This window comes from Triplophysa rosa, linkage group LG24 (genome assembly GCF_024868665.1).
Source record: "Triplophysa rosa linkage group LG24, Trosa_1v2, whole genome shotgun sequence".
Taxonomy (NCBI): domain Eukaryota; kingdom Metazoa; phylum Chordata; class Actinopteri; order Cypriniformes; family Nemacheilidae; genus Triplophysa; species Triplophysa rosa.
The window spans coordinates 3,113,150-3,353,357 of NC_079913.1; the positions used below are offsets into that span (position 1 = coordinate 3,113,150).

Sequence of the window (240,208 nt, forward strand, 5' to 3'; positions counted from 1 at the left end):
GAATCAGAAGTCACGCAGGGCCAAACACTCTGGCAAAGAAAAACACCTCCTGTCATTTCTTATTAAACATGACACACATTGCTCTCGTCTCATCCGACAGCTCGTATTAAAACCCCAACACCACAATCCCTTATTTTAAAGCCTGATGGGTGGCAATGGGACGGAACAAATTAAAATCTTTCCCACAAATACAAATTGGCGACATGCGACAAATATTTTAACAGAAAAAAAGACTTCAGGACTGTCTCTATCAGGATGCTGTGGAAAGCCACACAGAGCACCAGCATTCACCCTCAAACTTCAGTGATGTTAGCAAACAGAAATCTCAAAGTCGGTGTGTTTCTCAGGCTTGGTTGTTTAGTCAGTCTGTTATGTGCACGGTAAACAGGCGACGGGAGTCTTGGCAGAGTTTGTGTGCACAGGACCGTTTGTCCCATCATGCCGCAGGAGTGAACCGCCACTCGTAATTGGTTCCTAGGGGTGCGCTCTGGAAGACTTCAACCTTGTCTGGCCAACAAATAAAAGCATCATTACATGCAATCAGAGCGCAGTTAGTGAGGTCCTACAAGCAGACGTGCCATTAGGACGAACAATTACAGGCCAAATGATCAAGATTTCCAGTTCAGCTGTCCTGCCCGCCGATCAGCGATTTCACCAGATGTTCAGACGGCCCTAAATGAAGACATTTCATTGCACACAAATTCTCAATACACATCCAAACTCTGATATACATCTGATTTCTAGATGCTGAACTGGTTGCATCCATACACTGTAAAAATGGTTTCACAGTTTACTTGATTCAATGTCATTTTTTTGTTGACACACAATTTTAGAAACTGGACATTTACACAGTTTTACAAATTGCAAGATGGGTTGACTTAAAAATGACATTGAAACCACTTTTGTACAGTCTATCAACCATATATGGAGGACTAAACCTGCAAAAATTATAAATAAATCAATGTATAAATAAATAAATATATAAACGAATAAATGTAATAATATGAAAATAAATAAAGGAATGGTTTGATAAAACAAAATAATTCGTTTTAGCTATTATTGATCTTAGCTTTGACTTTTTTTCATTTTTTAAATTGATTTATTATTTTTTGTGTCCATTTTTTAATTATTTTAATTATTATTATTTTTAGATCATTTTATTTATCATTTCCTTTTATTTTTTACATTTATTTATTTATACGTTTATTTATTTTTATATTTATTTATTATCGCATGTATTTATTTCCACTTTTATTTATTTATTCTTACTTTTCTGTGTCTTGTATGATAATTAAATGGGTTGGTCTTGCCTACTATTGGTTCAGCGTAGATTGAAGCGTTTGATTGATTACTCTTGTCTTGTTTTGGACTAACGTCACGTCACTCACTGATCGTTTCCTTCGTGTATAACGTTAAGTAACTATGGCGGGCGCACAATTAGCTAGAGAGTTACAGCATTTAGCCAATGAAGTCGATAACCATGCATCAAATGACTATGTGTCATTTAGATTAGGTGCGCTTATTGATGTTTTATTACAGATTGACGGCGAGATAAATGACAACACTTCATATACAGTATTTAATGCAAGTACATCATAAACAACTGTATTTAAATTCCTAATTAAGTAAACCATTACTGCTCACAATATACTTAACAACATGTACTCTCCATCACCAGTATGCTACACATACTTTAAGTATGCAGTAGAAATGTGTATTGTGACCTAAAAACAGGAAGGTATCTCTCTCTCGTACGCTCTCTTCGCAAATATTAAGCAAACATTATTCTGACACAGAACTTAAAACATTCATTATAATATTGTCATTCGCTCTAGCTGTTGTTGGTGTACATCTGTCTGCTACTCCACCGCAGCATAATCACTTGTTTGACTATAAATGCAAGCGCCCCGGAAAATATACACACACAAATGAGACGGACGCTAATAAGATCATTCTCCAAGACAAACTCGGATGCAAGTGACTCTGCTTGAAGTAAAGCAAAGCCAACATATTATGGAAATCGGCCGAATGAATTTACTCAACTGACACTGTTTGTTTACCTTCACAGATTAAAGTCTGGTCAGTGTTCTGAAGAAGCTGTGGTGTGACTCGCATTATAAAACCTCACGGCCTGAACGTGACGCTCGAGTGAAGTGTTTTACACTGATTTCACCTGCCATCACACGGCTGTGACACTGATATGCACTTTAAAAATGATGCTCTGCAAAAACAACCTCCCAGAATCCAAACCTATGTCATGACATGACCAAACTCAGATTCTGTCAATGTGAGGTGTAATGTAGAATCGCACACAGCGGGTCTCATATCACCCTGAAGGAGTTTATTTTGTAATAATGACAAGCTGTTTGTACATTACACCAGTTACAACACAAGTACTTACTCAATAAATAGGCGAACATGAAACATTGATTAAACCCGAAATGATTTTTTGCAAGAGCCGAAGTGCAGTGTGATGCTATAAAAACATGAAACTAGCGCAGGGGCGAGGGTCGATGGTTATCCAGTGTGGTATCTTCATGTTTGTGCGTGAATGTGACAGAGAGGGATGGTGACGTCTGTCTGCTGTAGTGTGGTGAGACATGCATCCACACACCCCGCAATCATCTACAGACCGCAGGGTTTGGGCTCGGGTGCGAGAACATGCTCCTGAAACTCGCCCACATCGCCTCCCTGTATCCACACACAAACACACTTCAAGAATAACTTCAAGGGTCTCCGTGTGTATCTTGTTTTATCTCAAACCCATTTCAGCCAATAAAAAGTATTTACGAGCAGGCTTGAACACATTCTGACCGTCTCAAACAAATCACAGAGCAGTATGTCCTAATACAGTGATGGAAATACAACGGATCTGAACAAATATCTCACATGTTCAAAATTGACCCAACTTCATCACGATCATTTGGCAGACAGCTTTATACAAGGCAACTATTTCATTCCCAGGGAATCAAACCCACATTCTTAAAACAAAAATGCCGGGTTGTTTTAATCCATGTTTGGGTCAATATGCACATTTTTTTACTGGGTTTGACTGTATTGTTGATTAATACAATCCATAATTTTAGCATATTTTAAATTGCATGACCTACAAAATGAACAAAATGAACTATAGGCAAGCACAAAAAATATCCTTCACGAAATGTTCAAATGAAGTTTTTGTCTTGATTGTCTAGACTTTACTGACATCATCGGTTCTGTTATAATCTCTGGTTCCTACAGGCTCCACACCCATGTGATTGTCTGTCTAGGGTTTAATAACAGCTTAAGGTCCTAACACACACACACAGATGAAAGGTTAAGATGGGAGATTTATGAGGGTAGAAAAGTTACAATGAGGGGCTTGTAAACTGTGACCTGAAATGCTTGTTGGGCACATCGGAGTCACAATTTAACAGATTTTTTTTCTTCACATGGACGCTTCACATAAACGATCACTGTCATCACTGTCTTCATTTCTATTGTGAACTATGCTATACATTAAACTCACTGTTCAAATGTCACATGTTTTGTGTCCTTGTTTTAGATCAAGTTTGTTGAAACGAAGCATAAAGATTTTATGCATTTCTTTCCAAATCCTAACATGTCCAATGATTGACAGGTCGAAACTGTTACTAAAACGTGTCTGTAAAAAGACAAAAAAGTATTTTTGGAGTGTAAGATGTAAAAACATCACTGTTTGCAGCATACAGAACCGTAATAATCCCATTTACACAATAAACCAGTTTCCTAAATACAGACAAAAACATTTCTTATTATGATTCAACATCAGTTTACCAAATGTAGTCCAGGATTATGATTAATCAGCGCAAGAAAAACCGTCCTCATGCGTTACGCGTGCTCAAGATATATCTGCATAAAACACAAAAACATAATTCAAACGAATACTTTAATCCAGCGGTTCTCAAACTGGGGGCCGTGGCCCCCATTGGGGGTCCCAAGATGGATCCAGGGGGACCACAGATTTTGTGGCATTTTATGAAATATAGAAATTTATCATAGATTTTATGAAATCAAACATCAGAAAAATGACACCACCAACCAAACGAATTGAGGTTCCAGCATTGTATAACTGAATGTTTTTGGTTTAATTAAAATTCTAAGTTTAAGATTATACGTCTTTATATGGGGGGCCGCAAAGCGATGCACTTAACACAAAGGAGGCCTTACAATGAAAAAGTTTGAGAACCACTGCTTTAATCACAGAAATTCAGGAATCAAATGTTTCATCTGAGAGTAAATGGGTGGGAACTAGAAGTGCTACAGGGAATATTTCTCAATTCAGAATCTCTCATGTCCGGGGCCAAACCCTACAGGCGAGAACAGAAAAACCCACTTCAGCACATTTAAGGGAACGACTGGGGTGACGTCGCTGTCAAAAACCGGCAGATCCTATTAAATGTGATTTGTGTCTGTGAGGGAGTGAAAGCCGTAGGGGAGAAAAGTTTCAATGGAAACGTGATGAAATGAAACAGATTCTCTGCTCTTTAAACATGACTTGTTTCTTTATAATTAACACAGCCGACAGGCTCACAAACATACAAACACACACACACAAACGAACACTTACTGTCACACAATTCAAGAGCAGATGTGTTTTCACCAAACACATTTTATTCATACATTTCTTAATATATTCTATGTCTGTGTACCTGAAGATCTCAAGCTGTAAAACTTTTATGGCTCAGTGGCTGAGTTTTCATCGTTTAGGAAATGCTATAGAGTTCACGGTTATATTTAAATCTTTACAATATCATCTTAATGTTCATTCTTTAATCATTTTCAAAGTGAATTATCAACTTTACCTGAAGTGATTAGAAGGGAATTCAACAAATAAATTACATTTAAAAACTGTCCGTGTCCGTGTTTTAACACCGTGATTTAACATACGATTGATTTCTGTCATTTTTACTCAAATACTCAAGTGTCTATCAGTGGATGTAGGTGATGTTGGTGCTGATGCTCTGAACGAGAGCGCCAATTTAACACATTATATTCATGTTAATTTCAATAACTACATTTTGAATAACTAGATATATACTTCAATCCGATGATATACCAGCAGGAAAACTTAAATTGCTGGCCATTTAATCTTACTTCTGTCTAGGAAAGACTATGAGATATTACAATTGAGTTCTCTCCTTCATGAGTTCTCTTTCCTGGGACTGACTTCACAGCAAACACCAGATCTGTATCACTGAAAAAATAAATCTGTTGGATTAACATGAAAGAATAATGTACACATAATAAAGTTATGTTTACTCAGCATAATTTCATTATGTTCAAGTTGCCATATTTATGTTTGTTAAACAAACGTGATTTTTACATGTAATGTTACATACTTTCATTTACCGTTTTAGGTTAATACAACATACAATTTTCTTTTATCTCTAACAAGATATTAAGTTAACAGACCTTAACAGAAATTCAAATTTAATAATGTAACCACTACCTAAGCAAAGGCAATGCTTTTTTGAACAATGGTAACAACAAAACTGAAAAATATGAATAACACCTCTAAAACTAACAAGTGTTTTTCTTTACTGAAAAACACATAAAACAACACTTCATTAAGAAAACAACTCTTAAAATTCTGTCTTACGCAAAGCATGCTGGGAAATATAAATCCTCTGCCTAGTTGTGATAATTATATGTAAACACAACACAAATCATTCATGAATGGATTAAGTTACATAACTGAACATGAAAAAATCATGTTGTGACCAAATTTTACAAAAATTGTGTTGATTTCAGTTATTTAAATTAATCAAATTAGACGAGCAGCAAAAATCCTTTTTTTCCAGCGTGTGTGTGTCAGAGAGAGAGATGCGCTTTTTTTCCAACACCGCATCAAATTCTATACATAGCTCTGAATATCAATGAGCAGCGGAGCTCTTAAATCCAGTTTTAGTTCAGGATGAAAGCCCCCCGCTGCTGTGGACACTCCTGTTTCCACATCGCCAGAGTCCTATATGAATTCAAACCTTTTCACACAGTGCGGTACGCTTTAATTAAAATATTTTATTACCTGTGCCCTGAATAGATGCCTTTACTACATTGTCATGGTGACAAACAGGACGACGGATTCTCATATGAGAAGATCTCTGTATGCTGCGTGTAAATGACAATACTTAATGTGTCTTTAACCAGCTCTTTATTTATCCGTCCAGACCGTGAACTCCGTGGTCACAGATCACACAAGACTCCCTGTTTTACAATCTGTCATCCACCATAGATCTCGTTCTCACACGGAAACCAATGGAGTCTATCATCAAGCCCGTCAATTATATTACAACACAATCGCGTGTCATTTCTAATAGTGAACATCAATGATATTTCAGAGCTACACGATGCAGAATGTTGTGATCTTTAACTTCCTTTGAGTCCAGTGCCAACAGAAGAAACCTCTCCGCTCAGAGCGTTTCTGTGGATTGACCGGACCAGATTGATAAACAAGCTCAAACTGCACAAAAACACACAGCCATCAAGACTGAACAGCTCTTGGCGAGGTTCAACAGACCCATTTATCTACAAATGCTGTTACTTTCCAACTTTAACATGTCGCTGTTGCCCAAAGCCTTGTAGATGCAGCAGCTGTGAGATGAGAAACCAACATTAGACATACGGAGAAAGCTTTAATAATCTCATTTATTTCTTCATGCAAGTGTGTTTCTTTTGCCTCGAGCTTCTACGATCAAAAACAAACATGTAGCTAAAACTAACCACTATCTCAAGCAAAATAGATTTGGCACAAAGGTACATTACAATTCTAAGGTATAAGGTACAATTTGGTACAATAAAGCATTTTTATTCAACCGACTGTGTATGATTTTTCTGTTCCATACATAAAAATAACCATAGTTACACACTGTAACATCTTTGACTTTACCATCGTAGCACTAACCAACCGCATATATTTTAAGTCACGACTGACTGCGAAAATATATCTGAACAGAACTCAAATCCATTTGTCTGTTTTAACCTTCCATCCTGGTTAACCGCCGATCAATCCAGATTAATTGAAGTTTTGAGACGTGATGTCGGTGGCCGTGTTCAGTCTCTGTGAGCCCATCGAGCCGTTATTACCTGAACAGATGTGTGTTTTATGTTAAGACACACTCCCACAGACTCTTCACGACCCTTCATTACGTTCCTCGATGAAGTGCATCCGTGCATTTTTTTCAGCGCTGGACTCATAACTCAAGGCATTGATCGACTCCTCTCCTTGAGAACTTCATCAATCCCTCTTTCCTGCAGCTTTCATTGACGCGCTCTTCGGTTTATGACGGATGTGTCAGTACTGTGATATCTATTGGACAGTAAAGCGCAGCAGGTCGATGGTTGTCAGTGTGTGCATGCTGAGCCGTAATCTACAGGTAACCACAGCAGGGTTTCTAAAGGCCTGAGCTCAGACGGATCGTTCCATGAGAAATATGTAAGCGTAACCATGGTGTCACAGATCCACATCTACTATTCATGCCACTAGAAATCTCATACCGTTACCATGGTTATCAGGAATCCGAATGATCAATCATATAATGCATGCTTGTAAACGGTGCTGTTCTTGACACTAATTTGACTAGTTTTCTGATTAGATGTTGGCGGAAGTAGTCTTAAATCTTATATCGTGCATAAAAAGAAGCATTTTTGCACTGTGACAAATTTATTTTTATTTAGTGTACTTGTCTGAATTTTCCTATTATAAATTCTTAATATTGTAATCCATCTGAAAACTTTCTTAATGTCGATTTTCATTCTCCATTCAATTTATGACTTTTAATTTAAATTATTTTTATTATAACCAACATAAAGGCAGAAAGACAATTATTACCATGATGTATAACTACTTTACAATTAAGATTGCTATTTTTTGTATTTTACTTAATTAATAATATTTTTATTTATACTTTATAAAACAACTGATAAAATACTCCAAAAGAGTTTTTCCAATAACACTTTATACAATAAGGTAGTATTTGTTTAGATTAGTTAGTCTAACAAGGAATAATACTTCTGCCTTTCATTAATCTTATTAATTGTTGTATCTGTTAACACAGTTGATGCACAATGAACAATTCTGCTGGCATTAACAACATTCACCAAAATAAATGTGATGATTATCGTTAGTTCATGTTAACAAATACAACCTTATCGTATTGTTCTTGAGGTAAAATACATCAATTTATTGTTAGGGATGCACAATACCATTTTTTAAAGACCAAGTGCGAGTACCGATATGTTTTTACTGGTACTCATCTCTACCGATGCCTGTACCTTTTCAAAACAAAGTGAGACTAATAAAAATGAAATAGCTTCATAGTAACAAACAACTCAAACCCATAATGAAAAAATAAAACATTTTATGTGCTTTTCACAAACTTTCAAAGCACATTTCACAACAAATTTCAGTCAGTTCTGTCAGTTATTGGTGCATTTTTTCGAGTACATGATCTTAGAATCGGGCCTGATACCGATACTGGTCTCGGTGCATCCCTTTTTATATAACGGCGCTTTTTGGTCATCTTGTATACTGAGACCCTCATAAGGAATGTGGTCATTTGCTAATGACGAATACAAATGCATTCTTTGTTTTTTTCTTGCACAGCTCAGCATACCAGGGCTGCTTTGGTCCATTAGAGAGATGTGTTCGAGCTGAACGGGAATGAACACATCGAGTGGTTGTATTCAGCATCTATATTAATCTTCAGATCGCCCATTCCTCAAGTAAATGTCCTTCCTCTCTTGCTTTTATCAGAGGCGTCTCAGATCTATCGAGGAGATTGTGCCCCTAGTTTGCACTCATTAATACTGTATGTATCATCTCTGCTTGAGCGAGTCAGGAAATTACTTTTTGGATGAAAATGAAGTAATCACACTTTTTTTTCTGTCTGCCACGGCAAACTGGCGAAGAATTCAAAGTGCTCGCCAGCTCATGGGGCCGCGTATTGATGCATCATGTAGGCTTTGATGTCTCCTGCCCGTGATTCGTTCCAAATGGACAGTTTTTGTTCTGCTTGGATTCAGTGAGGGCAGCACATTTGCTCGAGCCTTACGCTGACCCAAGACGTTACGGGAATAACAGTTAAAAGCTGCACAACAACGCAAACGTTTGTACAGAATTAATTCACAAAAAATTAAAAATAAACCAAGATAACAAAAATATGTTCTAAGAACATTTTGCTAACATTCCCATAGTTATGAAAACATCAGATTTTTTTAAATGTTCCACTAACAATGCAAGAATGACATTTTTGTATAAACAATTCGAAAAATGTTATTTCGAATGTTTAGCAATGACAAAATTTTGAAAAATCGTTCTTTTAACGTTACTTAAAGAACATTTTTATTAACTTTGAGAAAACGTCAGCCAAAGTTTTGAGAACGTTACCTGTCCGTCAAATATGTAAGATCAATCCATAACTCTACTCGTTACTATAGTTCAACTCCTGTAAAATACTGTACACTTCCAAAACCTCTACATGACAATGTGCACGAGCTGCGATGTTCACGCTGCGGTGGAAAGCAAGGCTAACAGATGTCTGGCGACAGAAGAAAGATTTTCCACAAGTGAAATGTTTGAGTTTTATTTCATCAACGTCGGCCCGAGGTTGTACATTATCCCGCTAGCGAGCGAGTTCATCTGAGGTGAACAGTGATGTAGTCCTGAGATTGCTTTAATTAACAGGCCTGTTCGCAATTACGCTACACAACATCAAGCATCTAGAGCTTTGATCCCGAGCTGATGTCTGCTCCGGGTCTCAGCCAGGAGGTACCAATTCAACTCAACACATTTTTTAAAAGCTTCAACTTACAGTATGTGGAGACCGAGCGTAACTAGAGACCCAACGTAGAGGTGGTTTTCTATAAAAAGTATAAGTAGTTGAGACAACATTATCACAACAGTGAAGTTGTGTCTAGTGCACTAGTGTAGTTAGTCTACTGCCTGTTTTTATTTGTATATTAGAACTATGAGTGGATGAATTATGAATGATGGCGATGTGTGTCTGTTTGGAACACTATGTCCTCAGTTCTGTGTGTTGTGTAGTACATGAGGGACAGAAATGGGACTCAGAAATGGAGTGCTCTTAAGGGAGTTTGTGTAGAGCACTCAGATGTGACCATCACTAACAGAGGCTCTTTGAAGGATGAGAACCTCACGGTATCATCTCTGAATCCAAGATCTTCTCCTTTCCAATACTGCAGCCTATGCATTAAAGCTTTGATATTTCTGCAAAATATTTCTAAAAACGATGGTGGTTTCCAAACAGGTTTCCCCAAACACTCACCCCGTCTGCCATTGGCTGGACAAACAGACAGTCCCACCACAAACTCACAGCAGAGGACTCATCAGCTGAGCCGGTCAAACAAACATCACAAATGTTATGTTAAACCCAAAACAATGTAAACAGTAACCTCTCGTAAGCTTATAGCAGTCTCTGTTTATTAAGATGACAGAAAGTATTTTGATCCTTAAGTTAAGTGTTTAATAAATTAAGTCTCTAAAGTCAACATGAAATCCTTGTCTTTATGTATGGTGCATTAGTGCATGTTATTCTAAAATAAACAAAGAAATGTTGTTATTGTAATCTTAAACAAAACAGAATGGCTTTCTGCACCTCTAAACAACTCTCCTTTTTGTCCTGTTGTCTACATTCTGGTTTGAAAGATCTCCCCTTTTACACTACAATAAATGGCAAAGGGATACTCTCATCCTAAATCAGAGGAAAGAAACTTTACACTAACCTCAAGTTTAACTGTTTAATGAGTTTTGCAGGGGCGATGCTTAGCCAGCAGTTTGAGCATCATGATCCCAGATGTGGTTACTCCTCAACTGGACTTAAGACTTCAAAGCCGCCAAAACCACAAATTTCAACAACATATCAACGTTCAGCATCATCATCCTGCTTTCCACATGCACGTGCGCTTTAAACACTGCAGATGAGAAAAGTTTGATGAAGAAAACGTGCTGTTTCAAAAGAGACGCTTTAAAGTGATAGTTGACCCAAAAAGGAAAATTCTGTCATCGTTTACTCACCCTCTTGCCATTTCAAACCTGCATGACTTTCTTTCTTCCACAGAACACGAAAGAAGATATTTTGAAAAATGTTGTTGACCGAACAGCGTTGGCAGCCATTCACTTGCATTGGTTTTGTGTCCATACAATAGAAGTCAATGGGTGCCACCGCTGTTCGGTTATCAACATTCTTCAAAATATCTTCTTTTGTGTTCTGCGGAGAAAAGAAAGTCATGCAGATAAGAGGGAGAGTAAATTCATTTTTGGGTGAACTGTCCCTTTAAGGAATCTCTGCCTGTTTGTTTGCACATAAATGTGTTACAGCTCATTACTGCATTACCTTCTTCTGCTCCGCCCGTGGATTACAACATACCAGCTGCCTTCTACAACACTCCTAATAAGAGAAACAGGATTAATGATAATCTTTATCTGTATACCGGCTGGGTCTTTGAACAGTTTCTCTCGACTAAACAAAAGAGACAGATTATGATAGAACAGACAGTGATATGTTATGAGTCATGACACAGCGGCTTTAAACTGTCGGCTCTCAGCTGAGATGGAGACGTGTCCTTAAAGTGCTCTACACTGCCCTGCCGGTCACATGATCTTTCTACGAACATGTGGTTGTATGTAGTGGGACTGGATTTTAATCACACGAAGATTCCTATAAAGTGATAATCCAATAAAACGGACATTCTGAACCTGAAAACATATCTGCTCTCACCTGTCTGACACGGGCATGTGTGTGTGCATCCGAGTGCCCGTTCTGAGGTCATTGAATGCCACACACCATAAGCATTGAGATGATGCTGCATGATTACCCACAATGCCTTTCTAACCCTCATCTGAAGAGGAGAGAGCCTGGGGAGATGGATGCTCCAGCGAATAGGACCTGACAGGCAAAGGGGCACAAATGATTTTGTATGCAGAAGGTCTCTCACCTTGAGGGGCGAGGTATTTGCTCTCCACTCAGAACGGGCCAAACGCACGGTATCTCCGAACAACAGACAGGTGACGCGTGGTCAGGAATTTTCAACACCTGCATCATCTGAAAAGCCCCGATATCATTTCTTCATCTGGTAATTAGTCTGGAACGCTAGTTTATCCAATAAAAATGAACACTCGGCTTTGATTTCCGATTTGACAAGGACGGAAAGTGGCTCGCCTTCATAATCACGCAAAACAAAGATTAGAATGAAAAGGACAATTATTCAACCAATAGGAAAGAAAAATCACAGATGATAGCTCAATTATTTCTCTTAGACATTAATCAGTTTAAATGAAAAGAGCAAATGGAAACTTTTGCTTGCGTCTCAGATATTTCTCCTGAGAAAAAGAGTCCGAAATCTCACAAATGTCTTTGTCATTAGAGTTTGAGAAGAGATGTCTACAATGTCTCAAACTCAGCTCAGATTTGTCAAGTCTGCAATCAAAAGTCAATATTATTGAAGATCTCAATATGAATTTACTTTTTTTTTCACCAAATTAACCCAAATCCAGATTATTTTATCGCTACAATCTCTCATTTGTTTTATTTCTTCTAAGCAATTTTAAGAAAAACATTGATTTAAATTGATACTTAAACGACACACAACTTAGAACTTCATCAAATCTCCTATGAAAACCATGAAAGAGCAACATCAGAGCATTCAAATTTTCCCCCGGGAAGTGATGCACCTGCCTGTAACCTTTTAACATTCACAATCAAACAAGTACTGTAACTGTTGTAGGCAACACAGTTTGCTTCCTTATCTTTAATTGTTTACCATCATTGTCTTGTTTCAAATAAACAGAAAGCAGCCGTGATCATTACATGGAGCTGATATTAGAGCCGAATCATTAAGTCCCATCCCTACGCGACAATCTCGCATCCCAAACCTCCAACCCTTGGGCCAAAGTTGACATCGCAATATCTAAATGAGAATGCGCTCATGTATATTACATGAGGTTTCTCGTCTTCAAATACAGCCCTGCAGGCTAGACTTTGCAAGGTGTTGCTTGGTCTGCCCCCGGTGTGTCTTATCTCTGTGATTAAAGTTGACTTAGATCATCGCCTCTGGCCATGTGTGCCAGCATTGCATAATCATCTGTTTTTATCTCTTTGTGACAGCCGTGGCATGGCCATCCAGAGCATTCGAAAGGCTTTCTGACTGCTCTCGGTCAGCGGGGAACGGCAGGATTCTTGTCTACAGGCTGCATTAACATGCGGTTCAAGTAAAGCCGTGGCTTTCTGCTCTGTTTTTGAGTTGTGGTAGAGAGCCGAGTAGCGAACTGAATTTAAGAACTAGAGCTCTTTGTAATTCATGAGCTGGTGGTAAATATAAACACAAAGTGATAAAAATATAACATCTTTAAATGTAGAGAACAGTATATGACATCAACTTGCAGATCAGGTTTTCCATTTGCACTATTGCTATGCTATAAAATAATTAAAAAAAAAACTTCGGTAACAGTTTGCAATACTGTTGTATTTTTTAACTAATAATATGTTATTTAAATTTTTTGTTTTGTTTTTTTACTTAAAAACCTTTACAATTGTTCATGTTAGTGTGCATTACGTAATAGTAACAGATACAACTTTTAATTTAAAAACTGATTTAAAAAAACATTTTAGTAAACGGTAAAATTAACATGAAGTATTGTTTATTATTTGTTTATTTGATTCATCTCTATTTATAAAATAACTTCATTAATATAATTATTAATATAATTAAAAGTCTATTATATTAACGAAATATACACATTGAAGTCTATAGTTTATAGAGTATTCTGGAGAATTAAGACCTGAAAAAAATAGAGAATTATGAGTAAAAAAAGAGTATTTATTATATAAATAATATATAATAGATTGCACCGATTATTATATAATATCTCTAAAGGTATTGGGTATTACATACATTTGGGTAATTCAAACTAAACAATAAAAGACATAAATAATACAAGAATTAATTCCATCTTTCATCTAATTTGTTCAACTAAAGTAAAATTCTTAATCCTACATTGATTCAGATCTAATTAAAATTTAGGAACTGAATTTAATAGACATTCTTAATTCTGAATGGTGTACATTGCAGTAGTTTTGACTCAAACCAGCCGTCACACCCCAGAGAGCCGCTGGAATGACTTTAAGTATTATTACAACAGGACTGTCACAAAACTCCAAACCAACGGTTAAGATGCAAGTCAGCATGCAGAGCAGAAGCGCAGCAGGTGACGAGATGCAGCTGAGTGCTAAAAATAGAACAAGCATATCATTTTTACATGCACTACACGTATGCAGGATGTGATGGAGAAAACGGGGCCAGGAGTAAAATAATAGAGACATCAACTTTAAAGAGAATCACTCTCGACATGCTTTTGAGTCGACTTATTGAGTGACACGAGGACGTCAAGAGTTCAAGGCACACACACAAAATCAGCCACAATATTTAAAACACAAGCTACACAATCTTTTTGGTAGCTTAACAAGCATCTTGTGCCATGATCAATGTAAAGCGATCTCAAACATTAGGTGAATGTCCGGTGAAGAACACGAAAGAGTAGTTTCAAACACAGAATATGAATGAATGTGTAAAATACAGTAAAAATAACATTTAAAACACAGTAAAGCCTCCAGCGCTTACACTGTGCCTGATGGGTTCATGTTGTACATGAGCAGAGGTAAAATCTCCCTTTTTGTACTGACCATTTGCTCTTAGACGTTTGAGAATAACCTCTTCGTATTGCGCTTAAGCAATTACTATGGCAACCACAACGAAGCTATGGCAGAAATGCACTGTCTGAACAAAAAAAGATTCGACTAAATCACTAGAAAAATGTGAACAGCCAGTTGTAAAGGTCTAGAATTGAGTGCAGCGTGAGTAATGTCACACAGCCTGTTTAAAATGCATCTTGTGATCCAAACAATCTCGACTTTAACATTCTGATCTCACCAATCCATTCAAAACTCTGCTCTGGATTTCAGTATTTTCTCCTAATCGTGCGGCTTGATTAAAGATTGTAAAGGATCAATTTCAGGCCAATATTACCAGATTAAACTGTTTGGTTTTCACAAACAAAATGCAGGAAGATGATTGGTTCCCCACTGTCTCAGTGGGCGTGGCTTATATTTATCAGTTAAACTAGCATCTAGGGAAATTGCCCCCTGCTCATCCCTTTAAACTGAAACAATATAGTCTAATTTAGGGAAGAAAATGAAGTTCTCTTTGTGTGTTTTGCCTTGACTGTGTATTTCAGGGATGGGGCAACACTTCTAGAGTGTTCACGGATGCGGTTGCCAAGGCAACCTCGGCAGGCAGCAGAGGGTGAGGAAAAAGTGAAGGAGCTTGACTTTACTCTTAATCACAAATACAGATATTCAGAAATATAGAGAGCATTGTGCGCTCAAATTAGCACGAACACAAACATCTATTAATACACTACGTTTGTTTGTGTTTTACTGTAAATTAAGGTTAAACTCAGCATTTACAATGTCTGCACGACAAGTAACACTACTTAAAGGATTTCAACAAACCTCTTACTACTTAACCGTGATGTTACCTTGGCAAACACCACTAACTGTGACCGACACCACAACCTGTCTCCTGCTCTGAAGATGGCAGCCCATTGCAGTGTCATGTGAATTGTACACTAGCAGCAGCTAATTGCAGTGTAGCATACAGATGCTGTCAATGGCTTTTAGAAACATTGGTATTAAACTTCAGTCTGCATTTGACATCCTGTGCTAGGCACTTCAAATGATGGCCCGCGAGAGCATCGCCCCCCCAACATGTAATCAGCTGTGAAGCGTCATAGCCGCTGTTCACATTAGCACAAGCCAGCGAGCGCTTCGAAAGCCGATTGCAGAAAGTGTCAGAAGTAAACAACTACAGGGTTTATACTGCAGTCATTGGTCTCTGAGGAACAATGGACTGGATGGGTTGTGTCTCAAAGCCTCATTGAGCCCGAGTTAGCAATAGCGCTGGCTCTTGTGCCTCATATGTTACAGCTCTAATTTTGCTGTAAACACATTAACTTGCTTAAATGTGGCTAAAACTTCTTACTGTACAGTGATCTGGTGTGCAAATTGCCTGTCACCAGTATCTGTACCAGTAAAAGGCCTCCTATTTTCCACAGGCCCAGATGTGCCTGTGAGCAGATCAAGATGTGTAAGATTTGAATTGTAAATGCCTCACATTACCAGATAATCTGAGCCGAACTTTGGAAACCAACCGAGGTCCTGGTCCCCATTTTCGACCGGAGGGGTACACCTTTTTTTGTATCTTTTTTTGGGCACCTTGTCTCTACAATAAATGCCCAGGGAAAAACATCTTGCCAAATGAAGAAATGATTGAAACACGCCGCTTGTCCGCTTGTCTAATAATACGGCTGGATTAGTTTTAGCAAAGGTATACCCGTCTCATGCCGATACTTCAATGAATGGCTCTCCTGAGATCTTCAGCTCTAGTACTTGTCAACACATTTCCAGGATTTGCAAACAGAGAGGTGCAGGCTGCATGCTTTTGGCATCAATGAGATGCAGCGTTGCCAAGCAAATGTCCTCACACTTGATACACAAGGGCTCACGCTGGCATCCATCAAACTGGAAGACCTGGCAACATCCACAACAGCTAAGCACAATAGCTTTTGATGGTTTCCATGATTTTTCTGCTATGTGAAGATGAGGAGAAAATGTAGAAATATCATACAGGTTGTGTTTGACTGCTAATTTGTTTACTGCATTTTTGGTCCCATTCTGGACAATTCAATTGTACACATTTTTCAATAAAACTAAAATAAGTGTTCAAGACATGCTGAAATAAATAATTCTTTCTTTTTTCAACTGTTCAACTGTATATACACCTGCTTATTTATTTCCAGTGGATGAAAATCAAGCCCTGTCCTACATTACTTGTAAGCAGAACACTTCTTGCTCTAAAATGGTGCAACATATTTTCCTACAGCAGGTTTTGGTAATGCAAAAATATTTTTGTATTGTGTAGAGGACTCAGAAGCATCAGTCAGGTGTAGCTCAGCTACATAATCCTCTTTCTCTCTACCTGACACACCAGTGTCTCGCTTCTATAGCACAGCAATGATTTGAGGCGACATGTTTGTTTTCCGCTCCCGACTCCCAGTTAAAGTGTGCCGACTGGAACCCTACTTTTTTTAGCCCAGCTTGTTCTGCTCCAATTCCCAGAACAAATCAAATGCAACGCTCCTTCTCTTTGTAAATGTGTGAGGATGTAGCCGCATGCGTATATTCTCGTCTCCAGTCTATCGAATACACTGTTGGATTGTCTTATTATTATTATTCAACATTTCTACTTTTGTGATCATCTACTGGACAATAATGAAAGCAAGGAAATGTGTTATTGTTTATTCGTAGACAAATATTATAGCTTACTGTTTATTTACATCTTGACGTCAAAATGTTTTCAAGTTGCAAATCAAAATGCCAAAGTATTTCAATATCCATCTTATTTTTGTATGACACAAACAAAAATGTCCGAATACATAAAGATACTTTTTGCCTCCATAAAATCTAAATTTCAGAATGAACTTGGACCCAGACGTGTTTTTAGCATCGGTGAGCTCCACTCTTCCACACATTCACATGACCTCAAGCATTTATAAATCTCTGAATGACAGGGTCAATAGCTCAGCCTCACTCACCTCACTCAACTTTTTCTTTTAAAGCATCTTTTTCCACACTCATTCTCACCCCAGCGTTTGTGTTCTTCAGACGGAGGTGGAGAGCCCACAGCGCTTCATTACTTTACTGTAAATGGCTTTTGAGCACCTTTTACTTTCATATATCCAGACTGACCTGGCAGAGCGCCTTAAGCTTTCATCCATTTACTTATGTCTGCTAACGCTACAGTCAGATTATGGTCCTTTCATATCAGTACCATAAATGCATCTAGTTCACATGCATTTGAATGCCATAATGTTCTTTAGAGTATGACTCACTTCATTACATTTAGAATAAAAATGCAAAATAAATCAAAACAATATCTTTTTGCACTTTTGTAGAATTAGCATAAAAGTTCTCTTTTTTTCATGCAGCTTCTTGAGGCTTTACTCTGAAAAGATTTTTAAACAGTATTAAAAGTTCACATCTATTCTGAACTCGTATTGGCTGCTTTATCCTCATTATTTAGACAAAGTCACCCATTTTATATATTTAAAGAAAAGAAATATTTCACAAGCGACTCAACCTTTGCACTAGTTGTTTTGTTTTCTCCGAAGTGTGAGAACACGTTAGTACAGATCTCAGACAAAATACCACATGAAAAAAGAAGCTGAATTTGATGCAATGAAATCACAATTACAAATGCAGCTGTAAAGAACAGTCACACAAGGTTGATTGCCAATTAGCTAGAAATAAAACGCCCGACAATTATCACTGTAATGTGTGTGGTTTCAAAGCAAACATGGGCTACAGAGGCCAGACAGTCTGCGCAGAGCTCTGCAGGTGCTACGGTCACACAAACTGCAAAATGATTTTATTTAATATTCGCACAAATCTGTGTGAAATTATGCTAATTATGCACTAAATTGTGTGTAAGGGGAAGCAAAGGTAAACGCATCACTGCAAGGGTAACACATGTTACAAACAACATCATGGCCGGGCTGGTATTCAGTAACTCTCAGAATTCAGTGCCGAAGAAATAAGGTCGGAATATACACAGCTACGTTTGAATGGCCGTCGATGAAGAAGCGCACATGTGAAACAGCCTACATATTTACATTCAATCTCTTAAAAAACTGGATGTTCTTTTTAAAGAATTGCACAATATTCACCTAACAAAACTTGCATGACAGGATTTCACAAAGAACCAAAGGTCAAACTTATATGATAGTCAATAGTGAGGTTCATCATAAACCGCTCTATCATGTCGTATCTGTAGCATTACTGTCAAGTGTTGTCGGGGGATAGCGAAAACAATAAAGCCGTCGGTGACTATGAGGACTCAAAGAAGCGTATAGGGTTTCTCTCCCCACCAATGCTCTGAACGCTGCTTGCTTTCTTTCTTTCTTTATACTTGGTCTTACTTTTTCATTTTAGTGTCAACTTAGTCTCAGATGTTACTTCTAAGGAAAAATAAAAACAGTATAGTATAATAGTATGGAGGGTTTCATTGATTTTATACTGTAGAAGTAAAAATAGGTAGAACCATTTGATCTCACTGATACAGGAGAAATAACTGAGATATTACAGAGACCTCATCTGTGATTTTTCGTCTGTCACACTGAAAGGTGACAACGTGCGTTGTGGGATATGGTATTCTACACAGCGTGTTCTAGTTTTATACTGCACATGTAGTAGATCATCCAGGTCTAACATTCGGATATTACCATACTGATTACATTATACATACAGAAGGATGCACATCCAGCACCGCACAAAAATAAAACTACATGTGCTATGATAATGTCATTTTTCAAACATGGCCGTTTTTCAGTCTGACACTCCATAAATCCATCCAGAAGCATCTTTCATGTTCAAGCATCTGTCTGTCCCAGTGGAACACACACACACTCATGGCCCGATCGACTCACAACATTCAACCGACAGCGCTGCCCTTTTCTATCATATTTGCTGTAGGTGATGTCATTCTCTGGTCAGAACTACACAAGACGCTGAACACTGAACCCTGAATGCCTCCAGCGATTGATGAACAACCCGTCTCTGTCATTATCATCATCATCATCATCAGATGTTTGCCTGAGCCACATGTTCTCAAAACAACCCCGAGGCTTTGAGTTCAGACCTTTCCACTAAAAGACTGTACCATAATATGACAGTACGTTTGTAGGTCACATTATCAGAGCAAACCTCTAAATATGAGACTTTTTAATTATAAATTATATTTAAGGTTCTTCGAACCTTAAATCCGGGTCAATTTTACTGTATACACCGTGATTGATTTTTGGCTGCCTTACATTTAAGTATAGTCAAATTGAAAATCATTTCCATTTTAAATCTTAATTTTTTTAAAGATATTGCAAACTTATCTTGATAATGTGAAAGTAATTTAAAAACATATTTTGCCAAGACTTATTCATCTTATTGACTACAACCTCTTGACTGTCATCTGTGATCTTTAACCTACACAACACAACATTCGAAAAGAAATCAGAACGCATCATCTGTACTGTATTGTCATCTTTCAGCTGGACCATCTCCGTCCACCAGCCGAGACCTTCAGCTGCCTGGATGTTGAACAGGAGAGCAGGTAGCAGGAGATTTACTCCACACTGACTTCATTTCAGGGTTAATGGGCCCAAAAACAATGTCTGTCTCAGATCAGAAAGTGGAAAGCAGTCAGGTTAAATCTGACCTGACAGCGTTCTCTTTCGTACTGTCACTCATGTCTGCAGTCTCCACTATAAAGCTCACCGGATGAGTTATCAAGGCTCATCTTGATTTCAATTGTTTAACTCACTTTCCCCTTTACTTTGCACGTGTAACCCATTTACATGTGTAATTTAGCTAGTATGCATTTATCTAGCTGATTTACATATTCAGCATCTCATCTCACATATAGGCAAATTCACTAAACAGTCACAATGGTATTTTTTCAGATCAATTACATTTTTTTATCAACTCACTCACTGTCCAAACTTCACAAGTTACCACATTACTTAAGCAATTTATTTCTTAATTATGATTTTTATGTTTTACACTCTTTATAAAACTTTATAAAATATTTACCTGCCACAGTTATGCACTGCACTATTACAGCAGAAGAGCATTGGAGAAGAGCTTTCATGAAACTCGTAATAAACGAGGATCTCATCGCAGTTCTGCTATCGCATGGATGATCCATAATGCACTGCTGCTACCTCAGGCAACATCACATTTACATGACGGGTAATGACACCTGGAAAAACACAATCAAGAGGAGATGAGCACCATTACGGCCGCAGGCTTTTCTCTCATGGCTGTCACGAAATCAAAAGACAGCGGAACGCCTCTATTTACAAATGATAAGACACACATATCAAGCAATGGCATGCATTAACATGCATGTGTAAGTGATAAGACAAGAACAAATATATTAAACACGAAACAATGACATGTTCATTTATTCAAGAAAGAAATCAATACACTAATTTTTTGCATGTTGTGGGTGATTGCACATGGCTCGCCATGTCTCTATCACACGTGGCATCTAAAGTTTAGGTCCTTCCCTCAGTATACAACATTTCTTGCCTGGCAGATAAAAAATCTGTTCGTTTGCCTTTACTGACAATAAAAAACAGCAGTACAGTATATAATTGGTGCAGTTGTACCTTTGAGATTGTGCATAATCTGAAGGTCTAAGTGACGTACTTAAACTTTTCCATTTGAGACTATTGAAGTCCAGTAGTCTGCAGCACTTCTGTGTGAAGAGGGCGGTGAATGCACAATGAGACTGCAGTGCATTTGCTCCGATGAAGATCTTTCCGTGGAGGATTGAGGAGAAAGAACAGAGAAATGAACAGGACACAGGATCGAACAATTAGTGATGCAATAACGACACGAGCTCCAGCAGAGCCCGCTTGATGCTCAAGAGTTAAAACAGGATTTGTGAGTCACATGACCTTTACGGTGGTGAAGGACGGTTAAAAGTAGATGAGCGTGTATAGGAGATATGCATGTTAAACATTCTGTTCTTCATATAGAAACTGCAAATCAGAGACTAACCTCTCCAATCAGTCACATACTCTCTTAAAAAAGGATAAAGGTCACCTAAAGGTCATTAATTGCACATTTACCACTCCAAACCTTTCCATAAATGAGAGCACTGCTAGCTTGAGAGAGCCAACTAAAATGTAACTTTTTTCTCTTGCTCAACCTAAAGCTGTCAAGACACATCCACCAAACTCGACATAGAGCTTTAGACTGTTCTCACTGCGTGCTAAATCTTGACAGGTGATGTATGCCTCCGGTAGAATTGGAAAAAGTTGGACTATTTGTTTAATACCCGTTTGCAGCTTCACATCAATGTCCATTTGATGTCATTGGATGGAAAAGACCAGCACATGCATTCTGTCTGACATCCTCGTTTGGGAAGAGAACTGGCCATGTCAAGAAATTAAGATATCATCCATTGTGGCTCCTTCAGTTTGAAGTGAGGCGTCAGGACAAGCCCTGCTGCATGGAGAGAAATATTGCTGTTGGTAAAACATTCAGCACTGTTGGAATGGAAATTGGCTGTCAGGCTGCGCGTGCAGGAGGAATTGTGTGTTAATTGAATGTGTAATCCATTTACTGCCTCAGACTGCAGAAGGTATTTGGCACAACTCCCGCCTCTCAGAAATATAGATTACATCAGAGGAGAGAGAGAAGGTCGACTGCGAGAGCAGAGATTCAGAGAAGGAAAATGTGAACGTCTCACAGAGAAAAACAAAATAAATGAATGCTAAGTTTTATAACGACATAAAACCAATACCTGCTGTGATAAAACATGACATAATAAAAGCTAGGATGCATAACACCTGTTCACCATATTACCACAACTGTTTATTAGTGTCATTGCACAGATATGTTCTGTTCTGCACCTAAAGGAGCAATTCACCCCAAAATTAAAAATGATTTACCCGTATGTTGTTTAAAACCCACATGGCTCTCTTTCTTCTGTCGACACACAGCCAGACATTTTAAAGAATGGGGCTTTCAAAAGAACCCAAGTCACGTAACAGCATATGACTTGCACAATAAAACAAACGGCGTCTAGTGGATTATTGCTTTAAATTACAATTATCAATCTAATGCTTATTCAAACATAGAGAAATACAGAAGTCCTCCCAAGATTTATTGTAATGGAATGCCAGTGCTGTGTGAATTATACATACATATAAAAACGGGTTGCTTTTGATGACTTACGCTGCCATCTAGCGTCTCTGGGGGGGAGAAGCCTTTCAAGAGCTTCCAGATGTGTGAAAAACAGAGTGAGCACAAGCCACACAGTCAGTCAGAGACTTGCCTGTCACGGATGAGAGGATTCGAAATGATAAAATATAGATGAACAGGGCAGAATAGACAGATTTCTGTGTACCTTTGGGTGTGAATGTGTACTTATGTTGCGAAGGAATTATTCAGCCCGGGAAAAGCTTTGAACTGATTACTGATACCCTACTGTACTATGGTCTCATGAGGTTACAAAAGTGAAAGGGTGGGACTGCACAAAGATATTGTCAAATCTGACGCAAAAGCAAAGAGCATCTATATAGTTGCCTTTTGCTATGAATATCAATAAACATCTGTCTAAGTGCAAACTGACAGTCAAATCTGTGGAGTTAACAGGGTTATGTCAAGAAAACAACATGAGGTCTGTTGTTCTATGTAACACTTAAAACAATTGCAAAGCTTAAACCAAGTCCAGACAAATTATTACTGAAACTATGCTGCAAACATGTACATTAACAGCCACGTAATGCTCAATGCTACCGCTCTTCTTTCGAGCAATCCAATCATAAGAGAGGTTATACTTGGATTAAACTGCAAAAACATTGTAAAACAACTTCAGAAATGTCTTACAATTGCTATACTTTGATGCAACAAACATTGACTAAAAGGATAGTTCCCTAAGAAAGGAAAACTCTTTCCTCATCCTTTATTAACCCTCATGTCATTCAAAACTAGTATGACTCTTTTTCTGTGGAACACAAAAGATATTTTGATAAATGTCTCGGTGTCCATACAATGGAAGTCAATGGGGGACAATGCTGTTTGGTTACCTGCGTTCTTCAAAATATCTTCTTTTGAAAGTAAGTCATACAGGTGACAAGGGTAGACGAAAGAAGTTTCATATTTTGAGTCACCAATTTCTGGGTGAGCAGGTTAGTGTAATTCCACAGCTGACCATCGGGTGTCGCTGCTGTCTAACAACACTAGTATTTTAGTGTGAAAAACATGACCAAAAAATGGTTATATTTTCAAATATGAGCAACTAAAAACGAAAAAGAACACATAAAACTATTTATTTGAATTATGTCAATGAGTCACATATTAAATATATAAACATTTTATCTATCCTACAATGTGCATTAAACTTCAAAAAGTAAATGTAATGCATAAATGTAAAATCAGTGCATTATCAAAGCACTAGTTTTCATAAAACATGCTAAAAAATGCAGATGTAATGTGAATAATCCAGAGACATGCTCCTCATGATGAGGTTGAACATTTATCGCAGAATGGATTTGTTACAACATTCGGCTCCACACTCCTCCTTCTCTTGAAGATCTAAACACACACATTGTCGCACCCTGAAACACCACAAAGAAACTTTCAAAGGAGACAGAGACGGATCTACAATAAAAAAACATTCAAGGACGGAAAAATGCAAATAGTTGATCTGAAATTAGAAAAACAGGTGGAGAATTTGTCTCATGAGATCAGGACCTCCACAAACAACACTAAAATTCTGTCACATTCTATTGAGGAAATACTGAAGAAACCTTCATCTCAAACTGTCTCACCTGACACAAGCGAACAGAGAACGGTGCATATAAGATCTGGATCTACACAAACAAAACTCAAGGCAGAAGATACAAAAATCAGCCAATACGCAGGTAGGTGCTAAATTTTGGACTATTTTGTGTACATTTTCTTTCCTTTTTTAAGAAAATATCAAGAAAACATTACATCCCTTACACCTTATAATAAATATCTTACAAGTAATACCTTTTCATTTCTTCTTACTGACTCTACTCTATTGTTCTTCACTTAAAACTCTTTTACAAACACACTGAAACTAGCTTTTAATGGGTCAAAACAGAGTGTTTAACAGCCATTAAAATGTATGTCCTGCCTTTCATTAAACAAGATGAATTCATTTCATGTTTGGACAGCTCATCAGTCCAGAAGAGTACGGACAACGTTCACGACCACGCAGTTGGAGGAACTGGAAAGAGTTTTTCAGGAAACACATTATCCTGATGTTCATACTAGAGACCAGCTCGCCTCTCGGACCCAACTCTCTGAAGGAAGAGTACAGGTACCATATTCTGTTTCAGTCACAATGTAAACGAAACAAAAAAGAACTCAATTTAACCCTCTGAAGTATGGTTATACTGTACATCGATTTTTTTACATTTAAATTTTTGTAAGCAATTTTCTGTAATGCTTACAATACATTCATCTGGAAGGGGAAACTATTCAGAATAATATTTCTATTTCAAAGAAACATTATGATTTGTTGCCTTCCTGATTTAAAAAGCATTAGGGTTAAAGTCTATGAAACTTCCCTTAAAGAACCTTAAAGAATCTTGCCTCAGATCATTTCTCAATAAAACACGATTAGCTGACAAACAACACAGACACAGACATAACATGCACTCTTTTTCTCTACCTCAAGATAATAGCTAAACATTTAAGAATCTATATATTATCCTACATTTTACTATGACTAGTCAGATTTATTAACTTTTTTTATGAAGGTTTAGCCTTTCTACATTTCACTCAATAGTCCAGCATTTAATTTATCTCATGTTTAGATCTGGTTGCAGAACAGACGGGCGAAGTGGAGACGCAGTGAAGTTAAAGGCGGACACAGACCTTCAACGGCACTGACAAACCCACAACACACTCACCATCTCCTGCCTCCTCTCATTTATGTTCCAGTACGTTCCATTACTCATCCCATAAAAACAAATCCTCACTGCTCCAAGAACTTTAATGTGAAAACCCAGATCACTGTACCGACGTTCCCCTAAACCAAAGAAAATACAAAAACTCAAAATTCAACAATCCTACAAGTCTATCATTTTATATACAGATCATAGAAATGTACTTTGCTTTCCACTGTGAAATGTAATGTTTCGACACAGATTTATAAATGATATTAATTATTTTCTTTATTATGTTTGTAATCTGGCATCTTTTAATTTACATATTTTTATTCCCAGTTCCTGAATTTTCAGCAGAAGCTATACCTGCCCGGGTCAATCTGTCATCCCGTTGTTCCAACAAAACAGCCCACCATAAACCAGCGGTCTTACTATTGATATCATCGGCTTCAATGGTCACCCACCTGAAACCACCGGACCCTGTTTGCTGTCGAATAAACCGACACTTCACATTTTCTGCTGGATTTCTGAATCTGGGTTCTTCTGAAAAACAAAAACACAGTTAATGTCTCATATTTTATCAGCTGCTTAAAATCATTTTTAAATGCCTTTGAATATTGGTGTATATGAACATGTGACGTGACATAGAATATTGTACATAGAAAACGCTTTTTTTATGATTTTACAAAATCACATGGTACGTATAGCCATAAACGTGTGACAAGTTGTAAATTAATTTCCTTATCTTGTCACAGTAAACACCTGACAACAGCAGCAAGTAAATACTGTCATTTGTGGAAAAAGCATCAAACCAAATGTATCAATGGATATAATCTTAAAGGAGAAATTCATATTTATGATGGCAAATAGAGGAACATTACAACATACTGGTAGCAAACACTGTATATCTAATATCCTATTTCACATCCGGTGGCATAAAATAGTGAATTTATTCAACAAACGAAATGTGTTTAAATAATGATTTATTTCAAGTGTTCTATTAAACAGCATTAGTTATCTCTGCCCTCCAACACATAAACTGTAAATCTGAATGGATGTGCTGTCATAAATGAATTTTGTTGTTGAAATTCCCAATTATCTTGAATTGGTTTATTGGCTCTTAAGTCATAAAGTGCAGTCTTATCTTAATTTGACCGAGTTCACCTGACGGTCAGGGTGCGAGCACAAGGGTGAATTCACGTTGAAACCTGAGGGAAAACAGACATCAGATAAAATTGTGAGGAAAAGTTAAACCCTAGACCCTAGTTATCTCAGGACAACAGCCATATTTACCTGAAGCTTACCTGCTGACTTTTGTTTTACAAACTGTATGCATTTTAATGTGATTTAACACTGTAATCTGTCACCTGACAAGAAAAAAATGATTCTTTTACATTTGCTTTCCAACTAAAATGTTACTTTGGTCTGGTTATAAGTGACCACAACAAGGTGACCATTGACCAAAAAATGTTCATTTTGTTGTCAGTTTAACAAGCTATTACTCTCTCTATTTTAAACAAAACACTTAAAAATGTTTATACTACCTGTCATATATCACACGTATACGGAAAGAAACCATTCAACGCCTTTTTTATACATATAATGCTACCGTTCCAGCCTGTCAATCATTTTGCGCGCCAGGGTTTTCTTGACATGGGATTGGTTCACACACCCGTGCTGGGCGGGACTTTGCGGGTCACCGATAAAGTTGACAAAATGGCGGACTTTAAAAGCGTTTTATTTGCTGTATAAATATGAACAGTTTAGTCTGATTATGTCAAACATATATATATGTTTATAAGACCAATTCATTGTATCGATTTTGGGTTACTTTATTAAGACAGATAAATGTATTCGGGTAAGCTACACTGTGTTCCTTAATATGGACACGTGCTCTAAACCCTTTATAAAGTCGTGTTTATTTTCACCTTACCTTGACATTATTACCAAGTGTTCAACTTTTCACCTCTGTGTTTATCTGTCTTTACAGCCTGTAAGCAATGATTGAAGTCCTGTTATCTCTTGTCTTATCAGGTCACATGACTACAACTGAAATACCCGGTATTTAATTTACCTAAAGATCGTCGGGAATTAATCGGTTATTCCTATTGATACACAGATGTTGAAGATGTCGGGCGTGTTTTTAAAGAATACAAATGAAATGCTTTGAGATGCTGTACCAGGTGAACGTAATGTAAGTACACCACGCGAGTGTGTAAACTACAGATTTCCGCCTCAAACGGGTTTTGGGGGAATCTTGCCCTCTTGTGGTATTTTAATGCCACTGCTCTTAAAAGCTCATAGTGTTTGAATAGTTTTGTTCGACAGGGTTTGTATTATAATGAATACTTACTGATTGCTTTAAACCAAATAAGATAATACATTTTTTTAGAAATTATTTACTTCTTTGCTTGCATGTTTGTTTGATTTTTTTCTGCTTTGATTGTATGTTTGTACTTGACCAGTGACATTTTTGTCATTTTATAACAATTATTGTACGAATTTAATATAAAAGGCGTAATACATTTGGAAACAGAGTGAAATTGCTAATTAAACAATGACAAAGTCTAAGTTTATAAAATTAAATTACGTAATATGACGTACGGCCTATCTGCTGTTCAGCCAACGTAGGTGATAAATATTAATTAGGTGACGACACGTGACTGGGCGATCCCGGAAGTTAATTATATTCATATTTATGAGCTCGGGCACCGAGAAAGGATGCTGCAGGATGCGCTGACGTCACGCAGCAGGAGTGAGTTAGGGTGAGTTTCTCCATCCTAGAGATGGCGTCCCAACACCCATGATTAAGCAGAAAAAGAAGAGAAAGAAAAGATGCGAGGCCCTGAACTAAACCTGCTTCTTACGACGGCGATGTTTGTTTTTCATTCGGCATAAATTCGGATTTACATCGGGGTTGTTTTAGTTGTTAATATGTCTGGATCATTGACTTTCTATTGGAGGTTCGGATAAGGTGCCTTCTCTCCATCCACCCATCCATTCATCCACTCGAGAGGAAGGTGGAGGGTCCGGGCGATGGCTGCTGGAGGAGGTGCGGGAGGATGCGGGGAGTCGGTGGATAATTACCGGGCGGAGGTTGAGCGGCTGACCCGGGAGCTGGCGGAGGCGAACCGGGAGAAGGTCCGGGCGGCGGAGTGCGGGCTGGTGGTGCTCGAGGAGAACCAGACACTGAAGCAACAGTATGCGGAGCTGGAGGCCGAGCAGGAGACACTGAGACAGGAGCTGGAACAACTGCAGGAGGTACAGACCCAGCTTTTATTACCCCTTGTCTGTATTTTCTCCGTGTTTGGGGTCTTTGACAAGCTGCAGGTCCTTTTTTAGATGTTGTGCTAGAATAAAGATATTGGTAATATATTGGTAAAATGTATAGGAAAGATGATGCAGAAGAAATGTGCAGAATAGAACAGTACCATGTCATACATCGTGAATACAACTGGGAGAGAAAATTCACAGAGACTAATATGAGAAGGAAGGATGTCAAGCAAACAAAAGAATTGGACGGAAGAGAATGAATAGAACACAAAATAAAGAACAGAACAGAAAACATATCAAGGTATCAAAATACCTTGATAGATGTGACTGCTTAATAAGCCTTGATGTTTACGTACTGTATAAGCTATTTAACACGTTGAAAAGTTTTCGAGTTCTCAAAGAAACATGCAATGACCTCTTTCTTGTCAATTCCATCTTAAGATCTTAAGGCGGATGCGCTACTGATTCTGCAGTTCTGGGGTAGTAAAGATAAACTGAAGCAGTCTGTGCAGTGGATGATGATGCTTTTGTGAGTCTGTTTGCTTTATCGTGTTGTGCCATGTCAGAGATTGTGAGTTTGTTCAGGCGTTGTTTATATAAATTATTGTGACCTGTCTAGTTCCCTCAAAGATTGTACTGTTGTAATGTAATTTGTTTAGAGTGATAGTTTTCCCTTTAGAATTCTCAACAGCATTAACTAGTTTTTAAATCATTTGTGTATAAGATAATAAGGCAGAGACAAAGTCAGTTGAATGTCTTTTATAAAACTCCTCCAAATGTACTTGAAAACAAAGACTGCGTTGAAAGAATCCTTGCATATAAAAGGATTATTTGACCTAAAAATTTAAATTCTGACATGTTTTTTACTCAGTGTTTTGGAATTAAGTTAACATACATTTACATTTATTCATTTGGCAGACACTTTTATCCAAAGCGAGTTACAAGTAGGAGAACACGCTAAACAGTACCGTCGTTGAGATCAAACTTAGAACATTAGAATATAAAGTCAAATAGTCTGCGCTTCAGTCCAGTCTGATTCATTTTCTTTCTTTTCTACATTAAATCTCAATGAACTGTATTGATCAGCTGACTACAGATCAAAGATTGGACATGGGTCACAGTTTGGCAGCAAGCAAGATTCTCCGGTGTCATTCAGTAGCTGCTGTAGCTGGTGGGTGAACAGTAATAGCCTAATGTAATGACGGTGAACTAAAAAAAACAGTACTGTTTTTTTAAATAAATAATAAATTGTAAGCAATTAGCAAAAAACGAATTAGTGAATAACGCTGATTTAATTTCTCATAATATTTATTTTATTGGTCATTATCTAGATTTCCCTGTATGTCTATGAAATAATAATGGAAATGAGAGATTTTCGAGATGAAAGCATCTGCTGATATATTATTCATAAATGTCTATTTCTGATATTCAGCATCCCCCAGTGCCCTCTGAGAGCTGCTAAGATTACATGTTACTACAACATTTAACATTTAGTAAAGTGCCACAATATAAATATGAAACAATTTCTGATTTAAAACAACATAATGAGAAACTGGAAGATGACAGGACGACAATTTGTAAATATCAAGACGTTGCGTCTCAGATCTAGTAGACAGTAAGAGGTTACGTCAGGCATTTCAGTTCAGCTCCGTGCATTTTTCCCAGGGTCTTTGTGTTGCCCTGGAAAAGCCACAAACCCATGAGCTCAGAACCATTCAAGTTTCCATTATCTTTCCAAAGAATCCCGTAATAAATAACCATCCATTGTTCTGGTCATCCTCTTCACACTAACAGATCTTTCTAGGCTGGTTTATTGTTGTTTGCTTGGAAACCACTGAGTAACCCGTCAGACTTTCTCGCATTGTTTCACACGAACTATTGTTAAAGATATTTAGCTGTATTCACAAAACAATTCTGCTCACTGCACAGATTTTTTTAATGGTCTTGAAACTGTGTTGCTAGCATGCAGTTGTACACACAGTGTTTAAGTCTTTAGGGATTGAAGCCATCTTAATGCTCATGGGATCTCCTCTTGGGTCAAAATGAATGATGTTTTATCCCACAGGCCACCAAACATTTAGCTTTTCCCTGTGCTTGGTCTTCTTAACTTGCTTCTTTGTCTTGTTTGACATACTGTATATGCATTTTTTCAATAAGGCCAGTTTCATATTTTTCATGTGCTATTAATAAGATTTCAAGACGTTTCACAACATGTTTGCAAGATTCGATAACTGCTGGCCGCTGAAACATATAGTACGGTAGTGTTCTGAGCTGTAAATCGATCATGTCCTGTGAGGGGCACATGTGGCTCATAATGTACATCAGCACGGCCGAGAAAATGAAAAATGCACTAATGTGCATTATCTGCAGCGGTCATGTGCTCGTGTCATACGCAGAAACTCAACACTCTACAGTATATATACATAAAAGGTTGTGATTGTGTGTATAATGTGTATTTTATTTGTGAATAGTTTCATCCTGAGACGGTCAGTGATGGATCTGCGCACAGTTCACATGGAAGTCGAGGTTCTGACATGTTTTGCTTCTGGTTATGAATTACGGATTGGACCAAGGCAAGCCAGAATCTTAGAGGAGAAATTTCAATGTCAAGGTGGATAATACACACAGAAACACATTGGCTGTGTAACTCACGTGATGATTGATGTCATAGTTTAGCCTTTAGGACAATGGAGCTCTTTAACAGAAAAAACACATACACATTTAAAGTGATACTTCACCCAAAAATGAAAATCTGTCATCATTTACTCACATTCGAGTTGTTCCAAATCTGTATAAATGTCTTTGTTCTGATGAACACAGAGAAAGATATTTGGAAGAATGCTTATAACCAAAAAGATCTTGCCCCCCATTGACTCCCATAGTAGGAAAAATTACTTTTTTTGTTCTGTTGAACACAAGAGAAGACATTTTGAAGAATGTAGGACAGCAAACAGTTCTGGGGCACTTTTGACTACCATTGTTTTTTTTCTACTGTGGGAGTCAATGGGGGGCAAAATCTGTCTAGTTATAAGCATTCTTCCAAATATCTTTCTCTGTGTTCATCTGAACAAAGACATTTATACAGATTTGGAACAACTCGAAGGGGAGTAAATGATGACAGATTTTCATTTTTGTGTGATCTATCCCTTTAAGGCTGCATGTTATGCATTTTATTGGCTTATTATGAGTCAGATGATATTAAAAAGAAATGTTTCAAGGTGCACATATATAAACATATGTCCACATATCTGGAAACACTTTTCTTTTTTAAATATTTTTACCCTTATTATTTTATTACAGCAATGGACTGCACAAATCCTTGTATTTATATAATAATCGTATTAATTATTATTAAGATTCAGGAGGAGTCATGTATTACGGATCTATTTCTGGCCCTGCTTGTCTTAGACCTCCATTCCGATCATATATACCGTAGATCAATATACGCACACGCATACATGCTTTCAGGAGGGCAATGTAACTACTTAGACAGAGTGAAAAGATAGATGAAGGTTTGATGTTACTGTATTGTGTAACAAAGATGCATGCACGTCCAGGCTTCAGGCTCAGTGTCCCAAATACAAATGACTAAACAAAACACTGTAGCTCATTGTGTTTGTGTCTCAGCAGACCATCTGATCTGAAGCTTGTGCACAGAAACTGTCTGACTTTATAAGAAAGATGTGCTTTGGTGCTCTGCAGCATAGAAGATCACATATAAAGGTTGGCTGTGGCCCGCGGGCCTTCATATTGATCCATATGTCTGTGTGAACTCTCTCCAGAAATTGAGACTGCTCAGCTTAAAGTCTGTCACTTGAGCTGCCGTACAATGCCCGCAGAAATCACATGATAGAAAATGACCCGTGTACAATCACAACATGCTTTATAGAGTATTATTACAAATATAATCAGCCATCTTGACTGAGATGCTCATATGTGAAGAAAGACACAGAGATTTTCTCTCAGGCCGGAGTGTTAAAGTGGATAAGATGATAGCTGTCAGATAAATAATGAAGAAATTTTGAAGTAAAGGGCGGTTTTTGGGTTAGGTGTGTCGTGCATTTCATCCATTCTGCATATTCTGAATATTTTGAAATAAAATGTCAGATAAATTGTAGAGAAAATCTCCCACAAATTCCAGTATTTTAAAAAGTAAATATTACAGTGTCCTTAAAATGACATTCATGCAGTGTGTAATGTTGCTGTGTGTGAATGTAAGCCGTCTGTCAAGTTGTAAAGCCGAAAGTGAACGAATAACAAAGTTATTAGCTTGGGACAAAAGGAGTTCCTTTTGCGACACTGCACGTGGTAGACCAATCACAGCAGACTAGACCATCTGACCAATCAGATCAGAGTAGGCTGACAGAAAGGAGGGGATTATTAGACGGATTTGAGAGTCAGTCAAGAAGTAAGGTTATAATAACTGCCTATTAGTAGAAATGAAAGTGTTTTTACACCGTGTATTGTTGGACACTCCATAAACCAAAGTAGGACCTAAAAAAATCGCAAAATATTTACTCTTTAATGGGTGAGCGTGGTGCTAGCCACACCAAGGTCATGGGGTTCGAAGTTGAAGAGAATAACATCTGCCAAAAGCATAAATGTAAATGCAAGTGAAAAAAGATGATGTCACGCAATTTTATTATATTATCATCACGTTTTCTTTGTTTCCAGTAGTTACACAGCCACAGCTGACTCATGCACTCAGTGATGTCACTGGTTAATGTGTACTATAATAACATTTGAAACAGAACCAACATCCATTAACAAGATTCTCTTCTCGTGGAATAAATGTGTTTGCATTGTTAAAGAAGTCGTCTGCCAATCTTTTATGACTTGTGTACATGTTCACTAGAATGACGATGTTCTGTTTTACTGGAAACAGATTCTGTAATGCGACACGGCAGCTGTCTGTCCAATCACGTGATCCCATATCTCATTCAAGTTCAATTTAATCAGGTTTGACTCAAATCGAATCATTTTTCAGAGAAAACGTGATGATAAGAGTACAGTAAACTGCTGTGATTGATGTTGTGATTCTCAAGCTTTGAGAAAAGTGGATCAGTGCAGCAGTTTTTGGACACACTGTATTGCTGATTGTGTGTTTCATAGCTAAATGTTCTAAATATAGTATCGAAAATCACCAAAGACCTCCGTATGGACGAGAAGTGCCACCTCAGCATCTAGTATAAAATTCCAATCACACATGGTGAGTCTTCCCATAATTCACTGCTGCAAATCTACCAGTTGTTTTAGAGACATGTATGATAGTACCGTAGTATTTTTTAAAGTAGTGCATAAATACACATACCACATAAATATGGTACACATAAGTATAACAAACATTCTCTTTATAGTAAACAAGTCCATTTCCCTTCATCTCTTAAAGTCATAGTTCACCCAAAAATGAAAACAATGTCATCATTTATCAGAAAAATCTGAATTTTCATTTTTGGGTGAACTATCCCTTAATGTGACACTGAGAGCGTATAAAGTATAGTTTTATCATGTTATTGGAGATTTTCAGCTGATACATCGATACTTCAGATATTTTGCCTACTATCATGGTCTTCAGTGTTGTTTTCCCATGATGCACTGCTCCATAAGTCTATGTTTGTCTTCTCTCACCCATCACACCAGAAGCGTTAAGCTCATATACACCTCTGAATTGATTTTTCACACTATGAGATTCTGCTCTCCTCCGCTGAGCCCTGTATTGATAATCTTTGAATCTTATGCGAGATCACTAGCTCTTCTTATTCCAGTCACGCCTGCTAGATTGCATCTGATATTCTCTGAACTTCACTTTACAGTACAGGGTCACCGAATCTGTGTCAACTACAGTTTGCTGCTTTGCTATTTGGGATCTTAATTTTCAGACATTACTTATTTAGCGTCCATTTTTCAGGCGTCAAAATCTTTTGCAATGTTATTTTTTGAATGTGTATCTCAATGCCTCACATACTTGGGAAGCTAGAGGATGCGTAGTATGCGAATGTCTCTCTGGCGTCATCGTCTTGCTCAATTTGGCTCTAAATTTGGCTTTACTCATTTCTTACTCCATCAGGCCTTCAGCCAGGCGTACACCACTCAAAGGAAGGTGGCGGAAGATGGCGAGAGCAACGAGGAGACGCTGTTGGAGGAGTCTGCCACTAAGGAGGCGTACTACATGGGTCGCCTGCTGGAGCAACAGGCCGAGTTGAAGAACAGCCGATCGCAGGCGTCCTGCACGCAGGTTGAGAACGAGAGGCTCACGGACATCTTGCAGGAACTTCGAGAGGTCAGGAACTTCCAAGTAACCAAAGTTGGAGTGCATTGATCACGCATCATGAAGTTTGGCTTTTAAATTCTTCGTTCTTTTTTCTGTCTGTGTGTCTTTCAGAGTAACGAGATGTTAGAGCTGCAGAGAAGCCGTATGAGAGAGGAGATCAGAGAGTATAAATTCAGAGAAGGCAGAATGCTGCAGGACTACACAGAACTAGAAGAAGAGAACATCTCTCTGCAAAAACTGGTGTCCACGCTTAAACAGAACCAGGTAAACACAAAATTTAGCTATTGTGCCTGTGCTGAACCCTTACAAAAACGAACCATGGTTTTATTACAAAAAACATAAAACGTGTAGATGAACCATAGTAGTCACAAATTTCTGGTTTTAGGTGGAGTACGAAGGCTTGAAGCATGAGATCAAAGTTCTAGAAGAGGAAACGGCCCTGCTTAACAGCCAATTAGAAGACGCGCTGCGCTTAAAAGACATCTCCGAGAGCCAACTGGAAGAGGCTCTGGACGCTCTGAAAAACGAGCGAGAGCTGAAGAACATTCTGCGGAAGGAATTAGCGCATCATCTCACCGTGTGCGACGGGGCCTTTAGTTCCGGCTGCGTTCATCTGATCGCTCTGAGCTCGGCACCACCCAGTGGCAGCGCCTCCCCGACGACCGCAACCTCGCCCACCAGTGAGGATGGTGGAGGGAAATGCAACGGGCATTTGCTGCAGGGCGCGGCAGGTTCGGTTTTCAACCGTCTAAACAGCGATTTCAGGTCGACAGGTTTGAGGAAGGGAGAAATTTTGACCCCTGACCTTTACAGTGAACTCAACGGTCCAGAGATGCAAAAACTCAAACAACAGCTGCAGCAGGTCAGTGTGAAGGGGCGGAGTTATGTATCAGCCACACCCACATGCTAAATATATTATCCATGTCTATAGGCATGCACTTGTTTTTGTTTAGGTGTTTTATGAAATCATCCACTTGAAATGTTTTTTATGTTGCTTGATTTCTATGTTTTGTTGCGTTATAAATGTTTTTTTATGTTCATATTGCTAAACAGAGAAACTTGTGCTGCATTGGTTTAGGCGTTGTTTTGTGTGCAGTGAGATGCTGCAGTGTCATGGGATGAAATATGAGATAAACACACTAATGGGCCGTTCTACTGGTGTATTTATTTATTTTTGTTTTGTTTCTATAATGCAAGATTATTTTAACCGTACATTTATTTAAACCTGTAAATAAAATAGAATGTTATAGAAATATTAAAACTCTATGTCTTTTATGTCTTAAAAAGAAGCTTCCCCAGTTTTATTGTAGTAAATTTTTTCGATCAGCTTTTATTTTTTGTTTAATGTTTTATTATTACTTTAATTTTAATTCATTTTAATAGGTTTGATATTTATTTTAGTTTAGATTTTATTTATTTATAGTTATTAGTTTTATTCATAAGGTAATATTATTAATTTGATTAGTCCTTGAGTTAGAGTTTAAAGTTAAAGGTTTTTTTTCAGTTATATTGTTCTCTATAAAGTTAATTTTATTTTTTTGCATTTTTATTTTATTTTTTCATTTATTTTCAGCTAATATTTTTAATGCCTCTGCTTATACTTGTTTTAGTTTATTCCTGGAGCAACATTTCACATTTTTGTTTAGCTTAAAATTTTCTAACATTTTTAACACCGTGTCTACACAGGCTATGTTGACCAGCTAGTTTTTACTGGTGAACAGTGTATTAGTTTCCCACCACTAACCAGTAGAAAATGTACTTCATTGGCTTGTTTATGTGTTGCAGGTGGAGCGAGAAAAAGCATCATTGTTGAGCAGTGTGCAGGAGTCACAGACCCTCCTCCGTCACACACAGGGGGCCCTTACAGAACAACACGATAGGGCCAATCGCCTGGTGGAGCGTTTCCGAAAACTTCGCCGTCAGCGCAACAGCAAAGAAAAGGAGGATGAGGTGGATGAAGAGGAGACCGCTTGGGTCTCCGGGGACCAGGAGGGGCCCAGTCTGGAGTTGCTGCAGTGCAAGTACAAGGTAGCGGTGATGGAGGTGGTGGGATTAAAAGCAGAGCTCAAGGAAGTTAAAGAAACATATAATGAGTTGGTGGAGGCCAGCGCGCGGTCAGAGGAACAGGGACAGGCCCAGCTGCAGGCGTTGGAGACTCAGGTGGTGCAGCTGGAACGCAGCTGCCGGGAGGGCCGAGAGAAGGCGGTCTGTCTGGAACGTGAGCTGCAGGCAGCCAACAACACGGCCTCGGAGGCCCATGGAATTCTGGGAAATGCCCAAGACGAGCTGGCGACATTCAGCGAGGAGTTAGCCCAACTTTACCACCATGTCTGCCTGTGCAACAACGAGACACCCAACCGCGTTACGCTGGACTATTATCGGCAGGGCAGGACCCTCACACGCATTTCCAACGTTGGCCTCAAGGGGTCAGACGATCACCGAGTGCTGCTCACGCCACGGCTGGCACGCCGTTTAGCGGCGATCAACGCCGCGACGTCCGAGTCACGTAGCCCATCCAACTCACCGTCCAAAGAGCCTTCCACTGCTGAGCAGAGCCCGGTTCGTACGCCGCTGGGCTCGCCCGTCGTTAGTGCCTCCTCTTCTTCTTCATCTTCATCTCCAGCACCCGAGTTGTCCACGGGTTCCGACCCACGCCGCGAGCCTACCAACATCCACCACCTCAATGCCATCATCCGCGATCAGATCAAGCACCTTCAGAAAGCGGTGGACCGTTCACTCCAGCTGTCCCGTCAGCGTGCGGCCGCCAGTGAGATCGCCCCGCTGATGGACAAAGATAAAGAAGCCTGCATGGAGGAGATTCTTAAACTCAAAGCGATTCTGAACACCAAGAGAGAGCAGGTCGCAACGTTGCGCCTTGTGCTCAAAGCCAACAAGCAGGTAAGCTAATCAGCTCTATTTATTACCCAGCATTCTATTGATCGCCATGGAGACTAAGTGTATTGACCGTTAAAGCGTAACCATGGGAGTTTTGCTTTCTCATTAGTGTTGCTTTTTATGTTTCTTTTTCTGGTGAAACCATTTGGGTTCCCCGTGAGTCTCAACAACCACACTCGACCATCGGCATAAAGTCTGGTCCACTTTGAATAATTTTCTGTCCGAGCTCCATCGAAATGAAATGGAGTTTTTCTGTCATTAAGGCTGAACAACTTATTGAAATTAGAGATGCGACGATACTAAATTTCTCAGATGATACCGATAGCTGATTATTCAGAGTGATATCTGCCGCGACCGATTAAATTAATATTTCTTAACTTTCTGAATGCTATTAATTCATATAATAACTGCTCATTCATAATCAAACTGCTGATGTTTCTTAACATTTTCAATATACAGAGCACAAATTGCATTGCATTTTCCTGTCCTTCTTTGATTGACAGGAGATGTTGATCATCGGCTGTTTTTATAAAAATTGCTTTTACCAGTGCGGATACCAATTATTGGCTGAGATATCGGTGCCTCTCGAATTGAATCATCATCTTTACAATAACTGAATTATTTGAACAAGTGGTCATAGTTTTAGGTCCAGAGATTGTTTTTAAATATATTTTACATCTGCTATCCTCAACTTTTGCCTTCTTATCATCATCTCTGTGAAACAATGAATTGCACGATATTTTACGTACTTATCTTTGTGTGTTAAAAACGTTAACAAAACGTGCAAAATGGTACCCGATAACTCGAATTATAAATCATTATTTTAAGCTTACCATTGTGAATGTGGAAAGGTAAAGAAACGGTTTTGAACACTGAATTTTTTTACTGATTTTAACCAAAAAAGTTACAGATTGCGGCCTTAATATAGTTCAAATTGAGTTTAGAAGCAATGCAAACAAAGCACTATTGCATTGCCTATAATACATCATATTAATTCAGGATTAATCAAGTCATCATGTATCACATTTTCTTAGTTGATAATACTTATTAAAATGTCACACAACACTGACAAAATTAACGGAGATGTGTAGATTTTTTAATGAAATGTAAAAGTAGCTTTTCGGACAGACGCATTTACAAACCTTGTGCCGATTATTGTTCTTGTGGGAATCTAGTCTGAGTCTATAGCCAGAAAGGAATGCATTTTGATTCAGAGTGACAGTTTTATGTGTCAGATCATTTCTCTCTGTGTTGCCCACAGTGTGATATAAACATGTTGTATGACCGCTCCAGGCCTGAGATGATTTATGAATATAGATCCCCATGAGAGAGAAACTGCTGTGCTGTACGAGCAAGCCAGCAATGTAATTACTGCATCTATCATTGAGTCTAACGCACGGATCAACAAGAACACCAATAACAGGACTTTCAGTGCCCGTGTCAGTGTAGTGAAAGAAACTCGATAGAATTACAATATGCATTTTTTTTAATCTTCTATTCCCAAGGCAGTTCTTTAAAAACAAAACAATTAAGTGCAAAATATATCCCATGCATCAATATCGAGCAAGGCTGTTTTCATATGATTCAACGTCCCTTCAGATATAAATGACATGGGTGTAATGCTCATTGTGTTTCACAGACGGCAGAGGGGGCGCTGGCCAACCTGAAAAGTAAGTACGAGAATGAGAAGACCATGGTGACGGAGACCATGATGAAGCTGAGAAATGAACTGAAGGCTCTTAAAGAGGACGCCGCCACCTTCTCGTCTCTGAGAGCCATGTTTGCCACACGGTAAGCAATATCTGACAAGACACACTGTTTCTCCAGCTGTTATTTAGTTTCATCATTCGAGGACAAAATCAGTTGTGACAAATGGCTGAATAATGAGTCATCCGCCGTGGATGTTTAGCATGTCTTTCTTTCTGATAAGGTGCGACGAGTACGTTATTCAGCTGGACGAGATGCAGAGACAACTCGCGGCGGCCGAAGACGAGAAAAAGACGTTGAATTCCCTCCTCCGCATGGCCATCCAGCAGAAACTTGCCCTCACCCAGAAACTAGAGGACCTGGAGTTCGACCAAGAGCAGTCGCACCGCACCCGCGTCACCAAGACGTCCAGGTTGAGGACCCCCACGCCCAAAGTAAGTGCCACCCGTGTTCCGCCCCTCCCCGACACCCCCATGACAATTACAGAGGTGCTTACAGCAGCGGCTGCCATTACCTCGCCCACCACTCAGAATACACCCAGCTTCACCCCGACACAACCCTCTGCCCCCAACAGCCCGCCCTCATTGGAGGCCCCTTCGTCCCCCGCCATCTCCTCATCCTCTTGGACCCCCCCGATCACACCCTACCGCCAGGGCGTGTCTCATTGGACGATGGGAGTCCGGGCGTACGTTGTCCAGCCACACCCTTTCAGTGTGGACTACACCCAACTGCCTACTCATTCCTCCATCCTTGCCCGCCGCTACGCCAGCGAGTCGCACTATTCCCCGGGCACCGCCCCTTCCTCGCCTTATCGCTCGCCCCTGTCCGCCACTCGCCGCCCCATGTGGAGCTCTTCCCAATCTCGCGCCCTTCCCACCCACCTGACCCGCTCCACATCACGATACACGTCCCCGTCGTCCGCCTACACCCCGCTTTATCCCAGAAACTACAGCTCCCAGCATCCCCGGTACTGACAGCCGGGGGGAGCAGAGAGGAGGACGCACTGGTTTGAATGTGTTTTTTTACTCAGGGATTTTAATGGAGCACAAGTGACCCGGCCGCCTTCACACGAGACTGTTGATCAGTTCTCAGGACACTGTGTTCTGTCAAAGACCCGGCAAACTCTGTGACTGCATGTGGACTTTACAGACAGCAGGATCACAGAAACTTTTAGATCATTTCAACAGGAAGTTGACCGTTTGTGTTGCAGGTTGATAGCGTGTTTCAGGGTGAACGTGTCATTGTCACAATAGTCGTCATGTGCAGATATTTGAGACTTTTGAAGTCTTTAACACTAAAACATTTGCAACATATCAGTCAGTCCGTTGCTCATACAGAAACGATAAATGAAGGATTATTTTAAGTGATCATATTGGTTTTAATTTGCCTACAGCTGTATTCAGACTGGAATACTAGCGTACTATTTCATCTTTTTTTTAAATAATAAGTGAAACATTATGCATTGTTTGATTGTAAATTACAAGTGGGTTTTCACATTTTTTACATCATTTTACATATAACACTACACAGTGTGCTCTGCTTGTATATTTCACATTTTTGGCAAATATTGTACGAAATGCATTGGGGTTTCATTCATACTTAATATTCTCATACTCTGCAGAAGGAGTTTGAGAGGTGTGGCAGTATTCCATTCTCAACACAGCTGTAGTTTATGTCGGCGCAGTGCCATCTAGTGGATAAACAGCGCTAACTACGTAACATGAATGTGCAAAAAATCACCATTTTATGTCTCAGTACAAGTCGGACTGATCCTGGTTCAGATGTTAAGAGATTACGTTTCAGAGATTGAACAGAGTAGATGATTCAGATGAGCAATTATGGGAATGTGGTGAATGGATGCGCTGCAAAAGTCTAGATGACTCTCTCAGGGAATTTCATTCATTTATCATTATAGTGATCTGTAAAATCACATTTATTTACAGCACATGTCATGTGACGCAGTGATTTACAGTATATGTGTGTAACACAGTGCTCGTATGAAAGCAGAAATTCTGCTGTCTGTGTTCCTGTAAAGACTAAAGACGTCAGTTTGTCCTGTCATTTTCTTATCATTTCTACTATTGTTTTGTTTGACTCTTCCCCTTATTTTTGTTTGCTTTATTTAGTTTTTCATTTGTTGAAATTGTTTACAAATGTCATACTCTATAACCCACAAACAAATACTCTGATGCTGTCCAACAGCCCAGGAAGGGTCATATGGAGAAAGGCGCCTGACCTTCATATCTCGCGCCTGTGTCCTTTCCTTACTACACCAAAAACACTGATGGCCACACTAGAGCCATATCGCACACAACACACACAATAACACACATTCACACAACACGACTGAAGCCAGAAGCATTTGACGGGTATCAAAACCCAAACCCTGTCCCATCATTTCCCTGCATGCTCTTTCTGATCAACATCACATCACTTATTCTACAGTTGCAGTGACAGATGATTTTACATTCAGATGGTGAAAATATAGCATTAGTTAAAGTTCTTTAAACTCATAACAATGCAAATCATAGTTCGTTTTTAGATTTTTCTTTTTTTTTAAATCGAGATAAAACGATGAAATGTCACTGCAAATGTACAATGACACACTTCTGATCCTAGTTTAAATTAAACATCCTAGCGTTTACATTTAGCCAAATATGTTTCGTTAATGCTCACACAGGCCTTGGTATTGCATGAAGTCGTGTGGGGTTTAAAATGTAGTTTAATTATTTTCTTGGTTTGTTATAGAAATTGTACTTGCAAGTTTGAAAGATCGTTCCTAGATTGAATGAAACCGTCGAAGCAGATATAGTCTGATTAGATAGTCTTCGGTGTATGATTTTACATTAAAGAAGCTGGCTGTAGGACGTTGAATCTGGAACCGATGAAAAGGTGAATTGGCATTAGTTTTGGATCACACAGACGGCTGTTTATAAATCTCATTGTGTTCAGTTGAAGAAGGTTTAGGGAATCTTACCGTAGATCCCATGTGTGTTTTAACACGGGATAGAAACCTTGTGAACCTCCTCTCTGTTCTGTCTCGCACCCTCACACACACATGATCACGTGATCATGTCTTCACCTGCGTTAACACTCGCACCACCGTCACCGTCTCATTGTGACTGACATCTGGGAAACCTGTCAAATGCTTCCTGCTTCCTTTATTTCCACTTCCTCTATGATTTCTCCTCATTCTTCATCCCGTCTCAGATGAATGTTTTCTACTGCGTGTTACTGATGCAACACAGTTTCAGACTGTTATTGAGCTATCACTGAATGTACATGTATGCTGTCATATGCATGTGTATAGAGAGTAAAACCGCTGTATATATCTGTTGTTATTTAGAAAGTAATGCGCTGTATATTCTTCATATATACTGTAAATAGCAGGTATAAATGAACTGAATTATTGAGTCCGAGTTCTTTTTAAACGCTTTAAGGATTCTAGTATTCATGATATTGTTTGTTTCCAAATACATTTAATGCTGTTAGCAATAGCATTATCTTTTTATTCAGCTGTCTGTAACACAATGGTAAGCTACGCTGGTTTACAGTTTGCTCAGTTTTGTGATGCATCTGCATTTATTATTTGACTGATCTTCATACTCTTCTCTTTGTCAGGTAAGTCAATGCTGAATCCGAATTCATCGCCTTTTAAATGTGGCTTTAAGGGATTGTTCAGCCCAAAATAAACATTTGATCATTATTTATTCACCCCCATGTGGTTTGAAACCTGTATTCTGTGGAACACAAAAGAAGATATTTTGAGAAATGTCTCCGTGGTTTTGCGTACATACTATGGATGTCGATGGAGGCCAGTGTTGTTTGATTATCAACATTCTTCAAAATATCTTCTTCTGTGTTTGAAATGATATGGGGTCAGATTGATGAACTATCCTTTTAATATAATAATGTAGTTGCAAGGAGGTTGTGGATAAAATTAGCCAAAAACACAGAGTTATTTGTTAAAATCAATAAAAACAATTATCCAGGTACACAAAATGCACTTGGTGTGTTGTGTATACGGCTGTCGTTCCACTGCTCCATACTGCCCCCTGGCTGTTGGAGGACTAATATCTCAGTCTCTTTCAGATAGTCTCCAAACTCCTCCTGCCTCAGTGCCACCATCCCAACAAAAACTAAACACACAGGTAACCTCTTACAGAGCATGAAAGCTTATTTATTGCTGATTTCATGTATTCACTTTTCTGCTGCATGGGTTTGACAAAATATTCAAATCAATAATATTATTACAGAAGTGCTGTTGTGTGTTAATTTTGATCTCAGTTTACGACGATTTTCAGTGCTATCGGTTTATAATCTCTCTGTCTTCCTCCAAACATCTGTACGTTGTCTGAATGCAGATGGACTATAGAGGCAATGTTTCAGGATTCAACAGCTGCAGATGGAGTCACAGTCAAGAAAAACTGCGTGATCACATGACACTCATCACAATTACATCACGGTCATGTCACGGGTGTACATATAAATCGTTGTCCAGAAGATTTTTGCCTTTTTTACACAAAGATTTGAGTGTCAATGTTTCACAGTTTTGTCAACGGAACTACGTGCAAAAGTGTGGACAATTTAAATGTAATAAACTGTTCCGAGGCCAAGACCATATAGATGTTTTAACTGATGATGGTTGTATTAAAAATGGTTTAAGTATGAGGTTTTTGTTTGACAGACCAAAAACTTAAAAGGAATATACTGGGTTCATGGTGACTATTCTGTCTCACTTTATGTAAATCAAAGATAAATCTGAACACGTGGGGCGGTCTCCCAGACAGGGTTTAAGACTAGTCCCAGACTATCTTAAATGTTAAATGTGTCTTGATCGAAAAAACTTACACTGACCTATCTTAAAAAAGATCATTGCCATTGTTTTGTCTCGAGATGCACACCAGTAATGTTTTTTGTAAGGTATGTTTTTTAAAACAACTTAAATATCCCACTTTAACTAAGGCCTAGTCCTGGTTTAAACTAATCCCTGTCCGGGAAACCGCCCCTTAGAGTTTAGAATACAAACCACAAACATAAATACTGTATATCCGAATGTATATGATCCCAGAATCTTTCTTTAGAACCTGCAGGCTAAACTTACCAAAGCCTTCAAAACAAAGCTGGAAATGAGTAAAGAGTCTATAAGAGAGATGCAGTGAGCTTGATCGTGTATTCTATTTAAGCCTTACTGTTCAAAAACCAACTTTTCATATTATATTTATTCAATGTTATTAACTACCTCTGTCCATTTAGGCTATTTCAGATGAATACACACCTTGTTTATCCGACAGGAATGTTGCATGTTTGAATTTCTTCTCAATGTTTAATCTTCTCTTTGTATTTGCACTGCATATTCGTGATCTTCCCACAGTGTTCTGCATCCCAGTCACAAGCACAAACACAGACACCCAACCAGAGCATTCCAGTGCTGTCAGGACTGTTAAAAACTCAAATGCTGCAGAGACATCACTGCAATGTCTTAACCTCCTGCTTCAAACACGCTTGATGGAAGTTGTGGATGGATGATCTCCATGGATGACACCTGTCCTGAATTTTGCCTATAAACTGTGGACAGATAAACATCTTCCCACTTTGTCATCGGTGAATTCCTGTAAAGTATTAACTCTTGGGTGTATCGTTTCAATTTTGCAATCTTGACTATTTGTGTATTGCTGAACAAAAACACCACGTATGTGAATAACTGCAGTAATGTAGTTTACTATCATTCTGAGTCTTCCTAGCCAACAGCAATACAGCTTACTGCAAATATGACATTATTCAGTGTTTAATATATATATATAAATAAAATGATATCATACAATCAAAAGTCTCTAAGAGTTCTTTAGTCATCAAAAAGGAACTTTAAAGGGTTACCTCACCTCACTATGAATGTTATTCCATCAGATATTTATAAGATGACACTTTTTTTTTGAAGAAACACCACAGTTTCAGGCCACCAAATCATTTTGAAAAGGAAAACGGGTTAAAAATAAAAAACAGAAGTTATTCTTTTCAAACAAAGGCCAAAGGATATGTAAGAATGTTTCTGGATTGTCAAACTTTAGTGGAACATAAAGACTTAATGTGATGGCCTACACTTGTGTAAACACCAGTTAGTTCAATAGTTTGTTTCAATACTAAGTTTTGATATTTTTGAGTGTCTTTAATGTGTAACATCTTGGAAGTTTGGATACAACTTTGTTTTGATTTACAAGATTTGTCCAATTACCTGTACATTCTTAAGATCTCTCAGATGGCATGTGATGTGCTTATGTTTACAACTATTTACACTTTTGTACTCTTATATCATCTGAGGACAGGGTTTGCGTCAAGGTTGGTCGCGCGCCTCTTCGCTGCGCGCTTTTGCGCAAACTGCGTCAAACAAACAGAGCGCGTGGAGGTCCACAAGTCACGCTGAGGTGTAACCGTGATTGTTTTATGTGCGGATTTCCACACGGTCTGCAATGTTTGAGAAGGTAAAGATGAGCATGTATGATGTGCAGGACTTCAGACGCGTTGCTGTTAGGAGAAGATCTGGACGCAAATCTGTTTCTGGTGAGGCATCCGATATTCAGTGACCTTAGAGTCTGAAAAACATCAGTGTGTTCTATAAAGTAGTCACCGTTCAAATTAAATCATCACAATCTCTGTAAAATGGTTTATATGGTTTAAGCATCTTTATCCAGTGATTGTGAAGGGTTGGAAAGGTGAGTTTATGGATCAGGTGGAGTGGAGACGCACACAAAGGTTTTATTGATGTGGGAATGTTTTATAACTGATCCGATCTGCTGGGTTTTGTTGTTTTTTAGTTGTATTTCTTGCCTTTTCTACAGGCAGCTAAAACTGACATCTAGTTTATTAAGCGTTTGCAATAGTAAAAATTTACATTCAGTCTTTGTTATAAGTAAATACAAAGTAAAACTTTAGGTGTCATGTGATTTACGTTTGTGTAACAATAAACTGTATTACATCACATGTATACTTTACATTGTCTGCTGTTTAGAGTGTGATTGATGTCCTTATACAGCCAGATTTGCCTATTGTGTGTTTGCTTTTTACAATACAATACGATAAATTGATTTCTCCATCTGTCATACAAGCATTCATGCAGAGAAAAGGGGAATTGGGTGTTTTGGTAGAGGAGGGAGGGCACATTGTGATCTAAGGGGTCATGTGCACTGTGTAGTGTTCACAATCTGCAAACACAACTCGAGAGAAGAGCATGAGAGCGACTGTCAGGTCAGTTCATGCACTACATGTTTGTACGTTTTTATCCTTATGCGTGTCATGCAGTTTAATTCATGAATTTAACCTGCAAATAATTTTGAATAGTAAAGAATAAATAACATTTTTTTTGTAGCGCTTGCTTATAAAATGTAATGTATACCTATTGTGAATCCACAAACAGGTGATGTTTCAGGGAAGTGTGCAGTCAGTCACACATTAGAAAGATGTGATTTCTATGGAAAATCTAAAATAGTGATGCTTTTCTTAGTTCTGCTCGGCTCAAGAATATCATTGCTGAAAACTGATCTCCATGAATTCTCCATGAATATTAATTGTGTAAATCATTATCCGGCGGTGATGAATGAGCAATAAAGTCGTGATCCTTCGGGTGCCGTCTTGCTTTATGTTTAGATTCCTGGTAGACTGAGAGTTTGTGAATTAATTGACTTCTCCTTATGCTAGTACACAAATGCTCTGTGTATCTTTGTCATAAACTCGGAGTTGGAGGAAGTGAGAAATCTCAATGAGGAAGTTTCTGAGAAGCGGCGACGGAGGCCTCCACAAGATCACATTTCATGAGACCAAACAACAGTACAATGTGTCTCATCTGTAGCTGTTCATCCACCAATAAAAGGCTTTGATTTTACAGGGTTTTTTAAGTAGGGGCTGTCACGTTTTGTACTGAATCTCTTTTTAGTTTTTGCGATCACAAGTCATTTTCTGTAGTCTTCACATACATTCACCAAATAGTTTACCGAATGAGAAGTATATATTTAAAGGTCTAACATAATCACGTGACACCTACTTTTACTTTGTATTTAATATAAAACTCTCAGTGTAGAGACGAGAGGAAGCAAAGACTTTCACTGATATGATGGAACGATGAGATGTTGACCTTAGTTTGACTTCACCTGTCGTCATTCATTTCTACAAATATAAAATTCGTGACTGTGACGAAATGCTTCTTAGTTTTAACTGTGTTGGAACATATTCAACATTAGACTGTTTGTATCAAACATTTAACCGATAGTTTACAGAACTGAAGTCAGTTTGTGTGTGTGTACGTGACCTTTCTGTTCCGTCATTGGTTTGACTGTTTTATTGTATGTGTGTGTGTGTACGTTACAGGAGATCCTGCATGTGTTGGACAGTGTGATGGTTCAGACAGTAGTTCACTGGGAGAAAGATCTTCAGCGTTGAGAAGATCAGCTGTGTACATGGGGTCACCAATGCCTCCTCCAGCCGGTACGTCCACATCTCAACCCCTGACGGAGATTTCTGCTGTCTGCTATTATTCTTGCTCAGACCTTTTGTGTTTAGGGTTCATAACATCATTAGCACTTTGAGCACCCTGTCCTTAGCAACACCTTAGCAACTGCATTAAGTAAAGTGGTTAAGTGAGTTTCACACGTTTTTTGAATGCTTTTGTGTATTAGTTATTCAGTTTCATGGCTTTCTTTGCCTGTGTAGTGCTTCCAAAACCAAAATTCCAGTGTCCAGCGAAGATTTCCCCTGGAGGCATCGTGGATCAGGACGAGACTGGGACAAATATGATCAGAGAGAGGACCGCTGCTGTCTCCAAATATTACAGACATTTTGACAAGAGGTGTGTCAGGTTTCATATAATATTCACATAATTTTTATAATATTTATTTTGTTTATTATAACTATGCACATTCTCTGAACCAAATTCACAATGCAAACTATTTGTATGTATTATTGGCTGCTTTTCCTTCACTATCTGGCCGTGAATATTACAGTAAACAAATACACTTACATTTATTCATTTGATTTGATCCAAAACAACTTACAAACGAAAGAACATTTCACATAAAAATAAAGTTTTCGTTTTGTATAGAAATGCATACACAAGCACACTTTCTACTTGTCTACAAAACTCACTTTAGCGTTAGCCTTCAGCTCTTTTAAACATCAAAAGACACATAAATCAGGTCAGATGTGTCTGCTAGTATACTACAGTCCCGTGCATGCATGCACACTTCATAAATGTGGGGCAGTGAGGAAAATATCACCCTCTGGTTTCTTTTTGTAACCCTCCGCTCCGCCTCTTTAACTTCCTGTAGAAACCTCTGCCATAGACACCGTATATAACACTTAATGCTCTCTGTCTCTTTCTACGTCTCTCTCTCTCTAGTATCACCAAAGATACACCAGATCGTTCTTCATCTGATAAGCTCATAGAAGCTCACCTTCTGCCCGAATGTCCAGACGCCGGTGACCAACAACAGGAGGGATCATTGAGTCTGGACTGGCCGGACTGGTCGGGTTGGTGGTCAGAAGAAGTCAAAAGAGTGAGTAAGCTTAAAGAGAACGAGATTGGCACCGACCTCGAGCATCTCCAGACTCCTTCAGAAACCGGCACGAGCGTTCTTCAACACGATGAAGCTGTTCAGAGGCGGGAGAACGTTGTAGAAGAACAACAGCAGAACATGGAGAACGATGGTGACAGACAGGCGAGTATTCACACCGCCTTCAGGTTATCAAATGTGTAAAACCAACGTGTGGTTAGAGGTCACGATCACACCGCCGATCGTAAATATTCAACTATTGCACATCCCAAACCGTGTTTGGTACAGATGTGAATGATCCTTAGGTGATGTGGTTTTCGTTGTGGGGAGATGTGTTGTTTTCTAAGCGATCAGGTTTGCGGTTTTTCTCCTGGCAGAAAGTAAAACCAAAATATGATGCTCTGCCTTTTTTTCTTGGAAATCTTATTAAAAACCACAGTTCCTGTTCTTTCAAAAAACTTGACTAGATATCCCATTTTGCAGCGTTTCTCGTCAAATGTTATTTGGCCTGAGAAAATGTAAAAGAGATCAGGTATTTTTGCCGTCTATATTTATCCCTCTCTGTTGACCCAACCGCATGATGCTGTTTTTCCAATGAGCTCTTAAACGTTACATAGTATTCAGAGAGTGACGCAGATGTGCTCTCAGAATGATGACGGGACGTGACGTGTTGTTTTTAACAGGACATCAAAGAGATGAAACTCTATAAGATCGCGAATGAACTTCTGCAGACGGAAAGAGCGTACGTGAAGCGACTGCACTTACTGGAGCAGGTCAGTGACACGTGTGCCATCTTCATCAACAGTTTCATGTTTGATAACTTTGCGTTTAATGTGCCTGGGACACCGCTGTGAAGTGACATGCACTAAAAATGGCTCAGATGAGCGAAGTTAGTTCTAAGAAAAGCTCCAGCATCATTTGTTCACGGTTCACTCATAAGTTGTTATTTAATGTAGAGTCACATTAACACATCGTAAGTGTGACTTCGTTTTTTTGTGAGCGTCACTGTATATGATCTGTGTGTGCAGGTGTTTTGCAATAAACTCTCAGAGGAGGCGCTGAAGGGGCTGTTTCCTCTGGACGTGGTGAAGGGCGTCTTTTCTAACGTGGGATCCATCTACACCTTCCACAGCAAGTTCCTCCTGCCTGATCTTGAGACACGGATGAGCCAGTGGTGAGCGTTGCTTTATCAGACACATACACACGCATTTAAAATGAAAGTGACCAAGTTTGGCTCTCCATCGTTCTACAGGGACTCGACGCCTCGTATCGGGGACATCTTGGCACAGCTCGCTCCTTTTCTGAGGATGTATGCCGAGTATGTGAAGAATTTCGACAGTGCCATGGATCTGCTGAAACAGTGGACGGAACGCTCGCCGCAGTTTAGCGCCGTCATTCAGGACATACAGGTGCGTGTGTGGTTTATGCAGTAAAAACATGGTTTTCATTATTCATCCCCGTTTTGAGACGATGAGGTTGTTTTTGTAGAGTATGAAGGAGTGTGGGAATCTGACTTTACAACATCATATGCTGGAGCCAGTACAGCGGGTTCCTCGCTACGAGATGCTAATCAAAGATTATCTGAAGAAATTACCGGAGGACGACAGCGACCGCAGCCAAGCTGAAAGTGAGAGATGCACAGCTTCGTTATTTCTTTCATCCAAATCATGTACTAAATGACAACATAAAATGTCAAAATAAGAAATGCATCAGATAAGCGTTGTCACTTGCTGACTGACACTGTAAAATTCTTGTACAAATTTTAATGATTTGTCCATGGAGCGTTGTGCTTCTATCAAAATTCATTTTTTTACTTTTGACATTTCAATGAGTGATTCACCTTCTTCGGTGAAGTCATCTGACCAGCACTTTCCATAAGAAACTGAGCACAAAAGTCAGGATAATATGCTGATATTGTTTGGCACACAGCAGTTTGATTTCACTTCCATCCTATAAATGAGTCCGCTGAAATATCACTTCTGCTTCTCATTTTCCAGAGTCTTTGCACATCATCTCAATGGCTGCCACGCACTCCAACACGGCCATCCGGAAGATGGTGAGAGACTCTCACACCAAACCTGCTAACATGACTTGTATACAGTAGTTATTGAAAAATGTTACGTTCTCCAGGAGAACCTTAAGAAGCTCATGGAGATCTACGAGATGTTGGGAGGAGAGGAGGACATCGTGAATCCCTCTAATGAGCTCATAAAAGAAGGACAGATCCTGAAACTGGCAGCCAGGAACACTTCATCCATGGAGAGATACCTCTTCCTGGTGTGTCATGCCAAATGACATACACGCTTAAAAATAAAACGTTTTACAGCTGAAGATGAAAAATATGTACACAAAATTGTAGTAACGTGAGGATCTTTTGCGTGCAGTTTAACAACATGCTGCTGGACTGCGTGCCAAAGTTCAGTCTGGTGGGTCCGAGGTTCACCGTGCGCACGCGGGTCGGGGTCGAGGGCATGAAGGTGCTTGAAACCTCCAATGACGATTACCCACACACGTTCCAGGTGTCGGGTAAAGAGCGTACGCTTGAACTACAGGCCAGGTGAGGGCGTGCTTGAGCTTCTCATGTGTCTTCTGAATGTGGATAGATATGCCCTTATATGTATCTTCATTTATTTATATTGACTGGTTCATTTACAGCTCGGAGGAAGACAAAGAGGACTGGATCAAGGTACAGAACCTGTGCAGTTTAGCGTTTTAAAGCTGCTGTGATATGAAGAGTTCAAAAGGTTCATTTGTATGTGTGTTAAAGGCATTCCAAGAGACCATCGCAGTTTTTCAGCAGAAGAACGAAACGTTCAAATCGGCCTCGAAAGAAGTGGGCGATGAGGTGTCTGTAAGTGCTGTAGTGAAGGATTTGTTTGGCATAACGGTTAAAGGGATAGTTCTCCCAAAAATGTTGATGTTACCATTATTTATTCACCCTCGTGTGTTTGTAAACCTGTATAATATGAGCCCTTCGTCTGTGAAACACAAAAGAAGATATTTTGAGAAATGTCTTTGTGTAGCTTTGTGTTCATACAACGGGGTCCAACATTGTTTGGTTACAAACGTTCTTCAAAATATCTTCTTTTGCGTTCCGCAGAAAAAAAAGACCATCACACAGGTTTGGAATGAATGATGGCAACATTTTCATTTCTTCGTCGATCTTTATTTTGTTTTTTTTTTCAGAAAGAGGAGCTGGGGAAGAGAGCTCCACGCTGGATTCGGGATAACGAGGTGACCATGTGCATGAAATGCAAGGAACCCTTCAATGCTTTGACCCGCAGGAGGCACCATTGCAGGGCGTGCGGATATGTGAGTTTACAAACACAAGTTCTCATTGATCTTAGGTTAAAATCAAACAAACAAAAGATGCCGTATAGCCAGGTAGAGTTGAACTGATGTTTTGAAGTGTATCTCAGGTGGTGTGCTATAAATGCTCCGACTACAAAGCGTCGCTGCAATACGATGGCAATAAATTCAATAAAGTGTGCAAGGACTGCTACTTAATACTGACTGGTAGAGCGGATGCCGAAGAACCAGCCGGCGGCAAGAAGAGAGGAATTCTTGAGGTGCGTGCAGGTGGTTTTCTGCTTCAGAAAGAAGCGCTTTTGAAAGCTTTTGGATTTCCTGTTTTGTTCTTTACCAGATTGAAGCGGCTCAAGTCTCAGAAAACAGTTACATGTGCGGCTTCCTACAGTACAGTGACAGATCCAAACCATGTCAGAGGGTCTGGTGTGTGATTCCTCAGCATGATGCGCTGGTTCTTTATCTGTATGGCGCCCCGCAGGTGAGCAACACAAGTCCTTATTCCCCTAAGACTTTATAAAAACGAAGGTGTACGTATAGTGTTAAAATAAAGAAAAAGTCTTTCACGTTTTTGATCCGATTCGTCTTTGAAATGTTATTCAACTGAATCGGTGACTTTCTCCAGGATGTCAAAGCCCAGTGTACGATTCCACTCCTGGGTTACCAGGTTGAGGACGTCCACAGACCAGCGGATCATCCTCCAACCACCTTCCGTCTGTGCCAGTCCAAATCTGTCCACTGTTTTACTGCAGACAGTGAGGAAATGAAACTGCGCTGGCTGAGAGTCATCCACAAAGCTGTGATCGGAGAGACACCAGAATGCCAGACGCCGTGCGATGCTGGGCCTGTCAACGGTTGCCATGACAGCAGACCAGATGATATCTAAGAGCCCGTGGGTGCACGGAAAACTTTACATACGTTTGTGAATGCACACGAATCGACACGTGTAACAAAAACACTTCATCTTTGCTGTATAATAATTTGTAAAAATCTTTTTATGATCGATTCAAACGGTTTTTGATTAAATGACCTCAGACTACTTACCAATCACAGCAAAGCTGGCCCAAACTATGTTTAATGATTCGAGTCTTGCGTTTATTGTGCTGTTTGTCTGTTTTACTATCCCTAGAATCCATGCACTTTACTGCTTTTTGTAAACCACCACTTGACACTGAAAATAAATAAAAATTCTTGAGTAAACCTCTGCTGTATATCTAGTTGTTTATTTGTACACAATAAAATTATTCTTGTTCTTTGTATATCACTACAGCCATAAGAATATTCTGTCATTCAGTACTTTTGGGTTTAATCTGAACATCAACAATCTAAATCTAACTGTTCTAATGTTTAATGTATTTTCATGATTTTACCGGAACAATATTTCTCTCTAAGCATCTACTATATTCCTTCATCCTTCCTCCAACATCCAAAGACCATAATAAAATCTGATAAAAAAAGGTCTTTCAACGCAAACGGGCTATTCTGTAGGTAAAGGAGGTAGTTGGTGCCCCAAGAGAATTGAGCAGAGGAAGTGACTCAATAAAAGCTTTGTACAACTTCCTTCTTGGCGTTATTGTGAACAATGATTCTTTGGAAGTCATCCTGTTCTGTGGCACAATAAGGTGACAAATTTTTTGGATAAAAGCTAAATGTTTTTAAAACCATACACTACTTATATTCAATATAACACTGTTAAAGGTGTCTCTCAAATGTAAAATTTAGGAGTTAGAAATTAATTTCTACTAATTATTATATGAATATAGATGAAACTATACTGTTAAATTAATAAAGTAAAAAAAAATCGAAAAAGTTATCATGAACTTTTCGTTTATAGTCGTCATCTCGCGCATCCCTTGATGCTGCGCCTGGTCACGTGAGCGACGTAACACGTCAACCGCTCGCCGTGGGAAATACTGAGGTAGCGATATTTTAACAGGTTGTCTTGAGCGAATATTGTTATTTTCCTCGAATAAATTTATCACGATTCTCAAAAAGAAATATTCAAAGCAGTGTTGCCAGATTGGCGGGTTCCCGCCCAATTGGGCTTCTTTTGAAAGGGTTAGACCGGAGTAAAATGAATTGGTCGAGTGGACAAAATTTGGGCTGCTTATGAAATTGAAAACCCGCCCAAGCAGCTTGCCTTTTCTTTGCTTTTGATTAGTCAAGTTATTTCAAAACGTTCGAAAATAATGTGTAGTGCAGTCATAAACACATTATTCCTTAACACAGCCCTTATTGGTTCAGTTTAACCGATCACCAAAGTTGAGATCATGTGACGGCTCGTGAGTGACGGGGTTTTGGCGCGATAAAGGACCAGATTTTGTATATTGAAGCGATCGCAATGCCAAAGTGGCCCAAATATATGTTGCACGGTTAGGGAGAGTAACTCAAATCTCACAACGTGGATAACACATGTGGTGACAGACGACTCGAAGACTTTGTAAATACAACTATAACTGAATTCACAGCAGTTGAATGATTGAATAAAAACCAAACTGAATATGGGATTCTACTAACGTTAACCCTGTTCATCATACTCATCCTTGACAGCTGCTGGACTTGCTAAATTTTGCATTCTCTGTCAGATGTTAAAGCAACTCTCAAAGATAAGCGCATTATTGTTGCTGCTGTTCTTTTTTTTTGTTCTGTTCTATGCATCAATGAATTGCACGTTTTTGGCTGCCATGGTGTGTGAATGAAGTTCATGAACGAGTGGAAAATGCCTACTCAGCTTTCCGAATCCCATTAATTATAGTGGGCAACCAAAGTCATTGGTTAATTTCTTGATTGTCGCTTTGAAGTGGTTTCTGGACATATTAGTCATATTTTCTAACTCTCTTTAATGCTATGTTTGATCCGTTTGACTTGTTTTTCTAAGTTTAATTATATTTTGTCATCTTGTCATAGTTCGTTTTAAGGAGATACAATGGTCATTATCATCGTTGATTGACATTGCAATACATTTCTATCACATTATTTTGGCAGTTAAAATTTGGGCTGGTTTTAGTTGGAGTGGGCGGGTTTTATTGAGCCTTTGGGCTGGAAATTGTCCACCCAATCTGGCAACACTGATTCAAAGCTTTTTACACTGTTCGAAGAGATTCGGTAGTTAAATTAACACAAAATTCTCGTGCACGGTTTATTATCAAATCATTTTTATTTAAAATTATTAAATATAACATTAAAAAATCTCATTGACATGTATGGGTACGACGAAAGCTGTATGCTAACGTTACACTTGTTAGATATATTTTCTTTCTTTTTGTAGGTTTTTGCATTTTCCAGATGGACATAAGTGGTCATAGATAACATTGAAATCTTTGCACTTGCCAATAAAATCTACCGTTTCATGTCAAATCTTAAAATAAAAAAAATGCACCTTTGGACTGCAAATCTGATTTAAATAAGAGATGTTGACTGACAATATATACCATTCCTTTTCCAGTGATTAGACTTCTATTTACAACACAAAACATCTCAAAACAGACCCATGATTGTATCAAGACTGCACTGAAAAACACAACGCATAAGAAAACAATACCAAGTACATCAATAAACAACTGAAAAGGAATTATTCATATAAAATGCAACTAAACACTTCATTTGATGAAGTATCTTCTGTCGCAGGTTTGATGACGAGCTCAAGCTGAACGTTTCTCCACACCCTGTTTAATGCCGAGCACCAGGTGAAGGAACCAGTTGAACTGCACCGTCCAACCCTTGTCCCGACAGATCTCGATCTGATCCAAGAAGTGTTGTTTGGCTTCCTCCTCGGTGCATCCCACCGTCAGAGCTTCCCGTATGTATTCTATGTCCTCCTTACTGGTCAGCTGAGGCATGCCGGTCATCAACATCATGGAGAAGAGGATGATGAGCAGGTTGGTGTGATGCCTCAGAGCCAGATAGGCTTTCAGACAAACGTTCTGTAAACATGAGAACGGTGACGTACAGCTAAAGACCCTGCAGTTACAGGTGTATAAAGCTAAAACAATAGAGTGTATGTGTACCTGAAACCTGAGGAAATTAGGACTGCTTTTTTTGCCAGCAGTGCCCATCACGTAGAGGAAGTCCGGAGTTAAGACAAAGGGCACCCTTTCCTTATTTATCCCCAGGAAACTCTTATAGTTTCCAAGTATGTGTCCAAAATCGATGTGGAAGAGGTTGCCTAAAACAGCAAATAATCAGCTATCTATAAGAAAATGTATTTTACAAAAGGCAAAATATTTTACACATGATGTTAGTATCGCTACAACGGAGTACACTCAAGGTTAAAGATAAATTATTATTTTTAAGAATTTAGAATGCAAGACCAGAGACTAGAAAAGATTTTTGGTCACACTTTACTTAAAGCCTTTATGTATAATGCATTATAAAGGGTTATTAAAGGGTATAACGCATTACAGTTGTTCATAACTGTATTTACAATTATCCATGAGACATTACAATGCATTATAAGGTGCATTATAATGCATAATTAATACATTAAAACTACGTTTAAATGTGTTATACATACGTATATGTTTTAAGTAAAGTGTTACCAGATTTCTTTCAACTGATTATGATGTTCATCGGATGCGCGCGCCTGGCCCGAAGTTAACGTCCAGTCTGTGTTTGGTTATAATATAACAATTTATATTATATTTAATTTATATTCATATTTTATTGTATATTAATTGTATTAAATTCAAATAAATTAAAACTACTCGACAGTTATTGATTCTTTGCGGAGGTCTCCTGGAAGTTAAGTTTCGTCCACATAACAATCGTTTAGGCTGTGAAACCGTCTATTAATTCGGATCTTCAGTAAATTACCTGTCTCTGTTATCATTATGTTATCATTGTGACGATCACCAATGCCCAGGGCGTATGTTGCCACACAGTATCCTCCACAAGAGAACACAAAGCGTTCTACAGCCTGCTGATGCTGAAGAGGCGAATGGAAAACATGATATATCATTAATACCTTCCACACATAAACATTTGCATCATGTAAACTCAGCCATGCAAACATTACACAACTGACATTTGCTATCAGTGCCATGATCTAACCTGTGCAGCAGCTAAACTTGATCAAATACTCAAAAGAGACCTTTAAAAATAGCACACTGGATGTGTGCAGGTTTTTTGTTTGGTTTCCAGAAGAGCACCCACCCTAGAACAAAGACCCTAATGCACCAGGAAGTGAAACGTTTCCTTCCTCTTTAGCACATGCAACACTTACAAACGAAAAAAAACAAACCTTGTCCTCGTTCACACACTTTTCACGAAGCCATTGGCTCAGGATTTCATCTTTAAAAGCACCGGTGTTGCCAACAGTACTTTGCTGAATGTTAGCGATGGTAGTGGCGTCCTTCACTATTTCAATCATTCCTGAAAGAGGAATTTATCGTTTTATGTTTTTCTTTACTATTAAGACTATGTTATCTGGTTATTGCGTAATTTATATTACAAGCCATCGTTACCGATTTTATTTCCAGTGGAAATACAGCCGTATGGTAATAACCAAAGATCCAAGGACTCCAGCTCCCAGATAGACTCCATTATTAACAAAATCTGTGAGAAAAAAACTCTCTCTTAGACATCATTGATAACATAGGTGATTACTGCTTGTGCATTTATACGCTGTTTATGTCCACCTGTAATATCAACATATCCTGACGAAGGTCGTCGCCATCTTTAAAGATGATCCCTATTGTGTCACTCGACAACGTAGTGGCGTCGGCCCGTTTGAACTGTAGCCACAAGGGTTTCTTTTTGGATGCCATCACTTTGCATTGTTCGATCTACAAATAATAATACCCAAAAAGTTACAATACATGGTTTTAATGAACATCATTTTAAAACAGGACGCACCGGAACGCAGTAACAGTTTACGTACCACAAGTGCTCCTGCCCGTAAGCCTGGGTCATAAGGTACTTTAAAACTCTCTGGCAACCCTGACACCTGCAGAGCCTCCAATTTCTGTCTCAGCTGTAAAACAACTACAGACATCACACTATATTAGAATATTGTACACTAGAAAAACACTTGGGAGAAATACTGCCTGTAGACATTACCTTGTGCTGACACATCATACTTTTCAGCAGTTATCTGCCTGATTTCACGAGTGACTTTCTGCAAGGCCTCCGTGATTTCCACCTGCTTCCTGAAGTCCTGCAGCATCGCTTCACCGCAGCCACGGAGGTAAGCTTCCAGAATGACAGCGTACCTCTGTTGATAGTGCATGGATTGAGCAATTTCACTCCGGAGGAACCAGAAGAGGAAATGGCCGATTCGCTTACTCTGCAGAGTAAAAAGTGCAACTTTGGATGAAAGCGTCTGGGTACAGATGGAAACTGATTCAATGCTTTTGTTTGTGTTCGATACAGGTTTTGACTTACTCGGAGCGCACGTTTGAGAAGTAACCTGGCAAGTGCACTGTCATGGTATGGTTCAAATTTCACAGCCTTAAACGACACATAACCAACAACGTTTATCAAATTTCACAAGAAAACACTATTTTTCATAACACTGTAACTTTCACACAGTCGGTTCATCTTATGTAAATATGTACGTCACATACTACTCATTTTAATAGCTGAAAAGTGTTTTGTTCTGCGGAGTCCGATCTGTCAGAGCTGCTATGCAAAGCAAACCACATCATGTTGTAAATCGCCCGAGGCCTACCTGAACAAGCTGCAGGAGGTAGCGTAGCACATCATCGTTCCCCAGAGTCTCTAACTTTCGGACAGCTATAGTGCGCACGTTTTCATCAGAGAAGTTGCAGTCTAATAATTGTAATGCCAAACCCACGTCAAGCACGCTTCGGTCCCATACGGTACTCTGCTCCAGCAGACGGTGTGTTATGCTCACAGCCTCTTGTTTGCCCCACTTAACAGAGGAAAAGAACTTTGGATACGCTTTGGGATCCCTCAGACACTCTTGTCTGAAGTGCCAGAGCAATTCCATATCTTCAGCACTGAGGGGATGCAGAGGGTCGGTGGCGATAATCTGATCAAACTGTTTGCGCAGGTGATTGGGCATGTCTCTCTGGCCTCTCCCTCCTTCCATTTCCGATGTATTTTGGAAATCTTTGCGTTTGGGGAGAACCACGGGGTGGCAGTACCTGTCCAGCAGAATAACAACAGCCATTGAATTGTGCTTATCTGGGTTGGTGGCAGATGTAAGTTTATCTGCGTTAACGCTGTCCTCGTTCTTCTCAGGTATCTTCCACATGTGTAGGATGAACTCACCCTGTCTGAGGAGGGATCTGTGATCCACCAGTAGCAGGTTGACGTAGGACAGCAGGCGACTTTTGCCTTTGCCGTCGCTTTCCTTTGACGTTTGAGACTGCGCTTTTCCACAAGACACCTGCAGGCTAAGTCGCGCTTCTTTGGGTAAGTCCTTAATCTTGATATTGAATTCCAGCCAGGTGTCCCAAAGCACTTCCTCGGTGAAGGGTTTGGAGGTCGTCCTCTCTTGAGCCAGCAACTGCTGCCCGTGGAAAATGCTGGCCTCGACGAACACAATCAGCTCCGAAGTACGAGGAAGTACAGGAATGTCAATGCCTAAAATCTTCACCCTGAGTTTCCTATTGCAATCCCAGAGGGAGATGGTGAACACCTTCTCGTGGTCTTTCTCGGTGACGGTCAGTTGCTCGTGAGTGCCGGCTACTCCAGTGCAGTCATCAACCTGTGACCATTCTTCTTTTTGGACAACATCTTGTTCTGGGTTTGGGGGGTCCTCTAAAACCAAATGGATCTCTTCACCACTTTTAAGACACTGTCTGATCCATATGAAGTCTTTAATGGCATAGTTCCCGTATAGGTACTCCTCTCTTCCACAAACCTTTAAAACAAAATCAGATTCACTGGAACCTTCTGGTATGCCTATAAGTGCTCTCTTGTTAGCAATCTTGATGAAGAAACTCTGAAGAACCTGATAAGGTGTGTCATCTATAGATACTTTAATAGTCTGGCTTGTTGTTCCCTTGTGTATCACCATCAGAATGTGATTGTTGCTTACTTTGCTCAACAGGTATTCAGGTAGAGGTTTAGAGGTTATCCAGGGATCCATTAAATAAAGTCTGGCATCTCTATCAGATAGTTCAATTTTTCTGGTTGTCAGTAACTTTCGTCTGGTGAATTCCAGTTCATCATCATGGACGTTGCTGTCATCTGTGACGTCGTATCCGATAAGGTGATTCAGAAACTTTTGGTACTGAAGAGAATCCTCGGTGGACTGAGGTTTGATAACCATATAAATTTTTCCGACTTCTTTTCTTAAGGCTTTCCAGTAGCGGATGCAGTCGAGGGTCTGGAACACCTGCTGCGTATCGTAGATCTCGTACCAGCTGCCTTTTTTCTGGTAGAGCAGGATGCATTGATCCGCAGAATCTTTTTGGTAAAATTCAGGACATAGCTTAGTGGTTACTGCTTTTTGCCAGAGCTGAGCCTTCACCTGATCGACTGTCCAATTCCCGGTCACATCCAGTTGAACTGTGTCTGGACTCTTGCTGTTCTTATTGATGGTGGGGAGTACAAACTCAACAGCTACGTAATCCGTTGGTACAGCCGAGCTGGATGTAAACGCTTTCATCTTTCTTCTTCTCCTCTTGTTTTCCTCTTTACGAACTACTGGTGGCTCATCTTCACCGGCTTGCTGTTCCATAACCAATACTACATTAGTAAAAACAAAAAAATACTCATAATAAGAAATAGACATGTCAAAATATTTACAACCCTCCCACGACCCTCACAGCCAACAACATAATAAATGAATCCATCAACAAATAATTTGAAAAATGGCTCTTGATGATATACAATTCATTGATGACAACTAAAAACTGCTTCCTCAAAAATGATAATTTCATAGGACCCATCAACCATTGCCTGCTCCTATGCAATTACAGCTGAACAGATCAAACAAAAATACAGAAACAGAAAAAAATACGTCCCAGAAAAAGATGGACAAATCAAGTATTGCATACCACTGAAAAATCTTTCCACATATTTTCTTTCGACTGTTGCAGTTACATCATCTAACAACATCTAATGCAAGTTAACGTGCACTTTATGCAAAGGAAGTCAAAAGCAGGAAGCACAAATGTGTTCAGCTTCAGACAAACGCAAATGTACAAAAAACACGTAAAAAGTATCTAAACAGCGTAAACCGAAACAACGTAACCAACCGTTTGTTTCCGACACAACATCAAACAATTTACAAAAACATGTTGCATGTTTAAGAAACACACTGCAAACACGGAAGTTTGTAAATAAAGTAATTCATTCCGTTCATTCCGTACAGCCAAGTGAATTAAAATACAGTGTTTTTGTCAGATTAATGGGACGCTTTCCATAAAACAATAAAGACCGTATGAATTTACGGTTTACAACAGGAATGATGTTTAAAGCTCATAAAGTCTTACCGTTTAGCAGGCAACACAGAGCCAATGACCCTGAAAGCGCTCCAGTAAATACTCATTCATGGATGCAGTGAAACTTAAAGACAGATATGAAAATAATGGCTAACAGCTGCAGTTAAGATCTCAAATACACAGCGGTGAGCTGAGAACCGCTTCCCTCCTCTCATCATATGATCTCACTCATGATGGCTTGAATTGCTGCTCCTATTGGCTTGACACGAGACTCAGGTCTCTCTTCCTTCTGTAGTGTCATGCAACTCTTCTTGCATGAGGATTTTGCATTTCGGTGCATTTCAATGAAGGAATTCAGTAGCATTGTGCATTTCATATGTGTTTCTTTTTTTTAGACATTTTGTTTCCTAAAAATATAAATGACACGTGGCAATTAAGGCCTTTGTGCGGTATGTTTATCTTTATTAATTTCCTCGTGTTTTAACAATACAAAGCTGCATAAACTGATTGAATTTAAACTCCCTTTTCACTCTAAAACAACCTGCTCATCATGTGAATGATTGAAGTCCGTTGTTGGCTATTACTTGTGCATTGGTGCTCTCTGGTGGTGAGCGATACAACTACACGGGTACATTTTTAGCATCTCTGTATCTTGACACATATATCACTAATGCAGCATTATTTTTTCTATTATGTCATGCTTACCATGTGAAGCTCACCCGAATTACTATTATTTATAATGTTCCTACTTTTGCTTAAATACAATATTTTTGGCAAGTATGGTAAAAATATATGCTTTTAAATCCTCATTCTAATATTATAATACGTGTTTACTGTACATTAATCGTGTTTATTTGTCGCGTTTGACGGCAACAAAGAAGTTTTAAACGAGGGTAGAAAACCACTCGCGGTTTTTTTCGGACTGGAGTGAAGTGTCTTCATAAGCTCCATGAAAAATATTGCTATCACAAAATAATCAAGACTGCTTAATTTTTGTTAAGACAACATACAAAATGTGGACTAATTTATTAATGAGACCAATAGGACTTCATCGACATCACTTGATACTTTCTGTACAGTATATCCACTACCTTCCTGCATATAAATGTAGCCGCCCATCCGATGCACTAAAGTTTTCCTTTGGCCAATCAGAAAGCGGCTCGAACAGCCTTGCGATTGGTTGAGATCGCGGCGGTACGCCCCGTGTAGTGACGTCATTGTAGGGCAATTGGGCGCATCATCCCATTAACAGATAAATCTAGAAAAATACCATTTAAAAAACAGTCAAATTCAAAGCTCTACAACAGGCCAGAGTGTTTACTGTCTTTGAATCTGTTGTTTGATTAATTTCAGATTATGACCACCAGACAACCATATACGTTAATGTTGTAGTGTTTACTGTAAATAATAAATGAATTATGATTTCACATATTGTTTTGTAAGAGATAGTAAAATATTTTTATCTTCGAAAGTAATTTCTACACCGGTCACTAAAACAATCATGTTAAAGTACGAACAAAAGATTTGCTACAAACAAAAGATACATCTGAGCGCTCTAAAAATTGCAAAACACACTTTTAAAAAACGTTTTACCTGGTTTACAGGATAAATACACTGGATGTAATGTTTTTTTATGAAAGCTCACTGATAAAAACTCACTCCTCGTAGAAAATCTCATTCAACTTAATGTTGTCTACACCGTGCATGTATTTTTATTGTTTAATTATACATTTATTTGTGTAGAAACGATTATTATATTTGATTTATGACGCTAATATCAGCATTTGTATTCACTTTGGCCATCTGCGAAAAGTGCCGCGCCCCACCCCCCACGAAACGTTTGTTGACACCTCGCCCACGGATTGGCCGGTCCTACCGATTCGGCCCGCCCATTTAAGTTCCGTCATCCACCCTAACGTAAATATCCTAACGTAATCTTTAATTTATTTATTTGTGTAGACAAACGATTATTACATTTCATATATAACACTCAAGACCACGCAACGTTTAGCTTTCAGCATTTTACTTCACCTCTCAATTTGTGACAAGAGCCGCGTCCCAACCCCCGCCATGACGTCTCGTGCCCTCCCCCACGGATTGGCCGATCTGGTCCATTCTGCCCTGCCTACTTTGACTCCGTAATCCACCCTCCTGGACGACGGGGGTTGGTTGTGAGTCGGCGCGTGAACAACAGAACTGACAGGCAGCGGCGCGCGTCCTCAGTCACGTTAACGGGAAGATGGAGCAACACAGAGGCGCCACGGACTTCAGCATCATGTTGGCCACCGATTCATACAAGGTGAGCAGAGGCTCACAGTTCGAACCGAATCACCCGGTGTCCATGTTATGACCCGGGACTGAGAGGATAGAGGGCGAGTGAGAGAGAGAAACGAAGGTGGTTTTATCCTTCAGGCCGTTAGCTGTGTCAGTCAGGTCGTTAGGCCGAGTGTGTGTGTGAGAAGAGACGCCAGGTACATCTTTATTTTCACTAAAGATATCAAATAAGAGTGTTTATTTCACATATACATGCGTATTAACCTATGAGAGTTTGATTTAAAACCGAGGGCATGAGGGAGGTTTCTCATTATTTCAAAAGCAAAACTGAAAGGAAAGGCTTTATCAGGAAACGTAAGTAACGCCAGATAAGGTCTTATACCTCTCGTGCCCTATGAAACATGATAAGGTCTTATACCTTATCATATGTTTGCTTAAATTGTATCTTAAGAGAATAACACTTGTGCAACTAACCTTTACTTTTTCACTACAGTATAAATGTGTTGATTCATTTGGAATCACTTTCATTTTTTGTCATTTTTGACTAAACTAGCGTATAAATTGTGAGATAATGTGGGCTGTTGGGAGACTGAATTGCTGTTTCAGTTCAATGCATTACCATTGCACGAAGAAATTTGTTGTAATAAGACAAATATTATCAGTACAGATAGCATATACTTTCTATTAGTGTGTATACTAAGAGTACAATACTAATGTATACTGCTACGTATACTGTAATATTTGGAAGAAAAACGTTCTTGCCGTCAGTATAAAGATTAATTTGTTGTATGTAATACGTGCTAAAGAACCATTATGAAGTGTGCATTTATTATATATTGCATAAACATTAAACAGTGCTTACTAGACATGTTGTAAATGTACATTTGAACTTAATCATATATCTAAGTTGTGTGACAGTTCTAACTACTTGAATATAGTCTTTAAAAGTTAATGACCTTTTAAGCATGTTAGTCTAGTTTGTTAAAGTGTTTATTTATTTTATGGATGAGAAGTTATGTTAAAGTGAACGCTAGAGTGTTCTTGTGATTTTGAAGGGGTCTGTTATCCTGTTCTCACGTGTCCACTCAATGACTGAAATTGTCAATATATGCACAGTGTCTGATGCTTTGTAGTAGTCCAACAGTACGTCAGTGCATAATGTTAATAGGGTGACAAGATATGAGATTAAAAGTTGATGACTTGATGAGACCTTCGAACATGTGAGGCAACCAAAGTGAAGAAAAAAATCCTGTCGCCCGTGTGTGTCTGTTGACGGCGAAATGTTTTTGTAAGCACAGTTTATTTTTCAGGATGGCGTCTTTGACTTTTCTCCTTGGCTCTGTAACAGTTCCCCAGCGCTCTCTGCCCTTGGATCCAGAGTAACATGTCTGATGTTGTGAGCGTTTGTTTAATCAGTGTTTGCTTTTGATAATGCTGCGTGAGGACAGGAGTGAATGCGTTTTATCCTCCCACCACAGATGTAATAGGATTCTCGTGTTTTGCATTCATCACTTAAGAATCTGCAGAGGTCATTTAAGGTTCAAAAATCAAACAGAGAATAGCCAGCCATTATTTACAATCTGTACAAAAGTCTGCTTTTTGCTTCCTACTGGAGCACTTTTTTTCATTTTGAAATGACTCCGTGTCCTAAGCGGGACCACAGTTTGTTGGTTAATCGCCAGATTGCGAGAGTCTGGTTTTGACACCATAAAAGTTCAGCATTTCACGTTTACTCTTGATATTTTGTTTAAGGATTTGGCTCAGATGTGTAGCAGATAGAAACCATGTAAAATTGTAGAAGCAGGTGGCATTTGAAGAGAGAGATGGTGAGAGTGAGATGGAGTGGACAGTAGTGGTCTTACGATATTTGTGTATATAACCCCCATGAGAAATTGAAGTCAAAATAAAGAAATTGAAGTGAAAAATAAAGTCTTTATACTTTATACATCATACTGACATACTTTTGTTGAAGTCCAAGGCACCTGTGCAGTTTAACTGGAATGTTCACTTGTACTACTTTCACTTTCACTACCGTTAACACTACCACTGGGGTTATCATTAGATTGTATGAGGCCTGACACATTTTCTGCATCGCCGTGGCCTCTGTGCACATGGCCACTTGTTGCCCGCTACCCTGCGCATGCCTGGACTGTCTGCAGCTGTCCAGCACACGGACTTGCGGGGAGAACCACTGCTCCTCAAGGACTTGTGCCCTTTGGGAGTGCCGGTAGGGAACAGTCTGCAATAAATTCACAGAGAGGGTTGGTCTCGCGGTACAGCGAGCGGTCATCGTAGCTGTCAAATCGTCAGGGTGTAACCTTTCCTAAGCGGGCCCGTACCGCAGGAGACCTGCCAAAAACGGCCTCAGTGAGAGAAAGGTCAGCGGGCACAAAATATCAGAAGCGAGCTTAGTGTGTTGGTTGTTTGATGACTGTAGTGTAACTATGGTCCCGTATGCACTCATGCACTGTATTTTTTGTATTGTCGGTTTGAAAGGGCAGATGGGCAAATAGATCTTTAGAGTTTCAGAAGGAAGTATGAGTGCTGCTTGCAGGTCTTTGATATGGGGTTCTGGAGCTTTGCAAGGCCCCCCTTAAGGGTTTGTTTAGACCCCTGATTCTAAAAATGAATGTTAATGATGTTTGCCGTAGCAGTCATACTCAACAGCAGGTTGTGTACTGTGTCAAAATTAAAATATTTAATAAAATCAGTTGCAGCAAGACGAGTATATTTTTTATTTCTGTGCCAATGTTGAGCATTACGCGATCTCTTGGTGATCTGCTGCTTCCTATAAAAAGAATTGATTCAGTATTTTCACTGTGAATTGAAATGTCTTGTTGTGTTTTTCTCTCGCAGGTCTCACATTACAAACAGTACCCACCCAACACTAGTAAGGTGTACTCTTATTTTGAGTGCCGCGAGAAGAAGGCGGACCCGACCAAGCCCCGAAAGGTCAAATACGACAAAACGGTCTTCTACGGACTTCAGTACATTCTCAACAAATACTTAAAAGGTACGTTAGACACGGCCGTCACATTTGATTTAAGTCGTGCAAACGGAATGTCCCACCGGTAATCTCGGTTTGTGTTCTTGTTTAAGAACGCAGCTCAACTACAAACTTTAGGGTTTAGGGATTCAGTGTGCTTCATTCTGTGGCCCTGAAAAATAATATCACTGACTGGAAACTAAAACGACGTTCTCGTGACCAAGCCAAATGTTAAAGATGGGGTAACATGCTATGTCATGCATTCTGACTTCTTTACACTGTTGAACCTGCTGGCTTCTCATGCTTAACATGGTCAACTTGTCAAAAAGCAAGTTGGGCGTATGACGTAGTATTTCTGTGCTCGATACACTCCCCCAGCACTCCAACTTGTTTCGGAAAGTTTTGTCATAAGTCTGGATCCCTGTGTCGTCAAAGGGATCCTATTCCTTTTATTGGCCATTCTCCCGGAAAAGCACGGCAAGGCGAAAGGAAGAGCCCGCCCACGGGCCAACCGACGAATCAAGATTATCTGCGCTGCGTCAAGATGGGCTGCGCTGCAGCTCGTTACTCTTGCGATAGTGAAGTTTAGGTGTGTCTGTTTGTTCACGGCATTTCAGTGATGGATGTTATATAAACGGTGGATATAACGTTTGAGAGTTTAAATGGGAATTCATGGTATTTTTACACTGTAAAGGATTTCACGGTGTGTTAGGGGCAAAGGCTTTAGAAATCACGTTATGCGATGCAAGAAGACAATGAAACCGTTTCCATCACTCTGGTTTTATTCGTATTTGGAGGTTTCGCATCAGAAACGAATGATGGAAATGGCACATTTCTAATTAAAAACCCTTAATTCGCAAAAAGTTTTTACGCTCACTTGAGGTGGTTTTTCATTTTTGCGAAAAAGGGTTAATGCGAATAATGGGAGATGGAAACGCATTTGCCGAATAAATTCCTCCAAAAAGTCACGTAATTGCATTATAAGACGGCGTAACCTGACTAACCAGAGTACTGATCTTGTTACACAGCATCAGAAATATTGTTATGGTCATTCTTAAATGCCTGAGCAAAGTCGTCAAGTATTTCTGTAATTGCCTCTTAGAACTGTCACAACTGTGTTTCCCAAACAGCAGGCATCCACAAAAGCAGCGCATTTATTGTGTTTCGTAATCGTCTGCTTGCGCAAGTATTATTCTATATGAAAAGCATTATATTCAGTGGCTTCTCTTACTTTTCTTACTGATATTTAGTGGCAGTTTATTAGGAAGTGACGGTTGACTATTTGGATGGAAACGGTGCTTATTCGAAAATGTTTTATGCGATATTCCAGTTTTGCGCATAAGATAAATTCGCAACTTTGGATGGAAACCCGGCTAATAGAACATCTGCTTTTTTGCGCTTTCATTCTTTTCAATTCAAACAACGGCTGGCTGATGCCTTTGTTTAATCAATCACTTATTTTAAGAATATTATATTAAAATAAATATGTCATTTATTCATTCATCATGTCGTTAAAAACCTGTATATGACTCCTTCTTCTGTGAAACACAAAATAAGATATTTTAAGAAGGGTCTCAGTGGTTTCATGACTATACAATGGAACTATGCAATGGTATAGTCATGGCTAATGATGACTACGCGTGCTACAGCAAGTTACCAGTATCCCTATTCATGATGACTGTGTTTACAGTATTGCGTTTTTTGCCCTTTGAATAAATTAGTTACAAAATAGCAAAAATATTAAATAGGTATTAGCTTAATTTATTAAGTGCCATTCCTGACAAACTTAAGTTAATAGTTATTTTTTTGGGTGCTACACCATATTGTACAAAGTAGCCAGGTTATCAGGTTTCATAATGTTACTGTATGTTTATATAGTAAATATGTATTAGCTAATATGTTGAGATACATATATGATTTTGAAAAGAAAGTAAAGAGCATGATTTTATGGATGCTGTTCGTCTACTGAGTCTCAGTAGACGTACAGTCAGTGTCCTCCTGGTGAGACAAAGCTGTACTGTGATTATAAAAAAGTCCCTTAATGCAATAACACAGAGATGTAGGAAATTATGCAATTACACACACACACACACATCCACTACCATCAGTTATAATTCACACTCCCCATCTCGCACATTACTTTTCTGACATCTTTTTAACCTCACAGGACAGGTCGTCACTACAGAGAAGATCCAAGAAGCAAAGGAGGTTTACCGGGAACACTTTCAGGATGATGTGTTCAATGAAAAAGGATGGAACTACATTTTGGAGGTACAGTAAAACTCAAATAGTCTGTGGGGAATGTTTTGTCCCGTGTGCAATATTCATCTCGTGTTATGTTAATGCAGAAATATAACGGTCACCTGCCCATCGAGATCAAGGCTGTGCCGGAGGGAAGCGTTATCCCACGCGGGAATGTGCTCTTTACGGTAGAAAGCACGGATCCAGAATGCTACTGGCTCACTAACTGGGTGGAGGTGAGTTATAAACTTATCCAACGTGCACTGGCACTGTGCTCTACTGTAATATCTCATTAGGATTACCTGAGTCATGCTGACGCCTCAACATCCAGCTGTACACAACAGTCACCATGACACTGCACCTGTCACCTGATTCTCCTGTACGCCGCCTCGGGCTCATTTGTATAGTCGTGTTGGCTTTATTTAGGTAGGGAAATGGTTTCCTTTCAGAAATGACTCGGTGTCCTTTAAATGTATGGCACACGCGCATCGTCATGTGTAGCTGATATATTTAGACTGTGAGAGTTTCAGTGTGTGTGTGTGTGTGTGTGTGTGTGTGTGTGTGTTGATTTGCCCTTGGCTCTCAGAACACATTGTGAGTGAGGCAGACTCCACATATCCTCTCCTGTTATGTTGTCCAAAGAATGCAGGAGATTGGAAACACACTTCTGCTCTTTTATATTCACTTATGCTTATGAAGGGCTGGATTGTTTGGGGATTTGCAGACTAGCAAGGCTACATTATGCAGATACTGATACTGATATTTTTGTCTTTGCGAAGGCTGTCGGCTTGATGTACGCTACTCGGACACCTTCTCCCTCCATTAGCGGTCATTATGTGTGCTTTTGGGAAAGAGAGAATCTGTTATGTGTGACTGTCACACGCTGGTAGACTTTGGCTTTACAGGCATGTGACCGAGCGGCCCGCTTCACATCTCATTTGCCTTGTATATTAGACAGACATATCTCCACATTCTCAATGAGATTGTCCTGGCACAACAATAGAAAACTTATTTGAGGATTAAAAAATGAGTAAACATATGCTAGAATTAGTTTGGGGTTTGGGACAAAAATCCCCAGACAGAATGTGACGGTTGATCAGATGCCATATGATAATATTGACTCGACTGTCCCAACATCCCCGTGGTGCGGCCCCTTCCACAAGTCCATTACAGGGTTAGGGAACACTGTACATTCAGAATGTTGACTCTGACACTTCAGATTCTCACGTTGCCATGCTCCGCGTGTTCGTACAGATCAAGGATGCATAAAGACACGTTTAGGTTGTTTTTGGCTTCAGGTTTCAGCAGATTACACGGCGCTAGCGCTGACTTAAGTGGAACCAAAAGGGCAAACTTTGTAAAGTACAGTAGTTATTTTTTTTCTCAAAAGTGCTTATTTGTCCTTGTTTACCGTGTAAACATCCCTTGGTTTCTATGCTGACTGATTAAAAAGACACGTATACCCCCTGAAATTGCTAAGTGAGTCAGCTATTTAAATGATAGCTTTATAGAAATGTTTTCCAGTTTGAGTGCAGGTAAAAGCTTCAGTTTATTGAAATCATCAGTTCTGACAGTGATGTTTGTCTCCTTAACAGACCATCCTAGTTCAGATCTGGTATCCTATCACCGTGGCGACCAACTCGCGAGAACAGAAAAAGATTCTGGCTAAATATCTCATGGAGACTTCGGGAAGCCTGCAAGGACTGGAATATAAACTACATGACTTCGGCTACAGAGGAGTTTCATCTCAAGAGGTAACGTGTATTTTTTGTAGCCAGAGTACAACACTAAATTTGACACACTGGCTGTTTAAAGCTCTTATAGTTTGTTTGCTCGTACCCAAGCTCAACAAACCTGGTTTAACGAGCACACCAGTCAAATAGCTCAGATTAATGGAATCAGACTGGGTTAGTCCAAGGTTGGTATGTTTAAGATGACATACAGTAAGTTCTTGTTGAACAGGTGTTGTATTTACACACGTGTCTTGATTTCAGACGGCCGGTATCGGTGCATCTTCTCACTTGGTAAACTTTAAAGGAACAGACACAGTGGCCGGGATCGGAGTTATTAAGAAGTTCTACGGCACCAAAGACCCAGTTCCTGGTTTCTCAGTACCAGCTGCAGAACACAGGTGAATCGACCAGAAACCCAAACAGCATCTTAAGACTAACTTGAACTAAATCATTTCACTCACTGTCTGACTTCTCACAGCAGCAGTATTTGCTGCGAAAGACACACCATGCGCTGAAGAGAAACCAAGGAACCTGCGTTAGTAATGAGTTCTTTTAAAAGCGGATCATTCTGCCCTCTAGTGGTCGCTGTGGTAACCTGTCGTGTGAATAATTTTGGGCATCGTTTGGAATACTTTTGTACCACAGCGTTGTCAAATGCACTGTTGTGAAATAGTTTCACGTCGTTGTTTAGACCTTTAGTTATTTTTGAAGCAAGCACATTCACCCTGAATCCACTCTTAAAATTTGCAATGCTACACTCCCACCTTGTGGGTTATTACAGAGACAGTATTTGCACAAGCAGCTAACTAGACATTCAGCCAAAAAACCTAGGTTGTGTAATGAGATTTTAGGAGATGACCACATGCACTTGTGGGTAGTGTGGTGAAATAATCGACTGTAGAAATGGAATGCACGCTTGATGTGTTACGCTTTGCGCATTCAATTTTTAATAATTCAGTAGTCAGGAGTGCTTACGCAAGTTTGGCTCTATGTTGCCTGACTCTCGTTTATTTATTTCTTCAGCACAATCACTGCCTGGGGAAAGGACCATGAAAGAGACGCTTTCGAGCACATTGTCAAGCAGTTCCCATCTGTGCCTGTGTCTATAGTCAGCGACAGTTACGACATCTACAACGCCTGTGAGAAGATCTGGGGAGAGGATCTCAGGGGTCTGATCGAGATGAGGAGCGCAGACGCTCCGCTGGTGGTCCGACCAGATTCAGGAAATCCTCTTGACACGGTGCTAAAGGTATTCAATAGACTTATCTCATAAACAATCACATTTGATTACATTTGGGCTATGGAGCTCTAAGTAGTTTATGTGAGGAACCACAGTGAGTCATTTTATCAAATTTTCCAGGTCCTAGAGATTTTAGGGAAGAAGTTCACCCCAGTAGAGAACTCCAAAGGCTACAAAGTGCTTCCACCCTACATCAGAGTGATTCAGGGCGACGGTGTGGACATCAACACTTTACAGGAGGTGTGTACATCTAGCTACTGTCGTATCATGTCTGAGATCTCTGTGACTGTAACTCATTTTGTGCTCAATGGATTGTGCTGAAACAGATTGTGGAGGGTATGAAAGAGCACAGATGGAGCATCGAGAACATCACGTTCGGCTCAGGGGGAGCGTTGCTGCAGAAAGTGACTCGAGATCTGCTCAACTGCTCTTTTAAGTGCAGTTACGTGGTGACGAATGGACTGGGCGTAAGTGCAGCTTCATAATTTGATCATGTTCATCAACACAAAATAATGACCAAAGTGTTTCACTCTACATACAGTATTGATGTATGAATTGCATTTGTAATGATGTGAAAATGAAGACGTTTTATATTAAACGGTGGTCACGTTTGTTGCAGGTTAACGTCTTCAAAGATCCCGTTGCCGACCCCAACAAAAGGTCAAAGAAGGGACGTCTTTCTCTTCACAGGAAACCAAACGGGGACTTTGTTACTTTGGAGGAGGGGAAGGGTGATCTGGAAGAGTACGGAGAGGTATGTTCTTCAAGCTTTTTCTTTTCAGCTGGCGAATGTGCATTGACCTGAAGCCATTGTCCTTCTCCGTCCCCCCGCAGGACCTGCTGCACACTGTGTTCCACAACGGGAAGATTGTGAAGACGTACACCTTCGACGACGTGAGAGAGAATGCCAAGCTGAAGGAGAGCGAGGTGGACGAGCTGCTGCACTGAGATCTTCATCCGTCTCAGCCCTCTCAACACCCCCTAAAGGACCCGTGTCCTAACACCACGCCGCAGAGAGACATTCAGTGTATAGAGCTCTTCTGCGTTTGTCTGCTTTCGTGTGTCTTTCTTATGGCGGATGAAAGCAGTTACCATGCTATCCAAATCATTTAACTGTGTATTTGACCAATCGTGCTCTCGATCACACGTCTGTGCAGGAATGGAGATGTACGTGTGTGCGTGTGTGTACTGCAAGTTTAGATTTTGCTTTGCTTGTTTCACTGTAGGTCTGAAAGGTCATTTTTCTGTGTTCGTTGAATGTCGTGTGTGCGTCGATCACTTTATCAAAGAATTATTCTATTACTTTATGCAAATGAGACGGTGGAATTAAGGGACACTTTACCTTCACTTTCATAGGCCTTTTGTTTGTGTTTTTCTTTGAAGGGTGAATCTCTCCAAAACACGTGTAATTTGCATTTCACCTTAAAAGAAAATGTAATAAATTATTCTGGGGTGAAACGTGAGCCAGACAGGTTTTCGACAGGTTTTATCCACAGCCTTTACCTTTCTGTAGAAAACATTATCCAAACTTTGCCAACATGACGGATGCTACGTCATGATATGAAGCTGATATATCCACAGCAACTAAACACCTTTTTTATATTCAACGCTTTTTTTTGAAACACTTGAAAATGCCAGTTTTATTAAACAACACAAATCATTTTAGAAGAACTTGGGTTTACTATTTTATATATGTAACGTTTCAAACTCTAGATTCATTATTTTTTATGACAGATGTCATCAGAGTTACCGTAAATATCCATAGTCAAATTAATGTGGCCAAACTGCCTCCTCTCTTGTATATATGAGCGAGTGTGTTTGTGTTGAGAGAGCTGAGGGCTTATTATAAGGATGGGTTCTTATTTTTGTCTAATGCCCATTTTGTACCAACAGAAAATATCTGCAATGTTCTCTGGACTGATGTCCAGTATGTGTGTGTGTGTGTGCGTGTGTGTGTACATTCTTGTTTGACTGTACACTTGGTTGATAATAATTGCTAATTATAATTTGATTGATGTTTTTATGTATATGTCTGGTTTTCTTTTCTCCTTCAAATATTTTAAACTAACATGACGGTATGCAGTTTTGACAGCATATTAAAAAACACACAATCCACCTTGTTTGCTAAAATGTTTTTATTTCTCCCTTTTTTAAAGTTGGTGTAGTGAAAAGATGAAAGCATTCCCTTTTCTAGCTAAGCTGCTGTAAGGATAGTTACACTGTTTCTCAATGCACTATAGCCTTCAATCTAGTAACTGAATCACATTCTGATGATGAATTTAAACATGTGTCTAGTGAACATTAGTGTTTCTGTGTTAAGAAACATTAGTGTTTAAAGGTTAATAAAAAAGCAATATTACTCTGATTAAAGTTTGATCTGTATTTATATCAAAGAGGTGTTTAAATGCCTCATGTGGTCATGTGATTTATAAATCTAACCAAAATGTCCTAGAAGAGTCCGTATTTATGTCCATTTTATGACTGGTTTCTTAATGGGTCACTTTGAGAAACTTTTAAGAAAGCAAGAATTTAAAGAATTCCTCTTTAGCTGAATCACATGACTGAAATATTGAGAGAAGAAACATTGTAACACTTTGTGCTATGACGTATGCAGCTATCGCTCATCGGATACGTTTAAATCAAATCTGTTACTTAACGCCTCGTATTATTTGTAAATAACAATAACGAGTACAAACCAAACACACATTTTTAAGGGATACAGTGTCTCTCCACTGGGGCTTGACTGTACCCTGTTTCTTCTTGGAGGAGGGACAGCAGCATCATTTACCAAAAACCACGTCACTCTGTCAAACTTACAGCTTTTCATGAAACCTGACCGGGGGAGATTCAAGATCCGTGTGGGTTTTCTTCCTGGAGCACATTTGAGTAAAGATGCAGACTGGATTTCGACTGAATTTGAGTCCGGTTAAAGAGCCGCTGGGTTTCGTTAAAATCGTGGAGTGGGTGAGTCAAGAACAACGAAACAAACCCCAAATCTGTTTTGCCTATTTAATCCTCGGGTTTGAACCCAAGAAGGGCAAAGGCCTGATCAAAACGCGTAAACACTAATGCGTTATTCCCATGCATACAGCAAAAGTACATATTATAACAACTTTCTTTTCATTTGAACTTGACTCGCGGTTTTTGCCCTTCGTGAGCAACAGATGTTCTGCATTACTGTCGCACTAATGATTTACTGGGTTGCAGTCAGCAATTCCGTTTTGTTGAATTTCAAAGTTATTTAAAGTGTCTTAAAAATGTTAAAGAAAATCGTACAACAGCTAACATTCTTCTAAGAACCCCTCCCTGCTTTATTCCTCTGAGGAATTTGTTATTGGCACCCAAAGTGATCTGCCATCTCAGCTGTTGCTGTCTATAAAACATATATGAAGGTTTTCTTGAATTGGGGTCGATAAAAGTTTCCCTTTTAGTCTTTTTTAAACTCTGGTCAGTGAGTTGGCAAACAGGATGTGTCCAGCAGTGAAACACAACATCTGGTTTTGAGGTTGAACAGCACGTCTTGATTTACAGTAAGTTGCTATTTCATTCATGGGTTAAACGTGAAGGGAAATCAAAGGCTGAAACTGACACCAATATCAGATCTCAGCATGTCAGACGATTGAGAGAGAGATAGAAGAGCTTACTCAAAGTTTATAACGTGCGTAACTAACACGGATATCACGGGAACCTTTCTGCTGCATCTTCGGGTTCATGCTTGTCTTGTGTTATTCATAAAGTTTTGCGTTTCTGCAGCTCGCTGCTGTTTTAGCGTTCGGGACGTGTGGGGGATATAGTGGCAGAAATGTGCTTTCAATCTCCTGTGATGGAAACAGCACTGAAACACTTCCGGTCAACTTCTCGTATCCGTTCAGGTGAGTTCCAGCTGACGTTATCTCATTTCACGGATCTTCCTCACGATGTCTTGTGAATGACGTCACGTGCATTTATCTGCAAAGGCTGAGTCAGGTACTTCTGGTGGGGAACAGCACGACCCTTTGCAACCAAACAGTTCCGGAAGCCCATCTGATGGGAGATTCTTCATCCTCTGTCGAGTTCTTTGTGGCTGTAGCCGTCTTGGCCTTTCTCTACTCCATGGTGGCTCTGTTGGTTTATCTGGGTTACATGCACGTTTACCGAGATTCTGACTTTGGCCCGATGTTTGTGAGTATGCAACCACAAGATGAGGTTCGAACCTCATGGTCTGAGAACATTAAGCTTTGTAAGTGCAAGGTAGGACATTTCTTTGTAAGTGAGTTTAGGACATTTCTGTACGTCTGTGGCCAGGATTTTGTGATGACGGCAGCGTTTGCATTCCTGTGGCTCGTGTGCTCGTCGGCGTGGGCGAGGGGTCTGCAGATGGTGAAGGACGCCACCAGCACAAGCGGCATTCGCACCACTCTTCACCTCTGTCTGATGAGACTTGGTGCATGTGAAGTAACTGAGTATGCCAGCATGCGCTCACTTAATATATCTGTGGTAAGAGTCAGTGTACATGTGGGGTGGGATTTAATCAAATCAAATCAAATGTTATTAAAATCATTTATAGCGATCACTGGAGTCTGTATTCAAACTTCCTTCTTATTGTTATGTTACACATTATGATGAAGGATCATAAAAACAAACATTTGTTTCTTTAGAATAAAATCATAAATTACATATTTTTTTTGTGTTTCATTAACAGGTATTTGGTTTCTTGAATCTAATCGTTTGGTTTGTTAATGCCTGGTTTGTGTATAAAGAGTCACGCTGGCACTCTCAGAAGGTCAACGCCCGGCAGGCAGCAGGGCGGGGCCCGGCTCCTACCTAAACCCCGTCCCCAAATCATCGCCACAATAATAAATGTCCACCTCACCTGTGACGAACACATCTATCCAGCACATGAAGGTTCAGCTTTATGCAGTTGGTTTGTAAGAACAGTAAACAAATGTTAATTTCGTTTTCCTCTTTTGTTTTTATGTTTTTATATCTTTGATTTTTTAAAACGAGAGGGTTTCCTGTGTACTTGAAGAACGTGTCTTTGTTTTTAAGTGCCTCACCCTCATGTTTTTGAGTTTTTATGATTGTCATAGTTTATCATTACATCAGTTTTATCAGTCACCGTATTATGTTTTAGCTCTTTTTCTAAATGTATTTGCGTTTCAATTTCTTTTTAAGAAAATGATTTCTTATCTTTTTTCATATTGCCAACATGTTCCAGTGTTCATGCATTTGTATTTGTTGTTTTTTTCCTGTGATTTAATTCAGTATTATACAGCAACAGCGTTTCTGATTTTTGCTTGAGTATTTACTTTTATTGTTCCTCAAGTTTATCTTCATCTTACTTTTATTTTCATTGTTCAGTGTTATTCCTCTGCCTATTAAGGCTATCTGTAAAACATCGTTATCCGTGCACTAAAAGTGTTTCATATTTTGGTGAATAAAACTGTGAAGGACAGTGTTTGCAAGACTGATATTCCTCGCCTGAGTTTGTATTTTGGGGCAAAAGAATAATTTCTTAGGCAAATAAATCTGTGTTTCCCTCTGATATAATGCGGCTTTTGTTTGTCTGTGTATCCTGTGACTTCACTGCTCACCATTTGTCAAGAGCACAAACAAAACATTATATGCAGCAAATGTCTCAGTATGATGGTTTACAGCAGTAAAGAAAGAGACCGTACCTGTGAGAGCTTTAAAAAGAGTTTCACAAGTGTAAAACCTTATTCTTTTGTGTGTAGTCACTGATCTTATGTCATCATATCTCTGTTTATGATGACGGTTTATTCTGTGGTCTTGAAAGATGATAGATGAATAGATGAAAGTTAAATGAACAAACTGATGTTTTTAAAACGAACAGGAAAAATGAATAAAGGGCCGTTATGTCTTGTAAATTATTTGTGCTGTGTCGCCACCTATTGGCAGAAAGCTGTATGACACAACTACTTTATGTAATTCCAAATTTAGTTACTTTTGTAATTAAGATGTATGATAATAATCGAAATATGCTTTTATTATACAATTTTTGTTATTACATTGATTTTCATTGTACAAAATAGTTGTTGGTTCATTGTTCAAACAACAATTCTAACAAATTCAATTTTTATGACATTTTCAATAACTCATCACATGTAAACGATTGATTATAAACACATACATCCAAAATGTGAGGAATAAAATAACTAATACAAATGCAATACGCATAATGTAAACAGCCTGCCATGCGCCCTGACGTCTCCGGAAGCCGAACGTAGCCGAAGCTGACGTCATATGTTTGGCTCGCTCATCTCGCTGACTGCGAAGGCAAAGGCAACAAGAAGGAAGCAATGGCGATACTGTATCGCCGAGCACTCGCACTGGATAAATTCACACGCAACGCGCTCTCCGCCTCCATCCACGCACGCGAATCACGCCACGCACGCGGTAAGTGCGCGACACCGCCTTTATACTGAGCTTTCATGTCAGTGTGGCACTTGTTGTCAGTGTTTTGGAGCTGAGATTGAGCCCTAGCTGCGTGTGTCCTGCGCGTGTGCAATAATAACAGAAGGTGCTGTAAACACGCGTGCGTGCGTTCGCGTGGCATGCCGAAGGACTGATGCACGTGCAGAAATGCTCTTCTGTACTTTTCACACCGATGCACTGTCAGTGGATTCCGAGACTGTGAGAGTGTACAAGTTTAGACATCCAGTGTGTGTGTGTGTGTGTGTGTGTGTGTGTGTGTGTGTGGTTGCATTGCTGGAGCGAGGAGGCCATCTAGTTACGAGTGGCCGCAACTGTTTGCTTTCAGTTTGTGATGTGAAATATGAGCATATGCACTCATTTTTAGATTTTTTCTCCAATACACCTGGGAAGCAGCTCTTGAAGGGCAGAGAAGTGATCAAACTCTGTGAAGAAGAAGGTGAGTGTGTTTTGGTGGGCGTTTCTTCACGAGAATGTTGTTATTTTGACACATTACTGCGTTTTCAAGACTTGAATTATAAGTTGTGTTGAATATAGCATACTCGCGTACTACACGTACTATTTCACGAGTATGAATCATGTGCACAATATGCACATTTCCGTACGCATACAACTACATTTGTTTAAATTTTGCGCATTTTTCAAACAGATTATTTAACTGCACCAAAATACTGTATCCCACAATGCAGTGCACTCTTTCCATCCCCCTATAGTATGCTATAGTAATTATATGGTAATCTGTAATAATTTTAAATAACGTAAAACTTGTCATAGTAAATATTAAAGTATACAACAGTGTTAACCACAGTTTATCAGTTATTCTCGTCTATGAAATGCTGTATCCCATAATGCAATGCGCTCAACTTGACCATGACTTTCTCTTTCCAGCCATATTATAAATTACTCTAGTATACTATAGTAATTGGTATGGTATTTTGTAGTAAAATGTCTAGATACCATAGTGTTTTTAACTATAGTTAATACTACAGAAATCTATAGTACTCTCTTAAAAATAAAGGTGCTTCACAGCGATGCCATAGAAGAACCATTCTTGGTTCCACAAAGAACCATTCAGACAAAGGTTCTTTAAAGAACCATGTCTATCTTACTTTTTTATAATCTGAAGAAGCTTTTTTCGCCACAAAGAACCTTTTGCGAAACAAAAAAGTTCTTCAAATGTTAAAGGTTCTTTATAAATGGCATCGAAGAACCTTTTGAAGCACTTTTTTTAAAGAGCGTATGCATTAACAGAGTGTATGAATAACAGCATACTGCAGTTTACTATAGTAAAGAGAAACAGCATTTTTACGTGGGAGGAAATGAATATCGAAGTAATATCAGATGTGTTTTTAATGGTAGCTCTTGATTTAATCGGACTGCCGGTAGTTGAAACAGTTGAAACTACTTGCTGCCTATTTAATGTGTCATGTCATGTGTCAACACTGATATATGCAAACATTTTGTTGCATAATGTGATCTGTTTTACACACTATTTTTAAATCATAGTAGACTGCATGCTGAGTGTTTAATTTCAAAGGTAGCTTGAAAAATGAGTCTTTACGTTTCTAAACAATCACAACACACAGAACTGTCTCGTGTGAGTATATGCGTGTATAAGATGTGTGTGTGTGTATAAAAAGAATAGTATATTTATTCTGCATGAATGCTAGAAGAGAGATCAGCAAACCGGACGAGTGTTCATCTATTCTGAAGGCTTACATCATCGTTCCCAGTAGAGCGGCTCTTGGTTGGACCAGCGCTGTGTTTTGCTGCGCTTTAGACATGTGACCACAATGCAAATGATTGACAGGTCAACTTGCATTTGAATGACAGCGGTAACACGGCAGTTCCTGGTCAGGATTGTGGGAAAGAATCAGACAGCGGTCAGTCGTGTTTTAAGCATGACTCAAAGCAGTGGATTCATTCTGTGTTTTTAAAGTGCAAAGTAGTTTTTTAAAATCTAAAATTTCATGCATGATGATCATGTGTTTTACTTGGCTGCCAGCCCTCATTTGAACAGTTGGTTTATCATTTATTGAGTCAGGTTTTTAAAAACAGAGATTATAAATGGATCTGGTGTTGTTTAAACTTCATTCGTGAGAGAGATTTAGTCGCTCAGATTCTCTGGCAAGAGTCTCGTTGGCACAAACTTTTATATTTGCCTTCTAAAAAATATTGTTCTCATTCTTTCATTCGTGTTTTTAAAGCTCAATCCTTGTTTTGGCTCAATGTCAGAATGAAATTTTAATGTACAATCTTAGTGTTTATTATATTATGATCACAATAATAATAGATGTCTGTATTTATATGCAGAATAATAATTCTTAAAATCTTCAGTTTGATTTCAAACAGTGTTTTTGAAAACAAGAAAAACAGTTTTCAGATATAAAAGCCTGTGATGAATCATATAAAGAGGCGTTTGAAAGCGATGATGTGAAACTCAAAGTAATTACAGCTTGCACTTATTCACGTGTACTCTCTCTCTCTCTCTCTCTCTCTCTCGCTCTCTCTCGCTCTCTCTCGCTCTCTCTCTCTCTCTCTCTCTCTCTCTCTCTCTCTCTCTCTCTCTCTCTCTCTCTCTCTCTCTCGCTCTCTCTCGCTCTCTCTCGCTCTCTCTCTCTCTCTCTCTCTCTCTCTCTCTCTCTCTCTCTCTCGCTCTCTCTCGCTCTCTCTCGCTCTCTCTCGCTCTCTCTCGCTCTCTCGCTCTCCTGTAGATATGTTCTTGTATGATCGCCTCCAGACGCATGAGGATTACAAACCCGCCGTGTGTGATGTCTGCAGGAAAGTCTCTAAGCTTCAGGACGTCCTGACTTATTACGGTGAGTACGTGTTGTTGTTGGTTTATGTTGAAGCCCGTCAGCTACAGAAAAGCAGCACTCAGCGTTTAATGGATCTTGATGGTTGACATTAGGACACTCAAAGATGTCAGTGTCTGTATCTCAGTGTAATTCTGAAGGCTTGGTTGGGATGTAATCTGCTTCTGATGTTTATATTTGAAAAGGCGTGAAACCTGTGTCATTTGGAATGGCCATTACTTGTTTTTTGGTTTGAGCAAAAAATCGATATTTTATAATATGAATAATGCTTGGTCACTGATTGGTCCCCGGTCAACCAATCACAAGGAAGGCATTAACTCTTACCAGCTAGACGGGAGCAAGAACCTTTTTGCTTTATAAATACATGTTAACAATACTATTTATGCACTTGCCAATGTTATATAGCAGTATTTAGTAAAAGTTTATCAGGGTTTATCAAAAACAGATAACCCTCATTAAAAACTAAAAATTCAGAAATCATGTTTTTATATTATGTTATCATGTTTTTACTGTGATAGTTAGTTTTTTTAGTTATTATTACTTAATCAACACAGTCTAACTGAGTTGTCCGAGTTTGGAAATGAACTCTTCAAATATTTCTGAACAGATAATGTCAGAGATAATTTCCATCCAGATGTGAAATCAGAAATGTTCAGCCAATGTCTACTACATATATTCTAAATGAATTATTGTCACATTCAGGTAAATTGTTTACATGAATGTGGAATCTACATTTTTTATTTTTTTGCATGGTTAAACAGTTAAACATGGTTTTCTGAACCACTTTTAGTCTTTGAAGTGTGTTGTGGATGGTTGTGTACTGACTCGATTCAAAAAAGTGATGTTAACCTCTTTAGTTATGGCTGGCTGAGATCTTTCGCTGTTCTGTTGTGTGTAGTTTATATGTCTGCAACAGAAATATATGGGACTACTTATAAACCTTAAGTGTAATGTTAAGAGTTTTGTTTTAAATCCTTAAGGTTGAGCGACCTCAATAGTGATGCTTGCTTTAGCAAACACTTATTCCTTGAAAAGTCTGCATCTAGGATAAAAGTATGTACATGCTTGTGGTCGTATTCTGTATGTTTAAAAATGCTCGAATAAGGCAGTTTGCTTACAGCTTACATGTCTCGTTTGAACGCCTCTGTGTTACATCTTAGGCGTGTTATGACACCATTTAGTGTAGCCCACAGCATCAGCCTAACCTTCTATTACAGCCGGCCGTTGTGGGTGGCAAAAGCGGTCTGCTTTTAACAGCATCTGAGCATTTAGCAGCCGGTTGTCTCCCCGTAGTACCCGATTGCTTGCTGTTCTGCTATCATGAGGCTTCTTTGGAAGGAATTTAAAGGGACCATCCACTCAAAAATGTAATTCTGTCATTTATTCAATTTTGTTTCAAATTAAACCCATCGGCCATTTAAACATTTATAAAAAATGTTGGATGTTTTTTTGTGTGGTTTTGTTGTTTTTTGGTCATTCGGGAGCTTGAAAGACCCATTCACTTCTATTCCATGAAAAAGAACAGCAAGGATATGCTTCAAAAAATGTGTTTCGTGATCCACTTATTTAAATCTTGTAGGTTTGATACAATATTAGAGTATGTAAAGTATGATGAATCATTTTTTGAGTGCGCTGCTTCCTATAAAGGACTCGTTTTGCAATTAAAGGAGCCAAAGAATTCATTGAAACAATATGCTATATTGCTCTCTGATATCTACATAGAAGGCATGTGGCTTTATTAAGTGCCAAAATGATCCTTAAATGGTTTTACGTACATTTACAACCCCAGGATTTGTCCCTAGAATGAAAAAGTCTGTTATTACCTTATTTGGAAGGGTCGTGAATATTAATGTTGAGCTCTGCTCTGATTGGTTGTTTCGTTGCGCGCGGCTCATGCCACTAGCTCACACAGCAAACAGATCGCGTCTGTCAGGCGTGAAATTGACGAAGTGGATAAAATCACTGCCTACTGCTTGCGGCAGGGGTTCTAATGGCAATATAGTCGGAATTGCCAACTGCTTCTTAAGTCAGTATCGAAACGCTGAGTGAAGGCTGCTTGATATTGTCCCAGGTCCCTTTCACTTTCGTCACGTGACTCTTGCTGCCCTGTGCTTCAAATTGCATCGTAAACAAATATAAACAAGGCTAAAGGGGCATGTAAACTCACACGATACAGATCAGACGCATAACTGTGCAGCTCGCGTTGTATAAAGAAGACGCGCATGAGTTTATAACTGAGAAGCTTGCACTGTACAGATGACACACGCCTGACTTGATAACTGCCCAGCTCTCTCTGTATAAAGAAGACGTGTCTCTGCGCAGCTCGCGCCTTTACTCGCCTTACTTCATAACGTCGCGGCTTGTTTAAAGAAGACGATACCTGCAGAACTTCCGATGATTCTGCTGTGCACGTCCGGCTGGCCTAGAAGACTGTAACGTTGGGAGTGGCCTCTTTTTCAGTGGTCTTTTGCATGCGCAAGATTTACATAAGAAGGAGGAAACAATAGTGTTTGAGGCTCATGATATGTCATTTCCATGTACAGACCTCTTATTATTCATCTATGCCTATTGCCTAGGTAAAAACAGTTTTCCATACTATGGCACCTTTAAACACAGAAATTGTGATTTAAAGGGTAGTTCACCCAAAAATGAAAATTCTTTCACCATTTATTTACGCTCATGTCATTTCAAACCTGTATGAGTTTCTTTCTTATGCCGAACACAAAAAAAGATACTTTGAAGGATGTTGACAATCAAACCACATTGAACCCCATTGACGTCCATTGTGTGAACACACAACCATTTCTCAAAATATCTTCAGTGTTCCACTGAAGAAAGAGTCATATTGAGGTTTTAGACATTTTTATTTTGGGGTCAACGATCCCTTTAACATACACACAGAATAATAATTGGTGCCCCGGGCTGAAATGCCATGTTAAAACTGAACGGTCCCTCGAGCAGCTTCCTGCCACACACTGGTTCTTCTCTGACGCCTCTTCACACTTGCTTTCATTTTCACCGCCACGCCATCTCTCACATGTCTTTGGTGTTGTGCCCAGAACACGTGCGCTCGCGGGACGGAAGGCTGTTCAGCGTGTCCTCGCTCACTCTCTCTCCCTCTCCTTGCTCGGTTTCTCAACAGGGAGCGTTGAGGAAGGAGCTGCCGCTCTCTTCACATTCATCCCGCTCTTCCCCGTTGCCCCCTCCTTCAAGCCGCCCGTCTGAGAGCGGAGAGCTACGCCGCAGCTGCGGGTTGCTGGAGTTCATCGCAGGGGTCAACGACTCGCAGCTATTCAACTCAAACGCGCAGAGAAAGGCTGGAATGCCTTTAACCGTTGAGGAGGCATGCTGTTCTCTTGTGTGTTTCTCTTGACGCTCTTTCGCTTTCATTTCTCGTCTGTTCCACCATCGCAAAGCAAACAGGCCGGGTGAGTGCTGCTCCCAACCGATGTGTGCGTGCGTTGTTCACCAGGCTCACGTGAGCGCAGGCGTGTACGTGTTGTGTTTGCCGTGTGTGTGTAACTGTAGGGATTAGGTCTCGGTGTTGGTGTCTTCTTGAAGTTGCAGGCCGGATGTAAACACAGATATGTGCCTGCGGTTTCCTGTGGCCTTCAGATGGGGAGACACGAATCACAGATCACACGCAGACATGGGCCCAACACGCAGACATGCGGGTTTACACTGACACTTCTGCACAGGAAGTTGGAGTGTTTTTTAGCCTTTGATGTCATCAGATCTAAAGCTAGACAATGAAGTGTGTTGTGTTAAATGTAAATGGATCAATGTTATTGTTGACTAATGACTTATAATCATTTTGTTCGTGCAGCTCAACTGTTGAAGGTTTGATTCCCAAGGAACACATTTACTGCCTTAAAAATTTGTTGTTGAATGCACTATAGTAAAAATGAACAAAATTGACATTGAGTTCAGGAAAATGTTGAGTGATGTTGGTTTATGGAGCAGGGGTTCTCAACCTTTTTGACTCCAAGGCCCCCATTGTATTCAACAATATTCAAAGGCCCCCCTTCCACTCACAAAACCTCAAAATGTCTACGCAATAACTGGAAAAACGTTGATTAACTATAAAAATGTTTTAATGTATTTCAATGCTAATTGTGTCTATTTTTAAAATAATGGTCACCTTGAGGCCCCATTGGAAGTCAGCTGGGGCCCCCCTGTGGGCCCCGGCCCCCCTGTTGAGAACCACTGTACTAGAGAAATCTGAAAGGTTGCTAGGGCCTTTTTTGTAGTTGCTAGGGTGTTTACGGTGGTTGCGGAGTTAGTGATAATTCACCCAAAAAGAAAAATTCGGTCATCATTACCTCTTGACTTTCTTTCTTCCGCAGAACACAAAAGAAGATATTTTGAAAAATGTTGTTAACTGGACCCCATTCACTCGCATTGTTCTTTTTTGTGTCCATACAATAGAAGTGAATGGGGTCCAGTGCTGTTCGGTTGTCGGCTTTCTTCAAAATATCTTCTTTTGTGTTCTGCGGAAGAAAGATGGTCATAGTGAGTAAATGATGACAGATTTTTCGTCACTTTAGGTCAAGTCTGATATTCTGGCTTCTTCAATGCAAAGATATTCATACCCCTGTTTTTCTTAATTTAACAGATGCATTCTAGAGAAGTGGTGGGTAATGTGAATGTCTTAAAAAACGTTTCAAACCTGCATCGCCCATATGAGCACAGTGCATTTCTCCACTTTTTGGGAATCTTGACATCATCTCAAAGGCTCAATCTTTATTACATTAGACAAATAATATTCAGAGCACCTGTCTTGAGCAGATTAACAGGGTGGACTTTGGCCTTTCTTCAGTCCAGCTGCAGGGAGTCACCTACAGGCCTGTTTACACACCTGCTGCGGGTGGTTGGAGGCGGCGGGCCAGCGTTCCTCTTGTTCCCCGTGCATTGTGTCCGAGTTTGTTCAAAACAGCTCTATTGAGACCGAAACATACGGTGTTGCGGCTCTTGGCCGAGTTTCGCTGGCAGACGAGGCACATGTGAAGGCCAAGGAAGGTTCGAGAGCGTCCCGAATGAGCATTATTCTTACACGCTCTGAAAATAAACAAGGTTGTTTTTTTCATAAAGTCATCTGGTTTACATCCACTGGAGCTAGATGAATTCTAGTGTGTGTTGTATTTATGTTTCGTGTTTGATTTATGTTGTTGTTGCTGTTGTTGTGTGTTTGCAGGCAGTTGTGGAGTAGTTAAACAGTGAGTGCCTCTAACCCCCCACCCACCCCAGAGCCATGCATAGCAAGAACCGTAAGTGTATTATCACCGGACCACAACATTTTCAGAATATATCTGGGTATTTGACAGATAAACCCATATGGTGTGAAAGCAAAAATGTAGAAAAAGAAACTAACAATGAAGATAATCCTCTGTTATGCTGTTTTATATTATAAATATTATATTACTAAATATTTATTTATTATATGAATATCCTATAAAATAAGTGATATGAATATGTAAGGTATTTAATCGTGATTAATCGCATCTAGAATAAAAGTTTGTGTTTACATAATATATGTCTGTGTACCGTGCATATTAATTTTTATATTTATAGACGCATATTTAGGAAATATTTACATATATTGATTTATTTTTACCAATAATTAAAATGTTATATAAATGTTTATTCATTTGTATATTTTATATTTTTCCTAAATCCATGCATGTATGTGTATGTTTTTATAAACACAAAATGAATATGCACAGCACACAGACATATATTATGTAAACACAAACTTTTATTCTGGATGCGATTAAACGCGATTATTCGTTTAATGATGGTATCAAAGTTTCATGTGACAATAAGCGAAGGAACTTTTATTATGGTACATTATATTGTCACGGTATTGAATTTTATTGCAAAAAACTTACGTCTTGTCCTTTTTTCAAAGAATAAAAAACTTTGAATGTTTAAATATAAAAGATGTTATTAATAGAAATAAATAACTTTGTAAAGAGAGATTTAAATGCAAAAGAAAACTCATTGTACTCATTTTCATTCATTTGTTCAAAACAAAATATTGTAAATTCACACCAGTTAAAAGGAAAATGTGCAGTTTATGTGAGCGTGCATTCTAAAAATCGAAACAATTTGGATAATAATGTACTTTTATTAAGGATTTTTAATAAGGATTGTTCATGTCATTTTGAAGTGTGTGCAATAACAATACAATGCACGTTCATGTCTCGTGATGTATTGTGTTACTGAATACTCTGCGTGAGCGAGTTTGGTTCACTATCCTCATGTTTGTGGTTCATGATGTGTAGAGAGGAGACACGGCTCGCCCAGTAGCTCCAGAGCCCCTCTGGTTCCTGTCAAGGCCAAGATGTCGGTGGGTCACAGTGAAGTGGAGGCGCTGCCCTTCCGGGTCCCTCATGACTATCCTCACTCTCGCTTTAACAAGGCACCGCTGGCCGTGTATCCTCCCAAGGGAGCGCGAGCCAAAGCCTGGTGGGTACATCGGTACATACTTGTGTTTCATTCATTCTAGACATTACTAAATGAATTGTTTTTCTGTCCACAGTGTGTCCTTACCTGTGGTGAGTCTGGAAAAGATGCCGTGCCTCAACATCGGATCGGAGGGCGCGCACATCAAGGTCAACTCCGTGTCTCCCACCCCGGGTTCTTCTCTCGCCTCCTCTTCGTCCTGTTCTTCGTCTTCCTCGCCTTCTTCAGCTTCTCTCAAGTCCTGCTTGGCATCACCAGCGTCTCACAAGATCCAGGAAAAGCTTCTGAACGGTCGCGGTCCCGTGACTCCTCGCTCGACGACGCCTCCCTCGCTGAACGACAAGCGGCCTAGCCCCTCGCGCTCACCGATGGAGAAGCGACCCGCCGCCTCTCCGTCCTCGCAGGAGAGGAGACCTCCGACCTCCACGTCTCCGTCCGTATCAGACAGGAGACTGTTAGCCCCTCCCTCTCCCCCAGACAGGAAACATCAGAATGGAGCCAAGGGTGCGAGGCACAGGAGAGTGTCAGGTGGGTTAATGTGACGTTTTATGTGATGGTTATTTACTTTCAAAAGAAGAGAGGAGATCAAAATAAAGAAAATTGAGATACCACTTGTCTCTCTCAGAAGTGTAAGATCTTGCTCGGGGGTTTTTGGTGGTGGTGTTGTTTGTATGGTTCGGGAGCCTTGAGCGTTTGGTCAAAACTTTAGCGTCGGCCTTGATTCTGCTCTTCGGTGGAGGTCAGACGTGTTGTTTATGTGGATTTTGGTCACTCTGGACTGTTTGATTTATGCTTTGTAATTTTCGGTTGCCAGATCCTCTCATTGACAAACACCACTTAGCCTCACAGCTATTATAGAGAGATTGACGTGAAGAGTGAGCTGTGCTGGATTCTGTTCAAAACTTCCGGTTTCTCAGAGATGCCAATCCTTGCTGTCTACATCCTTATCGTAAAATCAATATGAGTTAAAAAATGGATCAAAGTTGTTGAAATCTGTATATCGCAATGGATTACAATAACCGAATGATTTTAATACTTCAAAATGTTTTGACAACTTTTTCCTCTCTCAACTGCAGTGCATTCTGGGATTTTTTAACCTGTTGAGAATGTATATGATAATGCCATTTGAAAAATGCGACAAAGAATGTTGCGTTGGTCAGTAGTTCACTTTTGTTTGGAATAGAAGAATCTGTTATAAGGATCACAGATATAACGTTTATGTTTATGAGTTGCTGTCGTAAAAATGTAGCTTTTTAAAATATCTAAATAAGCAAATACTAATGTTTTTTTAAGACAAGTATGAAGTGCTGTTATTGTTTTACAGGGAGAATCTTTGATCCTAATAAACACTGTGGAGTTGTGGACCCAGAGACAAAGCGGCCGTGCACTCGATCATTAACCTGTAAGGTTCGTATGAATCAAACTCATTTTGTATCGTTATATTTTATCTGTTTCATACTTTATGGTCAGTGTTGTGCGTAACGTAAACAATGTGTTTGTCTGTGTAGACTCACTCTCTGACCCATCGGCGAGCGGTCCAGGGCCGGAAGAAAGACTTTGACATTCTTCTAGCCGAGCACAAGGGGCGAGCGAAAGAGAAAGATGTGGTACAAAAAAAGGACGTTCAGGCGAGCAGCCAATCAGTGCAGGTGACACAATCACATGACACGGCACCCAGCCTATCCGCAAGCTGTCCTAATGGAAAGACCACGCCCACTCTCAAACTGAAGCTGGCCAGTGCTCACATACACAGGTACTGATGGCATATTTTGAATGCTTGGTGTTAAACTTCATAGAAGCAAAAGAAAAAAAATATAAAAATATGTCATTCTCATTTTTTCAATGCAAAATTCTTTGTATTTTGAGGTTTAAAAAAAATACAGACATGTTTGGTTTGTGTATTGTTTTTTTTTTTAAATCAAGCTTTTTTGAACTTTTTAAATGATTTATATTATTATTATGTATTTATTCATTTTTTAACCAAGAAAGGATAAAGTTGTTTTTATTTTACCTTATTAACAAATGTAGATCCTGTTGTAAATAATAGTGAAAAAACACTTTTATAACTGTTGTTACCTTATTATTACCTCTTAGCAGTTTTTCTTTTGATTTTTATTCAAATTATTATTATTTTTAAAGAAATAAGCCTTTCTTTTATCAAACTCCTCTCTGATTTTGTATCTTTGGTCTCCAGAGTGTCTGGTAGTGGAGGTGCTGTGGCACTTAGCTCCGCCCCTGCGCCTCCTCCTGAAGCTCCGCCCAGCTGGCAGAAGAGCGACACCCGACTATCCAGCGACGAGGGAGAGGCCGACCCACCTGAGGAGTCTGAGAAACCTCTGTGCCATTATTCACCGCACCACCCGAGACCCATGAGCGTGAGCGTCCCTCCCGTCACATTACATCACACATTCACTTAAAACACAGTTTAGATGTTTATTATTACTTTAAAAGGAAACATTCATTCTCATTCATCAGAATAACAGATTTTCTTCTGTCCGTGTGTGTTAGTGTTGTGCGTTCAGCAGTCGTCTGATGGGGAGGGGTCACTATGTGTTCGACCGCCGGTGGGATCGGGTGAGACTCGCGCTTCACTGCATGGTGGAGAAACACGTCAACTCTCTCATGTGGAGGTGAATATAACACAACTTTTACACGTCCGCTTACAGTTATGACTTTATTTAGTGAAAATATGTGAATGAGTACATGCAGTTCATTTGTTTTTTCCACTCATTTGTTTTCAAGTTTGTCCCACTGGTTTATACAAATACTATAGTACTAGAAACTTTACTACAATTTTTACTATGGTACACTAAAGTGTTTTTGAACCTTACTATAGTAAATAAAACCGTATACTACATTATTTACTAGAGTTAATTAATTTACTATAGTAAATAAACTATAGTATGCCTTGATAATTATACTATACTATAGTAAACTTACCTATAAAATATTGTAGAATACTAAAAATTACTATAGTAAACACTATAGTTCATGACGTTTTTTTGTTTCATTTTTTTTATTAAATTAGTTTAACTTCTTACTAGATCAATATAAACAGTTTAAAGCAGACCTTTTGTGTATCCTATAATGGTCAGGGGTCTCATTTATAAACGTTGCATCCGCACAAAACGAGGCTGTAAACATGCGTACGCCAGGTTGTGATCTATTAAAACAAACTTGACGGGAGAATGTGCGCACCTGTAGGCACATTCTGGAGACAAGGGGGAGTGGCGACACAGATGGCAAATTGGTGAACTCAAATCAGATTCCAGAAAGTGTGAAAACTATTATAAATATTAATGCCTCACACACATTTAATTTCACTCCGTATCATACGTTAGATCCACGTTATCATGAAGCCTAAATCCAGCAATGTTTAGCGCTGAAATTACTTTTATAAACAAAACCCTTGTGTTTGCCTCCGTAAAGTGCTTTTTAGGTTAACGTGCCACAAAGATTACTACCACAGGTTGATGATGTCATATCCTGTTTGTCGTAGGAAAGTCCCCCTAATGGTGGAGAGCCTGACAAACGCCTCCCCCTGCCCCACCGAAGCGTCTCCGCTCAACTCCTCGTTCCTCCCCAATCACACGCTCACGACCTCCGTGGACGGCGTTTCCATGGTCTCCTACTCCACCACTTACTCGCAGAACGGTGCTGGGGTGTTCTGTATCAGGGACCCGGAGCCCGGCCCCAAACCACAGCGGACTAAACCGGCCAAACCGTTAAAAGTCTCGGGGGAGCCCAAAAGACGCAGGCCACCTCCTAACTCAGAATCAGGGGCTGACCGGAAGAGCGGCATCAGCTATGATCTGCAGCTGGACACGGCACACATCAGTAATGGGGCGGCGGAACTCGGTGTCCGGGCCAAACCACGACCCGGAGCGCAGGGGTCGAGGGAGGACAGGTACGGCGGTGCCGAGTTCTCGCACGGAAACGTCTCGTCTCAAGGTTCTCTGTCGTACAGCTCTTCCGATGATAGGAAACGGAAAGGGCCTGGATCCAGCGCCGGCTCCGACAAACCCAGCAAAACCTCTAAATCGGCGGCTTTGGACGCCCTCTTTAGGAAGAGCCACAGTGGTCTGTTGTCGTCGGTCGCTGACCTGCCTCACAGCGCCCCCTCCAGACAGGTACGGTATTCTTTGGTTCCATTTAAAATCACAACATTTTGATTCTGTCTTGCCTTTGATTTAACTAGCTGTTTGTTTTCTTTTAGCCCAAGGTACCTCACTGATACTGTGAGACTGGAAATCATGAGGTTCTTGAGGTCTGTAGATCAGCGATGTGTCTGTCCCGCCTTTATCCCCACGGCTGCCTCTCTTCACTCCATGCTTCAGTTTTATTTCCTAACACGCTTCAATTCAGAACCGAACCGCTCGGCTGTGAGCGTTACAAGAACGATTCTCTCAAGATAGACCCGTCGTTTCCTTCGAAAGAAATAACAGACTTCAGTTTCACACAAATTCAGATTTAGTTTTTTTCGTAACCAACACATAACAAATGTTTTAGACATTTAGCGATACGCGGACAGTGTTGAATCTTCTTTTCATTTGAATGGGGAATCTGGATGGAAGAGAACTCTATGAACTCGACCAAGTGCACTTAATTCATGAACCACACAACGGGAGAAACACTTTCAACTAAGGGAATATTTTACAAACGCTTTTTGGCAAGTTGTATTTTTCTAAATTGGACGAATTCAGGTTTTTGGATGTTTCGTTTTCTTGCTGATTGCGAAAGGACTCGCGCCCCAGCTGTAAAGAAACTTAACCCGTCATGAATTTTTGTATTATAATTTATGGTTGCTTTATTAATTTTCTAACTGACCTGATTAGTGCTTCTTATGTTGAGCAGAAGTACATTTGTATTGCCATTTTAAAACGTTTAAAGTATTATAGAGACCCTATTGTTGGAAATGTGTGTACATATCTTTTATTATAATTGTGTTTTTTTATTTATTGTTAGTAACTCTCAGAGGATTTTGCAGTTTCTTTAGTCATACACATCCTTATCAGCCTGGAGATGTTTTCTTTCTAGACATTCTAGTGTTTGTCCCATTTATACTTTTCATTTTTTGTAATGATGTTCCCGCAGCTTTAAAGGGATAATTCACCCAAAACTATAATGTCTGTTGTTATTTATTCAGCCTTTAATTCTGCACAACTTGCTTTATTTTTCAGAACGCATAAGGAGATATTTTGAGTTTGGTTACCAACATTCTTCAGAATATCTTCTTTTGTGTTCTGCAGGAGAAAGAAGCTCATACAGGTTTGAAATGACACGAGGATGAATAAATGATGAAACAATTTATTTGGAGGTGAACTGTCCCTTTAAAGTGCAGTTTAGATGAGCGATCAAGTTGAGCCAGTTTTGGCATTCAGCACAGTTTTGTAGAAAGTTGCCAATTTTGTCTTCTAAAGATGTCATTTTACCTCTCAGCGTTTCAAAGACTGAAATAAAGACCTTCTCGGATGAAATTACATTAAAAAGAAGAGAAAAAAATGTCACACTTTACCTTTAAATAGTTTCTTTGCTTTCTTGAAGTTTAAGACTTGACACTAGATATACTGAAACTAGCAGTTTCAGTTTTCCATTCGATCCTGAAGTCATTTACAGTATAAAATACTGTTTAATCTATGAGGAGGTCTTCATTTTCATCTCGAGCGATAATCTTAATATTTAAAGAGGTTGAACTCTTGTCATTATTTCAGGATTCAAAGATTCTTTTATTAAAGAAAGTCATGTATATATGAATCTGCGATGAGAAATATTCACACATAGTGACGCTCAGCGTTTGTTTGCTCCCACAGCTTTTTACCCCTAAAGACATGTCGGATTTTACCATGTTGCCTTGCTACCAATGTGAAACCGTTCTTAGGTCAGAGCTGAAAACCTTCCCCGGTTCCTTCCACATCACCGCTCGAGAGTCAAGTGCTTCCATGTGGAGTTAAAGCGCTGTAATGTTTCATGTGTGCGTTGCTCAAGGTCCACGCAGAAAGAAAGTGCCTGATGAGGACCGCTTGGATGTTTCGCCCTTTCCCGCTGCATGTCAATCATTAAAAACATACGTGATCTTTTATTCAATAGAGTTATTGATAGAATAATATCTTTTTTCAGAATCGAGTCCAACCAAAATGTTCACCATCTAAGAAATGCGGATTGTAATATGGTCATAATTTGATCATGATCTCACCTTGAGGCATCCTTTAGCATTTAAGAATGTGCTTTCTGTTATACATTTTTATTTTATATGTATCTTAATTTATTTTGGTGAGATGGCATCTGTTGTTTAATTATTTCTAACTGTTTCTGATATTCACCTTGTCTTGTTTTATTTTGTATTGTTCCACTTTGTTTTGTTCACTAAGCAAATGTTATAAGGAGTTGAAATACCATAAGTTACTTGCCTAAAGCTAGAGGACATTCAGTACTTTGAGCAGTTTATTACATATAATGATGTATGTAAGTACATGTGTGTGCATACAGTTTCTCAACCATTAGTGAATGTCAGATGTTAAAGAGTTTGTCATAAGCAGATGTGTAAGAGACTGTGTCCCCTTACATCCAAGCTCCTCTTTTATCCGACCCAGCCATATAATTTGTAATTATTAAGGCCTTCTTTTTTATACCTGAACGATTCTTAAAAAGTGTCACTTAATCTAAGTCAAAAGGTGTTACTAGACGATGATCTCATTCCTAAAAGCAGGATCCGTGTCCTTTATACAGCCTGTGTCCCGTTGGCCTGTGCGTTCTCAATGATATAGATGTGTATTTTCAGGTTTGATGATATTTTGCATTTCAGCTGTTACAGAAATACATTTTTCTTACCTGCTTTCTTGTGTTCGTGTTTTATGAGCGTTTATGTGGTGTTTCTATGAAATGCATCATGCGGGTGGAATGGTGGATGTACCTGTTGATTCAGGTGTTAAAGTTTTGAGTTGGGAAGCTTTTAACATGCGAGTATTCAACATTTAGACCGTCAAGAGTTGTGCAGGATCAATTGAAATCTTGTCTTGAGCGGAACCAGGTCAATACAGTCATTGAGAAACAATAACATTGACTGCCACATTACTGATCTGTTGGTATGTGATTTTCAGCAGTTGATGCTTAATATTTTATTTTAATTAATATAAATGATATAATATGACAACATTTGCTGAATACTACTTTATTGTATTTGTTTACATTGTTGCGTCTCAGTTTATGTGATTGAAAGATCAAGTTCATTTGGATGAAAAGTTACAAATGTACCAAATCAACTCGATCAAAACACAAAATTGTTAAGCATATATTTTTGTATTGCATGTTTTTATTTTATTATCTGTATCTGTCTGTCGTTCTATCTGTCTGTTTCCTCTATCAATGGCAGTCTGTCTGTCTGTTTTTCTGTGCGCTCAGCCTGCTGCTGACGTGCACGAGCTCATAAACAACAGGGACGCACGTGCTCACGTAAATGAATTTTCGCGCGGGAATCGCTGCTGGGTTTCCTAGCAACGCAACGATCCTGCGCCTGACGTCAGGGCAAGTTTAGTGAACGTTGCTTCTTTATAATGACTTTATTAATCAGTCAATATTACTATCTGACATTAAAAGTAATCGTTTTTTAAACAGTATTTGTATACATTGATGTATGCATTCAGTTATGTTTCTGTGAAATAGCAATAGCCTAACTGTTAATTGGTATCTGTACGAGTTTACATAGCAATAGGCTATAGATAAATCAAATATAAAAAGTTTAGTGAAGTTGTATAAAGCATTTTGCTGAATGACTGATTGAAACCATAGCGTTTAGGCCTAGATTTAAAGTAAAAATTTAAAATACACAAGAAAATACAAAATTAACTTCGGTAGGACAGACCGAAAAGTGTTTATGCATAAATAAGAAAAATCAGATCAGAACCGGCTTTTTAATACTCAAGACAAACTTAATACAATACATTGCATTGTCGTTTATTTCGACAATCATAGCCTATGAGTTCGGTATGAGCTATTTTATATACATTTATGCATCTTTTATCCAAAACGACTAAAAATGATGAAACATTCAACATTTCTTATCCAAAGTGATTTATAAACTAACTATTCACGTAGATCGAACTAACTTGAAGTGTGTCAGTTAACAAACCTATCGTTATATATGAAGTATCAACGCTTATGAGGTTCGAACCCACAAACGTTTAGTGATCGGCCCGGATCTTTAACATTAGGTCCCATCACCCGGATAGATCTCCAGTTTGTGCACAACAGGGCATGTGCTGCTGCTGCTGCTGCTGGAGAGTCTCGAGAAGCGTTTGGATGGCGTAACACAATCCAGGAGCTCATATCACATCTACCAGAAATCTGCGCATTCTACCGGTAAGATCAGCACAAGGGATCTTCATTTAAGCATGACTGTCTTTGGTTAACCCGTTTGTATGCGTTTTAAACGCGTAAAGGCATTGCGTTTCCTTCTCGAGCACAACTCATTTTAACAGAAAATGGCGTCATGGTTCTCTTGTTGTGTCTGTGGTTAGGGGGACGGCTCGGGTCCGACCCATTGTAACATTTGACTGATTTTCGTGTAGTTTGTTAGATTGATGTAATTGTTGGCAGTGATATTATGTGTATTTTCGTTGTATTTCGCATTAGATGTAAGTCAGGAGAGACCGCGCAAAGGCGGAAGGCTCTCCAGCGCTGCGCGCAACGAGGAGCGGAGCGCAGCGCAGCGCGTTCTGACGCGCACGCCTGTGTTTCGGGGTTTCACTCTGCGTTTCTGGGTTGTTGGTGGATTGTAAAGTTTGTTTTGTATGTTTGGTGCATTTCTTTTGTTTGACTATTAAGTTCAATCCGCTTTTACGCCGTGCATCAGCACTTTTGTGGTTTAAAAACGTATTTGTTATTGTTTTCCCCCGCTGTTTTTAGTTGCGTTTTTGTAGTTTCGCGTTTGTTTTCACCTTTATGACAAGGACAGCAACATCTTTCAGAAAAGAAAGCAGTTTCTTCTCGTTTTTTCAGCTTTTCAAACAGATTAACACGTGTTATAAAGTGTCACATGCGCGCGTCTCGCGTATGCGCACGCATGTGTCCCGACAGATTACAGTTTCCACTGGGAAACAGCGATACTAAAACACATAGGTCACATGCGTCATCTTTAAGACTTGTTGTTGTTTTTGTTCATCTAAATAAATTCGCGGATGTGACGCAATTGCATTGTGTTGTCCGTCGTGTGACGCCACCATAGTTTGCGTGACGTCATATCAGTCAGTGCTTGGTAACTTTTTACACTGTGTAAAGTGAAATACGGAGTAAATTACAATCTGACAGGGTCACATAATATATGTTATGCATTGTTATGTGTTGTTGTTGATGTGTTTAAAAAAAACTGGTGCTCTTGACCTCTCATGATGTCAAGGGGACTTCTAAAGTGTTCAGCACGTCTAAAAAAGGACATGGAAGCATTGATGTTGAGAAGAATATTCAGAATAGCCATCAATGAATGTTTTTAAGCAATATATATATTATTAAAATGCGAAATACAGAATCATAAGTTTGTCTTATTAGGAAGTAAACACATGGAAATCACTGTGTTAAGAGAGAGTGTGTGATTTGTTTAGTGAAACACGGTCTGATTCTGTTTGTGATGGTCATGGTTTGATGTAGCCTAATACAAAACTTGAACTTTTGATTACGTGCTAGATCTGTGTTTCCCAACTAAGAGCGTCCGCAAACGAGACTAAATAAACATTTATTTGGTGTTCTTTTTAAAAAACAAATCTTTCTAATGTTTGGTAATGCCAAGCTGTTGAATATTTTATTGGGTACAAATTGAGAAATATTGTGGACTATAGGGGCCTAAATTTAAGTCAAAATGGCTGAGATCCACTGTGTCATATCTGTTTGCTAGAAGGTTTCCTTCATGTAATGAATTTATAAATATAAGGTTATCTAATGCATTTAGATTTTGCCCAAAACCCGACATCAGTAAATAAACAAACACGTCTCCTAAATGTCAGTGTAGGAGTAGACACGTGTTTAGTTTACCTTTCAATGGCCGTTCATGGTGAAATATTCAGTTGTTAGGAGTGAGAGTGTGTTTTAATGTTGTTTTAGCCAAACGCCAGCAGAGAGACACAACTCACACCAACTCTATAATAACATCTGTTTTATAGTATCTATAATAACATCTGTAAAATCTGTCTTTCTGTGTAAATGTGATTATACACAGTAGTTTCATTGGTTAAGCATTGTGTTAGCAATGGGTCATTGGTTTGATGTGCAGTAATGTGTGTGTAGATGTAATGCACTGTATGTCACGACAAGCCTCTGCCAAATGCGTGAATGTAATGTAAATGGGTATAGAGCACTCAACCTTACTAAATCATTACAATCCGGTGTTAACTGCCGGTGCGTTTGAATAACAGTGTGTCATTGAGTGTCATTGAGTGTGAATGCCCAGACAATGATGCTCTCTTTACACATGCGAGTATGTGTGTGTGTGTGTGTGTGTTACAGGCTCAGACATTCATCTGGTGATGACAGACCTCTGAAGGAGGGTCTTGTTGACATTTTATTAAAGAGTCAGATGATAGACCTCTTGTCTTCACCTTACAGAGACTCATTTGAAGCAAGTTGAAGATGGAGGAACCCATGTCTGACGCCTGCACAACCCCAGCCAATGAGAAGTCTTGTCAGACAGATGACCTCATGATCGAGGCCGTCGTGCCCGGACCGGACCTCGCGAGCAAGACGCTGGGTAAGCATACACTTTTTTTTTTTAAATCTGGTCCAACTTGACCGGACCAATAGGAGATCTGTGATCCAAATGCATCAACGCTAACTGATCTTTCCTGCAAACCGGGGGCGTTCCAGAGGATCGAATCAGATTACAGCAGATTCCTTCACTCCCTGCTATTGTTTCTCACTCAGTAGGAGTCACTAGAGTCTCTGACCCTTACAGAAGAGAGGTCATGCCCCACCTCCTCACCCTACAGCTAGATGACACAACACATACATCACATCACATCAAAACAATAACATTTCAATGAGCCGACTGGCTGAAATGTAAATGAGGGATTAGTGAAGGCAAGTACTTCCTGGTGTGATGTCATCTTGTCTTTCCAGATACTGAAGTCATCTGACAAGATCTGATCAAAACTGGAGTGATGTCACACAAGTTTCTATGATATTCTTGTTTCTTTATATCCAATGTGAATGTATAGGATTTTCCAGCAAGCAAAGTAATGTTAGTACGATTTAAGACTATTCAAAAGACAATTTAAATGCCAAAATACAGAACCTTGAAGATGTCGTCTTTAACGTTTAAGGTTAAAGCAATAAAATAACCGTGTGAATTTATTAATTAAAAGTCTTTAGTGTAAATACTGTCATCCATATAGCAAACAGCATAGATGCTATCAGGTTCATCCAGCAGAGATCTGTATTAAATCAAAGCCTTTGTATTACAGCCAAACGTTTCTGCAAATATTTTAATGTAGACAGTCGCTGGCAGAGGCCATCAATAATGTACACTTTAATAAAGTCCCAGTGTGAAAGGTCCAGATGAGCCTGTAAATGAATGTTACTCATATCGGCGAGATCTACAATCCAAAACACACAGGCATTAGGACTGCAACATCATCATTTGTGGATAATGAGTTTGTGTGGGGGACGATTATTCAGAGATGTGTCGTCTGATGGACTGTCAGAGGTGTAAATAAGAGAGAGATAAGTAGCGTTATAACGGCTACCTGAGTAACAGATTCATTTCATCTCCTCATCAATGCATAAATAGCTAAGATGATCATAGACACATAAACATAATATATTTAAGGTAAATTGGTTTAGGATGAATGTAAGTTTAGTCTGACAGATGTACTAAATGAAACGAATGGGAATCATTTTTCAGCCTTTAAAAGTTGTCCACTACATTTCCAACAACATATTTATATTGGTCTTGTGTTAAACAGCTAATACACCTCAATATCTCACATAGTATTAATAAAATATATACCAACTTATATGTCTCATAAACTTGACAACACAGGGTGTGCATGATGTTGCCGGCATATAATCGTGGCCAAAAGTGATATCCAACTTTGTAAAATTAGTGTCTTGCTCTTGATTTAAATGTAATTTTGAAGATGTTTTAAAACGGTTGTATACATGTTGTGTAGATGTGTTCGTTGTGTAATCTAAAGCTCAGATTTTAAAAAGAATTTAAAGGGCTTGACATAAAACGCATTTATTGAGTCAAGAGAATGACAAAAACAAGACAGGATCAACAAAATATTAATAACTGATAAGATAAACCTCTACTTAATGTTCGCCTTATCCACCGCTTTTTTGTTTTTCTATGCATTGTTTTGTATATTAGAATAAACCCATATTTTCTGATACACTTTTTGCTAACGAATGTTGTCTAATAAATAACTCAACCGAGTTGTGTTGTCTTAATTTTTTACCATACACCTCATATTTTGATTTAATTTAACCTGAAGTGTGTTGTGCTGTTTTAGTAAACTCGACAGAAATGGGGGATCCTCCTCTGCTACTGAGACCCCTACAGACCTCCAAATCTGGAATTGAGCAGATAATCGCATGCTTCCGCACAGGTGCTGTATCACATGGAATGCTCTTATCTTTCTTAATGATCTTCAGGAATAAAAGAGAAAAAAATAGGAAGAGTTCACGCAGTTTGTAATTAGAACTCTGGTTTCCCTCTTGTGTTTGTTTGCAGGTACTGCAGAGTTAAAACACATTCTCCTGAAAGAAGTGGACACGATCTTTGAATGTAAACTCTGTCGCAGTCTCTTCCGTGGTCTTCCCAATCTGATCAAACACAAAGAGATTTACTGTTTCTCCAGACTGTCCCAGCCTGATGGTGAGTGAAACATCGCTGTACTTTGTATTCTGGTCTTAAGAGAACAAGATGCTGCTGTCCTTATTGGCAAAAACACTTTGAATGAAGGTTTTCAGGGGTGGTTTATTTCACTTCTTTCTTGTTGATGTTAATGTATTTTAAATCTAAATATACAAATCAAATCTGCAACCTGTACATTTATTTTTAGGAAAAAAAAGTTATCTGTACTTATTTACAATGGTATGCTTGTAAGAATGATTTACAATTTTGAGTTGTTGGGGAAGATTTCACAACAAATGTGGGTGTAACTTTGAATTAAACCCATGTAAAGAAAATTACTCCAAGTAACCTGCAGTTTTATTTCAAACAAAGATGATGACAGAGAGGCCAAATTTACATCTTGCAGTTTTAAGAGACATGTAAAATTGTACATTGTACAAGTTGTTCTTAAAACAACAACGTCATTTCAGTCGAGGTTAATATAACAAATCGGTTATGATTTGCATTCTTTACGTCATCTTCCTCCCTCCATCTGACCTTTAGAATGATTTAATTATTTTTTGGCTACTGTACCTTTAAGATCACACTTGTTCAATGGCTAACCGCAGTACCAGTGTAGTTGTCATAGTGTGTTAGTATTTCAGACTGTAATTTAAAAATAAAACAAAACAATCCATTCGTTTCTAAAAATGATCTCTGTCTTGTTTGTGTCTTACAGACTCTTCTGGAGATGGCGAAAAGAGCATCAAGGAGCTTCTGGAGGCCATCTATCCTCGCTCTGAGAAGCAGGAATATTTTATGAGACTGGAGCCCATCGCTGGTAACCAGAATGCAGTGTACCAGTATGTGTCCTCGGAGGAAGACCTCCCACCTTCATCCCAGAGCCCCGAGCACACCAACACAGACGACTGGAGTCACGTCCACCTCCATGAGCCAAACACAGAGATGAAGGAAGGAGAGGATCATTGCGTCAAGGAAGAGGAGAGAGCGAGCGTTAACAAAGATGATGAAGATGACGAAGGATCTGAGGAGCATCAGGTGTCTTCCGAGGACAGAACGGAAGAAGCGGACGTGAGCGATTCGTCCTCCTGCAGATGCCGCCTCTGCAACAGAACATACAAAGTACGTGGTCGCCTTCAGAGACACCTCCGCATCGTTCACAAGATCATCACCTCCTCCGAACCTACGTCAAACAACAAGAAAACCAATGGAAAAGTTCCAGAGAGTCCCGATGCTAACACCAGTGATTCTCAGAAAAGCCCCAGAGAGGAGAACAAGGTGCCGTGGAAGCCCACATTCTCCGCCGGCTTTGATTTGAAGACGCGCTTCTGTAAGCTCTGCAGGCGGACGTTCAGCTCGGAGCAGAACCTGGCCAAGCACATCGAGCTCCACACGGACAACGGCAGCGACTTCTTCGTCAAGTTTTACTGCTGCCCAATGTGCAGCTACAGGACCCGCCGCAAGAGAGACGTGGTGAGACATCTGTCCGACTTCCACAAGAAGAACTCCACCTACCTGAGCAGGATCTCTCAGTCGCTGGAGAGCAGCGCCATCAAGACGCCCGCCAAGGACGTGTTGAACAAAAAAAAGCCGAAAATGCAGCAGGAAGTGAAGCTTCACAGCTCTCCGTATCTGACGCGCAGGAACCATAACGCGCCTCGCAAAACGCCCGGCGGTGAGAAAGGGAGATCTGGCGTGAAAGTGAAGCGTGACAGCGGGGAAGGTAAAGTCATGCAGCCGCTGTCCGTCTGCGGCGTGTGCGGTCAGGGCTTTAGAAAGCAGAGGCATCTGGATTTACACATGAGAAGCCATCAGAAAACTGCAGGAAGGAGGGCAGCAGCAGGTGTACGCACGAGGTCAAAGGTCATGCATTGGTGAGTGCATTGCAACGTCATAAACACAATCTCTGGCATGTAGAAACGTAAACCAACACAGGCAGCTGCCTCCTATGGGGCGATTCACATTCGCCGCTATTACTAGTCAAATGACCCTCGGTGCATGCGCGGCACTCTGAAAAGTTGAACTATTTCCATCTCGATGCGGCACCGATGCGCCTAGAAAAATGTACGCGCCGAACCGAATGCGTGTCGCGACCACATCTCCCAATCTGCATCGCTCCTGCCGCGTGTCTACATTTGAAATAACGAACTTGCGCACGCAAAAGATGGGAAATGTGAATCGCCCCTGAGACTGCTTACAAACTGATACGGAATACCCAGAACTTTAACAGTTAAAGTTGTTAATGGTTAAATTGTTTATCTCTCTGTCTCTTTCAGATTCTCTCTGACAATAGACTGGATTTGCTGCAACGTTGGAAAGATGGACAGTTGATATTTTCTAACCACTTTTAAGTATAAGAAGGAATGATGGTTTTCATTTCTAGCTGCTATCAGTTTTTGTGTTTCGCATGTAAAAGCGACAGAACAATAGTCTCAGAATGGCGTTCAGTGGCCGGAGGTCCAGGCGGAGCTGAACTAAGACAAACCGGACACATGACAACTCTGCTATTCAGTGCAGACGTCTGGGGTTAAATCTGATGTCACAAAGAGCATGAAATTAACAGGACTATAATTAAATAAGAGTCTTTAAAAAAAAACACTGCTTTATGAACTGCTGGTAAATGTTAAACACTCTTTATATTTGTTATTCTGCAGTTCTTCAGTTATCCGTTTCTCTAGATGCTCTCTCTTTACTTTTATAATAACATTTTTATGGATTTTGTGTCATTAACATTTCTATTCTCAATCACTAACTTTTTTCTCTGTGTTACAGTTCAGTTGGTTTTATTTCTCATATGAGTGTATCCACCAACAATAAACTGAGACGATGACTCTTCCTTTATTCAGTTCTAAAATAGTTTTATGATTTGACAGAAAATGTGTGTATAGTCAAGTTCTTGTTTTACAAGCAACATTTTTCATTTAGGAAAAAAAAGGACTTGTTAGATAGAATTGAGTGTATGACAAGTATGTCAGGTGCTGTGAAAGGAGGTGCAAGAGTTGTACATAAGCAATATGATATAGTTTTATTTTTGGCTATATTACATCATTTTCTAGGTGTCTGGAACTAAATCAAGTTATTGGTATTAAATTGTCCCTTTATTTTTTATAACTGTAGACCAATGTAGTACGAGAGAAGAGAGCTATTAATCCGGTCTTTCAATTATTCAGAGCTGATGGTCATTTATATAATCATTTCACAAGAGTTTACTATTGAAATGAACTTTATTCCTGATGGGATCATAACACTTCTAAAAATCTCAGTAACTCATTTTAATACCATGATTTGGAATTTTTTTAAGTCTAGTTTATCTGATCGAAACAAAGCATTTAAACAGGTGAAGTAAACAATTTATTACAAAATGTTCAGTTCACCTCCAAATTTACAATACATAATTGGTGGACAGACATGTAGCCTATATATTTTCCATTTAAATGCCTAAATGAATGCCCAAAACGAAATAAGTTTTGAAAAATAAATGATCAACAATATCAATATGATTATTACAATTTTTGAATCTGCATTAAATCGGAATACTCTTAGAATTTTTTTGCGTTTCAAAAGTCCCCCAGTTACTCATGTAACGTTATGAGAAATAGACAGACAAACAGATGATATGGCAGTGGTGCCATACATGGATATCATTATAATTTTTAATATTAATAAGCTTCCACTTATTAATTAAGCTTTCTGATTATCATAAACAAGCATTATTATCATCTCAATCCATTTCTTTTTAGAGACTTAAAAGTTTTATTATCTTCACTTGAAAGCTACTGAACAGCAGTGGTCTTTAACTTACTCAGAATTAAAAAATAACGGGTTTGGTGAAGAAAAATAAAATGTATCTGTTGTTTGAAAGTTTTTGATGCCTGCAGTCCTTTTTTTTGAAAAACAAGATTCGTATCCACAAAACCATCACTGTATACTAAAAACAAACATGTTCGACTGCAGTCTAGTTTACGTGATATTCAATGAGAAGTGTGTTTAATATGAATGTTTTAGTTACTGGTTAAATAAATGTAATTGTTGAAAATATCCCCCCCGCGACGTGGAATCTTGGACTCTTCCGATCAGGGTGAAATGGAAATGGAACACCCCACCGGTGTTCGCAGGTAAAACTTACGCGGGAAAGTTTAAAGACAGGGAGTATGTTGTAGAGAATTAAACGACAGAATACGGTGAAAAAAATAAGTAATAAATCAACAAAGTGTTAGTTGGTTGTCTATATGTGTGCGTGGGTCACACTGTAAGGTGTGTAAGTATGACTAAATATACAGTATGTACATACGTAATGTTATTGGATGTTTACTTTACCCTAACGAAAAGGTAACGTCTAAAATATTTACATGATGTTACAAGTGCATGTTCTTACTATACTGCGTTATTGCTGTTCGTTCGTGGTTATTTGGTTCCTTTAATGTTACTGACATGCACATTTATACATTTTATAAGCACAAACGCTTAAAGTTTTCTGCAGCGCGCATGCGCTCTGAGGTGTTTACCTTTTCACGTGCGCACCAGCTGTTTTGTGTTATGGTTCTAATTCTTTGTTTCTCGCTCTCTCTCTTAGATTCTCTCTGACAACAAACCGGATTTGCTGCAACATTTGAAAGATGGACAGTTGTAAGGAAACAGCCATTCTATAAATAGCCAATAATATATGAAAATAATTAAACAACAGGTTTAACTGTGAATAGATATGAGAAACGCATCAGTTTTTCTGTTGGGGATTCCCAGGAACTTGCACATTTGTCTCAATGTAGGCCATGACTGTGACAGTGACACATTTTCAAACCACTTTCAAATATAAGTGGAAAGGTATATGATTACCATTTCACTGCTGCTATCCGTTGGTGTGTTTTGCATCCAAAAGCGCATTCGAACGTTTGTTTCAGAATGCAGTCTGAGTGACCGGGTCTCCGGGTGGAGCTGACCTGCTGCAGTCACGCAGCCACACGCTGACAACCAACGCACAGCAGACTCATTGCTATTCAGTGCTGACGTCTGGGGTCAAATCTAATAGTCTTGCTGTTGTGGGGAAACAGCAGATAGAGAGCATGAGATTCACTGGAGCACAATTAATTATGAGTGTTTTTAAAGAAGCACTCCTTTATGAACCGCAGGTAAATGTTGAACACTGTTTTATTTGTTCTTCTGCAGTTATGCAGTTACGAGACTGTTTCTGTACTTATCTTATATCAAACAATTATTAAAAATGTATTTTTAGTCAAATTGTCGTTTACACTTGACACATGAAACCCATTTTTGATTCAAAATGGGATGTGTGGGACAAGGAAAGGGAATAAAGTGGATGACAGGTGCGCGGATAGAGAGGAAAATAATAAATGGTTACTAAGAGAAGCCTTTTATTTTTCTCCCTGGATAAAACCACAATGACCCAGAAATGTATATTATTATGAAAATGAAAAAATGTCTTTACTGTGTTAATGTTTTGGTATTAGATGGAGGTCTTGTAGCTCAGCTGGCAGAGTATGACACTAAGGTCATGATTCAACTAAGGTCATGATTCAGTTCCCATTGCCCACGTAGACTGATTAATATTGAATAACTTTAATTATTGATCACGTTTATTAATAGGTTAGTTAGAGTATAAGCTTCTTTAAATCTCAGGGGGACTAAAGTAAATAATTCAGGGTCACAATGCCTTCAGTTAAGAAATATGGTTGGGACTTTGTATCACTAGAGGGCAGTAGAGTACTTCTTAAAAATCAAAGCCTCATGCAGTCAATCCATACTTTTAAAATGTATCCAAGCTTCTAGAAAATCTGTTTTACAGTTTGCAAATACAGATCAAGCTCATAAATTTAGACTTGAAGATGAAACATCCAGGATTGACAAATGTTTTTATAAAGAGGTAAATGCCATCAGATTGATCTAAATTGCATTGCAAAAAAATGAACTAAAGGATTTAAGATCGTGCCTGCTGCTGCGTTTTCACAGTCCAAACAATCGTTTATACCTTTACATTCATAACTGAAACCAGTTAATACAATTTCTATAGACGTAGAAATAAATTTTATAGATGAATCTGCAGTGCAGTCAACCAAAATATGAAATGCGTAATTGGATTCTTTATTTCGTCATTTTCACACTTATGCCTGTGTGTATTATAAGATGGGTTTTAATGTAATCATCTTGATGAAATGATCCTGTGTTGTTTAACCCTCTGAAATGAGAGCATGCTTGATTTAATGCACAGAAGAAGCGCGCGCACGCGCGTGTGTGTGTGTGAGAGAGAGAGCAGTCACAGGAAGGGATTTTGGTGATGTCTTCTGCATGCGCTGTTCATTTCAGCACCATCTGAGAACAGAGGAAAGGTAAGATCTGCTGCACTCATATGTGCACATATTACACTATAAAATACTGTTATTGTACTACTACTATATGTTTCGCGAGAAATTATGATCTATATATTATTCTATGTTTGTAATGGCACCTTAAGATATTTTTGGGCGTTTAAGTATGCGAACTATCTGTGATCTGAGATTAAATTTAGGAATAGCACTATATGAAATGTGTTGTTTATCGGGTCATAGTTTGTGAGCTTTTATGGTAATCGATTCAGATGAAAGTGAATGCTACAGTTGTTTGTTTCTATATGTCTTATTACTTATTACTATTTATAATATTGTCACTTTTCTGTTTCGGAAGCAGTAGTTGCGCTTTTAATAAAAACGTTTGTGAATCGTGACTTTGTTGATCAGTCAACGAGTATTACGACTGTGAGGGTTATAAAGTGAGTAGATCGTTGCATTGCGTTACATCAAAGGAATGCGCGTAAATGCGTATGCTGTCATGCTCTTACTCATGCACTGTATTGTGCTTTGTGTAGGTTTTGTGCATTAGCAATTGTGACTGCACTGTGCGCAATATGATGAGTTTACTTCAGTACATGCTTTATGCATTCACACATAGTGAGTTTTTAGTGTCATGATTTGGGCGCGTCGTGCGCGTACGAGGTGCCGACGAAAAACTCGCCGCCTCGGAAATTTGGATACGATTTATTTTTCCAACAACAGTTGCTTGAGACACAAGAGAGCGAGACATATCACTTTTTTTCCACAGCTCTGGATTCCCATGAGGTGAAAAATATAATGGGATCTGTAGGAGAAGAGCTTGTGCTTGACACATACCCATTCCTGTAAATTAAAAAAGAGAAATGGGACACCGCGCCTGCGAGCGCAATAACTTCTCTAATCGAATAGAGGGAAGACCCGAGCTATTACACAGAGATTAACTCATGCAAACGAGTGAAATATTACACTCCGAACAAATCCATTTATGCATATGCACTTACTATCGCACAGGCCAATGCGCGTTAAATACGCATCACTGAGTCATCTCCTGACTGGAGATGTGAATCCGCACTGATCTTTCCAAAGGATGTATAGAGTTAATGCAGTCTTGAAGTAACATGTATCAGGAAAAGGAGACTAGGCTTCGTGCGTAATCTGTCGTGTCTGTGTGTGGTGAAGGGTTCTTGGCGCACGGAGGCGGCAGATTGCTCAGCATGTGTCTCTTGGAAGCGCAACGCTGTGCGTAACTGAGCTCGTTGCGCGTAATGAAGTCATGCCCCTCCATTCAAGAGCACAATTGTGAGAAAGTGTTAAACCCTCAGAGATTCGCCATGGCAGAAGTGCAACAGTTGTTTTAAACAAACAATATTATCTTTAAACAACATTCAACAGCATTACGCTTTCTAAAATGTATTATAATGTAATATTGGCCATCATCATTGTGATATTAGCCAGAATATTAACAGTTAACAGTACAAGCCAACATTTCTGCATCTGTACCTCACTGCTAAAACTTGAACGTGTAGATCAGTATGGCACAACTCACCTTGATCTACCTCCATCTGACTCCAGTCCATAAAACTGAAATGTAAATTCAACCGGATAGCTTGACTCCTCACAGATAGACGCTTCTCTCAAAAAAATTGTTGTTTGGCTGCCTATGCAAAATTGAGAAAAGACAGTCTCTGTTTTTTTATTCAATGAGGCAGAAATGAACAGCCACACTGATCTCCAATTTACTCTGATGTAATTTCCTTCCTGTCAAGATGTTCTCGGCTTTGATGAGTTTGCTCTGTTGTTTGCAAATACTGTGCCTGATTCGGGTTTGACTTCTCATTGTGTTCAACTTATACTGTGTTTTCTTTTCTTTAGAGTCTTCTGAAGATGTGACACTTTCTGAAAGTGATGTTGAACAGCGCACTCTTCATCTGACGCCTCATCATCTCTTCTTCTCATAACATGAGAGCCACACGTATGGAGACCAAGAGAAATTCCTGCGGCCACATCTTAACTGGCCATGACGCTCGACTTCAACACTGAAATGGGTACAAATGTCACCACGCACCTGCTGCTCCACTAGCCCTCAACCGTCTGGATTTTTGGACCTACACTTTGTCACATTGTTCCCAGCGGCCCTATGGATATGGATCTTGTACGTCTAAGCCGGACTCAGTACCAACTCCTCCTCTTCTTCTGCTACTGCCTGCCGGTTTCTCTTCAGCGCGTGGAGACGCCTCCCTTGGAGTACGCCCATTCCATTCGTCTGGATGGCGACATCATCTTGGGCGGCCTGTTCCCGGTTCATGCCCGGGGTGAGCGTGGCGTCGCATGCGGGGAGCTGAAAAAGGAAAAGGGAATTCACAGACTGGAGGCAATGCTGTTCGCCATCGATCTTATCAATAAAGACCCAGATCTGCTCCCCAACGTCACGCTGGGCGCCCGCATCCTGGACACCTGCTCACGGGACACCTACGCCCTGGAGCAGTCGCTCACCTTCGTGCAAGCTCTCATCGAGCGCGATGGCTCGGATGTACGCTGCGCCAATGGAGACCTGCCCATATTCGCCAAGCCCGACAAAATCGTCGGGGTCATCGGAGCAGCTGCAAGTTCAGTCTCCATCATGGTGGCCAACATCTTGAGGCTTTTTAAGGTAAGCGGGTTCACAGGGGACCAACCTTGTCCTTCTTTTGATGCTTGTTGTGTAGAAGGAACTTGTTTGTCGAGCCCTGCAAATTTGTTCGGGCCATTGGGACGTCTACAGGCCCTGTCTCCTAAATCTTGAGACTTTTTAGGGTGAGCTGATACATGTAGGGCCTTGTCTTGGTCTTCTGGGAGCCGGCATTGGTCATAACCTGTATCTGTGAGTGATGCTTGTGTGGTGGTTAACAATCTGTGGTGCTCTCCCATTTATCGTCTTCTCACGATAAATGCGTCAGCTTGCTTTCAGAGTTTGAAAATGTATTTTTCTTATTGTTCTGGAAAGAGGATGCGCTCTTTGTAACCGTGTCTGACCGCCGGGTGACTCCATTCTGACTGCATTTGTTTCAAATATGTTGTGACAGTGAGTGTGCGTATGTTAGCCTGAAAGACTCTCAAAGCTGGATGTTTTCAGGCTTAAGGGAGCATAATGTTGACCAAACTCCATTACGGGCTAAATGTACGTCTCTCCGCCCAGCAGGGAGATCATTGTTTGTGGCCTAATACGGCTGTGAAAGATCTCTTTTGGCATTTTGCAATGCTTGTTGCCGGAAATTAAGTGAAGCCGAGCTTTTTTCTGTCATTATTTATGGATGCGACAACGTGTTACAATCTAGTCTTACTGCAAGAACACCGCCTCTAGGTAGGAGTCTGACTGCTGGAATAGATAACATGTGAGTTAAAGCTGCTATCCGCAACGTTTCTCGGTTAAAAACAAACAAAAATTTGTTGTTCAGCAAGTAAGATCAGTTCATTCTTACCCCGAGAACCATTAACTTGATCAAAATAAAAAATAATGTTTAATAATTTGAGTTGTCAGGTCGGATTTTGTGGGAAATTTCAGGTATGAAGAGTTAAAGTCCCGGTGAAATAAAAAATTACGATGCCTATTTTTTCATGAAATATTGCAGCGTTTATTGTACATAAATTATCAATGTGGGTTATTCTCTTTTTAAAAATTTGTGTGCCCTCATAATCTTTAGTTAAAATCTGAAAATGCACTTCCTTCCTGTAATGACTATCCATCTTAAATGACGTATGTTAAATGGCTTGGGCGGCGCATCCGTTAACTCCTCCCCTTCAACTGCCAATCTGCTGCCAGTTCCATTTCAAAATGCAGTGGCTGTTTTATACAGCCAATCAAATTACAGAGAAAGACGAAAGCCACGCACACTATTTTTATCATAAGAAATTCCATTTAACTCGGAAATGTGTCAAAATACGGAAGTAAAAACGATCACAATTTCTGATTCACTGGGACTTTAAGTCTGTAAAGTAATTTTTGTCTTTAAAATATCTTTTATTCTGAGCATACATAGTTTTTGAAAAGCAATAATGATTCAATCCTAAGTACTTAATCAGAGAAAGAGTTTACATTAGTACATCCCAACATCAATGACCCGCAATGTGCGCTGAAGAACAAACAGCCTCTTCACTTAATTGTGTTTTTATCAGAAACAAGTGGTTTAAATAATAACAATTCTGGCGAGCCACTCATATCAGTCGTCATAGTAACAGCTCATGTGTCAATTAACAACAGTGTTAATGAGCGTCTCTGCTGTTTAACTGCACAGGCTTGACTGACTGACGCAGACGTGTGCGCTGAATGAACCGGTCACAGTAAATGACGCGTGCAACATGTTGCAAGTGCAAATTCCGTAACAGCTTCAGCTGCTATACTGACACATGCATGATTCAACATGACATTTTGTGACACATTGTGTATGAGGGCCCAAATGTGTGTGAAATAATGCATGTTTGTTTGTGTAACTGGATGTAAATATAGCTTGTAAAGACTCCATGAGTTGGCTTGATGAGTGTGGTTTCTTTCAAGTGTTGATGTAATTCTATTTGAAGGCCTTTTCCATTTTATAATTAATAGCCAAAATTCTTCACTTTAAATGATTAAAAATGTCCATCATATAAGAGCGTGATTTGAACTTATCCGATATAACACTTTAAAGAAAAATAATGTATTAAAGTTAACTGAAAATGTAAAAAATGGCCAAAAGAATGCATCGCTCCAATCATAGATTTAATAAAACTAATATCCATTTCAGGTTGTTTTGATTCTGGATTGTTTCCAACTCAACGGTTGGGTTAAATATAGACAAACTCAACTATTGGGTAAAAATTAACCTAGAAAATGTCCAAATTTGACCCAGCAGTTGGGTTGAAAACAAGCCAGCATTTTACAGAGTGTACTGTCTAAAAATGCCGGGTTATTTTCAATCCAATGTTGGGTCAAATAGGGATGATCCTATCTATCCTGGGTTGTTTCAACTCAAAATGCTAGGTTGCTTTAACCCATTGTCAAATGTAAACATCTGGATTAATTTAACCCCACTGTTTGACATAAAAGTAGTTCAACCAATTTCGTTTTATATCATTTGAATTCAAGTCAGTCTAATTTAACCTAATTTAAGGCAGCTTTGGAACTAAAGTTTATAAATGTATTTTTTTTTACTAAACATAAAAACTAAAGCATACGGCCAGCCTTAAGGAGTCCAAACATAAAGGGAAAATCCCAAAACTCCAGTGTTGTTGTCACATAGGCTTATATAAGCATGCACTTCTGATCTTGATAAGCACATCTGTTACGTAATGTTAAGCAGTTTTCAATTAATTGGTCATTAAAACACAAGTGTGTATCCTGCGAATGAAAGTAGACCTGCTAACGTGAGTGTGTAAATGTAAATGGTTTTGTGAATGTGAACAGGGTCGTGTAGTGAATGTGAGATGAGCCGGGCGGAGTTCCCTGGCAGAATCTGTGTTTGGGTGATGGTTGGAGCATTAGCATGCCTAGCACAGCGAGAGGAGGCCCACAGGCTGTTAGTATCCTTATTTTCATTCCTCAGACGGCCGGAGCACACCGCAGGTGCAATTCAGATGCAATTCACCAGGGAGGTGATTTATCTGGGCAACCCTGCAGTTCAGCTCTCACCACTCCAGTGTTTCTGAGTGCTGTAAACTTTCTCTACTCAAACATGAACTCTGAAGCGTTTTTCAACGCTGTCTGCCTGTCTTATTAGACTTGGATCAGTCTTGACCGATCACGGGTCTAATCTTATGGCTGGGATTAGGTTCTTGTTTTTTAGATCGCTTTGAAATGAAGTCTGAATGTAAAAGCACTACTGAATCTCTTTGGTGAATAGTTTATGTGTTAATGAAGTCTTTCAAAGATGCCAGATATTGAGTTAAAGGGCATGAAGTAAACCTCTGTTGTCCACTTTGTTTTCAAAGTTATGTCTGTGAAATCAGCATTTTTGGATGTGCAAACGTATGTGACCATATCGAGACAAATGTTATGGCTCAGATTTTTCTCTTTCATAGCTCAGGAGATCAGATGGAGTGTTTCATTTCAGCATCAACTTAGTCTGAGATGTTTGTCCTAAAATTGCTTTTTAACAACAGCTTTTTATTTGATGTCTAGAAATAATCGAAATATTGAAGACATCTTATTTTTGATTTTTAACCTTAAACACATTTTAACACCACATCACTGTTGTCTATGCTGATTTATTAAATAATATTTAATGATATTACAATCATTGCCAAACAGCTGACATACATATTCATGAAGTTGTTCTCACATTCATTGTGGATTCCGATTGAACTTGATCTGGGATTTATTTTTAAAGACACTGAAATAATAATGATTTTTTTGAGGCTGTAGCAGTCAATCATTTGTTATACAAAAAGCTTTTCAGAGCTTCATTTGTGTTGTAGCTCCGAGGGCATTCACATCACCTTCTTACACCAATTATGTTTAATAAGTCTCAGCACAGGGCTGTTTGTGTTTTGTCATTAAGAACTGAGAAAAGGATTTTCATGGACGCTTTATTGATTTGCATGTTAGCTCTCTTATTTGTTTTAGAACAAGATCTTTTGTGGTTGATTTTTGTGGTTCATGTAAACTCACTTACAGATCAACATTATTGTTCTACAATTCTATGCGAAGACCAATGATCTATCACTGGCTTTTACATTTGATCTTGTATGTAAATGTTTTTTGAGGGTGATAAATATGTTTGAATGAACAACACGTAAGTCATCACAACACCTTTGTGCTCTTGAAAGCTTAATTCTGTTAAGCTTTCAAGAGCAGGTAGTGTCCATTCTGCGGTTTTCACAGCCAGCCGTGAGATGTTTTTTGTCCAGTCATAAAGGACAAAATATAAACCACCGACAGCAGATTCACGTCGAGAGCTAAATTGGTGAGCATAAATGTTTTTAAATTCTCTCCGCGTCTCCGTCTGAAGTTAAAGAGAACTGTGTAATGCGTCGTGTCTCGGCAAGAACAGCCTGTGAATTATAAATCGATTTTGTGCTTCATTACTCCAGAAAGACAACAATTAGATCAAAATGTAATTAAGCAACAGATGCACATTGTGTTGGGTTGAATCAGCGAGACCATTAGCATTAGTTTCTGTGTGTTTATCCGAAAGGTCAGAAGCAGACGTGCTCTTCCGTGCCTTATTTAGGTCATGTAATATACTACGGTGTAAATCACTCGGCCGGCACTGCGCTATAATGGATTGAGTAATGAAGTTGCCATTTTCATAAAGTATTTTTTTTTCTTCTATTATTGAACCGGCCCTCTTAACTTAATTCTGCCAGATGGGGTTTCTTGCGTGCTGAAAATCATTGGTATTGACGCCGCTTTTCGCGTGAGGCCGATAAACCTCCGCACCTCCTTAAATCTGTTCTGTTAAATTTCTCCAGCAATGCAGATCTTAAAACATTGTAATATTTATTTATTGTATATTTGTTGCTCTCACTACTAAATAATACAGAGCCAGGGAATTATCTCCACACACATATACCGTGGTATAAGAGGTAAAGTACCCTAGTGTTAGTTGAAAGCGCTGGATGGGGTCCTCAGAGGCCTCAGTCTCAGACGCCGCCTGCGGCGAAAGAGTTTGACACAAGGGTTCAGGTTGAAGAGCAGCGAGGCTCTCGGATGCTTTGTTGGCGTGGAAACAGCGTGAGGATGAGAGAGGATGAGTGGGTGAAGGGCCACGGGTGCCACTTAACAACGATGCTGCTGATTTCCTCTATGAGAAGAATTAAAAGTGTTATAATGGACCCGGAGCAGAAAAGACCCAGCCAACTGGAGAAATCTCATTAGAGAGAAACACACACACACACACACTGAGGCGAGGGAAACGCAGCAATAATATTAAACATTTGAACAGATTTCATGGTGTTTGCATGAATTTATGAGTTCTCAGTTGTTTCATTTACGTATCAACAGATGTTTCTTCTAAACTTATTAAACCAGAATTAAATGTTGGAGCACATGAAGAGTATGGAGGTGTAAAATGAATCTAGATTGTAGGGGTCAAATTATCTGGATTTGTGTCAATTTGATGAGAAATGTTTGAGTTCATATTGACATCTTCAATAATATTGACTTTTGATTGCAGACTTGACAAATCTGAGCTCAGTTTGAGACATTGTTGACATTTGTGAGATTTCTGTCTTGCAAAAGTTTCCATTTGCTCTCCATGTAATCTCAATGATGGGGATGACGCGACGAAATTCATGAGCACGCACAAATGGGTTCCTTCTCACGGAGGAGCTCCATCTGAAGCGGTTATATTCGTCAGTATTGTTTGTACTTGGACGTCCATTTGGCACAGTGCATCTGATGCACTCTCGAATGTGTTTTGACTGAGAGTAACGCGGTAGCCGCCCACAGTAAAACCCTCTGGGACGAAGCAGATGAGTGTGAAATCTGGTGCTCGGCTGAAAATGACTTCACGAGTGAAAGTGCTAGAGTCCACGAGAGACTCGGTGGTAAACAACACGGAGACTGAGTAGCCATGTGTGGATGGATGGAGGAGCCAGAAATGAGTCTCGTTTTTGATTTATGGGTCAGGACAGACTTCATGCCAGCTGGGATTTAAATCTGTACTTGTCTTTTAGCTTGTTTTAAATACTTCTGTGAACTTTTAATGGTTCTGTTGTATTTTTGAATCATGTTTGTATTTGAAGTGGTGAATAGCACGTATGAATGATCAGTAATTGAATATCAAAAATGCTTTTGTTGAGTTCTTAGTTTTTCATTTAAGTCTCAGATGTTTCTCCTAAAATTGTTTGAGAAACAACTGAGAGTGTAATTGTTGAAACACGTGAAGGTGAGGTGTAAAATGAAGATTGTTGAGACATTTGTGAGATTCTGCCTCTTAAAGAGATCTTATGTGTGATTTTGTTATTTCATTCTTTGGGTTGTCATTATAAAAATGAATGTAACGAAGATCCAGTGCTGAATCGCAGTTGTAGAAAAGAACTGGAAATGTTTCCTCGGAGTTAAATACGGCTAAATCATATGGTAATGGGGACAAATTATGTAATAGGCAAAAAATGATGGTGTGATGATGTTGCACGTCTAGTTTAAGTTGCAAAAGCAAATTCAATTGGCCCTAGTCACATTATGATAAATTGCTTCCATAAAGCAACCATGATAGCTTCTGATTTTCTTTCTCACCTCTTGTCTAGCTCTCTCTCTCTCTCTCATTGCCTGAATGAATGATAATATGTTCAGGCGGTAGGTGACGGGTACAAGCGTTCATGTGACCTGACAGTGTGGGTTGTCTCTCTCTCTCTCGGGTCGGCAGTGAAGCGGGTGTCAGTCACTGATAGTCGAACTCAAGTGCCCTTCAGACCGCCTCGTGGGGACAGCTTCAAGCACTTTATTAGGCCGATCACATTATTGATAAAAGGCACGGAAGAAACATTAGCACTGGAGAGCGTGTCGCACACCTCCTCACAGATACTTCATTTGGTGTTATAGATTCAACACTCGAGTCCTTCGGCAAGTAATTAAAGAATGAACGCATTACAAATCGATATTCATCAATACACTTCACCTGGAATTAATAATGACATCATCAGGTTAGACTTTTCTCTGTCGCAAGAGCTAGGCGTACTTCATTTTTTGTCCTATCAGATGCTGTATTGTGAAATAATGTCCCGCCCCCTTATAACAAATTTCTGTTTTTATAAGAAATCTGAGGTTTTTAAGAATGAGATGAAACGGCTTCGGGGTTGAACATCTGAACGTTCCCTGTATCTCAGAGGATATTTGGCATCCTTCAGTATCAAGTAGCTCTTACTGAAAAATATGATAATAAGAACATTTTCACAAATGTGGATTTTAGCGGAGCTGAATATCTTGTCGTCTGCTAATATGTTGAATGTGGGAAGAGACTGCTTCAGTCATGAGCTCAGGGCCACGGGACAGAGGGAAAGGTACGAATATTTTACAGCCTTTTCCCCGTCCACATGTAAATTTAATAGCTTTTCCTTTTGGAGTGTCTGTGTAAATGATTCATGTGCAGGGATGAGATGGGTTTGTCACCGGAGGAGAGTGAGAGAGAGAGAGAGAGTGTGTGTGTTTTATTTTCAGTTTGATGCAGGCACATAATCTCCATTCACCTGCCCGCTTGTGTCAACCCTCTGCTTTTAAGTTCACCAAAATAAAAAATAAAATACTTTTATTATGTACTCACCGTCATGTCACTCCAGACCTGTGTGCTGTTATTTTTTATGTGCAAAACACAAGCAGAATGTAAAGAGTCTTTGCACACAAACCACACAGAGGTCTCTTATTTTTTGGCCCTTTCATGAACTGGACAGTTAAAGTAAATTACTTGCATGAAGACTACGGATGTAACAATATCACAATTTCAAGGTACGATAATACCTCGGTATAAAGTCAGCAGCACGATATTTAGTTCGGTATTTCAGGTGACAAATGATGACTTGGAAACGTGCCATAAGCATCCTCTTTTCTTTATCCTCTAATCATAACTGTTGCTTAGAAGTATGAGTTATAGAATGAGATGAATCAAATGACCTAAAAATCCCTTTTATAAAGTCAAATAATTGCACCAGATAGACCTTGACAAAGGTAACATCTATTATTTTTTCTAACGTTCACTATGGCCTCGTTTCACAGTCATATGTGACCACGACAATATTGAGACTATTTTTGCGATAACACGGTATCGATAATATTGTTACATCCCTAATGAAGACTCTTTGTTTCTCTTGAAAAATAACATGCATGTTTGAAACAGCATGACGGTGAGTAAATAATGATAGTATTTAAGATTTGTGTAAACTTGACCCGGGGTCACCCGTTACCCCTCCACCCTCATTGCCGTCCCTCACGTTCTCAGCTCAAACTGAATTCTGAAGTGTTGTCAGGAAGAGAGAGAGAGTGAAATGGAGTCGCGAGGCCGTTATTTCTTCATTTCGTGAGCGGCAGACGCCTCTGCTCGCCGTCTGATTGTCATTAGAGTGAAAAAGTCAGAGATGCGGCGCGGCGGCCATCGCTCCTCGAGTTGAATCGATACAAGCTTCTTTCTCTTCCTCAGGGAAAGTCTGATGTTCGGCACTGTAATTACAGTTCAGACCGCTCAGAAACAATCTCATCTGCTGCCTTTAATTGGGCTTTGCTTCCATGAGGGTCAGGAGGTTGTTTGAGGGACGAGAGATGAGGTACAGTTGTGCTGACACTGACACGGTTGTGTTGAATAGCTGTGTTAATGGCATCAGTTTTATTCTCTGGTATAATTGTGTTGATAATCACCTATAAGTAACGTGCAAATAACATACAGTATCTCAGTTAAACATACACTAAGCTGTTTCCTAATAGTGCTGTGTTCTTTTGTTGTATTTAGTACTATAACAACATGTTATCTCAATGCTTTAAACCTACACAAGATTCTATATACTGTATGTATATATATATATATATTCGGTCTATACTTAATGGGTAGCCAGTGTAGTGAGGATAAAATTGATGCTATGTGTGGTCAAATTTTCTAGAGCTTGTAAGAACTCTAGCAGCTGCATTTTAAACTAACTGTAATTTGTTTAATGATGATGCAAGACAAGCACTAAGTAGTGCATTGCAATAATCAAGTCTTGAAGTCATAAATGCATGAACTAGTTTTTCTGCATCAGAAATACACAAAATATTCCGCTTCCTCAATCTTACACTTGCGTTTATGCATTCTTGAGGAAAATCTGCAATCAATTTCAGTATAGTTATATTTCTAAAGAGCATTTCACAATTTTGCGTTGTTGCAAAGGAGCTTTGAAGAAAATATATGTGGTGGAGACATGAAGAAAAACAGTATAAGATAACACCACGTATTTGATCATTTTTTAGTTTTTAAGGTACATGGGATTATTGCATATTTTCCAAATGATGTACGTTGGGGATATTAACTGTAAAAAGAGTTGTCTTTAAGTTTGTAACCAAAATACTAATGCTATTAAGCAAATATATCAATGTTTATTAGTGCTTTTAAGCATATAATATATGTCCGTGTACTGTGCATATTCATTTTGTATTTATAAACACATACACATATACATATTTAGGAAATAATTACATGTATTTATTTATTTTTCATCAATAATTCAAATGATATATAAATGTTTATTTCATATTTTCCCCAAATATATGCATTTATGTGTATGTTTTTATAAATACAAATTTAATATGCACAGTACACAGACATATACAATGTAAACTCAAACTTTTATTCTGAGTGAGGTTAATCGCGATTAATCGTTTGACAGCCTAGTCTCTATATGATCACATTAGGAATATCCATACATGCTATGCGTAAAAATATCGAATGACATGCTTGTGAGTGGCAACAATAATAGATCTCTGATGTTTTCTAAAGATTTTACTCAATGCACCATAATCTCCGCATGAAGAGAGAAGTTCAAGAATATGTTCAGCATGTGTGACGCTTTATCATTGCAGTGTGTTTATCTGTCTCAGATACTGTACGCTCTTATCAGCTCTATAGTGTGCACTACACTGTGAACACTCAGAGTCTGTCTGTCTTTCCTAAAGAACTTCAATTTTCTCATCATCTCTCTCCCTGGAAAGAACAGAATGACACTTCATGATCAAATTGTCCTTCATAAGTGAACTCTTGCTGTCATATGAAATTAACTGCCGGCCATTTTTCAGCCGGCGCTCTATTAGCAGTTTGTTATGCGAGAAGTCAAGTGTCTATAAATCACCACGTGCCCTGCTGTGGGCTAAACGGACACCTGAGATCTCGGCCCTGGATGACTTTGACCGGCTGTTAATGAGCCTTATTAATTAAAATGGCGGTATTGTTGCATCGAGTTCCCAACAATTGCATGAGAATCGCTTCCCACAAGTCTTATTTCATTACCACACGCAATGTACAATCCCATCAGAGTTGATAATAAAACAGCGCCCACAGACCAATAACTGTCTCTGTTGGCTTATATGAGATGCTGATTTTGCTTCGGGATACAGATTTTACATTGGATATTAAGTTATATAAAATCATGAATCTGAATGTGCTTTGCATTTTAGTGCACGTGGAGGTTTTTGTATATTTTCTTGTTTTCAGTTTGTTTTGTAGCGCTATAGTCATTATAAAATATACTGTAAAATCCTTCGCTCATTTGCATTCTGAGCATGCTTAGACAGATTATGCATGAATGTCTTGTTTAAAAGAGGCCGAGCACAGAATTCATTTTGTCATTACAGATGGATGTCTTTGAAGAGTTGGAACAGAACTAAACCGGATAAAGAGGCTTTGGTAATCTCCCTCTCGGATATTTTAACTTCTCTGCAGGGACTTGTACTTGTGGCGTAAATACGCAGTTTTTGTTCTCCGCTCTGCTTTGGATCATCACCAACAGAATTTAGAGGAGTTTCCAAGAAAGGCAAAGAATCCCAGGATATTTTTAGCCTGGGAACTGTTAACAGAAAGGAAATATAAGTCACGAAAATGGCATCCTTTAATCCTGTGACGTTACGAGTTTTACACATTCTGCTTTTTTATGAGAATCGTAGGGAGGGACTTGATTTTATTAACAGGTTCATAGAAAGTTTCATAACAGAATGGCACCATAAGACCAGATAAATACGATCAATATTAATCATCACATTCAAGATATCTCTGCACCTGTCCAGGTTGCATAAAATATACTCATTTTTAATGCCTTATGCAAATTTTCAGAACTCCACAAGTAAAACACGAATGTTTCAAAGAATAGAGATGATGATATCATAAACCCATGCTTTACGAGATCTCTGTCGTGAAATCTCTCTCCGTGGCACATTAGCCCCCAGGGGTCGCACAGGCCGCAGACGGTTACGTCCCCTCATCCGTCTTTTTCACGAGGCACGCCGGTAATAAAATGTAAAAACTATACAGGGGAAGTTTTATCAGCGAAGGCACCTAAGCAATCATTACGCTCTCTGTCTCGTATAGATGTTCTGAAGGTCGGTTGTGAATATGTTGGGGTCATTTTCAACAGAACAGCCCTTGAGATCCCAGCTCTCAAACACAGAAGGATATAGTCCATTAACACTGGACTCTTTGGCATGGACTCAGTATTCTTTGGAAACATCATCCTGTAATGTAAAACCTGCTGAATAAGATGACCTGACCTATTGACACACTGCAGTCCTCTCAGGAAACATGCGACTGTGTTGCTCGATGCTGCCAATGATGCATGAAACTATTGAATCAGATTAACTGTGATTTAGAATATCAAGTAATATAAAAAATAATTCATGTAAAGATTTTGGAATGATAAAAATGGTTTTGAGGAGAGTTAAATGTGTTTTCTTAGGTAAAATTCACTGCTGGGTCATTCTATGACAAATCAACCAAATTCGAGAAAGTTCACTTGCTAAAACTGAGTCTTTTGATAATTCTGGAGAAATAAATACACATATGATGAAGAAAACCCAAATATTAAATGATATGGATGAATATTCACTCTAAAAAATGCTGGGTTATTTTCAACCCCGCGTTGGGTCAAAAAGGGACAAACCCAACCATTGAGATATAAAATAACCCAAATTCATGGTTTTATTAATCCATTGTTGGGTCAATTATAAACATTTTTCTGGGTTAATTCAACCCAGTGGTTGGGTTCATCCCTTTTTGACCCAACTCTGAGTTGAAAATAAGTCAGCATTTTTTGAGTATACTGAAGGAAGAATTGGACTTCCATTGACCATTTTCACCCAACACTTGGAGCCAAATTTTAGAAGGTGAAAATGACTTTATAAAGATGACAGCATCGTTATTTTACTTTTCCACAGAGATTGATTGATGTGTTAGTAGAATATGTTGACTTTAGCAATCCTTGTTGCATTACATGCCAATAGTGAGAGTTCAAAAATGGAAAATACAACTTTTTTTGTCCTTTTCCCAAAGTGTGTGTGCTTGTAACTCAAGAAGTATTAAAGATACATCCATATCCTTTTAGTTTTTGGTTCTTAATACACATGTCTGTTGAGAACTACTTTTTGAGGCCCTGTATGGCATAGTCCCAGAGATATGAGGATCTCCGAATGGGTTCTTGTGCAAAATAAAAGGTCCTATACTTTCAGGATTCAGATCTGGATTCTAACCAGTCAAATTCCGATGAATAAAATCCAGTTCCGTCCTACAATTTTTTCTTTAAATATATTGTCTTACACAGAAATATGGCACAATCTGGAAATAAAACATATCACGTTGATCGTTGCTGGTTTAAGTTTGTTGTGGACTTTTAAAACTCAGAGTAGGAAGACTTCATTTGGCTGATGGAAAGCTTTTTCATGACTTTTCTGTTGAGTTATGATCTGTCTAAAGATCAGTGAAGGGAGACGATGATGGACAGGGTGAGATTTACTGTGGTAATGTTCTGCAGGATCGTGTGGATCTCTCGGTACAGTTAATCTCTCATTAGTTTTGTTACTGTCAGTGTCAGCGCATCGGCTGTTAGCTGGCCAACTGCCACAACAGATGCTCTCATGTCCAGACTGTCGTGTTAAACTCAATGAGTTTAGCGTGATAAACCTGAAATCTCTTTCTATTGGCATGTGCATTATATACACACACACACACACACACACACACAACGACAACAACATGCCTCATCTACCTGAAGTAACTAGATTAAGAATGTCATCACATGTCTCTGATTCTCACTGTGATTCTCATGTGAAATCTGCTGGTTGCATCTTGGCTTTATTACGGCCTGCCGTGGTGTCGACTGCAGCCCTGTTGAATAGCTGTGTAAGAGAGGCAGATTGTTTGCCGGGCTTGTTCCTCGGTTGACTACGGTGAGGGTAATGGACGGGGTATTACCCTGAGTGCATAGTAATAGCTTTAAGCATACAGTGATTGGGTGTGTATCGAGGTCCCGGTGGGAGTCGTGCTGTGAGTAATGCCCCGGTGCCACTCACGGCCCGGCTGCTCAAAAGAAGTCACGGCGCACCGCAGCGTTTCTATAAATCCTATTTCCATGTCTGTAATGACACGTCGTGACGGTGCGCCCCTGCCTGCGGCCGTTCTCCTATACTCACACTGTAAATTCACTCGCCTCACGTTCTGCGCTCTTGTCGAGAGAAAGAGAAAGATGGTTTTTGTTTGGTTTACCCTGCTGACATGCTTTGCCCATGTGAAGGTTTGTGTGTTGATTCGGTAACTCTCCAAATAACCCACATTGTGTTTTTGTTTTATTGCACAGATATTGCTCTTATTATTTGATTCAATTAATTATAATCCTTAATATGTATTAAAAATATCTCCATCTTAAGCATGCAGACTATGGCAGACATTCAGTATGAGGGTAAAGACTTCAGTTTGCCTGCCATCTGCTTCGGTTCCCCTGACGCTCGGTTCCCTTCTCAACACGCCGTCCGGCGGCTCACATCAAGCTGGTTCTCGTGGCAGGGTGCTTTCAGCATGCTGGACTAATTGTGCCCCCCGGACCCGTCTCCATCCCGCACTTCACACGGAGTTACTAATGACCCTCTCTTGTTTGTGACTAGATAACTGCAGTCTTAAGAGAAAGTAATAATCTTGAGACTGCAAGCGCAGACCGCTCCACTCACCGCCTCCCCGGGAAAACATCTCCACCGAGGAATATGTTAGAAAAAGTCAATTTTTCTCGAGCGTGTGTAGGACGGTGGAGTGGGTGGTGAGGATAAGCCCCCAACCGGCATCTCCAGCCTCTGCTCGCGCTTCTTACATGACAGCTTCCTCCGTGCATAAAACCTGAAATTACCCATCTGCTGTTCGTCCAAGTGCACCCAAGTCTCCGGCGGTCCCCCGATGGTGCACCTGCTAATGAAAATCTGCAGTCGTAGGGAAAAGATAAATACCTGCCTGGCGCCCACTCCCTTCTCTCAATTGTCAATGCGCTTGCAGCTGTGTCTCTTTATGCAATAATGAAATGTTGTGCTGTGCAATTTGGCGATGCGTGCGTTTTTACAGTGTAGGTGTTGTGCATTACGCCTCTTAGATACCTGACGCGTGTGGCTGGCCAGGAGATTAACCTGCCTTTCCTTTTAATGTTATCTCTGCGGGAGCATGATCGGTGTGCGTGAAACAGCATGCATAAAGCATAAAGTTGACGAGACCCCAGCTGCTCAACTCTTCTTACAAAGACATCAAAGCAAAGTGCCGTTTGAAAGACATTCGTTGAATATCAAACAACGGAAGTTGCTTAACTAAGGTATGGCAAATATATTTCTATTCCCTGAACTTTGAAAGTCTCAAAGCCCATATCATTTTTTGGTTTGTTACATTGTGCCGCCCCAGAAGCAATGAGATGTGAATCGCATCCCGGATTGTAAACAGTTTCTCAGCACCATCATATTTATCTTCAGCGTTCGCCCGCTGTGTTAAACCCTACACCAGTTAACAAGTCATAAGAACCTGGATGTTGGAAACCACGCGAGATGAGTCGTATGTTCGGCAGGAATAAATCTTCCGTGACGCTCGGACCACCCGCTGTGCAGTGAGGAAGCATCTTTTTGCTACATTTAATAGGCCCTGTTGCATCTTGGGATTGCGCCAGAGGATTATACTGTTAGATGGAGGCTGTTGTATTAAATCCAAAAATGAAAATGTTTGCATCATTTACCCACCCTCATGTCACCTGTATGACTTTCTTTCTGCAGAAGAACACAAAAGAAGTTGTTGGTGTTGACACGCACGGTATATCACACAACTTTAACAGAATGCCAGGTGGAGTTAGTCATTTCATTCAGTATGGAGATGAATGAGTTGTACATGTGTCTGGTTTTAAATTTAGTCAAATATTCATGACATCTTCGCAGGCAGATGCTGCTTTCCTATGTCAGGAGACGTGACATCTCATCTGTTCTGATTTAACACATTTCCCCCCGTGACAACAGACTGATCAACAAATATGTGATAAGTGGAAGGAAGGAAGAGAGAAAATGAGACGGAGCGGGTTTGAAACCGAGTGGAATGTGTTAATGACGGTAAGCTGAGGATTGACGTATGCTGTAGGTTTGCAGATGTGTGTTTGAATAAACAGATGAAGACAGATGTTTATCGCTCACCTGTTACTCTTGCATAGTTTAAAATTCTGTCATCATTTATTCAACCTCATGTCATCTAAAACTTGTGAAACAGTGGGACACACTGAAGAAAGAAGATACTTTGAGAAATGTCTGAGTGGTTTTGTGTTCAGTCAATGGGGTTCAGTGTTGTTTGGTTATCAACATTCTTTAAAAAACCTTCTTTTGCGTTCCGCAGAAGAAAGAAACAGGTTTGACATGAGGGTGAATAAATGATGAAAGAATTTTCATTTTTGGGTGAACTACCCTTTAATGGGGCATTTTTTTCTTTGAAATGGGTGGAAAGTCTCTCTCTCTCTGTTTTAAAATTGAAAATAGACAGCCTTCTGCTAAATCTATTGTCATTTGACGTTTTGAGAGTAGCTGACACCTGAATGCCATTTTAACACCGTTCCAACTAATTGAGAACATGTTTTATCGATGTCCTGAGATCATGGCAGGTAAAATCATTATCACGAGTGTCATAAACTTAATGTAATGACCTCGTTCACCGCTAACATCTGTTCAACGAGAGCTTTGATGGCATTCTCAATGATTAAGATCACGGGTACATGTGTGATTTGTTTACTTTTGGCAGCTCATAAAATGATGGGAGTCAATTCAAATGGAGTGTGAATGAAACATCTGGGTTGTTGTCTGGTGATGTAACCTGTTCACCTCACGGGCCAGGGCACCTTCACAATCTGTAAACAGACGCTTACCCAATTAGCTTTTGATTGATGTTTTTTGGGGGGGTTACATTGTTCACTTTGCAGGCTTAAAGGTGCTGGTTTCAGAGTCAGACGGGTTAACTAAGATCTATTTGTAGCTATTGTGGGTTGAGTGAATGACCGTCTGTATGTATCTTTGTGTGAATCACATCGGTCGCTCTGGCTAACCGGACCTCTGCACCTCACAGACACGAGCCGTTTTAAGTGTTTTTGTGAGGTTGGCAAGGCGTGAACCCTGGACCCGAAAGCACCAAAGCTTGAAATTCATTTTGTGACCGCAAAAAGTGCCTCCCCATTCAACTGAAATCATGCCTGCGTTTCTACAAACATGAAATCTCCAGGTTTTGTATGCAGTTTTGCTAATAAATTAGTGAATGCCTGATCAGTTCGATGGTATGAATGTTTACCGTGTGTCTCCAGGAATTCATTTTTGCCGTTTGGTGTAGAATATTAGTTTTGCTACACACGCCAGATGAGAGTGGCATGTCGAATGCAGATTACTTTCGTTATAATCGATGAATCTTATGTGTGAATTGTAGGCCTTCCCAAAATGTGATTCTATTGCAAATTAGCAAAGTGTTTTTCAATTATTGTTCAATAGACATGTAGTAATTCATGCCCGATATGGCAAACAATCAGCTACAGCGAACACAGTTTTCAAAAGTCCAAGTAGACAAGATATTTCTGTTGTTTCTCTCATGTGTGTATGTGTGTGAAAGCATTGACGCATTCTAACAGCTTGAGGAAGGCCAGCATGTGTTTGTGTGGGTAGGTGACGGAAAAGATGCTGAGTTTTTTCCTGAGCGTCTGAACCGACGTGCTGGTAGGTGGCGATGGCGACATTCTGGCGCGTGTCTATAAACGTGCGTGCGCTCGCTGATCGTAACGTAAAGGCGACAATGATAACTGTGAAAATGTGTGTATTGTGAAAAACATGGACACTTTATGCTTCAGTTCATTAGGGAGGGCGAGGTCAGAATGATGGAGAAACGTGTTTGCCATCAGTCTTGTTTTGTGCGTGCATCTAAAGTTATGTTTGTGAATCCAGCCGTGAAAGCCGCGCTTTTGTACGTCCCTTAACAATATGTTTTAACAAGAGCTATTACAGTCGGACTTCAGATCTCCTGCTGTGTTCCTATTATCATGCACAATCCATGTATTGTTTCAGAGAGGATCATGAGAGCTTTTCTGCGTTTGCGTGCATCAGACGTGTTTTTTATTGTTTATGTTTTAGTGCAGTTTGAGTGTATTTACTCTTTCACACAGCCTGTCAAGTAAAAAAAAAGTTTGTAGATCCTTGTGTTACAATAAAGTGCTATGTAACCGTTCCCTAAGGATTCCTGTGATGTGCATCTGATGATTCCCGAGCACCAGAAGCTCACCGCCAAGTGTTGTCCCTCTTTGATATATAAAATTTAATATTTTACCCCTACTGTACTTCTGTATAAAACAAAACTAAAGCATTCCCTCCCGTGCATCTCGTGTAGCGTGTGGTTGGTTCTGCATTCGCATTTTCTGACTTTCAAAGGTAAAGCCGCGCTCTGAGGTAGAGAGCGAGGGAGATCTGACAGGGCCACGGGCAAAGATTGAAAGCTGAGGAGGAATCGTGAGAGAGTTTAAAGAGCATAAAGCATTATAATGCTACCGGTGCGCTTCAGTCTCTTCCATTCTGTCCCACAGGGGTGTAGGAGAAGGATTCTTCTGTCTGCTGACAACACTCATTTGCTCCTGACATTAAATACAAAGGCTAATGAGAAAAGACCCCATAGGCATTGCCAAATACGGGATGGTATTGGGAATATGTGTGCCCTTGAATGTCTGTGAAATGTTGGGGATGTAGACCTGCTGTTTGCCTCTCTACAGGATTTACAGGACACTGTAAAAACAAATGGTGCTATGTAGCACTAAAAATGATTCTTGGATCGTAATCATAGGAGAACCACTTTAAGTGCTATATAGATCCATATATTGGTGATTCAGTGGTTCTTCAAAGGTTCTTCAGCGGTTCTTTGGGATGACTGAGGTGCTATATAGAACTGCTGAAGAATACAGCACCGCTGTCAGGGATTACTCAGGAGTCAAGTGCAGGGTACAAATACAGGTTTATTAATGCCTCAGACAAACCCCAAACAACCCGCCGGAGCGGAGAATCATCAGAAACTTAGCCGCCGGAGCGGAAAACTAGAGTGCTGTCCAGAGGAGAATGAGGGGGGAAGATGGCTCGAGCGCTCGGCCGGTGGTGGAAGATGGTCCAGGCGGAGAGCAAGCAGAGTCTGTTGGCCCGCGAGAGGACAGAACCCCGAGGTGATAAACAGGGAACAATAAGAGTCTTAAGAGTCCATGACCAGCGGATCGAAAACACAGTCCGTGGGGCAGATAGTTCACAAAACCCCAAAATCCACACGGCGAAACTCCCAAGCAAAAGGGTAATCCAAAAGGCAGAGATCCACACGAAACTGGTGAATTCCTTCCACCCACAACTGAAAGCAGACTCTGTAGCGTGCGTTGCCAGTGGTAGATGGATCGAAGCCGGCAGCCGCGGAGGCGGTCACTGGGTAGACAATAGTAAAAAAGAGGCAGACACCCGGGAGTGTTCTAAACTCGGGAGCCGAGTTTAGAACAAGGACAAGACTAGGTGAGCAAACACAACAAGGTTACTTTAAGCAAGACTAGGCAAGAATCTAACGTTGGGATAGTCAAAAGGGTATAAACTCTATGGCCCAGTTTCACAGACAAGGCTTAGCCTAAGCCAGGACTATGCCTTTTAGGAATTTCGCCTATTTAAGTCGCTTTTATGAAAATACCTTAGAAAAACATTACTGATGTGCATCTCGAGACAAAACAATGGCACTGATATATTTTAAGTTGTGTCAGGGCAAGTTATTTTCAGTTAAGACTGCTCAAAATTAATTTTAGTCTGGGACTAGCCTTAAGCCTTGTCTGTGAAACCGGGGCTAAAGGTCTGATACGGGACAAGTGAAAACACACAGAATATAAAGGGAGGTAAATTAGGCGGAAACACGGAACCAGCCGTGAAAGGGGAAGACAGTAAGGAGAACCAGGTGAAAAGAGGAAACCCAAATTAATTAATTAATAAGGTAACGAGAGGGGTAGAGCACATGGCGAGCTGTCAAAACAGAGCCACTTTGTTATATCCTGCATGTCCTGTGTTCGGCCACTAGGTTATGTGGTTATCTGATGTGCGCATGCGTTGTGAGAGTGAGTGGCACAATATAGTAAACTGAGGTGATCCGTTCAAGCCGTGTGTGTGACCTCCACTTGTTGTTAATATAACTCGCCTAAGCAAACCCAACGTTTGGCGACGAGGATGGCTGAGTTTAGCTTACCACCGCCGACACATTTTCTTCCCGTGCCTGGTGAGACCGCCGATTCCATGGGCAAGCTGGATTGATGGCTTCACCGTCTATCTCGAGGCCATGGACTATAATGATATCTCCGATCGGAGAAACATCGCTCTGCTTCGTCACTGCCTCGGGGCGGAGGGACAGAGGATATTTCGTGCTCTCGGGGAAGTGGAGACTTATGAGGAAGCTGTCCCGTCTCTCGCTAATCACTTTACGGGCCAGCAGCGAGTCATAATCCGACGATACAAGCTACGCAAATGGCTTCAGCGACCGGGTGAGTCAGTGCAAAATGATGTGACTGATCTGCTTGACATGGCTCGCTCTTGCAACTACGGATCACTTCAGGATGAGATCGTTCGTGATCAGCTTATTGAAGGGATACTGTGTGAAAAGACTCTTAACTGTTGCTAGAACCCGACGAGCTAACACTGAACCAAGCTGTTGTCATCGCACTGCAGGTGGAGGCAGCGCTCGAATGCTCCACACTACTAGCTGATTAGCGCCCCCCCTGTGGACATTCCCACGCAGCAGCTACGACCATCCTGCTACGCATTCCACAGTTCTTTACCCACAGACCAGACTGAAAATAATGATGCAGGTTTTCCAGTGCAACTTGCACAATCACAGAGAAACCAGTTCAGCTGTTGCGGCAACTGTGGGTCCAGTTCACACAATTCAAGAACTCAAAATTGTCCTGCACGTGGGCAGACATGCAGGAAGTGTCTTAAAAAAACCACTTTGCAAAAGTTTGAAGGTCAGCTCCTGCTACACAAGCAACACTGGGCTTGTATGATGGATCATCACAATGTGGTCGCTGATCTCCTTTCTCGATCAATTGATGCACCCACACCGGTAGCCTCACCAGGCAGTGAGGAAATGGAGCCAGAGCTCATCTGCGGGCATCGGTCTCCCTGGAGGAGCTGCAAAGGGAGTCTGAGTGTGACCCCACACTAACAACACGCAAATATATACGCTAGGGCTGGCCAGCGTATATTTCAAAATGAACTGTCATGTTGGGCCGATGTCTGTGTCTCAAGAGACTGTTGTACCATTGTGCCTGGGATCCTGCGTGCACGAGTCCTATCAATGGAACACGAGGGGCACTTAGACATTGTAAAGCTTAAGCAAAGATGCCGGGATCTGGTCTGGTGGCCAGGCATTGATCGCAACATTGAAGGACTGGTAAGAGACTGTGAACCGTGCCTCCTTAGTGGAAAGTCTGGACAACCTGTTCCAACCCCTTTGCAGCCTGTTCCATGGCCATCTCGTCCATGGGAGCACCTTCAACTAGACATTTGTGGGGAAATTCATGGTCGCGGCATTCCCCATCACCAGCGCTTTCTGGTGGTTGTGTATGATCGCCACTCTAAATGGCCGGAGGTAGTACCAGCTGGAACGGTGACATCACAGACCATCACACAGATACTGGAGACTCTATTTGCTCGCTGGGCCATGCCCCGTGCCATCACTACGGACAATGGCCCGCAGTTTACTTCTGCTGACTTCTCCACCTTCCTCTGCAGTAGAGGAATTAAGCATGCGTTGTGATAGTGTGCGCATGCGTTGTGAGAGTGAGTGGCACAATATAGTAAACTAAGGTGATCCGTTCAAGCCGTGTGTGTGACCTCCACTTGTTGTTAATATAACTCGCCTAAGCAAACACAGCACACGTGCTCGAACACTACAATGACATAGGACAGGACAGACAAAATAGAGAGTGCTAGACCCGAGACCTGACAACCTCATTCGAAGAAAGAACCTGTATGGTTCTTCAGCGGTTCTATATAGCACCTCAGTCATCCCAAAGAACCACTGAAGAATCTCTGAAGAACCACTGAAGCACCAAGATATGGTTCTATACAGCACTTAAAGTGGTTCCCCTAGGCTTACAAGACAAGAACCACTTTTAGTGCTACGTAGCACCTAGAGTAACACAAAGACTTTAGGAGAAATGGCTGGAATTCCCAAAATTTGGTTTCGAAGTTCAGAAATCTGTCTAGTGACTTTCCGACCACATTATTCTTCTCTGTTTTTTTTCACTGAAAGAGCACAACAGACTGAAATGTCTGACATTTGTTTGTGAAGTGTGATGATGAAGCTTATGTAAGATATCACTGTTTGACTTCGCCCTATGCAGATGGGAATCAAAATACCAAACATTCGCATCAAACGCGACAGCTCCGGCTCAAATGAAATGCATCCTTTTACACTTCAAACACACACTTTGAAGTATTTCCTGCAATTTGGAGTATATTTTGTCTGCGTGCATTAACGTACCTGTGTGTCGGATACATGCAATGTGTGGATATCCAACTTTCCTTTTATCGTTGTTGATGCTCATTGAAGAAGAGTTGTGGCGTGGTGGAATTTTCAGCTGGAAAATAAGATAGCGGGAGGCACAGACTGACAGAATTGTGTGGTGAAAATGTAATAAAATTGAAGTCCACAACATTGAATTAGCCTTGAAGCAATCTTATCTGTGATAGAACAGCTGAAGTGCTGGCTGTATTGATTATATTTTTAGTGGTCTTGCCTTCATCTTGGAATCCTGACGATATTTTTGCTTTCCGTCCCTTCAGCTTCAAAACTTGTTACCAGTGTGAACATCAGTTTTCATCTGCTGTCATCTCATCTTTCCAGAACAACATTTTATCTTCATCTCAAGACCGAATATTTTCTGTTCCTAAGGGAAATAAATACAAGGCAACCCAGAGGAAAATGCTATTGCTGAGATGTTGCTCTTTCATAGCTTAGGGCAGGGGTTTTCGTCCTGGGGTCCGGGACCCCCAGGGGGCCTACAGAAGGTTGCAGGGGCTCCCCAGAAATGTCATGGGAAAAAAATCATTTTGAAAAAATGTTTACACTTACTATTAAAAATATAAACAAGTTAATATTAACAAGACTTAATATTAACTTCTTTTGAAGTGGTACTTCATATTTTTGAAATACTAGATTATTAAAGTAGATATAATTTCCTTGTGCACATTATTCTCACATATGGCTTGGCACATCATAAAATCTACGTAAATGTATTTCTAAATATGGATGTGTATTATGAAACACTCAACACGCGCTTGATGTTGTGCAGTTGGTCTCTCTCTCTCGCTCTCTTGGTCACTGGGGCCGGTCCTACAGAGGGCCGCTGGTACCCCGGGCACTTCCCTTTGGCACCGTCCCCGACAAACCCGTCTGGTGCCGTGCCGCTCTGCTCCACCAAACATGTTACATTCCTGGACAGGAAGAGCCTGGCTTCCCTCTGGTGAATCTGAGGGTTGGAGGAAGCCTGTCGAGGGCCGCGCTCCCTCACGCCTCCAACAGCAGGATGGCTGCCAACCCGAGCTCTGATCCAGACCGGTACCATCCCCCAGCATCCTCTGTGACCTCAATGAGAAAGACACATGCTGCTGTGCCACTACCTTCTTATTCACTGTGACTTTTAAAGGGCCATAAGCGATAAGATATTTTTGTTTTTAAATTAGCACCGCCATCTGCACCTTTTGAACAGTCGGACATATCACGTTTCGTAGTCTTCATAGGAAAATACAAATTGTTTGGCACTACATACTTCAGGTGGAAATAAAAACAGTTTGAGTAACTAAATACCGGCACGAGAATCCAACGGATGGAAGACATTAGCATAATAATTTAGAATTCAGATGAGGTCTAATGTGATTTCAGCAGGGACGGGACATGGAGAGTTTGTTTGAGATTTTTATATTCATATCACTGGCAAATTGCCAGACTCCTACTGTTATGCGAATATTTTCAGCAATGTTTAAGATGTCGTTTTAAATTGGTTTTGCTTTTTTGAGCTTTAGCTGAGACGAGCAGTTCATTTCGTATTGTGGAAGATTACTTTGATAGGCTTGTTACTTGGGCTCAGAATTTGGATAAAGGTACTTTGAATCATTTCGAATGAGCGTATGAATCAAGAAATAATGAATTAATGTTTGTTTGTTGCTTTCGGAGATTATGCACGAATCATAAATTGTTGACAAGTTTAAAATACTCACAGACTTTAATAGTTCTAGTGTTAAAAAACATCTTCATTTCTTTCTTTCTGTCTGTCTGTCTACCTGTCTGCCTGTCCATCCATCATCTCTCGTTCTTTGTCAGTTGATCTGTCTAAAGATTTTTCTGTCTGTCTGTTCATCCTCCATTCATCTGTCTGTCTTTCTGTCCGTCCATCTATCCAAAAGTCTCTCTCTCTCTCTCTCTGTCCATCCTTCTCTCTCTTTGCCTGTCTGTCCATCCATCCAACATTCATCTATTTCTCTCTCTGTCTGTCATCTGCTCTTGTCTTTACGATGCTGTTGACATCGGCGTGTCTCATCTCAGCAGGAGCTCTGAGCATTTACTGTTTTGAATTCGGCACAAAACAGACAGTCTCCTGTGTCGATTCTGTGTGCGACACATGAAAGAAGTGATGAGAAGAGAGCGGAGATGAAAGTCTGCAGTCGTAATTAATCTTTCCTGAGAATTTCTCTTCTCTTAAAGGCTCATCTTGAGACCAGAGGACGTCTTTGATCCCCACATTGCTTTGTGTTTTCTGATGGACAGATGGAGCAGAATTGATGTTTTAAAAGGAAAGGTCTGTCTCAAACAGTGTCATTTCACAGCAGATTATGCACACCTGTGATAGTCTGATGGAGTTTGTATTTGTCAAGACAGTGGGCGGCTGAATCTGGCAAAAAACATGAACGGGTCATATTTATCCAGATCTACAAAAAAGGCATATTTGTGTCTCATAAGAACTGTTGCCCGTATTTGCTGTCGTATTCCCTTGATTTGAGCATTTAGCAAATAGTAGTGAAAAACACTAGACGTGTTTCCATTCTCCGTCTCTTACCACCTGTACACACTCAAGAAAGGCTCCTGCTTTTCTGGATCAATTCCCTCACCTCAGTTAACGTCCTACCAGGCCTCGGCGAGAAAGAAAAATATTCACTTAAGCCCCCATTCAAATGTAGATTACTCCCCCTGCCTTCACTGTGGTTTAGGACTCGACGCCTGTTCCACTTAAAAAGAAATTTCCTGCTAGGCCGAGCAAAACAAACCAATAAAACCAGACCTGGAATCCATAATGCACACGCTGAACGCAAATCAAACCGCGAATGACGTGTCACGCACAAAAAGAAAAGAGTTTGATGAAAAAGGTGCCTTTGACGGGTGCTTTTATTTAGACGTTTTAGCAGAGCGCCGGGTTGCCAGGTGTGGAGGAAAAAGACACAATGAGATATCAAAACAAGTCGGGCTGCTTGTTTTTTACTTTTATTATATGGAGAAGGTTGGTGAGGGGAATATATTTAATAAATGATATAGTTTGCTAAACATTCAACTGTTGAGACCATTAATGTATGGTATTAATTTCAAAGTAATATTATGCTGTTTATTTTTAGGGCAGGACGGCCCTTCAGGGTTTTGTTGGGCATACTGTGTTCTTTTGCCTCATTTACACCTAATACCTGTAGTTTTCTTATTTCTTCTGGGAACTTCATCAAAAATAATAATTGAACAACTTCCTACTGTTATTAACTATTATACAAGAACATCAAGAACACATTCACCATGTGGTTGTCAGGTGGATAGGTTTTACTCATCGGCCGGCTTTCTTAAGATAATATTTTTTATTTATGAATATAGTGTTTATAAAGACTACAATACAGGGATTTTTCAAGAAGTGATTGTGAAATAAGCGTTTTTGGTATACGAGTGACGTTGAGTTTTGTTACGCAGATCTGGCAACCCTGCAGCATATATAGTTTTGCTTATGGATATGAATGTTTCATTGTCTTTGAAAGATTTGTAGACGCTAAACCTGGCAACTATTTCTTTATCACAAGCATCTATATTAACCTGGTAACTTTAATCCATACATTTATCCTGCAGTTCACCCTCAAGCAGATGAAGAAGAAACTGTGATTTGCCTTCTGAGGTTGAGACTTGATACCACGTGCCCATAAACAGTTTGTTCTCTGTGTTTCATAAGCTATTCATGACGATCAAAGTGCCTCCGAATATAAACTCCATCTGAAACAAATCCTGAAAGCTTTTACAACCTCTACAGAGGTCTGAGGTTTCTGTTTGAAAGGGTAAATAGCAATGTCTCCATTTAGCATCTTGTGCTGTAAAATATCGCAGGAACTCAACCTCACAAGCACCAGAGTCCGTGGCGGTTGTTTTGTATTCTAAAAGGTGCTTTAGCGCGTTCCCCTGAGAGCCATACGCGTCTGTGTTCTTGTGTTAGCAAGGCAGTGTTGTGCATTCTCCACGCGAGCTGAATTAATCGACTCTGACAGCCTTGTGCTCCGCAGCTAAATAGGGTTTTCGGCAACTTCTGCCTATTGCCTTTCTTTGCCTCAACTTTTCCATCTGTAGCATCTTCATCCTCCTGTAGATGTTTGGGTCCACACCCACTCGATTCATCTAGATTTCATCCCTCGGGCTGTGTCAGATTATGTGCTTTGCTCTACAATAGCAGGAACTGTAGTGTTTCCATGTGTCGATAAGGAACATCATCTTGTAAATGTTCATATTATTGCTTTTTTCGTGTGATGTGCTGATATTGGGTCATGTGGAAGTCAAGAGCGGCTTGGAGGCATCGGCTTTATGATTCGCTTCTCCATTACACATTTCCATGATACTCTTCATGAATTGCACACATATAGCAGTGGCTTTTGCATTATTAAGAATATTCATAAAGTAAAAGCATTAACTCTCCTTCTCATGTTTTAGTTGTTAAGGCAATTCTATAGTGTATATCCAGTGTTGGGTGTAACTAAGTAATTAGTTACTGTAATTCAATTACTTTTCCCTTGAAAGAGTAAAGTGAGGGATTACTCTTATTATTTCTGTAATTTAATTACAGTTACTTCTGATGTAATTGAACTAAATACTGTGTAATATATTCAATAGTGGAAATGACATCAAAATTATAAGTCTAACTTTAAAATGTATGCCTTAATGTATCCTTCACATATTTGTACACTTTCGTCAGATAATAATAATTATTTATGTAGTTATTTATTATTTATTTGAATGTATTAAATAAGCCGTTTCATGTTTATCCTTGAATCAATTCAAATCAAGGTTGATATAGGATGTAGAAAGTAATTAGTAATAAGTCATTAAATGCTTTAATTACTTTTTCAGAGTAATTTACCCAACACTGTTTATTTCAAATTAATACCATAATATAAAATATATCGCTGCTGTCCTTCTGAAACCTCGTATCTCTATATTTGGTGATTTTTATTTTTTGCCATTAATCATTATTATTAGTCATCCTTATGTTTGTCAATGTGTTTTGCAAATATCTAATCATTTAAAAGTACCATTTTTTTCTATTTCCTGTAAAACAGCAAATTAGGTTTCAAATAGACAGCGACGATATATTGATTTAAATTATTCATTATTTTTGGTGAAGTCTTTATAATTGTTTATTTTCAAAGTATATAAAAATAAAATTAAATAATTATTTGAAATATTAAATACATATTATTAAGGTATATATTAAAGCACCATAGTATTACTATTCGATACCATCGCCTGAGTTAATTAAACTTTTAAAAAATAGTTTTGGCTCATTCAAAAATTATTTAGTTTTTTCCAAGATTTTTATGTTTGTTAGTCTCTGTGATATTCTGGGATGATATGTTTTATGGTAAATGTACATACCATGGTAAAACTATGGTTACTGTAACTATGTTTAGCATGGTTTAACTATAGTAACCATACATTTTTACTTTTATTTGTAGTAAAAACATGGTTAATTTTCATAAAGGCATGTATAAATAAAAATGAACAGCAATGTTTGTCTTAATTGTGCTGGAAATTGCATTTACTATGGTAAAAATGCAGTTTAATAAACAATTGATATGTCTTCAAACTAGTAGATTATTGAGTTTATAAGAGACACCAGCGTCTCACATACAGTGAGCGAGCGTGTGCTCATTCTGTCCAAATGAGCGACCTCACGCCGTCTGTCCGCGGGTCACTGAAGTTTCACCGCTCTGACAGTAACTGCCAGGTGTTTGCAGTATTGCGACGGGCCGTCGGCTGGTTTTACTGCTCATTTACAGTGGCTCAGGGGTCCTGACAACATCCGGCTGATGGTGTTGATACAGAATGTCTCTTTAGGGGGACGTAATGAGTTAAAAGCGCTCTGAAACTCATGCGCTTCATGTCTGGCCTGCGTCTCTCAGTGGTCGTATAAACCTTGTTTCTGAGACTCCGTTAAGCCATGGTCATCATCGGGTGTTTTAAACATCCACGACTGCACGTGAGCTGTATTCGCAATGAGATTTACATTAACGTAACATTTGTGATTTGTATCTGTCATTTTCATTGAATAATAAAAAAAATACAGTGTGTATATATATATATATATATATAATATATATTGGTTTTGTTTATTAAATGCATGCACATGCATCTTGTAGAAAAAAGACCGTTAGTTTTTCATTTATAATCTATTTGATGCAAACACACTTAATTTCAACAGCTGTTACATTCTACGTTTCTTTTAGCACCCTTTTTCCATTCTCTCTCTTTCTTTTGCAGTTTCTTGCTGCAAGTGTGGTGAAAGTAGTTTACTGTGTTAACAGCCCATCATCACTACAGCAAACTCTCAAACTGAATGCGAGGTGTTATGGATCATTACATCCAGCGCAGAACAAGCCACATTCACACAAATGTATCAATTAAGCAATCACAGGTATTCAGAGGTACAGATCTTAATGAACAGACCTATGCAAACAGAAAAGCAGCAGACGGGCGGATATTAACATAAGCGCTCCTTCACAGGTGTTGACACTCTTATGAGCTCTGTTTGAAATTTAGAAATGAAACCCTGGTTAATTACTAAATTAGAAGGACATGGTCCACATCCCCTCCGGCTCCGGCTGTAAATGTCACCCAAATGCCACTGAGATCCGTGCCGAGCAGCTCCTTTCATATTTAGGAGAGAAACATTTTAGGGTCACGCTCTATATGCCACTAATCCTGTTCGTTTTCTCCTTTTAATGTCCTGAGTTCTCTCTCCATCTTAATGAACCTTGCTTTAAACTGCCTGCGCTCAGAATAGCGCACTATTTGCAGTATGCGATATTAATGCAGAATGTTCCCTTTAGGGAAATAAACAATGGTGTTATTATAATAAAAGTGTAGTAATCTTTTGTTTTTTTGGCATAGTTTTACTAATACCATGGTACATTTTTTGTAAATGTCTGTATGAATGGAATATGTGTGCTACTTCATCCATCAGAATATAAAGTATGCACCATTTTTTTTTTTTTAATTATTTTTATTATATGAAGTGCAGTTTGAAATAAGGTATATAAGGTATAGGCCAGCATTAGTATTGTAAAGAAGGCTATACAGCATCTCTACAAGGACGGATGTTTAATATGAGAGGTGATGTTTGGAGGTCTCGCTCTCCCAAAAACGGTGATATCAGGCAGATTCGAGCCTTGAACATTGTGCTGAGTAATACTCTGTTCAGAGAGACTGATGGGATGAGATGTAGGTTAATGTAAAATTGTATTTACATACTAAGTTTTGTATACTGCACACTGTAGAGAGGCAAACAGTACGGTGTGTACGGTGCTCTGGTTGTATTTGAAGAGTTTTCTCACATGTAGGTCACCTCGGCTTTGTGTTTGACAGACGAGTTTACAGAAGGGAATGCATTATCCTGACAGACATCGATCCCTTTGAAAGAAAACCATGAAGGCTCTCTGTAAACATAAATAGTTGATAGTTGACCACAGCGTTATTGTCGGTTACGTTCATAATTAATGTCGGCTGTAAGGAGAAGACAGAAGGTCACACTTCTTCTCTCCTTAGGGAATTTTGTCATGGATGATCAAGAAGACCTGTAAGAATTGAGTTTCTCATACTCTAATATTTTATGACTTGGTATTAGTTGAGACAGCATGAAATATTTCTGTGTTCATAGAGTTTTCTCGCCACCCTTAAGTTCACAATTTTGTATGTTTATGCTCCCAACACTTTTAAAAATAAAAAAGGTTATTTGTCAGGTTGTATAGTTCCATAAACAACCTTTAAATCCAAAGAAACTTTGTTGCACCAAAGCTGATTTTCAGTGGATCTAGAGACTAGAAAAAGGCTAGAAAGAAATTTGACTGTTCTTTTGGAAACCAAAAATATTTCTTCTATGGCATCGCTGTGAAGAAACCTTTATAGCATGTTTAGTTTTAAGAGTGAAGGCCTGATGAGTGAAGTTTATTTTAAACTTCCTCTCATACATTTGAAATGTTATTTATATACGTCTACTGTCGTCGTATATTGACCGTGACTGCAGCTTAACTCGGCATTCACGACATGTAGCGTCACATCACATCATGTTATGTAATATTCATGTTTCTATAGTTAGTAATCATGTGTAGTGTCGGATCTGTGTGTGTTTGCTTCAGTGTCAACAGAACCTGATGTTACTGTCAGCGCTTTCATTCTGCCGTATTATTATTTTTCTTCGCACAGATATTTAAATGAAAAGATTCATGAAAACCACATCAGCTGTTGACATGTGAATTTGATTCATTGACCCCATAGGAAAACCAACTATTAACTATTGTAACCATAGCAACCACAAATGTACTTGGATTTGCTACAAATACCATGGTTAAACTACTACTAAAACAATGGTAATACAAATGGGAATCAATCTTTCAAAAAACACACTTACTACACTTTTACTATAGTAAAACCATGCAAATGCACTGCTGTAAATTCCCTGTCAACTCAGAATGATTCTTGTTTTACTGAGAGCAAATGCTAACTTTGCAATAGTAACGGCTCCTTCCATCAACAATACAACCACTTGGCACCAGCGTGAGCAGCGTGGGCTTGACTCGCTCGCAACATCACAGAATAATATCAAAGCGCAGGTCCACTTGTTGCTCATGAAAGATGAATTGTTTCGTGTTGGCAGGGATGGTTTTCTCATTGCCTAGTTTTATTCGGCCTGGTGCCCAGTGGAGCGCTTGCACGACTACATTCACCATCTCATTACATCAGCCTCCACGTACTGGCTGTCTGATGAAGACCATGGTGCTTCTGTCTGTCAGGTGGGCTGTTCACGTGTGGCATGCCTGCAGGTGTGCTTTGTTTTTTTTTCTTTCAGGTGTGAAAGCGCTTAGCCAAAAAGATCATGTTTTAGTCGGAGGGTATGGGAGAGCTGTTAGGTGTCGTTGTGCCGCGAATTGAGATTTGATAAAAATAAGTGTGTAACGCATCAGATTAAGTGTTCCTGATGGAGCTGATCTGAGGAATGTGAATCTTTACTGCGAGATGACTTTCTTATTTATGCAGAACACAAAAGAAGATTTTGGATAACCGAACAATTGACTTCCATTGTATGAACACAGAACCACCGAGACATTTTTCAAAATATCTTCTTTTGTGTTCCATTAAATAAAGAGTCACATACAGGTTTACAACCAGATGAGAGTGAATAAATGATGGCAGGGAATGATCCCATTAAGCTTTTCTTAACTCTTCTTCTATAGAAATCTGTATTATACCTGCAATGAGTTTCAACCTCACCACAGGTGGGATTCAGGTCGAGCGGTCCACACTTCACCGCTGATGTACAGGTAGCTGTCAAGTGATCATCTTGATCTTTTGTGTGTTGATATGTTGTTTATATCCTAGAAAGCAGAATGTTGTGTCCGAGTGTTACTGAGAACGAGGTGGATGAGGATCTGACCATGAGCCTCTCCATCTCTCCTTCTGTTCTCAGTCAGCATCAGGGCTTAAGGTGAAGAGACCTTCAGTATACACTATTGATTGTAGCCTTGCTGCGGTTGCACTCTTCGTGTCATGCAGGCTTAAATAAAAAACTAGATTTTAGCAAGATAAAGTAAGTTTTGTCTGTGCAAGTTGTTGCCGTGATGCTGATGTGTTTTGGGTGGTTGCTAGGGCTTAGTGATGCAGTTGCTAAGCTGTTCTCAAACAGGGTTAGCATGTTGATTGATATTCTGCACATGGCTAAAATTATTCTTTTATATTCCCATTTTATATACTCTCATGTGAAAAATCATCGTTTTAAAATTTGTACTGTACATTTAAAAAACCTAGCAAAACATCTTAGCAAAAGGCTCCTTCTAAACTGTCCTTGAATATCCCATCAGCCCTTCAAATGCAAAGACAAAATTGACTGTCTGTCATTTTTACAGACGTCACATGCATTGAATTATTAATTGCAATTTTACTTCAGTGCTTTGATATCCATCCCATCATTCATGTCGCACGTTTAATGCCATTTTGCTTGTTCTGTTAAAAGTGCCTTCACCATCGACATCCACTGATAACTTCAATTCAGTCCTTCTCTCGGTCTGCGCGTCGCTCTGATGTCAAACTCTAATATGTTGCTTTATCTTTTCAATTACCTCCAGCAGAATAAATCTCTCAAGACCTCTCGTCTTTTTCCCTAGGCAGAATTCATTCTTATGTTTTTACACTAAATGAAAATTTACAATAAAGATTGTCTTGGCGTCATTAAATATAACCACCACTTTGAATTTTATGAGGATGGTTTGGAGCGTTTAAGGTGATGGTCTTTAAACTCTTTGGGTTTGTTGAATTTTATTTGTTCTTTATCCCGACAACTTTCAGCTCATCATATTGTTTTCATCACACAGATGAGCAGACCACCCACCCGTTTATCCGATGTGTGCTTGACAGCCCGCCGCCAAAGAAATGATGTAGAAGCAGTACTGCTCATTAGAATGCTTCTGTGATGCACAGAAGCATGTCCGCATGAAGCTGGAGATGTGTGAGAGGGGAACGGTAACATTGCCGTCAGTGTTATCAATGACACATGCCCAGCTCAGAAGCATTGTGTTGAGAGAGAGAGAGAGAGAGAGAGAGAGAGAGAGAGAGGGTGACAAGCGTGCATACAGTCATGTGTTATTTAGCAAACCAGGACATAGATGTGCACAAGTGTGCACTGTAATAAAGGGTTATGACATGTATCTCCCTCTACACGCTACACTCATGAGTATCTTTGGACACACACACAATCTCACATACTCATTTACCGAACAAGAATCCAATTACTTAACTCAGCTCCAGGTTCCATTCCTCCTTGGCTCTGCCGCCATGCCAATCCCCTAGTAATCTCCTCTGACAGTCTGCACCCCTCAGCTCCTGCACAAAGAGGAGCTGTTTCTGACCCCCCATAAGAACCTGATTAAATGAAAACTCTGATGGCCATCTCACATTCCCTGGGCCAATGAATACCAATGAGAGGCATGTTTACCTGACGCCTTTTGGGGCATTTGTATTACTCTTTTTTGTGACTGCCCTTGTAACAGTGAGTGAGAGAGAGAGAGAGAGAGAGAGAGAGAGAGAGAGAGAAACAAGGGTTGTGTCATTGTATTTGGGAGTGATGCTTATTTGGGTTTACAGACATCGAATTGCTCATCATACTTTTTATTTGAAGTATAAAGATGATTAATTTTAATGTTTAATATGATATTGGTGTTTGCTTTTGTGCAAAATGTGAAATTACTGCCTTGTTATGAGTCTAAAGTTGTTGTGGTTGTAAAATTGAGGATTTAAATCTGGTTGTAAACTTTAAGACACAAATGTACTGGAGTTTTCTGTCTTGGCATTTTCTTTGCAGTAGGTTTGGCTTGAGATTGACCTTGTTGTGTCATAAGTAAATGGACAATTCCATGCAAACGTCAACCTTAAGATGAAATAAAATCCGGTTTTAACAAAGGTTTTTACTATACTATGTCAGTTTTTGGTTGTTTGAATACCAGTGTGAGCATTTTTCTTTGTGTTTTAGGCATAGATTTCCATAGTCATATTCCTCGTAAATCTTCATGAAAATCTAAATATAATATCTGTTCAATAATCTATAAAGAGCCATCCCTTCTTCATTTGTTGGGTATTATTGCTTCTGGTTTGCACATTTTAATTCACATAAATCCTACAAAGTATGTCGCCTCTTAAAAAGGTGAGTCCTTTTTTGTCACATTGATGACACATTCATTTTTAAAATTTTAATTCTTTAAAAACAGAAAACTTTTGCATAGAATGATTTATTTCTATCATTAGGGTTTTAATACAATCTAAACAGATGTTTCATTATATTGGTAATAAATACATTTTCTGAGAATTTCTAATTCAAGTTTTGACTGTCACATCCGTTATGCTGAATTTGCCCAAATATGTATGGTAAATATTTGCATACCTAAAAAATGTTAAACTATTTTAAATCTTGACCTTGAGCTGCTGTATTTATAAGAAATGCTTAAATTATTTTGATGAGAACATTAAAATCAGAAATGTAATGTGCTCCTAAATAAATAAATGTACAACATTTGTAATGAAACGATTAAAAAAATACAACATATGATTTTAAGTAATGGTCCCAGATCTACACTTTATATAGGAATAAAGCAGAAAACAATTTCAGGATCAATATTCGAGAGGTTAAGTCAAGCGGTACATTCAAGGACTTCATAAATATTATTTGAATTAACAAAGCTTAAGTGTGCGGCTCTCTCTCATATATTATTGAAGTGGAATGAAAGCTGAAGGTAAATGATACACTTCAACCCAGAGACCCTGAGCTGTGAGCGGCGAGCTGAATAACAATGTTTCCCCGCTCACCTTCACTTAACAATATGATAGAGATGTATTCAGATTCAAAGGAAGACATCAAAACTCTGAATCAGTCACTAAATCTTTTAGCTCCAAAGAGCCAGTGAATGTTACGTGAGACCTTATATGTGGCATGGAGGCAAATGGTGAGGGAACGTTTCTGAATGTAATGAAAGCTCAGAGATGATCAAACATGCATTAGACTCGTGTTTTTAATTGGAACAGATGTTACGGCGCAGGAGAGTTTGTTGACATCACAAATGGGGATTATGATCCGTCACGTGACACGTTTGGACCGTGGGGGACTGGTAATGGTGGTAAGTGATGGCGCTTATGGGGGATACGTGATGGAAGACGCAGGGGACGGAATCTGCCAGACGGTGACAGCGATGATACACGCATGTGTTTGAATGAGAAATGGACAGATATCACTATTACATAAACATGGGCAGATTTATATAAATAATACATTTCATATTATAACAAGAATCATTTCATTTGATTTATGCTTGATTTAAAGTAAAGTGTGTTGCATCTCTAGAATGGATTATGAATAAAAAATCCTCACAAAGTCTTGCAAGTGGGTACGGGATGATCTGTAAACCCATCCGATCCTGATCTCATCCAGGACGGGGTGAAATTCCGGAGAGACATCTCAATCCCGGAGGCTTAGATTCTGCTGAGCTGCGGTGGATCAATTACCCGTAAAAGTCTTTCTAAATTAGCAACATATTGCCTGGATCCAACAGCGAGCTGTTCAGAGACTTCTATCATTAGCACATGTCACCTGACAGGTTTCTTCACCTGTCAATCAAAAACATGCTTGATTTAAATCTAACTTTATTGCTCGGACAAACGCAGGCACACATCCGTTCATATGTGACGTTATGGAGCTGTTCATGTAAAGCGACTGACCCGGCGGTCTTTAACAGGCAGATAAGCGTTGTCGGCTAATCTGTCTCCTTGACGTCAGTCTAAACATCCATCTCGCGTCCGCCGCTGTGATGCTGGAAGTCGGTACGAGGACACCTGCCAAGGCAGTCGGTCTCCTGTAAACCCCGCTGAGCAGATTGGGCACCGTGACCCGCATTTACACCCCGCTGCAGCCATTATCAGCCGAGCACAATGTCAGCGATCCGCCTCATTGAGAAGGAAACGGCCGGCCGCTTGATGACATTTGGAGTCAAAGTTTCCGCTCTCTGTTTCTCACTGTGGTCAGATGGGGTCAGTATGGCATTGATAGCGTATTGAGCGAAACCGTTATGACCGCCTGAGATTTACTTGGCTGTTGTGTTAATGGCATGGATCAGTTCCTTTGGTTTGGTTTGCGGTCTCCTCGTGTCTCTGGATGTGAGATAAAGTGTTTACGATGTTGATCCTTTGTGCAACATCAATACTCGACAGATTTATAGAGTCAAACTGGAGTCAGACGCTTTGGCAAAATGTGTATAATGTGGTTTTGTTAAAGAACGGTCCGGTGGTGCCATTGTCTGAGATTCATCATCTTGAATGTGACCTTATGCTCGTAGCTGATTTTGAGTTTTTTGACTCGAATCAAAATCTTATTGCTCTGATGTTGCTCTTTCATAGCTCTGAAGAATTGATTCGAAGAGTTCTCAGATGTGTTTCACTTAAGTATTTCTTATATAAAGAGAGAAACAAATGAGAGTGTAATAGTTGAAACACATGAAGAGTATGGATATGTAAAATGAATGTAGGTAAAATAATCTGGGTTCGTGTATATTTGATGAGAAATGTTTGAGTTCATATTGAGATCTTCAATAATATTGACTTTTGATGAAAGACTATTGATTAGAGATCTTCTGAAACTCTAATGTCAGAGACATTTGTGAGATTTCTTGCTAAGGAGAAATATCTGAGACTCGGATGAGACTTCAGAAAAATTTCCATTTGGCTCCATTTAAACTCATTAATGTCTAGGAGAAATAATTGAGATATTAAAGAGATGATTTTTATTATGAGTAGCGGCAGATTGAACTATTGATTTCTGGTGACTGAGCAATTTCCAGTCAGTGTGAGCACGTCTTTTCAGCTTGCATGCACACACACGCACACGCACGCACACACACACACACACACACACACACACACACACACACGCACACACACATACACATACACACACTTAACGGTGCATGTCTCGTCATATTATTTCTGACTCTCCAGGATATCAATCACCACCGTCAGAGCGCTGTGATGTCAACATTCATCAATGGAGATGTAATTATATTAGGATGCACTTTTTGTGTGGTCATGCTTGCGTTTGCGGTTCACGTCTCACATACACCATGTGAACGTTGCACGAGCGTTAATTAGCAGCACTAGAGAATCATCTATCAGACACACACAGCATCCTCACAGTCAGACAGCTTCATTACCCGACACAGACCTGACACACATCTAAAATGAATGCACGCTTACATAACGCCATTGTTAGTGTATGTGTGAGTGTGTATTTCATCAGATATCGTAAGCGCAAACAAACTTCACATGATTGATGTCTCTGTTGTGGTACTAAGAAACAACAAGCGCAAAGCATTCTGGGAGATTACAATGGCTTTCATTTATGTTGTGTTGTTTCTGTGGTTAAATTGAAATTCGTGTTCAGGTTTTGTTTTAAATGTGTGTTTGTAGAGGTGCGTTTGGCTTTGCATGGCAATGTTTGAGGTCTTGGATCAAATGCTTAAAGATATCTTCATGACCACTTCTTGTTTTTTAATTCCATTGAAGTCGTTTTTTGTCATTTGCTTTCATTGTGTGTTAATTATTATAAAACATACAAAGCATATAAAACATCCGGCGTTCTTCCCAAATGGTTTCTATCCTAAAGTAAAACTGCTTAAAATCTTGGTCAGCGTTGAAGCCCTTCCTCGACAAGCTTGGAATCTGCTTTTGTTGTGTTTAACTGCCTTCCAAAATACATGGGCTTAAATGTTATAGGTAAACTAAGGTTTTGCTTTCATTTTATATCTGTTTGTTAAATTAAATACATCTGTTGCTCATGGAAATGTTGAAGAAGAGGATTATCATGGATTAAGAGTTTACTGCCTGTGTAAACACTTTTCAGTGAATTGCTTTAAATGTCCAGCCCTTTGGAATATTAAAAAATTATAAGTATATCTAAACAAAACTCTCTTGAGAAGAGGTCTTTGTGGATTTATTTCATTATTGACACAAGGATCCTTTCTTCATTAATTTATATTTTCCATATTTTAAAATGGATTAAAAAAAGCAAATGTAAGATTTAAACCTTTGTACATAATCACCTATCTTGATGAAACTTTAAATCATGGGACTTGTTTAGCTTGTGAATGTGTCAGACTCATAATATTCTTAGCCGGCAGATGATTCGAGACTTGCATCCACATAGCAACGTGTTAAAAAACACGGTAACACTTTACATTAAGGTACCCTTTATAAAGCATTTATAAATGTGTTCATTAACTATTAATAAGTCGTTTACAAATCATTATAAAGCAGTTATAACTGCATGAATAAAAAGGGGGATTCTAACGAAATACCTGCCAAATGGTGAGCCATTTTTAACTCACATGTTATAAATGGTTAATAAATGTATTTATTCATTATTTATTTGACTCGAATGCAGATTCATTATTATCTTGATGTTGTTTGCAAAATAGGCTGTCAGACTGGAGAATGTAGGGTGTTATGTTGTTTTTTCTTATTATTGTATATTTCGTTTTCACAGGTTGCTAACGTTCATAGCTTATTAATAAATGGTATACAGGTAATCACTTTACATTAAGGTGCATTTTCACAGGTTACTAATGTTCATAACTCCTACATAATGGTTCACATGAATCCACTATATTAAGGCACACTTTCATGGTTTGCTAACATTTATAACTCTTAACATTTGTAAGTTAGGTGTTTTTAAGTTGTGAATGAATACTTCCCAGGGATCCACTTTTCTTTAAAGTGCACTTTCATGGGCTGTCAATATATCTAAATATATGACTCACAGCAGAGATGTAGCCTTGTGAGCCAGAATTCTGTTTCTACAATAAATAATAAGTAAATGTTTTCTGGTTTTGATTAACTATTGGAAGTAATTGAATCATTAATAAAACATCCTAAACAAACAAGTTAGTTAACCTTTGTGCATTTATTGTTAAAAAGTGATAAAAAGTTTGATGAATTTATCTTGGTAAGCAAGAAAAGACGGCTTTGGATGAGCATCATGATCTGAAGGCATTCTGGAGGGCACCGTAAGACATTCGGAATAGGATCAGGTAAGCAACATGGTTTGAAAAGTGAAATGAAATATACAATAATAAGTAAAACCAACATAACACCCTAAATTTTCCAGTCTGACAGCCTATTTTGCAAACAACATCAAGATAATAATGAATCTGCTTGCGAGCCAAATAAATAATGAATAAATACATTTATTAAGCATATATAACATGTGAGTTAAATGGCTCACTATTTTGCAGGTATTTCCTTAGAATCCCCCTTTTTATTCATGCAGTTATAACTGCTTTATAATGCATTTGTAAACAACTTATTAATCATTAATAAACACATTTCTAAATACTTTACAAAGGGTACCTTAATGTACAGTGTTACCAAAAACACTCTTGCGCACGTGAAGCGATGCCTAACAGCCGTTGGCAACACGCTGGCATTGTAGCAGTGAGTTTTGCACAGCATCGCTGTCTGGAAATGTGAAATTTTGGTTACTCTATTAAGGTGCTCAAGTGGTGTGTGGGCAAAAAAATGATAACTATGAGATCATTTTAATATGCTTCTCTTCTCTCTGAGGGGGATATTACTTTTATTTCACCTTGTTATGCTATACAAATAAGTTATCTTCTTCGTTTTTATGTATCTTGACCTCCTGTTGTCTTATTTGAGCGGCCTCATGAAATATTTATTTGCTTCTGGTGTACTTCATGAAAGTTTGTGATTCATTACTTTTTAAGATGAAGGATTTTTGTGTGAGACGCTCGGCGCGGTGAAGTTGCCTGTTGTAGACCGAATATTTAAAATCGCACACAAGATGTTGTGTTTTATCAAAAACCTGATTATCCGTCAGTCTTTACTGGCATAGATTTAAATTTCACAGGCCACCTCAGGGGACAAATAAATGTGAGGTATTTTTCAATGTCACAATTTCGTTCGGCATCATTACTCATAAATCCATTACAAACAGGTACCTGCACAAACAGGGCATGTGTGTCTTTGTGTAACGCTATTGAGCGTGCTTCAAAATTCCCTCGAATGTGGCTTCAAGCGGTGAATAAGGTCTGATTGTGTACTGTAGAGCCATCGGGGATGTTTGAAGTTTGTGCTGCTTGACGTGCGCCGCGTTTCAAAAAGTGTTTTTTTAATAGAATGCTTAGGAATAATTCAGCCGTGAGCTCTTCTACCTACTGGTTTCCTCAAGAAAAATGAATCTGTCAGTCAAACCTCCTGCGGCTTTGACTCCATTACCCAGAATTCTCAGCGGCACACCTTCCTTCTCAGTAGCGTGTTATTCTCTCTGCTTTGATCTGACTGGAATTCTACGTTCAAACGAATTTTGGAAATGCTCATTTCATGAATTTTGGGCATGGTCTTAGTAACGTTTGTCATTCCTAGGCCAAAAGCATATTGTACTCAAGTGCGTAAAGGCAGACAGGATCCACCGCACATTTTATGCAGTTTCAGAACCCAACTTGTGAAATCCAGCTTCTGCATTCACGCAATAACGTCTTGTTTGCTGTCTAAACAGATTCTATTTGTTGTGATGCAGTCGTCCCTCACTGTTCACTTTTGTTTCTGTGATCTTAAATTAAAACCCTCTTCCGTTTCCCTCCGCAGATCCCTCAGATCAGCTATGCGTCCACGGCTCCGGAGCTGAGCGACAACACCCGCTACGACTTCTTCTCCCGCGTCGTTCCGCCGGATTCTTACCAGGCACAGGCCATGCTGGATATAGTCACGGCGATGGGCTGGAACTACGTCTCCACGCTGGCCTCCGAAGGAAACTACGGGGAAAGTGGCGTGGAAGCGTTCGTGCAGATCTCCAGGGAAATGGGTGAGATGGTTTCCCTTGATGGGCTAGTTTAAACCACTTGCATTTTTACTTTTAAAGTCTGAGCAAGACTGGTTGTGCTTTGTGTTTTATTTCCAATGTCAGAGCTTATCAACTTTAAGTACATGTAAGTAAGTTTCTTAAGTACATAGATTTACATTTATGCATTTGGCAGACACTTTTGTCCAAAACGCATTACTATGCCTTTGTTTATGTGTATGTGGCATTGCCACCTTGGCATTGCTAGCATCCTTCTCTAACCACCGAGCTACAGGAAAGCGCCTGTAGATGTTCTTGATGCAGTTGTTGTTGTGGTCGTGAACCCTCTCGGTCTGACTGTTTCTTGTGGATGTTGCTTACAGAGAGCAAGAGCGAGATAACACGTGGGTTTTTGTTGTGCTTTAATGCAAGTTAAACTCTGTTGATATCATTAAATTAACAGAAGTTTTTTGGGATATGAAAATAAAGAGTAAATACAATCTGTTTCCAAATGTAAATGATTATTTTTAACCCTCTAAAACTCCATTTGTTTACTGCAATATTGCAATAAATCGACAGTTTTTGCTTTATCCAGAGGGGTAAAATAACTTTTTTTAAATAATTGAATTTATGTCACAAATACTTTCAATAGAGTTGAACTTATATTGCAATTGGTTCTTCTTAATAGCTTTAGACAGAGTTGTGGAGTGTCAGTACCTACAGCTGAACTGAAGCCAGGGCGGATGGCATCAGTTCACGACACGGATGGACGGAAATATAATAACCGGCTTTAACACACAATCCCTCCTCCTCCTCCATCAAATCCCGTCTACGCTGTAATCTTTCCTCATCCCACATGATAGAATTACAGTTATTACGGCGGACCCTCCGTAGAGCAAATATCAAACAGCTGTACTAATCGTATGGTTAATTGTGCATTCAAATTTCACGAGCGACGGCACAGATCTGTGTGACTAATGCTAATAACATCCACTTTAGTATCTCTCTCAGCATTTACACCTGCGTTGGAGCTACTTTCAAACTGTTGCTCACAAGCAGATACTTACATTTATTCAAGCTGTTTGTTATGGTATGTCGGGCAACAGCAAGTTTTAACTGTCACAGTTTTTATACTTTATTCTTTTTTTAGGGGACTCAATTTGTGCTTTTTTATTTTAAAGGTCTAGTGTTTACATCTTTGGAGGATCTATCGACAGAAATGCAATATAATATAAACAACTATGTGTTCATATGCGTATAAAGACCTTACATAATGAAGCGTTATGTTTTTATTACCTTAGAATGAGCTTTTTCTATCTACATACATCGCGGGTCCCCTTACATAGAATTCGCCATGTTGTTTCTACAGTAGCCCTAAACGGACAAACTGCTCTATAGAACGTGTTTCGTAAATACATCATCTCCTTTGGCAAAGAAGTGAAAACGTGACGACATCTTAGCCCTGCGTCAGCCATCGTAGTGGTTAGAGAGGGGTGGAGAGAGCCGTTGGTTGCAATTCGCAACCTCACCACTAGATGCCGCTAAATTTCATTCAATGGACCTTTAAGAATAAAACATTTTTAACATTGAAAAAACATGCCACACTACGAGATATAACTTGGGGCTGTCCAACACTATTGTAACAATTTTTCTGCCATTTGATATGTTTCGCACATTTGTTTATTTGTATATTTTGGTATGATCTGCATTTGCAACAGTGACGTTTGGTTTAGGATTGGGTCTTCATTATTGTTTCTCTTTTTAATAATAATTGTATGTTTTTGTACGATTTTAATGCAAAGTATCCATTTCCAACCAATGGCCAATGAAGAGAGTGTTTTGAATATGGTTGGAAATTTGTTTTTGTAATTCTGTTTTGTTCCGCTAGTATAAAAACAGAAACAACACACTTTCGTAGCATCAGTAGCACCACTTTTCAAAGTTCGTAGCATCAGTTCGTTTAATGAATTACCTCTTCAACACTGCTCATATATAACACAGAACTTCTTATTGAATAAATGTAGAAAAGTGATATTTAGATGCCAGAAGTAGCGTGTTAATGTGCAACAAAAGAGATGTATGACATTAATTTAAGCGACAGAGCGTGAATACTATGAGACTTATTCTGGCTTTTGTTTGCAATTCCCTTGTTCAGATGGTGAAGTCTTTTGTTTTTCTCCCAGCTGAGGCAAATGACAGGGCTCAAGTCTTCCAGCTGTAACCGTGAGAAGTGGATTAAATCTCGGAGACAAAAAACTGAACAAGCGTCCAATTAACTGCTTAACAAATGTCATACAGCAGGCGAGTGAAAAGTCAATAGCATCGCAACAACGATGTACTCGTTTCCGCTAATGGCTGCATCATCTTAGCTTGTCACTGTTTTCAGAAATCTCAGTGTATCACGCAACCGTTGGCCTTTTAGCCCTATAAACATTAACCCCTCCGTTCGTAGTTTGTTTAATTGGAAAGCATTTTTCGCTGTAACTTTCCGGCGAAAATAAAAGCTGTGGCGGTGCTTACGCGGGCGGCTCGTAAGCGTTATTTCCTGACCTCTCTCTCAGTAAAAGTGTCCAGAAAGCACCTGCCACATCTTTTCATCATCACTTCTGCAATAAAGCACGCGGCGGCCGTGATGAAGCGGCGGACTGGACGGGTAATAGCAGTGTTGTGGGTGTGACATTGTTCTGTAATTGCCGTCTCATGGTCGGGCGAGATGTGTGGGTCGTTCGTGTGGCCTGTCTCGTCACATTTGTTCTGGTCCTGATGAGTGTCGTCCCTGTCGACTCGCTAATGATCTCTGACAACAGCATTTGAGCGCTTTTGCACTTGCTGATAGATTTCAGATCTTCATCTAGGGAGGCTGCTGTCGGAGCTCCAAGGATTCTTTAAGGTCTTTTACTGGTGTATATTCATATTAATAAGCGTGGAGACAGCTGCTGAGACGGGGTTAGTGAGTACAGCTCTCAGAGGACCAAGTGGCAATAGATGCTAATAGACATTAGCTTTAATTACCGTGTCAATGGGACACTGTAAATTGTGCTTTCATCTGTCTTGGGATTTTTCGATAGTTTTGGAAAACGACTGTAAAACGACTTCTATAACTGTGAGAGTTATACACTATTTATGTATATATAAATACACACACACACACACACATACACACACACGCACACACACACACATGCGTGTATAATTTTTATATACAGTATAAGTTATATATAAACCTAAAAATGTATATAAACATGTAAATATTTCATAAATATATACATTTATACTATTAATCACAACTAATCGTTCGACAGCCCTACTTCACTTTGGGTGCAGACATGATTTGTACAGATTCATGGTTTTATTATGAAAGTACATTTTTTTTGTGTATTTATTTTTTACAACACTATGGTTTCTGAAGCAAAACCATAAATAAAATATGTAAGTGCAGGTCTTATAAAAAAAACTGAATTTGTGTGCACTTAATAATGTGACCGCATTATAATTTATTTACATTTATGCATTTGGTGGATGTTTCTATCCAAAGCAACTTCAAGCTATTCATCTTTTCATCAGTACTTCCTGTTTAATTAATTTTTTTATCTTAAATATATGATTAAATCTCAAAGATATTCTTTTAACATTTCGATTCAGTTCTGAATGTTGGTTGTATTGTGTTAAACAGGAAGTTCTTTGGGTCTATGTGTTCCCTGGGAATCAAACACAACCTTTGTGTTGTTGATTCAATGCCCTGTCAACTGAGCTATAGGTATTTATTTCCAAACTTCAAGTAATAAAACACATGTAATAGTTTAAAGAAGGTGGCACGTGTGTAAAGTGGAAGAATGTATTGCTGTAAAATATCAAGAAAACCTTTGACAGTGTGTTACTTCATCATCATTATCGGCTTTTAAATGTGAGACCAAACATCAAACACAACAGATGTTGCCAATTAACAGGATTTTGTTTGCTCATTTTTGTCTATAGACATTTATGCAAATAAACATTCGTAAATCAGGTCACAAGACATGTTTTTGAACAGTATTTACAAAGGTGATGAAGAGTTTGTGATGCAAAGGGCCAAGCAAACGGTTAGTTGTTTTTGCTAAAGAAACACAAATATCTATTTTGACGGAAGCAAAATATGTGCGTGTGCATCTGTTTTCAGTCCTTCCTTGAAGACCGGCAGAAAACATCTTGGGTCAGAAGTGTCAGGGTTAAATAAATCGCGGAACGCATGCTGGCATTATTATTGTGTGGAGAAACGCAAGCATCTTCGAAAGGAACAGCCCTGGAGCTCATAAGGCTTCATGAAGGTCTAGAAAGTCTTCAAGGTCAATTTTGAAATGAAAGGGCATCTAAAAAAAACTTTGTTTTAAGAGGTTTTCAGCTGCCTGTAACAAAAATCTGCCTAAACTCAAAAATGGAAAATAAAAGCACTAAAACGGACGAATGAGATCATACGAATTAGCCACCTCATACACGTCTTATGAATTGCAATGAGATCGTGTTGGAACATCCGCGCTCTCTAGCTTTCATTGACGTCTGTAGATTGACCGTAGCCATTGATCGCTCTGCCAGCAGACTCTTTTCTCTCCTAACAAGCTCGGACACTTCAGTGTTTAGAAAGACAAATTTTACAGGAGGTTTCCAGCCGGCAGGAGGAATGAGCCGAGTCCAGTTGTGCTCTGAAACAGCAGCTGGCGTCTGATAATGAATCAAACTCTGGCCAGCTGTGCGATAGATGGATCTGTCCACCGCGCCTGCACGCACCAGAATTATAACCGCGCTCGTGTCGCTGTTACTCTGAGTCTGTGTGAGGGATCTTCTCGCTCCTCGAGAGACCAGAGGAGAGGATTTAACCACCCACCCCACACCCACTGTTATATTTACAGCCTCTTATTATTTTACCTTTCTTTTACTATAGTAAAAGGAACCATGTACTGTAGTATAAATGCAGTGTGCATGTCAGCAGTAAACAAGCTTGTAAGTGATACAAAGGCAGAAAAATTACACGACGCATGACTTTGATTTCATTGCTATAGTATGAAAGCTTTTGTCGTAAAAGTTGATTCACTGCGCTCCCAGTCAGACATTTTGTTGACTTTGATGGAAACCTTTAGTTGAACCACCTACCCCCCCCACCCTTCACAGGGATTTAAGAGATGATTTGACATGACAAGAGCAGCCCTGACATTGCTTGTGACGTCTGCCAGAGTTCAACCATTTCAGAAGAAATGTCTTTGTGATGGGTCACGTTCCGTCTTGGACTGCTAGAGTCATTCAGTGCGCATATATAATTATTTGTAGTTTTGTAAATGACAGTTGAGATACGGTGGACGTTTTCATGAAAGCAATTTGGAGATTTATGCAGAAGAAGAAATTTACATAAGTTTTACGTAGTTTTTGTGTAGTGTGTAATTCAGGTGAATCCCATGAAACAGAATTAGACACTTGCGTCATGACTCTCAGCTGATCGTGACTGCTTTTTCATTCAGCCGGTCTACAGAATCCACATAAAGAAATGTAGGACGTGTAGTGAAACACTTAACGTGTCTGTGTGGTTTTTCTTTTTCTCTTTCTCTTTTTAAAATGAAGCCATTCTGGCCTTAATGCTCGACAAGTCATTTATTCACCCACCTCTTAATATTATAAAAGCATAAAAGTTTCATCATCCGCAAGCCTCACGTTTCAGACTTTGGGAAACTTTCTTTATTGAGCCCAGGGATGTGAATTTATTCAGGGTTTAGTTTAGTCTCGCGTAGCCAGACCTTCCTACTTCCTATCAGACGTTTAGCCAACAGTCCGTGGGCATCACGTCTGAGGCTGAGACTAGGTTTAGTTATGCCTTGATATCTTTCTCTGTCTGTGTTTGTCTCCCTTTTTCCTCTCTCTTAAAGGCACAGTTCACCAAAAAAATTTATTCTCCGTCATGTAGGCTAATTGAAAGCCTTGTGGAACACAAAAGAAGATATTTTGAGAAATGTTGCGTTCATAAAATGGAAGTCAATGGGGTTCACTGCTGTTTGGTTTTGTAGATTAAAGAAAGTCATACAGGTTTGAAATGACATTAGAGAGAATAAATGAAAGAATTTTTGGGTGAACTACTGTGTCCCTTTTACTTCATAATTTATACATATCTTTTTGATACAAGCATTAGTTTGTGTGGTATCCCACAAAAAGAGTATTTTATCTCAAAATGTAAATATGTAAGATATATTACTCTTTCAGTTTTATGTGCGCTATTAAACATTTTTCAGTATGCATTAAACACTGATAAGACTTTGCCAGAATGTGCAGTGTGTATATGGTATCCCACAATGCATTGCGCTAAGTCTTTCATTTCCAGTGTGATGAGTGATCAGCCTGTCAAATGTTAAGGCATTTTACATAAATTATATAAAAAATGCGAAGCAACCGTAATGTTTGTCCTGGAATGATAACTGGACAGCACTCGTGTTCATTAAACATGTAATGTAGTGAAGTGTAGCCATATAATGTTTCTCAATGCATTCTGGGTACTGCGTGCTTTACAAGCACAGTAAGCATGTAGTATGTTCCTATCAATTTGGCACACATTCCTTCATTTTTTTGTGCTGAAGATGAATTGTCAGTCTTGTGGTTGAGGTGAAATATAAAGCACAGGTTGTCTTTTGATCTGTGTGTGTTGCTCTCCAGCCAGAAGTGTAAATCTGTTTGGATGAATTTCAGTCGTGTCCCTGTGTGAGGTTTTCAACTATACACAATTAGCCTTGAATCAAGGTCTGAAATTGACACGGTGGTCCAATCCACCTCACAGGTGTGTAATTTCATGAAGGAAATGGTCTCATTAGACTCTCCAGTTTTCACATGTTCAGTGTTCCCGTAAGAGCTCGGCTGATTGAGTCGGTTTACCGCGGTAAACACAGACATCTGCCACGGCTTGTGCTGACGGTTCATCTGCGTGTCTCCTCTCAGAGGCTTATGACCGTATGAAAACACTTCAAATAAATTCTCATCAAATTGGTGTGTTTAAAAGTTTGACAGTAAATTACTATGTTGATCCACTATATACATATACACTAGTGACTAAAAGTGAAGTTTGGAAGGTTTATTTGTTCAATATTTGCTTGAAATGCCCCCACTCAAGTTAAAGGGGAACTCCGGCCAAAAATGAAAATTCTGCCATTAATTACTCACCCTCAAGTAGTTTAACATCCCTAGGACCTCAGTTTTTCCCCACAATGCAAATTAAGGTAGTTTTGGAAGTTTTGGAAGCTTTCTGACTCCTCCATAGATTGCAACCAAACACACGAGCCACACGACAGTGCATCCGGTGTCGTCGTTCAACGCATGCGCGTTCTGACCACACAAGGCTCTAGGTCAGAACGCACATGCTTCAAGCGATGCTGACACCAGATGCACTGTCGTGTGGCTCTTGGGAACGCGCGCTGAAAACTAACACTCAAATCAGGAAGTTTTTGAATATAGTCGTTTGTTTTGTTAGTATGATGTCTTTACGCACTTTCAGCGCTTTGAAGATTGGTTGAGTTGCAATCTAAGGAGTATAGTCAGAAAGCTTCCAAATCAACCTTAATTTGCGTTTTGAGGAAAAATGGAGGTCCTAAAGATGTTAAACTACTTGAGGGTGAGTAATTAATGGCAGAATTTTCATTTTTGGCCGGAGTTCCCCTTTTAAATGAAGTATTAGAATATAAGGAGAATGGTGCAAAATGGACAAAACTCTTCATTTAAAATTTTTTTAAAGGATTTTTATGATGAGTTTTATTCTAATATACATAAAACAAACATTGAGTTATTAATATAAAGATGAATAATTTAATTGTTTCTTTAATAAGATTTGCTCGTGTGTTTAGTTTTTAATTTTCATTGCTTTTAATGCCCAAGTTAAAATATGAGGAGTATGGTACAAATGGAAAAAAATGTTTTTTTTAAGAATTATTTAAAAGTATTTTTATGACGAATTTTGATCTATTATACATAAATAATGCCTATACATTGACTTATTAATATGAACATTATTAATCATTTAATTATTTTTTTTACATTTATATACATCAGTTAATAATATTTAGTTTACTCAGTAAGCTTTGCTCATGTGTTATGTGTTATTTTATGCTAAACTACACAACATGCATTGAAAATTGTTAATACATCTTTGAATAATATATATAAAAAAGAGTCAATTTGCCAAAGTCTTTCTTCAGAATAATAAATAATGTAATTTGTCATATGGCTTAAAAAGCAACAAACAATAAACGATAAGACATTAAATAAAACCATTGTTCAATAAATATTATTTTACATCACGTAATAAAGTTAATTATCTTAGTTATAAGCTGTTTGCATTTGCCAAACAATTTGATGCATTAATATTGAAATAACCTGATATTTGTTCACAGGTGTGTCTATGTTTTGACTACAAACACCAATGAAAAATGTCTTTAAATGCAATCTTGACCCGGCCCAGTGTTTAATCTCTGTTTGTCTGTCCCTATCGTTTCAATTTTGAAGGGTAATCTCTTCTTGCATCTTGCTTGTATTGGTTTGTTGATTCTTTCATTGAAGAGGTGCCCGGAGCGGCTCTAAACGACAGGGTCTGGCCTTCTGCGGAGGTAACAAGAAATTGACACAAGAATCCAGACCCTCTCCAAGCTCACAGTAAAAGTAAATAAGTCTCCGCTGTGGTGTCAGAACCCTCAGCCGGTCGCCATTGTTAACAACAAAAGAGCGGGACGGTTTGTTCTCCGAGCCTGCCGGCCAGCAGCTCATTTGGCTCCAGCAGAAAGCTGCTATTGGCACTCCAAACCTCTGATTAGAAGGACATTGTGCATTGTGTTGAGTTTTTGTGAGCTGTGGTATCTTTTACCGCGGTATTGTGACGCTGGCGTGCTTGAAGTTCCATCTGCTGAATTACAATCGATTGTAGAGTTTTGTCTTAGCGCCGGCTGTCCCGGGGGAGCCGGCTTCAATTGATTCGTGTTAGTCAGAGGAAGCTGGGAGCAGGTCTGGATGCTGTAGGGGCATGACTAGACCTCGTGTTTGCAGACGTGCTGCTTCCAGGGTTCTCCGCTCTGTTTATAGCTTTGGTGCAGAATGGGCGAGCTTTCTATTACACCGTCTGTTTGAATGCAGTTTTGAGTAAATTGTCTATGTTGCAATCAATAAAACGACCACAGAAAACCAAACATTTCTATTTACTCTCCATTTAATTCTATTAATATCTAGGAGAAATGATGGAGAAATCGAGACATTTCAGTGTGGATTGTTTTATGAGCGTGTAATTTAATGCAGATTTCAAGGGCTGTTATTATGTGTGCACCTGTCAGGTCGATCGTGACATGAATACTGTGATGAACACTTTGACATCGCATTCAGATACAACCCAAGTTTGATTACAATAGCACCGTCTTTATAAAGATGCTTGAGAGAGGATGCAGGTAACCATAGCAACAGTAAGAGTAGTACTGTAAGAGTGCATCGCATTAGGATCAGTAGACAAAACTGCTGTCAAGCAGAACTGTCATTATATTTTAGTTTATTGTATATTTCAGATTTATTGTAATATAGTGAAGCTTCACATGTACTGTAACAAAAACAAAATGGTCTGTTGAATTATAAGGGTCGTAAAGAGCTCAGCAAACTGTGTAAAATATGCACCTGTCGCTCTGACACACTCATCAGGCGTCTTGTCTTCCTCTATGTACACGCTCGGTGGCAAAATGTTCTGCCGTGTTCATTAACGTCAGCTCACCGATCGAGTCCTATTCAGTTTGCTGAATGAAGTAGCTCTTGTAGATGTGCCGTAATTACAAACCCGGCCTGGCAGACCATCAGTCAAGTGCGCTCTCAGGAAACACCGGATGAATGGAAGGGGAAGCCCGCGGGGGGGGGGGAGTGAGACCGCTGTTCATCTAGATAAAGATGTCGTTTTTTATAAAACAGTTCATACCCTTTCTGTCATTTCTATGAAGGGGCTAAAACATGACTGTATTAGCACAAATGAGATTCTCGAGGCAGCACGTCGTGTGTGTGTTGTGAGGATTAGCTGAAAGGGATTGTGGGAAACAGAAGATCTTGATCAGACCGCAGGTGCCTGTCATTGGGAAACAAGCAGGACTCAATTACCATAAAGAGATCAGAGTTGAAATATTGAGCCAACAGGAAAGAAAACAGTGATACTTGGCTACAGGCCCGGCTCCAGATATGAGATGAAAGGTGGGCCAAGTGATTTTCCAGGTGGGCGGAGGCAGAGGGGGGTTAACTATATATATATATATATAGACTGTCTCGCCATAAAAGGGAAAACATAAAAGAAATATATTTGGAGCTGACTTGAATATAGCATTAATTTTGTGATTGGCTGTTATGTGGTGTGGGGGCAGGATGGACGCAGAGTCGCTGAGAGAGAGAGTCGTGCCAACTCCGTTCACTGAAATGGAACAGTTTTTCACAGCAACGGCGGTTCACGGATCCTCTCTCTCATTGGCTCTGTGTGGAGGCAAGGTGGACAAAGCCCGCCCTGCCCCCCCGTGGAGCCGGGCCTGCTTGGCTATTGAATTGATATGATTTAAAATGGATTATTTATCAGTTACAGGGGCACGTGTTCAAAAAAATAAGTCATGTAAATGTTATACATTAAGGTTTTATGATAATGAAAACCAGTGATGTTTGTCGACCAACATGTGAAAATGAATTAATTTCCAAGTAAACATTCAAAAGCAATGGCAGGGAGGATCTTTAAGCAAATAAGGACTTGAATTTTGGTTTACTGTTTTTGTAAAACATCTTTGGTGAAAATCAAACGTAAACTACATGGGTTAGAAGATGTTTATCCTATTGCATTCTCAACGATTCTTGATTTGTAAAAATTTTTGTAAAATAGAAACAGGAGAACAAAAGCTCAGCTCATGAGTGAACAGCGCATCTAATGTCAGATCGCTCTTATTAATTAAGACGTGAATTGTTAATTGTTTAGATGTGAATCACAGAATGTTTGGATTCCCGGAGGCTTCGTCACGTCTCATGTCCGCTCTAACTCAGTCATCCAGCGGTGAGCGAGAGCGATAGAACCCAGCCGCGGCACGTGAGTCTGTTTACCGCGGTGAAGTCCTTCAGAATGAATCTCCTGATGTTAATAATGCATTTCTTCAGAGCGTCTCTGAGTTTCCACCCACACTGGCATTCTGCACGCCACATTTCAGCAGTCGATGATGTGCAAAAAGATCCCAGCCCATCTGACTGTTAGTCTCAAAGCGTTTGTAAATGAAGAGGTACAGCCGGTCCAAGAGGAGAATTTTGCTGCAGTTTCATAGCTCAGGGTTACGTTTCATTAAAGAATCAACTGCTTTTAACTGTTTAGGATTCATCTTTTAAACCTGCTTTTAACCCTGGGTCATGAAGTTTTGTTAACCCGGCATTGAAGTGCCAAGAGTATAATGTGTGAAATGATTCGATGTTACAATGTAACAGACAGCTTAGTGTCCGTCAGCCAATCAAAAACTGCTTCAGTGCTTAACTCATGAAATATTGATGTGTTTTATAAATGGTTTAAAGCAGATTTTATTGCTCATTGGCTTACAGTGTTTGCCAAACTGGCACTCTTTAATATCGCAATAATATCAGGTGCAAGATTGATACGATATCCATAACACAGGTTTGTCGGGTCTGGATATTGGTGCCATTTTTCCAGCTTGTCTTGTCTGTATATATTCGGGTTTGTTTTGCCTCCACACTCATTCCACACATGAAAAAAAATCACATTAAGCTGTTGCTTTCAAAGCTCACAATGTTTGCATGAGTTCTCTCACGCACAGTTGCTTTCAATATATCTCCGCCGCACCTACGGGTGAATGTTATTCTCACTGTGACCTGTTAGAAAATGAAGCACGGTGCAGAAAGTAAACAGTAAATCTGACCCCGCCGAGGGTCTCCACCCGCAGGCCAAATGACTACGAGATCAGCCGGGTTGCCAGATCTTGGTGTTAATTTATGCAGACCCAAAATTGAACATCTGTCATCATTTACTCATTCAGTCATGTTGTCCAGTGACATGTATGACTTTGTATCCTAGTTTCTATACAATGAAAGTGAATAGATGAACAGAGGTTGTCATGCTTCAGAAACATGTCTCAATCTTCTAAGATTGTGTACGTGACTATAATTGGTGATATTCAAAGATATTCAACTGTCTAAACCCCACTGTCATCATAACCTTATGAAAAAAAACCAGATAAAACTACATAGACATCATGTTATATGCTTATATTGCGTGTGTGTGAGAGAAAAACGATCGCATGCACGTCAGTCACTCTCTCCTATGGTGAGTAAACCCTTTAGTGACTTCAATCGTATCCCTCAAAGCACGATGGCTTTTTAATTATAACTTGTACTACGTGGATCTAAAAGAGCACGAATCATGCGGATAAAGCAAATCAAAGTTATACAATCTACTTAAAATAAGCTTTTTGATGAAGTTCTGGAAGATATTTCGCTCATTGATGTATGTAAATAACGTAATGCGAAATTGCATTGTTGTACGTGGTACCCAGGCAGTGCGGTGCGCGTTGCATACGCTGCATACGCTGCCGGTGTGAAAGGACAATAGACATGCGCTGCCAACACTCTCCGAATGCGCTGCTCCCGCTCAGCGTACGGGCTGCTTACGGGCATTACTATCATTTAGATTGCGAGGATGTGCAGAGCATGAATTCATAGAGGTTTATATGAGCTGGACTGGGACAGATGTGAGTGGAGCCCCCTGTGTTCACGTTGAGAGACACTTGTCGGGTGGTCTCGTGTCTTTCATCTCAATGCTGTTCCCTTTGAGTAAAGTGAATGACAGAGAACATGAGCAGAAGGTGTTTGAAGGCTGCACAGATGTGTCCTTCACTGCCTCTGATATCCCATAATCCTGTGCGTGCGCTTCGGTGGTGTTTGATGAGATTTAAAATGGTATTTAATGGAGTGGTTGAGAAGTTACTTATTTTTCACGTAATAAAGGTGGCAGATGACAAATATTTGCTTGGTAATCTCTAACTCTTATGTGAATCTGTTTTTGGTTATTAAACATGGTGTTTTAAGAGTTTCAAAAACATTGTCTGTTAAAGGGATAGTTCACCTTAAAAAAAACAGGATTCCTGTTTACATTTCAGTCCAATATTTTTGGTCAATTTTTGACAAAAGAGTGCCTAAAATAACTATAATAACTGATAAAGTATATTCGATTTTCATAACTTTATTTCCGTGAACATATAGCTGCCATAGTGCGACATTCAAAATAAACGCACAAAAGATGAAATGCACTATGGACACCTTTATTATTACTGAGGTTAATAAAAGAAACAGGCTCTAAAGAAAAATAGACCAAATCAAGGGGAAATGCGGTCTTAAAACGTCAAACCTCAGTCGTTACAGCATTTTAGAATGCACTTTTAGAAACTTGGACAAAGTATCTGCGTCTTCGAAGGCTGCATGCGTCCTCCGGAGATCACATTTGTCGGCCTCGGCCGCATATGACATTGAGGTTTATTCAGGTTTTATTTCAGAAAAGCAACTGCTACATTGGGTAAGTGACACAATGTCTTCCTAAGAGAAATAAATATAAATGTTATAATGTTTTTTTTAACTGAAATGAGCCTGTATCAAACCTCTTGTCGCCCGCGTACCTCCGCAAATGGACGAGATGTTTGTAGTTGACGCGCATGCCGTTGTGCTATTATTCAGGCTTCAGGCTCATGCGGTGTACACGGGACAATAATCTAGCAGCAAAAAAGTAAATCACCTAGAGGGCTGAGCGTATTTCCGCGAGAAATATTAATGCTACGCTCTCGCTCCGCTTCGCTCACATGCTCTGATATCGATCAAGCTAATAAACCACTGAAAAAGCTTGTTGTCAATCATTTGAGTAACTTTAATCAACTATTGGCATCAATCTATTACTGTCACTTTCTCTTTCAATGAGTGATACGACATGAGCTTCAGTTTGAAGTTCTTACATGAAGTCCAGTAATTGGCTGTTTAAATGTGAGGTCTGATGGCTGGCGCTTCTCCAGCTTCACAGTCATATATTCCTGTCGTAATGATCTTATCCTGGAGATGCAGGAGAGAACTGCTGATTAGAATTAATAATCCCTCTTGAGAGGCTTTGGAGAAGAACCCTGGAGCTGTAATTGGGGTGGAGGCAACACCCTCCGTCTCAATACTATATAGAGAACTCATTAATAACTCAATGAAAGAAAACATGTCTCTAACCTCTGACACCAGACAGATCAAAAGGGCTCTTGTTTGATTCAAGAACGATAACAAATCATTGAATAACAAACTGTTTAGGTTTGTTGTGTTTTATGCAAGTATCAACCTAGTCTCAGATGTTTCTCCTAAAAATGGCAAAACCAAAACCAAATGAGATGAAGAGTATGGATGTGTAAAATGAATGTAGATTGTAGAGGTAAAATAATCTGGATTTGAGTAAATGCGATGAGAAATGTTTGAGTTCATCTTCAATAATATTGCCTTTTGATTGCAGACTTAACAAATCTGAGCTCAGTTTCACACATTGATGACATCTCTTCTGAAACTCTGTGACAGAGACATTTGTCAGATTTCTGACTCTTTTCCTCAAGAGAAATTAAGCAATATTTCACTCTTCTAAAAGTCGGATTACTCTTACAGTATATAAGAATGACGTGTCTGATGTGGCCGTATGACTCCAGAAATGAGAGTCGATGATAAATAACTGCACAAATATGAGTCACTAACCAGAGGTACTATTAGAGTATTAGTGTTAAATGAATGGATGTGATTACAGACACATTCAATGAGATTCATTTAACACTGCAGATAAATGTGCTGGAGTTATTAACAGACTCATAATTACAGCCTTGAATAGAAAGTGACAGAAAGAGAGGAGAAAGTTTGCTCACATGGACGAAAAAATAAAGAGACAGACAGCATCATTTACTAATCTGTGTTTAGTCTGGTTTTTCAGTATTAATACCAAAACTCGGTTAGAGGTCCTGTGAATCCTAAATGGGAGACTTTTGGACCAGAGGTCATGCTTATGTTGAATTGTGCTCCTAACAAAATTATCTTTGATCAAATATGCGCATTTGCGCATTTATAGTCTCTAGATTCTGTGACACAGAACTTTTATGAATAAAGGCAGAAGGTCAATTTCTACTTTTTTGTTGTATGAATAAAACCCATTAGAAAGAAACACAGATGAGATTTCTATAATATCTCAATTATTTCTCCTAGACATCAGTGAGATTAAATGGAGCACAAATGGAAACGTGATTTGTGCGGTTTGCGTCTCAAGTAAATGAATTTTGTTTTTAGGATTTTTTTACTGCTAAAATAGGGAGCCGCAGAGATTTTGTAGGCCAAGCCGGAAGTTTGGATGCATTTTTCCCATAGACTTTTGGAAGATAGCAAAAAATAAGCTCTGTGATTAACAAAGGTTTATGATGTTTACACGTTTTGTCTATCAAGATAATCTTTACAAATTAACACGGCATTTGTTACTTTTGAAGCCGAAATACAATCACCAGAAGTAAAAGGCTAACACGATGCTATAAGACTACACTATGGTCGCTCGATATCAACGTCACCACCATCAAACCCCCAACAACTTTTGAAAACTTTATTAACATGTTTCCTGGTAAATAATTACTCCGTGAATGAATCCGCATCTACATTTTTAGAGATTTGTGCCCATGTTGCAATATTTGTGAGATTTATATGTGCGATGACGTCTCCCCGCCAAAGGAAGTAGTCGCTTTTAGCAACTTAAAGACACAATAAGGCTTTAACAAAAAAATCTTACTTATAACTGGTGTGTTTTATGTCATAGAATAAAACGTGAAAATATTTAGAGGTTTTGTTTACCACAGACCGTATTTCAGGCGATTTACCAAAAACCCATTCAAACATCCCATAGACTTTGGAGCGATGGAACCAGAAGTCTTAAAATGCTAACTCGCAAAAATATGTCATCTCTGTGGCTCCCTATACAGATTTTTTTGCCGATGTAAACTTTGGCTCTTTTCTGTAACTCATCTCTGTCACTCAGCGTCTCCTCCAGTCTGCCGTCTCGCTGCTTTCTTTTAAAGATACAGAGCTCCTCATAAACAAGTGCAGAAAGGCACATTCTGACTCTCTGACATTTTGGATTTATAACGCGTGTGAAAACTCTATTTAAGTTTGTCATCAATTTTAAATGTCACTCATTAAACTTTAATATGAGATCGCACTAAAAAGCAGGCAGAAGTGGATCATAGAAGCGGACTGTCATGATATACCAGGCGACAGACTCAATTGCAGGAGAAACAGATGTTTATTGCAATAGTAGGAAGAACAAGACAGTCAATAGGCACCACGGAGAGACCTCGACCCGCCGAACAGCAGACACCCTCGTACGACAGAGAACTAGAATCCCAGAAGTCCTGGAGCGGGGAGAATGCTCGACCCGAAGATGCTCAGAGCTCGTGCGATTGTGTTGTTGCTTTGGTCTGTCCCGTCTCCGCTGTCAAAACACAACGATGACTGTCAACCTGCTGAAGACTTACAGAGTTTTATAAATGAATGAGACATGTTTCAAATCAAAAGAGAAACAAATTCTGTATTCATTTCAATGCAAAATTTGCCACATGTATATCATGCAACTAGTATCATTCTTTTTTCACATGACAGTAATGAGAATGACTACATCATGGTAAGACGAATGAGAATCTGCAAAGGCACTTAAATGCAAAAACTCTTTCATGGTCCTAAAAGTAGCTTCATTGTCCTTAAAGGAGTTTGGCCCCATTCACTTTCCATAGCAGGAATAAAAATGACTAAAGTGAATGGGGGCAAATTTGGAAGTGAACCACTCCTTTAAGCAATATATAACATCTTATAAGAGAGAATGTGATGCTTTGGGGAGATGATTTATCTGTGCAACCGAATCATTGAAGGACCCCCGGGGCGTGATGAAGGGTGCCAGCTCGTATGAGAGGATGCGTCATGTTCACGAGTCCTGTTTGTCCGTCAGGTTAAAAGAGAGAATTTATTCATAAGAGGTCTCGCTCCTGCGGTCGTACATATTCATGAGAAAAGCACCATTTGCATTCTGTGGATGCACGAGAACATTAGAAATCCCTTTTGCTCACCTTCTTGTGGAGACAGATAAAGAAGCTCGCGGGGAACAGGGAGCTGTGTTTACCTTTTGGGCAGGTTTTGTCGGGCGAGAGATTATACCCTTATGTTAATTGGCTATTTGGTTTCCAAAGGTAAAGCTCGATTCTTGGACCACGTGTGTGTGAGCTCAACTTGTGAAGTTTGTGTTGTCGAGTGACGTCATATGTGGTAGTTTGCTCATGTGGTGACAAAAGGGAAAATAAAAGTTTAGAGAGTTGGTTTGGAATATCAGGTCCGTATCTCCAATGTTCCAGTCATTTCTATTTTATTGTATGAAAAATCCCAGGTGAAGTCTTGTGCGTTCTTTCACGGAATGGTTCTTGGGATTCTATATTGAAGTGTATTCACGGCATTTGATGGTGTTATTTATAAACTTTGACTGGCTCTTTAAAGATATCCATGAGTGGCTGACTGTGTTGTGTGGTCCTCAGTCTTGGATGCGAGAGGTTATGGCCGAGTTCTCCATCAAAAAAATCCCCCAGAGGACACAGATGTCCGCTTGAAGACCCTTCTCAGTTATTCACTCTGGACCGGGCATTATACAGCGCCTCACTCTCAGGACCTCTGGGTCATTCTCACCCGTCGGATGTGGAGAAATTTATGAAAGCATCTTTTATTATTCTGTTTATCTCTGCTCTACCAAACGCACGGGCGAGACAGAATGAATAGGCGCCTTCCAGGAAATTGAATTAGTGTGATCATCAGGGCTTTAACAGTCCGGGCATCCCATCACACAGCTGAACACTGACAGAGATGTAAATGAAGGTCCTGTTTCTAGCAGAGCCATCGTGAGACAGTGAGCTGGGTGCTTTGAGATCTGGCTTTTATTTGTAGCGAGCAGCTGTGTGAGACTTTTTAAGTGATGGCTCGATGAAATAAAGATGATCTTTATTGCTTTTGTACATTTATTTTCCAGTGTTTCTTTTGATGGCCGGAAGCAGAATGGCCACAGAGAAGAACACTTGTTTAATTCATCACTGTGGAACAAAAAGTGTTCTGTGAAGATAAATCCTCACAGTTTGTTTTGTGCCTATTTCATTTTTTATTCAGGTTTGCTAAATAATATTACAATTTTGGGCATGCTTTTTTTTTAAACAATCACCTGTGTCTGGATACCTGGAGATGTTTTTCCTTACAAGTATACTTTTATAATTTTTTATTTAATTATGTAAGTTTAAGTATGTTGTTAAACATACTTTATGTAGTAAGTGTACTTATATACGGGTAATAGTCTAGTTGTATACTTGTAAGTGTACTGTACCAATAACTACTTTAGAATAAATTAGCTCACTTGTAGTATATAAAAGTATACTTTTAAGTGTACCTCAAGTGTAAGTAGTAGACTTTAAGGACACAGCTAGTTTACAACTTTGTGTTTATGTTTGTACTGTACTTCAACCGTACTTCGAGTACACTTATAGGTATACTGACCATTTATCACTTTACCATATTTATCAGTATATAAGAATACAATGTATACAAATTAAATACTTGTAGCAGTTTCCGTTTATAAAAGTACACTTGAAAGTATACTTGTATTAAACTACTAGTTTGTAGTACTAAAAGCTAGTTATTGGATTCTTTTTAGTTTTCTTTAAGTAAAGTTAACATCATACTTAAAGTTAACTATTTATATATTATTTTTACACTTAGTACTATTTACTTAATATTTTACACTTTGTATTTTCCTACAGGTCATCTTTTTTATACCCAAATACCTTAAAGTACTTGAAGTAAATTCACATGATCACATCTAAGCTTTTCCACCCTAAAGCTGACCTGCTACTATATAAATGTGAACTTGTACGTTTATAAGAGTAGTAAGTAAGTAGTAAGTATGAAAGTATGTTAATTTAATACGCTACTCAATTAAAAGAGTAAACACAATTACAAGCCCTGTGTACTTAGATACCTAATTGAACTTTTATAGAGACATTGAATACAAGTATAGACCAAATATACTTAGACTTTTTTGTCAAGTCAAGTATACTTCAATGTCATTTATATTAATGTAAGTGTGAAGTATATTTCTGAGAAGTACATAAAAATAGACTGAATGTATAGTTTTTACATTTTTTTTAAGTTTTCAAGAAGTATACTAACCGCACACTTGAATAAATGTCTCATTTGTAAGGTTTGCAGCAAACAGAATATAAAAGTTGTAAATGAGGACCGGAGGGTGGTGAAGCTCGGGTTAGTGGTCATCTTCCCACTTGATTATAAACGTTGATTTTGTGGATTTCTGAACTCCGTGTGTGAGGTCACCTGTGTACTTACACCTGAGAAAAAGCCACGGCGTAGTGTAGATGATTGTGAGTGCTGAAGTTTACAAGGCGACTGTTAAATGATGTTTTTAGGATCCTCCTGAATCCCCCATCCATCTGTATCTTGTCTCATCGTCTGAAAGTGCGGTGCAGATATAACAAGGATGATCACAGGTGTGTGTGTGTGTGATCTAAACACCAAGGTCTGATAATAAAAGCCGCATCTGTCCGGCCTTCACACAAGATCACAACTGGTCCCGTTTGACCTGAGAATGTCTAATGAAGTGTGCTCTTTTACAATCTTATCCAGTGAATAATCATGCTGTTTTATAGGATATTGGATAAGAAGTCTACATTTGTGCTAGAATTCACCTGTGTTTTTATGAGCTGGAGAATATGATTGTGTGTGTGTTTAAGTTGGTTCTTGCATCACATCTGTCTGTGGAAGAGATATTTTGTCCATTGATTGTCCCTGTATTCTTGTCTCTCTGTGCCAAACACAATGTTATCTTGATGTCTCCTTGCTGATGCCAAATGTGGCTGGTTTAATCGAGTGTGCTGTTAGTATACTTCTTTAAAACGAAATACTTTTTATTTACTTCTCAGAAATATATTTTAAATTACATTAAAGTATACTTGACTTACAGAGAAGTCTAAGTATATTTGCTCTGTACTTGTACTCAATCCATTGAAAGAGATACTCTATAAAAGTATAGTAAAGTATTCCAAGTATACTATAGTTTTACACACTGTCTTATAAACTTACATGGTGAAGTTTATATAGTAACAGTAAAATGTAATACAAATACTATATAACGTGAACTATTTGATGTATACTGTTAAGTTCCCTTGCAGTATAAAATGATATTAATTAATATATATAAAAATATAAAGCAGTATTTCACTGAGAGTATACATTAAATTGTATAGAACAAGTATAGAACTAGTTCATCGTTAGAAACTTGTGTAATACAATTTAAAGTATACGTTTATAAACTAAAAATGGGTCAATTTAGTCCCAAGTGGCGTTGAAGTAGTACACCTATAAGTGTAAGACTAGTGCATCGATATTAGTATACTTACTACATAAAGTACACTTAGAAATATACTTGAACTTAAGTATACTTAATCAAATGAACTTGAAGTATACCTGTTTTTTTGGACTGCTAAGTGTTGAGAGCATCACCGTCATGAAATGTGTGATGTTACCGTAGTAAAATGTAATGTATGTTGTTGTGGTGCTGGTTCGAGACGACGCCTGCGCTTCTTTGTTTGCTTTGAAGAATTCAAGGTTCTTCTGCACATTTTGTACGGCGTCACTTTTACAGTAATTAAACTCTAATCAGTCACAAAACCCTGCGGGTGTGAATTAAAGCTGTTTGTGTTTAGAGTTTTACCTTTAATACAGCCGTATAATGGGTTTTTGGCAGGTAACCGTAAAACTTTGATTAAGTTTCCTTCATTTTGACAAGTTACAGGCGCTGTGACTCATTTATTTGCATATCGTATTCTTGTCTAATCGGGCTTCAGGCCAAAACCACAGTGGCATATTGCATCTGTTGAAACTGTTGAAAAACACTTTTGCTTTTTATAGTAAATGGAAATAAAGAAAAGCAATATGCAGTAATGTAGATTTGATCTTTATCTGATTGATTATCTTTCAGATGTACTCTGAAATTTTGTATTCTACAATACAGTGTATTTTATCATTTTTCAACCATATAAAATTAGATGACGTTTTTGTGCCTGCTGTATATACTGGGTCATCCGCGGTTCACCTTCCACAGACCCAAACACACAAGCGCCTCTTTCTGAGACTAAATCGATGTGCAAGGCATCACCTCGACGGTTACTCCAGGCGTGTCACGGACAGCGTTCTCACTTGCCTTATCATTGCTTTGTGTGGAAGCTGCCTGATCTCAGACAGAAAGACTCTCGAACGACTGCCGAAAACAGCTCGCTTCATCCCACGAGCTGTCAGGCTACACAACAACTCCATATGACAGTGGTGTCCGCACTAACTATACCGCTTCACTTCCCTCTCTAGGCCTCTCCGCTCAAACCCATAATGACACTTTGAAAACATTCTAATAAGGAGAATATTCAGCTTAAATATTAAACATTTGGCAGGAAGCTGATTGGCGTTCACCTCTTGTAGAAAACCTTTGCGTTGACAAATGGCTGGTGATATTGCTCTTGGAAAAATGTAATTACAAGACTGTGATTGATATAAAGGCAGACGCTTCATCCTTCACGTGCCGAAGCTGTAATGCAGTTTTAATGAGAAGTCACGGTTAAGACACATCTCTACATGTTGGCCTGGCCTGCAGATTGTTTCTATAATTTAGCGAATCATTTCAATTATTAATTGCAGTTCAGATGTACTTTGCATAATGCGGACAAGTAACTGTATTTCATGAGGTTGTGCTCGCCACCAGTGATGTTTTACATCGGGTATTGAGGGTTTCCGTTTTATTTCACAGACAAACACACACTCGGGCAGAACAAACTCAGCGTGTTGACAACGCTGAAATTGTGTAGCGTCCATATAAGAAGCTGTGTACACGCTTCTTGACATTTATCTGTTACTACGGCCTGGGTGCTTACTGACGCTGAAGGAAAATATAAGAACAGGTTAAAATGTAATGGGAAAGAAATGTAGGGAGAAGAGAAGTTTCGCAGACATCCTTTTGCATATCAGCTCTTCTCTCTGGCTGGGATGATATTGATTTTGATGTGCTGTGTTTTTTAGTTGGCTGCTGGATTTCTTATGACATAAGTAGTCCCGTAACATTTGTTTCTTCTGTTAAATGATACAATTGTAGGTGAATTGAGAAGCTTGCCTCACGTGCAAACACAGCAGAATGTGTTTCTGTGTAAATCGTTCATAATACTGTTCTTATGTAATTGCGTTCAATATGAGTGATTTACTCCCATTGTGATTGCTTTGTTTATTTTGTTTTGGTGGTTTATTGCAAGAAATATTCCTCATGGGAAACGGGGAGTTCTGGAGGAAATTGAAACTTTTGTGTTTTGTGTTGCTGAGTAGAGAGATGCTATTAGATTTCTGAAGAATCAGACCTCATCTGGCAGATGATAAAACAAACTATACAGTAGATATAACACATAGCAATATGCTAGAAACATCTTAGAAACTGCGTAGTTCTGCTTTATACTGTACCATATACTGTAGCAATGCACTAGAAACCTTTTCAAACATCTAGTGAACTGCATAATACTTCCCTAGCAACCATCTAGAACTCATTAGTAACCACATACTGTAGCAATGCACTAGAAACTGTTTCAAACACCATAGTACTGCCCTAGCAACCATCCAGAACACCGTGGCAACCGTTTAGCAATGCGCATTCCAAATACGCTGGCAACTGCATAGTACTCCTTAGCAACCACATAGCAAAGCAGTAAAAACCATTTAAAACCCTTTGGCAACTGTTTTACTGCCCTAGCAACCACCCAGGGTACAATAGCAACCACATAGCAATGTGATAAAACCATTTTAAACACCTTGGCAACCGCATACTTCATTACTGCCCTAGCAACCATGTACTACAGCAGTGTGCTAACTTTTCCAAACACCTTGGCAACCGCAGGTACTGCCCTAGCAACCACATAGCAATGCACTTAATACCATTCAGTATTCATTAAAATGCCGTGGGCGCTCTGGATGTCTGTGCATTGTGGCGGTGAGTTTTGCACAGAGCAGCACTCACATTCACTTTATCAAATGTAAAAATGTAATTTACAGTAAAACATCTCACAGGATTCTATTATAATACACAACGTCTGTATCAGCAGTCACACTATTGTCACACATTACAAAACAGAGTTTGCCAGAAGCATGTGACCTATAAGTGAATTAGTGCACGGGAACCATGAGACAATCTTCACCGCTGTGCCGAGCCGTCGCTCCGGTTGTCTCACTGTTTTTTTGTCATTCCCTCAGTAGAGCACAGGCAATCAGAGTACCGCATCGATCCCTCTTGTTCAAGTTCGCTTGAGGGAATTTACAGAATCTCCACTTGGATGCTTCTCAGACGTTGAAGGCTGTCATATTCCACCCTGGATATCAGCAAGAGGAAACGCCATATTTCACACGCCGGCAGTCTCACGAGTGGGTGTGAGCGCGTACCGACCTCATTAAACTAAAGCAAATGCCAGCGCACCGGGTCACTTTTACTCGCGTTGTCTTCACAATCACTCATAGCTCAAGCAAGACTGACATTTGTTTAAATATGATCAGACAAACAGAGATCAGCGCTTTGTGATTCCAGTAAACACGCGGTGTGTCCTTTGCACATTACGCTGTTGAATTGGGATGACTGGGGCATTCATCGACTCGTGACATTAACAGATTTAAAGAGGCATGATGACTTTATTGTCTTCAAGAAATTGTACGTTTTCTAAAAGGTTAAATAAGTTTAGTACAACATTATAGGAATAGTTTTATTATGTGCAACTCGGATATTTTGCTTTTGTTTTCCACAGATGATAGAAAGATTGTAGTGGCGTGATGTTGAGTAAATAATGATTCTCTAAAGCAGTGGTTCTCAACAAGGGGGCCGTGGCCCACAAGGGGGCCCCAGCTGACTTTCAAGGGGGGCTCAAGATGATTAACATTTTGAAATTAGACAAAACGAGCATTAAAATACATAAAAAAGTTTCTTATTATTTGGCCATTTTTATAATGAATAAATGTTTTAATTCAATTAATGTCAAGCTATAATTATTCAGTTATTATGTTTTTGTGAGTGGAAGGGGACCCTTTGAATATTGTAAAGGGGCCTTGGAGTCAAAAAGGTTGGGAACCCCTGCTCTAATGGAAGGAAGATTTGTGGTGTTTATATTGTTGTCTGAATCATGAAAAGGTTAATGTGCAGAAATAGTGCCCGAGCGTCTGCTGTGAAAGAGACTGATGTTTTTTTTTACATGAGCTGAGAATTAAAGGACGGTTCATGTAGAAGAGTTGCTTCACACTTTGAATAGAATCAAATGTGTTGCCTGTATAGTACAAATCAGAGAGAGAGAGAGAAAGAGTGGGTTCGAGCTGCAGATTACATTCGAGTGGACAGAATATGTTGACAGCAAACACTAAAGGTCCATCAAAACAAAACGGTGGGAAATCTGAAAGCTTTCTTCGTAATAGTGTTTCATTACACATGTTTGATGCCATGGAAACGCTGCGGTGAAAGAATCTATTCTCCCAGCATTCAGTGTGTGAATACTAGAGTCACTGCAGCTTTTACTATATCATTTATACAGCACTAGATGTATTTACACTGTTGTCAGCAAACACCACTACTTGACATTACACATTCATTTGTTTTTGAATGATTGATTATCGTATTTTTAATATGCATACATCACATTTCAAAAAGAGAAAATACTCAAATTAAATCATATTGTGAAGTGGGAGTGTCACAATGCAACAGTATTGACGATGGGACGATTGAGATGGGTCGCATATGTGGTGTGGTTTCTGGGGTCGTGACCTCTATCTGGCGCTCTGAGCCCTGAGGGAAGTAAATGTCAGAAAAATGTTTGGAGACGTGATCCCTCATGGGATGTGCCACACGGACGTGTCACTACAACATTTAGTCTTATCTGCCTGCAGAGCTTACTGTAAAGATTTGGATGGTTCTGGAAATGTTTTGTACAGCAGACCTGAATGCGACGTATACTGTCCTGTATCCCATAATGCAATGCACGCAAACTTCGCTTGTAGCATGTTAAATGAACCAGGAACCAAGTTTAATATTTAAGTTTTGATTTCTTTAAAATATATGCCTTTATTGTTTAAAGGGAGTGGTAGGACAGTAAGCGAAGTGGCGGGATCGGGAAAGGACCACGAGTCGGGACTTAAACTCGTGTCGCCCGGAGGGCAACAGCGCCATATGTTGGAGCACTACCCACAAGACTATCGGCTCTGACAAGTTTAGATTTTTTTTACTTTTTTAACCTCCAAAGCTCTAATAATATTATGTTTAATGTAGTTGTATTTGATTTCAAATGAGGCAAATGTAGACCTAAAATTTTTTTGAAATTAACTATAATGTTTTTCATGCATTATTTAAATACTGCCCTCAGCTACAATTGCCCCTTTTTCCTTCATATTTCATAACCCTGGCTAAGAAGCTGTATTTAAAGAACATACATTATTGGCTGGTGTTAACCGTAATGTGAGGGGTTGCAATCCATCACAGCGTCCTTAAGCAACCTTAGTGATACTTAGGTGGTGATGACGTTGGCTTGTTATTTGTGTACTTATGAAATGCATCTGCTAAATGATATGTGACATCATTTTCCACGCTCGGGTCTTATCGGAGCACATACGGCAGAGGCCGACAGAATTCAGCACTCTTAGAAATGTCACTGTTCGGATAACAAGACTAACTGAGAATCAATTCACACTGAAATAAATCAGCATTTGTTGTGATGTTATACAGCACTCGAGATGCGTGTTTTTTAGTGTTGTTGTTGTGGACGGTTTGCAACTAGAATGGTTTTATTATATGCACTTAAAAAGTTATATTTTGCACACATGTGAAATATCGGTGGTGTATTTGCCCCCAAGCCTTGGTTAATTTCTGACCCTGGCTGTAAGTTATTAAAGCATCATTACTTTTGTAATTTAGTTTGGTTCAGCTCGTGGTGCAGAAATGACACGCTTGACATTTAATACAGGTTCTGCTGCAATATCTTGCTCCATACACCTTCGTTGTTTTCAGTATTGTAAACGCTAAATGTTTGTTTTTACAAGCTGATGTCTGTTGACGTGCATTAGTGAAATAATTTCTCTTGACAATTGATGAATAACTGTGTGCTTCTAAATCTAAAATGTCACCATTAGAAGAATACTTAAGCTTAGTTTTGTCTTACTGTCAGTTCTTAAGGTTTTTGCAGGCAGGTCTCTGCCTGTCCCAACGGCCGGAGATTTGATTCGGATTCACGCAGGGAAAGGGATTTCTCTGTCAGCGTGGTGATCCTCGCTGGTCAGCTTGAAGATGTCTGTCAGACTCTTCAGACCAAACAAATCCCTCTGACTCACTGCTAAGTGAGCCAAACGCTCGAGACAAAGAGATTCCAGACAAAAGGATTTATTACATGGTTTCGGGGGAGAGATTTGACCTTCAGACCAGTGACCAAGAATCCACTCTCCATCACTCCTCACATTACAGTTTCCAGTGTCGCTCCTTAAAAGACTGAAGCCGATCGATCCGTGTCATTGATCCGCTCGTGACACTCTTGTGGGCGAATCGCTTAACGCTGCGCATGACATCAGTATTATCTCATCTCAGTTTCAGAATCGCTGCCGCTCTTGCTGTTCTGTGTGCTCGCTGGAAAGTCACATCGCTAAATGGCCAAAATCCAGCCCGAGAATCCAATTAGACGTGGACCAGAGAGCACAAGCACAATCGGCCTGCAATGTTTCCTGAGGCGTTCTGCCACATGCATGACTTCAGAGAGTCATACATCACCATTCACAGTGTTTTCCGCCTCAAAACACAACTAAACGTTTCATTTTGAAACCGTGTTGGAGTTTTAAAGCAGCAGTGACCATATTTGTCATAGATGTATAGACAAAGATGCCTCTTCAGCAGCTGTTTGTTTGGGCGTATCTTTAAGTCGTCCGCCATATTGGAACAGTCAAGAGCAATTCATAGTTATAAATATCAGATGTTACGTGCTGTTGTGTAGACAAACATTATAATTGCTAAACCAACGCAATATAACATTTATTTCTTTATTATTAACAAGACGAAGGCATTAGCTAATGCAACATTAAAGGGTTGTCGTTGTTTAAAAATGTGAAATGTTGAGTCAATATATATAAAAACCTAAAGCTACACATTTTTACCTGTTAAAGTTTTTCCCATTTCTTCAGGAATGCTGTAGAATCTTGTTCTGACAACAGCAACTTAAATGTTGACTGTACCAAGATGGCGGACGCATCGACGTGTCTGCAGTGTTTAAATGTTGCATCAATGTATATATTTCTTACAAATATCTATATCTAAACAGTGTTGTATAGTACTTAAGTATTTTTACTTTCGAGTACATTTTTAATTATTCGTATTTTGGAAAAAAATACTTAAATACATCTAAAGCATGTATCACTCCACTACATTTCATAAATAAATGTTTTTATTTTACCTTTTAATACTGAAGTACATTAAAATCTAGCACTTTCTTTTACAAAGTATTTTTACTTTTTACTTTTAAAAATGGGAAAGTACTACAAGGTTAAAATATTTAAAAATGTATTTATGAAATATAGTGGTGTAAAACATATCCTTTATAATGTAGTGCAGTCATTTTTTTCCAAAGTAAAAACAGTCTCATAAGGTACAGATACTTGAAAAATCTAATATAAAATACAAAAATAAAATAATCCACTTCCAATAAATTTCCACTTCCAAAATGACCAAAGATCCTCACAATAACTTCTGATGTCAATCTGTTTGACTCTTGAGGTTGTGTTGGTGTAAATGCTTTTTTTGACACACATACAGATTGAAATATATAGTTCCTGTGAGTTCTAGTACAATTCAGTGCAAGTTGTATGAATGCAATTCAAACTCATTTGCATAGATGAAACTACTGTAGCTATTGATATTATTTATTCATCAAAGTTAAATGTGTTTCTGCAGAAACGGCCTTTAGCGAGCGGCTCCTGTTCATTACATCTCGCACAATCGTTCACAGCAGTCAAACGCAGGTGTGAGTGTGTAGTTTTATAGTAAACACAAAGATGCTGCGATGCTGTCGCCTTCACCTGCTGTTTGTACGCGAGCACTATGAACACCAGTGACGCAGTTCAGAAAACGGTAGGGGAATCAAACTTCAGTTTGGATGAGTTGAATTGAAACTTAGTTAGGCTAAGTCTTGCTTTAGCGATGTGACTTTATATCCAAATGACTTTACAATTGATGGATTTTTTGAAAGCGAACGTGAGGTGTGAAACGCGTGGCGTCAGGCACGCGCATGTGGGTGGATGCGGGTTGGATTGGAGCACCTTTGTGATGCGTGCGTGGGCGGAGATGTGGCGATGCGTTGAATAAACACATTCGCATGCTCTTTTCATGAGTGAGAAAGGCTCTCGCATTTGATGCTCGCAGGAACTGACGAGCGAATCGTTTCGTGCTGAGAGCGGGGGAGGTCAACACCATGGGGAAACAATACTTCCATGTGAAATATCAAACATTGAATAAACCCGGCCGGTCGGTCTGTCTGTGCTCTTGGCTGTTAACTGCCGTCTTTAGTGAAGGTTAGAAATCTATTAAGCAGGTGTAGATGAGCGCAACGGAAAGCAGGGGGCTCAAAATGTGCTTATAATGCCCAATGCTTCGACTTTAACAGCAGTCACAAATGTTAAAAACATTCAACACACCAAACGGTCACTATGTTTGTCTTGCTCCAAGCTTTCGTTAGGTGAATTCACCATAGTTTTACTATAGTAAAGTGAAGTTGATTCAGGGCCGGCTCCAGGCATGGGCAGGCTGAGCCCACCTAAACATCTGTCTTGCCCACCCAATGAGAATAAAAAAACAACACCAAAAACTTATTTAAAAAATCAAGGTCTTTTCTTAACTTTTTCTAATACATGTAGGCCTACAAACATTAGTTTTGAGTTGTTTAAAACTAAATATGAACTTGTTTTGTTTTTAGGCAAATTAATGCAAATAAAAACAACATTTTTATATGGAATTTGAGGGAAATGTTGTCAGACGTTCACAGAAATAAACAAAAATGATAATTTTACAAAAACACATTCTTATCTTATCAGAAAAATGGAAAAAAATGTTTAAATGCTTTCTGATTTTTTTGTGGTTGGGGTATATGCCCACCCAGGATACCTGCTAGCCCACCCTTCTGCACCTGGCAGGAACCGGGCCTGAGTTGATTACCATTTTTATTACCATAGTTTTACTACAAATACCATGGTGAAACTATGGTTACTGTGGTAAGACTATAGTACATTTGTAGTGTGAAAACATTTCTAAGAAAAACAAAACAATCGGGCATGTTTTTGTCTCACATAAGTTAAATCATCGGGCTGTTCACAAAACCAAATAGAAAGTTAATTATCCAATGTGAAGCACTTTTAAGAGCCTGAAATAATTGATGGCATTATTCAGCCCGTGCGTGCGTCTAAAGAGGGATACGCGAGGTTGGACTCAATTAGATTGTTCATGATTCATAAAGCATTGAAAATCAAATCATTAGAGATGAAGAGGGATGCAGAAGTGCATGCGTCTATTACAGGACGGATCATTTTATTGTCATGCTACATCACACAAGCCGAAAGAATGGCTTAATACAGCTATCTTATGCAATTAGAGTAAAACAGTCTTCGAGTGGATGGCTGACTGTGTTTCTTTAGTCCACAGCTGAAAATAAACAGTGTTAACATCATGGTTCATGCATATTAATTGTGGAGTGACTCATGTCTGTCTGACAGGGCATGGCAGGGCAATTCACTATTTGTCAACAGCAGGGGGAGCTGCTTTATGTCAAAACCCAAAACCTTCCAGTTTTTGCAGTTTTTACTTGGTAACATGCCGCAATGCTGATGTATGTCCATGCAATCTCTTTACGAGCTTTAGGAAAACCTGAAATCTTTTTATAGTGATGCAAAGATTGCTGTAACTGCTACTGGTCACAGTAATAAAAATGTATTAATGCATACAAAAACGCTTGGAAATAGTATTTTGACAAGCTATGTAAGGCAAAATGTTTTTAAACGTTTTTTCATTTGTGGCACATAAAAGCATCAATCTGGGTTTGACGAGACCTGAATTTTGAATGCTTGTTTGAATGTTTTAGAAATCATTTGCATCAATATTGTGTAGTTTTATTCGTTTGTTTATATACTTTTTTCTTTGTTTCTTTAATGCAGTCATAAAAACAGTGTTTATGGTTTTCAAACAACCCCAAGGTCACGTCCAAGATGTTTATGTACAGTATTTAATGTGTTTGTCTACGCAACAGCACGTAACATCTGATATTTATAATTATGACTTGCTCTTGACAAACTTCAAAGTTACTTCACAACATGATATGAAAACATAGTCTCTTGTGTACGTTTTATTGCAAAATTCAAACAATAAATTCACTTTGGGAGATTTTTAATGTGGCGTGATATATGGAACGCATTGGGGTCGGAAGTTGGACATTTCAATTTGGATATCCCTACCTCCAACTTCATCACAGAATTACTTTTTTTACTTTTTCAGAAGAATACGTTAGTTGATCTACTTTAAATTATAGATCGCTTGTAGTCTGGAAAAATGTTTCACAAGAGCATAACATTTTTACTTTAATATGTGATGGTAAAGATGGTAAACACTGTGATTCTCCACCTGTTATTGATTTTTGTTTTGTTTTTGCCAAACATGTTTCACGCAAAGAAAAACAATACTCCTGAGAGACAGAGAGATGGGGGAAAGGCACGAGGGCAACAGATTGTTGATTACCCTTGAATGGGGCATTAATTACAGCTAACGAGTGTTTGTCTTTGGGACAGAATGTATGAAGATCAGCGTTGGTTTAGCATGCGGCGACACAGCTAACCGAGGCAAATGTCAACGTTCATTAAATGGATTGAAACAGGAAGAGATTACATCCATGAGAAAGTCCATCATTCATTCTCATGCGTGACGCTAATGTTCTAATAGAGCTCTCGGTGCGATGGCCACTTACACATTACAGCTTACGTTAAATATGAAAGATGGTCCCGTCCTCCTCAATGTGCTCCATCAAGACCTGAATGGTGTACATCTGCCTTGTTACCTTTGATAAAGTGATGTGGACAGAAGAGGTGTTTAACTGCTTATACAGCATGTGTGTGAATCAAATTGGTTGTCACTTTGACTTGAATTTCGTCGGTGTCCTTCCGAAACCTTGTATCTTCAAATTTGCTGTTTTTCAGAAAACTGAAAGAAAAACACAGTACTTTATTAATTAATGATTACATACTCTGTTGTCAAAGTTGACAAGCAATTTTTAATACCTTTTATTGGTTAGATTTTGCAGAAACCAGTGACAAACAAAAGGGGTTACTTAGAATAATGATTTATGGCAACAACAAAAAAATCACCAAATATTGAGATACGAGTGATACAGTATACCTTGTTCAGACATACAGCACAACTCTGATATTTCGGTGTATTTGACTCATTGAGGTATTTGTATTCCAAACAATAACACAACAAAAAGTCAATATTTTTTATCTTGATTTGCAGTTAAAATGTAAAAACATCATAAAACACAAACATTTACTGTTAAAGCAAAAGGGGGGAATGTGTTTTTAGTGAAAATATCTTGAATTAAAATGATTAATCTAACATAGCTGGCAGATATTTCTTTTGTATACAAGAAAACAAAAACCGTTTGCCAGGGGGGTGTAGAATAATCTTAATGCAACATTATTTCATGTTTTAAAGATGTTTATAAAAAAAATACATCCAAAATACATCAATACAAATGACAATGCCTTCTTTAAAGTGAAAATCTTTTACAAACCTCAATTGTGAGTCGTTTTATACCACTTCATGTGTTCAATTGTGTGTCTGTGTTTAGGTGGGGTGTGTATTGCACAGTCTCTGAAGATCCCCCGGGAGCCGAGGCCTGGGGAATTCGACAAGATAATCCGACGCCTCCTGGAGACCCCAAGCGCTCGAGCCGTGATCATGTTTGCAAACGAGGATGATATCAGGTATTCTTTATGTAAACGTATTCACAGACTGAACGTTCTCAGAGAAGAGATATCTTAAACTGAGTCGAGTCTATTATCAGCGCCTGCAGAAGAGAGAGAGAGAGAGAGACCAATGAAGTGAAAGAGAAAGAGAGGGAGAAACGTTTATGTAGAACACTTTATGTATAGCAAAAAAATATATACATACATAGACACGTACATACAGTAGGTTTCTCAAACAAAGGTAAAGAGAGAGAAAGATACTGACAGCTGATATGATTTTGGTTCATCTGTCACGTTAAAAATGAAAGGTTAGGTGGAGTGCATTGCATTCTGGGATGCAGTATTCAGTACAGTGTGCTGCACAATTTGATAAATCAGAAATTTTGCATACTGTGTGAAGTACACATGGCCCAAAATCCACATCGGCAGTGAGACAGAGGTGAAACTGGAACACACAGTCATTTGCATTAACATCTCGCCCGCAGTACATCCCAGAAGCCTTCACTCATTTCCCGTCTTTATCTCGGTTGCCACCTGTACGTTCTCCAACTTTCCTGAACCTGAAGTACAAACGGAAAGCAATTAAAAATCACACTGCAGAGGATGTTAAGTGTTTTGTGCCCATAGGGCGGGATGCTCTAATTTCCTCAGCACCGGTCCACTCCGACTCGGAGTCGTTTATGTAACTCAGTCCCCGAGGTGATGCTGTGTTGAGATTTGGCTTGGGTACATGGAATGAGCTAGAAATCATTAGGTTTCCTGCCATCAACACATACATATGCTTGATGAAATAACAGCTGCTGAGGTGAAGTGTATTTCTTAAAAGCCTCACGGACTAATACTAATCTGACTTCACACTGAAGTGATTTTCACTGCGAACTCAGAAAACTCATGAGTTGTAAAAGTTGAGCTTATTAACTTATTGACCGGAAGCTTTTTATTTAGTCCACGCTGTGTAAATATAAATGATATAGATTATATAATACAATGAGATATAAACTGTGATTCAGACATGAGGAAAGATTTAAGTCTTTATTTGAATAGTAGTCAGTCGGTTACAGATGGCAACAGCCCTTGATGTGCATTTATCTGAACTCTGTCCCGTCAACAGATAAGATACTGCTCAGCGTTCAGCCATGAGAGATTGATGTGCTTGTGGGTTTGGTGTTTTTTGAAGCTGACCGTTTTTTACATCTGCAGACGAGTCTTGGATGCGGCCAAGAGGAACAATCAGACGGGTCATTTCCTGTGGGTGGGCTCTGACAGCTGGGGCGCCAAGATCTCACCGGTCATCCAGCAGGAGAGAGTGGCGGAAGGAGCCATCACCATTCTACCGAAAAGAGCCACAGTCGAGGGTTTGTAAAAATAACAATCACACCTTTACTGACATGAGATAAAAATGACCTCAGTAGAAAATGCAGTATTTTGTAGATGTTATGAAGAAAGTTATCAGACGTTATGAACACATACCTGGTGTTGAGCCACAAAAATTAAAATATGAAAAAAAAATAAAGTTGTTATTATAGTATTTTTTGATAGTTTCGCATGATCTTCACATTTTGCTGCCAATAGTCATTGGAAAATCAACAAATTTCTTTTTCTAAGAAACAAATATATTTAAATAAATCTAATATATAAAGTATATATAGTGTATATGTATATATATATATTATTGCTGTTGTAGCGCTGCTTACTATAAATGATAATAATAATAACTACTATTAATTATTATTATTTATTAAATAAATAAATTTAAGTATTATTATTATAATAACATTTTTATTAAAAAAGGAGGAACCTTTATTTTTTACTAGCAATAATAATACGACTAATTGTTGTTTTAGTTGTTAATAAAAGTGTTTTTTTACCACTCTTAACATTAAAGTTTCTAAAAGGTTTTTTTGAATTGGAAAATTGTTTTACAGACAATAAAATTGTAAGATTTTTATTTTATTTTAAGAACCATTGACTGAAAGTTTCTTTAGCCAACTTAAAATGGTTCTATAGGGCAGGGGTTCCCAAACTTTCCAGCCCGCGACCCCCAAAATAACAGTGCCAGTGACTCGAGACCCCCACTATACTCGGAGGTGGTTAAAGTATACAAACGTTGTGCGCAAATGCACCTATTTTACCCGAACGTGCATAATGACAACACAAAAGAGCACAACCTAACATAATATTATTTTATAGTTATTTACTCATTACTTTACTTGTCATTATACATAAACTATGAACTATTACTACAGATGGTTGAATTTCATCAAACTGATTCAAGTGCTGATTTATGTACCTCTTTTCGTACCTGAGGACGATGGCCCCTCTGACTGCAGCGCTTCTCCGCCCTCCTCCGCTGGCCTCCCTGCGTTGTCTTTGGTCGATATTAATCAACGTTTCATTTCGACAAATCCTAAACTTAAAGCCTGAAAAATGATCTGTGTGCACATGGGACTGTTTAACGTGGTGCTGTAAATGGACTTGCTGCACCTAACCTTATGCGGTTGCTAATGTCGTTAATGTGACGTAATCACCTCAGGGGCCATGATCGAGGGGCTGATGGCTTTTTATTTGCCTGGTTTTATTTTTAACTTAATTAATATTTTTATATTTTGTTACACTTATTGATTACATATGCTATTTGTAATAATAAAAAAATGAAAATCATCTTGCGACCCCGCCCTCGCGGCCTTGCGACCCCCACTCTGGGAACCGCTGCTATAGGGCATCCCGGCGAAGGACCCGTTTTACAGTAGCACCACTATTTTTAAGAGTTTCATTTTTTAAGATTTTTTAAACTTTAGTAGTTTTTGTAGAGATATTTGCATCGTAGTAGAGATAGTGGTTAGTGGATAGAATGATTGTGGTTAGACGCTCAATCTCGCCTCCGTAGATCCGCCAGCAGCGGAGTTCTTTCTGGTGTTCATGTGCACTCCAGTAATCACATCTCTGTCCCTCAGCCATCAGCTCCACAGGCAACAGCTCGGGAATAAACCCACCAATTAGTGCACTTTTGTCAGAACACACTATGTAATTGTGTCTGTGGGGAGATGGATTCGATACAGACAGACGCACAGGACTGCCCGTTGAGGACACGCACACGCTCCGACACTTCACCGTCACAAAATTGTGACATTCTGTCAGATATTTATCTCTTTCTCTTTTCCTCTTCTCTCAGCGTTCGATCGCTACTTCCGCAGCCGCTCGCTGTCCAACAACAGAAGAAACGTATGGTTCGCCGAATTCTGGGAGGAAAACTTCGTCTGCAAGCTGGGGATGCACGGCAAGCGTCCGGGAAGTCTTAAAAAGTGCACTGGTGAGAGATGTCATATTTTCATGTTCACAGATTCATCTCTAAACGATCTTTTGTTCAGAGAGGAAGATGACGAATGCATAATGGGTTTGGCAGACTCTTGTGGTCTGGGTTTTTTGAGTAATTCAAAGAAATTCCACGTAAGCACAACATATTTTTCCAGCATAAACTGAAAAACGAAGAATGTTATATATTTTCTTTGGCTGTATGATACATGTATAATTCATACATTAATCATTATTGAAAATTTCTCCTATAAATTTTTGTCTGCTTCCCTAAATTTAAGTAGAATTTGGTTTCCTGTTTGCTACCACAGTTCAAACTGAACTTAAATCCAACAACCAAATAAAGTGTTCCCAATTCAGTTGTCTGAATGCATGTTTCTGTAAGTCTGTCCGATGCCCCGGCTCGGGCGATCAATGCAAACAATCGGTGTCCCCCGTAAGCTTTAGGACAGACGCTTGGGTGACATTTAGATTGTGTCCAGTGTCTGACTTCATTACACCTGGTTTTCTCTCTTGTCCTGAAGGTCCTCGTGTGGTGAGCAATAACACTCTGAAGGTGTCTTTCACACTGCATTAAAAACAGACTGAGTGAAGCTGAAGTACACTCTTAAAAATAAAGGTGCTTAAAGGAGTAGTTCGCTTTCAAAATAAATTTTCATGATCATTTACTCACCCCCATGTCATCCAAGATGTTTATGTATTTGTTTCTTTAGTCGAAAAGAAAATAAGGTTTTTGATGAAAACATCCCAAGATTTTTTCTCTATATAGTGGACTTCAATGGACTCCAAACGGTTGAAGGTCAAAATTACAGTTTCAGTGCAGCTTTAAAGGGCTTTAAAGGATACCAGACGATGAATAAGGTAATTACGTATTTCATGAAGTCATGACGCGCATCGCAGAACAGAGCAAGGCGAGCATTTGTGTTTATAAAGCATATACATTTTTATTATTTTTTAGAAAATGACTGATCGTTTCGCTAGATAAGACCCTTATTCATCGTCTGGTATCCTTTAAAGCCCTTTGAAGCTGCACTGAAACTGTAATTTTGACCTTCAACCGTTTGGAGTCCATTGAAGTCCACTATATGGAGAAAAATCCTGGAATGTTTTCATCAAAAACCTTAATTTCTTTTCGACTAAAGAAACAAATACATGAACATCTTGGATGACAACAGGGGTGAGTAAATGATCATGAAAATTTATTTCGAAAGTGAACTACTCCTTTAAAAGATTCTCTACGGTGATACCATAGAAGAACCATTTTTGGTTCCACAACGAACCATTCAGCCAAACGTTCTTTGAAGAAGCATCTTTTTCTTACTTTTTTATAACCTGAAGAACCTTTTTTCGCCACAGAGAGCCTTTTGTGGAACAGAAAAGTTCTTCAGATGTTAAAGGTTCTTTATGGAACCAAAAGGTTCTTCTATGGCATCGAAGAATCTTTTGAAGCATCATTTTTTAAAGAGTGTAAAAACAAACACATTTACAGGCCAATAATCCAATAAACAGTACTTTAAAATATTAATATTTTAACCATTTTCATGAAAACATCTGAAATCAAAAGGGCGTTATGATAATAATGCGTATTGTTTATTGTTCTTCAAGCACTACTGTGCCAAAAAAATGAAAGAAATTAAAAATAGTTTATGCACATCACTTATCAGTCGATTTAACATAAAATAATCTATATTGGTATTGTTAGTGCAAAAACACTATATTGGTGGATGTCTAGCTGTGATTAAGTATGCCAGGGGGAATGCAAGAACAACAACAGGGAAGCAATCTGGTGGTAACCTGGAGCTGTCTGCACACACACACGCACGCACGCACACGCACGCACGCACACGCACACACACACACACGTTTGATGAAGAGGAAGCGCTGTGTGTTTTGGGAGTCATTAAGCTAATTTGGGGGCAACACGGTGCGTGACGCACAGTGTGCTGAGAGAGAGAGAGAGAGAGAGAGAGAGAGAGAGAGAGAGAGAGAGAGAGAGAGAGAGTCTGAACACGCCATTGTTTATGGACGAGTGCATTAGAAATCAAACGTGGCTGCTGGTTATCAGACCTTGAGAATGAGTTCAGATAATGTAACTGCGTGCTAAAATGTGTCATGGACTGTTGGGTCTGTGTGTAAATATAGGAGAATACATGAACTTTTCTGTGTTAAGTGAAAGCTTGTGTACAGGGTGGCTTACAGCGCATTAATGGTTTTATTTCTCTTCGTCAAGTAATCGAACCCTTGACTCTGGTGTTGCTAGCGAAATACTTTAGCAGTTCATCCATAGGAACAGATGCTGAAGTACAAGTGTGTGTGCATTATGTTACTTATGTGGTTTTGGACATGATGCCGTGTCAATGCCACAGAAAAAACATCACCAAGACAATAATGGCACTCAGTCCATGACAAACATGTCAATATGTCATAAAACAGCCACAGACTGCCAACAACCCCTCCAGCTCCATCAATCTGCTTCACACCCAATTTACTTCCCCAAAACACTGTCAACACAGAGGCAATAAATAGTTGTACTAGCTGAGTGTTGTTTGATCCAAGAAGTCCACTATTATATCTCTTAGACATCATTGAGATGGAAGGGAGAGCAAATGCTCGAGTCTTATCTGTGTCTCAGATATTTCTCCTGAGGAGAGAGTCAGAAATCTCCCAAATGTGTCTGTCATTAGAGTTTGAGAAGAGATGGCAACAATGTGTGAAACTGAGCTCAGATTTGTCAAGTCTGCAATCAAAAGTCAATATTATTGAAGATCTCAATAAGAACTCAAACATTTCTCATCAAATTTACTCAAATCCAGATTATTTTACCTCTACAATCTACATTTGTTGTACACCTCCATACTTTTCATGCATCTGAACAAATTACACTTTCATTTAATTCTCTTTTTATTTCTTCTAAGCAATTGTAGGAGAAACATCTGAGAAACATAACTGAGAACTCCATCAAATCTCCTGAGCTGTGTAAGAGCAAGATCTAAGCAAAACTTTTTGTGTGTGTGCGCGTGTGTGTTTGCGTGTGTGTGTGCATGTGTGCGTGCGTGCGTGCGTTCATGTGTGTGTGTGCGTGTGCGTGCGCGTGTGTGTTTGTGTGTGCTTGTGTGTGCGTGCGCGTATGTGCGTGCGCGTGTGTGTGTTTGTGTGTGCTTGTGTTTGTGTGTGCGTGCGTGCGTGTGTTTGTGTGTGCTTGTGTTTGTGTGTGTGTGTGTGTGTGTGTGTGTGTGCGTGTGTGTGCGTGTGTGTGTGCATGTGTGTGCGCGTGCGCGTGTGTGTGTGTGTGTGTGTGTGCGTGCATGTGCGTGTGTATGTGCGCGTGTGTGTTTGTGTGTGCTTGTGTTTGTGTGTGCATGCGTGTGTGTGTGTGTGTGTTTGTGTGTGCGTGCGTGCGTGCGTGTATTTGGTTTCATTTTAGAACATGTCTCTGGTCTGTCTGGTAGAATGTGCTTGACATAATGAAAATAACTATGACAGCCTCACACACATTAATCTGACGGCTCCATCATCTGAGGTGTGAGCATCGCACTGATGGCTTTCTCAGCACACAAACACAAACCGGACATCTCATCAATATCTTTCCTACACAAGCGTGTGTGTTCAAACACATTTGGCTGTCCTCATTCTCAAACACACACACTGATGTCTAACGATGGCACTTATGTATATTCTTAGATTATATTCTACAAACTTTAGATTTTGCATGTTGTCCACACACACTATGAGCTGGATTTCAAAACCTGGTCTCATATCATCGACACATGGCATATTGTGAGGACGTTTCTGATACAGACAGATTAGGTGGTGGGCCAATAATGTCGTGGCAGACAGCTGCTTATGTTCTGTATCACGTGTGGCTGTGATATTTTCCCTCTGTTTTCCCCGGCGTGCATGTAGTGTCACTACTTTGAATATATTTCCCGAGAGTCCTCACTTCTGTATCTGCTCGAGAGCGAGATCCTCTTCACAAGCAATCAGCTCGCTTTAATTACATCTCCGCCGTGATCCGTGTCGCCGTGACGCCCGGCCTCGCCATTGATTCCGCAGCGGCAGATTGTTTTCCGTGTTGATGATGCAAAGGTTGTGACCCCGCCCACTTCTCATTAACGGGGTGCTGAGCTCGGATGCTCTCAACATGTGTTCTCGCTCGCTCGGGCGTCGTTCGGAAATGATTGGGATGCTGCGACTAACAGCCCATGTTTACTCACTCATTGACCTAACAAGACGTTATCCGTAACTTCATTACAGACGGGCCGTGCGTTTCGCCGTCTGGATCAGTGTTTACTGTCATTAGAGGTATTGATGCTAGCAATCGATGGCTTCATTAGACAACGGCGGTTCGGTTACGATGGTATCTTCAATTACCCGGGTGTCGTATCTGATGTGTGTGCTATGGAAAGATCAGTCATCCCCAGATAGCCTAACAGCGACGTTAGCAGCTGCCGTCGACGGGAATGACTCTATAAATATTTGAAAAGGCAATTCCACCTGGCTGAAGTGTCTAGAAGTGCAGGATGGTTTTTGGATGTGACAGGACCGTGGCCGACGGCCCGACTTTTTGAGGAAGGCATAATAGAAACAAACGCTTGTAAAAATTCCCTTTAACGCATGCGTTCAGCTCGACACTTGGCAGTGAGAAAATTGTGCTGCTGATTTTTAAGAGCCATCCCTTGTCCGAGCCTTCACAGGTTTTATTGTGAAGATATTCACATCTGAAAAAGATGTTTCAAGGGTTTGAACTGTGCGTAGAGAGAGTTTTTGTGTGGCTTTGTGTGTAAGTTTGTGTTTGACTGATAGTTATCATGCACATGTCGTGCACCCGCACTTTATTCCTCTATTGATATAAAAGATAGTTTATATCTTTGAAAGAAAATCATGGTGGTTATCTGTGCACTCAGTAACTAGGACATTACTTTGCTGTTGCTAAGGTGTTTTGAGTGGTTGCTAGGGTGTGGTCTGGTGGTTTCTCACTGGCCCACACCCAAACCTCTTTGATATGCTTGACTTCAGATATTGTGTGACTTGGGTCTATCCATGTTTTCGTCCTTTTTATTGTGTGTGTCAGATGTAATTCTAAGATTTTCATAGATCTGGTTTTAAATTATTTTAGTGCATGTATAAAGTTAGGATCATATGTGTAGTTCATCACATCAGCCGTGCACATCTTCTGTTAACATCTGACAAACAGACATGTCTAAACACTTTGTGTTTTTTTAAACACTATTCAAGTTTGTTTCTTTAGCGCTATAGTGGTTTCTATAGAAACAATATAGATATAAAGTAATTGAGATATAAAATAATATAGAAATTAGGAAAAATAAAAAACAGGAAAATTATAAATAAATTAATACATTATTACAGAATATTTATAATTATTATTAAAATGATTTTATTTTATTGTATTTTTTATTTTTATATTTTAATATATATTGTCTTCTCATATCTCTACTATCTATATTATATATAAAAAAATCTATATATTAAATATAATTTTATATTACAAAAAATGCTTGAAAATAGTGTTTGTATTTTGCCTTCAAATTCGTTCCTCTTTTGATGCTTTGATGTTGTGTTAAATAATTCAGGCACATTTAGACATTGAGTTTGAGATTTAAGGGTCATTATTACTAGGAGTTGAATATAAAGATGATGTTTAATGTGTTGAATGTGTGTCTGCAGCTCGTGTCACTTAAAGAGTCAAACTCAACGTGAACTTTTAGAACCTTTTTCTTAAAGTCTTTTCGACTTTTCTTCTAAGTGAAAAGTTTTTGTGACACTAAAGTTTGGGCTTGACGTAATATTTGAATGCAGTGATTTGACACCGTGTGTTTCTGCGACAGGCCCTGTCACACTTTAGACTGAAAACTTTAGATATGACGTGGATGTGAATGTGAGTGAATCAAAAGAAAAGAGAGAAGCGTCTCTTCAGCGCCTCGGAATGAGTTGATAGTTTAATGCAAGTGCAATTATGTGCTTTACTGCTGTTTTATTACTGAGATACAGCAAGAACGCGAAGAGAAAACCTCTCCCATGGCACAAAAACACCACGCAGAGTTTCTTCATCTCTCTTCTGTTGTTGTGTGAGTAGACCGTGACAATATTACAGCGATGGAAGTTTGTTTTATTTTGGCGGCGAGCTCTCGGTTCATTATCAGACGTCTGATCTCACAGAGGTTTGATCTCAAGGATCATAAGTGTACCGCTTCTGTCAGACATCACAGGAGGTCTAATGGAGTTAAAGGGCTTGAAGACGGCAGGAGGTGTTTGGAGTATCACGCCCTGAATTATTTAAAAAACACAGCCGGGTGTCACACAAGAATGATGCGCTGGCTTTTGTTAGAAGACCCTTTGACCTTCCGATTGGCTTTTTCACCCTGTGACGCTCGCTGAATGCTCGAGCATCTCTCTATCAAATCAAACCCGTCCGCCGTTCTCTGGTTTTCTCTGTCGGCCAATTTCTCTCATAGAGATGAACATACAAAACCAAATTCTGTGGAGTCTCCCTGTGTTTGACATGATTTAACTGGGCAATCCAGGTGGGCAGAGGGGAATTCTGGGGTAGATTTGAAGCAATTCTGGCCAATTTGTGTCACATTGCCTTGATGTGCAAAGAACACGAGCGGGATTCAGCAAATCTGTATCGGTTTTCACGATGAGAAATGCTTTTTTAAGGAGGTCTTGTTCATTCTTTTGTGGATGAACTCAAGATGCACTCTTGCTGTTTATTTCCATTGAGTTTTAAGAACTCTGCGCAGGAATTTAATAAAGTCATTAATTCTTATTCATGTTCCTGACAGCAGCGTGTTAAAGGCAGATGAACCACATAATGTAGGTCACGAGACCCTGACAGTGTTTTCACCTGTCTGCATGTGATTTACTGTATGCTCATTTTTATTGTTTCATATTTGGCGATTTTGACGTTTTTACAACTGAAAGCATTATATTGGATGCCTGGGTTTATGTTTATGAAGCACTTATAATGAAAATACAGTGTATGACCAACTTCCCTGTTCCCTCTTGAGAAACCTTTTAAAACCCTCAGTTTGTCTTTTATTACCTTGAGTGAGTCAGAATTAAAAGCCGGGACGGGGACCAAATAAAGCGAACAACCCCGACCGCCTCTGACGGCTCTGGAGAGAGAGATGACACACCTGGCTGCTCAGGTTGCAGTCGGGTCGAATCGAATCCTTCTCCCGTTGTCAGAAGCTCAGGTGTTCTCACCGCCCGGGTCAGGCGTATCCCCGCAAACCCCAGAGGGCACAAAGGTGGCAGAATCTCAGTCGCAAGTCTTAATGTGATTTCACGCTTCGTCTTATCACCAACAATAAGAGCCGTCTCTTGTGGCACGTCACGCTCCGTCTCTTTCCTTGGCAGGTCGGGATGCTTACAGAATCACTAACCCGCTGAAAATTACAGAGGGAAGAATGGTTAAAAATAAAACGACTGTTGTCAGGACGTGTTTAGACTTTCCTCAAATAAATCAGAGCTTGTTTAAAACGACCGGCTACACCGTGCACGGTCTGTAATGGTTTGGGGAAAGAGGGCATTGGGTCTGGACCTCATGAGCGTCAGTCTCATTTTTAAGTGCAGAAATCCCATTAGCTTGGAGAAATTGTAGTGATGGGTTAAGAAATGTGCTGCCTGTCGACAAACGGGATTGGAACACTGTCGGATACCCAGTGTTCATTTTCACTTTTTTGGACTTTTTTTGTTTTGCAAAAAAAAAATCTGATTGAAATCAAAAGCTTTTTAATGTCTGTAGCCAAAAGAACAGTCTTTTTATTATATTATATATTTACTAACATAATTTTCCAATTCCATATTGAGTTTTTATATACAGTATATGTTAGTTTCGTTGTAGTTTTATTGGTACTTTAAATGAGCTTTTTATCATATATTTTAAGCTTTTATGTTAATTTTGTTTTAATTTTCAGCTATTTTGATTTTATTTCTTTTAATATTGCCATACAGTTGTAATTTATTTTATTTCAGTTTAGTTTATTTAATGAATAATTTTAGCGCCTTAATATAAACTTGTTCCAGTTTATTGCTAATGCCACATTTCTAATTCATTTCATCTTTAAAATTCATTTTTCTGAACTTTTTTTAACTTTTATTTTTGTAAACTTATAACCCTGATTCCTTTTTTTAACACACAACTCATATGATCTTTTCATTATTTTAAAGAAATCTTTCATTTTTATTCAAATAAATTATATTTATAATTATACGGATTAAAGGCATCAGTGTAAGTGCTGTTGGCAGGTATTGATGTTTTTCCAAGCTCGGTTTGAGTAATTTACTCAGATGTGCATGTGTTATATCCAGGGAATCTCATTAGCATATATAGAATAGAGATGATTGTTTCAGTGCAGGCACACAGAGGCGTCATTCAGAATGAGAGAAAAGCAAAGTTGGATGCCAGACAATTATTACAGTTTCATCACGCAGCCAGATTTAACTGAACCTCTTCACATTCACCGTTCACTTCACACATGTGTGCTTTTACATGATACTGTTTACCTGCTATAGAGGAAAGTATGAAGGTAGACTATCATGAAACCTGTCAAGAATATAAGCAAGTCACAAAAATAAATACAAAATAATTGCACATACAGCTCAAAGAAAATAAAGCCAAGAAAAATCTTATGTTCATTGTTGCCACATTCAAAAATACTGAATTATTCTGTAGTATTTATATACTGTACATACTATAGTATTTACTATATGTACGATAGTAAAACTCCAAGACACTTACAATAGTTAACGCCATAGTATACTAAAGTATTTACTATAGTTTTTCAATTTATTATAAATTATTACAAATTACTGTAGTATACTATGGTATTTAATTATGTGGGGTGTAACACAATGACATATGTTGTCCTGCTTCCTTACGGTTGTGTATATGAAAATGAATTACAAAAATGCTGTATTATTTCCATTTTCTTATTTTTTCTATATATATCTGTAATAATAATAAAACTCTTTGACGTCATTCTTTCAGTTACAGTATAGAGTTTTGTTGAACACTAGATGTGGTCCACTATAGTAATGCCGGGAGACAGCGAGAAGCTCTTCGACGGGAGGGAGGGAATTTAATTTGCTTGGCTAATTGACATTTAATGGAGACAGTTGTTCGGCTCATTAAACTGTCCGTCATCCGTGTTGCCATCAATCAGTTACTGTATTAAGCGACATCAAACGCACGGGCCTGTTGAAGAGAAACTCAAAACAAAAATAGCATTGTTCCGTTACTGTGCAAACAAAACCCTGCGCTTTACTGTATACTTGCACACTCTGCAGCTTTTAACAGTTCATATTGTGACGCTGCTGGCATTGTCTCCTTATGATTAATCGCTTTGGTTTGTGTTTTTCCTCATGTGTGAGTCGCTTTGGATGAAAGCTTTGCTAAATGAAGAAATATGGAACAAACAAAAGCAAAACACTTCAGGTTTCATAATGGCTGTGTAGACAAGGGAATATCTGCTTACTTACCGTGCAGTGCACTTTGAACACGTCATGCTAGTTTTTAACAAAAGTGTGGCAAGGTGAGTCAAAACATATAAAATGTGTCTGGCATCATTTTATTCAAACAATAAGTGTCCATCGGAGAGAGTGCTGAATGGGTTTGGCTCAGTTAAGGGGCGGAGTCACCGTGGCCACACCCACCTTTATATCCCCATTTCATACCATAAGTGAAATAGTTTGCATTCAGTGTTCTTTTGACAATAAAGATGCATATTTAGCATTTAAAATATTTAAACTATTATGAAACTATTGTAAAATGTCTTATCAGAAATATCACAGTTTCAAAAGTTATTAAAAACACGATTGATATTACCTTTGATTCATTCATAGAGGTTTTTTATTTTTAACAATTGATGATTTTGTTAATGTTTGTTTTTTAATACTTCTTAGCTCATTATGACCCGACGTAATGAGAGAGAAAAACAATTATACTCAAATAAATTACAAATAAAAATGTATTTCTGAGATGATAACAGAACGTTTAAATGTGTAGTGTTGTGAAGTGTCTTCATTTCCAACCTAAAGACTGAAGTGTTGTGTTATTGCGATGGTGTACCCACAAGTAAACTTGATGTCCGACTTGTTGGGACTCTGAGAGCTGCGGTTCTGTGGTCTTTTGTTTTCTAAGTCATTCATCGTACACTTCGGTCCGTGCAATCCATCTCCGTTTTGGCGAAGCGAATGCGTCACTTTCCCATTACTCTAAAACCGCTATAAAAGTGGATTGGATTTCATTTACAAGAGCCTATTAATTCCTCAGCGACAGCAGAAGGGATGGAGGACTCCAGGTCCTGCTAATACGCCTCGCCTGGGCAGGCACGTTTTATTTATCTTTCATTATGTCAAAAACTGTGATCTTGGGAGAAAAAAATATTTTGCCGCGAGCATTAAATGCAATCTTTTAGTCTTAAAAAGCAAAACTTGGAGAGAAATAATCACAGATGCCAAATTCAATTTACTTACAACAACAGCTGGAATGTCACACGTGATATTACTTCAGAGATGTGGGAGAAAATGTTTATTCGGAAAGAACACATTTGAGGAAAATCAGATGGTCGGCGCAGTCGCCTCCTCAGTGTTTCGATTATCTAATTACATTAATGAGTGACCACAAAAACATATTAAATAACGTTTTATTAAAATGAGAATGTTGTTTTTCTGGAGTGGAAAACGTTATATTAAGTGTCTCTCTCAACACCAGCGCTATGGGATTATATGTACGCAGGCAGTATTTATTCATAATGTGTGTTGTTTGTTTGCTCAGGGTTGGAGAAGGTGGGCCGTGACTCCAGTTATGAGCAGGAAGGGAAGGTGCAGTTCGTGATGGATGCGGTTTATGCGATGGCACACGCTTTGCATCGCATGCATAAGGATTACTGCTTCGGATACCCCGGCCTCTGTCCCCGCATGAGCAACATCAACGGCAAAGAGCTTCTGGGATACATCAGGAGTGTTAACTTCAATGGTGAGTGGTTGGCTTCTCAGTCTTTTGTGTTAGGTTCAAATGCTCTTGGGAACAATCTTCTTTGGTTGTTGATAATGAGATGTTTAACTAAAAATATTCCTCTGAACAACTTTAGACACTCACTCTGGCCACACAGAGTGCTTCTTTTGGTTGTCTCTATAGTCAATGAATGTGTTGCCATGGTAACCGGCGCTCGGATAAGGATGTGATGTTGACTGTATCTATACTCGCATTTATCATTCATAAATCATTCCGTTTTTTCGCGCGTGTTGTGTGATTGAATTTTAACAGTTTAAGTTTTAAATATTGGGACATAAATCTAGTAGATGGTATCGTGTTGAAGTGAATACAGAAGTTATTTATGTCACGAAAACACAAAAGTACAAAAGAATTTTTAGGATTTGAAATTTACCCTGATAGCGCACATACATCTGGGAGACGTCTATTTGATGTCTACGTCTGCAAGACATACCCAGATAGCACAGATACAGTACGTCTGTAAGATGTCTGCTGGAGATCTGGAAAACATCTGCTGTGTCGAAACATCTGATTAACGTCTAAAGGCTCAAATACACTACAAGACTTTTGCTCAGATTTTGCCCAGATTTTCAGTCTGGACTTTGATCAGTTAGTGTGTTTCTTGCTGAAACTTTCAAAAAGTCTGCAAGTGTTTGATGTCTAGTTTAAAAAAAATCTGTTCAGATTTTAAAAGTCTTGTAGTGTATTCCAGCCATTAGAAAAGGCAGTTTTACATCAATCATAAACGTCTTAAATCTTCTATATGTCTATATGACATCTGACAGTAGATGTCTCAGAGACGTATTCCATATGGGCAAACAATCAAAAAAATACGTTTAGTAGAAACGCAGACGTCTCCCAGATGTATGTGTGCTATCAGGGTATTTTTTAAATGTTGGCTCAATTGTAATTCATCCTTGGGACATATCCTGTCAGGTGTCATGTAGACGTCTAGAAGATGTCTGTAAGCTGTTTATGATTTAGGATGGATGTGAAGCGACCTTTTCTAAGATAGCTATCAGACGTTTTGACACATCAAATGTTTTCCAGATCTTTAGCAGACATCTTACAGACGTACCTGTGCTATCTGGATATACTGTGAAATTATGAGCTAATATTACCATGCACCATTAATGTACCAGATCTCTAATGTAAATTTTTTATAGTTGAAAAAATAATTCGGCTTAAAATAAAATTGATGTCATTATTTGCTCTCATGTTGTTCCAAATGTCAAAATATCTTTGTGTTCACAAGAACACGGAAAATCCTTGTGTTTGGAATGACATGAAGGTTTAATAAATCTCATTTTTCTTTTTTAAGCATTATATAATGTTTTGCTAATGATATTTTAATGACGGTTATTATAAAGTGTTATGTCAGTGTATGTTACCCGCATTTGTCATATTCTAATGTTCTCACATATGGCTTTATTTTCATCACTCATTAATTTTCACAATCACAGATCCCTCTCGCGTCATGTTTGCCAACTTTATAACACCCCCAGTGACCTCTGACCTCATTACACATGCATTAAAGCCAGAGGGCAGAATATGAGTTGGGCTGGTGTGTTCATATTTCTTCATAATGGGGCGTCGCGGCGTCGCCTGTGAATTTTATTAACAGCGCATAATAACTTATGAATCAACTCCACGCTTTCATGAGAGCCGCGTGTGATTGACTGTTCGTGATTTCACGCGAGCTTCAAATCAAGATGTAACTCTTGTCTTTGAAAGCGCCTCGATTCATTTTCATATTTGCTCTTCTATTATTTTCCCCTACAAGTCGTCGTTTTGTTATCATCTGCTTTCGTTAGCCTTCGAGTTTTGTCATTAGCAATAACCGGAGCGATGAGGGCGGGGCTGCGCAGGCCATTAAAACCTCATTAATTGGCTTTCTGGCGGGCAATCGCACCCGTGTTATTTGTTCCATCGCTTTGGGGTTTTCATCAGCGTGTTTGAAGTGACAGGCGGATGTGGGAAATTCACGTGCACGACAGTCACTACATAGTGTTGATGAGAGGAGCATGCTGACTTTATATCCTTTCTGCTTTGATTTGAGCCGCTGTTGTCTTTGATTCTAGTGAATTTGGTGCAGAACATCATATCGATTTGAATACGTAGGAATTCTGGGCTGTGTACCGATCCTGTTTGTCTTGTTTGCGCTGGTTGCACATGCTGTTTTTCTCAGCAGCGTGAGATCCCACTCTCGGTCACAGATGCTTGGCTCTTATTGACTCTCTCCTGCCGTGCATCACAAACTCCTGCTGATAAAAGTTCAACTGTTCTCCTGACACAACACCTTCAAATAACATCAGGAGTCACGCTACTGTACCGACACACATCCACACATACAATCCATTGACACTCATAGTTTATTTTTATCTTTAGATGGTTGCCATGTCGTGAGAAATGTTTAATAGAACAGCTCGCTTGGTTCTGGAAAGCATCTTGCGACATCCCAAGGAGACATGGTGTAGATTTCTGCTTCGATTGATGGATGGCATGGATTGATGATGATTTTTTTTGTATTTTTGTGTAAAATCTAATAAATAAATACATTTACTTGATAAGCAAATTCATCTAACATATTCATTCTTGTTTTCTGAAAATTAACTTAGGTCAATTTCTGAAAGTTTTGATTATTTTATTTGATTTGATTTCTCAAGTAAATGTATCTAGATTTAATCATTTGAAATATCTTTATACGTAAATCTTATGTTTGCAGTGAAGCGTGTCTCTCTTTGTGTTTTCTTTGTTGTTTACTGGATGTTGACACATTATTCTTTACTGTGAGAGACAGCAGTGTAAATGAAGCCTGTTGAGAGTCTTCTGGGCATATGCTACAGCTGTGCACACTTTATAAACTTCATCAAAAACAATCAGGAAAGCAAATGAATTTACGCATGCAAAACTCGCTGCCAAAACAAAAGAGAGAGGTTACCAGAGCGCCAAGGTGCGGTCACTTGAGAGCCCCCTCCCCACGGCTCACCAGGTGAAATTCAGAATCAGAATCAGAATCAGAATCAGAAGAGCTTTATTGCCAAGTGTGCTTGCACACACAAGGAATTTTCTTTGGTGTTGGAAGCTTCTAGTACAGACATTCAACACAATGACAATACAATATAATACGATTTACAGTCTAAAAGATTCTAAATTGTGCATATATAAAATAAGGACTATTTACAGAAAATGGGGGATAATAACATATAAGAGACATTGTACAGGGTAGTATATAGTAGAATAAACATATTAACAGATTGTATGTACACTTGTGCAAATGGATAATTTAGTAAGTAGAGGTAGTGTTATATACATGTATACATAAGATGTAGATATAATAAGGCACTATAGTGCACACTATAGGAGTAGTGGAAGTGGAATATTGCTCTTAAGGAGCAGTTATCTGTTTAGGAGGGAGATTGCCTGGGGGAAGAAGCTGCTTCTGTGTCTGGAAGTCCTGGTGTTTGGTGCTCTAAAGCGCCGGCCAGAGGGCAGCAGATCAAAGAGTTTGTGTGCTGGGTGTGTGGAGTCAATGATGATTTTTCTTGCCCTGTTTTTCACTCTGGAATCGTACAGGTCCTGAAGTGTGGGCAGAGGAGCACCAATAATTTTCTCAGCACTACGAACTGTCCGTTGTAGTCTTCGTAGGTCTGATTTGGTGGCCGAGCCATACCAAACAGTAATTGAAGTGCACAGAACAGATTCGATGACCACTGAGTAGAACTGGGTCAGTAGCTCCTGTGGTAGGTTGAACTTCCTCAATTGACGGAGGAAGTATAACCTCTGCTGGGCCTTCTTTACAATGGAGTCTATGTGGGACTCCCACTTCAGGTCCTGAGAGATGGTGGAGCCCAGGAACCTGAATGACTCCACAGTATCCACAGTGCTGTCCAGGATGGTGAGGGGAGGAAGTGATGGAGGGTTCCTTCTGAAATCCACTATCATCTCCACTGTCTTGAATGCATTCAGCTCTAGGTTGTTTTGACTACACCAGGCAGCCAGCTGAGCAACCTCCTTTCTGTAGGCAGATTCATCACCGTCTTGAATAAGGCCAATGACTGTGGTGTCATCTGCAAACTTCAGGAGCTTGACAGAAGGGTCTGTAGAGGTGCATTCGTTTGTGTAGAGTGAATATAGCAGTGGAGAAAGAACACATCCTTGAGGAGCTCCGGTGCTGATGGTACATGTGCTGGATTTAAAATTTCCCAACCTCACTAGCTGCTGCCTGTTCGACAGGAAGTTAATAATCCACTGACAGGTAGTCAGTCAAATTAAAGTCCTTTTGCAAGATGCAAACAGCATCTCTTTTATTTCACATATTCATGTTCATTTAAAATTGTATTAAGTTTTTTTAGTAAATGCTCTATTGGTTGTATTTTGTTTTGGTATTATTAAAAACTACAGGAAGTGTTGAAGATTTAAACATTATTCAATTGGACTTTTTTACTTCAGTGCCACACACTTCATTCGCTGCTGTTTTTCGAGGCCATTTCTGTTCTGAGCTTTGAAAAGCTGTGATTTGTTTTTATTCACCTGCATGCGTGATTCTGCCCACCGTGAAAAAATTGTTCTAATACAAAATGTTAATTCGAGCAAGTGTCTCCTGTAGTCTGTGCGGCCTTTTGTCAGATTGAATTAGAGATTCTCTTTCGTCTCAGAGAAACATCATTGCTTTGTAACTGTATTGCTCACAAGTTGATCATTCATAAGATCAATGTAAGAAACTGTTTAAGTTGTTCTTTAATAAGAGACCTAAAAGAAACCTATCTGAGAACTCGGTGAAGTATGAAATTTGTCTGAGATGTTGCTTGTAAAATTGCACGAGAGGAATAAAAAAGAAAGTTTTTCGAAGTTAGACAGAGAACAGCGAATATGATTTTGAATTTGGTAATGTAGATTTTAGTTTCTTGGCACATGGTGATATTAATGGGGTCTTTCTCCGGAGAAACATCTGAGACTTGTCTATTGGGACATTAATGAGATGTCATTTTTCAGTCATATTCAACTTTATCAAGTGCTGTGAAACACACACCTCCGCTCAATAACCTTCGTGCCACCGGATGCTTGGGCGACCATTATCCCGAGCGTAAAATAAATCTCACGCACACATACGCACCCGCTATTGTGTGTTAATGGATGACAGATGTTGGATGTGCTGGCGTTTGGCCATGGCCGATATCACAGGAATGGAAAGGTTCCTCATTAAAGCGTATGATGGTTTCATGTGAGCGCAGGTTGATGAGTTAACTCGCCCGCACCGGAGCTCTCTCACTACAGCCTCTCTCTCTTCTACAGCACTACACTTCAAACACCAGACACTGTGTGATAATGAACTGTGCTGCGTGATTATGGGATGGAATGAAGGAGAGTGTGGCGAGGTGTGGAAAAAGCCTTTTAAGAGTGTGAAGCGGTGCCATGTGTGGAAGCCGTGTGCACGTGTGTGTTTGTGAGTCATTGACCTACGACATGATGACACATTTGAGTAATCGTGTACATTTGAATGGTCGTCGCTATAAAAAGACCTAGCTATGTTTTTCTTTAAATCGAATGTTTGTGCTTTCGTCGTTCATAAGAGATGCTTTCTCTTCTGCCAAGCGTCCAGGCACAATGACATCCACTCCAGTGACTCCTGCATGCACTCATCTTTCGATTAGAGACAGAAAGAGATAGCGGAGGGGTGTGTTGAGATGAGCCGGACACGAGTGCAGATGATTGTGTTGTGTAATACAAATCCCCTTGTAAAGAGACGGTGTGACGGTGAATCTTAAAGCGAGCTGCTGTTTAACTGTGCTGAAATAATAAAGTAAAGACCAAAGGATGTTACATCACATACAGAGAGAGAGAGAGAGAGAAGGTTTGAGAAGTAAAGGCAGTCTGATTCAAGGTGCTTGGATGACGAAAGACTTTTTTTAGTCTGACTTATCAGTGATGGCTTGGTGTGAATGATTGTCAGGACGTTTCTAAGATGATGTTAGTGCATCTTTTAGGTAATCGCTATGGTGTCTCGTTCATATTTTAGTTCCTATATATAGTAAGTCCCAAGTACTTCAGTATAGATTTTAGACGTTTACCTGTTTTTAGATCTGTGCGACATCGAAAGCAATAAAGATAATGCTTTAAGTTTCAATAACTATATTGAAATTTATTTTACTTTCTTTCTGATCATCAACATAAAACTTTGACTACGCACATAACTTTTAGAAATCATTGATGAATCATCGTGAAATGCGCATTTGTCAGATTGCTTAAAGTCATATTATACTTCCCTAGGTTTTATACTAGATTTTATTTGAGTTCTTCATTGAATCGTTTCTTGTTTTAAATGAAACTTATGAAATCATTTCATGCAGGTCCTGCGCTTCTTACCTGCGGAAACTGCGCTGTCAGATTTACAATTCATATCTATCTGGTCTGTTAGCAGTCTAATAGAAAATCCTCTCTTTAATATGCCAATTGTCTCTCAGACGTCAATGTGATTAAATAAAGACCAAATGAAACTTGCTTAAGTCACATCTGCGTTTTAGATATTTCGCCTGAGGAAAAGAGCCAGAAATCTCAACACTGCGTCAAACTGGGCTCAGATTTGTCAAGTCAATATTATTTTAAATCTCAATATGATCTCAAACAATTCTCATCAAATTTACCCAAATCCAGATTCTTTTACCTCTACAATCTACATTCATGTTACACCTCCATACTCTTCATGCGCTTCAGATGTCTCTTAAGCGGTTTTAGGAGTCACAGGAATCAGACGTCAGTGGTCATCTGAGGTTAATCCCACCGAGTGTCTCGTAGTTACGAATGCGTCCGGTCTCCTGTAATCCTTTATTTCCCGCTGTCCCGTTTCACCTGGAAAGCAAAGCTTTGATCAATATCAGGGATAAATTCAGTAAGCCTGAATTCTGTGTCGTGTGTTTTTTCACGCAGGGATCCATTCCTGTGCTGTTGGTAAATGAATAATGGAGTAATCAAACGTTGATTGCACATGGCTGGCTTATTTATTTGCATTACGCTGTGTTGATTCGCCGTCATCCCGAGAGAGCTGCAACCTCCTGCGCCGCCCGGGGAGAGGTAGTTGCACCTGAGAGCAGAGGTTCAGAATGACAATGAGCGTCACACCTCACGGGCACATCTCAAACGCACAGCGAATACAAAACACTCAGAGTCTTGGGTTTGAAGAGATGAGTGTTTTCTTTGGCTTGATGTCTTTTTAAATAAAAGAACTGAGCTGGATGCTCGCTGTTCGGACTCTGGAAATATTGCTTCAGAATTGAGTGCCCTCCTCACCTCTCATTCAATATTTTGATGGGGGCATTAAAAGTTTTGTCGTCACGAAAATTGCGTCATAAGACATGCAAGGACCAATAAGATACAATCCGTAAGACATGTATCCGGCTGTATCCGTAAGACGTTCATCTCAGGAAAAGCCTTTCGTTTCACCTCTCCATCGCCTCATGAGGTTACCTTGTGTATGTCATGTATTATTTATATCTGTGACACCTGAACGTGCTCTTTATATTTACTACGGGTTTGTGGATCTTCCGTGTTTGACTGCAGAAGCTCAACTCTTGTTGTAGTTTTTAATGTGTAACTTTTATTATTTCTGGATTTATTCTTCAGTCTATGTGTTTCATCATATGCTGTTTTACAGGAAGCGCAGGGACTCCGGTGGTCTTTAATCAGAATGGCGACGCGCCAGGGCGATACGACATCTTTCAGTATCAGATAAACAACAAATCGACGGCTGAGTATAAAGTGATCGGCCAATGGACCAACAAACTTCATCTGAATGTAAGTGAGGAGAAAATCCTTCATGTCTGAACATCCATATCTATTAGCATTTTACATTTTTTTGAAAAGCTATTTATAAGCGATTAAAAAAACATAATCTAGCGTAAGCTAACCATTTTTTCTGAATCGTTTGGTGAATGAGAATGTGCAAGGAGAGAAAGAATAGCCTGGAATATATTTTATTCATTGCGAATTGATTGAAATGTGAAAAGTAAACCAGATCGGAGTCAAACATAAATTCTAGTTCGTAAAAACAATGCCTAAAGTAATTATTATCAAATAGCCAAGGTCATGTATGATATTTTTATGCAGATGAAGAAATTCCTTTTTTTTTCAAATGTATTTTTTGGGGATTTTTTTTACAAAGACAAGACACCAATGACTGTTTAAGGGTTTTGAATGTTGTTTTTAACGTGTGTCTCGCTGAATGATGTGAAGGTCTGAATTTACAACTTGCTGAAACTTAAACTTATTGAGAAAGCTTTAATGTGTAAAAATGACAATACTTGAAATGTTCTTCATTCCACTTATATAAGATGTATGGCGTATAAAATGCACCAAAATGTGTACTTTTTCTGTGGAAGATGTGAGCGATGCTTGCTTATCCCTGTAAAAGTTGTCCCAATGGTGCATGGGTAATAGTTTTTATGTAGTTATTTATTGTGAACATCTAAACCCTCTCTGAGTTTCTTCGTGATGAATAAATCTGAATGAAACTGTGGTCACTGTGGCTTTTGTTTCAAAACGGTGAGATTTAAATGAAGGATTTAGCTTTATATCCTTTTATGTGATAAGTCAAATTAAGCAACTGTTCATTTGCAAATTCTGCCTTCTTTCATTTTAATACGTCTTTTCTTTTCTTCCTCTCCTCTAATTAAACCCAATCTGTTTTTGCCAGGCGTAATTTGTCTCAAGCGTGAATAATTCATTCACGGCTTCAGCTATAGAGCAGAACTATAGCGACGGCTTCATTTGTCCCGCCGATCGCTCCGGCATGTGCAATTACATTCCTTGATGAAAGTTTGCGTGCCACGTGAGTTATACGGCAGTCACTCCTTAAACTCAAGCCTGTCGTGTTATTTATTTCATCTCAAACGCCTCAGGCGCAGGTTCGTCCTGAAATATATCTGTCATGAAAGTTGGGAGTCAAGCAGAAGCCGGGCTTATTTTCCTCTTGAGCTGAGAGGAAATGAAATGATTTCTTCTGCAAACATGACACAGGTGTAATGCAGTTTTTGACAGCGCTTGTTTTCCTTCTCCTCCGCAGGTGGACGTCATGCGATGGCAGACGGGTGTCCCCACTCTTCCAAGCTCGGTGTGTAGCGTGCCGTGCCAAATGGGCGAACGGAAGAAGATCGTGAAGGGTGTTCCCTGCTGCTGGCACTGCGAGCGATGCGAAGGGTATCACTACCAGGCCAACGAGTTCACCTGCGAGCTGTGTCCGTACGAACAACGGCCCGACCAAAATCGCACCGGCTGCATCCCCATTCCCATCATCAAACTGGAGTGGCATTCGGCCTGGGCCGCCGTGCCGGTGTTCGTCGCCGTCATGGGCATCTTGGCCACCAGTTTCGTGGTGGTGACCTTTGTACGCTACCACGACACGCCCATCGTACGGGCGTCTGGGCGGGAGATGAGCTACGTGCTGTTGACGGGCATTTTTTTGTGTTACGCCATCACCTTCATCATGATTGCCACGCCCAGTTGGGGGATCTGCTCGTTTCGCCGGGTGTTCCTGGGTTTGGGAATGTGCTTCAGCTACGCGGCCCTGTTCACCAAGACCAACCGCATCCATCGCATCTTCGAGCAGGGGAAGAAGTCGGTGGCCTCCCCGCGGTTCATAAGCCCCGCCTCTCAACTGGTCATTACCTTCAGTCTGATCTCGGTGCAGCTTCTCGGCGTGTTCGTGTGGTTCGCCGTCGACCCGCCGCACACGGTGGTGGATTACGGCGAGCAGCGCACGTCCGACCCGAACAAGGCCCGAGGAGTCCTCAAGTGCGACATCTCGGACCTGTCGCTCATCTGCTCGCTGGGCTACAGCATCCTTTTGATGGTCACATGCACTGTTTACGCCATCAAGACTCGTGGCGTGCCGGAGACTTTCAACGAGGCCAAGCCCATTGGATTTACTATGTACACAACGTGCATCATCTGGTTGGCCTTTATACCCATCTTCTTTGGAACGGCGCAGTCGGCTGAGAGGGTAAGTCACGATGCTAAACAAACATTATTTCAAACATGCTTTTTTATGATTTTTCCTTGTTATGGGGTGATACCTTGTGTTGGTTAGGGCGCTCCGAAATCTGATGTGATTTTGTTTCAACCTTGTTATCGCGTGCTCGGAGTCTCGTGTCATTCTGAATAAGATGTTTTGGTGAAACGCAGTGAATGTTTGTTTGTGTTGATGTGAGCTAAAGGCAGCAGAATGTTGCGGTAGGCTACAGTTAATAACATCACCTGCTGTTTAACCCATCACCTGACCCGGTGGGTGTTAGGCTTCACGTCTCACATGTTAAAAACCAGCGAGAGCTGCACTTCACATTCTCACATGCTGATGATCATTAGGAGACTGGCAAATGTGAACGAGTAGGTTCAGGTAGGTGGAGATATCGATCTGAAATCCAGGCACTCAGGAAGGTCTCGCAGGAAGATTCTGAAGTTTGTATGAGCAATAGTTCAACCGCAAATGAAAGTCTGTTTGCTTCCCTCAGGAATCTTATGCATCTTTGTCCAACATCTGTCAAGCTCCGAAACAACTCCAAAAGCTTTTTAAAGCTGTGATTTTTTGTTATTTGTGGAAAATCTTCCCTTCTTTTACGGCCCTCACATTTCATTCTTCTTGTTTTTGCTGCTTCTGTATTCTCCATCCAGTTTTTGTTTTACATTTACATTTAGTCATTTAGCAGATGACTAGCGTTTATCTTTTTTATTGTCTTCTGAATTCTGGTGCAAAAGCTGTGTCAGAGATACTATAGTTTTGTTTTCAGTTTTATTGTGTTTTTTTATATTTTGAATTAGATTTTTTTCTATTTTTGGTTTTCCTTTTAATTTGAGTTCATTTTTTAGCAAATGTGTTTTGTGCGTTTGTCATGTTATTGTTTATAATTTTAGTTTGTTTTATTTTGGGGTCAAGTTAAAATTTTTGTGCCTGAACTTATTTCACTCCAAATTTGTATTATTTATATTATATAGGTTAATAGGTTAAAAATAAAAATTAAGCTGTTTGTTTAGCGTATACTATATTCATATCAAAATAATATTATGACTGTTGTTTATTTCAATAAACAGACATTTTTAAATAGTTTTAGTATAACAATGATAGTAATTCTTTCTGTCACACAAAGTGCAGACTCTGAATAGGAAATAATCATCGCATGAATAATTTCTATGCTTCTTTTATTAATATTTTGTAGTTAAATAGAGTTCGACTGAAAACCCTTGAACTTTAAGACCCGAGCAAAGATGTTCTGTAGTTTTCAGAATGCTTCCACTCTGTTATTTGACTTCCTGCTGTGGTTTCCGATCAAATCTCATTACCACTTTGCTCTTTAGTCACATGAGCTTCTCGCTGTGACTGATACGCTGTACTCCAGCCAACAGAGACAATTATGGATGTGCCAATTACTTCCTAAACTAACAAGCTTATTTGTATTCTTATTTAATGGTGGAATTGTGGGATGGATGGAGGTTCATTAACACAAGCCCCCACAACCCATCTCATTACGTTCTAAGATAACAACAAAATCATTTGATAAAGGGAAAATGGTTTCTTTATTGTCTTTATCACAAATAGAAAAATATATTAACAATTACACAAAGCAAATAATTTAATAATCGCTTGGTAATGAAAAATGATCAGGCTTGAGTTAATATTAGTACAGAACATCGATGTTGTATGTAATTGGCGTCTGCATGTGTGAAATGAACCGGTGTAGCAAAAAAAGTAGATAAAATATGCCCCCATTACCAAGAATGTGCTTGAGCTAACGCTCCCAAAATCAATTTCATTGTGGCGACTATTACCTCTCAATTTTTCTCCGACATAAAGACATCAAAGCTGAAATGATCTCTCCTTCTGCTTTTGAGAACGATACCACCCCAAAAACCAATACATTCACTTTGACGTTTCCTAGTGAGAGAGCTCTCCAGAATCAGAACCGGTCAATACAGCGCTGGACGGATGGAAAGGTGGAAAGGTGACTGGTTAATATAATGGCTTCACACATCTGTCCCATCACATTACGCCTCTCGCTTTGAATGGTTTTGTTGGGTGTTGTTAAGGTCACACACGTGTAAGTGAGTTAAACTTCCTTTTTTCAAGTCAAAGTTGATTGTTACATGAAATGAACATGCTGCCAGATATTGGCTTTACGTGATTAAATAGTCACAGAGATGGACGTTTATTTCTCCGGGCGCTGTTTTTTGTAATTGTAAATTGAGGTCTGTTTTGTGTGGTGCCGGAGCATAAAAATGCACATTTGAGGGGTGGGTGAAATACATTTATATGCACAGTAATATTACAACATGAACTGAAATGTGGTAAAGTTGTTAGCAGCGATACCCGTGTTATGATAATCCTCATGTGGGTGTGAGCACATTCTCACTGGAGCGTGAAATATTCAGCTGTTTTTCTCTCATGATGAATGTTATGAAGAAATTAAAACATGCACTTTGCACTTTTTTTGGCACATTACTGTCACTGTTTTCATCAGAGCCACCGTAACTGAACCAAATCTTTGTGACATTTAGATGTTTTAAGTTTTACTTGAGTTTTAATACCTTGAAGGCCAGCTTTGTTCTGCCGCCTTTGTTCTGCAGGATTTTGTGAATCAAAGAGATAAAGATAAATTAACAATTCATGGTACTTTAAACAACAGCTCCGCACGAGGATGAAAGTTGTCTCATGTCATAACAGAGTTATTATAGTTTCGTTTCTAGTTTTATTGTAATTTTACTTATATTTTAAATCAGATTCTTTTTGTAGTTTTTAGTTAAATTTTTTGCAATTTTGGTTATGATTTTGTCATTTTATTATTTATTTCTGTATTTTTTATGTTTCTATGTAACATGAATTATTTTTGTTGTTTTTCCAATCATTTTTATGCCAATATAAATTTAATTTCAATAAACAGAATCTTTTTCAAAGTTTTAATTTTAGTAAACTAAAAATGCCTTGATGTGTGAATTGACACGTCACACCCATCCAATTGAATGTTTAATCAACAAATCCAATTAGATTTTGCTCATAGCCGCCAGATATGAAGATGTTGACTGAACTGAACCCAGAGATCTGATTTCATCACTTACAGAAGTGACAGTGTGAACAGTGATGAAATCACAACCGTGTTCAATATCTACATCTATCTGTTGCCATAGTGATGATGTAAAGCGCATGAGATCTGTCATCCAGCGTCCTGTGTGGACATGAAACTGTATTACCTCAGATTAGATAAGCTTTGGTTACGTTGGTCCTGCTAATATCGTACGTGAAGGTAAACTTGCCTCAATGCCACCAAAGGCTGCCCATAATCCATCTTTCCCGGCGGCAGGCTGCAGATAATATTCCTGCTGGTCGAGAGAGTGGCCGCCCCGGTCCTCAGTGTGCCGTGAGCGGTGCTATTAATCACGGGTAATCCGCAGAGAGCGTCCCGCTTGGAGAAACACTTCTGCAGCCGTGAGCGCTAATGCAACGGAGAGAAGACGCTCTCGACAGATGAAAAGAGCTGAAGTATTTACACAACAGCAACAAAATCTGAAGTCTTTGAAATGGGTTCTTTAGTGCTTGTTTTTCTCGTCCGTGTCTCACAACATGGAGGATGTTTACAGAGTTCTTGACAATGAGGTGTATCTCAGATGTTATTGAAGTGCGTGACTGAAGGATGGAGAATACGGAAGCAGCAAAAACAAGATTTATTGGCACCATTGCATGAATTTCAGTTTGTGTAATTGTCACCAAATCTGCACATCTCACTGATCACAGATTCATTTAAAACATTGTCTTGGTAAACACACACACGTGATATGTTCAAGATGTGTTGTTGAAAACAAGTGTTAGTGCGTAATGCATAAGAGAAATATCTTGTTATACAGATGTTTGGACATTTAGAAGAGATAGACAGCATTCCCTTTCTCTCGGGTATAAAATTATGTTTCTGCGTTTCGTCTGCAACGCAGTTCATTTGAAAATTATCTGATTTTGAGTCTTTGGCCCTGAGGATTTTGGGATTGATGAAGAGACAGTGAGACTTTTTTTACAAACACAGATTTCATCATATTATATACCATGAACATAAAATACATATTCATAGGTTATATTGATCAAAATCTCATATATGGCAGTGATTTTAAGAGTGAAGTTATATTGAATGAGATGGATAAGGACGGGAGGTTAGCGTTGTACTGATGGTGTGAGTCAGTTGTGTTATATTCAGCATCTTTCTCTCTTTACTGTTCTAATCATGTGTTAAAGTCGATGCTGTATAAGAGGATTCCTGTAGGTTAATTGCACATATAGACGTATGGTTTTCTGTCGTTGAAGTGGTTCAGAGAAATGTCATTAAGACTTTAAGAGCAGTCGCATTGCAATCATCTGTTTAACTTCCGACCCTGAGAGCTCCGGCGAGGTTTGATGAAGTGCTCGGTGTGAAAGCTCTTCTACGTCATCCTCTCTTTAGGTTCATGCCGTGTACGGTCTTCATGAGATTTTTTGTGTTTTCATTAGAGCTCTAGATGATGTGTAAAATTCACCATTGATATTTTTTAAGATATTTGTAAATTCACCTTTTTCTCCATTATGATTTGTAAGGAATTGATTTGTTCTTGATCGTTTGAGAGCAAACACCAATACGAACTGTAGAAACATAGTGTACTTTAACCAAAGAAATGATGAATTGCAGCTTGAAATTCTACCTTTTTAAAGTTCGACTTGAATAGTTTTCAGAGGCGCTGTATATCATATCATATAAGTTCACGTCAGATAGTGTTTCTGCTACAGTGGCTGTGTGTTTCTGAAGTTGGGTCCGGTCTCTCCTGAGGGTTTATGAGTTTATTAAACTCGCAGTAGAAGCCACTCATACATGACGGGTTCTGCCGGACTCTCTGGTCCTGATGTCACATGATCTCACAGATCAATGGATCCCATTCCAGCTCACTGGAAGATGATGACAAATATCATCATTTGAGTCGTTCTGTGTTTTAAAGCTGTTCCCAGGACAGCCGAAGCCTTCTATATGCGGTGTTTAAGTTAGGAACTCAGAGAAGAGGTTTGGTCATTTGATGTAATGAGCGATGTTTCCTCTCTTACCGCTTGACTTATATTTAATGGGCTGCCGTTACTCTTGTGTCATTTCTTTGATGTAGAAGCCAATTAACGCTGAAGTAGACGTAGCTTTCGGTGGAAAATCTCCAATTTGTGTCGGACCGTTTTGGATCGATACCCGTGGAGCTGCTCTCCTGCGATTACCTGCAATTTCCTATGTTAGAACGCTAGAATATCCCCAGACTCAGTGACTGCAGTGTGTTTAAATTGCTCTCCGCTATTTGTGTGTGTGTGTGTGTGTGTGTGGGAAGGGTAAACCCTATGGTATGGGGACAAAATGTCCCCACAAAGATGGCAATATCCAAAACCCTTGTCCTTGTGGGGACATTTTTTTGTCCCCATGAGGAAACAAGCTTATAAATCATACAGAATGAACTTTTTTGAAAATCTAAAAGAGCAGGAAGTTTTTTGTGATTGTTAGGGTTAGGGGGTGGGTTAGGGGTAGGGAATATGATATACAGTTTGTACAGTATAAAAACTATTGTGTCTATGGAATGTCCCCATAAAACATGGAAACCCAACATGTGTGTGCGCGCATGTGTGTGTGTGTGTGTGTGTGTGTGTGTGTGTGTGTGTGTGTGTATTTGCGTGTGTTTGTGTGTGTGTGTGTGCGTGCGTGCGTGCGTGCGTGTGTGTGTGCGTGTGTGTGTGTGGTGTCTAACCTCTCTGACTTGAGCTCTGTGCCCGCTGTGAGTCATCATCACAAATACAAACACACAAAAACATACTCGCACACACACCTGGTTATGTGGATAAATAGATTAATGACCATTTTCTAATGATTTTAATTCATGTAAATCATATTATTATCACCGAAGACCAATTTAGCTCACGTCTCATGATACAAGATACTGGGTTCGCGATACAACAGTATCACACTATTTTGAACAAATCTTTAAAAATTACATTGAAATTTAAATAAACTATTTAGTTAAAAAAATATTAAGAATTTGCATTCAACTTCATACTACTTGTAAATGACAGCTTGTACGGTTTAAGGTCTAGTTAAACCGTTTGTTTGTGAATTAATAAAAATTGAATAGCTGTATGTCTGTCACTGAAAAATAAAACTGAACTTTAAACTAAAATCAAGAAAGCTAAAACAAAATGGAGAGCTATTTTAAGAAGTAAAAGCACAAAAATAAAAAACTTGTGTTGTGTTGGCAACTCAACCAATTGGGTTTAAAAAATGTAAAATTTTGTGATATACATCCACAGATTTTTTTATGCCGCCAAAAGTACTGTATGTAAGATACAGCTTCAGTAAGATCCTTCTGAAGACATTCATCTTTAAACTCAAGCCGCAGGTTGAACTGAAACCACTTTTCTTCCCAAATCCGTCTGTAAATGTCACTGAGCATTTATTCCTGCCTGACAAACCACGACATCAGCCCAGCGTTTGGTGTATTTTCATCCATGTGTGTTATTACTGTCCATCTGTATGTTACTGTTCTTGTGAAAGTCGAGCGTGATGATAGTAACGCACGGTCATGAGTTGGATTCCTAAGAAACAGGGAGAAGCCTTAGAACATTTTGTTAACACAATGCTTTTGATTACGAGTGAGATGGATGGATATTAAAGATTCAACACACTTACTCTCATGTTTTGTCATCGCCTGTGCGTTTGATCTCAAGCGTGTCTCACCATCTGCTGAGATTTTACCCGGCTGGAGACAAAGATACACTCTACTGCTTTAGCCTGCAGCTCTGTGTGTGTGTGTGTGTGTGTGTGTGTGTGTGTGTGTGTGTGTGTGTGTGTGTGTGTGTGTGCGTGTGTGCGTGTGCGTGAATTCATGTCTGTTAAGCACGTTCATTTTTTTATTCTAATTATTGGAAGTTGTAAATGTGTCTCAGAGAGTGAGCACACCTCTTTATCCAGATCATTATACTTTCAGCATCTGAAGTCCTAATAAAAGTGTGTGTGCGCGCGCGCGTGTGTGTGTGTGTGTGCGTGCATGTGCGTGCGTTTGTGTGTGCGTGCATGCATGCGCATGTCTGGTGAGTAAGAGTAGTTGAAGGGTTTTTGTGAAATCTTGTTCGAAAACTCACAATGCCCACCAAATATTAGTTTTTTAATGTATTACACACACAAATCCATCATTGTTTTAAAGTATTCTTTTAAACAATACGTTTTTACATCGGCATAAAAAATACAATAGATAGGCAGTAGAACATTTCCTAACATCAAAATATATGCAAATAAATTCATTTCGATTCCAAAATGTGTCACAATCAACCTGAATTCACCCTATTTGTTGCATTACAGAAACATTTGAGACAGAAATGTGCTTAAAAAACTGTCATGAATATACTTTTACTGATGTAAAATATGAGACAGATGTGTTCCTAACAGGTTTTGTGTGATTGATTAGTTTTTATCTTTTAGAAAACGAGTAGAATTGAAATGAAATTAGCTGGTTGGTGTCTAAAAAACAACATTCGTTCATAGAAAGCTTCCACTCGAACTGTTCTCTGCATACCAAATCCACCATTAGCCGTGACCTCCAGTAGATTTTAATGAGATGAAAAGAAAGGTCAAGTGTCTAAATCAGTTTATTATTATGAGCGGAACATCTCCCATTCTCTACGTAATTATACAGATATGTCATCTAGTTTCTCTCTCTCTCTCTCTCTCTCTCTCTGCAGATGTACATCCAGACCACCACCCTGACCATCTCTCTCAGTCTCAGCGCGTCTGTATCTCTGGGGATGCTCTACATGCCTAAGGTCTACATCATCATCTTCCATCCGGAGCAGAACGTTCCCAAACGCAAGCGCAGCTTCAAAGCTATCGTCACTGCCGCCACCATGTCGGGAAAACTGGTACAGAAAGGAGGCGACCGGCCCAACGGAGAGGTGAAGACCGAGCTCTGTGAGAGCATGGAGACCAACAGTGAGTAATATTCCCCGCAATAGCATTTTCCATTTCGTGGAACACAGCGTGACATCATCGGTCTTGGTTTGATCAGCATCCCAGCATTTTTTGGGCTGATGCCGTTTTTTTCTGTTGTTACCCAAAGTGCAGGATTACAGTGTTGAAAATGTAATCAGGCGGTGGTGATCCGACGCTCCGAGAGGAAATAAGCTCATTTTAAGTAACCAAGCCAATTAACTTGTTAATTCTGCGCTGCGGGTGACGGCTCGCCTTCTGAAACATTAAGCGCACTAATTCTAAATCATCATCGGTCAAAACTAGAAAGCTTTTTATTTGTGCTCCTGCCACTTCTTTTAATAGGCGTAATCAAGTGATCTGCGAATGCAGATGATGATGATGAAATCTGATTCTCTTACGTGTGGTTCTCCTCACCAGCGTCCTCCACCAAGACAACGTACGTCAGCTACAGCAATCATGCCATCTGAAATGGGGGCGTGCTCTGGGGCGGATCCAGGGGGCGGGGCCCTGCCTAAACCACGACAGCCGACAGGCAAATGGACCTCCCATGGGGATATAAGCATGAGATTTTTTTGTAATCGTTCTGCATCAAACTAAAACCTGCGGCAACCGGAGGAGACGTGTAAAAATCGGTCCAAGCGGACGGGCTGATGTCCTGCTCCGAAGCGCTGGCCATCCTGCCGTGAACCCACACCGTCATGTTAGCACTCGCAACAAAAACCTGACGTCACCGGCTCACGGTCAAACTCGAAATCATACCCACGCAAAAAAAATGACGAAAACATGCTGCCGCCGGGAAACACATTCACAGTAAACTTTGGATATGTGGATGTTAAAAGAAGATATATTAAAACTATCAGAGTCGCATATGTTTGTTGTTAATCTACTTGTAAGTATTTTTGTGGTCGTTCGGATTTTTTCATTCTTGTCTCACTTTGTCTGAATCCTGCATTCTAAGATGACTTGTCTTGTATTGGCTGACTGAGATGTAATACTGGGGTTGTGAAGCTGTAATGCCATGGTTGAAGCATGCTAGTTTTTATACTAAAAAAAGATTTATTTATAATAAAGGAATGTTTTGCAAATGTGTAGCGTTGTTGGATGTGTATTTGACAACGTTCTTCACTCCCGTTTACATTGAAGCTGATACAGATTTGTCACTGTTTAAGTTTTTACAATGTTTTGTTTGAATAAGTTTTAAAAAAGCATTTTAAAGCATTAAGGGCGTTTATTTGAAGCATCATCAAATTATTTGATTGAAAAAGGATTAAATCCATTTAACGTTCAACAGACCAACAAAACAAAATACAATTGAGAAAACATTTAAAAGATTATTTTTGCTATCCAATATCTCTTATTATTACACGGCTCGTTGGAATGCTTGATTCTGATTGGTCAGTCGCGACATTTGCAGGTTCGTTATTCCCAGATAACATCCTCTCAAAACTAACAACACACGGTAACCCGGATGCAGCAAATCATTTTGACAGGTTTTTTTTTGACAAACTAAATATACAGACGTGCTCAAATTTGTTGGTACAGCTCATTGAAATAATGCTTCATTCCTCCTGAAGAGTGATGAAATGAAAAGCTATTGTATCATGTATACTTGCATGCCTTTGGTATGTCATAGAATTAAGCAAAGAAGCTGTGGAAAGAAATGAATGAGATGAATTATTGCTTATTCTACAAAGATATTCTAAAATGTCCTGGACACATTTGTTGGTACCCCTTAGAAAAGATAATACATAATTGGATTATAGTGATATTTCAAACTACTTAGTTTCTTTAATTAGTATCACGCATGTGTCCAATCTTGTAATCAGTCATTCAGCCTATTTAAACGGAGAAAAGTAGACACTGTGCTGTTTGGTGTCATTGTGTGCACCACACTGAACATGGACCAGAGAAAGCAAAGGATAGAGTTGTCTGAGGAGCTCAGAAAGAAAATAATAGACAAGCATGGTAAAGGTAAAGCCTACAAGACCATCTCCAAGCAGCTCGATGTTCCTGTGACAACAGTTGCAAATATTATTAAGAAGTTTAAGGTCCATGGAATTGTAGCCAACCTCCCTGGGTGCGCCACAAGAGGAAAATCCACCCCAGATTGAACAGAAGAATAGTGCGAATGGTAGAAAAACCAACCAAGGACTCCACTTTTGAAAAAAAACATAAAAAAGCCAGACTGGTATTTGCTAAAATTCATATTGACAAGCCACAATCCTTCTGGGAGTCAAAACATTAAAGTCTGATTTCTATTAAATATGGAATAAACAATGGTGGATGCCAACTACTTTTGTCAGTTTCATGTTATTTCAGAGAAAATTGTGCATTCTTCATTTTTTTGTGGAGGGGTACCAACAAATTTGAGCATGTCTGTAAATATGTCTTTTAATAACATATATGGCATTATATGTACAAATGATTAAACCAAATTGCCAAATTGAACGTCGTTTCTTACCTTAAAACCGAAAGTAAACCGCTCTTCCTCACGGAAGGTCTGCAATCGGTTAAAATGAGCTAATAAAACACTTCAAATTCACATTTCATGTCCAGTTTTTTTCTCATGTGCCAAGTAGCCGTGTAATAAGCAGGATAATGTACAAGCAGCCGGCTGTTATAGTGAAATAAGCCCCTTCAGTGAGATACAAGTTACATTTTAATAACAAATAATTCCAGCACATTCCATTCATATATCAAGTATGAATTTTTAGTTTGTTATATCTGCCGTTTTCATGCAATAGCCAGTATGCCTTTGGTTTTCAATTAATAAAAGAATATACTATAAATATTGGTGGCCAGTACATCTGGTGCATGTAGAATTGAAACACTAATGCACTTTTACGTTATTTGGTTTCGTTCTCTATCAGAAATATTCTGGGTTCAATGCAAATGAATGTCACGATACTACAAATAATGACTTTGCCTTTTCTCTTAGTTCACTTGAAGACTTGAAGGTGAAGCTGAATTGTAAAATAATGACTTGAGAAAACTTTCCCTGATCATTTTCCATAGGTCATGTTTGAAAAGGTCTCTTTTTCCTCAATGAACCGGTCTCTGACTGTAGGACTCAGACGGGTTCGTCAGCATAAGGTAATGCTCAATGTCATACTAACTTTTCTATAAAAACGAGTCTTGACTGACAGCGTGGCGCCTGTGGTGTGACCACATCCAGGTTGCCCGGTCAGCTGAGGGATGGGTGGAATGAGATAACAGATGTTGAGTATGTCTCACGCATTGCTTGAGGCTCTCTGTTTGACCCTGGGCCTTTCGTGACATGGTATGATCCTCTAATGCTTCTTATCTGTACCGGGTTAAATCAATTACTTTACTCCTGTAGCACGGACATGCCTCGAACATCCACTCTCTCTCTCTCTCTCTCTCTCTCTCTCTCAGGTTTGTCAGTCCCGAAGTACAGAGGCAGGTGTCTTCTCAGGTAAGGACCAGCATCACAAAACTCATGTTTCTGAGAGATGCGGTTGCCATGGCAGCAACACAGATGTCGCTGTCTTTATACCCTGATCTCCCCCGCGTATTCTCTTGGTGATGAGCATCCCAGAATCCCTTGGTCAGATTCCTGGTGCAGTCGTGATTATAAAATGATAGTCGTAAAGTGGCAGGGGTTAACAGCTCATAAATAAATCCTTGTCATGTGAATCGTGAGTTTTCGTCTGTGTTACCTTTAATCTCAGCGCTGTCGTGCTGGGCAGCTTTGCTCTACATAACCACATACATTAGACATCTTTTGATTGGCTGTGATCGTGTCACGCTGCAGTTTCAGTCACTGTGGACAGCTTGTCGTCAGACTCTCTGGATTTCAACACATTAACACGTAACTTTCCCTGTTCTGTTTGTTCTCCATAGACATGCACTGAATGAGGCCGATCCATATCCAGACACCAGAATAACATAGAAAGCCTTTTTAACTTGAGCCAGTAAGCATCCATCTAGCAACCACTTAGCAACGTTCTAAAAACCTCCAGTCGTCAGTCGGGATGTTTTTCAGCACTCTAAAACTGAAAAATGTGTATTCAATTCAGCTTTTTAACTTTGCTTTGTTTTTTAATTAGACAACTTCTCAACAGACTTTTGTAGTTTTTTCTGATAGGATTTTCTAGAAACATAGAAACATTTTAAAAGCCGTTGTATTGTTTATGGGCTGTTCCCGAAAGAGCACAAGAATAATATAAGTTTAATCTCCAGACGTCTAGCTGCCAAATTACAACACTGTTTCACCACAATACAAATGTATGATTCTTTCCCACTATTTTTCAGCGTTTGTCCCATTATGAGAAAATTAATTTAACTTTATTTTCTACATAATTTCGAGTCTTTGAGGTGCTGTTTATCTTAAGCTTTTTAATCAAATCATTTACATCAAGACTAAAATATGTTTAATACACAATAAGAGAAAAAGTAATAAAATAGAAAGAAATTAAATTAGAAAATGAAGATGAATATAGTTTCAACAAACATAAAATAAGGTTAAATAAGAAAAGAAATACATATGTACAAGAATACTGATATTTACTTTAAGAAATGCACACTTTTCTTTCGGTTAAGCTAATAGACTAATGTTGCTCAGTGTTGTTATGATGTTGTTTTCTTACCTCTGTGATTTTCTTCAGACAGTGAACATATGAATGGCTGCAAAGTGTTTAGAGGAACACAACACCTGGGACACCTGAGCTGTCAGGAATGTCGTAGCTGTCAATCATCCGCTCTCCCAGAATGCTGCCGGGGGAAACGTTACAGATGCTCCGTGTGCTTAATTATTATTGGACCGCTTGAGAATTTCACGGCAGGTAAACAGAAACAGGTGAACAAAAAGCTTTTATTATCACATTTCCTATTAATACTTGAACTGCCTGTGTCTTCAAATATTATTTTCAAGGTGTCATAGTTCATACTTAATTTATATACAGTATCATCTATTTTGATATTTTATTATAATCATTCCCTAAGTTGTACTTTTCAAACTGCTTTAGAATGAAAAGGTTGCAGTTTGTTTTCATTTCTTTCATATCACCCTTAAATGATTCTCTATATGGCTATAAAGTGACAGAAGTCATTTGTTTTTACTTTGACAATCACAACAGCAATGTTGTCTCCACCAGATGTTGTCAGTCACCCTCTTAACGTGTCGACATGAAAGCGTTTGGTCTCGGTCTGTTCTCAGAACAGCCACGGGCTCTCTGTATGTGATTCTCACATCTTGACAGCATCAGTGAGAAACAGCCGCATGATACAAATATCCCAAAGCTGGAGAAGAGCTGCGTGCGTGTGTAGAGCTCTTGTTTGTCATGCTCGGCTGCAGACGTGTTCTTCCGTCCAAGCGAGACTGTTTTTCTGTCTATATCTTTCAGGAAAACTGGTCCTTATATATGTGTGAAGATGCAGTCAGGATATAGAAGAGTTTCCAGTTGTCATAAAGAATGAAATTGTCTTATTTCATGTATTCATATATTGCAATTGCATTATTATTTTGCTATATATATATATATATACAGTATATATATATATATATATATGTCTCATGATTTGAGCGATATTCAGTTTAAGAAGATATCCGGTGCCCTGGAAATGAAGTTCCAGGGATTTCACAGCATCCACACTAAATGACATACCTGTCTTAGAACCTGAATATAAAAATTATTTTCTGCAATTTTGTCTCAATGTCATGAAAGATAAAAATCGTTTAGATGGCCTAGACAGACGAACAATGGCAAAAAAATTTAAAGATTTAAAGATCAGGCAAAGATTTGACAAAAAATAGTCTGAATGCTTAAAGTCCCGGTGAAATAAAAAATGACAATGAAATATTGCAGCGTTTACTGTAAATAGTTGATCAATGTGGGTCATACTCTTTTTAAAATGTGTGTTCCCCTTATAATCTTCGGTTAAAATCTGAAAATGCACTTCCTTCCTGTGATTACTATCCATCATAAATGACGTATGTTTGACGGCTTGGGGCGGAGCATCTGTTAACTCCTCCCCCTTCAACTGTCAATCTACTGCCAGTTCCATTTCAAAATGCAAATTCTAATTCAAATCGCAGAGAAAGACGAAGCCAAGGCCACTATTTTTCTCATTAGAAATTCATTTCACTTGGAAATGCGTCAAAATACGGAAGTAAAAACGATCGCAAATTCCGGTTCACGGGGACTTTAATGATTACAATGGGTTGAAGTTAGTCACATGACATAAACAGCTCAGCTCATTGGTTTAAAAATCTAAAACTGTATTTCTCTCAAATTTGTGTTTGATTAAATTCTGTTAATGTGAATGTAATGTTGATTTTGTAGTTCGTAACATTTAGTTAGATCTGTTTATTACATATGTTTGTGTGTTTCCACAGTCGTTCAAAATACTAGAAATGAGATTTTGGAGAAAGAAGTTTAAGGAGAAATAACATTACAGAACCAAAGTCATCTTTTCTTCCAGAGTCATTGAGTTTTACTGTAAAACGTGTACAGTTTACAATATCCCTCATGAATTCTGCGTCTCTCTTTATTTTCTGACCTTCGGGCGATGTTCAGGGTTATTGATTGAGGTCTGACTGCTCTCATGCGCTTTACACCGTCACACTTTTAAACTCCAGACCAAAGCAAGCCAGAGTTTCTCTGAATAACCCAAAGTCTCTCATGAGTTCCCTGCTGGCAAACGGGGCATGGACACTCTCCACAGATCTCCCAGAAACCTCAGCGCGTGGAAATCTTTTCTTTGGGACATGAGGTTGTTTGTCAGCAGTGTAACCGTTTATTATTCCTTCAGTAATTCATCTTATTAAAGACTCCATGAATTAAAAAGTCAAGTTTTGGGGCTTTTAGTACAGTATGAATATGAATGTTTGCTTAATTTCTAATTTGACTGTAGATATGTTGTATTAAATTAGAAATGAAAATATCTAGTTCTCCCGTGTTATTTGAGTTTTGAGTACATGTCGGCGAGCTTGTTGAAACCTCCTAATGTCTTCAAGATTCCCATCAGCTATACTTTCATCTTTCAGAAACGCACTGATGCTTTAAAAGCACCAGCGTGTTCTCGTAATGACTTTGGACCTGGTCAAATGTGCGTCTTAGAGCAGCCGCCGCAATTTTCCGCCCATAAAACATCTTCAGACCTAACAGGCTAATGGCAGACATGCGGAACAGCGATGCGGTTCGCCTTCATTTCCAAATCGCCGAGGGTCTTTTCACCCCGAGCTCGTGTCACGTCTGTGGAGCGTTTTGAACACGGAGAGCCTGTCATCAGTCACGCACTTCTGCTAAAGTTTTAATGAAGGTGGCGTTTTGAGTCTCGGAGTTCGGGGGGCTGTTAAAGCCCATATGCTTGTGTCCTGAGCTCTCAAGATCCTGTCCGAGAGGCATTTAGCTCTTTTCCATTGTGTGGTGTTTTATTCATCTTACCTGTGAATGACGGTGGTGCATGAATGAACAAGATCTCGGTGACTTTTGGAGAGATGTCAGGTGGATGTAATGTGTCCACGGCACAGCTTTAGGCTTTTTTTGCGCTCTAGCGTCCTACAAATTTAGCATGTGTTCAGTTACAGTATTGAAAATAATCCAAGTTGACAAATATTGAGAAATAGCATTTTTATGTGTTTCGCGCAGCCGCATTGCAATACAAGACATTGTGTCTGTTTCTCCAGGAGCTTAAAACGCGCCAATGATTTGACCTCTGTCTTACATGCGGGGGGGGGATGCTGAGCATTCTGGGAAATGTGAGCATGTGAAAGTTTTTAATGTTCTCCTGACACATGTGGCAAACGCATTCACGTCTACAGAAGTGCATTTGTGCTCAACGTTTATAATTAATGTCACACACAAAAGTTCAGCGAGGGTCTGCTCTGGTGATGCTCGTCCAGTAGTTGCCATGGTAACCGATCATCTCACTGGCTGATAATGAAGTACACACTGGTTCTGGTGACCTCTGTGGCTCTTCTATGTCCGCGGGTCAGAAAAAGCACCACCTGAGAGCGGGCAGAGACCCCTGGAGTGACAAAACTAACTGCAGAGCCAGACACACAGTTTTGCCTATTATTCCTGAGACTTGTGTGAAATGTGTTTTCTTGTACTCATATTTATATTCGATAGGAGCAATTAAGTTTAACATGATGGGCCAAAAAACTTCTAAAGGAATATTTCTGTTGTTTTTCAAACTGTTGTTCCACAGTTGGGATAGTTAACCAAAAAATGTCTTGAGTCACATTCAGGTTTTGAACAATATGAGGGCGAATTAATGATGATAGATTTTTTTATTTTTGTGTGATAAAGATGGGATTAAAAAGATATCAATATTTCAAGTCTAAAATTTAGCATCATAAAAGGAGTCGACATGCATAAACAATATTAACAATAAGTCAACATATCAGAGAATATCATTTATGAAACCATTTATGCCTTTCAGATATGCTGTTGTTAAATACCTGGATTGTCCATTTAGGATACAGTATATTTTAAGAAAATGATTATTAATTAATTGATTTATTAAGATTTATAAAGAAAAAAAGAGTGGACAATACTTCAGGAATTGGTTTTAAAACAGAAAATATAAGCACAGCAAAGCAATTAACAGAATCATGTATAATTTAGCGTATCTCACATACAACTCTAAACCTGTATCTGCAGTCTTTATCAGTCCACCTGAATGTGCCGTCCACCTTCTCCATGACGTCACAGTGATGAGAGATCTGATGTTCTGGCTGACGTCCTCCTTTCCAGTTAGTCCAGGGTCCCACGTGAAGTCCATTCACCCACATCCAGAAACCAAAAAGTCGACTCTGTCGAAGTCCGATCCACACCGGTTCAGAAATATTCTTTTTTCGTAATTCTTTCTCTGTTTCTATCTGATCGTCTTTGGACTCGATGCGCAGTAGACCAGAAGCATTGCAGTAATCCACAGCGCCTTCCCAGGACATTTCATGAGTGCTCATGTGAATGAGACTTTCTGACAAAGACACAAACGAATCTACTGTAGAATGAAATAGTTCATAGCAGCACATGAAGTTGAACGTGCAAGTATTTTAGTGTTATTGTGTGATCTTACTGTAGCATACAGCATGGACCTCAGATATACTTCGAATCCACTTTCCTTCGTGATAAATGCAAAAACTCTGATTGGCAAAGTTTGTAAAAGACTTGTTGATCTTGCTGTGCTGTAGACCAATCCAGAAATTTTCCGTAGAGGATTGCTTTTTAACCTCCTCATTATCACTCTCATTTCTGATACTGACTAAATCAGTGTGATTTTGTCTGCAGAACCTCTGAGCTTCATTCCAGGATTTGCTCTCCTCAATTAACTTGTATTCTGTAGAGCCTAGAAAAACAGTAATGCAATATGCAGATAAACTTACATTTTTGTGTTCAAATGAACATTCCTAATCTGATATTATATATACTGTAGGTCCAAAAAATGCAATGATTGTTACCTTTATCAAAACACATGAAGGGTTTCGTTTTATTACATTGAACAGATTCCCACTCTTTATCAGCTTTCATAGCAGCACAGCAATCACTGACACAATTTCCCGTTAACTTGAAAACTGTGACAGCAGCACCATCCGACCATTTCACACTGTGGACTTCCCAATGAGTTATTTCTAACAGCTCTTCAACTAGTTCCTTATTGATTTGCTCATTATAATCCGTGAGAAGGTCAGTGTATTTACTCTGGCATACGTTTCGAGCTTCAGTGAAATTCATTGCAGTACTTGGATATTCTAAGTGCAGCGTTCGTAGTCGGCCTGCAGTAGTTAAAGGACAAAAAGCTGAAAGAAAATATGCGACAGATTAAAATATATGAATAAAGAAATCCATCGTTTCATACCATGTTTAAACATTACACGTGTACACATTATGTGAGTTTACTGAGAGTAACAGTTGACTTTGACTCGTGTCCGAATTGCGCACGTGCCACTATTGCTGTCTAGACATCTATAAAAGACGCTCTTAACTATAATATTAACACTTTCTAAACACTTTTGACCCTGTCTGTGAAATCTAGGATAAAGTCTCTAATTGTGAGATTAGGAGCTTTATAGTTCGATTTCAACCATTAATTTCACTATAATATCAATCTTGTTCACCATGAAATCTAAATTCAACAATTCTTATTTCTGTGATTTATTTGTGTGGGAAAAAAACCATTCTCCGCATAATGAATGTCTATTGGCCAGGCTTCCAAATCCCATTGATTCCCAACGGTTGGGATCCAAGCACCACCCAGTGTTGGGTGTTACTAGTTACTAAGTAATTAGTTACTGTAATTGAATTACTTTCCCCTTGAAAAAGTACAGTAAGGGATTGCTTAAATTTTTTCTGTAATTTAATTACAGTTACTTCTGATGTAATTGAACTTAATACTGTGTAATATAGTCAATAGTGGAAATGACATCAAAATTATAAGTCTAACTTTAAAATGTATGCTTGAATGTCTCCTTCTCACATTTGTAATACATTGGTCAGTTAATACAAATAATTTATGCAGTTTTTTTTTTTTTAATGAATTAAAAGAGCCGTTTCATGTCTATCCTTGAAACTATTCTAATCACGGATGTAGGATATAGAAAGTAATTAGTAATAATTAATTAAGTACTTTTTGGAGAGAGTAATTTGTACAGTAATCTAATTACACTATTGAATATGTAATTAGTAACAAGTAATTAATTACTTTTTCAGAGTAACTTACCCAACACTGGCACCGCCCTACTCTTTTTCTCATTCAGGAAGTGGTTACACTCAGATATACATCAGGATTATGAAGAAAAGGTTTTTTTATTAAAGTGACAATTAATACCAAAAAAATAATTCTTTTCATCATTCTGGTGAACACAAAAGAAGATTTTTTTTTATATTTGGGTGAACCATCCCTTTCATAAATGTTTCTGTTGGTATTCAATTTCTACATTTACCAAAATATTTGAACATCAGACAAGTTCATTGATTTTTTCTTCTACAAAACTGTTTAGGATTTATAATGAGATACAAGTACTTACCCCAGAGTAGTACAAGCACGGGTATAAATAGTACCATAGTAATGCTCAGTGCGTCTGTTATTAGAATCGGATGTGATAGTGGATTATTGGTGGACAGAGATGATTTTTGAGATGTGCAGCATCTGCTGTTGTTTGAATAATAAAGAGGAATATTGCATAGTTGAATCAATATGGTATACTTTAAAATAAACGTTGAAAAGTCTTCATGAAGTAGATCTTTAAATATCTCTGAAATAGCACTGAAGAGGGCCATAGACATTCCCAGTTTGCTTCAACACAAAGTCAATTAAAAGATGAAAAAATAACAAGTTGCAAAATTGTTCTCCCCCACCCCGATAGGTGTTTTTATACATGGTGTGCAACTGGAGCATTCATTCAACAAGCAGGGATATATAGTTCAATGCATACAGTGCGCAGTCCAAAGATAAAGTAAACCGTAATTAAAATGTCTTTTTGTGTGATTAATGTATATAAGACTTGTTTACAAATTCAATAAATATAAATAAATAATACATATCAGATTAAACATCATTAAGACTAAAAGATCTCGGCGTAACTTGTTTGTTTTGACGTTATGTAAATAGTTTGACCTTTTGGCCTTATGTAAAACACCAACATTTCCTTGTGTTACAGTTACGTGATGTTCGTGTTTTTACAGTGTACAGTGCCCTCCACTATTATTGGCTCCCTTGGTAAATAGGTTTTAAAAATAAATCTGCATTGTTTCTCGTTTTGATCTTTTATTTTAAAAATCTACAAAATTCCAACATTTCCTTGGAGGAAAACAATTTGAAGTAGTGGGACTATATCACATTGTAAAAAACATTTTTTCTTCCATACATGTTGGCCACAATTATTGGCACCCTATATTTAATACACTCCGCAACCTCAATTGATAAGAAAAACAGCTCTGAGTGTTTTCTTTTCGGTGCGATGAGGTTTGAGATTACATCGAGAGTCATCCCAGTCCATTCCTCCATAAAGAATTTCTCCAGATCCTTCAAATGTTGCTCCTCCCTCTTCTTCAGTTCATCCCACTCGTTTTCTATAGGGTTCAGGTCAGGGAACTGGGATGGCTGTGGCACGATTGATTGACTTATTTTTTGAGGATGTTCGTTTTGAACCAATGTGCCGATGAAAGACCAACCACGACCCATTATAATATTTCTATAAGAGCAAGTCAGGTTTTGATTTTTATATCCGTTGGTATTTGATATAATACATGATGCCGTGTACTGTATCAAGATTGAACCTCTGGTATAAAAGTAGGTCCACAACAATGAAGATCTGGTGGTATATTTAACTGTGGACATGGGGAACTTTTGTATCCCTGTGTGCACCAAACCTATCTTGTGTTATTGCTGCCAAAAAACTCTTTTTCATATCATATGGCCATAGACCCCAGTGCCGTTTGAAGTTCCAGTATGGCAGATTAATGGTTTTTAAATAAAAGATCAAAACGAGAAACAATGCAGATTTATTTTTACAGCCTTCTTTGCTCATATTTCAAGGGTGCTGATAATAGTTGATAGTACAGTATTTATATGATATTATAGTAAGAAGTGTATTGTATAGACATAAATTCTATATTACATTTGTTAAACCAAATAGTGCAGCTTCAAATGAAAACCAATCAAATAAAGCTCTGACAGACAATACACCGGGTAAAGAAATAAATGATTATGTATCAGTAATTTTAGTTTCTTACTTCTTTCTTAACTCATATACTCTAAGCTGGTTACCAGAACACATAGTAAAGTCATATCAGTCTTACCTGCTGAGCGGCGAGTTTCATTTGATCTTTGCTCTGAGGAAAATAGAAGATCGAATCCAGTGATGTCATTGTTTTAGTTTGGGGCAGTGACACGCAGGCAAATTAGATGTCAGCAGTAAACATTTAACCACTGAGAGGAAAGACTTGAGATGTATAATCACATTTTATTCAGTTGCAGTAATTTTCTGATTCTACAACGTGTATACAGTTATCAGCATTGTATTTAATGAAAGTGAATTGACAATTGATAAATGTCTGAATAATAATTGTAACAAATAATAATAAATAAATGCTCAAGCTATGAAACATTTGTTTTCAGGTCATTGTTGCAAAGTCTGTTTTGTTTGTTGTAATAGGCCTATTGAAACTTGAAACATGTACATGTGTACACAACACAGTACTGTGATTGTACCATTAAAAATCAGGAAATAAAAACCACTAAGCTGTTAAGTTTTAAACTAAAATCCCAAGACCTTCTCTTTTCTTGGCTTTGTAATATTTCTCTAGCAACACGTCATCTACTTTGCAGTCACGTCTGCTCTGTTTCCTTGTCTTTTGTTTTGTATCTTGTATTGTGTATTATGTTAGTGATGTCACTTCCTGTTGTAATCCCTGCCCACGTTCTTTTGTGGTTCTGTCTCAGTTTTTCCACCCTGTTGTGTTCACTATATACAGCCCAGTGTGTCTCTTTTCAGTTATTATCTGTATGTGATGTGTCATGATCCGCTCACGTCTTTCACGTTTGCATTCTCTGACTGTTGCACGTTTGGGTTTTTTAAACGCATCTGTAAATAGATCCTGACTTCAACTAGTTACGAAGCCAATTAGTACATATGGGGATGATTAGGAGGCCATGATGTATAGAGGCGAATGGGCAAATTTGGCCATTGGGATTTTTTGGGATTTTTAATGACCACAGAGAGTCAGGACCTCGGTTTAACGTCTCATCCGAAGGACGGTGCTTTTTGACAGTATAGTGTCTCCGTCACTATACTGGGGCATTAGGACCCACACAGACCACAGGGTGGTCCAGCAGCAACCTATAGCTTTCCCAGCAGGTCTCCCATCCAGGTACGGACCAGGCTCAGCCAGTCTTGGGCTACAGGTTGATGTGGCTGCTGGTCTTTGATCACATTGATCAGATGTTTTCTACCGTCTCAGCTCTCTATGGGATTGTCAGTAAGTGCTGAGTTTGTGAGATTTAGACACCATGATGACATGTTAAAATGCATCTGCTCAATGCTATTTGACTTTTTATTAGACCTCTGTCTCCAGTTCTACAAGCTGAGAAACAGACAGCGAGATGAAGAAATGACAGCAGACAGGAGATGCTGTAACGAAATGATCGTTTTATTGAATCATTTCAATTGTGTACCAAGCAAAGACAGTGGAAGGTTATTTAATCTTGAGATGGAGGTCAACTTACTTTTAAAGACAATACAGCACCACATACGATTAGACATGAATTAAAAATGAAATTATTGAAACAAAGTGACTTTGTTAATACATATAAGAATTACAGAGTGAATTAAAACGCAGATGTACATCTGTATTCTCGAGTCAGAATTTCAGCTGTCAGATAATTCAGTATCATTTCGCCTCGCATAAAACTCTAAATGTAGATCTGCAGTCTTTATCAGTCCACTTGAATGTGCCGTCCACCTTCTCCATGACGCCACAGTGATGAGAGATCTGATGTTCTGGCTGACGTCCTCCTTTCCAGTTAGTCCAGGGTCCCACGTGAAGTCCATTCACCCACATCCAGAAACCAAAAAGTCGACTCTGTCGAAGTCCGATCCACACCGGTTCAGAAATATTCTCTTTTCGTAATTCTCGCTCTGTTTCTATCTGATCGTCTTTGGACTCGATGCGCAGTAGACCAGAAGCATTGCAGTAATCCACAGCGCCTTCCCAGGACAGCTTAGCTTCACTCACGTGAATGAGACTTTCTGACAAAGACACATATGAATCTATGAGATGGATTTTTTAAAGCAGCATATCATAAAAAACCTGGAGTTATGTCAAATGTAATGCATGATGTTTTGTCTCAACTTACTGTAGCATAGAACAGCGAAGGAACCAGAACCTCTTAGTTGCCAGTCATTGGTTAGCACTGTAAGGATTGTAAACGTTCCCTGACCTGGTTTTGATGAATAATTTCTGTAAGCAGATTTTCCTCTATCAGCCCATTCAATGTTATCATGCAGGAGGCCGATCCAGAAAGGAAACTCTCTGTCTTTTGTCTGATTCTTTACTCGCTCATTTTCCTGCTCATTTGTGATACTGACTAAATCTGTGTGATGCTGTCTACAGTACAGCTGAGCTGCAGTCCAGGTTTTGTTTATATGGATTAAACTATAGTTGTGTGATGCTCGGTCAACACCTGTATAAATGAATGAAGAAATAAACAATTCATTTTCATGATCATATTTAGATATGTATCAGACACAAACGGCACAGAGATGATTACCTTCATCATAGCACATGAAGTATTTGGTCTCAGTGTGTGGCAGTAGTTCCCATGATCCATTACTTCTCATAGCAGCTCCACATATTCCCGTACAGTTCTCAGTGAATGAAGTGAATATGACGTCATCACCATTTGACCATTTACTCCTGTAGTTTGTGTTATTTGTATAAGCACCAATTAAGGCAGATGGAGCATCTCTGCCTTTGACACGTTTAATAAGCTCTTCATTGTCTTTATCATCATAAACTGTGACAATGTTAGTGTAGGTTTTTTTGCAAGTTTCCAGAGCTTCACTGATATTCATTTGACTTAAAAGATGGAATTCTCTTAGCCGACCCGCAGCATTTGAAAGAGGAAAAGCTGAAGAAAAATATTACATTATTAGTGACAAAATATTGACCAAAAATATCTGTTGTCTTATTTAATGCTTTGACATGAAATATTTGATTATACCGTATGAATACTGTAAATCTTCAACACTTATCACACAGATATCATTAGTTTAAAGTTCTTTCATTTCTTTTCAGTTTCAGCTCAACGTTAAAGTGATGAAGTCATGCAGCTGTGCTTCATACCACAGCAACTCTCAGTATACAAAAAAAGACATAAACAAAGCCAGCTTGTGTTGTATAAAACTGCAGAAAGAACCTGGAAATGACAGACATTAGCAGGGGAAAATGTTTAGACTTTAATGCTATAATGTTTGTTTTTTTATTGTGCTTGCACATTGGCTAAGACAATAAAGTAAAATCAAATCGGATGAAATTGCTCCACAAGAAGCATTAACCCTCAGCATGTGCTGTAATAAAAACATATGAAAGACGTTTTATTCACGTTTACATTTATGAAATGTAAATTGAAAACTCACCACACAGAAGCATCAGCACTGATGGAAATGCCATAATAATGTCCAGACTCGTGTGGATGTTTGTGCCTCCAGAAGGATTTTCACTTGCGTTGTTTTGGGGTCTGATGTCTTTTCATGAAAAAGACTGAACAATCACCATTAGAAAAAAACATGTATTTAGAAACCACAAAAATGTAGATTAATGTGATATTCTATTGTGTTACTGTATATCATTACCACTGTTTTATTTTGGAAGGATTTTCACCTGAAGTCAAACTCATGAAAATCATTGTTTCAAATAAACCCGTCTGACCACATTATCACACACAAGACTATGTGATAATCAATAGAATGACATCAAGTAATAAACAACAACAAACTGTATTATTTATCTAATACATTTAATAAAACATGTTTGAACATGAAACAGAAACCCATCTTACCTGGTGAGCAGATTACTCTTCTGTTATTGAACACACGAAGGATTGCTGATTTATTCAAATGATGTCGTTCTTTTATGATGGGCAGGGACACCCAGGCAAATTCACATGAAACCTATTAAAAACTCTATTTCATTAAATGTAACCTCCATCTCATCTACTGGAAAAAGTTACCAAACAATTCATGTTAGTATTACTGTAGATATATATTTATTATTTAATTTCTCGTTGCCAGCCGGTGTGCAAATAACCTGAATTCCACTGATGTCTATGCAGTCAATCAGGAAAAAATGTGTTATTTGATTAAAAAAAACAAGTTCGAAAATATAGGATGAGATAGAAATGTAAAAGTAGTGCAGATTAACATTGTACAGTTTTACAATTGTATGGTTGACTGTCAACATGTATGTAAATGAATGCAGGTGGTACACGAGGATGACATTGTTCTATTCAGATTATTTAACGGAGATAAGAGATGCTCTGGCTGTAAACTGGTGCTTACAGTTCAAAGTCGTGTCTGTCTAAGGCCCTCTTACTAATCCAGAGAGCTACTCTCCTCCTGTAGATGTTGTTTGCATAAACATATCCTGCATCAGTCAAGTATTAATGTCATCCATCTGTATCTTCATTCAAATTGTGTCTTTACTCTTATCTCAATACGACCATTATGTTCTTTTACACATGTTTGATTGAAATATATGCATTCTGGATGAATGTTTTTATTCATTGTATCACCAAAACATCTAATTGTAGTGATGTATTTTTTTTCCTGTGTATGTGTTTGCGCTTCACAGTTTAGACTGTAAACGTGTTTGCTTTTTATCCTTTTAACTTTGAGAGGAGCGTTTTCTACTTTTACAAACTCCTGATAACTTCTAACATCAGATATCGGGAACCTTTTGACGCAAAATTTTGTGACTTTTATTTAATAAATTTAAGAAATAAGTTGACTTAATAAAGCAACACTTTCAGCTGTCTTTATTACTTTACATCTCTGACATTTTTGTTCATATTTAGCAAGGTTTGGAATACTGTAGGCTTCACTTGGCCAAGCCGGGTTTTACTCTTGCATGAACAAACTAAAAACACATGTTGTGTTTAATAAACACATTACACAATAAGGTTACCAATCACAGGTGTGTGAAAACTATGGTTTTCATGGTAACTAAACCATGGTTTATATTCATAGGGAATGATTCAAGGAAGTTTAAAAATGGACTATTTTAAAATGGTTCTGCATCTAGATGTCATCCTTCATGTGTCATAATCTCACCTTTTTTTAACTTCAAAATGCTGCTGTCAAAGTATTGCATCTGTTTAAAATGGCTGTCGATTTTAATGCATTTGAAATGAATGTATCTAAATGGTTTATTGTGAATTCATTGTTTCCTGGATGTGACATTTTTTGATTGTTATCAGTTCTTACTTTCATAGAGTATGTGATGTCTGGGTTCTTCAAATCCATGTGCACAGTTTGCATATACGGAAAAGGTGCATGTGATGAAAGAAAAACATCATTTTATAGGTACGCTTCATCATATTTAATTACACTTCCTTAAAGAATATTATATGCATTGACTTGAATTGTCCCACCCCTTGATGAATATGATTGGTTGACTGCAGGTGAGCATTTTATGTGCTTTGAGAAAAAATTATAATTAATTTAAATGAAAAATACACAGTTGATTAAAAAAGTTCCTTATCAAAATCTAGCTGAACTTTTATATACCAATATTTTATTTAACAAATTTCTTTATTTGCACATATGGAAGTCTTTCATGTTAAAATAATTTCAACAAATCATAATAAATAAAGGCACAAGGTATAAAACATAGTTTTTTATTATTATCTTTTTTAAGTTTTAACATTTATGTTTACATGTAAATGTAAATTTAAAACATGGTTTTTATGTCATAACTTACCAGTGAATGTATTTTTATGGGTTTAATTGAAAACATTTGGAGAAATTAGGTGTTATACCGTATGATGCAAAAGTCAGATCCATCACTGGTGGATCATTGGTGAGTAAAATATCAACAAACCCGACCATTGGATTTACATGAACCTATTCTGGGTTGTTACTCTACCATGGGTTGAAACAACCCAACATTTTTTACGGGACACAAAATGATGATAAATTTAAATGATCTGTTTGATGAATCATTTTTATTGTATATACCAAGTAAAGACAGTGAAAAGATACAGATGTTACTGAGATAAAGTGAAAGTGTGAAAGTGAAAGTGAAAGTGACCTATTAGTCAGATATGGTGACCCATATCTGAAATGTGACCTCTGCATTTAACCCATCCAGAGAGTAGTGAACACACGCACAGCAAGTGGTGAACACACGTACACCCGGAGCAGTGGGCAGCTATCACTGCAGCGCCCGGGGAGCAAGTAGGGGTAAGGTGCCTTGCTCAAGGGCACCTCAGTCGTTACCCGCCGGCCCTGTGAATCGAACCGGCAACCTTCTGGTCACGAGTCCGACTCTCTAACCATTAGGCCACGACTGCAAAAAGGACACTTTTCAAAATGAAAATAAGTAAAAAAATGAATATGTAAAGAAAATGTAAATTCATATAATCTATTAAAAATCATGAACGAAATGCAACACATATGTATATGTCTATATGTTTGATGTTAGAATTACACACAAACTTTTAGGTAACTCATCATGATCCTCTAGTTACCTCTCTTTCATTACAGAATAAATGTATTTATATATCTATAGTGAATGTGTGACTGAAGCAGAATGACATTTGATAAATAAATGAGACGTATTATGCTGGGATGGAGTGCGAATGTTAGATCAACACAAGATAAACAGAAGAACAATTTAGCAGGTTTTGAGACAACTGAGTGATGTATTATTTCGCCTCACATACAACTCTAAACCTGTATCTGCAGTCTTTATCAGTCCACTTGAATGTGCCGTCCACCTTCTCCATGACGCCACAGTGATGAGAGATCTGATGTTCTGGCTGACGTCCTCCTTTCCAGTTAGTCCAGGGTCCCACGTGAAGTCCATTCACCCACATCCAGAAACCAAAAAGTCGACTCTGTCGAAGTCCGATCCACACCGGTTCAGAAATATTCTCTTTTCGTAATTCTCGCTCTGTTTCTATCTGATCGTCTTTGGACTCGATGCGCAGTAGACCAGAAGCATTGCAGTAATCCACAGCGCCTTCCCAGGACAGCTTAGCTTCACTCACGTGAATGAGACTTTCTGACAAAGACACATATGAATCTATGAGATGGATGTTTTAAAGCAGCATATCATAAAAAACCTGGAGTTATGTCAAATGTAATGCATGATGTTTTGTCTCAACTTACTGTAGCATAGAACAGCGAAGGAACCAGAACCTCTTAGTTGCCAGTCATTGGTTAGCACTGTAAGGATTGTAAACTTTCCCTGACCTGGTTTTGATGAATAATTTCTGTAAGCAGATTTTCCTCTATCAGCCCATTCAATGTTATCATGCAGGAGGCCGATCCAGAAAGGAAACTCTCTGTCTTTTGTCTGATTCTTTACTCGCTCATTTTCCTGCTCATTTGTGATACTGACTAAATCTGTGTGATGCCGTCTACAGTACAGCTGAGCTGCAGTCCAGGTTTTGTTTAGATGGATTAAACTATAGTCGTGTGATGCTCGGTCAACACCTGTATAAATGAATGAAGAAATAAACAATTCATTTTCATGATCATATTTAGATATGTATCAGACACAAACGGCACAGAGATGATTACCTTCATCATAGCACATGAAGTATTTGGTCTCAGTGTGTGGCAGGAGTTCCCATGATCCATTACTTCTCATAGCAGCTCCACATATTCCCGTACAGTTCTCAGTGAATGAAGTGAATATGACGTCATCACCATTTGACCATTTACTCCTGTAGTTTGTGTTATTTGTATTAGCACCAATTAAGGCAGATGGAGCATCTCTGCCTTTGACATGTTTAATAAGCTCTTCATTGTCTTCATTTTCATAAACTGTGACAATGTTAGTGTATTTTGTTTTGCAAGTTTCCAGAGCTTCATTGATATTCATTTTATTTAAAAGATGGAATTCTCTTAGCCGACCCGCAGCATTTGAAAGAGGAAAAGCTGAAAAAAATATTACATTTACATTTCACATTTTTGACACAATGTTGACATTATTTTGACAAGAAAAATCTGTTGTCTTTCTTTTTAAAGTATGGATTGACAAAATATTTGATTAGATGTACTGTAAATGAATACTGTAAACAAACCTTCAAGAATATCACACAGACATCATTCAGATAAATACAGTTTGAAGTTCCTCAATTTCTTTTCAGTTTCAGAGCAAAGCTAAATGAATGAAGTAATGCAGCCGTGCTTCATACCACAGCAAATTCTATGATGCATTACACAGAAAACCTCAACAAAGCCAATATAGCTTGTGTTGTATAGCACGTCAAAATGGGATTATTATTTTTTTGAATTCATGTTTGTATTTTCATTGAACCTTTACATTTGCTAGCACAACAAGGTCAAATTAAAATGGTTGAAACGGCATCAGCCTGCTGCACTTATCAAAGACTGAATGTGTTTTATTTACAATGAGATTGAAGCAGAAGTTTAAACTCACCGCACAGAAGCATCAGCATTGATAGAAATGCCATAATAATGTGTTTAAAACAAGACTTATGTGGATGCTTTTGGGTCCAGTGGGGTTTTTACTTGTCTTTTTTGGATCTGATGTTGATTCATGGAAGAGATTGAACAATCAGGATTACAGAAAAGTGTATTTAGAAACCACAAAAAAAGACACTTGACACAGGTTTCACCTGAAGTCAAACTCATTTACTTCAAATTATGGCAAATAAACCCAGAGTCTGACTACAATATCACTCACAAGACTATATGATAATCAAAGGAATGACATCAACGAGGCAAATAAACAATAACAAGCAGTATCATTTTCCTAACATGTTCAATAAAAAAGGTTAATCATTAAACAGAAACCCATTTTACCTGGCGAGCAGATCACTCTTCTGTTGTTGAACACATGAAGGACTCTGCTGATTTATTCAAATGATGTCGTTCTTTTATGATGGGCAGGGACACAGGCAAATTCACATGAAACCTATTAAAAACTTTCACTAGGTGTGCCTTCCGTCTTATCTATTGGAAAATCACTAAACAGTTGATGTTAGTTTTCATGTGACATGTTGCTGCCAACTGCTGTGCAAATTGTGTTGAATTACTTTTAAACAGCAAATTAAACGGAATTACACTCATGTTAGTGCAATGAATAATGATTTGCCATTTTTGTGTGTGTCTGGATCTAGTTTATTGTAATTATAATGTCATTAAAAAAAGCTTGAAGTATAGCAGTTATTACAGTTTCCTAAATGCATGTATAGTACAGGTTAATAACTGTTTGTAATGTCTACATGTATGTGGTACATGAGGATGACTTTGTTCTATTCAAATGATTTAATGGCGATAAGAGATGCTCTGACTGTAAACTGGTGTACAGTTCAAAGTCGTGTCTGTCTAAGCCCCTCCCTTACAGATCCAGAAAATAACTCTCCTCCTGTTTTTATTCTTTCTTGCTATGTTTGTATACATTGATGTCTTTTGGACTCTCATCTCTATCATCATGTTGTGAAATAAAATGTTACATATAAATAAACCTTAAATTAACTTAAAAGTCCTCCCTTTATCTCTAAACAACCTTCAAACTTTGGAAATATTTTGTCTCCATTTATTACATCTCGGACAGATTCAAGATTTTGATCTCACAAATTCAACAAATGATTCTTTTGATATTTATGCTTCAAAAAGGATATTTCAGGTGGTACCTGCATGTGACGTTAATGCGTCTGAAAGGTTCTTTGTGAACTCAATGTTTGGATGTAACATTTGTTTGTTGTTTGACTGTTATCTGTTCTTTCGTGAAAGACATTGCGTCTGTGGTCATCAAATCCAACATAGTTTGCATGCATGAGACGATAACTGGTGTCATTTACAGTTGGACCCCAACGTGTTTTTAAAGGCCAGACGTTACAAGAGTCCAGTACATGTTTTTGCCCCAGGTTAGGAATGTTCTTAGGCACAATACAAAGTGGGAAAAGCTACACCTTTGTGTATTAATACAGAGAGTCCATTGTATTCTCTGCTGGGAAAACACAAACAGGTTGCTTCCTTGTTTTGATATGCAAAGAGCCAAAGGCCTCCACAGTTTCAGCAAAATGAATGTTCCAGCGAAAGCTCGGGGTAACAGCACTGCTGAACATCATATTAGAAGTGAAGCCAGCAGATATTTCTTATAAAAGATTTATCATCGCTGAGGAGCGGCACAAGAATTTGTAAATAAAAAAGATGACAGTGTGGTTCGGGAGCATTTTTTAAAAATACAATGTGTAGTGTAGCCTCAAGACTTATTGTTAAATTGTGTATAAATAGATAATTGTTTTTATATATGGGAAAGAGAAGTAAAGATAAATGGATAATTAAACACTAAGCATTAAGAATATTAATAAAGGCTTTGTGTGAACCCACAACATAAAGGACACAAGCAGATCTGAAAAGAACCATGCTAAAGAACTAAGACCTTTTACATTTTAATTGGACTAAAACATTTAAATTAGCATCATTATCATATTTCTTTGGGTGTACAAACAATTCTGTGTTTTTATTATTATTTTGCAAAACATACAGAGAAAACTGTTATGTACAGGGCACGTACAATGCAGTTTGTTTCATGCATAAAAAATACGTTGAAAATGTATTTTTCTCCAGTTTAACTTTAAATTAACATGTAACGTGCAGGCTATTCAAGTGAATGATGTATGCTTTATAATGCTATGAATTATGGTCAAGCGCGTACTGTTATCTAAATAGACTACGTTAATGTAGTGTGAATTATTTGCGTTCCGCCACCAGACGCTGGCTTGAAAGAAAGTTTGTGGACGACGATTTGGGATTTCTAACTCTAGATTTCAAGTTGTGTGCATGTGAAATTTTAAACTACCTGTACAAATACCTCGAGCAGATTTGTCACATCAGTAAATAAAAAGCCTACCCATGTGCCCCCACAAATGATGTGGTACTAGATTCTACTGCATCAGTTCAGTTGGCCAGGTATGTGTCCAACATTGAATAATAAAAAGTTAATTCAGGTTAATGAAACGTAGCATTTTTATTTTCGTCAAGGAATTCTACTAATGTCAAAAGGTGACGAAGCATCCAAGGATAAAGAAGAACAGGGTGAACCTGGGAAAGAGCGATTGCTTGTGCACAGTGAAGTCTAAGGAATCAAGGAATCATGATCAAGGTTTAGAAGACGTGGGATCAGATGCTCATACTACCCACTGATGTGTCCATCTGCGCCGATCAGCTGTGGCAAGAAAGAGAAGAAAAAGGTTGGCTATTCAGCAATATAACGTTTGAATTAAAATATTGAATTTTAACTTTCAAAAATGTCACAACGTCTGATAGGCTATCATTGTCCCTGGTGTCTTTAGCAGCCCGGTCAATTTACAATAATCCAAGTGCTAAAATAAAATGGCCGCTGTCTGAATCTGACCCATTCTCTGTCTCTCACACACATTCTGGGATGTCTGAAACACTCTTTGGTTTATGCTTATATACATAATACCGCCAACCACATTGACGTCATATTTATCACAATAGTTTGTTTTGTGTTATCAGATCTGGCATTAGAAGTCTTAAGATGCTGATGTGTGGCTATTCTGTTTTACTGTTTGCTGTCATTTGTGACTCTTACTGTTTGACAGTAATGGAAGAAAAAGGGTAAAAAAATGCATGTGAAACCCCCTGGTGTGCTCATTTGTCACACAGCGCCCCCCGCTGGTATGTAATGTCATTAACAGTTTTCCAGCATTCTTTTTAAATGCCCAAAGGGAGAAGATTTCTCAATCAGTGCTTTCAGCCAAGGCTGACCTTATTCCTGCTCACACAGCCTCGTCGCTCATTAGTGCTACTTGGCTGTTGGTATAATGAATATGAAGTGCCCTGGTGTCCTGTCAGGTGCTGAAGCAACACAGCAGGTTGGAAAACTTTTTTACACCAACACCATTGGTTGCAAGAAACACCTTAAGTTATGAAATCCCTTACAATATTCCCAATACTCTTATAATTTAAACTGGTTTTTTAGCGTAATGAGTTTCTTGCTACTGTGGTTGCTTATTAAATTGTGAGTATGTAGACACAAAGCAACTGTGCTGTACAACAGAGAGAGTCTAGAGTACCAGAAAGCTGTTATCTTTTTTTCTCGGAGATATGGCACCCACAAATATTCTGCATTAGTCATTTATCCAAAATTGAACCCTGTCGCTATTGAATTTGCAATTAAAACGCTAAACCGTGCCTGCTCCGTCGTTGCCCACGAGCTGTCTCATCTCAGTTTTCATGCCTTTAAATGTCAGTGCAAAAGAAGTCCTTTAAAAATGGAAAATGTCCATTACCAGTGACATTTCAGCACGCGTGTGCCGCACATTCAGAGCAGATGAGTCTTTCCGACTGTATTCAATTGCTGGTGGAGCGAGCTGTGCTTGTTATTATAGCTAGTTCTGCCATGAACATTTTAAAGTTTGATGGTTGTACATTAGCAAGGCACAAAAATAGAGCTTGTGGTTATTCGTGAGGAGATGCTTGTCTGTTTGTCAGGACGAGGATCTTCTGTAACTCACACACTTTTTGCATTTCATCTATCATATGTATTTTTATCCAAAACAATGTAGTGACGATGCACGAAAGGTCATGAAATCGTCATTCTTTTTATGTGCGAGGAGTTTTCTGTGACTGGGTGGAAAGGGGTCATCTGGCATTATGTGGGTCACCGGTGATGGAGGAAGAACTGAAATGAACGTGACTCCTCCTCCCCGCTGACCCGTATCTCTGTACTGGCACGAAACGATCAAACTTTTGCACTTTGCTTCTCAAATTAGGTCAAGATTCTATCGTTTGTCCCACAAGCCCCATTGCTAATATAATTATTGCTTGTAAGGTTGGTTTTAAAGACCTAACAGGACTGATTTTCTGCTTTTGCATTTCTAATTATTTTGA

The 240,208-nt window shown here is 39.0% G+C and overlaps 11 protein-coding genes across 21 annotated transcripts; 7 read left to right on the forward strand and 4 right to left on the reverse strand.

Annotated features, from left to right (window-relative positions):
- Nucleotides 1-28,286: 28,286 nt before the first annotated feature.
- Nucleotides 28,287-45,538, forward strand: LOC130548056 (protein bicaudal D homolog 1-like). Of its 2 annotated transcripts, XM_057324508.1 has the most exons (9): nt 28,287-28,837; nt 34,917-35,129; nt 35,232-35,384; nt 35,506-35,982; nt 36,906-38,018; nt 39,655-39,806; nt 39,946-40,156; nt 43,815-43,873; nt 44,087-45,538. In XM_057324508.1, the coding sequence occupies exons 1-8, from the start codon at nt 28,613-28,615 to the stop codon at nt 43,863-43,865; spliced, it is 2,595 nt and encodes an 864-aa protein (XP_057180491.1). In that variant the 5' UTR covers nt 28,287-28,612; the 3' UTR covers nt 43,866-43,873; nt 44,087-45,538. The 2 variants fall into 2 exon arrangements, with proteins under 2 accessions (XP_057180491.1, XP_057180490.1); XM_057324507.1 differs by having other exon boundaries at nt 39,946-43,873.
- Nucleotides 45,539-46,192: 654 nt separating this feature from the next.
- Nucleotides 46,193-53,767, forward strand: fgd4b (FYVE, RhoGEF and PH domain containing 4b). 2 transcript variants are annotated; one of them, XM_057324104.1, is made up of 17 exons: nt 46,193-46,280; nt 48,081-48,197; nt 48,423-48,558; nt 49,108-49,426; nt 49,945-50,034; nt 50,290-50,435; nt 50,514-50,670; nt 50,750-50,888; nt 51,259-51,317; nt 51,392-51,538; nt 51,646-51,818; nt 51,917-51,947; nt 52,029-52,112; nt 52,448-52,573; nt 52,681-52,830; nt 52,908-53,048; nt 53,193-53,767. In XM_057324104.1, exons 1-17 carry the CDS (start codon nt 46,208-46,210, stop codon nt 53,451-53,453), a joined length of 2,349 nt encoding a protein of 782 aa, XP_057180087.1. In that variant the 5' UTR covers nt 46,193-46,207; the 3' UTR covers nt 53,454-53,767. The 2 variants fall into 2 exon arrangements, with proteins under 2 accessions (XP_057180087.1, XP_057180088.1); XM_057324105.1 differs by lacking the exon at nt 46,193-46,280 and adding an exon at nt 46,923-46,964.
- Nucleotides 53,768-55,769: 2,002 nt separating this feature from the next.
- Nucleotides 55,770-62,162, reverse strand: pik3cg (phosphatidylinositol-4,5-bisphosphate 3-kinase, catalytic subunit gamma). The gene is made up of 11 exons (XM_057324168.1): nt 61,975-62,162; nt 59,235-61,225; nt 58,949-59,014; nt 58,625-58,850; nt 58,446-58,549; nt 58,204-58,350; nt 58,030-58,120; nt 57,807-57,937; nt 57,380-57,491; nt 56,575-56,732; nt 55,770-56,490 (listed from the first exon to the last, which is right to left on the reverse strand). The coding sequence occupies exons 2-11, from the start codon at nt 61,215-61,217 to the stop codon at nt 56,209-56,211; spliced, it is 3,300 nt and encodes a 1,099-aa protein (XP_057180151.1). The 5' UTR covers nt 61,218-61,225; nt 61,975-62,162; the 3' UTR covers nt 55,770-56,208.
- Nucleotides 62,163-64,093: 1,931 nt separating this feature from the next.
- On the forward strand, nt 64,094-74,512 carry nampt1 (nicotinamide phosphoribosyltransferase 1). Its single transcript, XM_057324857.1, has 11 exons — nt 64,094-64,222; nt 67,054-67,210; nt 69,351-69,454; nt 69,532-69,660; nt 71,020-71,178; nt 71,419-71,555; nt 72,181-72,406; nt 72,518-72,637; nt 72,724-72,864; nt 73,017-73,151; nt 73,232-74,512. Exons 1-11 carry the CDS (start codon nt 64,163-64,165, stop codon nt 73,343-73,345), a joined length of 1,482 nt encoding a protein of 493 aa, XP_057180840.1. The 5' UTR covers nt 64,094-64,162; the 3' UTR covers nt 73,346-74,512.
- A 545-nt stretch (nt 74,513-75,057) lies between these two features.
- On the forward strand, nt 75,058-77,948 carry sypl1 (synaptophysin-like 1). Its single transcript, XM_057324387.1, has 5 exons — nt 75,058-75,361; nt 76,151-76,269; nt 76,354-76,558; nt 76,682-76,873; nt 77,079-77,948. The coding sequence occupies exons 1-5, from the start codon at nt 75,290-75,292 to the stop codon at nt 77,202-77,204; spliced, it is 714 nt and encodes a 237-aa protein (XP_057180370.1). The 5' UTR covers nt 75,058-75,289; the 3' UTR covers nt 77,205-77,948.
- A 701-nt stretch (nt 77,949-78,649) lies between these two features.
- Nucleotides 78,650-94,942, forward strand: atxn7l1 (ataxin 7-like 1). 4 transcript variants are annotated; one of them, XM_057324492.1, is made up of 12 exons: nt 78,650-78,793; nt 79,197-79,268; nt 81,544-81,648; nt 86,840-86,912; nt 87,930-88,113; nt 88,187-88,638; nt 89,435-89,517; nt 89,619-89,863; nt 90,305-90,485; nt 90,619-90,740; nt 91,610-92,240; nt 92,327-94,942. In XM_057324492.1, exons 4-12 carry the CDS (start codon nt 86,897-86,899, stop codon nt 92,342-92,344), a joined length of 1,932 nt encoding a protein of 643 aa, XP_057180475.1. In that variant the 5' UTR covers nt 78,650-78,793; nt 79,197-79,268; nt 81,544-81,648; nt 86,840-86,896; the 3' UTR covers nt 92,345-94,942. The 4 variants fall into 4 exon arrangements, with proteins under 4 accessions (XP_057180475.1, XP_057180476.1, XP_057180474.1 ...); XM_057324493.1 differs by lacking the exon at nt 79,197-79,268 and adding an exon at nt 84,788-85,073; XM_057324491.1 differs by lacking the exon at nt 79,197-79,268.
- A 1,409-nt stretch (nt 94,943-96,351) lies between these two features.
- On the forward strand, nt 96,352-103,789 carry znf800b (zinc finger protein 800b). Its single transcript, XM_057324340.1, has 6 exons — nt 96,352-96,465; nt 98,701-98,842; nt 100,605-100,700; nt 100,826-100,969; nt 101,667-102,822; nt 103,225-103,789. Coding segments are annotated over exons 2-6 (1,515 nt in total). The 5' UTR covers nt 96,352-96,465; nt 98,701-98,724; the 3' UTR covers nt 103,226-103,789.
- Nucleotides 103,790-107,188: 3,399 nt separating this feature from the next.
- grm8a (glutamate receptor, metabotropic 8a) lies at nt 107,189-217,765 on the forward strand. 2 transcript variants are annotated; one of them, XM_057324096.1, is made up of 11 exons: nt 107,189-107,289; nt 109,141-109,918; nt 149,943-150,159; nt 182,169-182,304; nt 183,487-183,641; nt 185,459-185,596; nt 196,400-196,600; nt 204,270-204,409; nt 205,677-206,612; nt 214,374-214,620; nt 217,636-217,765. In XM_057324096.1, the coding sequence occupies exons 2-11, from the start codon at nt 109,406-109,408 to the stop codon at nt 217,644-217,646; spliced, it is 2,694 nt and encodes an 897-aa protein (XP_057180079.1). In that variant the 5' UTR covers nt 107,189-107,289; nt 109,141-109,405; the 3' UTR covers nt 217,647-217,765. The 2 variants fall into 2 exon arrangements, with proteins under 2 accessions (XP_057180079.1, XP_057180078.1); XM_057324095.1 differs by lacking the exon at nt 217,636-217,765 and adding an exon at nt 215,038-215,708.
- Nucleotides 217,766-222,803: 5,038 nt separating this feature from the next.
- Nucleotides 222,804-227,824, reverse strand: LOC130547803 (asialoglycoprotein receptor 1-like). Of its 4 annotated transcripts, XM_057324099.1 has the most exons (5): nt 227,391-227,824; nt 225,617-225,741; nt 224,051-224,389; nt 223,669-223,938; nt 222,804-223,593 (listed from the first exon to the last, which is right to left on the reverse strand). In XM_057324099.1, exons 2-5 carry the CDS (start codon nt 225,651-225,653, stop codon nt 223,211-223,213), a joined length of 1,029 nt encoding a protein of 342 aa, XP_057180082.1. In that variant the 5' UTR covers nt 225,654-225,741; nt 227,391-227,824; the 3' UTR covers nt 222,804-223,210. The 4 variants fall into 4 exon arrangements, with proteins under 4 accessions (XP_057180082.1, XP_057180081.1, XP_057180080.1 ...); XM_057324098.1 differs by having other exon boundaries at nt 222,804-223,569; nt 225,617-227,824; XM_057324097.1 differs by having other exon boundaries at nt 225,617-227,824.
- Nucleotides 227,825-228,476: 652 nt separating this feature from the next.
- On the reverse strand, nt 228,477-231,313 carry LOC130547805 (lymphocyte antigen 75-like). The gene is made up of 4 exons (XM_057324103.1): nt 230,729-231,313; nt 229,861-230,220; nt 229,447-229,773; nt 228,477-229,339 (listed from the first exon to the last, which is right to left on the reverse strand). The coding sequence occupies exons 1-4, from the start codon at nt 230,760-230,762 to the stop codon at nt 228,981-228,983; spliced, it is 1,080 nt and encodes a 359-aa protein (XP_057180086.1). The 5' UTR covers nt 230,763-231,313; the 3' UTR covers nt 228,477-228,980.
- Nucleotides 231,314-233,055: 1,742 nt separating this feature from the next.
- On the reverse strand, nt 233,056-236,282 carry LOC130547804 (macrophage mannose receptor 1-like). Of its 2 annotated transcripts, XM_057324101.1 has the most exons (5): nt 236,147-236,282; nt 235,761-235,867; nt 234,896-235,255; nt 234,482-234,808; nt 233,056-234,374 (listed from the first exon to the last, which is right to left on the reverse strand). In XM_057324101.1, the coding sequence occupies exons 2-5, from the start codon at nt 235,792-235,794 to the stop codon at nt 234,016-234,018; spliced, it is 1,080 nt and encodes a 359-aa protein (XP_057180084.1). In that variant the 5' UTR covers nt 235,795-235,867; nt 236,147-236,282; the 3' UTR covers nt 233,056-234,015. The 2 variants fall into 2 exon arrangements, with proteins under 2 accessions (XP_057180084.1, XP_057180085.1); XM_057324102.1 differs by having other exon boundaries at nt 235,761-236,282.
- Between the last annotated feature and the right edge of the window lie 3,926 nt (nt 236,283-240,208).

Coding starts and splice junctions, on each gene's coding strand:
- LOC130548056 (XM_057324507.1), top strand. CDS start 28,613: ATGGCTGCTGGAGGAGGTGCGGGAGGATGCGGGGAGTCGGTGGATAAT. Junction 35,385..35,505: donor CCACGCTTAAACAGAACCAG/GTAAACACAAAA, acceptor TTCTGGTTTTAG/GTGGAGTACGAAGGCTTGAA. Junction 38,019..39,654: donor TGCTCAAAGCCAACAAGCAG/GTAAGCTAATCA, acceptor TGTGTTTCACAG/ACGGCAGAGGGGGCGCTGGC.
- fgd4b (XM_057324104.1), top strand. CDS start 46,208: ATGAGCATGTATGATGTGCAGGACTTCAGACGCGTTGCTGTTAGGAGA. Junction 48,198..48,422: donor ACCAATGCCTCCTCCAGCCG/GTACGTCCACAT, acceptor TTGCCTGTGTAG/TGCTTCCAAAACCAAAATTC. Junction 51,819..51,916: donor ACGCTTGAACTACAGGCCAG/GTGAGGGCGTGC, acceptor GTTCATTTACAG/CTCGGAGGAAGACAAAGAGG.
- pik3cg (XM_057324168.1), bottom strand. CDS start 61,217: ATGGAACAGCAAGCCGGTGAAGATGAGCCACCAGTAGTTCGTAAAGAG. Junction 56,733..57,379: donor CATAATGATAACAGAGACAG/GTAATTTACTGA, acceptor TTGCTGTTTTAG/GCAACCTCTTCCACATCGAT. Junction 56,491..56,574: donor CTAATTTCCTCAGGTTTCAG/GTACACATACAC, acceptor TCATGTTTACAG/AACGTTTGTCTGAAAGCCTA.
- nampt1 (XM_057324857.1), top strand. CDS start 64,163: ATGGAGCAACACAGAGGCGCCACGGACTTCAGCATCATGTTGGCCACC. Junction 71,179..71,418: donor GAGGAGTTTCATCTCAAGAG/GTAACGTGTATT, acceptor TCTTGATTTCAG/ACGGCCGGTATCGGTGCATC. Junction 71,556..72,180: donor GTACCAGCTGCAGAACACAG/GTGAATCGACCA, acceptor TTATTTCTTCAG/CACAATCACTGCCTGGGGAA.
- sypl1 (XM_057324387.1), top strand. CDS start 75,290: ATGCAGACTGGATTTCGACTGAATTTGAGTCCGGTTAAAGAGCCGCTG. Junction 75,362..76,150: donor TCGTTAAAATCGTGGAGTGG/GTGAGTCAAGAA, acceptor GCGTTTCTGCAG/CTCGCTGCTGTTTTAGCGTT. Junction 76,559..76,681: donor CTGACTTTGGCCCGATGTTT/GTGAGTATGCAA, acceptor GTCTGTGGCCAG/GATTTTGTGATGACGGCAGC.
- atxn7l1 (XM_057324492.1), top strand. Junction 88,114..88,186: donor GGAGCGCGAGCCAAAGCCTG/GTGGGTACATCG, acceptor TTCTGTCCACAG/TGTGTCCTTACCTGTGGTGA. Junction 90,486..90,618: donor ACCACCCGAGACCCATGAGC/GTGAGCGTCCCT, acceptor CGTGTGTGTTAG/TGTTGTGCGTTCAGCAGTCG.
- znf800b (XM_057324340.1), top strand. CDS start 98,725: ATGGAGGAACCCATGTCTGACGCCTGCACAACCCCAGCCAATGAGAAG. Junction 100,701..100,825: donor AATCGCATGCTTCCGCACAG/GTGCTGTATCAC, acceptor GTTTGTTTGCAG/GTACTGCAGAGTTAAAACAC. Junction 100,970..101,666: donor CAGACTGTCCCAGCCTGATG/GTGAGTGAAACA, acceptor TGTGTCTTACAG/ACTCTTCTGGAGATGGCGAA.
- grm8a (XM_057324095.1), top strand. CDS start 109,406: ATGGATATGGATCTTGTACGTCTAAGCCGGACTCAGTACCAACTCCTC. Junction 185,597..196,399: donor AAGTCTTAAAAAGTGCACTG/GTGAGAGATGTC, acceptor TTGTTTGCTCAG/GGTTGGAGAAGGTGGGCCGT. Junction 214,621..215,037: donor TGAGAGCATGGAGACCAACA/GTGAGTAATATT, acceptor TCTCCTCACCAG/CGTCCTCCACCAAGACAACG.
- LOC130547803 (XM_057324097.1), bottom strand. CDS start 225,875: ATGTCTATGGCCCTCTTCAGTGCTATTTCAGAGATATTTAAAGATCTA. Junction 224,390..225,616: donor CGTGCTTGTACTACTCTGGG/GTAAGTACTTGT, acceptor ATTTTCTTTCAG/CTTTTTGTCCTTTAACTACT. Junction 223,594..223,668: donor GGTCCATGCTGTATGCTACA/GTAAGATCACAC, acceptor TTCATTCTACAG/TAGATTCGTTTGTGTCTTTG.
- LOC130547805 (XM_057324103.1), bottom strand. CDS start 230,762: ATGGCATTTCCATCAGTGCTGATGCTTCTGTGTG. Junction 230,221..230,728: donor AGTGCTGATGCTTCTGTGTG/GTGAGTTTTCAA, acceptor ATTTTTCTTCAG/CTTTTCCTCTTTCAAATGCT. Junction 229,340..229,446: donor CTTCGCTGTTCTATGCTACA/GTAAGTTGAGAC, acceptor TGTCTTTGTCAG/AAAGTCTCATTCACGTGAGT.
- LOC130547804 (XM_057324101.1), bottom strand. CDS start 235,794: ATGGCATTTCTATCAATGCTGATGCTTCTGTGCG. Junction 235,256..235,760: donor AATGCTGATGCTTCTGTGCG/GTGAGTTTAAAC, acceptor TATTTTTTTCAG/CTTTTCCTCTTTCAAATGCT. Junction 234,375..234,481: donor CTTCGCTGTTCTATGCTACA/GTAAGTTGAGAC, acceptor TGTCTTTGTCAG/AAAGTCTCATTCACGTGAGT.